Genomic DNA, 269698 nt, shown 5'->3' with positions numbered 1-269698 from the left:
AAAACTGAAATGTTGTTCAGTCCCGACAATGTCCGGTTTAAGTATGTATGAAAACTCTGTTATAAAGATGCAACCAAAGAATAAAACTGTACCACAAGTTCATACATTTACCTGGAGCCGTCCGATTAGCTCAATATGTAGAGCGTTGAAAAGTGAACCGGGCGACCCGGGTTTGATTCCCGGACAGTGCAGGTCACATTCGATGTGATAGATCATGAATTCCATTCTATTGTCATTCGCGCTGTACCCCTGCTTTGGCATGTACAGAAGTAACCAGGTCCTTAACAGTTCCTTGCGGCGGCTGAACTGTGATCTGGTAAATTCATTGCGGCTTATTGCGAACACTACCAACACCGCCACCATACATTTACATGGAACTATATGATTTAACACATGCCAGTCTCCGAGAAATACCAGTTTATTAAAGTGCTAACACATTTATTCTGTTTTATTTCATTTTAACCCTTTGAAATGTTTCATTTTGTAAACATTGATCTATATAAGCAAAGGTATTTTACATCAGTACTTGCAAACTTGTACTTCAATGGTGCTGTTAAGGCGTCCCTGTTAAAATAACCAAATAACCAAAAAAAAAATAAAAAAAAAAATACAAAAAAACGTGTGTGGGTCAGTGTAGCATAGTTTCTGAACATTTTAAATAATAAAAGAAAAAGAAGAAAAACAATTATTTCTTTTATTGAACACAAAAGTAATGAAAATTCTTTAAAATAAAAACAAATCAAAAAATAGCAGCAATTATGTGATTCATTAAAGTTAGTGATTAAAAAATCACGAAAACTCGAAAACATCATGAAATTGTCTTTAAAAAAAAAGAAAATATTTATTATCAGCAGAGATCAACGCCCTTGTCATTTAAATATTTACTTTCTTAGATCATTATTATTGTTTAAAATTTCACAAAAATCGTCGTTTTTTTATAAATGTTTTAACTGATTTATTGCATAATTCATTCTAACACTAAACCTGCTGTATTTCTTAAAATGGACTTATCCAACTTTCATTTTTTTGGAACTGTCCACTATCATCTAAAGGGAGGTAAAAATTAAAATTTGAAGTTGGTCAACACCAACAGTGTAGAGCCTGGTCAGACTGCACGGATGTTCAGGTTGGCCTGGCTCAATGTTAGTAGTAAAGGCTAATACTTTCGTTTCCAGCGGGATATTTGTTATAAAAAATCTTTGAGTTTCATTAGTTATGAACGATTTTTCATGCATTATCAAACTATGTCTAACTCTTATCCAAAAATAAAATCTATATCATCAAATAAAATATTATTATAATAATAATAAATTGAAGAAAAGTATTAAAATATCTTCACAAGCAATTTTAATATAATTTGAGTATTTATATTGAAGCTGCCCGATTTTAGAAATTACAAAAGCAAATATCTCCTTACTAAATCTGAACGCCCAGTTCGACAAGTTTATTATCTCCATCAACTGTTACTTATTGTAGGTACTCAAACCAACTAAACACTCTTTACACAGTTTTAAACTTTTCAAATTGTTCAGTGGGGGATAACACCACTTCCCGGTTTTTCCTGTTTTTACCCCCCACTAAAACACAAGGGGGGACTTGTTTGTCAACAGCTCTCCCAAAGCAGAAGTGTACTCTATATAATATAAAAATTTTCCATACAACGAAAATTTTATGAATTTTCAATTCGTTGTATTTAAACTTTTTAATTGTTTTTTACACAATTCTGCGCAAATTTCATTTTAAGATCGAGAATTTTCGAATTAATTTAAAGGGCCGACGGCCTCAAGAAAATTTTATACAAGGACCTTTCCTGGTCATTATGCTTTTCTGTTTATAACTATTAAATTCTTCTTTGAATTTATTAAGATTAACATTATATATTGTGTTACATAGTTAATTTTTCTCTTTCTACATCTATTTTATTCACATAATATCGTTTTCTATTTAGTGATATTTTTGTTACCAAATTAACGTTAACGTTTGGCGCGGCTTAAGACGCCGCTTACGGTCATAATTTTATGTAAGCGGAAACGCCAATGATCAAAACAAATTTTAAAACGTTCATAAAGTTTGTAAGCATCCGACGATACATTTAAAACGCCGCAATAGTTGGTATGTTTATTTATTTGTTTAAAAAAGATAATTTATATTAGGATTTTATTGAATGTATCTTAAATAAGATTATTTAAGTGTACTGTAATTAGATCTCTATTTAAGTAAAATATGTTTAGTTTATTTGAGAGGTAAATACAAATGTTTTGATTGATGATCGTACGTTTATTTTTATGTTTTGATATACATGTAATTATCTTTGTATTTTATGTAATGATTTATTTTTTATTCTCTTTTTGTACAGAGAATCGTTCCACGTTCCACGTTCCACGTTTGACGTTTCACGTTTCCCGTTAATAAACGCATTCTCACTTACACTGGCGTCGTGTGTTTATAATTCTCAACTAGAGTTTAACAACTGTCAAGTCGAAGGTTAAAGACCTACTGAGCATAAGGTGGAAATGGATTCTAAAAGGTTTCCTGACGCGATGAAGTCGCGAACTGCACACCTTAGTCAGCTGACGAAAACATTTAATGAACTGGAACGTTTAATGTTATCATCAGAAAATTACGACAAAGTACATGAAATGTACAATAAACTTTGTGAGAAATATGAACATTTCAAGGCAGCACATATTCTATGTATCGATATGTGTGAGGATACAGAAAAGTTGAACTTAATGGAAAGTAATTTTACCAGTCAAGTTAAGAACTTTGCTGAGTTTAGTGAACGCTACTCAGAGTGGAAAAAATCTGTGAACAATACAGAAGATTGTATTTCAGTGAACAGTCGTGTTACGAATAATTCGTCAGTGCGTTCGTCACGATCTGAAATGCTTAGTGCTAAAGCAAGGAAATTGGTTGCTGAACAGAAATTAAAGACTTTGATAGAAAAGCAGCGCATTGACAAACAGCAACGAAAGTTGCAACGTGAACGGGAGGAGCTTGAAGAACGTAAACAATTACTTGATGTGCAAAGTGAAATTGATCAAGCTCAGGTTGAAGAGGCAGTATGGCAGCAAGACGCAATGTTTCCGGCTCCGGTGGTAACAACTGACATACCACAAACCAACACCGCTACACACATAAACAGCGGAAGTCGTGCAGACGACATTCATATGACGACAGTCGTTCATTCACAAATACCGGATGTGATGTTAAATTAAGAAGTTAGCAGTACTGCGCGTAGTATCGGATACAACGAAGAAAGACTTAATGCAGACAATGATCATCTATATAACAGGAGGGAGGTTTCCGGAAACCAAGTACCAGTATGCGACGTTTCCATGGATACTTCTGATACAGCAGTAAGCTATAGAACCAACACCAAAGGTAAGGTGACTAGCGATATCAGTAGCATCGACATGGCATTCAACAGACTAGCGTCTACATTACAGGAAGGGTTTAATTTGCCTAAACCTGAATTATTAACATTTACCGGAAGTGCCATAGATTATTGTAAATTCATTAAGAATTTTGAAACAAACATTGAATCGAAGATTCTTGATAACAGACTTAGGTTAAGTTATCTTATACAATATTGTACAGGCGAGGCAAAGTCTTGTATAGAAGATTGTGTGTTGTTAGAGTCCGATGTAGGTTACGCACGTGCACGAGAAAATATTGAAAACTCGTTATGGTAAACCTCATGTTATTGCTAGATCTTATATTGAAAAATTAGTTTATGGACAACAAATTAAGTCTGGTGATAGTGATAGCCTTTCAAAACTTGCTTTAGATATGCAAAAATGTGAGATAACTCTTTCACAGTTAGGGTTTGTTTCAGATGTTGATAATACTGAAAATCTTAGGCGTATAGTTAAAAGGCTACCTTTACACTTAAGAACAAAATGGGTTGATGTAGCACACAACACTAATATTGCTGGCAGGGAACCAAATTTCTCTGACTTAGTAAAATTTGTAAATGAGAAATCTCAAGTTGCTTGTTCTATATATGCCTTAGATCTTGTTAAAGAAAATACACAACCCAAAGCTATTAAAGCATCCAATTCAATGTCTGAAAACAATAACAAGGCTAGATTAACGACATTTGCTACTCATACTGATACGCACAAAGTCCGAATTGAACGAAAATGTTATTGTTGCTTAGGAACATGTTCTGATTTGTCAAAATGTCAAAAGTTTAGCTTATTAACTTTGGCTGATAGGCGCAAACTGATTAATAAATTCAAACTTTGTTACAATTGTCTTAAAGGCAAACATATGACTGATACATGTTATAGGAAAAATATGTGTAATGTTCCCGACTGTAATGGAAAGCATAACACGTTGTTGCATAGTTGGGCGAAGTTTAGGTCTGACCACACAGTTACACATCCGTCAGTAAATTGTGCTGCTACAAGCGGCTCCTGTGTCAAGGCATGCTTAGGTATCATACCCGTAGTGGTCACTAGCGAGAACGGAAGCACGTGCAAGACATATGCTCTTCTCGACGACGGTGCAGATAAGACTTTATGCGATGAGCGTTTGTTACAAACATTAAATCAACCTGGAAAACCAGTGTCATTCAATATTGCTACTGTAAGTTCTACCGGAAGTACAATATCTGGACAGGAAGTAAATTTGCACGTGCGAGCTGTAGCCGGTGTCAATGATGTTCATCTTAAGAGTGTTTGGACAGTAAAGAGACTTCCGATTACAACTAAATCTGCAGCTAGAAGAGATCAGGTTCGTAAAGTACCTCACCTGTCTGACATTGAAATTCCTAACGTTGACGTAAGTGACGTCATGCTTCTTATTGGGACGGATACTCCGGACGCGCATGTTCCGTTAGAGGTGCGAGCGGGGGCAAGTGGTCAACCATATGCTGTTCGCACTTGTCTTGGATGGGCAGTTCGTGGACCAATTAGTGACGTTATTGACAAAGGCAGCGCAGTTAATATCCACTATGTCCAATCTGATGACGTCACACTTCAAAATCAACTTGAAAAAATGTGGTCTACAGACTTTGTTGATGCGATTCATTGTGAAGAAAAGGCTATGTCGGTTGAAGATAGAAAGGCTATGACAATTATGGAATCAACTTTGGTTCACGAGCCTGATGGACATTATAAAATGGGCCTACCATGGCGAGATGAACATACAGTGTTACAAAATAACCTACCTCTTGCACACATACGATTGCAGCACTTAAAACGAAGACTGTCACGTGACCCAGATCTTCATGAAAAGTATACCACGACAGTGACGGAATACATTGAGAAAGGTTATGCAAAATTAGTCAACAATGAGAACACCCCAGGTCGTGTTTGGTATCTCCCACATCACCCTGTAGTTAATGAAAACAAACCAGGCAAAGTAAGAGTAGTATTCGATTGCGCGGCAAAATATAAAAAGACATCTTTGAATAAGCAACTACTTCAGGGACCCGATTTAATGAATAGTTTAGTTGGTGTAGTAACGCGCTTTAGACAAGATAATATTGCACTTATGGCTGATATCGAAGCGATGTTTCACCAAGTGCGAGTAATTGAACGTGATTGCGATGCTCTCTGCGATTTCTATGGTGGCCAAATGGGGACATGACGATAATTCCAAATACATATTGTATGCAAGTTCACCTTTTCGGTGCAACATCATCTCCAAGTTGCTCAGCTTATGCGTTGAAAAGGACCGCTGAAGATCATGCGCACTTGTTCGAACCGGAAGTCGTGACAACAATTAAACGAAACTTCTACGTTGATGATTGCTTAAAGTCAGTAGACAATGAACAGAAGGCAATTAATTTAGTTCGTGATTTGCAGTCAAACATGAGTAAGGGTGGTTTTCGACTTACTAAGTGGATCACTAATAGCAGAAGCCGTTTCTTGACACTATTCCTGACTATGACAAAGCGCAATCCGTAGTTAACCTTGCGCCAGGTGTATTCCGAAAAAAAGACCAGTATGCTAAACGTTGGTGGCGCCAAGTTCAGTATATGGCCGATGTTTTGGAGGCGTTGGACACGCGAGGATTTGCCATCTCTCCAAATGCCGCCAGAAGTGGCAGAAATCAACCAGAGACGTTGTCGAAGGTGATCTCGTGCTGGTAGCAGACGAAAACATGCCAAGAGGACAGTGGCCTCTGGGCAAAGTAATGAAAGTAATTAAAAACCGAGATGCGTCATTTACGTAGCTGTGTGGTTAGGGCACGGGGTTTCAGAATTAGTAAAACCAGTAAACAAAGCTGTGTTTGCTAGAAGGTTCAGAATGATATAAAAAAGAACAGTATAAATTTAATTTGAGTACGTATCTTTACGTAGAAAAGAATATGACAATAATTAGCCAATGTTTTGTAAAAAAAAAACTAAATCTCGGTTAAGTGCAAAAAAGTTAAACGTTAATTTACGTTTATAGAGTTAGATGAAAGCTAGATTTATATACATGCAATATCTAACACATATTTGTGTTGTTAATTGGAAATTAATTGAATTTTGATTGAAAATGCTTGTAATTAAGTTTGTATCAAAAAGTGATACTTTGCCTAAAATAAATTTGTTAGTTGATTTATTGAAATTATAGTAATTCATACAATATCATTAACAAAAAGTGTATTTGTATGTTTGTTTATAAATTATTTATTGTTACGAAATAGTAATTATTTCATGGAGGGGAGTATTAAATTCTTCTTTGAATTTATTAAGATTAACATTATATATTGTGTTACATAGTTACATTTTTTCTCTTTCTTACATCTATTTTATTCACATAATATCGTTTTCTTATTTAGTGATATTTTTTGTTACCAAATTTAACGTTAACGTTTGGCGCGGCTTAAGACGCCGCGTTACGTCATAATTTTATGTAAGCGGAAACGCAATGATCAAAACAAATTTAAAACGTTCATAAAGTTTGTAAGCATCACGACGATACATTTAAAACGCCGCAATAGTTGGTATGTTTATTTATTTGTTTAAAAAAGATAATTTATATTAGGATTTTATTGAATGTATCTTAAATAAGATTATTTAAGTGTACTGTAATTAGATCTCTATTTAAGTAAAATATGTTTAGTTTATTTGAGAGGTAAATACAAATGTTTTGATTGATGATCGTACGTTTATTTTTATGTTTTGATATACATGTAATTATCTTTGTATTTTATGTAATGATTTATTTTTATTCTCTTTTGTACAGAGAATCGTTCCACGTTCCACGTTCCACGTTTGACGTTTCACGTTTCCCGTTAATAAACGCATTCTCACTTACACTGGCGTCGTGTGTTTATAATAACATTTATCAATTACAAGAAAATCTTTGTAATGAAATAGCAGTTTGATTGGAAACTCCGCGCCACTGATTGCTTTCTGTCACATTGTGTCGGAGATTGGCTTTGAAGTGCCCTTAGTATCGATTCTAACCAATCGCGTTCGTCGCGGCTTTTTCGAGTGTCTGAGTCGAACAAGTTTAGATTTAATGAAAACCTAAATTATATTGCGGTCTCTTTTCTCTGTGCTTCCTCTCATCTCCTCTGTGATAATGTCAGACGACAATGGAATAATAGCAGACGTCAACTGTACGGCTCTCGAGAAACGCGCGTGCTGATCTGTGCAGAATTCTAACAATATTCCGGCGTTATCTAATTTTTGTAACAATAAGAAAGTAACCTTTTATGTTAATATGGGTAATAAGGAAATTGTCTGGACCTTATACTTCTACATTCAATGTAAAACATTTTTCAGCCATACAATTACATGCACGTGCTTTTAACGCCACTATTAACATACATTACAGTTTTAAATGTCGCACGCGTTTTCAATTATTAAAGCTTAGAGTTTAAATGTTTCAAAAAAAAAAAATTTTTTTATCAATATAAAATTTTTTTAACCTGAATTGTAAAAAATTCAAAAAAATGTTTTTTATCGGGTCCCTCCGCCCTTTATACTGAGATATGACCTCAAAAAAGAAAAAGCAAACACATTTTAAAATGTTCATACAAAAGAATAGCTATTTAAAACGAATTACAGAAAGAATTAATGAATGAAATGATTAATTAATTTACTATATTAGTGTCTTTTAATTAGAATTCTATCTGAAAGACCCTGATTATATGCACTTGAAAACAACCAAGGTAAGTGAAGTTAAACAAAAAGTTACACTATTTATTATACATTAGTATATTATGTTATAGATAACAAGTTATAAATAATTATGAAAAAAATATAATATCAACAATAGTAAATATAATGTAGCAACAATATGAGTTGTAATAGTATTTAAATGATTAGGCGACCGTAACTTTGGACAGTCTATTGTCAAGTAGGGAAATTTACCAAAGTTTTTTTGTCTTGCCTCATGCTCGTACAAACAGTATTTAAGAATATAACACATGATCATAGAATATCATTAATTTAAACCAAATATCAAATTTTGAATTTTGTTCTTTCCTTTTTTTTACCTTTTTTTCAAAATTAATTTTAACCTTGTGCCCTTTGATCTTTTTAAGCTTCAAACAAAATTTCGCATTATTTCATGTACTTTAAAATCTTGAAAAAATGTTGAAAGCTTCGGAACTCACACGAACAACTTTTTTATCTTCAAACTAAAATGACTTCGGAACGTATAATTATACTTTTATATATTTATTTTGAGAATTTAAATGATTAAAAATAAACTTCTCCCTTTTTCGCAAGTCAAAGAAACTTTTTGCTCTGCTTCCACGCCCAAGTTTTCATTTCATTTATCTGAATTGTATGACGGTCTTCCTTTATTAGTCAGGGTGGGAGGAGACAAAAGTGCATAACAATTTAACGCTTTTTTATCTTAATAAAAATAGTGTGCATTACAAAAATATATATATTATTAATTATTCTCAGCAAATTGAAACATTATTTTTCATTCTATGCATTGAATGTATGCTATTTTTTCTGCAAATGATAATTCACTATCCCAGTTCAAAACCGGAAATGACAAAGTGAAAAAAAAGAGAAAAAAAATCTAAAAAAATTAAGGAAAATCAATATGCAATAAACGTGTCATAAATTTATACACGAAATATGGCCAGTAAATCATAGCTTGGGTGGGCATGTCTCTCAACTTAAGGGGAGTTGCATTCGAGGACTTCTGCGATCACAACCTTGTTTTCTTATCTGACTGGTCCAGGAATGTTTTTACCACAATCGAACGAAAGAAATACATGTATGTTAAAACTATTACTATACACGAAACAATTACAGGTGATAAGTAATAGTGAAAGGAGTCCATTCCTCTCTATAAACATATATGCACAGTGAACACCTGTTTTTGGTTTTGTAAGGACCGCAGAAAACGGGTTGTGGCCGTCGGTTAAATCAATTGGGCGGCTGATGCATCCTTCCAGAATTCTTTTTACCTCCCTTTTTAAAAGGCAACTTAAGCGTAAAACTCCCGCTGCGTACTTAGACAGGTTCTTTTTGATATTGTGACATTTATTGACAATTTAACATACATTCATTCTGACAACTACAATACAATAAACCATAAAAACAGCTGTTTGGCTTATATATAAATTTTAATAAATAAATAAATATGTAATCATTACGTACTCAGTCGTAAAGTGCTTAAGTTAAGAAGTGACCATTTATAAAATGCCTTTATCTTTGTTAACTTTTATTTTTACTCAAGTCAGCGGAGTGACATGATATTTAGGTAATTTGCATAAATAGAAGCCGTCATCGTTTCTAGAACTGTTCGTCAGAATAACACCCGAAAATGACCGTATAAAAGGGGGCAGGGGACATATTCGAATGATGGCCCCGGTCAAATTTTTTAATAACTCAGACATGGTGTTTTGAAGGTACTGATAACTTCTGATATTTCTCTGTCATTGTAATTCTTTCTTGTTTGTGTGTAGGAAATGAGATATATTTTTGGGTTTTTACCCGAAACTAAGCATTTTGGTAGCTTTGTATGTATTTCTGACTCTCCGAATGGAGGTGAAAAAGTTAAAAATCAAGCTTTGACAGTTGGCGCCAAACAAGTAAGAAATTTCAGATAAATTTTGTGAAAAATCTAAACGTATGACAGACACTTTATTTGTCATTTCTGAAAATGCCATAGCTTGCACTGCGTGTTACTGATATTTTTAAAGGAATCGGGCGGATTCTGGAGTATGCTGCACCTTCATGAAGATTGCCTATATTGGTATATTTTAGGTGTGATTTTGTCATATATCATTGAATTATGCTGTGCAACTGGTTATCTGCCTGTGAAACAGATTTTGAAATATTTGGAATTGTGTTTCTGGTCACACTGAAATACAATTTTTTTCATTTTTAGGTCCCCTGCCCCCAAAGGTTTTCTAATAAAGACATCTCCCTGTTTTAGTTTTATCATCACAAAGTACAAAGATGGTATATCTGGGACCGAAAGATACATTTTAGTCCCAGATTATTTGCATGGTTCGTAAATTGTCATGAAAATTTATAGCATAATAATTTGTATTCATTTACGTTATTAAAGTTGTTCAAAATTTATAGATCACAACTTCTGTTTTTATGAATGTGAGAGTGAATGTGAGAGAAAAATACTATTTCGCCATTAGCAAAAAATGCGTTGAAATATTTGTCCACGGCTACTTTCTCCATTCCACTCTGTGTTTCCCAAACGCTTGCCTCATTAGTAGACTTGATTTCTACAGGTGTGTGCAGGCGTCCACTCAACACAGATGCCATACCAGCATGTGTATTATTCCATCCATTATGTACACCAAGTTCGACTCCGTGGGGAGGCCAACTACCTGCGGCAGCCTTGAGCAGGTGTGTGCTCGGGACAGTGCGGTAGAGATGGGAAATCTTTAAATTTTTGTACGCTCGTATAAAAGATTTAACGTTAAATTTCGGTGTTTTCATGTGGCGCTTTACAAGTGAAAATAATCGGACGGAAAATGCAATCTCGTAATTTAACAGTGAGATGATTTAGAGGTGTTAAGTAACCGGTGAAAGAGAAGAATAGTGTAACCGTATGAATCATGGTATCCTATAAAAGACTGTTAACCAAACTTGTGGATTCTGTCACATCTGGGTCACTGATCTGTCAAAACATCCACGTAGGTCAATTGAAAATTTATATAAAAAACCGGTAGAAAATGAACATTATCGAAGAGAGTAAAATATGGGTGTCAACTTGGTGGGTTTCTTTATTAGTCATATGCTACGATGGGGGTAAACCTTATACGAGTAATTGTGATAATTGTCGACCAGTTTTTATTTGCAATGCAAGAAAATGAGTCAAAGATTGTCATTTTTGTTGCATGAATACATATCAGGTTTGATCATTTATTTTGCTTCACAAAGTTTGGTAGTCTGGACCATAAGATTATACGAAATTTTCATATTTTTTACAACCAAAGATTGGGAATCCTTCTAGATGAAAACGGTGCTGTGGTAAAACAAAACGGTTACACCAATGATATTACCTGAATATTCACATATAATGAACACTCTGTGATGCCAACAAAATTGCGTTCTTCGATTTCAAACAAATCACGCGGCACATTCTTCAATCATTATGCACGTGCATATAAAATCCTTGCCTGATATTTTAAATGTGAGATTATAAATCTTACCAGCGGTTAATAACAAACACGCCACAGTTAGGTTTTGTTAATAAAAACACAAATAACTAATTTGTTAAACAACTTAAAAGTAAGGAAAGAAACAAATATTGAATTTAAAGTGGATTTATTAAGATTCATGCTGTTTGTATTTTTTATTAGATTATAAATTGCGGTTTTTATCATTTAAACACTGCTTGTAAAAGAATATGTGAATGCGCTTTATACTTTTACCCCTTGCTTGTTGTTTTGCACGGTTTATACCCGCTGTTTGAATTGGTTTCAATAAGATAATCTCTTAGTTGTCGGTGAATTTTAACACACATTCAAAACCCATTATCAAATATAAATTTGTTCTGATGATAAACATGCATATTGTCACCATAGGGAGGGCATCCCTGTGATCATTTATCATGTAACATCGACAGAAGTGTGTTCACCATGAATTTCCGTTTTACCCGATCCTCGTATGTAGAACCTTAACCCCATTTTAGTTTCCAAAATAATAAATAGCTAAAAACTTCAAAAGTATACGTGGAATGTAGTCAAAACCCACATATATTCTTTTACAACATACATTTTTGATAATTACATAATATCTCTTACAACCATTAATCAGTTAATCAAGGCATACTGGCCAAATGGAGAGGTATTCTAATGGAAAAGGTGGCTGTCCCTTCACCCATAGATCATGGGTTAGAGCGTAACTATGGTAACACCTATATTTTTCTTATATGACATTAGGGGCTGGAAAGTTTCTGGAAGTGGACTCGAGTATGAACTTCAAGCTCTCCCCAACAATCAAGCTGCAGTCAATATGTCTTTACTTAACAGGTGGTTTGTTAGCCAACGTCACCGAATTCAAATTCTTTGGCCCTCAGAGCTGCCAGTTCGAATCCTGACAGAGACCATGAATTATTTCATTACGGCATGCAGTTGTTCTACTCTGATGTGTAATCTATAATCTATTATGTATAAACTGCTTTTGATATCTATAGAAATACATATAAACTGTCAAATATCTAAAACAAACACATAAAAAAATACTGATAAAAATCTGTAAACACTCTTATAAACTGCTGTCGATATTTACAGGAACTGTCAAAATATCTATAAAAATTACATATGAGATACTGTAAAAAATCTGGGAAAATTCTTATAAACTGCTATAAAAATACATATAAACTGTCAAATATCTAAAAAAATAAATACATATGAAATACTGATAAAGATCTGGAAAAATCTTATAAACAGCTGACAATATATATGAACTGTCAATTACATGTATCTATAAAAGAACATAAAATTTATATTGCTGACAAAAATATGTAGAAATATTTATAAACTACTGTCGATACCTACAGGAAAATATATAACAGCCAAATATCTAAAAATGATACATGTAAGTTGTCAAATATCTGTTAAAACACATATAAATTGCTGACAAAAATATTTAGTAATAGTTTTTAACTAATGAAGATATCTACATAAATAAATATAAAATGCCACCCTTAAAAACACATATAAAATGCTGACAAAAATCTGTAAAAAACTTATAAACTGCTCTCTATATGTACAGGAATACGTATAAACTGCCAAATATCTATAAAATTCATAATAAATGCTGACCAAATATTATAATACTTTAGTATAAATCTACAGAAAAAAACATGTAAACTGTTAAATGTCTATCAAAACATACTATGTGCTGACAAAAATAAAAAAGAAATACTTATAAACTGTAGGAATACATATAACTGTAAAAATACACATAAATCAATGAAACAAATCTGTAGAAATTATCAAAAATATCAACAAGAATTCATATGAAATAGAAAATTCTATCAAAACACATACAAATTACTGACAAGAAATAGAAAGAAATACATGTACTTATAATACTTATTATGTACTTATCTACAAGTAATTAGGAATACATGTACATGTAAACGGTCAAATATGTAAAACTATAAAATACATATGAATTGCTGACAAAAATATCAAAACATGTATATTTTTTTTCATTTTAAACATGCATACAAAATGTTAATTACTTATACACACAGTGCATATAAATACAAATTATATAGACAACACAACACATAATTGACCCGTGTCACGACAAAACCAACATAGTGGGTTTGCGACCAGCATGGATCCAGACCAGCCTGCGCATCCGCGCAGTCTGATCAGGATCCATGCTTGTCGCTATCAGTTTCTCTACTTGTAATAGGGTTTGTAAGCGAACAGCATGGATCCTGATCAGACTGCGCAGATGCGCAGGCTGGTCTGGATCTATGCTGGTCGCAAACGCACTATGTTGGTTTTGTCGTGACGCGGCTCATATTTAATTGCAACACTACAATACAAATGATAAGCATATAACAAAAGGCAAATATGATGGGCAACAAGTCCTTGTAACATTAGATAAAGCCCTTCCGAAGAAAACTAACGACGTTAGGCCACAAACTATACATGCTATAAAGTGACCAGTAAAATAAAACATCCATGTTTTGCCAGCGTTTAATTAGATATGGATTTTCTATCTATGATTTTTGTCATTTCATTTCAAGATTATTTTTTTTATTTTATGACAAATTATAAGAGGTACGTTCAGCCCGTCATACTTAGTATGAAGTAGGTGTATAATTTTTACTTTTGAGCCGTGAAACTTAACTTGTCATTCATCTTTCATCTTGTCAAGTTCCAAACTTGGTGTGCCGGTGAGTGACGGAATGGTTACAGAATTTGTCGTTTGGTATTTTATTCTACCACCACTCGGGGTTCACATTTAATCTACCAGAGACATACAAAGGTGAGACGTAAATACGATTTGTAAATAAATTATCTCTACTCTGTCAATATGAATGCGATCCACTTTCAATATTTTTCATACTTCGGGATTTCTCTTGTCAAACATATTTAATTGTCGTCTGCAACTAGTAGATTAACGCTCTTACCCGCTGAGTTCCCTATAAATGTATGTAATGCCAGAATGTAACGTTGCTTCGGAGATGAAAAAAAACTGAATTACATACATGTATAAATAATAAAACAGCCTTTAACAAACATGCACCTTATGACCTGTATATTATTATTTATAAAAAGATTTTAAAATCTACAGGTTGTTTGGCCCTATATAAACGGCTGTTTGCAGTACGATAAAAATAGATCTATGACATCAGTATAGAGCCAGACCAGCGGACAGACTCCCGTATGACCAGGCTCTGTGCAGCTGGCTGCTTTTAAATTAACAATGCTAAATATGTAAGCCCAGTTAAGCTAATATTGGGTTGTTCTTAAGTCAAAGACAAGTTTTAATTGTGTTACTTTGGTCAATACATTTCGGTATTTTGTGAAGAAAAAAAATGGAATGTTATTTTATAAGATACGTTACCATGGTAGCATTTTTCGATCAGTAATTTTAAGCAACTTTAAAGCAACATAAACATTTCACTTCTTTTAAAAGAAGAAAGAAAGAAAAATAAGAAAAAACTAAATATTTGACATTAAACTAAATACAATTGGGACAATTGGGACAATTTCTGCTCATTTTGAAAAATAATGTGATGTTTCATTCAGGACAATATATTTGAATCTTAAGTTTCTTGCTTGTATATTTGATAATGTTTTTTGGAATTTTTCTTAGTTGCAACGATAATGTTAAGGTAGTACTTTCTAGTTTTACTGATAAATGAATACCTTATGTGTCCTTCCTTGCGTTCTTTCAGAGACACGAGGACAGGTATCTGAGCAGACGACCATCCGTCCGTAAGCTGTCTTCCAGCTGGATAGATAAATCCAAAGTTACTGGCGAGAATCGAACCAACAGCGGTGAGGGGCAAGTGGTTAATAGTCTGCAACTCTAACCATTCGACAACAGAGACCCTAAATAATATATTCACCATTTATAACTTACTGGGATTTGCGTAAAATTAAACAAGAATCCTGAAGCACGCTGCTTTAATGACCGCTTATCGATATGAAGAGCAAACTTTGTCAAAACTAACATCAAAGTTTTGCAAAACGTTGAACATTTATTTCTCGGGGTGACAAGTAACAACGTTTTGTAATTGCCTTCATTATCAATGCCTCGTCTTTACTCGCACCAACAATGTTTCAAAATCAATGACAAAATAGTTTACATGTCGTCTGATGAAGTAGCAGACGAACTTTTAGGACTTTTTGTTTATCATATATTTCATAAATATGCTTTTATAATAACATTGTTTTATCTATAAAAATGTAACTAAGAATTCATTTGATTGCACGAATAAAGACAATGATGCTTTAAAAATACATGAAAACAGCCTGTCAATAACTTCTCTGATATCATTTTGTATTATTGTTTTATTGTAAAAAATGTCTTACTTTTTACCTATATTATGTAGTAATGGATATATGCCATAGGTAGTTTTATGAAAAAAAAAATATTTAATTGAATTGCATTGCATTAAAAATACATTTTATACATTATAAACAGAAAGTATGACGTTAGCGTTTTGGGGTTATTTCATTTATAGAATTGATGGTGATGCAAAAGTTAAACTTAAGTGCGTTCATTATGTAACGTTGTAGCACGCGTTATACATAAATTGTGACTTAGAATTGGTCTTGGACTTGCGTTCAGTGAACGCCGCCTTTCCTTGTTGATCTCTTTTTTCATATTTTGGAGTATGTCAATACACATTTGTCTCGTCTGATCGCAGTTTAATGCTAGTAAAAGTGTGCTTTGTAAGATTATACGAAAAGAAGAAATGTAAAAAAAAATGAATTAAAAGGGTGACTTTTTGTATCTTCGAGCTCACCAAGTGCAAGAGTCGTCTTGTTTTCGCCTCTGGTCGTTTTGATAATTTAGTATTTGCGACCAATGATTTGCCTTTTCACATATCCATATGAAAAGCTGTAATTCACTCCAATCAACAACTGTGTACATGCAAATTTGAAGTTGTATTCAATATACAGACTACATTTCCATATAACAGACTAACTAGTATCATATTCCAGTCCAAATTAAATACAAGTAGAGAAAAACTGTAATATTACTCAATATGCCAGTGACAAAATGAATATTTCTGAACTGGCCACTGATTTAAACAATACCAAGAATTGTATCCAAATGCTTCATGTATGCCACATTTTCATACGAAAAAAATCTCCAAACGTTGTCAAAAAGTTAATTTTTTACATGCTATAAGAACCATCCTAGCCTCATCTATACCTCGTGCACTAGACGAGTTTTCATTTTTATATTTACAATCACGGTTGTGGCGAAGTCAATAAAATGGATTTTTTTCAGTACAGTAGAAAGTTATATTTTTTATTGAACAAATACTGTCAATATATATCGTATTTCAAACGTCGGTCGGTATAGTTTGTTCAGCAATGGTAACTATTGTATGTAAACCATTGCTTTATCAGAGAGCATTATGTGAGAAAATATCGTACATTCATCCGAATGTGCTCCTGCTAGAAAGTTAATGAATAGCTGAAGACAAAACCTCTACGTATACAAATGAAATTAGTATTTGCGCACCTGTGAAATATGAAACTTTCGTCGTTTGTTTAAACATATCTCCGCAGGTAGTGGGTTTTTTCACTAAATTGAAGCGTTGTATATAACGCCGATACATCCGAATGTACTTTCAAAAAACACATCGTATTCATTTGTGCCGAGCCTTTCTTCTTTTGGTAATAATGCAATTAAAAGTAAATATTTGTCAAATTATATAGCGTGTATATTCCAAATAGGCGTACAGGTAAAATAGAAGGTGTAAGGTCGCAAATTTATCAATATCATTCAAAGTGAAATGTAATATCAAAGCAAAACTTTTATTATCAATTCATCAGATTTCATGCTACAGATGTAAGATAAGTTATTCGGCCTGGGAGTTCCGTATTTGAACTTTGTGATGAATGTTGACCTATACTAATGCGGGGAGCTTTTTTATTGTGCGACTGCCATAGAAGGAGTTACGAATAAGAGATGGCATAGACTCGACAGCTGGAATTATTATTTGAATACCTACACTATCACATTACACCGTGAATACAGCGTATTTTGAGACGCCCTGGAACATCTCTTACATTGGTCTTAATTACATGCTCCGAATCTATTCTTATACTGATACACAAATCTTCAGTCACATCTTTGAATATATTTTTCCCTCTGACTCATCATTAGCTTCTAATCAGACTTTATCTTTCACGTGATGTCGAACCTTTCCGGATGTTACCTCGAAATTTCCATCCTAACATGCCTCCAATTGAAATGTTCACTGTACCTTTGGAGCTTATCTTGAACATCCTCTTGCAAGCCCCTCACGGATAGTCAGTCTGTCAGAAGCATGACAGCAGAGCAGAAGTAAAAGGTAACAGTACAAAAAAGTTCAATCATACATGTATATATAACAGTAGGATATTATCCTTGTGTTTGACGTGCGTGTATAACAGCGGGACAGATATCCTCTGTCATGCTCGTCATAAACAAATCCATCAGTGTACCGTAGGAACAGAGTCGAGGAAATAGACCGGCAACCGCCGCTAACGTTCTATCTCTATCCTGTGGTTTAATGACACTTTTAGGATATAACCAGTATTGGCAACAAGATTTGGGTATGGTATGTCACACTAAAATTTTACTACCAACCAATCCCATATTTTTGTTTTCGAAAAAAAAATCCAAACAACTATATTTTATATTGATATAGCTGGTATCTAATACAATTTGGCTGAAGTTTATGTTAAATTTTTTTATCTACAAAAGACACTATTTGACACTATCATATCTTGCTGTGCAGTGGTCATTTATTTTCTAATATAGACCTTCCTTGAAAGTCTGCTTTCGGTCACATATAGGTATGTATATGAAGATTAACAAAATGCTTAGAAAATTCAGGATGCATTTTGAACCAAGACTTGCAATATATAAGTAAATCCCTGTTGACTTTATTGAATATAATCAGATGTTAGTGCATTGTCTAACACTTAAGGCGCACTATAACCCTCTTATGTACTACAACTATGTTGCACATATTATAGTATTATAACTCATACAATGAATTACATATCGACCTGTACAAAGTTGTAAAGATAAAACATGTTATATATATAACATCTATATGTGTCTTTCATATCAATATAGATGTACGTCGTCTGCACGCTTCATTGCATCATGTAAAATTTTACCAATTACTTGAAAAGGCCCATTAGAGGCTTAACAATGGAACGGACTTTTTTTATTGTATATTGATGTCCTGTAACAGTTAAGAATATGTAACTCATTGGCCATATACATAAGTCATCTTTTGTTTTGGTTGGTTTTTTTTCCTGTTTTTATTTTTGGCATTAAGCATACCTATAGTGATTTAGTATTTTGTGAAGAAGTCAAAATACCACTTTGTTTACATTTTGCTTCCTTTATCACAAATCATTTACATATTCAACGTCATTTTCTCTAGGTGAAAGGCATCTCACTCTAAATCCATTATTACAACATTATAAAAAACATAATGGTCTTTCCATAGAAGGACCAAATGTATCAATTTCTGGGGCTTTATATGTCTAGAGATGATTTTATATACATTTCTTTAAATATAGTATAGCTATACCTTAACTTCTATTGCAATGTGTTGTTGTTGTTGTTGTTATCTTCTTATTCTTCTTCTTCTTCTTCTTCTTCTTCTTTGCTTCTTCTTCTTATTCTTCTTTTTCCTCCTCCTCCTTCTTCTTCTTTCCTATTTCATCCAACAGTTTGTAGTTTTACATAGCTATCATCCTCATCGACAGAAATAATGCAATACGTTTGCACGAATCTACGATAGCTCTTTTTCTATATAAATCGAACTACCTTCAATTGATTTTTCTAAATAGATCGAAGTACCCCATTATATTGATAATTCAATCTTGATTTATCTATAGTCGTAAGTACTTTATATTGATTATTCATTATTAGATCGAAGTATCTTATATTATATTTTTCAAAATTATAAATTTCAGATCGATAGTAAATCCATGTCGGTCTTATTATTCATTTATGATTAAAATTCTATAGTAAGGAGTTATATTTTTTGATGTATTCAATTTTACCAATTCGAAAGTTTTGTCGTTTATCATAGATTGTCGTCTTTCTTATATTGACTTTAATTTATAAATCGAAGATCATAATATTTTATTTATAATTCGAAGGACCATATATTGATTTCGTTTATGAAATGACGTATCTAATTTATCAGAGTGCGAGCGACCGAAAAACTAGCCTACTGCAGTATGTTACCAGTACAATTGCGGACAAGAAAGCATGCAAACTGTTTCGTCCAAAACGGTCGACTGCATATATCTTTTGGAATTCTTATATTGAAATACCTTTGATTAAGAATGGATAGTTCCAAATTCTAAGTAGGGCAAATCCATTATTGAAATTTAGGAGGATAAAAGATTAAGATGCACAATGTTTATTTTACTTATTTGTCAAAACATATTCTCTCAAGTAAAACTAATTTCGAGTTATCTTGTTGTAAGCAAATTGTTATCACTGTAATTTACTCTTAGATAAGGACAAACTTAATGTTATATGTATCTCACGTGAACTCATGTATAATAATATAGGTAAATAGATGTTAAAAGTTATGTTATATGGTTGATAATATGGTATGCAATTTGTCCTGTCGACTCTGCTAGTCATTTATAATTTGAGCCGCGTCACGACAAAACCAACATAATGGGTTTGCGACCAGCATGGATCCAGACCAGCCAGCGCATCCGCGCAGTGTGATCAGGATCCATGCTGTTCGCTATCAGTTTCTCTACTTGTTATAGGGTTTGTAAGCGAACAGCAAGGATCCTGATCAGACTGCGCGGATCTAGCTGGTCGCAAACGCACTATGTTGGTTTTGTCGTGACGCGGCTCGTTTCATTATCAATTGATGTCGTCTGCCACAATGACAAACTCTATAATGTAGAAGGAACGCCAGGTTGCATCAGTTGAAAATCTACCATTGTATTTTAAAAATGTTCATGATTTTCCGCGTAAATTATTGAAAGTAGTCTGAATATTAAATTTGCGGGTGAGAGTTGTTTGTGATTGACAGCAAAGATTGTTTATTTGCATACTTATTTTTATCTTACAAAGTACCATCAATTTGTAGTTAATTAGATACGAAAATTTTCATCATTAGTGTTGAGTGACATCTACACAACTTTGACAGCATGTATAAAATTCATTTGTACTTTGTTTGCCATTTACTTTTAAAAGTGTAATCTTCATGGTTAATACATCCTTAATTCCATAGTACTAGTTAATTTCGTTTCTCAGTATATTTATGCAAGATGAAAACATTTGTGTTGTAAAAAACAAATATGCTGGCATGCATGTATAACTGACATCATTAGTGTACCAATTCTATTTGTACTTGGCAAAAAAAATGCTTAAAAAACGAATATGAAGAGCGCGGACTTTCACATTATATAAACAGGTCTACTTCCTGTTATCGCAAGAAAGGTACAAATTAAAATATATAGGCTCCCAAGTAAGGTTCAGTGATCGGAAGTAATATGTGCTTTTACTCGCAAGACAGGGTACAAATTGAATTATGTAGGCTCACAAGACAGGGTACAGGGATTTTGTTTATATACTGTGACATTGAAAACAATGTTTTCCGCATGATAAAAAAAGAGTATTTTATTGTAAATCATTCCACCAGTGTACTAGTATATTGCTTACTCAAAAAAAATTCTGTCCATACAAAGAAATTAAAACGTGTAATTTTTTATCTTAACAAACACGGCGTCTATAGAAGTCACACTTCTGTTATTTGAAGCTTTAATGCAGGATACAAAAAACTTCGTGAATAGTTTTGTAGTATTGTTTGTTGACATGCAAATATGACTGGTTAACTGACGACTTTTTTATGGCATGGAAATGTAGATACAGGTCATTAATTAATTGTGACCGTGTTGCGGTACTGCAAGTTCAATCCGGAGGAGAAGATGCGCTACATTCCCAGGTCTATTTTATCTTCATACATAGTCTAGTGTGACTGGAGGATGTACAGGGTCCAAGGTTATAAAAAAATTCTTGTGTTCTATGCTTAAACTCAGATCTCAGGTATTTGATTGGTCAGACACCAGCACCGAATGTATATTAACCAATCAAATACCCATGCTCTAGGGTCTGAACTTAGAGAATTTCTTTTACAACCTTGGACACATGAACATCGTGTCAGAAATTGGAAATGCTTCACAAACTATAAATTTAACAGGAACATTAACCGTCTACTTTGAGCCAACAGTAAATCGACATAGCCACTTTTGGCCATAGTATTTTTTTATTTTATTATTATTATTATTATTATTATGGGTTTTACATCGCACCAACACGGTATAGGTCATATGGTGACTTTCCAGCTTTACTTGTGGAGGAAGACCTCAGGCTCCCGTCCGTTCATTATTTTAGGCACAAACTGGCACCTTATTAAAACACTGACGTTCCGTAAGCTAGCTGAATAGCTTTCTCAGCCATATTACTTCTTAACTGATTTACTTAATAGAATGGTATTTATTTGGTGTTGAATGATGCTTTTGTATGAGAGGGTAATTCATGTTTTATATATAACGGGTTCCAGTAATAATGAGTTTAAGACTTCAAGTATATTTTAATTCGATAAGAGAGGCCAGGAACCAGGATCGAATGTAATTAAAACATGTTACAGAGTCTCCCAAAAAATATAGCGAATACGAGGTATTGTACAAAATATATCTGATCACGTGACAGAACAGGGTAAGTATTTCGGCCTTTTTGCTATAAACAACTTACTAAAAGCAACCACACCTTTCTGTGTACATGCAACTACAAAATACACTCCTAGTTCACAAAACAAACAAAGAGTAATATCTTTAAATATATTATTTATTGATTGTCATATCATATCAATAAATGTCTTAAACATATAAATTATACAATAAAACTGGAACATAAAAACAAGTAATACAAGTAATATATTCCACGGTCTGAACAACAAGGAGTAAGCTGTACAATGTAAAGAGACAAAAGGGTCCTCCTGCACGAGATTTTCGTGCATTTTTCAATAACTTACGAATAACACACGAAATCTTCGTGCATTTTTCAATAACTTATGAATTTCACACGAAATCTTCGTGCATTTTTTTCCCAATAACTTATGGATTTCAAATGAAATATTCGTGAATTTTAAATACATGTAAGTTATGGATTGCACACGAAATTTTCGTGCATTTTTCAATTACTTAAGGAATGTACACGAAATCTTCGTGCATTTTACAATATTTGTTCTCACTTAGTAACATTCAGTCTAACAAATTTGAAAATCGTGATGAAAAAAAAATTCTACTTCAATTGTTGCTGAACAAAATGGTCCTCGTAAACTGTATGTATTTTGGCATATATAACTGTTTAATTTCGAAGAACCTAGTTATTAAATGATTTTTTTTCAGCTCAAAATTCTTAGGTTTTGAGTGTTATTTGCAAAAATGAACACATCTTTCTTTAGACATACACGAACATGGAGATAAAGTCTGTTTATCGTTAGAAAATAAGTAAATAATAAATACATAAAAACCGCCTACATATAAAACTTCAATGCAGAACTTATTTGGACGAATTAGTTTCTGTGTAAAGAATAAAATATATAAAGCTGTATGAAGTAATTCATCTAAAAAAAGATATAAATGCTATTGTGAAAGATATGTTTATTTCCTGGTCACCGTACACATTCCGTAAATCATTTTCAAGCAAAAAAAAGCCGTTCTGCAATAATCTGGCTTTAACCCTTTAATTTTACTGAAATTGATAATTGCAAAAAACGAAGATCAAATTGTATTTTACACCCAAACGTTGTTTAAAATGAACAAGCGGTCATGTTTTACTAGTGACAAAGTAACAAACATATTTTTTCGAACTGCCTTGAACATTGTGATAGAAAAACCTTTGGAGGAGTATACGGGTTTAGGAAATGTTGATAATAAACTAACCTAGTACATTAAAACATCCCTCAATGCAAATAACTGCATCGATTACTTTCATAAATTGTCACTTTCGTCCTTTGTGGTGTTTATAACTTACACCCTTCCCTATGGTTGGATTTTATAGCACGTTGCGCTTGTGCAAACCCATAAAGCCCAGCTTTTACGAGCGTTTAACTTGGGAAGAGTAAACATTGATCAATGGTGACGGAAACCATGAAATCCTTTTAACACATTTTTAGTAAATGTCTCCGATGTCACGTCACCATGTTCTTCCACTTAGTAGGTATGGCGAGCCCCCATTCATAACAGCCGGGGTAGGGTAATTTATGCTGTTATATATCCCTGACGTCGGTGATGACAACGATGACGATGAAGATGAGAAACAATGCGTAGATGAATTAGTAACTGATGACATCGTGTTTCCATGTATGGATGGGGCAGTGTTTATCTTGGCACTAGACGAACCATGAACATGAACAGGGCTTGAGCCAGTATGATTATGCGATGAGGAACTTACACGCGCCTGCGCATGCGCAGGTTGTGAATTATGAGAGTCAGTATTTCCGTTTCCGGAACAGGGTTTTCCATCTTTGACTAAAACCGGAACTGCCACCTTTTTAGGCGAATTTTGCGAGTTCTGAGATTGTTGCGGTGAATTTTCGCTCGCATTTGAGCTTGCACTAGAATCTAACTTATCTTTATCTTTCTGTTGACGCTTGCACTTATAACGATGGTTCTGAAACCAGATTTTAACTTGAGTCGGCGTTAGATTGATCATGCTGGCTAGATGTTCTCTTTCTGGCGCCGAGAGATACTTCTGCTGTTTGAATCTTCTTTCAAGCTCGTACACCTGAGCCTGGGAGAAAAGAATCCTACGCTTCCGGCGCTGCGTGAGAGGGAACTGCATGGCCTTATTATGATCCAGACCTGGGATTCCCATGGTATTCATGTGGTTCATCCCAGACGACATTGGTGACATGGCGCACGAGCTCTGACCACTCATCAGACGAGAAACTGTAATGTAAAAGGAGAAATATAGGTATACGATCATTTGCAAAATGACATAATTATGTTGGAATGCAATTTATTTTGAGAATAACCAAAACATTTTTGTTTCCATATAACATGTTATGTTATGTTATTATTGTAATAAGTTTACTTATTAATTATATAGTGAGTAAATATTTAGCATTCAAAACGAGAAAATTCATATTGGAATTTCTTTTCAAATTGATGAAAACCCCTTTTTAATAACTGTATCAATTTTAAGAAAAGTTTTATTAAATTCAATGTAATACACAAGTTAAAAAAAGATATTAGTTAACAATTCAAACGATTATTTTTATATCGATTTTATTTTTTGATATTTATTTTATTTGTTTTCTCTGGAACACCTTGTTTACCATTACAGCAATAGCCTTAGACATTTGTATAATTACGTACGTTGTCAAATCGGAAATTCAAATTAAAAGCTTTTAAATTATTATTTATTAATTCTTTTAACATGATAAATATTTCTCGGGTCCTATAATTTCGTTCATATACTTGAAGTATGATTTATCATAATCTTTATATAAGGCTCGCTTTCTGCGGTTTTTAACATTTTATTTGCCTTTCTAGATATACTTGAGTAGGAACGCCATGTTTATTTTTTTATTCTCATAATTTATTTATATTCTGAATAGGTTGATTTCTGTTAAACATTCATGCCTTGGTCAAAAGTAACGTTCGTATTTTCTTAACTGTTAACAGATCTATTTCAGGAGGTCATTCTGATATGAAAATGGGTAGGAAACGCGAAGATAAAATTTGTATTATTTATTCAAATGATATTTATTAAATACAAAATACATAATCTATAATATTAAACCAGTTTGACAGAATATTAAATGATTGGCTCCAGGTACAGGTTGTCCCTCGCCCTTTGACTCTAACGTTCGTCACAATGCAAAAACAATTCAATTAAATTTTATTTCATTATTCCGTACACTGTTAATATCTAAAACAAATTAAAGTCAATTTCTATTCAAATCGTCAACTTTTCCTATATTACAACAATATTTTTCTAGTACATGGTGCTAATATTTTTCCAAGCGTTTAAACTAACACAGTATGGTCAAACGCGCCGCAAAACTATTTTGACAACATGGCTAAAGAGAAAAATCGGAAAGAAAAATGTTGTGAACAGGTGGCACAGGCCTTAAAGCGGGGATTAACCTGTTGAAAATAATCTTAACACCTTCTCTTATTTATTAGAATAATATTTTTCGGGATCGGATTTTCCTTATAAATACATTGATTTCTAAATATTCTCCAATCCGATTCGATGTTATTTAATTGACACAATGCAATATCATATTATTCCACGTTTGTACTTGCAAACTATACTGATTTATAAATATAGAACCACGATTGCTGCATTTTCTGTCCCATTCTATAAATAATATACATTAAAAATGTATTATAACATGTTTCGGAAAGAATACATAAAAAAAAAATTTCAAAACATCTATGTATTTCGTTAGTTGATTAATTAATAATGCAATTTGACCTTTTCCTTGAAATTAACCCTTAAAATATGTATGGAATACACTCCCTCATCCATTCCAAAACAGTTTTGATTAACACTGGTTAGTTAATTTTCTGATTTAATTAAATTAAGAAACCCATCTAATTATACAGTATGCCTATCAAAGAAAATGCATTAATATAGGCCTGATTCTAAAAACCTTGTACTTCCAAATTTATAATTGTTTAATCGGCATACAAATTGAACAAGAATAGCAAAGGTCAACGCGTTCAGATTTGAAATATAAATACAAAAAAGAAGGTGTATATTTAAAATTCTATCAAAAAGGTGTAATTATCTCTGCGTGGTGCTTTCATTTCCTCTAACAGTGTCCAATTTCTTACTTTATTATCAAAATGAAAGTGAAAACGTTGGCATTCATTGATAATGTCAATTCCTAACACTAGACCTCGAGAGAAAAAATGGTCTTAGAGATCGCTTTACAAAATGTTCAATTCTTATTTTAATGAACTGAATTAGAAAAAAAGACATGTTTGTGACGACGAAAATGCGTTAAATACTCTATTTTTACACGGGTTTGGATATAAAACTGTACATTAGAAGTGTAAAGAATTACATCATCAAAATAATAAAGTTAAGAAGCCACCAGTGCAGAATCTGGTTCGAAATGCACGAGAGTGCGCACTGGCCTAGCTCTGTACTGGAGGCAATAAATTGTTATCATCATCGTTGTCGTATAAATGTTAACATGTAGGATGACAAAAAAATAGAAGCTGCCTTTCATTCCATATTCCCGTTTCGGGTAATATAAATTTAGAAGTAAAACAACAAGAACAACATAGATTTCAATTCTGAAATAAACATTTCCATCAATTTCATAATAGCTGTAACAATCTATTGCATAGGTTTTATCATAGAAACCCTAAATAATTTTTGACACTATTCTAAAAAATGAAAATGGAAAAAAGTCTATGAATAAATTAATAATAGTTTCCTAAGTAATTGCCCGTAAACAAAGGCAAATTTAATGAAATATAAAAATATAATTATTATATTTTTGACTGGTACTTTTTACTCAAAGAATATTTCGTTCCGATATAGGTACAGGCGTTTGCATGTCACGTGACAAAAGTAGTAGTACACTTTACGTCATTCGTCTGATAATATCTTCTGTCTAAAAATTATTCCTTGTTTTCTACAATACTAGATTGAAATTAGAAATATTCGATACATACTTGTTTGAAATTTAGACATGGTATTATTTGAAACGCAACCGGAAATGTCATTATATTTTTGTTTTGTTTATTTCAACAACAATTTGCTATCTTATCTCACTTTTTTTGGAGTGTTCTTCTTTACTTTAATTTAATTTAATTCATACACTACATGGTTCCTCTCATTTAACAAAAAAAAAAATAATGGCAAATATCTTATTTCTGTAATTATATCTTTTAATTTGAAAGATCCTGGTTTTTAAATTCATTAAAAAAAACTTTAAATTTCACTTAGGAAAAAAGAAGGGAAAAAAGAATGTTAATCATTATGAACAAATTGATATCCTTAAATTTTTATTTTGTTGTGAGTGAATATGTAAATAAGATAATAATTGTATATGTTTTTGTTTAAATTTAAGCGACATATAGGTATTTATTTATTTTACATTTTATATTTTATTTTTCATTTATTATTTCACAAATTTTGTTTCATATTTGATACCGACAACAAATAAACATTGACTTGACTTGATAGTTGACTTGCCTTTTTTTTCAGGTTTTTTTTCCGATGTAAGGAAATCTCTAGTCGAAATAAAATCTGTGTTATTAACTTATCAGGAATGAAAGTCACTTAAAGAACCTATAAATCAGTTGGTCATGTCATAAATTGCTCGTGAAATTCGTTTAAAAATTGTATTTAAACAAAATGGTCTGTAAATTTTATTTTCGACTCTTTCTTATTATTTGAAGTACAGAGACAGTATTAGGCACTGAGCAAGTTATATCACTTTAAAAAGATATCTTAACACCTAAAAAAATGATACCGTTTTTATAATATACAATTATCATTATACGTTCTGTTTAATATTATATTGAAAGTGTTTCTTTTTATATACATTTAAAGAAAAATGATATTTTTGAAAGTGTTTCTTTTTATTCATTTAAAAGAAAATTAATATTTGTGAAAATGGTGCTACATTTAATAAAATCAAATTAATCGTTTTAGTGTTGTCTTACTATTTCATTTATACAATTATTATAACATCATGAAAGATTAGTGTTTTTGTTATTATTTTGTTTAAAATATACTTTTTAATGATAAATTTAATATACATAATATATAATAGGCATTTATTAAATTACAACTCGTGCATTTGTCTAAATTTACTTATAAAGATAAATGTTTCTGCATAAATTTTCATTATTTCCGATCTCATGAGCAGCAAAAAAACAATCTTTGCAATTTTTGAAAGGAAAAAACACACGAAAAAAATCCCCTATTTTTGTAATACGAAGCAATTTCTTTCAAAACCGATAAAGACATGTATATGTTAAATAGCAGGAACCGTTCTATTTGTTCAAACCGCGCATATCAAATTGTTTTGTTTATCCAACAAATGTCTTTATCTGGCAAACTTGCCTAAACTTTGGTATAACTGTAATCACTAAACGTTTATATTCGACTTTGGAGCCGATTTCATGTTGATCAGGAAAACAGTACTTGAAAAAGTTGGGTTTTATCTCCCGAACCCGACTTGGGCTCTCAAAATTTGATGGGTGACACCTGCATGTATACATAGCGTGACCTAAGCCGCCCTTTTTGTTTTAAAGCCTGGTTCACTCCAAATATAAAAAAAATCGTCATCTTAAATACCGTGAAATATAAAGGGTGTTTTTTAATTCCTTTTCCCTTTGATTTTTCTTTTTGAAATGATAAAAAGAAGTACATGCACGAGAGAAGGGCATGATAACTGAATATCTTATAAATATCTTTTTATTTCTTCAATTCTTGGACAAAAGTATTTATTATTGTTTTGTCCCAGTTCAAATAGATAATAATATTTCTCCCAGTGCATTCTGTTTCAGAGACAACGATTCGCACGTAAACTAAACTTAATGTTTAAATCCTATAAGTTAGTAAGTGAATAACATTTTTATTGTTGTTTTTTTAGTTCATTCATTCTAATAGCTAGTTTTATATACATACATAAATGTATAAGTTATATTTATCTATTTGTCAATTGAGAAATGCGCTTTATTATTAGTTAGTGAACTATTATAAATATATATATTATATATATATTCTGGTATCAAAATTCCCAACTCGGATGCATTTCTTTGTTTTTTTGTTTTTTACGTATTGAATAAAACGATCTATATACATTCATATATCATTTTGCACAAGTTAACAAGGGTAGTTAAAAAGTCAAATGTATGCCGACGTTTACCCATACTTCAATTTTATCATTTTCTCCTATACATTATTTATCAAAGTTTACGCATTTCGTTTACAATCAAGTTGCGTAAAATCAAAGAACTTTACAAAACACCATTAACAAAATATTCAAAATATTTGTCATTATACACATTACCACAAACTATATTCACTCAATAATCTTTGCCAAATCTTTTTTATGACCATGATAGATTGTACCGATACAAGAACATATTAGATATATTAAAAGATACTTACTTGTGAGTCGGTGGTCGGGAGATCCGGCATTATACCAGTTCGTGCCATTCCTCATCATAGGGTCGGTGTAGTAATCCCCACCGTTACAATACTGAGACGTGAAGCTCGGTGCGTGATGGCTTAGCGGTGGCACATAGTTGTGGTACGGGTTTGTCACCGGCACACTCATGGCACTCATACTGTTCATACTTCCAACTCCAGTCTGAGAACCCGAGCCGCGATAAGTGTAAGCCCCAAGGCCCGGGATTCCTGTCTCCCCGAACGTCGTTTTGCGTAGTGGTAAGTTAAAGTTAGAAAAGTTTTGTAACTCCTCAATGGGGTTCAAGATATCTGTCACAGAAAATGGTGTACTATGCTTAGGACTGACGGACATTACGTCCTTAATGATTCACACTCAAGACGCGTCTCCAATGTCACTTTATCACTATTCCGTTTTAAGTACCTCGCTACTCCAAGAACCAATCTACATCTTCAGCATGAATATAAATGTCGCAATTTTTTCAAGTCCTCCAAATTATCACCCGAAGGATGTATGCGCACGCGCAGAACGGGTATCGAAGTATCTGTTTCTGCTAAATCCCTCCTTCTCCGGATAATGGGCGGAGTCTGTTGACAAATCGCTATCTGCCAGCAGCTTTATTATCCTTCAATAGTAATAATGATGACAATTTATAAGCTTCTGTAGGCTTCCGCACCGCAGGGCAATTAATACTTTGAATTTTGACACCAGATCATCCACTGCTAATTTTTAATAATCAAGAAAATGTGATTAGAACTTGAAATTTTTTAAAGCACGTCCGAAACAGTCAATGACTGAATTAAGATATAAAATTTCAACATTTAAACGTTGCCTTTTATACCAGATTAAGGAAAAAAGCCTTGAAGTAAGGCGATTAAAAATATTGAAGGGGCGTGGCTTTGAGTCTTAAGAGCCGGGTGGTGAATATTTTTTTAACTTTTGAAATTATTTTAAACTCTTTGCTTAGCTTGCCAACTTTGTTATACCAGAACCCGCCTACCTCCACTCCCGGGAAGCAAATATACCTGCATAACTAAATTTTCAACCGTTTAAAGCAACTTAACATTGTGTCGTTTTTGTACAATAATTTAAGCATTTCTTTTAAAGATACAATACAATGTACTTGAAAATTGAAAATTTTGGTAATATTATTAATTGAAATGGGTATGTTTGGGCTTATATTCAATTGCATAAGTCATTGCGGTTGTATGCACATATGAAGTACCCCAGTACAAAAAGGAGAAGGTTCTAATTTGATGAAAACGAAGCCCTTGTATTATTAAGCAAAGTCTAGCATATATGTCCACATTGGTTTCAGGAAAACATCATACCCATATTAATATTATAATTAAGAATGTAATAAGAAAAGAACCGAACTTTATAATGTTTTGTTACTCTTTTAAAAGTAAATTTACTTTCTTCTTCTTCTTTTTTCTTCTTCTTCTTCTTCTTCTTCTTCTTCTTCTTCTTATTATTATTATTATTATTATTATTATTATTATTATTATTATTATAACTTTTGGTTTACCGTGAATATAAATATATAATTTGCTATAACTCAATCAGATTTCCCGCCAGTTTTCTTTCTTTTTATTTTGTCATTAAATGCGATGATTTGAAATAATACATATATTGTATAATAAGAATAGTTTATAAACAAATATCAACTATGTGACTAAAAGTTTTCATTTCTAAGCATTAATTAGAGTGACGTTGAAAATTATTACTTATATTATTACATCATTTTTATATCCGAACAAATTGTATAACCCTTTATATCCAAATTAGACGCACACATACAAGAGCTTTCGTGTTGTACAATTATAAATTATACCAAATTGCTACAAAAACATATGTAATAAATGTTGATGATCTTGTTTTTTCAGGCAACTTATATAAATATATATATAATATTTCTACGATTGTATATTTTGCGCATATAGAAATAAAATAAAATAATATCTATCAAAAACGGAACAAGTTTTTGTTAATACAGTATCATCCGATAATAACAGAACAAAAACATGGGCACTGAGCTTTAACAATAAAAATGATTGCGGTAACTGTTCGATAATCAAAGTTATGTTTTATCTTTTGATATCTGAAAGATTTGGCCGGACCAGCTGGACAAAGTTTTAATAATTGCTAATCACTGTAATGACAATGCAAGACCGTGTGCTAATATTTTTCCAATACTTAGTATCGGATTTAGACCTTCTTTCGCACCTATTCTAATGTGTTTTGAAAAGAATTTACGCGGAGAAGAATTGTTGAAAGTTATATATTTACAGGGGAGAATGTGCCTATGTGGTTACGATAGCGTAATAATATAGTGGTAACAGGTGTGAATTTAACACCGTTGTTAAACGGATTTAACACAGCGACACGCGCTTCCTAGAGTTACAGAACAGAACAGAACTAACTAGTCGGCTTTCAATATAGCTGGTGCTATTTTCTGGAGAAAAAAAAACAACAAAAAAACACGTACAAATGCATTTTCCATGAATATGTAATAGATATTAAGCTTATAAATCAATGTTAATTCAGAGCAAAACACCTTTTTTAAAGCATTTACAGAATAACAATACATGTATATTCATTCGTTGTAGCTGAATTTCTTAAAAGGACTTATCTAGCCTCCATAACTGAAACTCTTCAGTTTTGCGGAATACTGGTGGCAAATGCTGATCATTTTCAGTACCCGCAGGTTAAGGGTTAAAAAAGTATAGTTCAAAAAATCACATTCTAAACTGGCTATTGAAATAATAAGTGTGTGGAGTAAATAAAGTTTAAAAAATAAGACACTGATATGATAAATTATATATTGTATAAACAACACAGCTGTACCGGATAGAATATTATTTATTTTCTAAGAATGTTTTTTCTTCTCTTGAAATTTCACTGTTAATGAAGTCACCAAAGTTGATAGAAGTTAAGAGCAAGAAAAGTGATCTTTAGATATAATGAAAATGACTTTATAATTTTCCGCCATAGACTTGAATACTAGAGCTACTTAATTGATTGCTTTCTTAGAATATGTTCTTCACTAGGTTAAACAAAAGAAATTGCACACTTCTGATGATGATGGGGATAAGTATTATATTATACAGAATGTTTGTTTCGTTGCATTTGTACATTGAACTACATCATTTGTGTCAGATTAATTTAATATTAAAAGGCCACAGATTAATTTAATATTAAAAGGCCACTGCATGTTCGATTTCAATTTTCTAAAAGAAAATGACCGTTGTGAATTAAATGTAATATATGCTTAAATATGCAGGCCAAAAACATCGTTGTTCTTTATTTGTCAAGCAATTAGCCATCATATTTTCAAAAATGAAATAAAATTTGATTATTTATAAAGTAAATTGACATACTAAATCATAGTCAAAATAAACGCCTGTCAAAATACTTATAGGCACAAGTTCAAATAAAATATTTAACAATGATTTAGTTATAACACCCGCGTGAAACTGTTTACATATCCATGTTTAGAAATAGCACAATGTCTCTTGTGTTCTAATTCACTTTCACGCATTTTTAGTCTTAAGAGTTATTCAAATCCGACAAAAAGTTAGTAACCTGAACGCCTCTTAACACTTTAAAACATTACGGGAAATATTATCTAAATACGAGTAATTAACCGGTAATTCGGAAGTAGAGGTTTTCGGATAAGCCAAACATTGTTTGACAAGTAAATGTTTTCCTTCGGATCACGATACCTTCTCAATACATACTATTTACTAACTCGGCCAAGAGGGCTTCTTTCTTGTTTAATTTTGTTATTTAGACATATTAAATAGGAGGGGCATGTCGTTTACTTAAATTTTACTCAAATTTACTAAAATGTAAGCAAACATAAAAACAATGGGACACATTCAGTCGTACTTGTTTTCTACTCCCGGCTATAATATAGAATAACGGATTAATTCTCTGACAGATTTTATTTAATAAAACCTTTATATAAATTTATTTTATATAATTTAAAAGTCATTAAAAGACAGTCTCAAATATTTAAGATATTTAGCGGAAATGTTCAGTTCTAGAATAGTTGAAATTATTTCTAAAACAAATAATAATGATGATGATTTTTAGTCGCCCCGGTATAAAAAAGAATAACACATTCTTTATTTACTATTATGATTGTTTAAAGAAGATGTTGTTTTTTTCGGAGGGTTCGATGTCGGGCAAATGTTACAGACGATCAACATCATATCGTTTAATAGTTTCATGTCAAGGTTTGAATACATTTGTACATGGAATTTTTGCGCGCTATGGCAAGCTTACTACTAATGAACGCTTCCTTCCGTATATACGCAGTGATTTTATATTTTATTTCAGAGACATACGTAGATACATACAAAATAAAATGTTCCTGATCAGTGATAATGTTGAATAACATTTTTTTTTAAAGATTCAATAAAATGAAATTCTATTTTACAATATCTCACGACCATCTTTTTCTGTTTGCTATAACTAAAGCTTTAATAAAGTGTCTAAAATACGATGTTAATAACTGACTACCACATGCCTTCACCATTGTCTTATCATGATAATAAATTTTAAATTTCAGCCATTTCCCAATGGTAATAATCAGTAGAAAATTTATAGCCCAGTCAATAAATATAATATATAAATTTTATGGATGGTATTTGGATGTTACTGCTGTTTGCTTCCCTGCAATAAAAGTGGCATAATATCCGACCGTCGAGGTCACGTGGTAATATGCCCGCTGTTTTATAGCCGCCATGTTTGATATGTTATATGTCGTCTGCAGAATGAAACAGCCATAAGTGGTACTGAAAATACTTTAAATAAAATTGAATTTATAATGAGCTGTTTCAACTTTCGCATATTTTGTCATCAATTAAAACAGATATATCTGAGAACATCATTAACTCAAAGAGACGGTATAAATCAATGGTGGTACAACAACAACAACGACATGGTGTCCCTTTATGTGTCAGTATAAAGAATAATTGTAAATTAACAAACGAATATTTTTATTTTTTCATTATGAAAATATTTGCATGATGTACAATAATAAAAAAGTCCACATTGGCGTACTTTATAAATTAAAACTTAACATACATGAAACATACTCATGTCCAAGTTCTCTTGCTGGACATATAAAAATCAGGAAAGAGGTCAAATCTCAATATTTGCACTGTCAATATACCAGGTACCAATGTAAACAAAACCGTAACACAATACCCTCCAAAAACGTCCCCTGTTTAATCGGAACGACTTAATCGCAACAATTCTACATCCTAGCAAACACTATGGCAGTAATCCAATCGTTAAATTTCCTCAACAGGATGTTTGCTTTTCATAAAATTTGTGTGAAATTCGATAAAATTTAATTTTATATTTAAATCAAATTGCATTTAAGGTTTGATAAGTAAGAATGTCATCTTTGGAGAGCTGTTTTCTTTGTTGACAAATATAGTTATTGTATATGTATATCAAACAGATTTTTAAGTTGCATTTTGTTGTGAATCATAATATACAAATAGCATATACAAATGATGTGTGTCAATCGATCTACAAATTTACCCGTAACCACGTATTTTTCTTTTTTTTTCTTCTTCCTTTCAATAAATTTCTTTAAGTCCAAATACGTGCATTACCAAGATAATCTCCGTTGATTTTACATTCATAAATACATTCTTGGCGTGGTGTTTCACTTATTGATTCCATCGCACAAGGGTCTTTCAAATAGAACTTGAAAGACCCTGACCTCACTGACAGACTGCACGCATTCCAACTGGCCATTTCAAAAATGATTTGTTAATTGCAATGCAATAATGAAATACATTTTATAATTCTATTTATTCTAATCAAATATTAATTTAATCGATGATTCGGCAGAATCCAAAGTGATAAATCAAACGCAACTTTTGTTTTTTCACCACTTGAAACAACTGAAAAACTGTTTTAATTAATCAATTTATTTTTTTAAGATTTATAAGTTTTATTTTCCGGAGTCATAAATTAAATGTATTGAAACAACCATTATGCTTTTTTTCTGACAATGCTTTGGGAAAAGGTCTTTGAACTAATACTTTAAAAACGAAAAGTTAACCGAAGATGTAATTAAACTTTTTTTCTCAAAGAATTCATTTCTTTTTCTTGTAATGATTAACTAATAAATCTAAACTAAACTTTATACCTATTGAAATACTATAAATTGATATGTGTAAACATTGAGAATTCACCTTTCGTGTATCTTTCCATAGCTGTTTACACGAATAGCTCTTGTCACGTTGAAGACTCTCTTAAGTGGAGGTAAAAGTGGTCCTTGTAACCTCACCAAACGGTGACATGGCACAGATTTCTCTGTTTCGATCGTACACGAGGTGGAAACATCAAAACAAAAAGTATACCAATTTCTTGCTTTTTCACACATTTAATTGGAATCAAATACGGATATCAAATAAAGAAAGTATTGTCATTTTCAATATAGAATAAAGACATCAAAGGGAAAGATATCTAAAATAATTACATTTAGGAGATAGGACGATAATTGGTATGGAGTGGGGGAAAAGGTCTTCAAAATGTGTTTCATGTGGGTATCGATTGCATTTTACCGAATCTGTCGCATATAACTAATGATATTTGACAAGAAAGATTTTGTAGCTAATTAAAAGGTCACATGGGTACATTAACATACAGATACAAAACTTGTAAGTGTCCCCAGCACTCTGCGTAAGAAATTCTCAAGACTCCAACTCAGACCTCAGGTATTTGATTGGTCTGAAACTGCCACAGAATATACACTGACCTATAAAAGTGTTAAGATTTGAGAAATGTTTGTGTCTAGGTAAAACTTGTGTGAACATCTTGCATTTCTAGCGTTATTACATTTTCATGGCACGGGTGACGTGTTACTTCTCCAAAACGAAATTCTTAAACATTTTCAAATTTGCCGTGTTTAGGCGATTTTTGAGGTTTCCGCGTTGACAACTTTATAATGCAAATCTCTGCACATTGTAATTTGTTTTTGGCATCCTTCGAAAAGATCAGGATTCAGTGAACTATAATGACTTGATCATTGTTATTCAAAATGAAAAAAAAAAAATGCGTTATTAATTTAAACGGACAATGTTTTCCCGGCATATGTATTCATTGCATGTAATTTTAACAAACAAGTCAGTCCCAAAGACTTCATTTACGTACTTCAATGTAAATATGATGAAGGTAATAAAAGACACTATACCTTCCTCTGCCTAGTTTTAACAGAAGCCTATTTGTGTTTTGATAAATAATGAAAAAAAAAACAAGTATAAAAAACAAATACGTGTTAAAAGTGCGTTTTTTATATCCCCATAAATAAACATAATAAATACGATTGAATCAAAGACACTTCTCGATGATGTTAAATAATATAATGTCAAACCGTGTCTAAGGAATTAATATAGCTAGTTTGTTTAAGTGAAATAGTTAATTCTGCCTACAACTTTCCTTTGATGATAAACATTCACAATTGATTTCCACAGCACGACAAACATTGCTAAAGAACGAAAACTAGAATTTTCATAAAATGTTTTAAGTAGTTTTAAAGATTTATCGGATTTCCTCCGCTGAATAAAAGATGAATGCTTCTTGAAATAAATACGTGCGATTAGATGGCTCTTACTAATGTAAACAATGTATACAATATATTAGAGTATACAGGGTGAGACAAAACACCAGAACAACCCTTTATAATCAATTTATTGAAGTAGATGGGTGCTTCACAGAACAGCTCGAGAGGAGGGGTGTAATATACGCGCTGTTTGAACCGACAAGATTTTCCTAATTAAAGTCATTTAAACATAACTCTGTATGACTGAACTTTCACGGTTTACAGAAACGTTTGCAATGAAGGTTTTCAAAAATTCGAATGCCATATCGTATCTTTTTTAAAGACATAAAAGCATATACGTTTTTAATTATTTCCATGTAAGATCTTATGTCAGATTCTTCTAAGGTGTTCGGACTACCATGAAGGTTTCTATTTAATAATTGTTTGAATGAATTTTCTTATATTTTGATTCTATCCTTAGATATATAATAGTCATCCAGAAACGAATAAGATTTGTTTTTTTAGAAAGGGAAAACATTGATATCATAACGTTTAGATAATGATTTTATAGCATGTTCCATGCTTTTTACTTGAAGAAAGTAGTGCTAAAAGTGAAGTTTATTTGTCATAAAAAGTAGCAATATATAAACAAAGTAGTATTTTGGCTTTCATGCATATTACCAAATCACTACAACTTTCTACTAATCGCCAAAAAAAACATAAAAAAAACAACAGGAAAGCAACAGAAGCAAAAGATGGTCCAGGTAATAAGCCAATGAGTAACTTTTTAGAAATTATAACGGGACACAAAAAAAGCCTTTGATGATTAAAATTTAAAGCATTTTTGGTTAATAATGGGCCTTATAACTTTAGAAAATATAACAAAAATCGACCACATATCGACTCTTACCAAGCAATGTTGCTAAAATTATGTTATAATACAAAACTGAAATACATTTTTCTCTCTCGTAATTTTTATTTTACATATGCTCAATATATGTATTTTATATCATGCTAGTTGTGTGAAAATGTTGTTGAACTGGTGATGTTACTATATATAAATAGTGTTGTTAAATTTATAATTCCTTTGACCCTATCAATTTGTAATTGTACAAATACATTTGTAACATTATGGATAGCTTTGAATATGACCAAGATTTCGATTTACCAATATTAAACTGATAGAATAGATGTGTAGCTTCAATTTTCTATGTTGTATATATCTGGTGCGGCGAATATCTTTGACAGTTTTGATTCTGTGGCCACTCAATGCCAATCAAAGTATTAAACATTTCCTCGATCTTTTAATCTGTTTTGCGTTGATGGATTGTTTTGGTATATTGAGACTTAATAGCTATTCTAAAGTAAAGAAGGGCGGCCGAGTTAAGCTTCAACTTTGTAAACAAATCGGATGTTGATATATCAAAATTTATACACGCCATTGCCATGCCGGGTTATTTTCCTTTGTCCATTATTTTCTGAGTACAGCGGGTGAGTTTGTCAATCACTGCGCGGTGTCGGACTATTTCTTCTGTCGCCGTGTCATTACAGACTGTCCCGGAAGTTCTCTTATTTATCAATTATGTGTTTTTTCAAAACATAAATTTTTAGTACAAGTAAACAGTGATATTAATATTAGAACAAATTTTATGTTTATTAATGATTTACGGCTTCATGAAGTATGATATGAAAACTTAATGCATTGATATTTTTGATATCTATGTTACATTTATGTTTGTATCTCAGAATTTTGCAAATAAAAACAGGTTAAAGTCGCTTCAATTTAAAATGAAATCTATAATCTTTATATGCTTCATGTATCGTACGCCTTGCTAGTGTTCTCATAAAAAACAATGCTTCTATTATTTGAAAGCACCGGAAATTAGTAAGCATAAAATATACATATTCAGAGCTACGCATAAAGCGCAGACACGAACCACGAAAAATAACCATTAAAATTGCAGAGAAACACTGTATGGCAGCGACGGAAAGATTGATAAATGTAAGTGACTGGGCCTTGTTTAGACGAGAGATTACTATAAGTGTCCGTATATCTTAAAGTTGTCTCACATTAGCATTAATTCTAAATCCTTTAATAGTTTTGATATGATACACGCGGCGTTATTTTATCCAGTTATGACTATAGTGTCAATTATATTTAACGCTGAAATTAATTTATCATGTTAAAGATTATTTTGTGTATTTGCTTGCCATTTCCTACCGATTTCCCATGTAGTGGTCACGTTCTTTTCTCTCCCCCTTCCTTTCCGTTGTTTTGTAATGCAAAGATGGTTTTCGTGTATATCGTATAAAATTGATTTAAAAATCTAGTTACAAAATGATTAATTGTACGATAAAGATGACAAACGTGTTTGAAATAAACAAAAAAATGTCAAAGAATCGTTTATAATAATTATACTAGAAAACAGAAAACTTATTCGTTCATAAAATGTGGGGTACAAAAAATATTCGTAGAAAACTTTTTCGTTCTAAACATCCCAGAAAACAGAAAGAAAAATCATTCATAATATGCGAAAAATGAGTAAGAGAAAAAAAGAATAACTTCTCATACGTTTTAAAATGTGGTTAAACAACAAAAAAAACAACACTCGATTCCTCCGAAGTATGCGGAACAACAGAACACCATATTTTCTTTAAATTTCTATTAATTTATTTACCTTTTTTAATATAAGATAATTTACTCTTTTTTATGAATTATTAAGATTTTAACCCCATATTAGTGCCAATTCATGTTTATTTTGCAATATTGCAAAGTAAAAGAAATTAAAAATGTTTTTTTGTTATACAGAAATTCAAAGAACTGACTGGACTTGCGCTGTTTAAAAATTTACACATTTTTGAAACAAACAAAAAATGCGGATTAAGTTTTCATGTATTTTATGTATTTAACATTTTTATCAGGACATTATAAATTCAGGAGGTTGTAAACACTAGTTTATACGACAGAGCTATTATGGACCTCATAAATTACTATCTACTTGAGCAGAAGAATTGCCAAATTTCACCAAGTCCAAATAAAAAGGCAATAACTTTTCGTTGATAAAATGACTAAAATATGGGCATCGTGAAAGTTAGGGCTCTCTTATAGACAATAAATATATCAAGAACGAGGGGCGATGGGTGCCATTGAAATAGTAAAATATATAACAGTGTTTACACAGTAAGAAGTCAAGAACTTAAAATTGAACGAAATAATTTTAGTTTTTCTACTCTTTAGATAGACTTTATATGGCTTATGTTAAGAGACAATAGGGCCAATGCACGCCTATTAGTGGTCATTTAATGATTATAGCCAAGTCTTTATAAATAAATATTTTTCGGACGATCTAATATAGTCGAAATAAAGGTTAAAGGTCTATATCAAATTATGTTTTGTCATAATTTGACAAAGAAATGTTATTTTCTGATAATAAATGTTATCCTTTTTTTTTTGGTTTCTTGAAAACACAAGGTCCTTGTTTAAACTGTTATTTCGCTCTTCCATTTAGATAATTTGGACAAGTTGCTCGTTTTGTACAACGTATTTCTCTATAGACACTTGAAATCGGTCGGGTTTCGCAAGTTTTCAATGGATAATACAAATAGCCGCTAATATACCGGTCATTCGGACAATGTAGTCCATTTTCTCACTCGTTAATGAACAGAAAAAATACTAGTTTGTGAAAATATTATAATCCGTAATACAGGTGTCCGTATTTGTTAAGCTCTAACACCTGTGGCTTAACATGAAATTAAGAGGTTTTGAAAACGACAACAGTTCCAAATAGTAAATCCCTCCATTAATGAAACCTGCAATACAATATGTCGAGAAAGAATTGTTAGGTTTTATTGTGTAAAGTACTGACACTAAATCCTCAAACAAACTTACCATGCTTAATTAATCTTAAGTAGAATTTTAACACCATATTTATTGTTAATTCGCTCCTTATAAGAACTTAAAATCAAGTCAGAAATGAATGGCCATCTACGGAGTAATTAAGATTATGAAAAATCATCTAAACTTGTTTTATTTCTAGTCAATGAGCGTGTTTTAAAAACCCTCAAAATTTCAAGACGTTTTTAACTGAAGATTTAGTTAAACTTGCTTTGAATGTAGGAAAAGGAGATATACATTGTGAAGACGACTTTGAAGATATCTTGACGCACGGATCAACTGGTCTATAATAAGCAATTATACTGTATATAGATTGGGCAGTAAGGAGGCATATCACTGCACGTAAGGACTGTTGACTAGACAAGATTATTGAAATTCAAAGATCGAGTGCTAGATTTAAATTTCAAGCTTCTTTTATATCTAGAATAAATTTTTTCGTAGAGAGCGTGGAGAGCGGACTTGAATAAGAGATTGGCATTAAGGTTTAAATACTCTAAACTTCTCCATAATGCCAGTGATTGTTGTCGATTTTGACAAAAAAAATAATAATAGAAAAAAATAAATATTCAAAGTACAGGATAAAGTTGAGAATTCATTTTTTTATACTTTTTTTTATTACTTCATTTAATTTTGTTAAATTCCGACGCAGTTAAAACTAATGAAAATTTATTTATACATAATTATTTTAGTCATACACATAAACAATAAACTTTCTGCGCAGACAGTTTTAAAATGTGTAGATCTTTTTGTGAATCAGAACAACATTTTACAATTTTCTGCAAAAAAGTCACACTAGTCCGTTAAAATGTATGCATACGTATGAAACAATGATAATTTTCTAAATGTTCCGGTTTGTCGATAAAAATAATTTTGAGTTGCAATGTAAAGATAGTTTTAATATTTAAAATTGAGCAATATAACATTTAGTAATTTAAACTGAAACATGAAAAATAAAACTAGAGTGTGACACCATTTACCGCGGTTTAAACGATGACATAGTGTTTTCAAAATGGTAAACTTATGGTCTACGTCTGGCCCATTACATCTGATTTTGATTGAATATGTTGTTGTTCCTTTTTTCATACAACACAAAACATCTAAATTTTACAGCTTATAAATATTTTTTAAACCATAAGTTCATTATTTGTTTTCCTTCTTGTGTCAAACGTAAAGTACCGTGAACTAAGAGGAGCACAGTATATGTGTTTACTGAATTAAAACGATCTTTAAATGTAGCTTTCTAAGTATGTATGCTTTGAATTATGTTACAAAATTTACCATTTAGTCATGGCGCACGTGCCCAAAGACACAATATCAGCGTTGTTTTCCGGGACAATATTACCATAGTAACGCTATAATCTTGTAGTTGAAGTGGAAGGAAGCTTCTAGAAGTCGGATGTCAATAGAACAAGTTTGAAACAATAACATTTCAAGTACCAGGAATTGTCGTCTGCTCTTTAACGTATTGTCAGATACTTCTCGCAACAAATACTACAATAATTCTAAACAGATTTTTCCCATTGATATTCACATACATGTAGATCTACTGAAAAATGTAAAATAGATATCACGTGAAAATGTCATAAAAATGTTAATAAAGAAGACACCGTCTTAGAAAACTTTAAAAGCCGCAATTAAAGTAATGATGAAATATTCCTAGAAATCCAATTTGACATGATTGTATTACTAAGCAAACAACGAAAATATAGTCGGGTACATGTGGCCAAATAAATCGAACATGGCATAACGTCTTATATATATGTAATAGGGAAATAAACGTTGAATCAGCCGTTGAAATCATTAAAACTATGTTATGTGACACAGTGAAAGAACCTTTAAAGTCAGAAAGAAATGAAATTATTGAAATCTTATTCCGAGAAATAACCATTGAAATAAGACATAATCGTTGAAATCTGACATGATATGGCCGTTGAAAATGAGACGTGGTGCAATAACCGTTAAAATTGGACGTTGAACAATAATCGTTGAAATTAAAATAACGAAATAATCGTTGAAATAGGAGTTTGAAAAATAACTGTTTAAATCAGACATAGTAAAATAAACTTTAAAATCTGACACTGTGGGGCGACTATTGGTGTCAGGAAAAGGTACGCCAACCATAAAAATATCACATGATGAAATAATAACTGAAATCTTCCTCAGCAACTATATAATTGCCATATAAAGACAGGGTAAAACTTATTTTGAAAACGCCACAGAAATCGATAATTATCTATTATTAAGATAATTCTGGTTAGTCTTTAAAATCAAATAGGATTATCTTATCTGATGAAATGGCCATAAAAACTGACATGAAAAATAAAATAATAAAATATGATCTGAAGTAGCCATAAAATCAGACATGACGGAATCGGACAAAATACAGGAGCTTTTTTAAGCTGTCACAATGCAATGGCATGACCGCTCAAATAATCGAATATATGGCTGTAAAAATGGTGCGTTTAATTACCCCAGAAATCAGACATGATTTAAGAGGCTGAGTAAAAAATAAACACGATTAGATAGTCAAAAAAAAATATATATTAGACGGTTTAAAGTTAAAATAATCCTATTCTTTTTTTTTCAATTCTTGAAAATTTAATGCAGATAAATTAATCATGTAAAGGAGACTGCAAGAGTGTATCAAATCTGCCATGACGTCAAATGAAGGGTACTAAAACACACTCGAAATTACAGCTACACAAAAACGACGGCACGGAGAAATTGACACAGTACAAGTGCCGTGTCACATAGTATACCCACAGATTTATGCCTTTATATAAGACCTATTCTCCGGAGTAATCTAAGTGATATATAGCCGTGTAATAAATGTATGGGAACATGTTCCCATGTACGACTTCCCGATACTTTAAAACACTTGTGTACATAATGATAATGTAAAAAATGCCCTGGAAAAAATCTAAGAGAAAAAAAGTAAAATACCTTTACGAAAAAATAATCACGAAAGCTGTAAATAAAATCTTGGCATTTGAAAAGTCACACCTTTCGACACAAAATGTAAAAAAAAAACACAAAAAACACGAAACTTCTAAAATCAATGCGCAAGACTTCGTGTATATACCTTGTCCTTTCTACACTGGAAAATTAAGATTAGAGTTCGTATACTCTGGGACATATCTTATGTCCCAGGTATACTGTTAAAACAAATCTGGATGGGCGAGAATATATTAAACAATTATTTTGCTGATTTTCTCAAATGGACTTGCCCAGCCACAATGTTTGGTTCAAACAATATTTTGGATCATGTTTGGATCAGCCCATTATTGATATAGGGGTATTAAGTTGAAAATATAAATAAAAACATCCAACAGTATAGAGCCCGGTCCGTGCCATGCCTTTAGCAAAAATCTTCTCGCCAAATCAGTCCGACATGAATATATTCCACTACTCGACAGTCAGATTTATTTGTGTAATACACTCATCGACATCGTTAAAATAGCATTTTCATTGATTAAAATGATTTTCATCCGCGTAATTTGTGATTGTGCATTTTATTGACAATTCTATAAGCCAACGCTACTTTTAAACTTTGAATGCGTTGTAATTTGTTGGATACTTTTAATTGTAACAAAATAAAAATATTTCTTTCTTTTACATCGCTAGTTTTAAGCTGTTTTGAGAACTACTTGTTGTTAGGTTTGTCGTGAAATTCTGTGCCAGAGATTGAATGTCAGCTTTGTTTTTCCTGATTTGCGAAAAAAAAATATAACGGCCGATTATCCAATGGAAAGCGACGCTACAAACGTGCAGTACATTGTGTATATAGAAAAGTCAGGCAGAAAAATTAAGAGAGACGGAGAGTGGGAATTAACTCTCTGCAAAACGTGTATAACGATTTTAAAAACTATCCAATTAAAAATTTAAACATTAGTTTGGAAACTCTATTTTACTGAGGGTTTGAATGTATAAAATTAAACCATTATAGATGTTATAAAATTGATAAAAGATAACAATGGTCTCAAACGTTGGGGTACAGCATACACCTTGTTACTTATTGTAACCAGATCACCCAATATTATATATAAATAGTCAACTTATAATTTACACCGACTCTGTGTCAATATAGGATAGGGAAATTAAAGGTATCAGATGTGGTAATTGGGTATAAGATGAAAGTGCAAGAAATACTAAATTAAATAAAAGTCGGGGTTTGAGCTTATTTACAGAATTTATATATTCAAATAGATAATGAGTAAGCGATTGACACCCGATTTTTTGTATATAAAGACCTGAAAAGACGAAAATATCTCTGTAAAATTGTTTAAAAAGAGGGCTTATTTCTAAAAACGATCTGTTTGATTTTTCTTTTGGAAGTACACGTGTCCCATTTGTTGTACAATTTATTTCTTAAGTTAACAGCTATATATAACATATTATGTTTTTACTCGTTTCTTTTCCAGGTTGCAATAATTTGTTTAAACATGGCATTTAATGGAACAAATCCTTTATGGAACACATATAAACTGTTTAATACCTTCCAAGATACTATCTAAAAGGGGCGTTTCTTAAAACAATCAAATTAGGTTTGTTATAGGAACAAATCATAATTGACACAAATGAATAGTTGTTATTATTTGATGATGTTGTTTTTTTAGTCAAAATATTGATGCGGAAAAACAAAAACAAGATTTAATTTCATCTATTGATATACAAACAACAATCAATGATAAATTTTGTAATAAATTTCAATACTAGATAAAATATTGGACTAACGTTGTGATCCTTTTATTGCATATCTTAAAACATAATTTTTACTATATAACATCTGAAATACCTTCAACTAATTGTGGCATATTTTTCCGTGTAAGCACTTGTCTCAAATTAAAACATCATTATAAAAGAGGGGCTCCTCGAATGCATACTGCGTGAGAAAATTTGCTAGGACTGTTGAAGTTGGGTAGGAGGTCTATATACAGTAACGATGCATGCAAAAATTTGTCCATCAATGAACATGTCATGTACTAATGACCACTTCAACCAACACGGGAACCCTCTTAACTTGACCTCACTCTCGATAAAGACTAAAACTACCCAATCTATACCTTCTACTTATTTTTGACAATTATTTCATTCCAGCGTTCATGGAATTAAACCGAGAAATAACAGTAGAACAAAATTGTGTATTTTACATAAAAGTATTATACGATTTTCTTATTTTTTGACAAGCACTTTAGCTACTTCATGTTTTTATTCATTAAAAAACGGAAAATGTCGATAAAACAAAAATTGGGAGCGAATATCCTAAAGTTTTGAAATGTTGAATATGGCCGTTCTTTTAGTATTTTAAGCAAATTTATTACTAATTGTGTTTCAGCTAAGACAATTATGTCAAGAGGCAGATATTCAATCTATGACAACCATAGGTTTTCTTATCAGGCTTCTTGAACAATAAAATCATATCCATAGATTATTAGAAAACCACAGCTTATTCAATAATCATATCCATTGATTATTAGAACATTATAGCTAAACTATTCTATTATAAACGTTGAACTTTTGATATGGTATAAAACTCAATGTAAATTATGTTAATAAATTTTGGAAAGAGAAAAAAAGCCCCTTTCATTCCGAATTTAAGCAACGTACTTTGCTTTGAAATTGAAGAAAACTAGTTGCACAGCAGCTAAAGCGATTACTAACTATTGCGTAAGCCAGCAGAAGTGTGGTGTTTGGTGCGACACTTTCTGGCAAATCCCGCTTCAATCGCTAAGAACTAGCACTTATATAAACATATATAATTGTTATTCATTTATAATGAAGATAAAAAATTCCGGCAGTTATTAATTTCATTGACTTCTGTATCCGAGATAATCAAAGTTTAAACTTCCCTCGCAATAAAATACTTTCTGTCTTGCGCAATAAAACAACATCTTATTTACTCCCAATACCCACAGCAGAACAACGCTAAATATCTTAAATTGACAAGTCCATATTAAAATCGGGACAAAGCCATTCATCATTTTTAGGTAAACCGTTCAGATCACGATCAGTACCGGCGGTTCTTGGTCTGCAATATCCGGCATGGGCAGAATCGGTTGACGGCAGCGGGTTAAAACAAGCAGGTCACTAAAACCGAATCAAGGTGTTAACAAATACATAGATCAGTTGATCTTTCATTAACACCAAATCAATCACCCCTCAATATATTGCAATTTTAAATCATCAAATTTCAAAGGCACAGTCTAATATCTTTTTTTTCACGCACATCACTTCCATCTCCAGATATCAAAGCATGATAAAGATCGGAAAATTTCAAAATTAAAGGTAACCATCTTTTAAGAATATTTCATTCTTTTCTTTTTTTTTAAAGTCGCTTTTATATATTTATTTGACATTGTCCCAGCATAATGTTGGTGTTCTATGTAATAGAGTATTGTCGCAAGTGAAGTACGCGTAACAACTCTTGAAATATAACTTCTATCAAAAGCACCACTTCATTTTTTTAACTTGAATTTTCATTAAAATTCAAACTACACTTTCCTACATTAAGTTGGGAGACAAAGTAACTGTTACAAGGTACCGACTGTACATATGGAAGGGCATTTAAGTAAAAATTCCATTCATGTAAATGTATTGTAAATTAAAATCCATTCGTGTAAATGACTTATTCTTACACAATTCATGTAAATGACTTATTCTTACACAATTCATGTAAATGACTTATTCTTACACCATTCATGTAAATGACTTATTCTTGCATGTGCATTACATGGATACAATGGTAAATTAATAATTAAATACCTTTCCATATGTACATACAACATTGTCACCCGTATATTTGTCCAAGCAAACTACATGTATATATCTTTTCTAAAAAAAAAGAAAGAAAAAAAAAGACGCAATTACCCTTACCCTATGCAAGAATCAAGTGATAAGTCCTTGGCCACCAAGTTCAGAGCCCTTACAGAGTGCGTTAGTGATGTCATTGTGTTGTAGCTCTTTTTTTATTTATAGTATTGTGACATCAAAATCAAACAAAAAAGAATTAACGATGCTCTAATAAATGGATGCCGAGTTCTTTTATAGTTTCATGAACACTAAAAGTATACCTATTTTAATCCGTAACACGCTAAATATCTTGGACGTGTCCATTTTTTAATCTGGACAACTTACGGGAAAATATCAAAGTGTATATCAACTGAATAGTTTTCAGTGACGACTATTACCAGGCATTTGTGCCGGTTTGATCTTGGTCTACGCTGGTCAATCTGTCGCAATCGCAACTCTTCGGTCCTTTCTGTCAGACTTCGGATAAATTATAGATAATAGGTGAGGATGGTCCGATTGAATCTGTTGCCGCCAGCAGGCAATCGCAACTTTCGGTCCTTACCGCAAGTCTTCGGATAAGGACATCTGAAACCACGTGGTAGAACTACTTTCAATCCATATTGTTTCCGAGATCATTATAGATAATAGCCGTGGACGTTCCGATTGCGACAGCAGGCTAAAGAACTGTAAGGTCTGTTTTTGCGAAAGTATTTTTTTAGCAGTTTTAATGTTAGACAGTATAGCAGTGATGACAGAGGACACCCAAGTTGAGCACACGGAGGACAGAGCGATCAAGGCTGTTTAAATACTTGTATTTTCAATTTCAAATTCTATACAGAAATAATTAGTTATTACAAGATCCATTGAGTAAAGAAATAATTAAAATCTACCGACTATTTAACTCTGTGTTCTCCAATTTCCCTTTTCAAAAATAAATCCTTGCCGTACATTCACCATAAAAATACAGAATTTCTAACGATATAAAATGAAAACAAAAGAAATCGGGTATATTAAATCTTGACGTTTTTTTCTGCTCAAGTCTAAAATAGCGTGAGATAGCAGTACATTTACAACAGCCACTTTTTCAGGTCATTCATCCAAATATTACTGGGTAATTCATGAATATCTAAAAGAAAATTTTGAATACAAAAGCAAAATTTGCGACACTAAAACATGAAAAAGCTATTCGGGCATCTCTTTCAAGATTAACGCGAGTAGGCTTGGAAAAGAAAAACGAACAAAATGTCTCTCCATTTTAAAACACAATGTATGTCACATGTGGACTTTTCAGGTAAAGTATACACACCCTATGCACCTAACTTGATACTACATGTACTTTTAAACCTAATTTCTTAGTGATGAAAATTTCTGTAATAGAACCTATAACTCGTAAGGTTTCATCGTGTTTCAAAAGGCTAAATTTCCATCTGATGAAGACTCCGTGTGCACCTATGTGTCAAATTTTCAGGCTAGTGTGTTCAACTTCTATGTAGTGAATATTCCTTGTACCTATGTGCCAAATGTCTAGCTGATACTTCTAGTATACCTATGTGCTTAATTCCTATGTTATGAATACTCCTTGTGCACCTATGTGCCATATTTCTGCCTTATAAAACTTCTAGTTTACTTCTGTGCTTAATTCCTATCTTGTGAATTCTCCCTGCCAACCTATGTGCTGAATTTATTGCTGACAAGATTTCTAGCATACCTATGTGCTTAATTTCTACGTACTGAAGACTCCTTGGAAAATTTTGACTGACAAATACTTCTAGTAAACATATGTGCAAAATTGACTCATTGCGAGCCTATTTGCAATATTTTTTAACTATTAAACTTCTAGTACACCTATGTTTTTAATATCTATCTAGTGAAGATTCCTTGGGCACCTATGTGCCAAATTTCTGGCTAATATATGAACATCATGTATATTTTGGAAACATGACATGTTTTTTGTTATTTCATACCAGTAAAATGTTGATTTCCATTTGTGAAGGAACATATTATAGTATAACTATGAGCTGGTGAAGACTCGTGGAAATTTCTGGCTAATGACTCTTAGATAGGTATATCTATGAGCTTTGAATTTACTGATAAGGACTACCTGTTCACCTATGGGTGGGCAGACCTGGCTCAAACAGATGGCAAGGCTAAACAGGTAATTTAGGGTTAAGATAAAAAATAATCAACAAGAAGACAAGTTTATTTTTTCATCTCTCTTTTTTTTTTTGACTTTCAGATCAATTCATTTTCTAGAACTGCTCTTTGAAAGTAAGTTTCAACAGCTTCAATGAGACTACAGAACAATGTTTGTTACTTTTTATGCTGAAATTGCACAGTAGTATGCGTCTAGGCATTATTCATACTTAAATATTATTCATACTTAAATATATAATTCATTCCATTCTATTTACAATTTAAAATGAGTTTCACTTCCAACTATTTACAGTCAGATAATTTCTATATATATAGACAAGTCCTGCATTTTTTTGTATATATGAAAACATTATTTCATTATTTAGGCAAGTCTGTGAATGGAGAGGGGCCATAACTTGATCTTGTACCATCAGCCCCTTATGAGAATACCTTCATCTCAAACACCTTACAGTCTCATCTTCTATACCCAGGGGGCATGGGGTAACCTCTGTTGTTGTTATTTCCATACTGAAAATAGAAAAAGATATATTCCATGGGAACAGTATATTAACACAAAGAAAGGGGATTTTTAGTGTGTACAATATGCCAGTCCTTTAACCAGTTCCTTAACCCGCTATATTTCTAAAATGGACTTGTCCACTTTGGAACTGTCCATTTTAAATTTAGGGGATATCAAAATAATAATTAGTCAGCAGGATAAAGCCTGGTCAACCTACAGGTTACCATAATGGTTTACAATTTCACTGCCACATTTGTATATTATATAAATAACACATAGGTCAATATCAAAATACAAAATAAGTGAGCTACAGTAGCCTGATCAGAGTGAGACTGCACTGACTACATTTTCAGTCATACTATCCTCAATTACATGTATTGTCATTTGTTGATTATTTTATCTAAATAGCTCATGTGATTGTATAAACAGTCTCGAAGAAGATGAAATCCAATCCATTACATGCAGATATGTTATATCAAAGGTCTCTTTTTTTACAATTTTTTTATAAAATATAAGCCTACTGGTTCCCTATTCAACCCTTATATGTGGAAACAATCAATACATCAACTTTGTGCAATAACTGGTTAACTCCTATTGAAATCTGAATGACTTACCCCTTACTGCACTAAGGTAACAAATATTTCAATATTACATACCCTATTATCTCTGTCTCCTTGCTGGTTCCTGTTTCCACCACCACTACCACCTTGTGATGTAGAGTATGATCCCCCATACTGGGAACCACCACCACCACCACCACCACCTTGGTTGCCAGTACTATATGATCCACTGTAAGATCCACCGTATGTATTTCTATTACCATTCTGTGTCAATACATCAAAAACAAATACATGTAAAATATCTGTCCAGATGACAAAAGCATTTCCAAGATTTTCCTAACAAATAACAACAGCTTTTAGTAAGACAGCCCTCTTGACTATTCTCAATGATTGACAGCAAGGAAAGGGGCATAACTCTGTACAAAAGATAACTAAGAGTTATGTGACCTGTGCCCATCATGTTAGAATAAGATAATCACAGAGAGCAAGTGTGTGAAGTTTCAACCCATTCTCTTCATTGGTTTTTGAGATACCATCTGGCACACAAAAACTTAACCAGTGTGACAGGGACACAGGGATAAGTAATTCAGCTCTTCGAATTCTTTGGACATGAGAGCTAAAAATGTTTAAACAAAAAACTCTTTTTAAAAATTGAAGGTGGATTTGTACAGAAATTTCCTTGGGCCTTTTTTATAAAGTTATTTATCATTTATGCAAAGTAAATTATAAAGCTGGTAGGAATTGTGGCAAAATGTAAACCTATTTTGACTTTCATCTGTTCACTTACTATATACCCATATATGGTTTGAATACCAGGAGACTGTTCAGCAAGATAACTGAGGGTCAATAATTTAAACAAGGTGCCTGAAAAGGTTGGTGCATGGAAATGCAAACATGTGAAGTTTCTGTCTGCCAAGTAGATTATTTTAGATCTTTATTTTTACCAGGACATAAATCATCCCTGGGACACCTTCCAGACAGTTCCGGAAATGAACAGTCCGAAGTTAGGGACTTAATGGCATGTATGTCTCTAGTCCTTAACTTGCCGAATTCTTAATGGAACTGTCCATTATTAATTTGGGGAAAGTGTAGTTTAGAGCAGGTTGGCCATGCTCAATACTGGTGGTAAAGACTAATCAGATTTGCTTTCAGATAAGTTAAAGGCTAGAAATAACTTACCCCATATCCTGAAGCCCCGCCTCCTTGATTGTGTCTACTATAACCTCCGGACTGGGCCTGCGTATTTCTCTGGAAAGAATTCATTGCCCCAGACTGGTTGTTCTGGTAACCATAGCTGCCCTGATTCCTAAAATATATCAAATTCTTTTGAATATATTTTTATTTATATAAAGCTATTATCTAACTAAATACTGTTGGGAATTTTGTTATTTGGGTGAAATTAAGGGTTTATCTAAAGAAAGAAATTTTAATTTGACATTCTTGAATAAAAGATTACGTACCATCATGAATTTGAAAATATCAACTATACCCAGGTAATATCATAATAAACCCAAAGCAACTAATCAGTTTTCATCCTACATTTTGTAATAGCAACTCGCACCTTCTGTCAACAGTTTTTGTCCTACCTGTTTTTAGGACATTTTTGTAATATTTTAAAATTCAAAGCTTTACTACTGTGACTAACTCCATAAGATTTAAATCTACTTTTATCTTTCTTTAGATGAAACATAAAAGTTCAGTAACTCTAGGTCTTCTTCTTCAAAACGAATGCAATTTGTATTGAATTTCATATATTTTCATTTCTTATTAACTTCACCCAAAAAAGTAATGCAATTTTATCCCGAAAATGCCCAGAAGAAATGTTTAACCAAGCTTATTTCCCGGTCCGGATGTTGAATGTCATATTTCATGGTGCCTTGCTCCGAGGTCACTCCAGGTGATCGAGCGACCCTCTTTTAAAACCGACCAATCATCCAATTACCGGCCCCTATAGCACCTTATTTACAATTACTTGCATTGTTCTGTTGTACCGCTAACAAATACAACAATTATCATGTTATTTTCACGTGAAATGTTATATTCTGCTAGCCTGAATACAAAACGGTAGCGATCTTAAAACGATGAATATTTCGCGAGATCATTATCCCACCCATAATTTCCAGCTGATGTCTTAATGTGAAAATTTGAGGCTATTTATGAGAACATACAATACGACAATTCTATTCCTTTCAGCTAATATTGCAAAGTCCTTATTATTCTATTAGTTTCACAGTTTTACGTTCAAAACCTGCACTCCTGAATTTTTTTTTACGATTTCCGATACCAACATGCATGAAATACTATGAAGAGGTGACAAATTTAAGTTCATACTTCAGTATTAAATCAAAATGATGATAATTATAACTGTAAAATGATAGTTCTTATTTGTATTCATATATGATATTAAAATTTACTCAAATCATTTTTTTTTTGGTTTTCTTTTTTTTTTAACTTAAAAGAAATAGCATAAAACAAATATAATGTATCTCTTCTTTACTGTATACCTAAGTTCCAGAAAGAAACAAAACAAATAACATGATGACAACCCCCCCCCCCCAAAAAAAAAATAAAAAAATAAATAAAATAAAATGAAATAAAATTATTTAAAAAACATCTGAACTTTTCAATGAATGGAACTATGTTGTTTTTGCACAAACAAAAGGCTGTGAGTGCATTACACAGGTAGTCAAATTTGTGCCCACCTCTGAATATCAACCACACAAAACCAACCTCTCTTAAATGACCATTTCATCTATCATTTTTCATTTTAATAATTAGTAAAAACTATCTGTTTTGAAGGACCAACTGCTGAAAAAGACCAGTAGAGTCCTTATAAACAGGTTTGAATGTACATGCATCTATTATGTGCAAAATGTGGATGTTAATTAATTTTATTGAAGATCAAGAAAGAGTTATACCAGTGTGCAGTAACATTTCTTTATTGAAATCAACACAGTCAAAATGTAAAGTTTGTGAAAGCTATCAAAGCATCATATATTATAATATGCCTGTTTGTAGTAAAATCAAAGCAGAAAAAGCACCATTAATAATAATACAGGGTTCGTACAGACATCCGATGCCCAAATTCAAGCACTTTTTAAACACGTTTTTCCCATTTTTTCAAGCACAATTCTGTTGCACATATATCATTTGTAACCAATGTTAAAGTAACTTTAAAACAGTCTTAAAACAATGGAAACATTATTCTTAACTGCTAAATAACATACATTGTTCACTATTTAATATTTTAATATGATGTATAGAATAACTAAAATATTCTAGTATGACCAGCAAATTTCATTATGATCATTGTTCATCTACTTTCATTACATACATACCGTACATAGTGTAACAAGTATCAGTAATACGACTAGCAACCATAATTATTATGGTTGTGTATACCCTCATTATATACATGTGTAGCATTTTCTGTTTGAGTTTTACATCACACCGACACACTATAGGTCATATGGTGACGTTCCAGCTTTACTGGTGGAGGAAGACCTTGGGTGCCCTTCGGTGCATTATTTCAGGAACGAACGAGCACCCGAGTAGAACCAATAACTTTCTGGAAGCTAGCTGGATAGCTTCCTAACATGAAAGAATCCAAGTACCTGTCGGGGTTCGAACCCACAGAGGTGAGGGGCAAGTAGTTTGAAGTCAACAACCTTAACCACTCGGCCATGGACGCCTCTGTAGCATTTTTTGATAGCTATTTTATGGTTTTAAAGAACAACAAGGGGCGCAACTACAATATAATGTACCCCAACTAGTTTGAATTAACTGCAATTCATCTTCTTACTCTTACCTTAAGTAAATATTTCATTGACTTTGGTACTAAATATGGTCCTTTTTGTCATTTTTTTCTGACACTATGTCATTCAATCATTTTAAAGCATATTTGCTGCAAATATGAGCACTTTTCAAAAGAGTAATCAAATTCAAGGACTTTTAAGCACTTTTTGTTATCAGTTCTAGCACTTAAAAAAGGGACCCAAATTTAAGTCTGTACAAACCCTGTAATAAAAGGGGAATAACCTGTTAAAAACATTGAGTGTGTTCTACATGATCCATGATAGACTCAAGTAAGAAATAATTAAATAAGAAAAGGCTTTCCATAGTTTTACAAAAAAACAAATGCATTCAAACAAAGTAATATCTATCCCTTTTAAAATTTTGTGAGCACATGCCCTGCCTTGAAAATGGCATAATCCATTGTCATTTTAAGGGATTTCATAATATAGTTTGGTCTCACAGTATTGATATGCATGCTTCCCGGGAACCATGTTGCTGGCACAGGCATGCTGGGAACCATTTTGGTGGCACAGGCATGTCATTTATAATAACTAGCATGGATTCAAACAGGCATATTACTATTCAGTGTTAAGTAAACTTTGTAAACTTGAAATAAAGTAACAAGAAGTAACAGATTTTACATGGCTGGGTATACTTGAGGTAACGCTGGTGGTATCCAACCTCTGAAACATAACAATTCTTACATCACATGTTAATCTACTGCATTAGAAATATGATAATGAAAAATTAGGTAAATGTAATAAAATTATTTATTACATTCTTATAAATGAAATATTGAGAAATATTGATGAAATAAAATGCGTTTTTTATTTTCCGTATTTTCACTGTAAAAATTTATTTTTCACTACAGTGAAACATATTTTCTGTATTTTCACTGGTGTCTTGCCGGACTACTTTCTTCTAAATTCAGCTAATAAACAAAATTAAAAGGGAATTCTTCCTATTCATGAAAATTCAAGTTTTTTTCTATAAATACAGGATTTTTTTCATCTTGTGGTATGAAAATTATCATATTTCACTCGTGGCTACTGCCACTCGTGAAATATTTATTTTCATATTACTCGATGAAAATAAATCTTCTATTTAAAGAAGAAACTTGAATATCCTCTATATCCATTTTCATGTATCTTATCCTTTAATGGGGTAGATATTAAATAAAGACTTTATTATTGTCATTATCTACCTGCAAGTAGAAAGTTCAGAGTATTCAACCAGTAAGTTGTAAATTATCTAATACTAAATTATTTTGTACTCGTATAAAACCGTTTTGTTCTAAGAGATTTTTTTATTGGGTTTGGCAAAAAGATGTGGCAGTGTTTGGGGGTGGGGGAGGCAGGGGGATGGGATGTTGGTGGTTTGACTAGTGATTACCAACTTCTCTATATGAATCAATAATTGTGATATCTGTAGAGCATAAATAATTTCACATATACGGCTGCAAGTGTATGCAGGGAAGCCTAGTTATAGTGGAACAGACATTGCCTGTACTCAGATGATCATCTAATAAAAAAACACCACTACAATCTGTGCAGCTTACAGAAAAAACAACACATATTGCTTCCTACATATGCTAGATTTCATGAACACATGCAGTACATTTCTTTGTTCATATGTTTATTGTCCCATGTCTTTTTTAATGATTTTTTTTTTGGTTTTACATGGCACAAACCTAGTAGATGCCACATGGCACAAACCTTGTAGATTCCATATGGCAACTTTCCAGCTTTACTGGTGAAAGAAGACCACAGGTGCCCCTCAATGTGTTATTTCAGGTACAAAAGGGCACCTGGTTAGAACCACTGATGTTCCGCATCCTAGCTGGATAGCTTCCTCAAATGACAGAAAAAAAAATTATACTAGTATGCAAGAATCCAAAATCTGAACCAAAAGCAGTGAGGGGAAAGTGGTTTAAAAAATCAAAACCATTAAAAAATCCGCCACAGACACCCGTAAACTGTAAACTTGAATATTTACTTCCCCTTTTGTAACATTAATTAAGACTTACCCCCCTTGTCTGGCACCATATCCGCCACTGTAACCTCCCCTGTTATAGCCTCCAACACCACCTGAAATATAGACAAAAACATTGTAATGAAAACATCTTCCTTTAACAGTAACTTTCTTAATGTAGAAAAAAAACAACTAAAGCAAATAAGTGAATGTAATAAACATTTCTTCATGTATCAATTAATTAACTGATTAAATGTAATTAGTTAATTAATTAATTAGTTAATTAATTATCTAAATAATTAAGCATAAAGTATTTAAAGGCTATAGCTTATCTATAGTATTTTAAAATAATAATAAGCTTTTTTGCCCTCTATATGTTGGAACAATTTTGTTTCAATAAAAGGGTTTTAAGTTAAACTAAATCGGTAACATTTAGACCCATTGTTTTCATTTTGGGAACGCAGTGCAACCAATTTTCACTCCACCATGAAAATTTCAGGCTTTATGTATCAAAGAACAAATTAATTTTTAGTAATTCTAAATTTACAATACATATTTTGATCTTTATTAAACTCAAAGATCAAATTATATTTTAATTTTCCTAAACTTAAAATACATACATGTATTTTGATCTTTATTTAAGTCAACTTGTCAGATACTTAACAATTAAACCATACAATAACTACCCACGTAAATTTAGAGGAGCCCCTTTTTAATCTACAATAATTAGATATTTCAGAAGTTTAGGAGCTTGAATTGTTTAAAAAACTATTTAAAATCATTAATGAAACTATCAACAAATTGTTCAATCACACATTTTTTATCTTAATAAATTCTCTTTATTTGACAAGTTGACATAAAAGATACTATACACAGATGATAAATCTATGTTTTAACAGCAAGTGCACATGTCTTTTAAAATTGCACATTTATTCTTTGTTCTGAAACTTAAAACAAAATCAACACAAGCAGCTTGCCAATGATAACATAAAACAAATTTAAATTTCTCTAGCATACGTCCAACGTACAGCAAATTATAGAGACTTTGATATTTTGAAACTTCGAGCTCAACTGAACACCTTTATCAATTACATATCACTTGATGTGGATTAGGAGTCCATTAGCTCACAATTAGCTGCGAGCCTGGCGTTAGAATGACACACTTCAAGTACGGGATTAACACACGGTCATTGTGTAATCTATCATAGTGTAGTAGTTTTGTTTGTCGATACAAATTCCATACAACGTTGGTCAAGCAAGTCATTAAAGCGACAGCATTGATCGGGACTTGAGCTCGTAACAAAGACCGATGATATCATGCCATTATACTGTTGTACTTCAAGTACAAGCCCAACTCGTAGCAATTAGTATGTGTAATATTACAGCCGCACAAAACCTATAACAAAACCAAAAACACTTTAACCCATACTCTTCTGAATTTGTGTAAAGGACTTTTATGTCATATCTGTCCATTGTTATTCAAGGTATTTAAACATAAAAAATAACACAATAAAAGAGGCAGAAGTCTTAGTCTTGTTAAACTGCATTGATGTTTATGATTACATGAATATATAACACAAACAATCCATAACGTCATTTACTATTTTTTATAAATGGACATATTTTGATTCTTAAAATTATCCGTTTCTATTGGCCTTAAAATAGAAAAAAAATCTTCTGAAATTTGCTTATTGTTACTTATTCATATTTATATTTATCTTTAACATTTTAATAATAATTCACTTTCTTATTTTTAATGTCAAATACAATGTTGACTTCTTTTGACGCCATTTGTCATTAAGTGACGTTAAGGGTTGTTTTATACATGTGGTATATGTATTTTTGTTTCCAGCAATGAAAAGCATAATCCTCTCTGTTTATTTTTTTGTTTTTGTTTGAATGACCATACATAATTACCTTCAAATTGAACTAGTTTTATTTTTCACAGAACATTATGAAAAAGTTATTTTTCTTAAAAAATATCTGATTAACAGAAAAAAAAGTACATTTTAACAAATAATAAATAACCATTAATACTCTTTTTGGCCTTTAACAAACCTAAAATCATCTAGCTCAAATTCGCAACTCAAGAAATGTCATAATGAAGACGAAGTACAAGTCGTATTTGTCAAAAATGAGGATAGTAGAAAGTATTGAAAATTGAAACACGTGATTAAATCAGTGGCCTGCTTAAGATGGTGTAAAGGCATCATGGGAAATCGCTCATTAACCAATCATTACAGTGTAATTTGCTGCGACATCAATTCATTAAAGCAGATGTACGGCCCGCCACGTTATTATTCGCAGGCCATGATTATAAGGCCGCTACTGCCAGGCAAACAAAACACCAATTTTCCCCATCAACTCTCTCAATGACAAATACACAAAAAAGAACAAATCTGTTTGGACGGCAAATTAAACATGTCTTAATTCTCCGAAGAATAAGAAAATTAAAGAGGCTTAACTTGACATGGCCTACAGTGCTGCATTAAAGCAGGAAGGATTGGGATACTTTTTGTTTTTCTTAAAACATTTTCTTAAAATGTGTTAAGCACCAAAATGAAAAAAAAAAAAAAAAAAAATAAATAAAAGTTTAAAAATTTCCCCTCATCATTATCAAAGCAAATAAGAATTTGAAAATATAGTAAAGTACAGTAGATTTAAAGGTACTCCACTTACGTTAAAAGCCCTAAAACATAAAATCTGAAATTCTTCAATAGATTAGCTGGGGCCCTAAAACAATTATTCTGAAATATGAATAATCTGAAATTTTGCATACCACTTATAAGTTCAGACCTACGTAAAATGGTACTGAAATCTAGAAAAAAAAGTATTTCCAGTTCCATCATGCCAAAAAAAAAAAAAAATCTCAGCGGAATTCCTTTAACATATATCTTGAAAATGGACCCTGTGAAAGAAAGAACGACAAAAGCAGAAAAGTATTTTGGCACATGGTAATTGGTTATTTGACCAGAGTAATTCAGGCGACAAAAGAAACAAGGAGTTTGATATTTGAAGATTGACAAGTATTGAAAGTCTCAAGATGGCCTTAGAATATTGCATACATCGCGTACAAGTACTCACTACAAATTCAATTACTGGTTCCCACACACTGATTGGCCGGTTCCATGATTGACAATAATTGAGGGTGAATGTGTGTCGAATACAAGAAAGAAACATTTCCAACTTTTCTATACTCGCAACACAAATCACGTTAACTCGAAAAATTGAAAATTAGTCCCATGTTTTTCATTATGTCTTTATCAGAGTGAAACTGACAAATCTGCTTAAAAAGAACGCAAATGTGAAAAAAAAATTGGAAATACAGAATATATATAGAATTTTACTTGTTTTAAACAACAAAAAAGATATGGACAAAAAATATATGCTTATTCTGCTTCAACCATCTTTGCTAAATTTATAACATTTTTTTAAAAAGTGAACAATTTGCGCATAATTTACCCAAACCTCCTTTTCGTATTTGATAACATTTTTCTATGGAATTTAATCATGCAGTAATGATACTGACACAATCTCATTTCTGTTAAAGTTGCATACCTCCAGGTGAGCTAAATTTTTTCAAGAAAATCAAACTTGAGAAAAATGTATTAAGATTTTAAGGAAAGTAAAAACATACAAAATTCAAGAAATAATTTACATGTTATGTGTGATTAATGACTGAATTTGCAGCATTTGTCAACAAATTTTTTACTGCGCGACTAACCCGGTAAGGGCTATTTTTGCGTATTTTCACATCTTTTTGGCAATTTACTTGGATTGTAAATTTTAATAAATCTAATTGTTCCTTCACAATATTTTACTATTAAATACATTTTCAAATTTTTCATGAAAATGTGTTGTCCTTCCTGGAGGCATACTGCTTTAATTTGGAAGAACAATATAGCCTCAGTTATATAAACATTCTCTACATTATGTATGACAGATTTCAAAATAGATCATTTAAGTTTCCATTTTATTCTATAACTAAACATAAAGCTTCTTATGCCAAAACAACTTTTTTTCTTCGTTACATGATATAAGATTGGTATGCAGCATTTGCAATATTCAATGAAAAATTGCCTTAAAATCAAATAATAAAAAAGAGAGAATATCTTCTCATGTCAAAGTACAACATTATAATCTCTGTCAAGCATAAATGACAATGGTTTTTTAAATCTAAAGAGATGTTGTATTTCAAAGGAATGTGTCAAAGAATCTTCTTCCCTCCAATTACCAAAGATCAGGAGAAGAGTGCCTATTTCTTGCCTAACAGCATTTACAAATTTTTGTTCACAACGTATAAGCTGTGGCAGAGAGGTATTGACTTGTCCACGTACCTCAAGGGCGGAACACGGAATAAAGGAGAGAAAGGAATCTCTGACAATCATCTGAATTTATGACTTAACGTCAACCATCATTTCCAGGCACTTGACAAATAAAAGCTCCGTCAAATAGGATAATCATAGGATTTTGTCAGTCAGAAATTGCTGAGAGAAAACATCGCGTTAAACTTTCCGTCGGTCTTTATTAAGAAGAAGAGTGACATATTAGCTGAGGTTGGTTCATTAAGCAGAGCTCTCCAGTCAAAACCAACATTCATCGTGTCGTATTCAATATGGCCGAGAGGCATTCCAAGACTCTTTCATCAATTTTCCTTCCAAACGACTGCTATAAGTAGAGATTTAAGACGAGCGAAGCTTGTTAACTGAGATATTACTGAGAGTGCAAAGTGCTATCAGGTATAGTCCAAGCACCTATTACAGCTCTCTCGTAACGTAAGGTCAACACTTCATCCTCTCTCCACGCTCTCAACACGTCATACAACCACGTACAACTCTCACCTCGCTCTCACTGTAATGTTTGTAGTAACTAGACTCCACTTTTGTTTTACATCAGGTACTTTTCACTGTAACTTGATTACTGTCATGTTATCGTAAAGGTATTGAAGGACCATCGAGGCGATTTTAAGTCTGAGATGGGACTCGACAGTACTACAGTCTAACTAATCTATCATTTTCTCCTTTCTTTAAAGATGAGTAGCCAAATAATTGCATAAAGTGGCTTTAAACATGTTCTTCATGTGTGTAAGTAAACCTGACTACAATGTTCACAATCAGTTGACAAACATGGTATAAGAGTAGCTGAGGCTGCTTAAGATTGTTTTTCGAGTGGTTTAACTTAAAGCAAAGAAAAGGTTAATATGGGACTTGGCCAGGTGGATAGTTAATTAAGTAACAATAACAAGTGCCAGGTAAACACAGCCAGTATAAATCTCAGAACAATTTGTCTCAATGTCTCAATGAAAAAAAGAAAAAAAAGAAAATAATTAAAAAAAAAAAATCAAACATTGTAACATTAGTTAAGTGAAAGTAGTTAAGTCAAAAATAACAAAATTATAGTTAAAGTTCTATAAACATGGTGTACATTAAAAAATCCTTTCTAATTACAATGACATAAATATCAGAATAAGGAATGATGTAAAAAGATAAAAAAAATACAAGATTTTTTTACAATTTTTTTCTTGTAATTTTTTTTTTTTTTTTTTTTTTTTGGCTGCTTGGTCTCTTGAGGCCTAGCAGTGATAATGACAACAAAACTTAATGTCACCCTTAATTTTCTGAATATGTATGATGGACTCTCCCTGCTTTGAGTTCGGATAGTTCATACAAAGTTTAGGGAATTTCAATATGGAAATACATAAAAAAAATGAGCTATAAAATTGTATAGAGCATAGTCAGATTGTATGGAAGTACAGGCTGGCAAAAGCTGTAATCACTTTCTGTTTTACCAGCAGAGGTAGACCAATCACCAATTCCATGCAGTCAGTCACAGCTTAATATAATTTTACTAGATTGAAACTAAAATCCCAGAATCTGCAAATGGACTGTTCCAAATTCAAATTATGGGAAATCAATGCTCAATGATAAAACAATAAATAATGTATGATAAAAGATTAGAAGCATTAGATTTCTTGTTGTTTCCCCAAGATAAAAAGATAAAAATAACATATAAAAAATCCCCCCCACTACCAAAACCACCCACAAAAACCATGAGATGACTTTAAAGTCTATCTGTTTCATGTTAAAACTAAATCAAACACATTAGAATAGTTGCTACGGAAACAATGAAGCTAGAGACGTGGCAACATTATTACAGCCCCTATTTCAATACACAAGAAAAAGGTCGAGGGTTTTTGAGAATGTATCAAGCCTATGACACCTTCTGTCAAACTAGAATCTTATCAATAGCAGTCCACTAATAGTTCCAAGCAACCAAATGCACCTCCATCTTGAAGAGGGCAGCTGAGGAGCATCTTTTCTATCTTCAGACACTGGAGAGTCTCTCATCTGTACCGCCATCAGTTGAAGAGCTCCTTCAGGGGAGCTCACTGCCTTGCTAATTAATTGTGAACGTGGCTATCCATCTGCCTTTACAATAGCTTCTCTAATGATCGCAATTCAAGCTTCAAAATTGTAAATTGGTTTTAAAGACGTTAAAACACGTCTTAAACACTTCATATAAGATACAATTTATAATTGGGTAATATGAATGTAACGAGTTTTTTCGTAAAAAAAAGAAAAAAAGATTTCAATCATGCGACACTTCTAACATCTCTTTAATCTTTCCATATTTACCAGCATTAGAATCACTTGATTAACAGGGTTATACAATTTTCTAATTTATTTTATGACTTGATTTAATTCAAATCCATTTTTTGTGCAAAAATTCAAACCAAAACAGAAGTTCACGTCTAAAAAATATTTTTTTCAGAAGGATGAAAGTCACCCATTTACTGTCAAGGTTATAAGGTCAACTAATCTTTCCATGCATTTCTATAGATGTAAAATTGAACCATATCTGTAATGCAAAGAAATTTACAATGGTTTCAATGTCAAGCAAAGTTAATGTGACACAAAAAATATTTAGAAAAAAATTGCCTAGTAAAAGATTATGGCAGAATAATCAGTATTTAATACTATAATAAATGCATCTGACACATTCATCAAATGACCATTTTCAGTTTAGTACAATCAATAAAATCATTAATTTGTTGATCAATATACAATATGATTGGTGTAGCTAATCACCTTTGCTGTCAGATCACGTAGAATTTGTCAGTACAGAATGACAGATGAAAGCTGAATCTACCTGAGCCGTCACCTCAAATCTGCCGAGTCTGTCATCCATACAACATCCATCATAGTTTGCTTGGATTACATCTGTCAGCTGATTCCACCACATTGTAATATGTAGCAGAGTTAAAACTGAACAATCAATTTCACAGAAACACAATGTTTGTTAAGATGTCTGCTGTACAAAATATGATGTCTGCTGTACAAAATATGACATCTGCTGTACAAAATATGACATCTGCTGTACAAAATATGATGTCTGCTGTACAAAATATGATGTCTGCTGTACAAAATAAGATGTCTGCTGTACAAAATATGACATCTGCTGTACAAAATATGATGTCTGCTGTACAAAATATGACATCTGCTGTACAAAATATGACGTCTGCTGTACAAAATATGATGTCTGCTGTACAAAATATGACATCTGCTGTACAAAATATGATGTCTGCTGTACAAAATATGACATCTGCTGTACAAAATATGATGTCTGCTGTACGAAATAAGATGTCTGCTGTACAAAATATGACGTCTGCTGTACAAAATATGATGTCTGCTGTACAAAATATGATGTCTGCTGTACAAAATATGATGTCTGCAATACAAAATATGACCTCTGATGTACAAAATATGATGTCTGCTGTACAAAATATGATGTCTGCTGTACAAATTATGATGTCTGCTGTACAAATTATGATGTCTGCTGCAAAATATGATGTCTGCTGCACAAAATATGATGTCTGCTGTAGAAAAATTGACATCTACTATATGAAATATGACGTCTGCTGTACAAAATATGACATCTGCTGTACAAAATATGACATCTGCTTTACAAAAAAGGATGTCTGCTGCCTGTAATCATAGCAGTTAATCTTCAAAGGGGTTAAAGACATTGACATGTATAAAATTTACAGTAAGAAATCATACTTATCATTCCACTTAAGATATTTTCTTGGACATAAAATTTTAACATATTTTTTTTTCAGAAATTAAAAATTGGTGTGAGCCCTATACAGTGATTTACTTCTGCACTCCACAGTGATTTTCTGTGAAAACAAATCTTGCATCTTGGTCCTAGATTACAACCAATTAAATAACAACAACAACAAAAGCAGTACCCTTAATGGTATGTTTTTCAAGTTAAATAACTGAATCTAACTTCCATAACCATAAGTACAGCAATTGCATATTTTCGCACAACTGTAATGAAAAGCGAAGTTGACATTTTAAGAATACCATAAGATCTACAATGCAGCTTGACATAAGTAACAGCGCAGCTATGTTAACATACACAGGCTTATTGCCGTATAAAATGTCAGCCATAGAGTATACACACAGGTTCCTAATCTGTCAAACTTACTAACATGTTTGTACACAGTTTGTCCCTCGTAACAAATTACTTTTTTACTGGTTTATAAAAGTAAAGTTATTCCTGTAAGGAATCAAACTTTTCTATCTTAGACGCATTTTAGCTACTAAATAATGTAGCAATAAAAGAAATAATAGAACTTTCATTTTCCTCAGCAATGACTTGATTTCATATAAGACTTCATTACACCAAATTAAGCCCACAGAAAATAGTTATATTGTAATAAGATTTTTTTTAATGAAAATTATTGTAAATAAGTCGAAGCTGGATTTAAAATTTTTTATATTTTTAGCTCTTGACTGTGATAAAAGCTTGTAGTTTATTTAAAGGGACTCCACTGAGGTTATTTTAACATAACAGAACTAGAGATATTTTTTCAAGATTTGTGTACCAATTGCTGAAAGTCTGGACCAATAACTTCTGTGCAAATTTTCAGGTCATTCCGTCACCCTGTTTTTCCAGAATAATCACTTTTATTGTGCAAAATGACCCAAAAATAAAAATACGTTACAACACTTTTCACTCAAATCGGGCTAACTATTGCACAAAAATTGATTTTCAATTTAATTTTGAGTATATTTCTTTGTTATCGTTTGCCCAGTTTTCCATTTTAAGTGCTTCACTTAGTATTTGTAAGGTTTTCAAATTTTATGTTTTTAGGCATTTGGATCTCAGTGGTCAGTTCCTTTATGTCATATGTAGAATTATGATCGTGACCCCAGTACTGGTGTTACACGGGGAAACATAGTTGTGACCCAAGTACTCAGGTGTTACACGGGGAAACATAGTTGTGACCCCAGTACTCAGGTGTTACAAGGGGAAACATAGTTGTGACCCCAGTACTCAGGTGTTACAAGGGGAAACATAGTTGTGACCCCAGTACTCAGGTGTTACACTTGGAAACATAGTTGTGACCCCAGTACTCAGGTGTTACAAGGGGAAACATAGTTGTGACCCCAGTACAACTTTAAAGATTTGTTTTTCAATGTAAACATTAATTACTCAGCAATTATTATTTTTTATTATAATAACTAAATACATGTTTACATATAAAATAATACATAAATTATGATTAAACTATTTTTTACTATAGTTACATTTTTAAAATTTGAATTTACAATTTTTTTTTCCTAATAAGTTTTTTTTCATTTTTGTATTTGCCACTTAGATTTCAATTGTTTGAGCTTTAAAAGATTAATTTTTATCAATTTAAAGATTATTTTAATTTTATTCTTAACAATTTGAAATCCTTTAGATAACCAGTATCTCTAAATGTTAAGTACTTGTAGATAACTTTAAAAATTGGAAGATTTCATCATAAGGATTTTGACTACGAAAATCATGCTCACACTTTTAATGTAATAATTGTTTTTCATCATTTTGAGTAATACGCTGCAATAATCTATTGTAAATTGTTCTTCATGTTAAATGTTTCATGACAGAGTTGTACTATAACCGCGAAGGGCCTAAATTTGAACTCAAACAACGAGTAAAAAAGCTGAAAAGTTTCACGAAATTATAAGATATGCATTTATACATGTCATGTCAACTACGTCAAGTCAACTACAACTTCACAACCGATACTACTACAAGCTTAGACAAAGTATTTTGGAAAAGGTTTGACGCAGAAATACCGCATCTTTTTCATCAATTCATACAAGATACAGCAGTAAAGCTCCAACCTCTCGAGTTATAATCAGTCATTTTATAAGTACAGGCGATATGCAGTATGCATGTAACTACATATTTTGTGAATGCGACGGGCGACATGTTGGTTACAGAGAAAAGATAACATGTACATTATACTATAATGATACAGTGATTTTCTCATGACCCGTCTTCTGTTACACCCGACGATAACTTTTGCTGATTAACAAATTTGTAAACAATCTCGGACAAACTGGCGTATATAAAAAACGACACCACTGTCATGTTCTTACAGTCAAGGTCATCTTGCCATTTAAAAGTCTAATCTTGTTGCGGATGATAACATAAATCTTCCAGGAAGGCTATCAGTAATAAGTATCTAAAGAGTATGATGACCATGAAATTACAGTACAGTTAAACCTTATACCAAATGTCACCCAATGGAGGGACTGGACCTGGCCTTTCCAGACAAATAGTCTTTATTAATAAGTTACTTTGTTCTTTTATCAATGAAGGGTTGTTGAAGTGGCCTTAATTCCGAAGGTGACCTTTAGTCTGAGATGGTCTTTAACACAGGTTTGACTGTATCATTGTACATGTATGTATAAAATCATTATCAATTTTTGAAGTTTTTAACACAGGTTTGACTGTATGTACAAATTTATCAATAAAAAATAATTCTGTTAATATGTAGTTTGACCAAACTTTTTCTATACAGCACATTATTATTTTGATACAGAATTCCTTCAAACAACATAATGGACAGAACCAAATTAAAAGTCCATTACAACAATTCAGCAATGTGAAATTGAATCCCTAATCTGCTGAATCTGTGAAACGGATTTACCCTTCTTTATCTTTGTAACAGTCTATTTGTTTGTTTTGTTTGTTTGTTTCTTTTACGCCTTTTCCCAACAGTATTCAGCCATATAGGCGGGTAGTTTCCTAACCATCGTTCCTGGAGAGTTACACCAGTACTAGACTACCTTCCTCCGTGCTAAACTACCGAAGCATCTCCCAGGGATCGAACCACCCAAGAGAGGTAACCGGATTAGAAGTCATCGACTCTAACCCCTCGACCACGGGGGCGGTTGAAAATTAAGGGATTTCAATATCAAAATACAAAACACAGTGACCGACAGTATAGAGCCTGATCAGACTGCATGTATGTTCAGACCGGCTGGCCTCTACAGTGGTAGCAAAGACTAATCACCCGCTGGTTCCAGCAGGTAAAGGGTTTTAAATTATTAATACACTACTGGCTCTGATACATAAGGGATGTTTGAGTTATCTGTACCATGGCCTGATGTTTATGATAACTCTATCTTATCGCCAGTGATAATATCGTGTAACAGATAGCAAGAACAAACATCTCTCCCCTTGAGACATGTTAGTTTAAGGTTACGACAAAATTTAATATTTCGTAACACCGCATTGTTTAAGAGCATTCAACTTTTTATTTAAACACTTATTGTTAAGACACTTTCATTACAAGTGTTAACAACTAATAGTATTAATTTTAAATATGATTGTGAAAAAAAACTGTGTAGCTTATTTAAACCGCTCTAAAGTCCCCAAACTGGTACTAGAATCAGTACTGGTGTCATTTTAAGCAATCATGGCCTAGTAGGGCTCAAACCTATGATCCCTGGTTGAGCGGCAGACACCTTTACCACAGTAGGTCAAAGCTTCAAACCTCACCCTGTTGGGGTGGTTAGCCTTTGCTTTCAGTATCGAACCAGACAACCAAAGTAGTTTGACCAGACTCTATACTGCTGGCACCTCAAGTTTTTTATTTCTATCCTGATATCTAAATCCCTTAAACTTTGAATGGACTGTTCCTTATTCAAAGCATATTAATGATTACATCACTAATATGATAACATCACACCATCTTCTGTTAGGCGGTGCTCTCGACTATTTTCAGAGCTTGAAAGTAAGAAAAGGGGCATAATTCTTTAAAAAGGTAACTGTAGATACCTACTTGCATGCAAAGTGTTAACCTTAGTGTGACAGCGACACTGATGCCAAGGTGAGTTCAATAGCTCAAATAATCAAGCTAAAAATTGCTAAAATTAAGCAGTTGTAAAATTATTAAGTCTGGTCGTGCAGGCTGGTCTGGCAGGGGCCTGGACTTGCATTGAAAGGGTAGGTTATATGAGCCTATTATATAATTACATAGTTTTACATTTTATTATACACAAGTATATGGCTGACAGTGAAAACAGCAGAGTGGAGGAGATCTAGCAAGTTGACTAGTGGAGAAGTTGTAAGTAGAGAAGAAAAGAATTTGTAAGTTGAGCAGTTGACATTTCATAAGTTGACCAAAAGACAGAAAAACATTTCAATTGGACCATTCCAAATGCAAAGCTTTACTTTTAGGTCCATTATGCCCCATAAATACATTAATTTTTATTTTTCAAAATCTTTTTATTTTTGATATCCTGCTTCAGTTTTAAACAAGAGCCGGTTGAACCGGGTGATGCTCCCCGAATAGGTTTTGGACACAGGAAGGTATACCTCTTGTTGTGTCAGAGTTATGTCACAGACAAAGTTCAAAGTGTAAAAACAACCCAAATATTGTGCACGACACATTGTCTAAGTATGGTGATCATTTTTGTGAAATAGTTGTAAATCCGATTTCAAATAACAAAGTTATGCGCATGACATTATTTTGCTGCAAGGTCATGCTGTGACCTTGACCTTCAACGTAGTGACCTAAATGTTGCATGCGACACGTCGATTCAATATGGTGATCATCTCTGTGAAATAGTTGTTAAATCCGACTTCCAGTAACAAAGTTATGGGCCGGACACGATTTTGCTGCAAGGTCATTCCGTGACCTTGACCTTCAAGGTAGCGACCCTAATGTTGCGCGCGACACAATGTCTCATTGTGGTGATCATTTCTGTGAAATAGTTGTAAAATCCGACTTCAAGTAATGAAGTTATGTGCCGGACACAATTTTGCTTCAAGGTCATGCTGTGACCTTGACCTTCAAGGTAGCGAGCCAAATGTTGCTCATGACACGCCATTTTAATATGGTCATCATTTCTGTGAAATAGTTTAAAAATCTGACTTCAAATAAGGAAGTTATGGGCCGGACACGATTTTGCTGCAAGGTCATGCTGTGACCTTGACCTTCAAGGTAGCGACTTAAATGTTGTGCATGACACGCCATTTTAATATGGTCATCATTTCTGTGAAATAGTTTAAAAATCTGACTTCAAATAGGGAAGTTATGGGCCGGACACGATTTTGCTGCAAGGTCATGCTGTGACCTTGACCTTCAAGGTAGTGACTTAAATGTTGTGCATGACACGTCATCTTAATATGATGATCATTTCTGTGAAATACTTTTTAAATCTAACTTCAAATAGGGAAGTTATGGGCCGGACACGATTTTGCTGCAAGGTCATGCTGTGACCTTGACCTTCAAGGAAGCGACCCAAATGTTGCGCGCGACATGTCGTCTCAATATGGTGATCATTTCTGTGAAATATTTTCAAAATCCAACTTCAAATAACAATGTTATAGACCGGACACGATTTTGCTGCAAGGTCATGCTGTGACCTTGACCTTCAAGGTAGCGACCCAAATGTTGCGCGCGACACGTCGTCTCAATATGGTGATCATTTCTGTGAAATATTTTTAAAATCCGACTTCAAATAATGAAGTTATGGACCGGACACGATTTTGCTGCAAGGTCATGTTGTGACCTTGACCTTCAAGGTAGCGACCCAAATGTTGCGCGCGACACGTCGTCTCAATATGGTGATCATTTCTGTGAAATATTTTGAAAATCCAACTTCAAATAATGAAGTTATGGACCGGACACGATTTTGCTGCAAGGTCATGCTGTGACCTTGACCTTCAAGGTAGCGAACCAAATGTTGCGCGCGACACGTCAACTCAATATGGTGATCATTTCTGTGAAATAATTTTAAAATCCGACTTCAAATAACAAAGTTATGGGCCGGACACAAATTCGGGACGTACGTACGGACTGACGGACGGACGGACGGACGGACGGACAACCCGACGACTATATGCTCCCCCGAAATTTTTCGGGGAGCATAAAAAAATATTTCATTTGCCAATAACCTGAACCATCTTTTGCCAATGTTTCCTTTTGACAGATAGTACAATTACAGTGATTTAGTATTTTGTACGAAAGACAAAATATTACTTTGTTTACATTTTGTTACTTTCATGACAAAAATTTTACATTCAACGATATTTAGTTTAAACAATATTATCTTACAAAATAGCACTATTTCTTTCAGTTGATAACCATCTAACATGCTCTTAATCCCTTATTTAAATGTTATACCATTTCTAAAGATGGAAAAACTTTTTCATTTGTGTTAAGCAGGACATACAAATTGCACAAATTCAATAGGTTAAGGATAAAACGAGGTAGATATGGAAGTCTATGAAAAAAATTCTGGCTTGCAAAAAAAGCATTACTGTTTTAACAATTTACTTTTTTGTTTCAAAAGTAAACAACCATTAAAAATACACTGAAAATGTCTGTCTACAGCCTGTGAAAAGAAAAATCCAATAAAAATCCTGAAATTGCCATGTCACCGAATCATATTCAAAATTTTAATATTTATGGCAATTGAAATTTTATGGTAATAACATGTTTATGACATCGTAAAATTCTATAAAATATATCTGCCCATATTTGTTTTGGACTATAATTGATAAAATGTACATGTTTTTATTGTTCTCCAAGTAGTTTTTAGCTGATGTAATATGCAAACAATACAGTTAAACCCGTTATAATTGTTCTCAAGGATGTTTTTACCTAATGTTATATGTAACAATACAGTTAAACCCGTATAAAGTAAACTTAGTGGCATATACCACCTGAATATTATAGACAACCTGTCAATTATAACATTTCATTTATGATCCATATAAATATAATGTTTATTTAAGAGCTAAAAGACCATTTTTTGCCAATTTAATGATAAACGTTTATGAAATATTTAAAAATTATCACCATAAACAATGAAGCAGTCATTTTTAACAATCTTGGCATCACATTTCCAAAATATTTTAAGCCAATATATGCCACTAACAGTCACTTTCACAGATAGGTCTACTATATTTACTATCAATTCAAAATCTATTTTATTATTTCAGACAGATTTTCCATGTTAAGGCTGTCTAAATCTTTATTTTCACAACATCCTGTATGTTGTAAGTAAGGTTGTTACCACAATTATACACTGCCCTCCAAAAATTCCTTCACACACCTTTTTTTCACTGTTTTTCCTAAGAATTTTTATTTGGAAATCAGTACAGATGCTTCAGTGGTTAAAATTATAATAATTTACATATTATCTCCCTTTTTAAGAATAATTTAACTTCTATAGTTAGTAAAACAGTAAGATGGGTCAGAATATTAAGTATTTTCTTAGGGTGGTCAAAATCATTGCAAAGAGTATCGCTCCCATAAAACATTCATCCAGTTTGACACATTTTCATAACCTTAATGAAATATCATTTTATTATTTGGATATAAGAGAACGTTAATTCAAATTTTCAACATTGTCATCATGGTAGCTTTAACTCAAGAACAGCGGGTCACCATCAAGGTTTTACGTGATCAAGGCGTCAATATCAAAGACATTGCAGACCAAATTGGGTGCTCAAAGTAAGTTTTTTTTTCTCTCACTTCATTTAATTGTCTCTCCTCAAAGTATTTTTTTTGTGCTGTGAAATCTTAGAAATGAGATTTGTTTGAATGTTTGTCTTGGTCTTACTTAGATTTCTTTTATTTTCTTGCAGGCATTCTGTGTATGCTGCTCTGTCAAGGTACAACAACCAAGGTAGCCATGCTGATCTGCCCAGATCTGGTAGACCCAGATTGTCCAACGCTCGTGATGACCGCCGTCTTATTCGAGAGTCACTGCAGAACAGGAGGCTGACAGTTCCAGATCTTACAGCATCATGGAACCATGCTGGTGTAGTTTCCTCTACTTCAACTGTCCGTAGGCGACTGAAGGATGTTGGTTTGACTGGACATGTTGCCCAGAAAAAGCCTATGCTGACCCAGAGGCACAGAAATCTGAGATTAACATTCGCCAGAGAGCATTCGACGTGGACACGGGTTGATTTGGTCGGCAGTTTTGTGGACTGATGAGTCAAGGTTCACAATGTTTCAGAGTGATGGACCAACCTTCGTCAGGAGGCGGCAATGGTGAGCAGCTTCGAGATGATTGTGTGGTGCCAACTTTTCAAATTTGGTGGAGGGGGATCATGATGTGGGGCGCCATGTCGTAATCGCGGGACTGCATTCCTCACGAGAGTTACTGGTAACTTAAATGCCCTTGGATACATTGATATTCTTGGCAATAGTGCTGTGCCATCGGCCCACTACTTGGGCTATGGAGGTAATTTCTGGCTCCAGGACGATGGCGCACCTTGTCATAGGGCAAGGATTGTCACAGAATGGAAGAATACCAATGGCATTCGAAGTTTAGTGTGGCCTCCTCAGTCTCCAGACTTGAACCCTATTGAAAATCTGTGGTGGGACATCAAGAAAGCTCTTAAAACAAGACGAAGTGCAAATCTTAATGAACTCGATATGAATGTAAGGCAGTGTTGGGAAGAAATTGCAGTGGAACGTTGTGAGAGACTAGTGAATAGCATGCCTAGGCGTGTTCAGGCTGTCTTAGATGCTAATGGTGGCTACACTAAATATTGACAAAAGTTGATTTCCGTGATATGAAATCTAGCAAAGTGGTGTTATGTTCTGTTTTTGTTGAGTTATGTATTTTTGTTATTTCAGGTATTCATATCTTAAAATATGGGTATAATGTATAAATAAATGTTATAAAAAATAATGTAAAACTTTGTTTTAAATAAGTAAAGCCAAAAATCTTAAAAAATGTTGTCTGTGAAGGGACTTTTGGAGGGCAGTGTATAAATTATATATCTATAATTATGCTTCTAAAACAATTTTCAAACATTGAAGAATATGTAAAATATGTACTGCAAATATTTGGCCACATTATATGTAGAATATATATATCTAATCATTAAAATCATATTGAAACATCTGACTTAGATTTTATAGAAAATCAATTTCTAATTACCTCCCTTTATTAACTTGAAATGTAATCTTTACAAATAGTGCTTTTTGGAACTTACAATGTTGATTAATCTACATTTGAGCAATATATTTATGATATAATACCATAAAAAATTTGAGTTACAGGATCTTTAACATTTCACTGTGTCTACAATAGACAATAATGGATGAAAATGTTTCTGTGAATTTTGCTGTTCAGTCATATACAACTGGATACTACACCACAAATAAACTGGGGGGTCTCCATGGCCAAGTATTCACCATCTTTGTCATCAAATCACTTACCCCTCATGCGTGGGTTTGAATTCTGCCAGGGACAATGGAATTATTAAAAACTAAGAAACTATCAGCGTAAATGCTTCAACTTTGATGCCAGCTTGTACAATAAAACAAGCTATTTAAAGGGACGAGGGTTTGGGGCAAGGGGAGTGACTGTTCCTTTTTCTTTCCCTAAAACTTAAGATGTAAAATCGAATTATGACTTTTATAGTATTAACACATCTATACCTTACAAAGAAACCAACAACAACACTAAACCAACAAAAAAACCAAAAACACAAAAAAACCAAAAACAACAACAACAAAAAAAACCCATCAAAAACAACAAGTGGTTCATACAAACACAGTGAAGCTCAAACTTGCATTTTCTTGTTCATTAAAGATAGGACCATCTAGATTATCTTGTTTACAATGTTTACATTAGATATCTACTCTCCAGTCAGTTACCTTAACCTCAGATGACTTACATACAGATATCAACATATTCATCCTTTATACGAATATTCATTTTTTTCCTTCTGAACATTGCGAATGCTGGAGTAGTTAAGAGTCCATCTGAGGATAAAATACAAGAATCGTTCAGATAATTCTACAAGCAGACCATATAATATGTTAAAAGTCAGTTATCTTACCCACCAAACTCGAAATCAATATGGCTCCGAAAATTCAAAATGACCACCAAGATGGGCAATGTGAATAAATTCAACTCAAGTTTTTGTTTTGTTTTTGTTTTAAATTCTTTGAAACTTTTCAAATTCTGGTAGCAATGGGGATTTCCCTATGCCAACAATATAAAGTCAGGCCTACCTTACATTCATGAAATCTGACAAATTTGTTGCCAAATGTTAAGATTTTTTTATAGTAAAGCCAACTTTTATTATCAAAATACAAAACTTAGAATGTGAAAATTGTCAAAAATGTTAGATTTTTTATAGTGAAGCCACCTTGAATTATCCAAATATCAAACTTAGGACATGAAAAAAATTGCTGTAAAAGTAAAAATATAGCAGCCTCAGCCTGATAAATTTCGATATATTTATCAAAGACAAAATGAAGAAAATTTCTTCGGTCTTCTAGGACAACATCCATTGTTGCATGGAACCAAGATTATATTATTTTAAAATTGATAAAGCCAAATGAGAGAGAGGGGAAAGACATTTTTGTTTGTTCCTTATCTTGTCTGTTTCTTATCTGCTTTTAAATCTGATTTTAATACATGTTGGTAATCTAAGAAATCGTTCCATCTAACAGACTATCCTAGGTAAATTGCATGTTCTCCATATTGAGCTAATGCGGATAAGGATGGAAGGGAAGGAGGGAGATCAACATAAAAGAAACATTTCTTTATTTAAGTTTTCATCAAAGTCTGTGTATAAAATCTAAAAGCCTTACCTCTATTATTTTGATTGTAGCCACCTTGATTACCGTAGGATGAAGGTGGAGCTATATTGGCACCGCCCCTGAATGAAATATAGAAAATATCAATGTACCTCATTTCGATATTTCACTAGTAATATAATATTAATCACTTAACTAATTTCATTTCTTAAATATAGTCTTCAAGAATTTCATCAACAAATGAGCTTTATACAGACATTTCATTTTTTATACGTTTAAATACAACCAGACTTTCTTTCATTTTCTTTTGGTATCCTTCTTGAAGAAAAACAGTTTTCATCAAAGATTTTAAGAAAACATTGATGGCCTGTCATGACTTTGTAAAAACCACTGGAAACATTTAATTTAAAACTTAAAACTTAACCTAAATAGTACGCCCCCACACTATGGAGCTCTCCCTACTCTTTAAGTTATCAAGCAAAAAAATGATAGATATTTATATGAAACAATGAAAATCATATCTAAAATGCACTAAACAATCAATGCAAGGGAGAAAACCAACTTCATTATCTTGAACATAACAAAAAGAATTATTCCCCTTGGTTACAATTTTTTTTTAATCTATTAAGTGTCCTTAAGTGTTGTAAACACCAGTATCATAATAAACTTGTGAAAAGTAATATTTACATCTTATGTCATATATGCAAATGATTTATTTACATTGATTTAAACGTATTAACCAATGTCCAAAATCTTTCTTCATAAAACAGTCACTATGGAAACTGTGTCTGAAAATGATCAGTACCGGTTATACATGAGGAAACATGATTTTGTTTGATTGATTTATTTCAATGATGGGCAGACAACTTAAACAATGGCCTCTATAAGGATCTTATACCTGCTGCCAGTACAGACTAGAATATCTAGCTTCGAGGGTTACTGTTTACCGCAATTTCAAAGCTCTGCAGAGTTTCTGCTAAACAGTTACCTGAGAGCTAGATATTCAAGTCTGTAGTGACAGCCTGCTTTTATTCTTTTTCTTGCTGTTTGTTTGTTTGTTTCATTCTACGCCTTTTCACAACAGTATTTCAGTAATATAGGCGGGTAGTTTCCTAACCATCCTTCGTGGAGAGTTACACCAGAACTAGGCTACCTTCCTCTTTGCTAAACTACCAAAGCATCTCCCGGGGATCGAACCCACGCCAGAGAGGTAACTGGATTAGAAGTCATTGACTCTAACCCCTGGACCACGGAGGCATATAACAAATTAATACTATTTCGAAAAGAAATTACAAAAACTAATATCTTCATTAATTTAGCACTTTTTTTTTATAGTAGTGTATGATTTCACAACTTCATTCCCAATGGCACAATGATGTCAACCCAAGAACGCAATTCAATCATAAAAGACACATGGGAATGACGTCATTTAAAACATGCGACTTGTTTTACATAGGTGCTGTAAGACAGGTTTTTCTAACACCAGTGTAAACAGTTGTATATCCTGTTCTAAGCAGAAAAAATTTTTTGTTAATTTTCACCAAAAATATTGATAAGGGAAAACTTAATTCCCCGAAATTTATTTAAAATAAACAATCAACATTTAATACCCTGTGTCAACAATAAGAACAATCAAACATTAATAAATATTGTAGGCTGCATCAGAACCGACCTAAACCTCATTATGGCGTAATGAAAACCACACAATGATCCAGAGCCTGCCTGCGAATCGACCAGGTTTCTGATAGGACCCACATCTTTCTAACCAACCCATGAACAGTAGAAAAATGAACCGGAAAGCATTTGATCCTGTCATGATACCTCAGAATGCGCAGGCTGGTCTGGATCCATGCTGGTCGCAAACGCATTACGTTGGTTTTGTTGTAACGCAGCTCATTTAAATCATATAGGATTCAAAAATGATAACATAAATAAGAGATTCAGAGCAATGTTGGGTAACATGAAGGTTTTTCTGAAATATTAAGTGTTTTTTTTTTGTATTCAATTCATCCTACCTTCCTACTGTAGCCTGGTTTTTCGGTAGGTTTGTTTGTTTGTTTTGACACTATTAAGGTCATCTGGTGATATTACAGCTGTACTGATAGAGGTTGACCTCAAGTGCCCTTTCCTACAATTTTTTTCAGACACAAATAGGCACCCGAGTAGAACCACCAACCTATGATGGACAACTTTCTCGCACGAAAAAAATTGTTTAGTCACTGATAAGATTTGAACATTCTTGGGCCCCCCCCCCCCCCCCCCAAAATAAAACAACAACAAAACAATCAAACATTTAATTATCAATGATATTGTATGGTAGTTGTACATTAAGAAATTCTCCGTTAGGCCTAAACCTTTTTGAGCCGTAAGTGTTAAACTTTTGCCACCAGTATAGACCCACGCAAGCCTGCACATTATGGCAGTATGACCAGGCTTTATACTGTTGCATGACCAAACTTCACACTTTCATCTTGATATCCCTAAAGTTTATAATGAACAGTTCCAAAAAATGGAACCTGGATAAGTTCATTTAAGAAATTCAGCTGGTCAATGATTAATTACAAAATCTTTAAAAAGCAAAAAAGAATAAACAGTTATTAATCACAGAAAAACCTTCATAAAACGTGTCTTAAAGACAGCCTGGAAATAAAATCAAAGGAAAAAATTTATTCAGTCTTCTTTGACTAAAATATAGAACAAGCTAAGCTAACTGGAAGCAGTAGTGTTAGAGCGGATTAGTTGAAACAAGCATGGAACTAAGCTAGATACCTCCATAAATGCATGTGTATTTTAATAATATCATCATCACTAGTGGAGACATATGAAATTATTTATTAATGAAAAATGATGAGAAAAATCTGAAGTAAAATATAACTGGCATTAATTGTATACATTCCTGGCTACTCACTGTTTAAAGGCCCATTATGCCTCAGAAACATCATATATTTTAACTTCTTTACAAAGGGCAAATATAAAGTTTATAATGTTTAAATTATGGTTTTAGACAATGTTTAATGCTTGTATCCTTGAATGTCAGTTTTGTTTCCCATTGTACAAAATGGTCAGTAAATTGGTCAGTGTATATGACTGCATGTATTTGGAATTGAAATAATTTGGTCATTTAACACACAAATAGCATGACACAATATGTTATAGTTAGCTATCGAACACCTCAATAAAGTGCAATGAAGCATTTTAAAATTCTATGAGGATAAAACTACGGAAACCAATCAGCAGCATAACTGACTGAATGATCCTCGTATCATCAAATACATAAATATAATTAAAGGGAGGTAATAAAATGAAAACTTTCTAGCTACAATTTTTTATTATACATGTATATAATTATAACCATAATAAGAGATTGCTTTTATAATCAATGTGAGAGAATAACTTCTATAAACAACTATCAATTATCTACATATGAGCCGCGTCATGACAAAACCAACAGAATGGGATTGTGACCAGCATGGATTCAGACCAGCCTGTCGCAAACCCATTTTGTTAGTTTTGTCGTGACGCGGCTCATATGTTTTTCACAATTCACCTAATGTCTTAACAAAATGGGACGTCTTATTATAAATTTATAATATATCTGTCCATATTATCATTTTTTTTACGGTTAAACTGCAAGTGATACCACTACTGGTGCAATATGTTTTAAACTTGATTATGGGGAATGGGTTATTTTTAATTAAAACATGAGGTTTACCTGATCATTCTATTTGCTGGTCCCATGTCCCTACGTCCCCTGTAACCACTGTCTCTCTGAAAGCCGAGCTGGGGACGATACTGGTTACCTCTGTTAAACTTGTCAAAATCCTCCGGTTTTAACACTTTGTCTGGCATACTATAGAAGAAATTAAAAACAAACATGATTTGTTTGTTTGTTTCATTTTACGCCTTTTCCCAACAGTATTCAGTCATAAAGGCGGATAGTTTCCTAACCATCGTTCCTGGAGAGTTACACCAGTACTAGACTACCTTCCTCTGCGCTAAACTACAAAAGCATCTCCCAGGGATCGAACCCATGCCAGGGAGGTAACTGGATTAGAAGTCATCAAATTTAACCTCTCTACCAAGGAGGTGGTTAAAAAAAAAACAAACATGAAGTATAACCCAAGTTATCATTAAATATATTGGTTGACTTTAGAGCTTCAGTTAGTGGGAGACGTCAGGTGCCCCGCTAGGCATTATTTTAGGCTCAAGTCTTCACCTATGTAGAAACACTAACCTTCTGTGTGTTAGTTCTTATCACATAGAAAATTCAAGAACACACCCTCACCCCGGGGCCACTATTCTTCTCTATTATTTTGCATTAGCTATTAGTTATTGGAGAAATAAAGATAAAAATGCTGAAATCAAGCAAGGAAAAGTATATAGTCGGGTTAGACTATACAAGTGTACAGGCAAATTAAATGTACTAAACTGAAAAATTCAATCAATGCATGAACAGCGTTTATTTCAATTAACCTAACAAAAACTAATGCATTTACAGGGTAAATTTCATCTAACCCAACTGAACTACGTGATTTAACAGTAAATTTTGATTAAGCAAACTAAATTAAAACATTTAAAGGTAAATTTTCATTCACCCCACTGAAATCTATGTAAAAAAAAGTCTACTCACACAGCTCCAGGCAAAACTTTGGCTTGAAAATGGAATCCTGTCTTATACATAGGGTCACAGTACTGTACACTGTAAAAAAAGACTTTAATACAGTCAAATCTCAATAAAGATGTCGTCTCATAATGGTACAGTCAAACCTCAATATAAATGTTTCACAGCAACCATTGTTAAAGAGAACTATATAAAAGGTTATATATACTAAACAACCATTAACTCTGCCTTGGAATGTCACAATTTATGGCAATAATCTAACATCAACACAACTGAATAAACTTGTATGTAAATGAACAATTATAATCTAGACCCTGCTTTCCTTGTATATTGCATTTATTCAGCTTTGAATTTAGATTGGTACACATCCACATTGGTATATTAAACTAAATCAGCCAATAGTACAATGTCTGGTTTTTACTGCCCATAAAAGCAGAATAGACTGGCCCAATAGTGGTGTTTTACATCTGTTATGGCCGTCACTTGTGTTTAAAGGTTAAACCCTTAGCATCTGGAAACAAAAATAACCTTCTTGAAACAAAATAGCCTTCTGTAAACAAAAATAGCCTTCTGGAAATAAAAATAAGGCTATAAACAAGGCTATAAACTTACTAGCTTAATTTCAACTTTGATATTGAAAGCCTCACAACTTTGAAATTTGAATAAGGACAATTCCATTGAGGAAATTCAGCATGTCAAAGGTAAACCTCTTTCACTTGACATCTGCTGTTTTTATATTTACCTTACAACCCTATTGTCTTCAAGATCTGCTAGCTGAGGTAAGGGACTTTTCACAGTTCTGAAAATCAAAGATTTATAAATTTTTAAAACATTTGAGGATAGCATGATGTGTACAATATTTCACATTGACTTTTTACCAAGACCTTCATATTCTATAGTTTACTGTTTTATCTTCGTACTATTGTGGTGATATTTTGGTTACTGACAGTGTTACAGTCATAAATATGCTTATTTTTCTGATTTCCAGCGGAGAAAGACCCGAGTTGCCCTCTGTGAACAATATTTAGTCATAAGCAGGCATCTGAGTAGAACCATCAACCATATTCATCCTGGAGCTGCCCTCCCACCTCATTGTTTTGTTATAAGTAAGCCCTGGAGCTCCCATCCCACCCCAATGTTTTGTTACAACCAACTGCAGTAGAGGAAATATACACCCATGACAAAGTAAAATTAACCTGATGCCTGAAATATAAGTTTATCACACACCCGTGCCGATTTTGCGACTCCATAAAAACGGTATTGCATGGATGTGCATATATATTGACGTGATGTCATTTGCGTTATACAAACATAGTGTAAAATGTAAAACGCGCTAAATGTTAGCATTTTACTATAGGTGTGTTGTTGAAAAATGATTCTTTTCCACTTGTGATAAAAAGAATATTATATTCGTGTAAGTTCAATACTGAATTTATTGAACTCGTTGAATAAAATAATATTATGCTTGCCAGAGGCTCGCATAATATTACTTTATTCAACTTGTAGACATGTGGTCTTTATTTGGAGTTTATTCTGTTATATTTTTATCAAGGAAAGATTGTCAGAGAGTGGTTTTTATTTACAGTATGGTCTTTATTTGGAGATGGTCTTTTACACAGGTTTTAATTATATATCATGAACTTTGTTGATAATATGAAGATAAGGACTTTTTATTAGAATATTAAAAGAAAAACATAGTATTGAGCCGTGTCACGACAAAACCAACATAGTGTGTTTGCAACCAGCATGGATCCAGACCAGCCTGCGCATCCCCGCAGTCTGATCAGGATCCATGCTGTTCGCTATCAGTTTCTCTACTTGTAAAAAGGTTGGTAAGCGAACAGCATGGATCCTGATCAGACTGCGGGGATGCGCAGGCTGGTCTTGATCCATGCTGGTAGCAAACGCACTATGTTGGTTTTGTCGTGATGCGGCTCATATCATAATTATAAATGTTATACTTATTTCCCTTTATAAGTGCCTTTACTGTAGTATAAAGCTACTTAACATTTCCTTATGTCTGCATTGAAATTCATTAATGAATTTAATAACAAAGTAGACAAATTCAATATCAACATGGAATATTTTGTAGAACTAGATCAAAGATTTTTCACTTTAACGTATGTATGATGGCCCATTACAAAATATTAGGACTATATAGGTAACAGAGTTGCGTTAATAGTACAAGGTTTAAGTCCATTTGATTTACTATTATTATTATCATATTATGTCACCTTAGTGCAATAACTCAATAACTGCTATTAAAAATAGAAGAACTTATTACAGTATTGCACTAAGGTGACAATTTAATTAAATATTATCAATTAGTTTAATGCCATGTCTGTCAAAATGAAACGTTAGAATGAAAAAAAGAGTAAAAATATGACAAGTTATGGACCGGACATAAATAAATATACATTTTTTTGCTTTCACCTCAATGTAACCTTGACTGACCTTTGTTGTACAGGACTAGGTTTTGTGCACAACAATGTTATGATTTGAACAGAATTTCTGAAATACAGACAGACAGACAGACAGATATACTGACAAGGCCAACCTTCCAGACCAAAAAAGTCACTTCTAAGCATGTGGTCAGGTTGAATACAAATATATAGACCAATGAAAGAACTTACTCGCCAGTGAGGTACACAAACTCATCTTGCCATACTTTGCCTGCCATGCCCTGAGCTTGTGACGGATTAACTTCTAATTGCTGGAAGTAAAATCATACGAAATTAACAAACATTTCTTCATTTACGTATGTTACATTTTGCTTCCCTCTGTAAGTGCAAAGTTGGGAAATTATTTCAATTGCGTTCTTATTTCTATTCAAGAGGCTTTCATTTGTTTCTTTGAAATTACTTAAAGTATAGGCTTAAATAAAGTAATCATAAGGAAGAGATGATACAAATAAGTACAATGTAAGTGCTATCACTGAAACCAACTAAGAAACTTGTTAAATTTAGAATGCAAGTAAAAAAGGGAAATACACCTACTTAATCATTAATAAGATTTTCATAGCACAATTGAATTGGTTGGGTTTTTTTATATTAACTATCACAAGGCATCTCTTTGTTTTCAATGTTATATGAACATTATTTTTCTATAACAAAAATTCAACTTTTTTTCCATTATGTTCCCCAAGCTCACCTTTTTTTACTTGAAACTGTACCACTGTATTCATTACTTTATATTTATAGCTATAATGTTGTGACATTTAAAATCACAAAAACTTTCAACAATATAAAACTACGCTTTTGCCCCCCCCCCTCATAAAAAAAAAAAATTCTGCAAGTTTTGCTCTTAAAATATCATGAGATGAAAAGAACCATACTTTACAACTTATTATAGAAATGGTTATAATTTTGATATAAGCTCACTATATAACTCTTTCTTAGACATGTTTAATCTGACCCAGCAGGAACGGAATGTGATTAACACTTGTCACCAGTACAGAACCTGACAAGTCTGACCAGGCTCTTCAATGCTGACTGACCAACTTTAAATTTTTAACTTGATATCCCCAGAATTTGATAATGGACAGGTCTAAAAATGGAAGCTGGACAAGTCTATTTTAGAAATGTATCAAGTTATGGTTTAATACGAGTCTATATTAACTGACAGCTCTTGAGGATCATTTTCACCTGTATATAATTCAAAAGGAAATACGGGATGTTGTGGCCAAGTATGACGACAATACACCAAGAACTTAAAAAGATATGATCAAGGTTAAAGTTTGCAGATGGCAACGCCGACACCACTGTGACAATACCTCTTTTTTATTATTTTTTTTTAAAAAAGTCTAGCAAAAAATATTGCTTTTACACAGAGTCTTGCGTAATTTTTATTCATTTCAAAAAATCGTGTGAACAAATAATTAATGTTTAAAATGAAAAAAGGGGAAAAAATTTTTTTCATGTGATCCATTCAAGCCCCTTTTTTATTAATACTGAAAAAATGGTATTTAGTGTGGTGGGTTTAACATGTTTTAGTCTCACTCAAGAGTTACCGTAAACCTCACTTCCTGAGAAGAAACTGAAGGTTTTTTTTTGTTTTTGTTTTTTTTCAAGTAAAGAATATAACTTACAGTTTTATCGCTCTTGTCTTCCTCATACAGTGCCTCGAGGAAAGCATGTACTGAATGTGACTGACTCACAAACAATCTGTCACTCCCTCGGATATTTCTTTTTACTGTAAAACAATAAAAACAAAGAATTTAGCTAAACAGACAGACAGTTGTGACAAATGCATGATTTCAATTTTCTAATATTTTAAATAAGTGTGATAACTATAATTATTAATTTACTTCGGCCTGAAATAACAAAATAGCCAGAGTTAGGTGTCATGCCATGCTTCAGAGCATAAGATTACTAGCACCACAACAATATTCTCTGGTGTTAGCAGTACAAGAACGTAAACTGATGTGTCTGCATAGCCGAAAGCTTAGAACGTCGGACTAGTAATCAAAGGATTGCTGGCCGCATGGGTTCAAACCCCATCAGGGGCAAGCCATTGTTTCCTTGAGCAAGAAACTTAATCCTCATTGCTTAGTACTGGTTGGTTCTAGGAACGGATTCGAGAGTGTTTTAATAAGCTAACAGCTTCCAACACAATCAAATTAAAAGAAACTGGTAACCAGGTATAAATCAAACTAAATTGATGTCTTAAAAAATACTTGTTTTGTATTATTTGCAACTGATTTGATAGGCTCTATAGTTTACGCTCATTTTGTTAATTACTGCCTGTTACTAGGTGAAGAACATTTTTCAGTTTGTATGCCAAATAAAAAATAAAAAACTGAATAGAAATTATTATTTTGATATATTTTTCTACTTTTATCCTACCTCTTTTTTTTTGAGTGGGTGGGGTGCCGTTTGGACTAGATTTTAGTCACATTGACCTTGTTTTGATTATTTTACAAGTCATTTTTTTAGCAATATTTGAAATACTTATGGAAATGTGCCCATTGTAGGCCAATCTACTTCAATTTAAAACTTTTATGAATAGGGAAGATGCCCCTTTTTCTCATCTCAGAACAAAATTCTACTTTCTATTTAAAAACCAAAAAAACCAACAACCCACCCCATCCCCACAAAAAAAATAAAATTTAGCAGACGACAATTTTCCCAGCATGCAAATGGTTAAAAGAAGCAAGGAAAGTCAAAGGATTAGGTCTAAAAACATAGATTTAAAACAAATATGAGGCAATTATTCTGGAGGATAATAATAAAAGTCCTTACTTTCAGCATCTGTGAGATCTGGATAGACTTTGTCCAAGGCTTTCCATAACCTTTTCTCATCCACAAATGGTAATAGGGCAACACCTTTCAACAAAAAATAAACAGAAAAAACTTTAAGTTTCACAACTTAAAAGTGTTTAATCTCTAATCTGAAGTTTTGTTCATAAGAATTACTCTGAGATCTCGGACTGTGTAGTACCACCATCAAGTGAAATGGCGACCTTGTAATTAAGTGTGTGTCCTTTAAACCAGAAGTCAAAGGTTCAACACCAACTCTTGTCACAAAACTTTTTCTGTCTCTCATATTACACTAGTACTGATAAGATTAAGAACGCAGACTTAAAAGTTGAAACATTGAATTATGTTTCAATAAACCATATCATTTATGTTATATATTAAAATTTCCAATAATTCAGTAAAAAAATAATCATTTTTGTACCTTGCCAAGCATACTTTTTGCCATTGAGATCTATCTTGAAGTTGATTGGATAAAAATCAATAATTGGAGATTTTGGATCTGTCATCAATTCCTGCCAGGTGGGTGGAACGTGTTGTTTACTTCCTGCCGGAAACACGCCCATCAACTGTTCTAGTGGCTTAAACTGAAAGTTTGAAATAACACACCCATTCCTGAATAGTGAAAATAATTACATGTACAATATGATCTCTAACTCCATCAAAAGGTAGAAGACTCTCAATTCAAGTTCCTACCAAATACATAAGAAATCTGTCAATAGATAAAGGTTACACCTATAAAAGTGTAAAAATCTATTTTTGGCACTGGTGATTCAGCATTATCCAAATGACCCCTCACTAAACCCGAAGGAAAAGGACCCCACTAAGCATGTCCATAAAAAATATTTAAAAACTATTTGAGCCGCGCCATGACAAAACCAACATAGTGCATCCGGACCAGCATGGATCAAGACCAGCCTGGGAATCCGGGCAGTCTGATCAGATTACATACTGTTCGCTTACAAACCTTATTACAAGTAGATAAATAAATAGCGAACAGCATAAATCCTGATCAGACTGCGCGGATGAGCAGGCTGGTCTGTGTCCATGCTGGTTGCTGATTTTGTCATGACGAGTCTCATTTTTCTTAATATGGACAATGTATTTAGACTGTATTTATGCTTTTTCTATTACCTTTGAACGTTACATTTGAGTAAGAAATAAAATATTTACAGCAGTTTTTTTTTTCTCCTTATCGAGACAATGTATGATTTTCAAAATACCCTAAAAATGACATCATGCGCCACATTGTATTGGTTACACAGTATAGAAACCAGACAAGGTATGCTGCTCGAAAAAAAAAACCAACTAAAAATGACATCATTCACCACATTGTATTGGTTACATAGTACAGCAAGGGTAGGCCAAAGCCTCTGAACACACTTATTTAACAATTATTTTCAAAGAATTATATGTAATCATGAGATAAGGAAACACTTGGACCAAAACTGAAACAAATAACACGTCAAATAAGTCATTAAAACATTTAACAGTTTTTACCATATAAGGATATTCAACCAGTTTTTTTTAAATTCAGTTTCAATTATCTACCCGCAGTGATTTTTACTATTTTAAGATGTTAAAGATCAACAAAAAGTGGTGAAGCCTATCCTTTTAGTGGAAATAATCTTCAACAACCAAAACTAGAACTGCAACTATCATGGCGTGAATACCCCCGCATACCACTTTGTCAGAATCAACAGTGGCCATTTAGAGCTCAAGGACAACCTCCCTGCCAAATCTTAGGTTACTAAGCCAGTGCATAGCTAAGTTATGTATTCTACATGCTTCAAATGTGAAAATGTCAAAATCAATACATTGCGGACAGGACATTTTTAAGCAATTGAAAAGAAAAGCTTTTTTTTGACCTTGACCTTTGACCCCAAAATCAATAGGGGTCACCTTATAGTCATGATCAACAACCATACCAAATATGAAGACTGTGGGTCAAAGGAATCTTAAGTTAATGGGTAGACAAACTTTTTGAAGTCAAAGTCCCTATGACCTTGACCTTTGATCCAGTGACCTTAAAATCAAAAGGGGTCATCTACTAATCATGATCAACATCCATGCCAAATATGAAGACTGTGGGTCAAAGGAATCTAAAGTTATTGGGCAGACAAAGTTTTTGAAGTCAAAGTCCCTATGGCCTTGACCTTTGACCTGGTGACCTCAAAATCAATAGGGGTCATCTACTAATCATGACTAACCTCCATGCCAAATATGACAACTGTAGGTCAAAGGAATCTTAAGTTATTGGGCGGACAAGCTTTTTGAAGTCAAGGCCCCTGTGACCTTGACCTTTGACCTGGTGACATCAAAATCAATACGGGTCATCTACTAATCATGACTAACCTCCATGCCAAATATGAAGACTGTTGGTCAAAGGAATCCTAACTAATTGGGCGGACAAGCTTTTTGAAGTCAAGGCCCCTGTGACCTTGACCTTTGACCTAGTGACCTCAAAATCAATAGGTGTCATCTACTTATCATGACTAACCTCCATGCCAAATATGAAGACTTAGGGTCAAAGGAGTCTTAAGTTATTGGGCGGACAAGCTTTTTGAAGTCAAGGCCCCTGTGACCTTGACCTTTGACCTAGTGACCTCAAAATCAATAGGTGTCATATACTTATCATGACTAACCTCCATGCCAAATATGAAGACTAAGGGTCAAAGGAATCTTAAGTTATTGGGCGGACAAGCTTTTTGAAGTCAAGGCCCCTGTGACCTTGACCTTTGATTTAGTGACCTCAAAATCAATAGGGGTCATCTACTTATCATGACTAACCTCCATGCCAAATATGAAGACTAAGGGTCAAAGGAATCTTAAGTTATTGGGCGGACAAGCTTTTTAAAGTCAAAGCCCCTGTGACCTTGACCTTTGACCTAGTGACCTCAAAATCAATAGGGGTCATCTACTAATCATGACTAACCTCCATGCCAATATGAAGACTGTTGGTCAAAGGAATCCTAACTAATTGGGCGGACAAGCTTTTTGAAGTCAAGGCCCCTGTGACCTTGACCTTTGAACCTAGTGACCTCAAAAATCAATAGGTGTCATCTACTTATCATGACTAACCTCCATGCCAAATATGAAGACTTAGGGTCAAAGGAGTCCTTAAGTTCATTTGGGCGGGACAAGCTTTTTTGAAGTCAAGGCCCCTGTGACCTTGACCTTTGACCTAGTGACCTCAAAATCAATAGGTGTCATATACTTATCATGACTAACCTCCATGCCAAATATGAAGACTAAGGGTCAAAGGAATCTTAAGTTATTGGGCGGACAAGCTTTTTGAAGTCAAGGCCCCTGTGACCTTGACCTTTGATTTAGTGACCTCAAAATCAATAGGGGTCATCTACTTATCATGACTAACCTCCATGCCAAATATGAAGACTAAGGGTCAAAGGAATCTTAAGTTATTGGGCGGACAAGCTTTTTAAAGTCAAAGCCCCTGTGACCTTGACCTTTGACCTAGTGACCTCAAAATCAATAGGGGTCATCTACTAATCATGACTAACCTCCATGCCAAATATGAAGACTAAGGGTCAAAGGAATCTTAAGTTATTGGGCGGACAAGAAAAAACAGACGGACGGACGGCCGGACAAGCTGATTCCAGTATACCCCCTTACAACTTTGTTGTGCGGGGGTATAATAATAACAATAACTGATGTGTCTAAGTACGCATACATGTACTTTAAAGATTTATTTTTTTGTTATCTGGAACTGACAATTTGATTGCTTGGCTTAAAATAGCTGGGCTTTTTGTTTTTTTGGAAGGGTGGTGGTGGGGGTTGGGAGACACAACAACACAGTAGTGGTCATATGGCAACTTTCCAGCTTTCATGGTGGAGTAAGACCTCAGATGTTCCGCCATGCATTATTTCAGATGCACCCGAGTAGAACCACTGACATTCTGTAGTTCTGTAAGCTGGCTAGATAGCTTCCTGACATGAAATAATCCTAGCCGGATTAACTGGAAGACAAATCAGAGTTTAAGCTTCACTGAAATATATAATATGAGCCGCGTCACAACAAAATCAACATAATGCGTTTGTGACTAGCATGGATCTAGACCAGCCTGTGCATCCGCGCAGTCTGACCAGGATCCATGCTGTTCGCTATCAGTTTCTCTACTTGTAATAGAGTTGGTAAGCTAACAGCATGGATCCTGATCAGACTGCGGGGATGCGCAGGCTGGTCTGGATCCATGCTGGTCACAAACGCACTATGTTGCTTTTGTCGCGACGCGGCTCATATGTAAAATATATAATCTAATCTTTCTGATCTTTATTACCATTGAACTTGTCATCTTTTCAGGATATATTATACTCAAATGATGGTGTGGATTTTTTTTCCATAATATCAGATATCAAGATTGCCACAAACCAGGCAACACAAATTTTCCGACAGAATCTTAATACTCTCTCCAACACCCCCCACCCCCGCGACACATTTCATCTCAATCATTTCTCTATCCTTATCATGAAATATTTTCAAATAAAGAGCACCACAGGGGTGGGGCAAGATATGCTCTGATCTGTAATTTTTTTGTAGTTGAAAATAATCTTTCAATCATGAAAAAACAACAACACTGCATTCATATAATGGTCTTAAACATAATACATATCAAATAACCTTATGATACAATGTAATTGCTAAAATATTAATTCATATAACATTGCTAGAGATTTACTAGGAAATAATACATTCAAAAAGTTTACTTTCAGCTTACTTAGAATTTCAACTAGAGAAATTTAAATTGATAAGCACTTTCAAGTTTAACGCCCACCATTTAAGGCAATCTGACGTTTCCAATTCAGAAGATTTTTCCATACAACATTATTTTCCTCGCCACATGGTCCTTCAGAATGATATAAATAGAGGAAAATTTAGCATAGAAATCATTACCCAATGACTATCTTATTGATAAGCACTGTGGGAAGAGGACCTGTCAACTGACGCTACAATTTGAACATTTGGATGGTGAAGTCCACCTCATCAAAAGGTTTGTCCATTTATTGTATACACTCTTTCAAGCTTTATTCATATAGCTGCATTTTATAATTCAATTGTTTAACTTTTCTTTTTCAAAGAGGGATTTCATTAAAACATAGACTGCTATATTTCATTGATAAAAAATAGGTTCCCCATGGACTCTAGTTCTTATTTTGATGTTCGTACTTCTAATATGAGTTTTGTAAGCGTAAATGTCTGTAACCTCTTTTGGCAAAATTGAAAGAACAATTTCTGTTTGCATTAGAAACTCTACCTTTAAGTTGCCATGGTTGATGTTCAAATGACCCAACAGCTGCTCAGAAAGATTTTGCCTAATTTAATGGTATACTTCCAAATCATCCTTTCTTAATTCATTGATTACATAATTGTGAAAAGTAGGCATCTTAAAGCTAGAATGGTAAAAGTAAGTTTGCACATCCGGATTAGAAGGGAAAATCATGCATTTCCCATGTTACATATTAACAACCATTGCTTTTTGAAAATTTAAAAATTTGATGATTTGATTGCCTGAATTTGATTGCACAAACTAATCATAGTATTCATAACCATGTTAAAATTTGTTTACGAACTTAAGTGTTATTACAAAATATCTTTACACATTCATAAAATTTTCATTTAACCTGCTGATTTTGCATAATTTATTTGTCTTGCTTTGAAATTTGGAACAGTCCATTCCAAGTTTGAGGGATTTTAAATATCAAAAGTAGGTCTGACAATTTGACTTCTTAAAAAAAGCTGTATGGGAAAATTATACGACCAAATGAACACATCAGAGCCTGGTCAGAGAACATGGACAAGTAAGCTGGCCTAGCTCTAGACTAGTGGCAAAGGCTTATCACTTTCGGCTTCAGCAAGTTAAGGGTGCAAAGTAAATATTACTAAAATACATTATGCACTTGACATGTACTTAGTAAATATATATTTATACAGTATCGGTTGTGCTGACTGATACCAGCTTAACAAATTATAAATAATTTAAGTTTTCTATAATATACTGACATTGCACTTTTATAATTTTGCAAAGCTTTAATTCATGCTGAATCAAAATGTATTAATTTATACAGAATTTAGTTTGTGTTTGAAGCCGTAAGCTTATTGAAACTCTCGAATCAGTTCTGGAACCAACCAGTATTTGAGCAGTAGGTGTCAAGTTTCTTGCTTAAGAAAACAAAGGCTTGTCCCTGACAGGGTTTGAACCCAAGTGACCAGCAATCATTCAATTACTACAGGGTTTGAACCCAAGTGACCAGCAATCATTTGATTACTGGTGCGGCATATTAACCACTCTGCCGCGCCACCAAAATGTATTAAATCATTCAAATAAATGAACGCGGTGTAGTAAGTCATTAGTTTTGTTTGTTTAAACTGCTCAAAATGTGACTTATTAGTCATTACTATAGAGTCAGACCAGACTGTTTATCCATAAAGAATCAGAACACGAAAATTATCATGATGGATCATATATGTCTTGTTGATTGCATAAAGTACAAGATATAATCATCAGAATAGCATATTCATGCAATATTCCCTATCAATAACCTTTGCACTGTTGAAACTGCGAAGCCTCTAGGCTAACATACATGTGTCTGCAGTATGTCCAGGTTCTATACTTCAAAATTTCCATTGTGATAGCCCTAAAATCTGGTGATTGACTGTGTCAAATTTGAAGTTGTTGAAGTTCATTCAAGAAATTCATTAGATTATGTTAAAAAGTTCATTTGGTGCATCAGTCTGTATTTTCAACCTTAACAACATTGTTTTTCACCCTGATAGATTTATAACACATGTTACTTTTTCTTTTGTAAAAATACAGATAGTCAGGTATAATGGCCAACAGCAAGTTTTCCAGCTTTGTTTTCACCGTAATAGATCTGGCAGGAATAAATCATGAAACAAAAAGAAAGAGAATTGAATGTACAAAACAAATGGAAGAAGCGCTTAAAAATACTAGTAAAAGAAATATGGACCAATCTTTTGAAACAATCCTCACTGGAAGTAAATCAGAGGGTGTCTTACCAATGTGGTGTGGTAGTGACCTGGACAGGATGCAAGTGTTTAACAATACAATATGTGTTGATGAAGCCAATTTGGGAACAAAATGCAATTTTGACATTTTAGTAGCTGAATATGAAAATACACCACCTGGGTATATTAGAGTTAGACATAAATATAGAAGTAATGACATAACTAAGGAGTCAATGTTATTGCAAAAATCATACTGGTATGGATCAACGGGTGGAGCACCTTTCATATCTAGTAAATTAATTACAGAAAACTATTTAAATTTTGCAGAATTATATCAGCCACCAGACGCAGCTGGAATAACTATAAAAAACTCATCAGTAAGAAACAATGGCCCTTCCGTAACAAATCAGACAACAGTTCATGCATATTCTTGTGAGTATACACAAGAATTTGACAATGTCCTTGCTATATACTTTTACAACTCAAGCATTTTAAATGATTGGTCTACAAGAGCTAGATATAACGACTGGCCTTCAGAAGAACTTATACATGAGGTTTCCACTACAGAAGGATACATAATCCCTGTAGGTGAAAAAAAAAGTGCAACCGAACATCTTGAATGGAGGATATCCCATGTTACTGCAGAGAAAAAATTACTGATGGCATTTAATAGCACTCAAGACAAACTATATATAATTCTAAAATTATTCTCAAAATTAGTGTTTTCTTCGGTCAGCAAATCATTTTCGTCATATATGGTAAAAAACGTTGTTCTTTGGATGGCAGAAATTTACCCAAGCCATTATTTTACACCTGACCTTTTCATTGCTCAACTTTTACAAAGCTTTAATTTCATAAAGCAGTGCTTAATTAATAATCACTTACCAAGTTACATGTTGCCAAAAAAAAATTTAATAGCTGGAAGGTTATTTGGCCATGAAAAACGTGATCTGATAATACTTCTTTCATCCTTAATTGACGAAGGTGCATTTGTGATTTACAGAATTCCAAAATTGGCAGCATGCATAACCTATGCATCAATGCAGCCCAACCTATTTGCTCAATATGGTATCTGGCGACACTGTGTAGAAATACAATACTTGTCACTTCATAGAAATTTTTTATTGAATATAGAAAAAGACGAGGACTTTAGTATTTCAGTTTATTCAAATCCGTTTGCCGCTTCTGCTGCTCGGTTAGTGAACAATCCACAGGTATTTATTGATTATTTGATGCTTTTTAATCTTATCATTCCTGATTGTTTAGAATTACATCCTAATGTCAATATAGACCAAGCGTTTCATCTGTTTCACAAAAGATTATATTGTGCACACAAATGTTGTTTTCTGTAATAGGGAACAATCTAAATAGGGAACAATTTGGATAGGGAACAATTTAAATTGGCAACAATTTGAATAGGGAACAATTTGGATAGGCAACAATATGAATAGGGAACAATTTGGATTATTTCAGTGTCAAGTTGAAATAAGAGCAACACATACCTACATGAGAGAAAAAAAATATTGTTAGATTGTGTTGAAGAGTGAAACAATTAATTGAACTGGTATACATGTATATGGTGAAATAAATTTATCTTGTTGTAGTGAAATTATTTTTTTATGACATGATCAATTGATTTGATTTTTACAATGTAAATTAAATGTTTTTACAATATACTTAAATACAGTGTAACTTGTTTTGTCTTATGTGCCCACTGTAATTACCCCCCCCCCCCCCCCCCTGCTAGTTAGTTAGCTAATTCAAAAATCTTTTCATCAAGTGGTCTGGTGTTTACGTATTTAGAGAAAACCGTTTGTTTGTTTGTTTCATTTTACGCCTTTTCAAACAGTATTTCAGTCATATAGGCGGGTAGTTTCCTAACCATCGTTCCTGGAGAGTTACACCAGTACTAGACTACCTTCCTCCGCGCTAAACTACCAAAGCATCTCCCGGGGATCAAACCCACACCAGAGAGGTAACTGGATTAGAAGTCATCGACTCTAACCCCTCGACCATGGAGGCGGTTAGAGAAAACCGTAATTTCACAACTGTTAACAATCACAATTGTATAAATGTGTGACAAACTCTATTTTCCAAATTGTTTTTAGCGTATGTAATGAAGTGAATTATACCTGTGATGTGTATTATCCAATAAAATCTTAGAACAATGCCACACTCTGCCCCTATTAAGATTGTCTATTCCTTTCTCTGTTGATATTTAAATTGCATTGAATTGACCTTGAACTTGATCAGCCATTAAATTAATCGTTACAATAAGATGTAGTTTGTTTATTTCAAATGAAAAAATGCACAACAGAAAACATCTACACAAAAACAAATTAGATTTTACCTGTGGGGACAAGGAAAAGCATTGTAGTACAGTAGCTTGAAAATTCTGGGAAAATGTCAAATATGCACATAATGGATCAAAACTGTTTTGCCAATAATTATCAAAAAGTTATTTGTTTTATTTGAGCATCATAGAATTGAGATAATCAGAGCGTTTATAATGAATAAACATTTATATAAATGAAGTTGAAAAAACTTCCCCACCGCTGAGGAAATTTTCTCACGCTTCGTCTTAACCCTTTACCTCATATAGACATATTTTGATGGCTACCCCCCTTTTTTGATGCCTCAAATTACAGGCTAAAATTGGCCTCAGGTCTATCGTACCAACACTGAATAGCCTTGGACTCTATCTCAATCCATTTACAAGTTGCAGCACTTTGAAATCAGTTTTGATGGAAGAAAACAATGCAAAATGGTAATTTTTGGCAATGTTGAGACGTCCCCCCATTGCCATGGTAATAGAAAATCTACGATGCTGTTACAGAGGCTATGATCAAGTCAACATTTGTGCCAAGTTTCATCAGTATTGAAGCATTTTTCATAGTTTCATAACAGTTTGAACTTGTAACAGGAGGCTTTTCAATGAAAACCGCCATTTTTCGCAATATGCTCATGAAGTAAAGGGTCATGAGACCGTTCCGTTCAGCGACCATTTTTGGTGTTTCCCTTGTGCACTTAATACATGTTTGACTAAATTAATCAATGTAAAACAAATTTCCCATATTTTTTTCAAGCAATTAAAACTAATAGAGTTATGTTAAATCATCAAGCCTCTAGTGTCACCATGTACATGTTGCTAAGCATTTTCGCAAGATTTATTATAACATATATTTTCTAATAAATGCCCCCCCACTCCTCTTTTTAAAGTGAAATAGAAAACAATATCAATTTATAACAAGGGTGCCATAGTCACAAAATACGCCCGTTTACGAAAAAGCTTTAGATGGAGATGGGGGCATTATGGATAAGTGTTATCTAGCAAGCAAGTTTTTATTCTTGGCACTGTGTTGTTAAATGAACCTTAAAACAAATCAGTAGGGAAGATATGCACAGAATGTGTGACCTTGACCTTGGTCGCAGGGACCTGAATTCTATGCACGGCACTCAGCCTCACAATGATGAACATTTGTGCCAAATTATATTGAAATCCCTCTATGCATGTAGAAGTTTTGCTCCAGACAAGTGTTTTTCTATGAGCTCTAACTGTGACCTTCACCTTTGACCTAGAGACTTGATTTATGTGCAGGGCACTACGTCTCATGGTGGTGAACAATTCTATAAAAGTAACATTAAAATTCCTCCATGCATGTAAGAAAATATGCTCCGGACAACATCTGGATATTTAATCATCTCCAGTGACCTTGACCTTGCAAATATTAACCTAAATTAAATGTGTAACACCTGTAGTCATGATAGTTACCATTTGTGCTACAATCCATCAATAAATGATGACTAAATGGTCCTATAACCATCTTCAAATTTTTATCTGAACTTTGACCTCTATGTGTAACCTTGACTTTGGTCACAGGGATCTGAATTTTGCATGCGACACTCAGCCTCACAATGAAAAACATTTGTGCCAAGTTATATTGAAAACCCCCTATGAATGTAGAAAGTTTTGCTCCGGACAAGCGTTTTTCAATGAGCTCTAAGTGTGACCTTGACCTTTGACCTGGAGACCTGGATCATGCATGGAGCAATACATATCATGGTGGTGAGCATTTCCATAAAGTATTATAAAAATTCTTCCATACATGTAGGAGATATGCTCCAGACAAAATCTGGATATTTCACCATCTTTAGTGACCCTTGATCTTGCATATATTGACCTAAAGTACATGTGTCACAGCCGTAGTCATTATAATGACCATTTGTGTTACAATCCCTCAATAAATGATGATTAAATCGTCCCTATACACATCTTCATATTTTTATCTTTTTTTAAACGGGCGTATAAAAAGTACATGTAATTTAATAACTAAACAATTCTGATTTAAGATTTTATTCTAGGGAAATACATTTCATTACAATTCTTAATCTTTGAATGAGCTGAACTGATATTTACTTGAAAAATTAAAATATAATTAAATTTCTATGAGAAAGTATTTACATTTGATAAGGTAATTACTGTATGATCTTTATGAACAAATACCAAGTCTACAGAACACCATAGTTATCACAGTTAAGTATCTTGACCAATGAATGAAACATGTGTAAATAAATGTTTACATTCTTTACAACATACTCAAGTCCAAGAAAGAGGATTTATTTCATGCCCTTTGATTAAATTCTATTTTTAATTAAAAAATATAATTAAATTTCTATGAGAAAGTATTTACATTTGATAAGTAATTACTGTATGATCTTTATGAACAAATACCAAGTCTACAGAACACCATAGTTATCACAGTTAAGTATCTTGACCAATGAATGAAACATGTGTAAATAAATGTTACATTCTTTACAACATACTCAAGTCCAAGAAAGAGGATTATTTCATGCCCTTTGATTAAATTCTATTTTAGAAAATAGATCAAGGGGAGTAATTGTGTAAGTCATTTATGAACAAAGTAATAACTTTGTTGTCTCCCTTTGATTAAATTCTATTTTACAAAATCTGGATATTTCATCATCTTTAGTGACTTGACCTTGTATATATTGACCTAAATTATATGTATCACAGCCATAGTCTTGATAATGACCATTTGTGTTACAATCCCTCATAAATGATGACTAAATGGTCCATATACACATCTTCATATTTTTATCTGAACTTTGACCTCTAAGTGTGACCTTGACCTTGGCCGCAAGGACCTGAATCTTGCACACGACACTCCGCCTCACAATGGTGAACATTTGTGCCAAGTAATATTGAAATCCCTCTATACATGTGGAAGTTTTGCTCCGGACAAGCATTTTTCAATGAGCTCTAAGTGTGACTTGACCTTTGACCTAGAGACCTGGTTCATGTGCGCAACACTGCTCCTCATAGTGGTGAACATTTATATGAAGTTTCATTAAAATCCCTCCATACATGTAGGAGATATGCTCGGGACAAAATTGACGCCGCCCGCCGCCGCCCGCCGCCGCCTGCCAGGGGCGTTCCCATAATACGTCCCGTTTTTTCAAACGGGCGTATAAAAAATCCAAGAAAATTTACACAATTTAAACACAACCTGTGCTTCAAGTATATATAATCCAGTGGAAAATAGTTTATTTATTATTATTATTATTGCATAAAAATAATTTCCAAATAGAGATAACTTCAAGATCAAAATTTAAAGCATTATTATATATATTTATTATACAAATAAAACCCACAACAGATTAAAATAAAATAATTGCTTTGAACTAGAACTGCCACTACCTTGGCGTGAATACCCCCGCATACCACTTTGTCAGAATCAACAGTGGCCATTTAGAGCTCAAGGACAACCTCCCTGCCAAATCAGAGGTTACTAAGCCAGTGCATTGTTAAGTTATGTATTCTACAAGCTTCAAATGTGAAAATGTCAAAATCAATACATTGCGGACAGGACATTCTTTAGCAATTGAGAAGAAAAGCTTTTTTTGTCAAGGTCCCTGTGACCTTGACCTTTGACCCAGTGACCTCAAAGTCAATAGGGGTCACCTTATAGTCATAATCAACATCCATGCCAAATATGAAGACTGTGGGTCAAAGGAATCTAAAGTTATTGGGCAGACAAACTTTTTGAAGTCAAAGTCCCTATGACCTTGACCTTTGATCCAGTGACCTCAAAATCACAAGGGGTCATCTACTTATCATAATCAACATCCATGCCAAATATGAAGACTGTGGGTCAAAGGAATCTAAAGTTATTGGGCAGACAAACTTTTTGAAGTCAAAGTCCCTGTGACCTTGACCTTTGACCTGGTGACCTCAAAATCAATAGGGGTCATCTACATATCATGACTAACCTCCATGCCAAACATGAAGACTGTGGGTCAAAGGAATCTTAAGTTATAGGGCGGACAAGCTTTTTGAAGTCAAGGCCCCTGTGACCTTGACCTTTGACCTGGTGACCTCAAAATCAATAGGGGTCGTCTACTAATCATGACTAACCTCCATGCCAAATATGACGACTGTAGGTCAATGGAATCTTAAGTTATTGGGCGGACAAGCTTTTTGAAGTCAAAGACCCTGTGACCTTGACCTTTAACCTGGTGACCTCAAAATCAATAGGAGTCATCTACTAATCATGACTAACCTCCATGCCAAATATAAAGACTGTAGGTCAAAGGAATCTTAAGTTATTGGGCGGACAAGCTTTTTGAAGTCAAGGCCCCTGTGACCTTGACCTTTGACCTAGTGACCTCAAAATCAATAGGGGTCATCTACTAATCATGACTAACCTCCATGCCAAATATGAAGACTAAGGGTCAAAGATATCTTAAGTTATTGGGCGGATAAAGAAAAAACCGACGGACGGCCGGACGGACAAGCTGATTCCAGTATACCCCCCTTACAACTTTGTTGTGCGGGGGTATAAAAATAAATGTAAACAAGATATGTTTGTAAAACATGTATGCCCCCTATCAGCAGCCAATTTGACATGTGATCAGGTTATTATGCATGATTTCTGACCCAGTGAACAAGCAATTTAAATAAGGGTTGTCTAGTATCTACTGGTCATGACTAGTCACAAGATAATAATTATTGTAACCCCATAGGTTGTGTGCAGCAATTAAAGTTATTAAAAATCTTACCAAATAATATATACATAAATTTTATGAATCACATAGGCCTCATTAATGACAGCCAAGTTGTTATATTACATAAGACCTTCAAATGTGTATACCAAAAGCACATAAAAATATCAACCAAGGCAACTTGAGTTGTTGAGTTATTGGTCAGAAACGGTCATTAAGTACAAGGTCACTATGACATTGACCCCTTGACCCCAAAATCAATAGGGGTCATCTACTGGTCATGACCAATCATCATACCAAGTTTGAAATTCCTAGGCCTAAGGGTTCTTTAGGAATTGATCGGAAACCGTTTTTACCTACAAGGTAAATTTGACCTTGACCTTTGACCCCTTGACCCCAAAATCAATAGGGGTCATCTGCTGGTCATGATCAATCATAATACCAAGTTTGAAGTTCCTAGGACTAAGGGTTCTTTAGTTATTGATTGGAAACTGTTTAACCTACAAGGTCAATGTGACCTTCACCTTTGACCCCTTGACCCCAAAATCAATAGTGGTCATCTGCTGGTCATGACCAATCACCATATCAAGTTTGAAGATCCTAGGCCAAAGCGTTCTTTAGTTATTGATCGGAAACCGTTTTAACATACAAGGTCAATGTGACCTTTGACCCCTTGACCCCAAAATCAATAGGGGTCATCTACTGGTCATGACCAATCACCATACCAAGTTTGAAGTTCCAAGGCCTAAGGGTTCTAAAGTTATCACTCGGAAACCATTTGGTCTATGGACCGATGGACCGGACGGACTGACGGACCCACAAGTGCAAAGCAATATACCCCTTTCTTCTTCGAAGTGGGGGCATAATAATTGAAATATTTTCTGCTTATTTATTCATTAAGATACTTACAAGTCAGGCCCGAAAAACTGTCCCAAGGGACCTCAAAACTCCCGTAACGGAAAAAGAAGAAAACAAGATATGTTTGTAAAACATGTATGCCCCCATCGGCAGCAAATTTGTCATGTGATCAGGTTATTATGCATGACTTCTGACCCAGCGAACAAGCAATTTAAATAAGGGTTGTCTAGTATCTACTGGTCATGACTAGTCACAAGGTAATAATTATTGTGACCCCATAGGTTGTGTGCAGCAATTAAAGTTATTAAAAATCTTACCAAATAATATATACATAAATTTTATGAATCACATAGGCCTCATTAATGACAGCCAAGTTGTTATATTACATAAGACCTTCAAATGTGTATACCAAAAGCACATAAAAATATCAACCAAGGCAACTTGAGTTGTTGAGTTATTGGTCAGAAACGGTCATTAAGTACAAGGTCACTATGACATTGACCCCTTGACCCCAAAATCAATAGGGGTCATCTACTGGTCATGACCAATCATCATACCAAGTTTGAAATTCCTAGGCCTAAGGGTTCTTTAGGAATTGATCGGAAACTGTTTTTACCTACAAGGTAAATTTGACCTTGACCTTTGACCCCTTGACCCCAAAATCAATAGGGGTCATCTGCTGGTCATGATCAATCATAATACCAAGTTTGAAGTTCCTAGGACTAAGGGTTCTTTAGTTATTGATCTGAAACCGTTTTTACCTACAAGGTCAATGTGACCTTGACCTTTGACCCCTTGACCCCAAAATCAATAGGGGTCAGCTGCTGGTCATGACCAATCACCATATCAAGTTTGAAGATCCTAGGCCAAAGCGTTCTTTAGTTATTGATCGGAAACCGTTTTAACATACAAGGTCAATGTGACCCTGACCTTTGACCCCTTGACCCCAAAATCAATAGGGGTCATCTATTGGTCATGACCAATCACCATACCAAGTTTGAAGTTCCTAGGCCTAAGGGTTCTATAGTTATCACTCGGAAACCATTTGGTCTACGGACCGACGGACCGGACGGACTGACGGACCCACAAGTGCAAAGCAATATACCCCCTCTTCTTCGAAGTGGGGGCATAATAATTGAAATATTTTCTGCTTAATTATTCATTAAGATACTTACAAGTCAGGCCCGAAAAACTGTCCCAAGGGACCTCAAAACTCCCTTAACGGAAAAAGAAGAAAACAAGATATGTTTGTAAAACATGTATGCCCCCCATCAGCAGCCAATTTGTCATGTGATCAGGTTATTATGCATGACTTCTGACCCAGTGAACAAGCAATTAATAAGGGTTATCTAGTATCTACTGGTCATGACTAGTCACAAGGTAATAATTATTGTGACCCCATAGGTTGTGTGCAGCAATTAAAGTTATTACAAATCTTACCAAATAATATATACATAAATTTTATGAATCACATAGGCCTCATTAATGACAGCCAAGTTGTTATATTACATAATACCTTCAAATGTGTAAACCAAAAGCACATAAAAATATCAACCAAGGCAACTTGAGTTGTTGAGTTATTGGTCAGAAACGGTCATTAAGTACAAGGTCACTATGACATTGACCCCTTGACCCCAAAATCAATAGGGGTCATCTACTGGTCATGACCAATCATCATACCAAGTTTGAAGTTCCTAGGCCTAAGGGTTCTTTAGTTATTGATCGGAAACCGCTTTTACCTACAAGGTAAATGTGACCTTGACCTTTGACCCCTTGACCCCAAAATCAATAGGGGTCATCTGCTGGTCATGATCAATCATAATACCAAGTTTGAAGTTCCTAGGACTAAGGGTTCTTTAGATATTGATCGGAAACCGTTTAACCTACAAGGTGAATGTGACCTTGACCTTTGACCCCAAAATCATTAGGGGTCATCTGCTGGTCATGACCAATCATCATACCAAGTTTGAAATTCCTAGGCCTAAGCGTTCTTAAGTTATTGATCAGAAACCGTTTTTACCTACAAGGTCAATGTGACCTTGACCTTCCCCCTTGACCCCAATATCAATAGGGGTCATCTGCTGGTCATGACCAATCATCTTACCAAGTTTGCAGTCTCTAGGTCTGAGGGTTCTTTAGTTATTGATCGGAAACCGTTTTAACCTACAACATCAATGTGACCTTATCCTTTGACCCCTAAATCAATAGGGGTCATCAGCTGGTCATGACCAATAATCATACCAAGTTTGAAGTACCTAGGCCTAAGCGTTCTTTAGTTATTGATCGGAAACAGTTTTTACCTAAAAGGTCAATGTGACCTTGACCTTTGACCCCTTGACCCCAAAATCAATAGGAGTCATCTGCTGGTCATGACCAAGCAGCATACCAAGTTTGAAGTTCCTAGGCCTAAGCGTTCTTTAGTTATTGATCGGAAACCGTTTTAACATACAAGGTCAATGTGACCTTGACCTTTGACCCCAAAATCAATAGGGGTCATTTGCTGGTCATGATCAATCATCATACCAAGTTTGAAATTCCTAGGCCTAAGCGTTCTTTAGTTATTGATCAGAAACTGTTTTTACTTACAAGGTCAATGTGACCTTGACCTTTGACCCCTTGACCCCAAAATCAATAGGGGTCATATGCTGGTCATGACCAATCAACATACCATGTTTGAAGTTCCTAGGCCTAAGGGTTCTTGAGTTATTGATCGGAAACGGTTTTAACATACAAGGTCAAGGTGACCTTGACCTTTGACCCCAAAATCAATAGGGGTCATCTACTGGTCATGACCAATCACCATACCACGTTTGAAGTTCGTAGGCCTAAGGGCTCTTTAGTTATCACTCGAAAATAATTTGGTCTACGGACCGACGGACAAACGGACCGACAAGTGCAAAGCAATATACCCCCTCTTCTACGAAGTGGGGGCATAACTATTACAACTCGTCTATAATTTCTGAGATATCGTGTGGAAGAAATGAATTGTGCAACACTGTCCATCTAGCTCAAGCCATAGCAGTATAGACATGATGTTGAAACCAATATTTCCTAATAAAGTACTAGCAACCACCATACAGCATAATGCAGTATGTGGCTCTCAGTCTCATACCCACTTTATATTATAAACAGTTCATCCAAGGGGGATTTTGTCCTAGGTAGCAATTTTATTGAGGGGATTTTGTCCACTTCCAAATTTCACACATGAAAGGATATCCAGATATACAAAAATACATGAAGGGGATTTTTGTTCAAAAGTGATTTGTCTGACATTCTTTGAAGTCTACACACAGGTGGTCATTATAAGAATATATAGTGACATTAAACAAGAGGGCCATGATGGCCCTGAGGTCGCTCACCTGTATTTAGGCCCCCCCCCAACCCCCACCCAAATGTTGCAGGGCCAATTTAACCCAAAGGCTTTCATTTGCACAAACTTGGTAGACACCCATAAGAAGATGTTTCATGCTAAACAACTAAGCTCTAGCTCATTGAGCTTTTTAAAAGAAGATATTTTTTAAGTTTTTATTTATTTTTTTATTTGAACAAACTTGGTAGACACCTATTAGAACATGTTTGATGCTCAATATCTTAGCCATAGCTCTTTGAGTTCTTTAAAAGAAGATATTTTAAGTTTTTACTATATGCATATAGGGAAAATCAATGACCCCCCGGGGCGGGGCCAATTTTGACCCCAGGGCTTTTATTTGAACAAACTTGGTAGACACCCATTAGAACATGTTTCATGCTAAATATCTTAGCTCTAGCTCTTTGGGTTCTTTAAAAGATGATTTTTTAAGTTTTTACTATATGCATATAGGGAAAATCAATGACACCCCGGGGCGGGGCCAATTTTGACCCCAGGGCTTTTATTTGAACAAACTTGGTAATCACTCACTAGAAGATGTTTCATGCCAAATATCTAAGCTCTAACTCTTTGGGTTTTTTAAAAGAAGATATTTAAAGTTTTTTCTTTCGGTTGCCATGGCAACCAGAGTTCTGCATGGAATTAAATTCTTTGAACAATTTTTAAAGGTGACCACCAAAGGAACATTCCTGTGAAGTTTGGATGAAATTGGCTTAGTGGTTTATGAGGAGATGTCATTTAAAGTAAAAGTTTACGGACGGACAGACGCCGGACGAAAAGCGATCACAAAAGCTCACCCTGTCACTTTGTGACAGGTGAGCTAAAAACTGGCAGTTTTTTTAAGAAAAGACCAACTTTACTTGACCTGCAAAAGGAACGCAGCTTCAATTTCATAGTTTATTCATTCTTTTATCCAAATTAGACATATTCAGTAAAATTTCATAGATTTCAATAAATTTCTATGATAAAAATACTTTACAAAAGGATGAGCATAGTATATCTTTAATAAGAAATTAACACACACTGACAAGTGTTTTCACACCTGCATAGATTAAAAGCTGCTGACAACTGGTTATTGAACATGTCACCTGTCAGGAGTATATCTTAGTTCACATTAAAATCCACAGAAAATGACTCATAAATTGCTGTCCAGATTTCAGTGGACTTTTTATGCATGTTTAGCAAATAAATGTCAATACATGAAGGGGATTTTGTCCGAAGGGGATTATGTCCGTTCACCGTTTAGAATAAGTAGCCATAGAAAATCATCCGGTTTTTGGAATTCAAATCTTCTGGTATTTAAAAGATTTTTTTCAATGAACTTGACTTTTAAAACTGTCTGGTTTTCAGAGGATTCCGGTTTTCAGAGGGTCAGGTTTTCAGAGTTTTTACTGTATTACTATGATTAGATATAATTCTCATTTTATCCTTTAAGTTTTAGTAATCTACTTAAAATAACATATAATAAAGTTTAACAACAATGATGTATGACAGTGTTGTTGTTTTTTCTAATCAGTAAATTGGTGTTAAATTGAAAGAAAAGAAGATGTAAGGGATGGGAAATTCAACTCAACCTCTCGTACTTACTATTAGATATAGATGCAGGACAAGTACAAAATGGTAGAATGTTCGTCTGGCAGGACAAGCGGGAATTTGCCAATGTAAGAAGCCAGAATTCTCATAATCAGTTGGTTTACTTTTAATGATGGAAAACTGGCAACAAAGCTTGTGTTTCAGGTTATGAATAAATTGCGCCCTTAATGCTGGAACCTGTCCATCTTCCATCCAACAATGCTCTATAAAATGTGCCATTTATACATAACCTAAAAAACAAGCTTTGTTTTTGTGCGTTAAATTTGTGTAAACAAAACTGATTATGAAAATTTCTAGATGTCAATTGAATCGGCAAGGTTCTATTGCATCGGGGAAATTTACTTTGAAAATCAACCAAAATGCAGGACAAGTGGCTCAGAAACATTTTTTTGATCTCTGGATGTGTGTAACTTAATGTCCAAAGGCAATACAATGTGACAGCCATGTTAAGAAATTCTTTGAAATAAACTGTATTTTACCTATTCTTAACTACTTTACCATTGTCCTTTAAGTATGGCCTTGACATATAAGCCACTATATTGATACATATACATTGTCCTATTTAAGCAAACATTTGTGATAAGATATATCAAAAAGAAATTATAACGCAAGAGCAAGACACTGCCAAGACAAACAAAGTGCACTGAAGTTTTGAAAATATTCCTTAAAGCCACCAATCTGGTTCAATGATATACATGTATTACACAGTGTAATTGAGGCAAACATTTGAATTAAGTTTTGTATAAATTCTTCAATGCATTGGTAAGATACAACAAGAGGGCCATGATGGCCCTGAGGTCGCTCACCTGTATATAGGCCCCCCCAACCCCCCCAACGTTGCAGAGCCAATTTAACCCAAGGGCTTTTATTTGCACAAACTTGGTAGACACCCATAAGAAGATGCTTCATGCTAAACATTTAAGCTCTAGCTCATTGGGCTTTTTAAAAGAAGATTTTTTTTAAAGTTTTTACTATACACATATAGTTAAAAACAATGACACCCCTGGGGCCGGGCCAGTTTTGACCCCAGGGCTTTTATTTGAACAAACTTTGTAGACACTTACTAGAAGATGTTTCATGCTTAATATCTAAACTCTAGCTATTTGGGTTTTTTCAAAGAAGATTTAAAGTTTTTGCTAAACACATATAAAGAAAATCAATGACCCCCAGGGCGGGGCCAATTTTGACCCCTGGGCTTGTATTTGAACAAACTTGGTAGACACCCATTAGAACATGTTTCATGCTCAATATCTTAGCCATAGCTCTTTGAGTTCTTTAAAAGAAGATTTTTTAAGTTTTTACTATATGCATATAGGGAAAATCAATGACCCCCCGGGGAGGGGCCAATTTTCACCCCAGGGCTTTTATTTGAACAAACTTGGTAGACACCCATTAGAACATGTTTCATGCTAAATATCTTAGCTCTAGCTCTTTGGGTTCTTTAAAAGAAGATTTTTTAAGTTTTTACTATATGCATATAGGGAAAATCAATGACCCCCCGGGGCGGGGCCAATTTTGACCCCAGGGCTTTTATTTGAACAAACTTGGTAGACACACACTAGAAAATGTTTCATGCCAAATATCTAAGCTCTAGCTCTTTGAGTTCTTTAAAAGAAGATTTTTAAGTTTTTACTATATGCATATAGGGAAAATCAATGACCCCCGGGTAGGGGCCAATTTTCACCCCAGGGCTTTTATTTGAACAAACTTGGTAGACACCCATAAGAACATGTTTCATGCTAAATATCTTAGCTCTAGCTCTTTGGGTTCTTTAAAAGAAGATTTTTTAAGTTTTTACTATATGCATATAGGGAAAATCAATGACCCCCCGGGGCGGGGCCAATTTTGACCCCAGGGCTTTTATTTGACCAAACTTGGTAGACACACACTAGAAGATGTTTCATGCCAAATATCTAAGCTCTAGCTCTTTGCGTTCTTTAAAAGAAGATTTTTAAGTTTTTACTATGTGCATATAGGGAAAATCAATGACCCCCGGGGCGGGGCCAATTATCACCCCAGGGCTTTTATTTGAACAAACTTGGTAGACACCCATAAGAACATGTTTCATGCTAAATATCTTAGCTCTAGCTCTTTGGGTTCTTTAAAAGAAGATTTTTTAAGTTTTTACTATATGCATATAGGGAAAATCAATGACCCCCCGGGGCGGGGCCAATTTTGACCCCAGGGCTTTTATTTGAACAAACTTGGTAGACACTCACTAGAAGATGTTTCATGCCAAATATCTAAGCTCTAGCTCTTTGAGTTCTTTAAAAGAAGATTTTTTAAGTTTTTACTATATGCATATAGGGAAAATCAATGACCCCCCGGGGCGGGGCCAATTTTCACCCCAGGGCTTTTATTTGAACAAACTTGGTAGACACCCATTAGAACATGTTTCATGCTAAATATCTTAGCTCTAGCTCTTTGGGTTCTTTAAAAGAAGATTTTTTAAGTTTTTACTATATGCATATAGGGAAAATCAATGACACCCCGGGGCGGGGCCAATTTTGACCCCAGGGCTTTTATTTGAACAAACTTGGTAGACACTCACTAGAAGATGTTTCATGCCAAATATCTAAGCTCTAGCTCTTATGGTTTTTTAAAAGAAGATATTTAAAGTTTTTTCTTTCGGTTGCCATGGCAACCAGAGTTTTGCATGGAATTAAATTCTTTGAACAATTTTTAAAGGTGACCACCAAAGGAACATTCCTGTGAAGTTTGGATGAAATTGGCTTAGTGGTTTATGAGGAGATGTCATTTAAAGTAAAAGTTTACGGACGGACGGACGCCGGACGGACGCCGGACGAAAAGCGATCACAAAAGCTCACCCTGTCACTTTGTGACAGGTGAGCTAAAAACAAATGATTGGTGCTTCTTACTTAATATATATACATATAAAAGCTTCAGCTTAAAGAATGAAATTATGTCCAAAGTTTATTTGTCCACAGAAACGCAGACAAACATAATACCTGCCCATATAAAGTATGATCAACATTTCTCAGTGCTGGATAGTATTATTAAAGCAAAAAAGAACAGGGGACATTATTATACAAAAGGTACTTGGCATACTCACCTGCCCTTGATGGTGATCCGAGGTGGCCATCTTGATAATGCACAGTTCAAAAAAGAGCCAAAATTCTGTCAGAATTCATGTAAGAGTTTTTGGGCCTAGAACAGTGACCTATTATGCTCTCAAATAAGAATGTGAAGTGTCAACCCATTCCCTTCAGTAGTTGTGGACATACAAACTACAATATGGCAAATTATGTGACCTAGACCTGAATAACCTCGATAGTTTCTGAGAAAATTAACCTGATCTTCATGTGATTTGCCACCGCAGACAAGAGAGTCACAACTTTAGCTTCACTTTTTTGTTTGAAAGGTGGGCAAAAAATCTATTTGTGATCAAATTGTGAATATTTAGTAGTAACATTACTATGCGGTGAAACTGAGGTCTGTTGACCCTAAATCACGAATATACATAAAACATGACTGAGCCGCGTCATGACAAAACCAACATAGTGCGCTTGTGACCAGCATGGATCCAGACCAGCCTGCGCATCCGCACAGCCTGATCAGGATCATTGCTGTTCGCTTACAAAGTCTATAACAAGTAGAGAAACTGATAGCGAACAGCGTGGATCCTGATCAGACTGCGCAGGCTGGTCTGGATCCATGCTGGTCGCAAACCCATTATGTTGGTTTTGTCGTGACGCGGCTCATGTATGTTACACAATCTACGACTCGACTACTTACTGGCTCGGTATCCTTCTCAAAATCATTTGACAAGGCAGCAACATTAACAAAATCGGAAGCAAAAGGTGCGTAATGATAGGGGAAATACCACTTCCACGAGGCACAGCCTTGATAGTAGTAACGTAAAACCCAACATAACCCTCTCACATAGTGATTAGCCTGTAAACAAAACACATACAAATGGTCAGAAAATTTGAAAATTTACATTACTTTGCAGCTAAGATTCATTGTAACAACCACCTTATTTTGTAATTTAAATATTTTTTTTATAAGTACATATAACTATAAATCTGACTAAAATTAAGATCTACTTATATCTTCCATGTAGATCTGATGACCACCGTATATGTTTCGCCTTCTTAATAATTGGGATTTCCAGAGAAAGCTGTTTTTAGCCATTCAACCAAACCGGTTTTTACAAATAGGCATTAAATACCTTCTAATGGAAGTTAAACAAATTGTTCATTTTTGTTAGGAAAAAAAGGTTTGAAGTAATTTATAACAAATTAACTTGAAATAATAACGTCAATTTCTAATGGGCAAGATACTTATGGCTATATGTCAGATCATAATGCACAGCATTATTTAAAAGCTGCTTTTAATCAGATTGATGTAACTATTTACTGCAAAGATTCAAAACATAATTTTACTGCATTCAATTTTATAATAATGAATTTTTCAAAGAAATAAGAAACAAAATTTCTTTCCAATGCCGTAAAAATATCGAGTCACGTGACCAGACATCCAAAACTGAAGAGATAAGATTTACTTTTCATTATACCAACATGAAAAGTAATCTGACTTGTAATGTTGGATTAATTTTGTATAGACTGCCAATCTGACATGATGGGTTATGAAATGTTTTGTTTTTGTTTTGGTTGAGTCACATATTTTTTTTAGTATAATACATTCTTTAAAGCACACTCTTTATACATAAATACCATTGAAAAATAAAGAGGCATCATTAAAAGCATAGATTAATTCACGAATAAATACACATATACAATATACAAACCACATTATGTCTGAAAGCTATATCTTCAGATCCCACGTCAAATTTGTTCTTGTAATATCTGTCCTTCCAGCCATCTTCCCACAATCTACAATCATCAAATATATGAAATGAATTAAACCTTACCATTTTAGTACTCGAAGTGAATTAAGCCTTTTTTATCAGTATAGAGCCTGGCATGACTGCACGGAGCCCTGTCGTCTGCCCCTACATGCAGTCTGACCTTGCTATACTGCTGACTGACCAACTTAAAATTTCCATCTTAACTTCCGGAAAGTTGATCATAATGTAGGTAGTTCTGACAAGAGCCGAGCAGGGCCAAAGCTCGATTTTTTAAAAAAAAATTTTAAAATTCCTTTGCTGAAAAAAGATTGTTAGCTTGTCTGTAACAGAGAAAAAGTCAGGCTATTATGATCGCTGCAGTGGCGTTAAGACGTCGTGCAAAAACTTTCAATATTTCAAAAGGTAGCCACATGAAATTTGGAATACTTTCTTATCATTACAATGTGAAGTTGTTAAACAAGGGGCATAATTCTGACAGAAATAATTTTTGAGTTATGCTTCTTTTTTACTAAGAATTTTTTACAGACGAGCCTTAACACTGCATGCCATGCTCTCGTTGAAGCTATGGATTTGGTTTATTACCCCTTACTGGTGTAGGTCCAAATCCCAACAGTGACTTTTGTTCCTTTAATTTGTGGAAGCTATTAAAGTATCTATATATATACTAAAAAATAACTGACATTAACTGGATTTTCTCAATTTAATTTATTGCCTACCGGTTTCTATAATAATCAGGGCAAATAAACATAAAACCATAGTTACAACGTCATTTGACGTTATTTTTGTACACACGTGTACACAACGTAAAAAATGTTGACGTCATCAATTTTTGTTTAGTTTTGGTTTAAACACATCAATAAAATAAAGCTCTTTTGATACAGCATAAAAAATGAATGCTTACACATCATATGTCAATAAACCAAATGATGTCAGAAAAATTACTTATATGTCCGATGTAGTTCAACATTTTTTTATCAATTCTCTATTTTATTAGCATGTTAGAATGGAAATATGATATTTATTTTTCTTGCATTATCGTATAAATAATAATATTGCATGACTAATCATTAATCACTAAGGCTTATCAGCCTTGTTGATTATATTCCTGTGCATTTTAAATCGAACCATGCATTATTCTACAACAATGCACTCAAAATTGATATCTACTGTATAAGTGGATATTTTTGTGTCACAAAGTGGACTTTTTGCGTGTGGAAATATTTACGAAAATAAGATTTATTGAATTTAATACTGTTTTTGTGCTATCTTAAATTAAACAGGTACATGTTAAAGACATGTTGTTATTGTTATCGTTCTCTTCAGTAATTTAACACCTATATTATTTCTATAATTGTTTGAAATATACATTGATAGTTTGATAAAGGACCTGATCACACATTTCTTTGTCATATTTTGAAACATTCTTGTGTAACCTTTCTGGTTATTAACACATATATTATTTCATTAAAACATTTGTGATTTGTTAAGACCAAACTTAAACAAACAGGCAATGTGAAAAAATAATCCCAGTTCCTGAACAGTCAAACTTATTCATGTAAGATGTTGTATAAAAAGTGTTTTCAAATGATAGAAGAAAGTTTTTTTGATTGATTGATTGATTTATTTGTGTATATATATATGTCATATTACAAAACAAATTAAGACAATTTATCACAGTTATATCTATCACATTGTTTTTAACACAGTAATTAATTGAAAAATAATAACTTTACATTCATAATTAAATCAAAGATCTTGTTGACTTCAAGACAATATATACAACACAGGATAACCCATGAAAGTTCAATATAAAATAGAGAACTTATTTCCAATGGGGTCCTTTGATGGTAAAGAATATATTTTCTTGAGAACTGGCATTCAGGTCCATACTTAGAGATGATATACTGGACTGATGTTAAATTTCTAAGATCAAATAATATTAATTTCTATTGCACATTATGTTAATTACATATATCACATATTTGCAGGAATAATACTATGAATATGACTAGTTAACACACCAATGAAAGATATCTATTTATATATATCACAAAACCAATCACAAGATACATATAAAACATACTATATTGATTAAAACAATTATCTCTAAAACTAATAAAAAATAAAATCAGCTTGTTCAAATTGTTTCATATTTTTGCTTAGTTCAGCTTTTACTTTCTTTTTAAAGTTAAAAAAATTACTTTCCTTTTTAATATCAAGTGGGAGCATGTTCCAATCCCTAATACCCTGGTAAAAAAATGTACTTTTTGTAAAACTATTAACATGGGGTATATGAAAGTTCCCTACACTGTTTCTACTATTATAAAAATGAACATCAGACTTTAAAGAAAAAATATCATACATATAAGGACACTTTTTATTAAATATTTTGTGTACATGATTGAGTCTTAACTGTATGACTCTATTTTCAATATTAAGCCACCCAATACTGCTAAAATCAATAACTTTCAATGATTTTCTAGAGGAATAACCATGAACATAACGGACAACTTTGTTTTGTGCTACTTGAAGTTTATGTTTAAGTTGTTTAGTAAGGTTACTATACCAAGATGAGCTGGCATAATCGAAGTGACACTGTATTAAAGAGTTACATAATAGTTTTCTTAGCTCCATATTCAAACAGTTGCCTTGTCTGTACAAAAATTTTAATCGAGAGTTTACTTTTTGTACTATATTATCAACAATAGAAGTGGCTGAGAGATCATTATCCAAGATAGAACCAAGATACTTTACTGATGGCTGAGATTGTATGGTGTGATTATTACAGTGTATTTTAAACTGCTCTAGTTTTGACAATTTCCTCTTAGAACTAAAAACAATACATTCTGTTTTACCAAGATGTAATGATAGCTTATTATCAACAAGCCATTTACTACAATTTTCTAGTTCCTTACCCAAAACATTACAAATAACATCTGGATCTTTATGTGAATATAAAATTGCACTATCATCTGCATAAAGAATAAGCTTACATTTTTTGCTAATACTAATACTCATATCATTGACATAACATAGAAACAATAGAGGACCCAATATACTTCCCTGAGGAACACCACATGTAATATTCATAGCTTCGGACATAGTATTATTTACATTTACAATTTGACTACGACCAGTTAAATAAGATTGAAACCATTCTACTGACTCCACACCCATTTTTTGTAACTTTCTACACAAGTAACTTTCTACACAAGATGTCATGGTCCACAGTGTCAAACGCCTTTTGTAAATCTAACATAATCATACCGGTGAGCAGTCCTTTAGAAGTTTGACTTTTTACATGGTCAGTGAGATGGATTAGGCAGGAGTCAGTAGAATAATTACATCTAAAACCACTTTGTAATTCATATAATAGTCCCTGCTTAATTAAAAAAATTTCTAACTGATTATATACAGTTCTTTCTAAGATTTTTGAAACAATAGATAAAATACTGACAGGTCTATAGTTGGAAACATCAGATCTGTTATTCTTTTTGAATAATGGTTTGACTTTAGCACATTTCAGTTCATTTGGAACTGATTTAGATGTAATAGAATTATTCACTAAAAAGGTAATATGTATCTTTAAAAATGGTGCAGCATCTTTAAGAAATTTTGCTGGAATTTCATCTAATCCTGTTAGCCTTATAAAGCCGTAAAAGTTTGCCTTAAAAAAAAAAAAATATTTGCGACTAATTTCAATTCGCAAAATCGCAAATATTTCCATGTTGCAAAATTAACCACTTATACAGTATTTCTTTAATTTAGAATAAGAATCAAGAAAGGATAAGTAAGAAGAAAATTACACGTCAACACCAGGGATGTTTATGTTATTTTATTATCTACCGGTTTCGACCTACCGTGAGGTCTTCATCAGGATAAATTTTGACAGAAATTTGGGCCTGAAGTATTAACAAGAGGGCCATGATGGCCCTGAAGTCGCTCACCTGTATATAGGCCCCCCGCAGCAGGACAAGTATAAACCCCTGGCCCCGTGTTCACAAAGATTTCAGGATCAGGATCAAGATCAGGATCAAATTGAAAAACTCTAATATTCTTCATTTTTTATTCTCATATATTAAATATCTAATATTAATTTGATAAAACTGGACTTGCAATAGCAAATTAATGAAATTTTAGAATAAATTTATTGTTATTTTTACAAGATACGGGCATTTTACAGTTGATCCAAATATTGATCCTGATCCTAAAACTGATCCTTATTTTGATCCAAATATTTTTGTATTTGTGTTGTTATTTTCTAATTTTATCCCAAAACAGTTTGGTTTCTTTTCAAATCGGCAATTTTTTACATTTTGAATAAATAGAGGATATTTGTTTGTTTCAGTGTAAGATCGAAAAATATTTCACCGAGTGAACACCAGATGCAATATTTTCCACGAGTGGCGTAGCCACGAGTGAAAATATAAAAGCTGGGGTTCACGAGTGAAATATTATTTGATCTTACATGTAAAACAAACAAATTTTCTGTTTATTTCATGATTTTTTAACGATTTTTACACCATTTTACTGATTTTTGCCGCGTAACGTCATGCTCTTATCTTCATGACGTCATCAAATAATGACGTCACAACGTTGAAGCAAAATATAATTCCATGATTATTTTTAGATTTTAGATGTTTTTCAGCACAACGTTCGTAAATATTTACGAACTACAGTTATCACGTACATTTTTTATTATGATTGACTACATTTCCGCTGAAAAAACATTCATTAATGATAAATATTTTATTTTTACGCCAAATATAGTTCGGCTACTGTGAAATTATATTTGGTAATCATTACTGTGAAATTATCAGAATATAATTAACCGTTATAATTCAGTAATCTACTGCGAAACATGTAATAATTATTATTTAATTCTAGCAAATCACAATAAATTTTAGTAACATAAAACAATGAAAATAAAATCAGGATCACTTGATCCTGATCCTGATCTTTTCTTTGTGAACACGGGGCCAGGGCTTTTATTTGAATAAACTTGGTAGACACCCATTAGAAGATGTTTCATGCTAAACATCTAAGGTCTAGCTTGTTGGGTTTTTAAAAAAAAAAAATTTTAAGTTTTTTCTTTACACATATACTATTATTTAAAAACAATGACACTCCTGGGGCAGGGCCAGTTTTGACCCCAGGGCTTTTATTTGAACAATCTTTGTAGACACTTACTAGAAGATGTTTTTTAATGCTTAATATCTAAACTCTAGCTATTCGGGTTATTTCCATGAAGATTTTTAAGTTTTGCTATACACATATAAGGAAAATCAATGTCCCCCGGGGTGGGGCCAATTTTGACCCCAGGGCTCTTATTTGAACAAACTTGGTAGACATCCATTAGAACATGTTTCATGCTAAATATCTTAGCTCTAGCTCTTTGGGTTCTTTAAAAGAAGATTTTTAAGTTTTTACTATATTCATATAGGGAAAATCAATGACCCCCTGGGGCGGGGCCAATTTTGACCCAAGTGCTCTTATTTGAACAAACTTGGTAGACATCCATTAGAACATGTTTCATGCTAAATATCTTAGCTCTAGCTCTTTGGGTTCTTTAAAAGAAGATTTTTAAGTTTTAACTATATGCATATAGGAAAAATCAATGACCCCCTGGGGCGGGGCCAATTTTAACCCAAGGGCTTTTATTTGAACAAACTTGGTAGACACCAATTAGAAGATGTTTCATGCTAAATATCTTAGCTCTAGCTCTTTGGGTTCTTTAAAAGAAGATTTTTAAAGTTTTTACTATATACATATAGGGTAAATCAATGACCCCCTGGGGCGGGGCCAATTTTGATCCCAGGGCTTTTATTTGAACAAACTTGGTAGACACCCATTAGAGGATGTTTCATGCCAAATATCTAAGCTCTAGCTCTTTTGGTTTTTTAGAAGATGATATTTAAAGGTTTTTCTTTTGGTTGCCATGGCAACCAGAGTTCTGCATGGAATTAAATTCTTTGAACAATTTTTAAAGGTGACCACCAAAGGAACATTCCTGTGAAGTTTGGATGAAATTGGCTCAGTGGTTTATGAGGAGATGTCATTTAAAGTAAAAGTTTACGGACGCGGACGGACGGACGCCGGACGAAAAGCGATCACAAAAGCTCACCCTGTCACTAAGTGACAGATGAGCTAAAAATGTATAGGATGGTAAGTCACATGACTGACCAAAATAGTAACAAAAAATCTAAAAATAGAATAAGATTTGGCTCAGTGCCAGAATGTTGTTAAGTCCATGTGTAATAGAATAAGAAATAAAAACGTACTTGACATCATCTTCCGGTTCAGGATCACTGTCACTGTCCATATTCTCACGTTTACGTTTCTCGCCTCTCTCGTTATTCTATTGTGAGAAAATAAATGAGCAGCGTCACAACAAAACCAATATAGTGCGTTTGCGACCAGCATGGATCTAGACCAGCCTGCACATCCGAGCAGTCTGATCAGGATCCATGCTGTTTGCTATCAGTTTCTCTACTTGTAATAGAGTTGGTAAGCAAATATCATGGATCCTGATCAGACTGCGCGGATGCGCAGGCTGGTCTGGATCCATGCTGGTCACAAACGCACATTGTTGGTTTTGTTGTGACGCGGCTAAAATAGAGGATATTTGTTTAGTCAGCCACGAGTGAAATATGAACTTTTGGTGTTCAGTAGGTGAAATATATTTCGATCTTACGCTAAACTAAACAAATTTTCTTTTAATCATATGCAAAGAAACATTTAAAAAGACATTTTATCCTTATACTTAATGAAAATCGCGCCAAATAGTAAAACAGCGTGACATCATTAAGTTGGTTTCAAGTAATATGCACGCTGGTATATATATATATTACGGGCTTAAATTCAAAACAATGAAAATATGAAATTGTTAATTTCACTGTTTCAAACAGTGAAATATCAGTTTTATATTTCACTGTTATATTCATATAAACCAACGAAAAGCATGTAATAAATAGAGGATATTTGTTTGTTTGTGTGTAAGATGAAATTTTATTTCATCGAATGGGCTTTAAAAACAGTATTCTCACGAGTGGCGTAGCCACGAGTGAGAATACTGTTTTTAAAGTTCACGAGATGAAATAAAATTACATCTTACACAACAAACAGACAAATTTTCTTTTTATTTTATGCTTAAAAACAAGTTAAGACGAAATTTCCATAATTTTAACGTTAATATTAAAATCTGTTTCCCCCATTGAGAGCCCCATTTAGACGGAATTTCTCATTAAAAACAAGAAGTCTTGAGCTGAAAAATAAGTCCGTCAATCAAGGTTAAATGACGGTGATATTTATTCATTTTATTAAAAAAATATGAATGATCGCTTGTATTAATAATAAAAACAAACAATTCTTGTAGGAGAAAAAGTCCAACCATCCATACATATTTCTGTTACTTAGTGCGAATTTATATTAGACCTGGCTTTGTAAAATGTAAGCGGCAGCCATTTTTTAAAGTTGTGTATTTCATGGGAGGAAAATAATTGTGTAAGATTCAGAGGGATATAATTTGGATTTGTTAGTCATACACCTTTTTAAAAGAAAGAAAACTTATTTGAGGATTGTAACAGACAAAAAATAAGTGATGACAGAAGTGAAAACATTCGGAAAAGGAGCTAGGAAAATGGAAAACTTGGAAACTTGCTAAGGAACGCTGGGTTGTTTTACTTATTCTACGAGTGATGGCTGTCAATGCTTTTCAATTTTTCATAAAGCATACGGCAGTTATTGCTCGTAGGATACTTTAATATGCCCAAATGTCATCAAGAGCAGTTTTTATGCATGGGGAAGGAATGTATTTTTCAGACTGTAAAAACGAAACAAAAAAATTTAGAGACGAAATTTGGTGATTGGAATTTGAATAAATAGAAGTAAGTTTTCTCTCTTTATTACTTTTGACATTTAAGTTATTTATCTATTTCAGCTTTGCTATTTCTTTTAACAGCCTGACATTGTCAGAATTGTCAGTAAAAATAAAATTGAGGTACCACATGGGGAAAATCTTAAAAAAGTAGTTTCGTCATTGAAAAAAGTGAAATTATATTTTGATAATTTTCATTGTGAAATTATCAAATATAATTTTCACGGATAAATCAGTAATCCATTGAAAAGCATAAAATAAAAAGTTCTATTTGTTATCTCAGTGACAACAGCCTAAGCTGCTCTGACAATAACATTTCAAGAACTTACATGTATGTTCAGGCCATTGGAATATTACAAATAAGAAACCCAATAACAAATTTCAATGTTCCTAAACTACTGTTTTTCTAGCTTACGTCACAGACTGTTACCTGCTTACTTAAATTTTTATAAAACTCTAAAATACAACTCTATGGGACCAATGGAATTTTTTTTATATGTCTTTATGCAAAAAAGAATCACTGATTTGAATTTCAAACACTGATACATACTTATGGTATAGTTATGAAACATGATTTAAGAAATGAAGTTGTATACTAACATCAGAATTCATCATTGCTTTGAGCGCCTGCGCCGCATCTAAGTTTGCCAAATCTCTGTCGGACGAGGATGTGGAGAAGTTTTGCATTCTTTGTTGATATGCTTCTTGTCTCACATTTCCTGAAGGTGCACCCACACCGGGTCGTCCTCGTCCCAAAGGTTGTGGCGCCAGCATGCCCCCAGGGATATAACGAGGTTTGTCATCGAACTTCATTTAGTTAATAAAACATTTCAATTTATTATTGCATAAAGAATGTTAATAAATTGCCTATAGTACAACACAATTTAACAATTTATGATATGAAGCACAGAGAGTTTGTATACAATGTTTGCAGAAGAGACAATAATGTATGTATAAAAAAAAATGAATTTAAACACAAATTCAAAAAATAAATTTCATGATTAATTTTGATATATTATTTACTGTCCCCAAATTCCCGTAGTATAAAAGATTATTATGTAATAACAAATAAAACATGATTATTATAAAAAATTAACATCAAACTAGAAATGTGTCATCATGCCACGGATGCCCCCGCATGCAGCCAAAATTTCAAATGTTATAATATTTAGTTCCAAATTTGTTTGCACAAATTATATTTTTCATTCTAAGTTCAAAGCCCTTAAAACTTTTCAATGTTAACACAAACCATTTTTATACAATTTTCAAGGCACTGAAATTATTCAGTCTTAACCTTTTGAAAATAGCATATTGCATATTTGTAGCCAAAATAATGGCTATATACATTTCCACAAAAGTGTGAGTGCTGAAACTGAAAGTTCAAAATTTTTTCCAACATTCAGGAAAGATAAGTTTGTCCAAAATCATTGAACCACGACCAAATTCAAACTTAAACTGCTTATTCCTAAGATGTATCTATATTATTTCCAAAGTGAAAGGGACATAACCCTGCCAAAAAAAACATCGAACCATGACCAAATTCCAACTTGACCTGCGCATTCCTTTGACATATCCATATGTCAATTTTGAGTTGAATATGTAACACTGTTGGGTTGATAATGAACAGAAACTGTAAATTTCATATCATTTTCAAAGTGAAAGGGGCATTACTCTGCCAAAAATCATTGAACCATGACTGAATTCAAACTTGGTCTGCGCATTCCAAAAACATATCCATATGTCAAATTTGAGTTGAATGTGTAATACTGTTTGGGAGATAATAAACGGAAACTGAAAATTTCATATTATTTTCAAAGTAAAAGGGGCATTACTCTGCCAAAAATCATCAAACCATGACCAAATTCGAACTTGACCTGTATTTTCCCATGACATATCCATATGTCAAGTTTGAGTTGAATGTGTGGTACCATTGGGAAGATAATGAAGGGAAACTGAAAATTTCATATTATTTTCAAAGTAAAAGGGGCATAACTCTGCCAAAAATCATCGAACCATGACCAAATTCAAACTTGACCTGTATTTTATCATGACATATCCATATGTCAAGTTTGAGTTGAATGTGTTGTACTGTTGGGGAGATAATGAACGGAAACTGAAAATTTCATATTATTTTCAAAGTAAAAGGGGCATAACTCTGCCAAAAATCGTCGAACCATGACCAATTTCGAACTTCACCTGTATTTTCTCATGACATATCAATATGCCAAATTTGAGTTCAATATGTACAACGGTTATTAAGATAATGAACGGAAACTGATGATGATGGAAGGACTGAATGACGGAACAGGGTAACACTATATGCCCCTGCCATTATATGGCGGGGGCATAAAAATTAGGTGCAAAACAGAAAATACAACACTTTAATAAAATTCTGGTAATACCAAAGTTAACAAAATATACATGTACATGCATCATTTAAATGAGAAGTTGTTAATATATGGGGAAAAAACATTGCTGAATTCTTTTTACCCTTCTATTTCTACGCCGTTTTTCTTTGTTTCGTCTGCGGAAATTCATCTCATCATCACGTCTCTTCTTGAAAATCTCATCTTCAACCTCTCCCAGTTCTTTAAGAACAATTTAATAATTGAGCAAAGCCATGACAAAACCAACAAAGTGCGTTTGCGACCAGCATGATTCCGCGCAGTCTGATCAGGATCCATGCTGTTTGCTATCAGTTTCTCTATTTGTTATAGGGTTTGTAAGCGAACAGCATGAATCCTGATCAGACTGCATGGATGTGCAGGCTGGTCTGGATCCATGCTGGTCACAAACGCAATATATTGGTTTGTCAAGGCACGGCTCATATTTCTTTGAGGGTAAGATTGGGCCGACAATATAACTGTCAACCTCTGGTAACTATCAAACTCTTCCTACACTAAATATCTAAAATAGACTTGTCTATCACTCACTCTGGACAAAATAATTCATCATTTTTAGGGAAAATTTCAAAGTAAGAGGGCCATGATGGCCCTTATATTACTCACATTACTATTAAGGCTCTTAATTAATATTGTTAGTAATGAATGAAGAGCAGACTTAAACTGATATTATAACATTCATAGCTGCATCTGAAATACTTCAAACGTAAACAAGATTTTTCTATACGGACTGTCATCAAGTTTTCAACCCGAAACGATCCTTATTCAAACATGACATAGAAATCATTTAAACAACCTTCATAACAATATGGATAGCTTCCTTGCATACAAGATAAACAAACTTGTACAGAATTTTAACTGACATTGGTGTGGGGCAAGAGGTTCCAAGCAAGTAACTTTAACTACTCTGCCAAAACAAGTAAAAAATTGCATTTACTGTAAAATCAGTATTATTTGTGGGGCACGAATTTTCGTGGTTTGTGTGGGTAGGTCAATCCACGAATTTAAGATCCAACGAAATTTTATCCCAACAATACTTCTTACCCTGTCTCTGTTCTATATTTTACAAACATGTGTCGGTTCTTTTCCGGCCGATTTTCGTGAAATGGATGTATATACATACCGGTACAGATAATCAGGTTAGTGACAGATTAAATCCGTTTGCAATATTTAAGAAACTTGAAAGAAAACTCGATTATATGTCCTCAATTTACTGTCACAAATGTCGGTCGCATAAACACACTTGATCATTGTTAGAATAATTGACATAATCGAGTAAATGTGGGAACCCAGGCAATCCAATAAAGAGCGCTTATAAAAAATGTCAGTTTGCTCTTATTAATTAAAAAAAAGTCTTTGATATTAATGTCGTAAGTACACAAAACTATAAAAAATACAATCGCTAAAACAGATGAATTGTACATTCTTTTGTCTTTTTTAAATGATCCAGTTTAAATGAATTTTAATCTGTATTAGTGCGAATGCTATTACGTAAACATCAAAATCGCCACCGACTTTTTCTAGATACACACATACTTGTGTTATTATCCACACATACTCGTGTTATTTACTCAGATTAATTTATATGCATGTATATTTACACAGTCGCTGTGATGTTGCGTAAGACCAATTCAGGGTGTAAACTTTTTAAACTCGCTGGTTAAAACGTGTAAGGTGCCGTATAAATTATGCGATGTTTACAGGGACAGTGTGTCAAATGGAGGTGCATATCATGTCACATAAATGTGTTAATTGCAGCCAGTTATGGGCAGTAACTGTGCGATATTAGAGTTATGCCCAGAGGCAAGCATTAAAATTACTGACAAGCGTTGTGTGACATGTAAAGATATTACATGCTGTAAGTAAAAATGTTTGGCGATTAAGTTTAAGATTACTTTGCAAAGTTACTAAATTTTTTTACAAGAAAATAAAAATCAACAAATTTAGGAACCAAAGAAAATGCCCGTTTTGATAAAACCACGAAATTTCATGCCCACGAATATAAGTGAATTCGCAGTATCAAACAAGAAATGTCAAATGACACATATACCCTTGACTCATACTATTGGTTATAGAAACTTGCCATAAATGGATACATGGCAGTGTTCAGTTATGGAAAAAAGAAAAATAATGACCTACAAGTTATAACCAATCAATATGTAAAATATAAACACCTTGACCTTTGAACTAGTGACCCTATTATGACTAATCATGTGAAATATGAAGACTGTGATAAAAGTTTTCATGGTAATGAGCGAAAACCATTCTGACATTTAAAGCCCATATGACCTTGACCTTTGACCTAGTCACTGCAAAATCAATAAGGGGCCATCTACTAGTTATGACCAATTGATGTGTGAAATATGAAGACTTCTTGATAAATAGTTTTCCAGATAATCAATGGAAACCATGTGGTCTACCTACGGAAAGACAGACTTATCAACTTAGCAAAACAATATACCCCCTTATCCCTTTTCATTAGATTAGATTAGAAGTTTATGTTTCTTTGGGTTTTAACATAATCCTGAATCCTTGAGTGAAGTTAAAAATCCTATGTTTCTCAACACGTGACAATTCTCTCTCTTCTTGCTAAACAAGCGTTAAACAGAGACCAATTCATTCAAAATCCTGCCTATAATATCATGTCTAAGCAATACATACCTTGCATAATAAGCTGAACTCTTTCCAAGGCCACAACACCACTGTCTGTAAGGTATCCCTGTTCAATATGATTATATACATACAGACATAGTTTTTTATATATTAACACATAATCTGCCAAATTTCTGAAATGGACTAACAAAGCTCCAAAGTATATTGAGCTATCCTACAAGTGACATTATGCTCATATTTTTACAGTCAAGTATAGCTGAATTGTCTTTATATTTCAAAAGTTTGACTGTTAAAATGGTGTTTGAACAACAATTAATAGTGGATCAATGTTCAGAATTAAATTTAAATCTGCCTAAAGAATAAAAAAGACTGCCCCACTCTTTATATAATCTGAAGGTTACAGGTAAATTCGTTTGGATATTTACAGCAATTTTGCTTGGATCCTTGCATTTTTTATTGTTTATGCAAAGTAAATTATTTAGTTAAAAGGAATTATGACAGAATAAAAAATTATTTTGACTTTCATTTGTTCATGTCACTTTTATCAATGTACTTACATCTTTTTCCATAAGAAAATCCCGAATTCTCTACCCATATCATTTAACCCTTACAACGTTAAATATCTTAAATGGACTTTTTCCATCTTTCAATCTGAACCTAACCATTGAAAATGTGAAAAAAATGAGCCACGTCACGACAAAACCAAGATAGTGGGTTTGCGACCAGCATGGATCCAGACCAGCCTGCGCATCTGCGCAGTCTGATCAGGATACATGCTGTTCGCTATCAGTTTCTCTACTTGTTACAGGGTTTGTAAGCGAACAGCATGGATCCTGATCAGGCTGCGCGGATGCGCAGGCTGGTCTGGATCCATGCTGGTCGCAAACCCACTATGTTGGTTTTGTCGTGATGCGGCTCAAATGTACAGCCTAAACATTAAACAGAGCAGACCATGATCAAACAGCACTGGTCATGTTTATTTAATTGGGTTTTACGTCACACCCACACATTATAGGTCATATGGCGACGTTCCAGCTTTACTGGTGGAAGGAGACCTCAGGTGCCCTTCTGTGCATTATTTCAGGCACAAATGGGCACCTGAGTAGAACCACCGACGTTCTGTAAGCTAGCTGGATAGCTTCCTCACATGAAAGAATCCAAAGTCCCTGTCAGGTTTCGAACCCACAGCGGTGAGGGGCAAGTGGAGGGTAGTTGGAATTGCTGCCAGCAGCTAGGGCTTAAAACAATTGTGGAAAATGAATGAAGTTTTATATGACTATGAATAAATGCTGTTTTTACAAGTGTTTAGAAATCTATTTTTGGCACCCTTACCTTGACCTACTGACCCCTAACTCAATCAAAGGAAGAAAACCATGCAAGTAATATTCATACCAAATATGAAAGACATCAGTCAATAAATAAAGGCTGTATGGGCAAAAGTGTAAAAATCTATTTTTAGCACTGGTGACCTTGATCTAAGTGACCCCTAACTTAATCCAAAGAAAGAATACCACACAATTTATCATCCTACTAAATATGAAATACATCTGTCTATAAATAATGGCTGTTTAAGCAAATATGTAGGAATCTATTTTTGGCACCTTTGATCTTGACCAGTTATATATATTATTGTCAACCAAAGTCATAAGTAAAACATCTCCTAGACCCAGTGCTTGAAGTCCAGAGACCTTATGATCTCCACTGAGCTTATATAGCCTGGTATACTGTATTTTAGAGGAAAATATTAGCCAACCAAAACCCCACCCAACATCGAGATGAGGCCAACACTTAATTTAAAATTCTGTTTTGGTAACCCTTATCATACATTCTTTTATGAATATCATTAACAAAACATTTTTGTGTTAGCATTAGCAGTTATATGAAACACCTGAAATATATCAAAGTACAATTTATACCACTTTTCAGTGTGATTTTTCTAAATTTCATTAATAATATGAGGGAAAATAATAATAAAGATAATAAAATATTATGATTACATTAACATCAACAAATAGACTTATGAACAACTAAATCATACTTAAATCATAGGTAAATTTTACATTATTTTTGTCTTTATACATAAATTTTTTCAATCATAATCAAATATCATTTGAATATTTGTAATTTATCTTACCCCAGTCCTTCTGACAGCATTCTTATACAGCTTTATCAATCTGTCAATTGCACCTTCCCTGTAAAATATCATCAAGATGGGTTTTTTTTGTTTGTTTTTCATTGTTGTTGTTGTTTTTATGCTTATTCGACTCATTTATGGATAATTAAAGTGACATTATGCTCATTTTTTCATGGTCAACTTGTGCTGAATTGACTATATATTTCTAAAGATTGACTGTTATAATGGTGTTTGAACAACAGTTGATAGTGGAAATATTTAGGATAAATCTAATTCTGTCTGAAATATAAAAAGACTGCCCCACTCTTTTTTATAACAGAAAATTGAAATGCTACAGGTATATTCCGATGAATATTTACAGAAATTTCCTTGGGCCATGTGCTTTTTTAATATTGTTTGTGCAAAGTAAATTGTAAAATATGATAAACAAGATCAACAAGCAAAGGCTGCGCTCAATGTACGTAACCCCCACATGACCCAGCAACAAGAATCAGTGTAAAATTGTAAGGAATTATGGAAAATGTAATCTTATTCTCACTTTCCCTGGTTAACAAACTTCATATCCTTGGATGGGCATAATGTCACTTTAAAGAGTAATCACCTAATTCTCCGCAAGTTTCAGGTAAATTATCCCAATCCCAATGAATCAGAGGTGAGAGACAAATGAACTTTAGACAAAAATGTCCAAAATCAATTCAGACCTGATAAGTTAAAGACAGTGTACAAAACCATGCTTGCCCCTGAAACATAAAGGCATCACATACTGTAAAATCATTATTATTCGTGGGGCACAAACTTTCATGGTTTTCGTGGGTAGGTCAATCCACGAATTTAAGATCCGACGAATTTATATCCCAACAAATACTTTTACTCTGTCTTTGTTTTCTATATTACAAACATGCGTCGGCTCTTTTCCCGCCGATTTTCGTGAAATAAATGTATATACATACAGTACAGATAATCAGGTTAGTGACAGATTAAATCTGTTTACATTATTAAAGAAACTTGAAAAAAAACTCGATTACATATCCTCAATTTACTGTCACAAATGTCGGTCGCATATACACACTTGATCATTGTTAGAATACTTTACATAATCAAGTAAATATGGGAACCCAGGCAATACAAATAATAAGCTTATAAAAAATGTCAGTTTGCTCTTATTAATTAAAAAAAGTCTTTAATATTAATGTCGTAAGTACACAAACTATAAAAAAATATACAATCGCTAAAACAGATGAATGGTACTTTCTTTTGTCATTTTTAAATGATCCAGTTTAAACAAGAGCCCGGTTTGAGTCGGGTGAGGCTCACCGAATAGGTTTTGGACACAGGAAAGTTCACCTCTTGTAGTTTCAGAGTAATGTCTCTTGAAAAAGTTCAATGTGCTATAATTCCAAGATTAGGCAAGGCAGAGTAACCATTCTTTGAACTGCACTTCTAATCAATGAGATCTGTCAACCAACAAAGTTTCTTGTTAAAACCCCTTATGGTTTCCTAGTTATATCCCGGACAACTTCAAAATGTAAAGATGAACAAAGGGCAATTACTACAAAATTTGGCAAGGCAGAGTTCAAGTTCTTGTGCACTGCACATCTACCCGTTGAGATCCATCTACCTACAATATTTCATAATGATATCTCTTGTAGTTTTAGAGTTATTTTCCGGACAAGATTTTTTTAAAAGGGGAGATAATTAAAAAATTGGGCAAAACAGAGTTATGGTTTTTTTGTAGTACACTTTTACTCAATGAGATCAATCTACCAACAAAGTTTCATGTTGATATATCTTATATTTTATTAATTCATGCTTGCTACTTAAGGGCAGCATACACAACCAAAGTCTTATGAAGATAACATTATCCATCTTTGATCATCCTAATTCAGGTCTGACCGTTTCAATTGTAAATTTTAAAAGTAGACTCACGTCTATTACACTTCTTCATATTTCATCAGATATATATAGTTCAGGCTTCCATAACTTTATATGTAGATTTTATGGTTTTTTTTACACAACAGGTCAAGCGATACTTTAATAACTGTTCCCTGAAGTCGCTTTAACTAAAATATTTAATGTGCTATTAGAACTTGGGGCGTAAATTTTATCAGCAATGTTATTCAAAGGATAATAATTATGCCCTTAAAGTTTACCCCCAACATTCATGTGGAACAATTTCTTCCAACTTCATGGACCAAATGTCATGAACTAAATAAAAAGACACATCAATTTGGCACCAAACTTATTCAACAAAAGCACTGCATGCGCTGTAAAGATGATTTGTTAAAATAACCACTTTTGACAAAAATCCTAAGTTAAAAAGGGGGATTACTCCAAAAATATAGCTTTCAAAATTATGCCCCTTGTCTCACAACAGCAACTTTCTCAAGATAAGCAAGTATTTCAAGTTTCATGTTGATTATTTTAAAATTTAAATAAATGGCCCCACATTAAAGTTTTTGCCTGAAGAAATTGGCAACGACAAAGATGACCATGATGCAGCTATCATAATAGCTGTTGAATTTTTCTTCGAAAACAGACCTGCTACTAACAACTCCTATACATCTGACTGCCTCAGTTTGCCTTGTGAAAATCTGTGACAAATTTTTTTGTTGCACTCATATCATCGTAATTACATTCTACCTACAGTTAAAATATATGGTAGGCATTTGTATAAGAAACAATCAATCACTTCTGTTATGTGTTGATCATATTTTGTGACTTATCCAAACCAAATCCATTCCCTTAAAACTGATAAAATAGACAAAAAACAAATCCCTTAAATAGCCCAACACGTTAAAATGGATAATGTTGCAGGCTCGATTTAATTAAGCCTTTTCATGGACGTTAATGGTAATTTCAAGCTGCCGTCAACATCCTCTAGCACAAGCTTAAGCAGAATTCAACATTTAACTTCTGAATTTTGATAAAATTTTGAATTTTGAAACTCTTTTGAAACTCTCATATTCAGATCTATTCTATTGCCCACAAATCCATGCTTGATTAAATACAAAATGCCTGGCATTCTTCAAATATAGACATGCACGATAAGGGTGTACCGATAAAGTGCACTCTACCCAAACCATGTCAGACTGCTCAGAGATGACAGTTTGAGCCATGTCATGACAAAACCAACATAATGGGTTTGCTACCAGCATGGATCCAGACCAGCCTGCGCATCCGCGCAGTCTGATCAGGATCCATGCTGTTCGCTTACAAACCCTATTACAAGTAGAGAAACTGATAGCGAACAGCATGGATCCTGATCAGACTGCGAGGATGCGCAGGCTGGTCTGGATCCATGCTGGTAGCAAACCCATTATGTTGGTTTTGTCATGACACGGCTTGTTTATTTTTTGGTTTAAATATTAAACATTTACCTTATTTCTAGAGATGGCAAGTGTGGTAAGAAATCATTCCCAACAAAGAAACACATAAATACCCAGTCGTCTAAAGCTCTCTGAAATTGGAGGACAAAATAACATGAATTTCTTTTGCATTATTCTTGATTCAACTGAAACCAGTTTTTTAACAAAATCTTGGACGGATATCATTCATTTGAGTTTTTACTGTAACTGTTTAATTTTGCACCCTATGGACCAAGAAGTCCTGTATACTGGTCACCTGAGTAAGTGCAAGTACTAATTTGTTGCACAAGCAAGAACTTTGTAAACATAAAAAAAAAGTCTGAAAACTGATTTTTGGCCCAATGACCTTGACCTTAATTACCTCAAATTCAATGGTGTGCAGTATTTCCATTCAAGTTAATAAATGAGTTATTCAGTTGAAATTTATAGTAATACAGATATCAATTTTAGTATATTTGTCGATAATTTTATATTTCTTACAACAAGTTTGACTTTTCAACATTAACGTTTCTTTTTTTTGTTTTTTGGGGTTTTTTTGTGAAGAAAAAAACAACAAAAAAACAAAAAACATTCATAGTTATATGTCAGTTATCACTGCTTTAAAGATTTGTTAAACTTTGCCATTTTCTTATGATTATCGCACTTGGAAATGTTTTGTTTGCTGCATCAAAATGTAAAATAAAAATCACATAGTACAGGCTTAAAGAATACAAATCCTGACCCTTTACATGTATAATCATTACAAAATGAATTATCATTTGTATATTCTTTGCCCACTTTAGATGAACATAATTAATACCTCGAAGTCATAAGGAAATGGCAGGCCATTCATCAGAAGCTCTCTTTCTAAATATTCTCGAAGTATATTTAGGCGTAGAAATATGAAAGGTGTTTCGTCGGCAAACACAGTTGCTTTCTGGTCAAACTCGCCACTTTTTTCCTTCTCTATTCCCTGACATTCCTTCAGTTCATGACCTTACAGAAAACAAAATTATAACATACTTTTGCACCATATCTCATCATCAACATGTCAATATATTTTGTAAATCAACTCAAATATTATCCCACAATAAAATGTACAAAATTTACACATTTCTTTCCTGGTGCAGGATTGGCTAAAGGCAATGCCAACTGATATTTTTTTTACTTCCCTCTTTGCCTTTTTAATACCTATAATAATGAACTGTTGTAGTTAGAATTAATATGAAAAAGTTATATTCCTATATTCCTATACCCTATATTTTACAGTCGAATAAAAGCTGTTTCCTCTGGGGTAAAATAATAACATTTTCCCCTAAAAATGCTATATTTTCCCCTGAAATGTGAATATTCCTCACCAGAGCAATGACTTAACAGCAGCTGACTCATATCAGGTTAATGATAAATTTTATTGACTGAAAGACAGAAAGCTGTCCCTATAGATACATGTAGCCACTATTATGTAGCATGCATGTTAAAATAAATTGAAATTGAAAATTTTATCAAATGTGTGGGTAAATTCCATTCTCATTTGTTGGAATTTAAGGTTTTCCGATTTATCATGCTATATTTCCCCCTTTAGGAAGCCACAGGCTGTTTTGAAAACTGAAAAAAAAAATCACTGCTATATGTCACCTGTGATGAAAAATAAAAGATGGTTGTTTTGATAAGAAATTTGAAACCACTTGCCACCTTTCTGTGAATTCACTGTTTACCTTTATTTGTATGTTCATGTATATATATTTTTTAATGATATACATGTTTTTCATAAACAGGTACTAAACAATTTCATTGTGGACTTATGGACGTATCTTCATTGTCAATAGCTTTAGAAATATACAATGTATCAACTTACCAATCTGACCACACAGACTGCAAGGGCGTGGTTTATTTGGCTTGAACTCCTCCCTGATGATGGTAAAGTATGGTTCATGTGTAGCCAGACCTTCACAGACAAATAAAATACATTGTAAAACAAGAGCTGTCGGTAGGACAGCACGCTCGACTATTCTAAGTGCTTAATAGTAAAAGAGCCTTGATAATGTTAATTTTTTTAAGATCACAAAAGGTCTAATTTTTTTTTAATAAATTCATGTTATAGGCCTTAGAGAGAGTCTAATTATACAATATTGGTTTGACTATTCGGAAGGTAATGTCACAAGGTTGTTTTATTGAGTATAATAATACTAATTACCTATGAATACATAAATTTGACAGAAAAGGTACATAGGCTTCTAATTAAGATGTTTTATCAAGTAAATCACTGCTTTATTATTATGAATGCATAAAATTGTCCCAAAAAAGGGCACAAACCCTTCAGTAGTAATTGAGATAACAGCTTACCATGAATTTCTAAGTTGAAAAGGGGGAGAAAAATCAGCCTAAATGCAAGATAGAATTATGGATCTTTGTCAGTGACCTACAATTATGACCCTTAATGCAAATGTGAAGTTTTAAATAAATATCTTTAATAGTTATTGAGATATGTAAAACTTGCATGTAAAAATTAACCAAGAGACTAAGTAGAAAAGGGGATATGAATCAGCCTTAATGCAAGATAGAGTTATGGAACTTGGTCAGTGACATACAATTATGACCCTCCAATTATGACCCTAAGTGCATGTGTAAAGTTTCAAGTAAATATCTTTGAAGACCTTTAACCAAAATTTCTAAGTTTCAAAGGGGCAAATAATTCTTCAAATTTATGTTATGCAATTTTGCAAACTGATGTACATTGTTACTATAAAAAAGTATTTTAAATTTCATTTGAATATCTCAAGCAATAATTGAGATATTTGACTTTACAAAAAAACTTTAACCAAAATTTCTAAGTTTCAAAGGGGCATAATTCTGTCAATATTGTAGGCAGAGTTATCTAACTTGTCAATCTGATGTACCTTGTTACTATAAATAAGTATTGTAAGTTTCAATTGAATATCTCAAGTAATTATTGAGATATTTGACTTTACAAAAAACTTTAACCAAAATTTCTAAGTTTTTAAAAAGGGGCATAATTCTGTCAATATTGTAGAAAGAGTTATCCAACTTGTCAATATGATGTACCTTGTTACTATAAATAAGTATTGTAAGTTTCAATTGAATATCTCAAGTAATGATTGAGATATTTGACTTTACAAAAAACTTTAACCAACGCAGACGCCGACGCGGGGGCGACTACAATAGCTCTCATATTCTTCGAATAGTCGAGCTAAAAATCATATTCTAAAATATGGTCATAAAAAATAAAATAAAAAAAATTACAAAATAAAATAGGAACCAAAGAAACTCAACACACATCATGTTAAATTAATGGTTGATTTGTTTAGTATTATCAATTTTTAAAGAAAATTTATCAAAAAGCTGTGTGTTTGTCAAGATTTCTGGTACATGCATGACGCTTTCAACATTCGGGAATTATATAAAATATACAGCTAAATGTTAATGTTTAGATAATGATTCATAACTGTAAGATTTTTTGTAGAGGGGTGGGGGGGGGTGGGTATTAAATTACATAACAACTTACCTAACATGATCAAATCAGCTGAAAAAAAAATATGCAAAAGTTATTACATTATTGCACTCTTTGTAAATGTATTATATTCTTTGCTTGTGTCAGAAGCTTTTAACTAATATAATTTGTTGTTGTTATAAATATAATTACAGGATAAACAATAGTTTTAAAGATGTAAATTGGAACCGTTTTGGCAGAAAAACTATATTTCAGATGTTATGATTACATTTCTATTTGGTATTTAATTATGTTAAATTCAAATCTAGCATATCTGACATTCAATGAAGTAGGTTCTCTGACAGATATGTTTCAAGGTAAATTTAGATTCAGTAGATTTTGTTTTTTTGCTTTGATTAGGTTTTACGTCACACCTAGACAATATAGGTCATATGGCGATATTCCAACTATACTGGTGGAGGAAGACCTCAGGTTGCCTTCTGTGCATAATTTCAGGCACAAACAGGCACCTGAGTAGAACCACCGACGTTCCGTAAGCTAGCTGAATAGCTTCCTCTCATGAAAGGAACCAAAGTCCCTGTCAGGATTTGAACCCACAGCGGTGAGAGACAGGTGGCTTGAAGTCAACGACCTTAACCACTTGGTCACAGAAGCCAAAGTCTAAGTAGAATATTTATCGTAAGCAAGTCTTTCAATTAAATCAATATAAGAACATGATTTTTACAAAGATTTTCTCTGCACCCTCTGGCCTCTACCAGCTGAATTTTGAAACAAAATTTACCCTGCTTTGCATTCGAATCAATCCATTTGAATTTGAAGGGATTTCAAAGCACTCGCAGTGTTAACACTTACTTAATTTAAATTCAAAAGGTCATAACTTCTAAAACTATAGTTTTCAGAATTATGCCCTTATCTTACACCTGCACCTTGTCATAATAAGAAACTTTTCCAAGTTTCATGATGATAACTTTTAAAATATTTTATAAAAAGGGCTACATTAAAATTATTGCACGTTGATGCAATGATCACAATAGCTGGACTTTCTTCAAAACAGACCAGCTAAAAATATTGCTATCTACAATATAGAACCTGATCAGACTGCACAGATTAGCAGTCTGGACTGGCTCCATACTTATGGCATAAGGCCTAAAATAAAATATCATTTGTTTCCCGCTATCTATCCAAAAAAATCACAGCTACCCAAAAAATTGTATTGCCTACCAAAAAACAACATTATCTATTTTACTAAACATGAAAGCAGAGCCTGTCAATTACAATCACATCTTTATATCTGTCTGATGTTGTTTTAATTGCAAATATACAAACTGGGATAAAATTATATGTTGAAAAATATGGAAATATTGTTCTAATCTTTAAACAAATGCTAAACATGCACAATTTGTTTTGAACTCCAAATACTTAACTTTCCATAGGAAAAAAAAAAAATTCATTTTTGGATTAAAATTTTTTTATTTTTTTAAATTATTGACCTTCCTACCCTACACAAACTGACATGGCTTGCAGGAGTGGAAACAAAGATAATTTCAACGCTTGTCTAAGCTAACCACTATTGGTTAAAGCAGGGTATGGGTTAAGTCCCTTATTTTAGAGAAAAGTGAAAAAACAAGAATGAAATTCTTTGTTTTGTCCTCAGTCAACGCTGAATTGACATTGAATTAGCAAATATCTGTATCCTTAAAATAATGATGACAGTTTGTTTGTTTTTTTTATTTAGGACAAGTAGCAATCACTTGAAAAGACTTTCTTCAAAGCAAAATGAAGGATAATAACTAACTCACCATCGGCCCCACAGAGACAGTGTTTAGTGTTTGGATCATGGTCTGGTTGTGCTGAAAATATACAACAAATAACAAATATGAGCCGCGTCACGACAAAACCAATATAATGGGTTTGCGACCAGCATGGATCCAGACCAGCCTGCGCATCCATGCTGTTCGCTATCAGTTTCTCTACTTGTTATAGGGTTTGTAAGCGAACAGCATGGATCCTGATCAGACTTTCAACTTATGTATAGCAAAAATTTCAACTCATGTATAGGTTTTTATAGAAAATATATAGGGGAAAAAATTGGACTTTCATTTTACTTTGACACACCGAGAAAATCAACTAATCTAAGTTCGACTCATAGTAGTTTTACTGTATGTACCTCTTTGTTTTCGGATAAAGTCCATGATTTTATGCTCCCCCTCTCCTGGAACATTGGCATCTGACAGAATTACCTTAATACCTTTCCAGCCAGCGTCATTGTTTAATCTATCATGGATGTAGAATCGAAGACAGTTGGCAAGTCGGAACATGAAGGGTGTACCCTGATAAATGAATAACACATATAACTTACATTAGCAAATGAGAACATTGTGAACCTTACAAAAATAAATGACACACTCGGTACATTAACAATTATAATAAATGAAAAAAAGAAAATGATGCATAATTATACAAATGATATAACAGTAACAGCCTAGTCAGCTTGCTTGTTTCAAGTTTATACCTATATTGGTTTCATAGATATTCAAGTAAATATCATTTTAAATGAAGACAAGTAATGTAAGTTACAAAGTCAAACTTGGCCTAATGAGCTTACTTATTATCCCAAAAATGTATATCTTAAGTTTCATGTCGATACTTGAGCTGGTTAAATAAAGTTGTGAGTGTAAATTTCAGGACATTTTCTATCAACAAAAAAGGACATAACATGTACTATTTGGAGTCATAAAACTTGAACTGCTGTGCTTATTTGTGACCTTCCATACATAGCTCCAGTTCTCTTTACCCTAGCTTTTCAGATATATACTCTAATTATCTCCTTCTATCTCCTTAACCATCAATTTATGGGTTTTTTGTTGTTTTATTATTTTGATATACCATTGGTAGCGTGTGCCATTATAACTACTTTAAACATAATCTCATCAAAGTTTGTGGTTTAACAGCAAAGATAATTACAAGATAATTAATTGAGAAAAATGTTTAACACTAATCACGTTATATAACTTAAATAGATTTGCCCATCTCTCAATCCGCACAAAACCATTCATCATTTTTACGTGAAAAATTTCAAAATATATACTGACTGAATATATTGCAGTAAACAGTAGATACCATGATCAGACGGCATAGTGATTGTCTACACTGGTTGCATATAATCTGTTGTGGCCAGGGCGCTAAGAGTAAATACCCGCAATGTATTTAAAGCCATTTTTTGATACTTCAGAAGGTAGTGGAGTTTCAGTAAGAATAGATTCTAATACAGATTGCAACACCAGGTATGTAACATTGCAAATGTCATAAACTCTAGTCAAAGTTATAATTGAGCCGCATCACGACAAAACCAACATAGTGCCTTTGCGACCAGCATGGATCCAGACCAGCCTGCGCATCCGCGCAGTCTGATCAGGATCCATGCTGTTCGCTATCAGTTTCTCTACTTGTAATAGGGTTGGTAAGCGAACAGCATGGATCCTGATCAGACTGCGTGGATGCGCAGGCTGGTCTGGATCCATGCTGGTCGCAAACGCACTTTGTTGGTTTTGTCATGATGCGGCTCATATGATGTCACAAAAATATACTAACTGGTGTAATACAGTTGCTGTCAAACTTTTCAGAAGCTGGTTTTTCTGGAGGGACACTACAACCTTTAAGTAACAACTCTTCTCTGACACGGGATATCTCTTCTGCTGTCTCACTTTGAAATGAAAACAAAAAAACAATAAACAAGAGGGCCATGATGGCCCTATAGTCGCTCACCTGTATATAGGCCCACGGAGTGGGGCCAGTTTAAACCCCAGAGCTTTTATATTTGAACAACTTTGGTAGACACCCATTAGAAGATTTTCATGCTAAACATCTAAGGTCTAGCTTGTTGGGTTTTTTAAAAGAAGATTTTTATAGTTTTTTCTTTACACATATAGTTAAAAACAATGACACCCCTGGGGCAGGGGCAGTTTTGACCCCAGGGCTTTTATTTGAACAATCTTTGTAGACACTTACTAGAAAATGTTTCATGTTTAATATCTCAACTCAAGCTATTCGGGTTTTTTCAAAGAAGATTGTTAAGTTTTTGCTATACACATATAAGGAAAATCAATGTCCCACAGGGCGGGGCCAATTTTGACCCCAGGGATTTAATTTGTACAAACTTTGTAGACACTCACTAGAAGATGCTTCATGCTTAATATCTAAACTTTAGCTATTTGAGTTTTTTCAAAGAAGATTTTTTAAGTTTTTGCTATATACACACATAAGGAAAATCAATGACCCCCGGGGTGGGGCCGATTTAGACCCCAGGGCTCTTATTTGAACAAACTTGGTAGACATCCATTAGAACATGTTTCATGCTAAATATCTTAGCTCAAGCTCTTTTGGGTTCTTTAAAAGAAGATTTTTAAGTTTTTACTATATGCATATAGGGAAAATCAATGACCCCCTGGGGCAGGGCCAATTTTGACCCCAGGGCTTTTATTTGAACAAACTTGGTAGACACCCATTAGACATGTTTCATGCCAAATATCTTAGTCCTAGCTCTTTGGGTTCTTTTAAAAGAAGATTTTTTAAGTTTTTTACTATATGCATATAGGGAAAATCAATGACCCCCTGGGGTGGCCAATTTTGACCCAAGGGCTTTTATTTGAACAAACTTGGTAGACACCCATTAGAAGATGTTTTTTGGTTCATGCTATATATCTTAGCTCTCAGCTCTTTGGGGTTTTTTTTAGAAGAAGATATTTAAAGTTTTTTTCTTTTGGTTGCCATGGCAACCAGAGTTCTGCATGGAAATTAAATTCTTTGAACAATTTTCAAAGGTGACCACCAAAGGAACATTCCTGTGAAGATTGGATGAAAATCGGCTTAGTGGTTTATGAGGAGATTGTCATTTAAAGTAAAAGTTTACGGACGCCGGACGGACAGACGAATAGCGATCACAAAAGCTCACCCTGTCACTTTGTGACAGGTGAGCTAAAAAGACAAAAGAACTTTGTTACGTAGGTATAGTTACTTTTATGTCCAAAATAGCTATCCATTGAGAAATAACCCATGTCTTACAAAATCAGTAGGCAGTCCTACCCTGTTAATTTTACAGGAAGTCAAACTGTTATAACAGACAGTCTTCATCTGAAAAAATGCACCATGACAAAACCAACAGAATGGGTTTGCAACCAGCATGGATCCCGACCAGCCTGCGCTTCTGCACAGTCTGATCAGAATCCATGCTGTTCGCTATCAGTTTCTCTACTTGTTATTGGGTTTGTAAGCGAACAGCATGGATCCTGATCAGACTGCGCGGATGCGCAGGCTGGTCTAGATCCATGCTGGTCGTAAAACCATTATGTTGGTTTTGTGATGGCTCAGCTTAGTTACTTAGTTACTCACACTGCCTCCTTTGAAGCCCGGAATCTTCTACTCCTCTGCTGATTCATTTTGGCCCTTGGAGCCTGGAGGAAAAGGAATGTTATACAACTATAATATGCTCTAAGACTGTTCACATGTATTTTCAAAAGATAGCTTGTTAAGAAAGCTTGTAATCTATCTAAACCATTCACAAGTGACATCTGCTTCCTGGAATTGAATGGTATGGGGAACCACTGATGTGACAGACACTAGTACAGACTGAACCTACCATCTCTGAGTTGAGAGGGAGACACCTTAACTACTAGGTAACCATTCTCCTTGACTGTTTTAAAGCACTTTGAACAGCAAATAAACAAATCTTTAATAAATACAAAACTGAATAGAAAGTAGGTGATTTGCATGCCATCTAAATTCTAATGTTTCAGAATTAAAATGATACCATTTAACATATTTGTGGACCACAATGGAAACAAGAGTCTCTCTTTTTTGTGCTATCCTTGGTGCTGGTGTGCATGTCATGGCTTATTTATTCTCATGTACGTTTTAAAGCTGCATGCCTCCAAAAATATTTCAATAAAATCAAGCATGAGAAAAATGTACTATTTTTTAGGGAAAAGTAAAAAGATTCAAGCTTCAAGTAATAATTGACATGTTATGTGCGATTAATGGCTGATTTTTCAGTAATTAATCTATATTTCTACTGCATTACTAAGGCAGTCAGGACTCTTTTTGCATTTTTTCACGTCTTTGGTTAATAAACATGGAATGTAAGTGTCATTGATAATGTGCAAATTGCTTTCTTTTGGTTTCTTCACAGTTATATACTTCATATTTTTTCATGAAAATCAGTATGAATCTGGAGGCGTGCTGCTTTAAATGTTTGTATCCTGCATGTTGTTTTAAATGTCTATGTATTTTATATATGTATTCTATACCGAAAAAAAAAATCTAACTTTTAGTATATATTATGACATTAACTGTGACTTTATGAATATGACAAGCTAAAATAAATTTCAATAATTTCAAGTTCTTTTTCCCGAAACTCATGCTTTACATAGATGACTCCTAAACAGCTAAATTCAAGCATCATCAATTAACTATGTCAATAGGTCATGGCCATACACTTACTAAGAGTAAAATAATTATTGAACTTAAGAGAGATTGATATCAAAACATACCACGCCATCTATTGCCATATACAACACCCGTCTTGGTCGCACAATAGAAAATATTCTGTCTATGTACTCAAATATGAGAATCATCATTTCTTCTTCATTTTTTGGAGCTGGCCTGAAAAAATTACATACTTATTTATAATATATACAATTAAAAAAAAAATGTTGAAAATAACACTTTTACTGTTTAAGAATCTAATATTTTGTTCATAGGTGAAAAAAGATATGTTCGTATCAAAATGCTCCTCAGATCGTGTACATGTACGCTGTGTCAAAAACTCTAGGTATGAAGATTAATTGGCATAGTTTATAATATTGTGATACTTTTTTTTGCTATTTTTATTGCCAATAAAGGATGGAAAGTAGTTTTCTTTCCAAATAATGGACGGAAATTCCAAATCAAAATAGTTGTGGTAACGGTTGTTTTGTTGTAAAATTTAAGAACTGTTATCTTTAGATAAAACAATGTCTTCATACACGGCTATAATTGTATTGTTATTACATTGTAAGCAACCAACCCTCGTGTAAATTCATCCACACGGTTTGCATTATTATTCGAGGCTACTGATGTGCCAACAAAAACAACCTATTTGGCCAAAGGTCAAAGGGATATTTTAATACACAAGCTGGAAATACAACCGATTTTAACAGCATTTCAACTGATGATATGGATTGCCAATCTGTTAATATTAAATAAAAATTCTGTGATGATCAATAGAGCAAAACACTTGTTATATACCCAATCTCAGGTCCAATAACCTGAAATATTGGCCTGTTCATAATCCTCAACAATGAAAATAGTCTTACTTATCTTCTGGATGGGTACAGGGATGTATGATTCCATTCATATCCAGATAGAGATTATCAAATTCTGTATCATTCGGATTAGGCTGGCTTGAATCTACAGGAAACTTCACACCATTCACCTCTCTTGTCTAAAATATATACATGAAATAACTCTTTCAAGGACAAACTCAAAGGCAATTTACAACAAACAATCTTTAAGGGTCCTTTGTGCCTCCTTAGCAGTCCTTTGTGTCTTCTTAGCAGTGTTTAGTAGGAACCCTGTTGAAAAAGAATCTCTCTTAATTGAAAAAGAAATTATTTAAACAAACTCTGCCTTTGGTCAAAAACATGATAAAGTAATACAAAAAATATGTTAATAAGATAAAAAAAAAAATTTATGATATCTAGAATCACATTAGCCGTTGTCATCAAAACTAGTTAACTAATGTGCTTTATTGTTTAATTAACAACTTATTTAAAGAAAAGGTGATGATTTTAAAACAAATCTTTGAATACATTCTCTTGTGCTGTTTATCTTGATAATTATTCACATTATTTCCTGAATAGAAAAAAGATAGAAAGATAATAAGAAAAAGTGAAATAGAAGTGCTATATTCATAATATTTAAACGTTTCTCTCTTCTCTCGATTTCGGGTCTATACCTGTAGACACAGTTTTAATAAGGGCTGAATGTTGTGGACAGCTTCTTGTAAAGGTACATGTGGAAAAAAACAACACACAGTCAGAGTAAGCACGAATGTTATATAAATCCGTGGAGTAAGTCCTAAAATATTTCCAAAGTTAGTCATTAAAAAAAAATATTTCATTATTTTTTCTCTTGATTTACTAGTATAGTAACGGTACCAAAAAAGACATCATAAGTTATAGCATTTTCATATTTAGGAAAATATATTTTCGAGTTTACATCAAATAAAGACGTGAAATAGACCAAGGTTTTTCACAATTAGTATTTCTTTTTTTAATGATTGCTCATACTTATTTGTTCATCACGTTTGAATAAATGCATACGTTTACTAATAATTATTGATGTTTATATAATCATTCATTATCACTTTTATGTATAAAAGCCAGAACTGGGGCAATTAAATTACCGACAAATTATAGCCTAATAATGTTTTCAATAACTTTATTATATGGTTCATAATCTTCATTTATATATATTTTGAAAATCTTTTTTTAATGTGTATAATAAATATATCATTTATAGACAAAAGGCAACATGAAAGAAGCAAAATATCGTCTAAAACATAATAATTTAATTTAATAAAATATTCTCTGAAAAACAATTTTAGGGCAGGATTGACCGATTTTGGGGCCGCATTAACCAATTTTGGGGCTGCATTGACCAATTAAAAATAATGTGGGGGCGGATTGACCAATTTTGGGGCCGGATTGACTTGAGGCCGGGTTAACTTGTGGCCGGGTTGACTGTAATTCAAAACAACAAATAAACAAATATCACTTTTGAATTTAACATTTCCCACATTAGCTTAAAGTCTTCAGCATACCCGTTTATATACTATGACATGACGTGAATGCTGAAGACACCCCGTAGGGAAAGTCCACCAATAATCGTGCCAGGAATCTGATTCTGACACGCTCGTATTCATTCATCGAACATGCCATGAAGTAAAGTGAAGCATACCTTGATAAAACTATATATAATCTGTTGATAACTACCTAATAGTTTCCGACAGGTAAAAATTTCGGCACTTGGCCGCCATATTGCCAAAATGTTTGACCACGTTATTACGAGATTGACCTTTACGAACCCATGTGCTTCCAATATTTTTATAAATTACTTTTTTTAAAGATATTGAAAAAGGTGATTTACTGACTTTTGATTTTAATAAAATCATATTTAAGTACTAAAAAATTAATGAAAATAAATGAAACATTACCTTGAATAAAAATATCGAAATCATGTCAACAAAGATGTTCTTAATATAGTAGTACACGACTCTTTTTAATCGGTTCCCGCTAATTACTTCATACAATGGTCTCGTGTGGCACATAAATGTCATGGCCAGCTGTAGTCGGTGAAATTGATGTTTTACAGTTAAATAGGCAATTTTAATGACGGTATTAATATTTTGATACTTTAATTGGTATAGAATGATATTAAAATAATTGTTTTATCGTAAAATGCACAAGAGTTGATTGGGTCAACGTATTTGCAAGTGAAAAATAAGGTTAAATCAACTTATGTTATTCTGGTAAGGTTTCGTAACGGGTCTTATCCAAAACTTTAATGTCGCATCAGATGAAAAACAAAAATATTAAAAAGCGGCTTATAAAGTTTTGGAAGCCAGAACTATTCCCACATTAATTTTGTTTTTATATTGTTCACAACAAAAAAAATGAGGAGGAAGTGTCTCAGTCAAATTTCTAAGTAGGGGTGAACTGTCTGAGGGGTGAAGTGTCTACAAAAAAGGCCTACGGTGAAGTGTGTATGTAATTAAAAAAAAAAACAATTTTTTACTTTTTCCTCCACACAGTGTACAACAATCGACGGGTATTTCCTACTGAGCCAGCGAAAAAACGCTGGAACTCCCATGATTCTTCTGTATGTTAGCGATGTCTACAATTGTTTTCCAATAACTTACAAATCGTTAAAAATTGAATTTTTGTTAAAATTGTTTATCCCATGTGAACTGGACAGAATTCAACTTCCGTCTTTCTGGTTGCGAGCTCGCAAAGTCCTAAGAATTTTAGCTAGAAGCAAACCAGGAACCATAAATAAATGCCGGTTTTGAGCATTTGTTACAGTAATTTTCATTTGTAGATTGATTTTCAAAGGACCAATAGAAATCGCGCTTCTATATATCTTATTGATATTCGGATTAGTTTAGAGTTTATCGTCTACCGACATCAAAACATTAAAATGGATGAAATTTTAAAGAACCTATGTAGTAAAGCTAAACTGGACAGAGACAAAGGTTTTGGCCAAATAGAGAAACATCTTGCATCAGCAGACAATGATGCGATTTCTTTCCTTGAGAAAAAATTTACTGACATGCTGTTAGATAGCTCAAATGAATGGGAAACTAAACATGGAATTCTGATGGGCTCCAAAGCTCTTGCAAGAGTGAGCTCTGAAGATTTCTGTTCCCTTTTGTTGAATAGAGCTATTGCTCTTGCTGATGACAGTGAATTCAGAGTGAGAATAGCTGCAGGTTAGCCAATAAACTTTCATAATCTTAGGAAATATGTTATTGTTAACCATTTATACATGTCTAGGTGTTTGGTTTACACAGAATTTATTTTAGTTCGATTGTGTAGGAAGTTATAATAGACACATTTTCAAATCCAACCAGTACTGAACAATGACTGTAAAGTTTCTTGTTCAATGAAACAACAACCCCTGACTGGGTTTGAACCCATGCGGCTAGCGATCATTAAATTACTGGTCTAATGCGTTAACCACACGGCCATGCCGCCTCACTGGACTCACTCTAGGACTTTTTTTATATAATTTTACTGATTTAGGATTTATGCTAATATGAAAAGTAGGCAAAGCCTTTGAAAGGTAAAGTCAGATAAATTTCAATTTTTATTTGACATTTTTTGTTTTAAAGGGTGTCATTCGGTATCTCATCCATCATTTCTGTTTTCTTTCGGAACACCTTAAGTGTTAATTTGCGATTGTTCCGTTATAAAAATGATAATTTTTACAACTGTAAATTTACAGACATTAATTGTGAAAATAGTAGAAAGGGTATCATTATTCAAAACTTCAGCTTAAAATGACTAATTAAGGTGACTGCTCATGTTATAAATTGTAACCGTATATTATAATTAAGTTTCAAAACAATTTGATGACTTTTTAATCTTCACTTTTACAAAAAATTCCAAGTCACCATACATGGATGAAACTTGTCTCATCACCTTATTTATTTGTAAAACATCAATAAAACAACTTGTCTTAATTTGCAGATTTTAGTCTTAATTTGCAGATTTTAGTATTTAACTAAAAAAGCAAATTTTACATTTTATGGATTGAGAAATCATTAACTTTCTGGACTGTCCATAAATCTTACAAAATCTCATACCTAATATACCAGGGCCCAGTGGTAGTAGATTTTGTGTTGATATCATCAAACATGAATAAAATTTATTAAAGCGAAATATCGGCAATATAGTTAAATAGCTTGTACAATGGAAACCATTTCTGATACAAACAGTCATTTTGGTGTTTTACATGCTTATTTGAGACATCATTAATTTATAGTACAGGGTTTTAAAGAGCTCTAAAAATAATTCTAACATGCTTTACACTATTCAGATTCATATTTTAAAAGACTATGTATGCAATATACATGTACATTTTTTTTTTGTATTGTTTATTTTTTGATTTTCGTAGTAAATTGATTCAGGTCTTAGCATGTCACAAATAGCGTGAACTCTTGTTCAAATGTTACAGAATTTAACAGTCTTAACTTCCATCTTCATGAAATTTTTCCATGCTAATCGGGTATCTTGCTCCATATTGTTTCGAAACATCTAAACATGTTAATATATAATTGGCTTGATTTCAAGAAAAGTAATGAAGGGATTACTTTCTCTAATAAAGAATTAATTTATATCCTGAAACTTGTTAACAAATCATTTACAAATATTTATTTTTTTTGCAGTGCAAAAACTGAAAAATAGCTTAGTTTTTTTAATAAACCACTTACCTTTAGTGATTTGACCAATAATTTGATGAATAACCTGGATTATAAGTTGAATAAGGCAAAGCATCAAAGCAAGCTGTATGACAGAATTTACAAGAATGCAACACTTTTATGTAACAAAAAAGATAAATCAAATTAAAAGGGGCTCCAATGAGGTTTTTTGACATGATTGGATTGGAATTATATTTTCTAAGATTTTTTGTTTATCATTTGATGTAGGTCTGTATTATGTTTGTGTGCAAATTTTCAGATCATTTCCTCATACTGTTTTTCCAGAATAATAATTTTTATTGTGCAAATGAAATGCATTGCAATGCTTAAGCAACGTTTCACTTAAATTTGGCTTAGAATTGCACTAACTTCCCATTTTCAATTGAATTTTGAGTAGATTTCTTTGATGATCATTTGCAGAATTTTCCATTCTAAGTGATTCACTTGATCAATGTAAAAAAAACAACAAATTTGATGTGTTTTCACCTCAGTGGAGCTCCTTTAAGAAACCCTATTTCTATTTATCTATCTTTTAGAAAGGTCATAATGAAAAAACTTATAAAGTAATTACATGCATCTTACGTTATTATGCTCCCCGAAAAATTTCGGGGGAGCATATAGTCGGTGCCTTGTCCGTCTGTCCGTCCGTTGTCTTGTCCAGAGCATAACTTGAAAACCCTTGGAGATAATTTGTTTAAACTTCATACAGTGGTAGAGGGCATTGAGGGGGAGTGCAGTGTCAAAGAACCATAACTCTATTTTGCGTGTTTTTTTAATGATCTCCCCTTATAGAAAAATCTTGTCCGGGACATAACTCTAAAACTATAAGAGATATCAACATGAAACTTTGTAGGTGAATAGATCTGAATGGGTAGATGTGCAGTGCATAAGAACAATAACTCTTTTTGTCCTAATTTTGGAGTTATTGCCCTTTGTTAATTTTAACACTTTGAACTTTGTCCGGAACATAACTCTAAAACTATAAGAGATGTCAAGATGAAACATTTTAGGTAGATAGATCTGATTGAGTAGAAGTGCAGTGCAAAAGAACCATAACTCTCTTAAGCCCCATTTTTGAGTTGTCTCCCCTTTTAGAAAAATCTTGTCCAGGACATAGCTGTAAAACTATAAGAGATATCAACATGAAACTTTGTAGGTAGATATATCTCAATGGGTAGATATGCAATGCGCAAGAATCATAACTCTGCCTTGCCTAATTCTGGAGTTATTGCCCTTTGTTTATTTTTACTTTTTGAAGTTGTCTGGGACATAACTCGGAAACCGTAAGAGATATCTATAATCAACAAGAAACTTTGTAGGTTGATAGATCACATTGATTAGAAGTACAGTGCAAAGAACAGTAACTCTGCCTTCCTAATTTTGGAATTATTGCACTTTGAACTCTTTCCAGGGACATAACTCTGAAACTACAAGAGGTGTACTTTCCTGTGTCCAAAACCTATTCAGGGAGCATCACCCGGCTCAAACCTGGCTCTTGTTATCTTAGTTTTTATTTTGTAAATTTGTTTTACATTTTATTTGCATGCAAGAATTCTTTAAGGCACATTATGCCTGAGAAAGAAAGAATTTTTTACTTTTTAAGAAAGGGAAAACATATATTTTATAATGTTTTAATAATGGTTTTAGCCGGAAGAAAGAAGCAGTAAATGTGATTATATTTGTCATAAAAGTTAGTAGCAAAATGTAAACAAAATATCATTTTGACTTCCATACAAAATACTAATTCACTACATTGTATAACTGTACTTATTGCCAAAAAGCAACAGATGAAAAATTGGCCAATGAGTAACTTACTGGATACTAAAAAAGTACACCATTGAATTTTAAAAGCTTTTAAGAAATAAAAGCATTTCTGAGGCATATTATAATGGACCTTTAACAGAATTACATACATGCAGTAGCAATATTAGCGGAGTAATTCGCAAATAAGTCAGAAATTACAAATAGTCACATGAATTTTTTTTTATGATACATTTGTTATTGTTTTAATTTTTCAACGGACAGGTGAAGTTTTGGGAGCTCTTTGTAGAAGAATAGGAGCCAGTGTATACCAGCAATGCTGTACTGATGTTTTAGATGGTATTTCTACAAATTTAGAGCGTGATCCATTGACAGATAGCTGTATATCAGAACAAGAGGAGACAGAAAGACTTATGGAGAAACTGTCAAGTTCACCTAGAGGTGAAAAGGTGAAAAACTACTTAAGAAAATATATATCCCAAACAGTGATTTTATTGCTCAATAAAATTACCGTTTGGATATCGGATTCCTGGCATAAAATCACTGATTTGGATATATTATTTTGATTCTAAAATGACATCAACAAATGAATGATATAAAGCTAAACTGCCCCTGATTTGTTTCTGTACTTATTTCAGCGCGCCTTATTTTTCGTCGTTACATCACATGTATAATGATTACCTTACATGTCTAAATATAGGTAAGTGATTTTATTGCATAATAACACACACTTTCGGTTCTTCTGTTCTTCTATGTTCAATATGGAAAAATGCAGGTGGTCTAAAAAATTAAAATATAGCATAATTATTATGATTTTACAGTGTAACTGCACTGTTTTGCCAATAGTTCTACTGTCTTACTCTATAACCATAAAACCAGGGCTTCCATTCATGGAATTTGGGAGTCATTTTCTCCTTGATTTTGATGTCTGACTTCAAAAATGTCATGGTTTTCCTTCTATACCTATATAATGTGACTTCCAATGTTGGAGAGTTTGCAGTCTCTTGACTTCCAAATTTTGAACTTAATGGAAGCCCTGTAAAACTTTGATAAGTTTTTTTATGTAGTTTTGTATCTCATTGACTTAGTTCTTGTTAGAGTTTTTAACCCTGAATATGTTAAATGGACTTGTCCATCTTTCATTCTGGACAATACCATTTATTATTTTAAGGTAGATTTTATAATAAGTATTGACTGTGATGACCATGATCAGAAGGCACAGATGTGCTGGCTGACTTTGGTCTACACTGGTCTCATGGATCGATTTATTTGCCCCCATCAGGCGAAGTTCAGAGACAAACTTACATGTATTATAAATTATATTGTACATGTAGAGATATTGTTATAATTATGATATATTTGTACATGATGATGATTTACTAAATTATGTATCATATCTTTAATTTGATTATAATTATCTAGAATATTCTATAATTCCAGCTTTCTTTTTTTTCTATAGAGGCACAGTACAGAGGCCGCTCAGATTTTCCATGACACTGCTGGATGGAAGTCATTAGAAACTTGGATGAAGTAATATATCATTAAAAAAATTGTTTGTCAAATTAAAACAAAAGAATACATGAAATTCTGCAATTATAGTGATTATATTTAATATATTATTATATGTGAATATTTTAAGGAAAGTCATTGATTGAAATATATTACTGGACTGTTGGGGGCATAAAAAGCCCTTGTCTGTCCATCAGTCACATTGTCTGTCCACAGACTGACAAAACAGAGGATTATGGGGTATCCATGTACTATGGACTCATTTCTTATTCATTTATGAATACATACATACTATTAATGTTGGACAAGCCTTGCTTTGAATTTGATCTGTCTTTTGTGGTATTTATTGGTTTCGGTATAAGAAGTAAAAAAAACTAAACAGCCACTATTGTAGAATCCTGAATATCTAGGGTGGTTAGACAACATATACAATGTATGTCACATATTCCTCTATGAAAAGTTGTCATGTATTTTTTATAATACATGTTTTTTTTCATATTTCAGATGTTTACAGAGTATTATTGAAGGATTAGGACATAATTTTAATCCGTTTGTTGACCAGGAGCTGTTAGATCTAATATTTAGAGCCCTGACTCACACTAACAGATTTGTTCGAGAAACTGGGTATTATGTGTGTGCAAGCTTGGTAATGTGTGGAGTAGTACAAGATGGTAAATTATTTGTTTTATTCCCTTCATTTAACTATCAATTTGCTGAATAATTTTGCAGTCATTGAATTAAGCACTGGCCCAGTGGCCCATGGCCAGTGAAAATTTGTTCGGGCCAGTGTAAATTTTTAGAAAATTAGTGAATTATATAATAGAATAAATTCAAAACTGGAATTCGGGCCAGTAAATTCAAAATCTTAAATTCAATGACTGATTTTGTTTAATGGATTTGCCCAGCTTTGATTTTGGAACAGTTCATTCAAAGTTAAAGGGAATACAGTATCAAAAAACAAAAATTGAGCTACCAATAGACAAGAGTACTAGTATATCATTAGTTATAAAGATTGTTGACAGGTTATATGGCCCTATATAAACAGCTGTTTGTAAATATAACCCAAGCCATTAGGCGAGGGTTATATTGCAAACAGCCGTTTATATACGGCCATATTACCTGTCAACAATCTTTATAACAAATTTATTACACAGCAAGCATCATTTTTAAAGAAAAAAGTAAGATTTCTTCATTAATCGACAGCAGCCTTGTATATAAAATTATAAACGTCATGATTATCCAATGAAAAATGACGTTACAAACGTGCAGTATTATAAACATGTAAAAAATGATCAATGCAGGCTGACCTGGCTCTACACTGCTGGCAAATGCCATTTACTTCCGGTTCTAGCAGGTTAACGGTTTACCTGCTGAACCTTTAAAATGGACTTGTCAATTTTGGAACTGTACATTATCAATTTTAGGGATATCAGAATGAACGGTTTGAAGTTGAGTCACTCAATAAAACCTGGTCAGACTGCAAGGTGGCAAAGGCTTACCATTTTCTGTTCTTGCAGGGCATGGTTTAAACCTTTATATCTTAGCTTAATGTATGATGAAAGATTGAAGATATTTTCAGTTGATTTATGATAAAAGATTAAAGATATTTTAGCTTGATTTATGATGAAAGGTTGAAGATAATTTAGCTTAACTTATGATGAAAGATTGAAGATAATTTAGCTTGATTTATGATGAAAGATTGAAGATAATTTAGCTTAACTTATGATGATAGATTGAAGATAATTTAGCTTAACTTATGATGAAAGATTGAAGATAATTTAGCTTAACTTATGATGAAAGATTGAAGATGATTTAGCTTGATTTATGATGAAAGATTGAAGATAATTTAGCTTAACTTATGATGAAAGATTGAAGATAATTTAGCTTGATTTATGATGAAAGATTGAAGATAATTTAGCTTAACTTATGATGAAAGATTGAAGATAATTTAGCTTAACTTATGATGAAAGATTGAAGATAATTTTGCTTGATTTATGATGAAAGGATAAAGTAACCACATTAAAGTACATTTCCTGGAACTTACCAGTATCTGTATTTTATAATAAAACATTGATGTAACCCAAGCAGGGCTCAAACCCACAAAATTTTTAATAAGAAACAATCATTTTATCAGCTATTCCAACATTAGCTTCATTAAGCTTTTAAATGGTCTACAAGAGATGTGCTTTTTGAATCAAACTTACAATTGTGATTTTTATTTATTTTTTCAGTTGTAGATATATAACTTACGAGATATAATTGATGTGATACTGTATGGAAGTTTGTTTGATTGGGTTTTACATCACACTGACACAGTATAGGTCATATGGCGATGTTCCAGCTTTACTGGTGGAGGAAGACCTCAGGTGCCCTTCTGTGCATTATTTCAGGCACAAACTGACACCTGAGTAAAACCACTGATGTTCTGTAAGCTAGCTGGATAGCTTCCTCAAATGACAGAATACAAAGTCCCTCTTGGGATTTTAACCCACAGTGGAGAGGGGCAAGTGGTTTGAAGTCAGCGACCTAAACTTCTGTGAAAGTACCCAGAGACACAATATGTTTCATAAGAGTTTTGCATTTATGTCACATTATCACTGATTATTTTATTTATCTCTTGGTTGATAAGGCTGAATTTGATTATTCTAATAGCATAAGCAAATTATTGTAACTGCAGCTAGTATTGAAATATAAAACTCTATATCAATAAGTAAAATATCTTGGAACCAAAGTGATATAACTGTTTTTATCATATAATGTTATCTTGTTTGTTGGACAGGTTCAGACTCGGCCCTGCTGGATGATGATAATGCTATATTGAGGTATGGACATCAGTTTGCAGATTATCTTGGTAGAGGACTATCCGATAATTGGAGCCAGGTATGCTATCTATATATGCACATTGCAACATACTTTCTGAATTAATTCATCACAAATAATGACCTTTGAAAGAGAAACATTGAAAGAATAGCGTCTGCTAAGTTTATATTTTTTGACTTATTGCAATAGCAAAAAAAGGATTTTGTCTATGAGCTATGTACAAATATACCAGAATTCATTTTGAAAATACTTTTTCCCAGAATTCATTATGAAGATACGTTTTCCAGTCTCTTGATCAGAGAAAAAACTCTTCATGTTCATTATTTTAAGACTGAATTAATACAAAACAATTAAAACAAAAAACCTTAACTTTTGATGCATTTTATTCATCCATTATATCTTGTACTCTATAATCCATATCAAGTCAAAATTAAACATTTATAGGAATGGCATTATTTGACCGCACTGATAAACCAAATATTAATTCCACTGGTAATCAACAAGTGCCATATGGAATTTGATACCCTACGCTGACAATCGAATGGTGCCACCTTTAAAAATTTAAAAATATGGTATTTATTATGACTTTCAGTTTCAGTCCAAATATTCCAGTAATAGATAATAAAAATTCCATTTCCATGATATCCAAAAATCCATTTCCATGATATCCAAAATCCATTTTCCTAATATCAGATATTTTCCATTCCATGATATTCCATTTCCATAATATCAAAAATTAAAAATATGCTACTTAAATTGATAAATACTAAAGAAACTATTATATATCTCCGCAATAAGCCCACCTGTTCCGAGCAGACTTAAAGCATGCTAATTAAAAATAAAAGAAATTATAGGATATTGTCCCTCCAAAATTGGTTTTCTGAACAATAATGTCAGCCATATTCTGAAGAGAGTAAATCCATACCTTAGTTTAATATTTAAAACATATTAATTCTTTAAATTATTTCTAAAAAATAGAGTTGCACCATTCGATTGTCAGCGGCCTACAAATTTTCCGCCACAACAAAGTATATTGAAGCATCTTGTGCAGTATTAAGAACAGGTGAAAGGATGTGACGCATGTTGATGCTTAATGTGCTGACAGTAACCTGGTTAGAATACGCGGTCAGCACAAGTCTGTACATTACTGTAGTATGATTAAAGTCCATACTGTTAGATGCTCAATTTCATTACTGTGATATCTAGGTCTTTAATGTTACACCACTCTGTGTATATCCCGTAATGTAGTAATATGTGAATACAGCAGGAATAGTGTAAAAGTAAAGTTGAAATCTTACTATAAAGTATATGGGATGTTACCTTGCCATGTGGCTCGTTTCATACATGTATTTGCACAATTTAGCTGTACAATTGCACGTCTTCTGCTCTATTTTCACATTCCTGCATGACAGGATAAGTAATTATGGTGTACTCCGTGTCTATTCTAGGAGGGGGATTCACTCATATTTTTGAGAATTCCCCTCTTTTTAGCTCACCTGTCACAAAGTGACAGGGTGAGCTTTTGTGATCGCTTTTCGTCCGGCGTCCGTCCGTCCGTCCGTCCGTCCGTCGTCCGTCCGTCGTCCGTCCGTCGTCCGTCCGTCCGTAAACTTTTGCTTTAAATGACATCTCCTCATAAACCACTGAGCCAATTTCATCCAAACTTCACAGGAATGTTCCTTTGGTGGTCACCTTTAAAAATTGTTCAAAGAATTTAATTCCATGCAGAACTCTGGTTGCCATGGCAACCAAAAGAAAAAACTTTAAATATCTTCTTTTAAAAAACCATAAGAGCTAGAGCTTAGATATTTGGCATGAAACATCTTCTAGTGAGTGTCTACCAAGTTTGTTCAAATAAAAGCCCTGGGGTCAAAATTGGCCCCGCCCCAGGGGGGCATTGATTTTCCCTATATGCATAAAGTAAAAACTTAAAAAATCTTCTTTTAAAGAACCCAAAGAGCTAGAGCTTAGATATTTGGCATGAAACATCTTCTAGTGAATGTCTACCAAGTTTGTTCAAATAAAAGCCCTGGGGTCAAAATTGGCCCCGACCTAGGGGGTCATTGATTTTCCCTTTATGCTTATAGTAAAAACTTAAAAAATCTTCTTTTAAAGAACCCAAAGAGCTAGAGCTAAGATATTAAGCATGAAACATCTTCTAGTGAGTGTCTACCAAGTTTGTTCAAATTAAAGCCCTGGGGGTCAAAATTGGCCCCGCCCCAGGGGTCATTGATTTTCCCTATATGCATATAGTAAAAACTTTAAAAATCTTCTTTTAAAGAACCATAAGAGCTAGAGCTTAGATATTTGGCATGAAACATCTTCTAGTGAATGTCTACCAAGTTTGTTCAAATAAAAGCCCTGGGGTCAAAATTGACCCCGCCCCAGGGGGTCATAGATTTTCCCTATATGCATATAGTAAAAACTTAAAAAAAATTCTTTTAAAGAACCCAAAGAGCTAGAGCTGAGATATTAAGCATGAAACATCTTCTAGTGAGTGTCTACCAAGTTTGTTCAAATTAAAGCCCTGGGGTCAAAATTGGCCCCGCCCCGGGGGTCATTGATTTTCCCTATATGCATATGGTAAAAACTTAAAAAATCTTCTTTTAAAGAACCATAAGAGCTAGAGCTTAGATATTTGGCATGAAACATCTTCTAGTGAATGTCTACCAAGTTTGTTCAAATAAAAGCCCTGGGGTCAAAATTGACCCTGCCCCAGGGGGTCATAGATTTTCCCTATATGCATAGAGTAAAAACTTAAAAAATTCTCTTTTAAAGAACTCAAAGAGCTAGAGCTAAGATATTTAGCATGAAACATCTTCTAATGAGTGTCTACCAAGTTTGTTCAAATAAAAGCTCTGGGGTCAAAATTGGCCCGCCCCAGGGGGTCATTGATTTTCCCTATATGCATATAGTAAAAACTTAAAAAATCTTCTTTTAAAGAACTCAAAGAGCTAGAGCTAAGATATTTAGCATGAAACATGTTCTAATGGGTGTCTACCAAGTATGTTCAAATAAAAGCCCTGGGGTCAAAACTGGCCCCGCCCGGGTTGGGGGGGGGGTCATTGATTTTCCTTATATGTGTATAGCAAAAACTTAAAAATCTTCTTTGGAAAAACCCAAATAGCTAGAGTTTAGATATTAAGCATGAAACATCTTTAAGTAAATATCTACAAAGTTTGTTAAAATAAACGCCCGGGGGTCAAAACTGGCCCTGCCCCAGGGGTGACATTGTTTTTAACTATATGTGTATAGTAAAAACTTTAAAAATCTTCTTTTAAAAATGCCAATGAGCTAGAACTTAGATGTTTAGCATGAAACATCTTCTTATGGGTGTCTACCAAGTCTGTTCAAATAAACAAATAAAAGCCCTTGGGTAAAAATTGGCCCGGGGGTGGGGGGCCTATATACAGGTGAGCGACCTCAGGGCCATCATGGCCCTCTTGTTTTCAGAGGCAGGGGGGAAATTTTACATAGAGAAAGAAGGAAAAAATCAACAAATGTTATAAATTCTCATTTTTTGACCCCCCCCCCCCCCCCCCCCCTGTTTTTGTTTAGGGAATCCTAGAATAGACACTGGTACTAGATAGTTCCAATTTCCAAGGAGTACAAGTCCCTGTGACAAACTATCAGGAAAAGGGTAACACTTCATTTGGCAATATAATGTAGTTGTTTTTTTTTCATTACTACTGTAGGTTAGACTTGCGTCATCTGTGGCAACGAGGAAGTTCCTTCAGAGTTTACCGTCAGATCAAGCCAGGCACCAGTTCTTCCCCCTTCTGTTACCTAGGATGTGTCTTAATAGGTATTTGGTGATTTCTATTTGTATTGTGTGAAAATAAATTATGAAAATAAATTGAATGTCCATGTGCAATTTCTCTGATGATACTGCTTTATAGTACTGCACCTTTGTAACCTCGCTTTTCATTGGATAATCATGATGATATACACTGCTGCTGTTAATTTATAAAGAAATCTCGCTTTTTTCTCTAAAAAGGGAAATTTGCAGTATTATAAATTCGTTATAAAGATTTGTGACAGGTTATATAATTAGTTATACAGATTTTTGACAGGTTATATGGCTCTATATAAAAGGTTGTTTGTAAATATAACCCGAGCCATTTGGCAAGGGTTATATTGCAAACAACCGTTTATATACGGGCAATGTAATGCTTTCCCGCCAAAAATGTTAATTCTATCATCGACCAATATCATAGCAAATCAGTTATTTCCGGAACGTTATTTTTTTTTTTTTCAAAATCTTGGGCATTAGGTCATTTACGATCACTATTCTTTTATCTCCATTTATAAACAGTTAAAAATCATTGAGTACGGAAGATTGTGAAAAATAACATCCCGGAAATGACGTTTTTTAGCTCACCTGTCACAAAGTGACAGGGTGAGCTTTTGTGATCGCTTTTCGTCCGTCTGTCCATCGTCCGTCCGTAAACTTTTGCTTTAAATGACATCTCCTCATAAACCACTAAGCCAATTTCATCCAAACTTCACAGGAATGTTCCTTTGGTGGTCACCTTTAAAAATTGTTCAAAGAATTTAATTCCATGCAGAACTCTGGTTGCCATGGCAACCGAAAGAAAAAACTTTAAATATCTTCTTTTAAAAAAACCAAAGAGCTAGAGCTTAGATATTTGGTATGAAACATCTTCTAGTGAGTGTCTACCAAGTTTGTTCAAATAAAAGCCCTGGGGTCAAAATTGGCCCCGCCCCAGGGGGTCATTGATTTTCCCTATATGCATATAGTAAAAACTTAAAAAATCGTCCTTTAAAGAACCCAAAGAGCTGGAGCTAAGATATTTGGCATGAAACATCTTCTAGTGAGTGTCTACCAAGTTTGTTCAAATAAAAGCCCTGGGGTCAAAATTGGCCCCGCCCCAGGGGGTCATTGATTTTCTCTATATGCATATAGTAAAAACTTAAAAAATCTTCTTTTACAGAACCCAAAGAGCTAGAGCTTAAATATTTAGCATGAAACATCTTCTAATGGGTGTCTACCAAGTTTGTTCAAATAAAAGCCCTGGGGTCAAAATTGGCCCCGCCCCAGGGGGTCATTGATTTTCCCTATATGCATATAGTAAAAACTTAAAAAATCTTCTTTTAAAGAACCGAAAGAGCTAGAGCTAAGATATTAAGCATGAAACATGTTCTAATGGATGTCTACCAAGTTTGTTCAAATATGAGCCCTGGGGTCAAAATTGTCCCCGCCCCGGGGGTCATTAATTTTCCTTATATGTGTATATATAGCAAAAACTTAAAAAACTTTTTTGAAAAAAAAAACCAAATAGCTAGGGTTTAGATACTATGCATGAAACATCTTCTAGTGAGTGTCTACCAAGTTTGTTCAAATAAAAGCCCTGGGGTCAAAATTGGCCCCGCCCCGGGGGTCATTCATTTTCCTTATATGTGTATAACAAAAACTTAAAAAAATCTTCTTTGAAAAAACTCAAATAGCTAGAGTTTAGATATTAAGCACGAAGCATCTTCTAGTGAATGTCTACCAAGTTTGTTCAAATAAAAGCCCTGAGGTCAAAATTGGCCCCGTCCCGGGGACATTAATTTTCCTTATATGTGAATAGCAAAAACTTAAAAATCTTCTTTGAAAAAACCCGAATAGCTAGAGTTTAGATATTAAGCATGAAACATTTTCTAGTAAGTGTCTACAAAGATTGTTCAAATAAAAGCCCTGGGGTCAAAACTGGCCCTGCCCTAGGTGTGTCATTGTTTTTATCTATATGTGTAAAGAAAAAACTTGAAAAATCTTCTTTTAAAAAACCCAACGAGCTAGACCTTAGATGTTTAGCATGAAACATCTTCTAATGGGTGTCTACCAAGTTTGTTCAAATAAAAGCCCTGGGGTTTAAACTGGCCCCGCTCCAGGGGCCTATATACAGGTGAGCGACTTCAGGGCCATCATGGTCCTCTTGTTTACGATATTGGCCTAATTAGATTTTTATAAGCGGGAAAGCACTACAGTACGACTACCTTAAATGATATGATCTTAAATATGTATTTGTTACAGATATTATGTGGCTGAAGGCGTCCGTATCTACTCACAGGACACGTGGAAACAAGTGACTGGAGAACAGGGGAAACAACTCGTAGAGATGTACATTGGACAAGTGGTAAGTGACTCTCAATCTGCTTGCTGTTTAACAGGCCACTGTTACTTTATTTTTGCATTTAGTAACACAATGCATGGGTAAAATTTTCATGATTCTGAAGTTCAGAGTTTTATTACTCCTAAAAGTCCTCTTATTCAAAATAGAATTGATAAAAAATGCTAAATTTAGAGTTTTCATGATTTCTGATATTGTTGACTTTAATTAAAATGGATTATTTACACTGCCTATCTAAGAGCATATCTGACCATCTGTGCATGTGTCAATCAGTTTTACACCAATTGATACATATAATTTACTTTAACTGTATAGGTTGACTACTATATAGAAGCGACAGGGGCAGACAACCACGCTGTGAGAGAAGCTGCCTGTGCGTGTATCGCAGAACTTGGAGCTAAAGTAAATATTACTCTCCGATTAACTTTCTTTATAACACTTATCTTTTTCAATAAAGTGTTCCAGCTGAACTTATTAAGTAAGATTTGGAAATTTCTTGTTTTTAGGCTTTTGGACCTCAGTGGAGTTCATTTAAATAGACCCAAATCAACATTATTTTCTTTATTTTCAAGGAACATTTACCTCCCTTGTATTTACAGTAGTTCGTTAGTCTATGTATCAAAATAGTAAACAAAAGTTTACTGCAGACATGGTTGTTATTAGCTCGACTATTCGAAGAATATGAGAGCTATTGTAGTCGCCCCGGCGTCGGCGTCAGCGTCCGCGTCGGTGTCTGCGTTGGTTAAAGTTTTTTGTAAAGTCAAATATCTCAATTATTACTTGAGATATTCAATTGAAACTTACAATACTTATTTATAGTAACAAGGTACATCAGATTGACAAGTTGGATAACTCTGCTTACAATATTGACAGAATTATGCCCCTTTTTAACTTAGAAATTTTGGTTAAAGTTTTTTGTAAAGTCAAAGATCTCAATTATTGCTTGAGATATTCAATTGAAACTTACAATACTTATTTATAGTAACAAGGTACATCAGATTGACAAGTTGGATAACTCTGCCCACAATATTGACAGAATTATGCCCCTTTTTAACTTAGAACTTTTGGTTAAAGTTTTTTGTAAAGTCAAATATCTCAATTATTGCTTGAGATATTCAATTGAAACTTACAATACTTATTTATAGTAACAAGGTACATCAGATTGACAAGTTGGATAACTCTGCCTACAATATTGAAATAATTATGCCCCTTTGGAACTTAGAACTTTTGGTTAAAGTTTTTTTGTAAAGTCAAATATCTCAATTATTGCTTGAGATATTCAATTGAAATTTAAAATACTTTTTATAGTAACAATGTACATCAGTTTGCAAAATTGCATAACTCTGCCTGCAATATTTGCAGAATTATTTGCCCCTTTGAAACTTAGAAATTTTGGTTAAAGGTCTTCAAAGATATTTACTTGAAACTTTACACATGCACTTAGGGTCATAATTGGAGGGTCATACTATCAAGCACTTAGAATAGTCGAGCGTGCTGTCCTACCGACAGCTCTTGTTAGTATAATTATCTGTCTATGACCTTATTTAGAATTTGAAAAAAAATGAACATAGATTATGGTTATAAACTCTTACAGCTATTAGAAATATTTAAATGTGATTGAGTACTCCAGCGTAAAAGTAAACAAGTACTTGAGTACTGAAATGGGTACTTTTTGTCATCCATAGTTAGAAAAGAAATTCCCTGTTAGCTTATCTGTGCATTCTGGCAACTTAAAGCTAACAAGACTGGCTAGACACATCGAAATGTGATATATGTGTTGCATATATGCAGGATTGATGATTTAACATTTGTTGTGAAATGACTACTTAGATTAACTACAAACATATGATAACGATCATTATCATTGCTGCATTGAAATTATTTTTTTTAAATTAACTTTCATGTTATGTTGAAAAATGTATACATGTGTATTTGAGCCATGCCATGACAAAACCAACATAATGGGTTTGCGATCAGCATGGATCCAGACCAGCTTGCGCATTCGGGCAGTCTGATCAGGATCCATACATGTATTGTTCGCTATTAGTTTCTCTTCTTGTAATATGGTTTGTAAGCGAACAGCAAGGATCCTGATCAGACTGCGCAGATGCTGGTTGCAAACGCACTATGTTGGTTTTGTCATCATCATGGCGCGGCTCAATTATATATTTCTATTTATAGGTGAACAAAGATGTTGTGAACATGTATATTCCAAGGTTGTTAGAGGCTCTTCTCATCTGTTTTAGTGATGACAGCTGGCCAGTTAGAGATGGTAAAATGTCTAAAACATTCCTTAGTTATGAATAATCAAGAGTCCTTGCAAAGGATTTTCATATGGGTATTTGCATGAAACTTGACACTTGTTTTAGGGTAATAAATGTGTATGATTTCCTAGACAGGAATTTTTTTCTTACTGAATTATACCCCTTTTCAAACTCCTTAGGAAATTCATGGTTCAGGCTTTTCATTAAAGGCCTGTCTCCACAACTTCTTTTTCTTTATGATAGTAGGTTGAAGGCCAAGACCCATAACTCTAGCATTGATATTTACTAAATGATTTCCCTACTTGACTGTCTTTCTATTTATGTTCATGGCAGCCATTTATTCCATTTGTTCATTCATAATTATGCTCATATATGCAAAGAGTTTTCCATATACAACAGTTACACAGCATAAAAAAAAAGCATGTGTGTGTTGACAAGAAGATGAAATTAATGTCAAACATACATGTATATAATACAGTTCTAATACAGATGAAATTTTTTTCTGTAAAAAATAACCTTTTCCTATCAGAATACACTACATACTTAAGGGGAGCGGTGGCCTAGTGGTTAAGGTGTCTGCCTCTCAACCCAGGCATCATGGGTTCGAGCCCTAATCGGGTCTCAACCAAGTATCTTCATATGACACCAGTATTGGTTGGTTCCAGGAAGTGGACTCGAAAGGGATTTGATATAAGTTGCAAGAACTTATATCGCAATCGAGTTTAAATAAATATGTTTAAACCAAACCATAAGAATATTTTCTTCCTTTTTTCACGGCTTCTTCATCAGCATGGAGTGAAAGAGGATATGAGTCCCTGGCCATCTCTCTAGTCTTTTTGCAATGATGTAGATAAGACAAGGTTCACTGATTACAGTGTCAGCTTCAAAGTTGAGGAAATCCTGTGATGATTTTAGTAGTCTATGAACTTTTTAAGAATATTTTCTGGAGAAATATATTTCTTTTTATACTTGTTGTTTATTATTAAATTTTGTGATAATTGCTAAATATTTGTTCATATATTTTGCAGCTGCATGTGTGGCGTGTGGGAACTTTGTCCTTTGTTTTCCGGAGGAGTCAAGGTATGTTTTAGTAGAGGGAATCTTATTGTTTCTTGCATATTAAATTGAATTATCAACTGTTTACACCAGTACTAGAAAACCTAGTAAATCTCCCCACCCTTCTATGTAAGACAAGTTGTGTGCTGTAAATGACATCATTCCTTTGTGCCTTTTTTTTAATGAGTTGCATTTTTTAGAATGCTGTCATTTTGCCATTATGAATGAAGTTGTAAATTCATACACCACTATAAGAAAAAAGTGTGACGTGAAAATATAAGTTTTTGTAATTTTTTTCCGAAATATGATTAATATTTAATATGCAAGAATAACAAACATGATGATTTGCTTGAGAGCAATAAGAGTTATCCTATTTGTCCCCCCAAATTTTTGTAATAATTTTTACTTTGTATCTTTGCTGAATAAATATCTGACATTTTACACCAACAATTTCTGTCATTTTCTTTATCTTCCACTGAATCCTCTGCTTGCTGGAATGAGACGAAATGAGCCGTGTCACGACAAAACCAACATAATGGGTTTGCGACCAGCATGGATCCAGACCAGCCTGCTCATCCCCACAGTCTGATCAGGATCCATGCTGTTCGCTTACCAACTCTATTACAAGTAGAGAAACTGATAGCGAACAGCATGGATCCTGATCAGACTGCGCGGATGCACAGGCTGGTCTGGATCCATGATGGTCGCAAACCCATTATGTTGGTTTTGTCATGATGCGGCTCATGTCTACATGTATAACCTAAATATTAAAAACTAACATAGATAAACTGTATTTTTCAGGTCATCTTTACCAGCATTGTATCCACTGTTTTTCAACAATCTACAAGATAATATACCATCAGTGCGGCAGGGGGCGGCCCTTGCTCTCTCCAATGTTGTCCGAGCATATGGTATATACAGTTTTCTTTTATTCCATACCTTATAGCTTAATCATTATAACTTTAGGTCTTTAATAAAGTTTTCTAGGCTAAGAACTTATAAAAAGCCATTAGCAAAATATTGTAGCCAATTTTTCCACTGAAACTACATCAAATGGCTGACATTGAGAAAAGGCCTCTGCTGAAGTGACTGTTTGACTTTTACCCATAAGAACAATAAAATAAATGTAGAATAACAGTTTGATTGATGTTGAAATTTGTTGTTACTTTTTAAAGTTAGTCAGTTTTTTGAGAAGATGCATTGGCATTGCAGACTATTTTATTAGCTCACCTCTTCCAAGAACAGGGGGAGCTATTGTACTCACCAAGGCATTGGCATTACACTTAAGTATTTTGCGTGCAATTTGATATCTCCAAAACTAATAAAGGAAATGGGTTAAAACTTGTTCTCTTGTACACACTTGTTCTCGTTGATTATCTAACATGATGGGCACAGGTCCTATGACTCTGAGTTACCAGTTTACAGAGTAATGTCCCATTTTCTTAGTATCGAGCACTGAGAATAGTCAAGCACATTGTCTAAAGGACGGCTCTTGTTGTTTTTATAAATTACTGAAAACTTTACACTTGATATTATGAATATTTTTGGTCCTGTATAGGTGATGAATGTTTTGAGGAGATCTTGAAGAAAGTGAAGGAAGGTTTGGCAGGTGTTGAGAAACAGCCGGAGAACACAGAAAAATACAGCTCTCTTGATAAAGGTAAACATACTGTTTCTGAAAGTGATAGGCTTTTGCCAGCAGTATAGAGCCAGGCCATCTTGCACGCTTGTGCAGTCTAACCAGGCTCTATACAGTTGGTGTCTCAATGTTCATATGCCAGTTTCAAAAAAGCGTATTGTATTATGGGAGCACCTGGAATCCAGTTTTGTTCGGAGCATGTCTTTTACATGCATGGAAGGATTTTAGCATTACTTGATACAAATGTTCACCATCACGAGATATAGTGCCAGGCACTTGAACCAAGTCTCAAGGTCAATGGTAAAATGTGACACTTTGACGTCTAAGGAATAAGCTTGTCTTAAGGAAAATTTCTACATGTATTTTATAAAATAAATTTATCTAGAGGCATGTTTCTTTAAAGTCCTGACTTTACTTAATGTGTATATTTTTATGCAATTTTTTTTATCTGTACATTACTACGAAAAGCAATACATGTTTATTTGTTTGATACAGGACCAGCAACATACGGTGTGGTGAAGAAATTACGAGACAATGATATGATGTTGCATACAGATAAACAGATGTACTCATGTGGGTCTTTGGCCCCTAAGATGGGGCGTGGCAACAGTAGTGGGGGATGCATGGATCATAAATTTAGAAAGGAACCTGAGCCCTGGGAACTTGCAGATGGGTATGCATGAGTCTAATATGAATTCTCACTTAATTTACATGGCTATAGCTTAATGGGCAATTTTTTAAGTTTCTAAGCAAAAAATACAGCTACCGTAATAACAATATTAGTTATATAGAGATTTTAAATGGGAAAAAAAACCACTGTAGAGATAGACTTCATACTGTACAAGCATTTTAAATTATTTTGAATAAGAATTAAATATAATATAAAATAAAACCCATTCAAAGCATAACATGCTCGTATACAAATAATCTTAGTGTATGATACATGTATATTCTTTGAAAATATGAAAAATTTCAGATGTATCCACATAGTAGCCGAGTTATCCAGTTTACAGCAGTTTGCCAGTAAAATTGCAGAGTTATTGCCCCTGGTCAGTAAAGCTGTCACATATGATCATTATACACATCACACAAATATGAAAGAAACCGTGTGCCAAAGGGTAAGCAATCAAATTTTTTTTACTTATGATTATAAATATTTAACAAAAACATTAAGAAGTTAAAAATCTTTTCCACCTGTATAGTGATTAAAATCAGGTCTAAATAACGCTCCGCTTTTAGATCTGAGCGTGACCATATACGAAATTATTTCTGGTGACTATTCACACAGCCAATCATCGGCGAGCTTTCATAATTTTGAAAGCGATGTGGTTTCTAATTTTAACCCTGGGAAAACCAATACTGAGTAGGTAATATTCACGATTTCGAGAACAAACATGGCGTTGTCCATATAGCCGACAGGTAAACTGGCAAAACAATCTTGCCCATTAAAAATTGACTCTATTTTTTCAAGTAATTTGTTAAAAATTACTTCCAACATTTTTTTTTATAGCAAAAATCAACAATTTGTTTAACTTCCATGTATAACGGTATTTTGATACTTCTTCTAAGGCCTATGTAAAAACCAGTTTGATTGCATGGCTAAAAATAGCTTTCTTTTGTGAAAATAAAATAAAAATTCTGACACAGATTCTACACTTGGTATGTAACTGCTTCTACAGGTAGAAAACCTGTTTATCTTTAACCACCTTAATTTATAAAATGGACTTGTCACAGCTTTTATTTTTGACTCAGTCCATTATAAATTTTAGGGGTTAATAAATGAAAATTTGAAATAATTTGGATAACAGTATGGTGCTTGGTCAGGTTGCACCAATGTACAAGCTGGCCTTACTATTCTGGTGGCAAACACTAATCACTCTCAATTTGCATCAGGTTTTAGGTTAAAACAGGTTCAAGGTTAAAACCACAGGTGTTCGGCAAGTTGATTGGTTGCTACACCCAAACCCCCTCTATTACCCCCAACCTTTCCCTAACAATCTAAACTATAGTGTTTGTTCCTGTAACATGCGTTGAAATATTATATATTTATATGATTGTGATATTGTGATAACATTTCTTCAATTCAAAAAAAAAAAAAAAATATTTTTAAACAAGACACAGTAAGTTGTTTATATTATTTAGTAAAAAAATATATATATATATATTTTTTCTTTTCTTTTTTTTTGAATTGAAAGAAATTTTATCACAATCATATACAAATGTATATATATAATAACAAAAATTACATGAAAAAAAAGAGTGCAATTTAGTTCTTGGAAATGTTGGAGATATAGAGCGGCCCTGGGGCGGGGAATGGGGGTGGCTTAAATTAATTGCGGGTATTTACCAATCAAGGCGCTGAACACCAGTGGTTAAAACCAAGCAGACAGAGGCTTATCACTGTCATTAAGTCATTATTACACAAAAGAATTGATAGGTTCTTATGTACTGTTAATATGTTATGTTTTTCAGTTACCTCATATAGCAAAGGGTCTTGGTAAAAGATACTTCAAAATGTATCTGGAAATTTTCTTCGATACCATATTCTATAGTCTTGTAAGTATATTGATTTGTTAACTTCAGTACGGTGTTCATTATGCACTTATGTTTATACACAACTGCTATCAAATTATGAATTAATTTCATTCTTTTTTTATGCCCTTCAAGGGAGGTAATTATGTGGCTAGAGGGACAATAGGTAACTGTTCTTTCTCTTTGATGTCATTCATTCTGTAATGCTTTTATGTGGCTATTTTCTTTTGTGTGGCTAAAACGAACAATAGAGTAGCCACATAATTACTGTCCTGTGTGAACGTCCGCCTGTGCGTCCCCACTTCATTCGTGTCCAGACTGTAACTTTGTCATATATTGAGGGATTTTGAAATAACTTGGCACAAATGTCTACCACATCAAGACAGTGTGTCGTTTTTAAGAATCAAGTCCCTACCTCAAAGGTCAAGGTCACACTTTCATTTTAAAGTTTCACATTATTGCAGTAAGAGTAAATAGGTACACACATTTTTGTCCGGACTGTAACTTTGTCATGCATCAAATGATTTTAAAATAACTAGGCATAAATGTCTACCACAAGATGATGTGTCGCGTCCAAGAATTACGACCATACCTCAAAGGTCAAGGTCACACTAACATTTTGAAGTTTCACATTATCTCAATTAAAATTAATAAGTACACACAATCTTGTCTGGGCTGTAACTTTTGTCATGCATCGAAGGATTTTAGAATAACTTGGCATAAATGTCTACCACATAGAGACAATGTGTTGCGTCCAATAATCTTGTCCCTACGTCAAAGGTCAAGGTCACACTAACATTTTGAAGTTTCACTTTATCACAATAAGAGTTTATAGGTACACACATTTGTGTCCGGACTGTGACTTTGTCATGCATGGAAGGATTTTAGAATAACTTGGCATAAATGTCTACCACATCAAAACGATGTGTCGGGTCCAAAAATCTTGTCCCTACCTCAAAGGTCAATGTCACACTACCATTTTGAATTTCACTGTATCACAATTAGATTTTATAGGTACACACAATTGTGTCCCAACTGTAACTTTGTCATGCATCAAATGATTTTAATATAACCAGGCATAAATGTCTACCACATCAAGACGACATGTCGTGACTAAGACCCATGTCCCTACATAAATGGTCAAGGTCACACTTATAGTTTGAAGGTACTCATTCTCTCGATAGAGTTTGAAGATACACATTCATGTCTGGACAGTAACTTTGTCATGCATGGAAGGATTTTAAAATAACTTGGCACAAATGTTTACCACATCAAGACAATGTGTCGCGGCTAAGGTTCGTGTTCTTTTGTCCGTCAGTGTGTCCCCTCTTACACAACAGTCATGTCCAGACTGTAACTTTGTCATGCATTGAAGGATTTTGAAATAACTTGGCACAAATGTCATTCTGTCGCGTCCAGGAACCACGTCCCTTCTTCAAAGATCAAGGTCACTCGTATATTTTGAAGGTTCACAATATCACCATTAGAGATTAAAGGTACAATAAAACAAAGATCAATATTAAGCAATTAGTTTCTTTCATTCTCTTTTCTTTTCATAATACCTGCATGCTTAAGAAACCTTTTCGGGACAACAAGATATCATCATCAGGAAGCCCCCTACAAATTTTAATATATTTATGTTTAGAGCAAACGTAATGCTAAGATTTCATTAGAAATTGAAAGTTATGTTATTTTACATATGCAACATGTTATTTTACGTATGTAACATGTTATTTTATATATGCTCCATGTTATTTCACATATGCAACATGTTATTTTATTGATGCATCATGTTATTTTATATCATGTTATTTTAATACACATGTATCATGTTATTCCAGAGTTGTGATAACGCTTTAACCTCATCAGCTGCCGCTCATTGTATATCCGAGCTCGGCAAGTTCCTTGGCCCTTCTATCTTGAGAGGCAGAATAGAACAATACAACCCCAGGTATGTATGTATGACATCATTTCTTGTACAAACGTACTCACATAAACAATTGTAAGCTTCTTAATTACATTTAGCCGGGAATGAAAAGGAAACTCAGTGTTGAACTATGATAAGCAGAATGAACTTTAAAAGAAAATAAAAAAAAACATACATTTGTTATTATAACAACATTATGATAGAGGTAAGCTTCTTTATGAGTTGGCATAATCAAATTATTAAAATATGGGTATTCAAAATAATTTTTTCATAAAGTTCATAAGTAAGGTTGCCTGAACAAATATATAGGTTTTGTCTTATTATTTTGTCATTGTTCTAGTATAAAGCATGGAATTATGCTTAAAGTTAAGCTGTATCAGGTCCTGTTACGTGTAAATGTCCAGATATATTATGCTCAAATTTGATATTTTAAAATACTGATAATTGCTTTACAGTCTCTTTCTTAAATGTAATATAGGGCCTCACCACTGTGGATTCAAATCCTGATAGGGACTTTAGATTTTTTATGTGAGGAAGCTATCAAGCTATCTTATAGAGCGTCGTCGGTTCTACTCGGGTGCCTGTTCATGCCTGAAATAATGCATGGAAGGGCACCAGAGGTCTTCCTCCACCAAAAAATCTGGAATGTTGCCATATGACCCTATGTTGTGTCCATGTGACATAAAACCCAAAGCAGACAAAAGTATGAAGAGAGCAGATCTTGTTTTAAACTCTACAAACTATATTCAGTATGAATACATGTCATCAAAAAATGGCACATTTTTTAAGAAAGACTAAGTTAATTTGACCAGTATTAAGGAATGCAGGTTTCCAAACATAGTTTACAGCCACACTATTATGCATTCTTTTCTTTAAATAAGACATATTCAGATTTCATAAAAATCTACAATAAAAGTAGTTTATATAAAGATGAGCATAGTATATTTTTAAAGGTCTACTCTACTATATTTACATGACAAAGGATTTTGTCATACATGAAACGATGAGTATGTTTAAAGGTTAAACTTCCATTTTTACTTGGAACATATAAATTCATGTGCTGATACTTTGCTTTTCAAGTTTATATCACCAAAAATTATAACAATTTCCTTTAAATCAAGAGATTTTTTTTTTTCAAAACATTTAGCTCAGGACTGTGGTAAATATTTATATTATATTATTCAGGGCTGCCGATTTTCCGCGGATTCGCGGAAATCCGCGGATTTCGTGAGCTCCTGGGTCATTTTTGAGATCGATGTAAATTCGACAAAGACAATAAATTCATTGGTCATATTTTATACAGTACCCAAAAACCGGCACGCTTCGGCTTTTATCGTTACGCTAGCCACCTATGGTACGTCTGTAAGCGCTTTTCTCATTGGTCAAATCGAGTCTATTCCGGCATTCTATTTTAGAATAACCAATCAAATTACAGTTTACATTGTCGCTCTTGTCTGTTGTCAAAATGCGTCAGAATGTCGGATACTAAAGTGTCTCTGAATGGCTTTAAAGGCAACCAAGGAAGTCAAATTTAGAGTCCAGGAAATTGATTTTAGGGCATACCAAATCATCAGAATCCAGGAGCTTCCAGGGGGCTGTGCCCCTAAGCCCCCACCAGGGCTCTGCCCTGGACCCGCAAAGGCACTTGCGCAGCCCCCTTGACCCCCGGCGTATTTTCCTCTGATTTTGCAATTTGCTGTTGGCAGCCCTGTATAATATAATACTGATGATTTATTTCAGATATTTAGAACAGATGCCTGCAGATTTTGGTCAGCACACTATGGGCCCAGGCCCTGGTGTATTCAACAGCCCTCATGGATCAGGTCATGCAATGTTTGGTGGCATGCCAGGGTCTAGACCAGAAGCATTTGGTGGTGTGCCAGGGCCGAACCCAGTCATGTTTGGTGGCATGCCAGGGTCTAGACCAGAAGCATTTGGTGGTGTACCAGGGCCGAACCCAGTCATGTTTGGTGGTATGCCGGGGTCAAGTCCAGCAACATTTGGTGGTATGCAAGGGTCCAGTCCAGCAACATTTGGTGGTATGCCGGGGTCTAGCCCAGCCATGTTTGGTTGTCCTCCCAAGTCAGGTGCACCAGTGATTGGAGGTCCCCATGGGGCCAATCAGAGTACTTCAAGATATGATGACCGTAAATGATGACAGCTTTTTGACTCAAGATCTGAATGATTATATTACTTAGTGATGTTTTAGAATTTAGTTATATGTTTGTGCTTATTCACTTTAAAAATATTTGAAGCCAAAGGCAGCTTTTTATTTATTAATCTGCATAAATTGTTGCCAAGTTTGACTTGAAAATATTCATACTTTAGTCATTTATTTACACCTTTATTGGCATATAATTGATTTTAATCTTCCAGCAAATGCCAGCATTATAGAGCCAGATGAACTTATACATCAGTTAGTGGTTTTACTTAGATACTTGATAATGGCTTAAATATATTGATGTGATGCATTAAAATATTGAAAAAGAATCAGTTATGAAAAATTGAATGTTTACATTTTATGCCAGAAATTATTTCAATAATTTTTAAAGCCTCTTAACCCTTTACCTCATATAGACATATTTTCATGCCTTTAAACCCCCCCCCCTTTTTAGGGCCTCAAAGGGGTTAAGACTTAGGCTGCCAGAGCTGTTATTTTATAATTACAGGGTACTTGCCATGGAATAAGAATTACAGGAATGTACAATATAATATAGATGTTTTGTTTTTTTTTTGGGGGGGGGGGGGGGGTTGTGATCTCAAACCAAAATGATGATAAACATACCAAAATAAGTCAATAATCAGATATTCTATCCATAAGACAGGTATTCACATGTTATTGGCAAATACAAGGTCCTAAGGCATGGATAGGTAGGAAATTTGGAAACGGGTACCCAACGTTTAATTATCTGTGGGTGACTGTGTCACAACATGTAAGATCAAGGTGCCTGATGTACCACCTATTTCTCAGGAAAACTGGACTACTGAAATTCCGCAAATCATTGATCGCTTAATTGAAATAGCTAATGATGTCAAATGAACAATTTCAAAAAATGGATTCATACATGTCTGAACAAGTGAGAGACTGAAGTATGACAGGCCTCGACATTAGCGGTGGTCTGCTGGTCCGAGACCACCTAATTTTGGCAAGGATCACCTAATTTTAAAATGCACTGGTCCGTCGGACCACTTGAATTTTCTGGTTTGTGCGAGGCTCATTTGGGAGAATGCCGATTTGGTCAAAAACATGTTATAAACATTTTGTTTAAAACCATTTGTCCTATGAACATGTATAATTATGGTTCATTAATAGATTAATCTGATTAGTTAAAGAAGGTCTTAAATCATCAATAACTTTCATTTTAAGTCGCTAAAATTATGTCTATGCAAGTTAATAGAGTTAAGAATTTGTGATATTAAGCTAGGTACAAATTGCATTCAAATGATGCTAGTAATGATGCATCCCCGGATTACCACGGCGGAACCTTTAACATTTATGTTATGTTATATGTTAATCACATGTGGGTATCAGACAATGGTTATTATGATATTGTATGGGATACTGTATGAACTTTAAATTTCATATACATGAATAATGGCAGCAAACTAAAGGAACTGGAAAAAATACATCTAGTAATTCTTTGCTAGTTATCTTTATTTTTACTGTTTAACGATAAGAGATCCATTTCTTCCAGAGTTAAAATTACTTTTTAAATAAAAGGTTAAAAATACTCAATGTAAAAAATAAATATCAACCAACAAGCAACAGGGCGGTAAAAATTCTATATTCATGATAAATCTGTGAGAAAAATAAGCTAAACTATAGTTATATATAAAGTTGTTTTTATATTCTTATCCTTTTTTAAGATAATTAAGTTTTTATTTGCAATGTTAATCTATAAAAGATACATGTATTTATCATGATTATAAGACGTACCACGTGTCAGCAATAAATATTTGAATAACAGTAAGAAAAAAAAAACAGACACAAATGGTTTCACTATTCCCCAACTTGAGTTGAGGGAAAAATCACTTCAATATAAAAGTTAACATAAATAAGAGCCCTGTTGTGTATTTTTAAATGAGCTATGAAAAAAAACAACAAGTAACTTCACGACAGAATAGCTACTAACTTGCTCTCCTTAATTTATGATAAGATAAAAATATATATCTAAAATGTCTGTTTTCTAGGTTAATAATACATCTTTGTCATCAATTTTAAGCATACTTTTTCTAAACTTGCAGTAAAATGATATAATAATAATAATTGACCACTTGACTTCTGAAAGGACCACCTTAATTTCAAATCTAGTGGTCCGGCTTACCACCTGATAAAAAAGTTAGTGTCGAGGCCTGCCATATATTACTTTATTGGTGAAACACGGTCCAGTGTCGAGTAGACAAGTGTCTAGAAGACGTAGCAAGGAAATACCAAGCAGTATTGTTCAAAATTATGTCTCTGATATTATGAAGAGTGTGAGCATTTGACACAACTGGTCTTACTGACTGGTCTTGTGATTTCCAATCAGCATTTATGTCTACATCCTAGCATCACATATGCTTTCACATATTTCTAAAACAGGAATATGACATTCTTCAATGGTAAATTTTAAGATTATGACACATTTGCACCATTTCCCATGCTGCCAATGCGAGTGATATAAGAGCCTTGATCTAAACTTCAATTTTTATGGACTATGTGCAGAAAGCATGGTTCACCATTACCATGTCTATAAATATTTGAAATTATGTGAACTTGATCATATTTCAATAATATGAAAAAGGCAAAGCCTCAAAGGGAGCTCGATTTACTTTAACCGTGAAATAGTATAAAATAATCGTTCAGTTATATTATACATTTTCCGTTTTAAAGCTATCATTCGGTATTTTATACACTGCTTCTGTTTATACTGGTTCCCTGTCCTATTATGGTTCCCATAGAAGTGCGCAGGAGACCAGTCAACACATCCGTTTTCAAACAGAATTCCTCGGCTTTTGTCGTTATTTTGTAATTCGAAAAGTTGCGATGTGTCAATTTTGTACTTCGGACGAAAGTTTTCAAAACCATCACTATATAGCAGGTACTCGCGTTACCCTAAAGCTTGCTAGTACTGAGAATCTGATGTGTATACCTGTATTGTTGCAAGTGAAAGAACTTAAGGGAGATAACTGCACATGTTTAATTACTCTGTTAGGTACAGTATGCTCCCTTTAAACATAATCCAAATGTTAAAGCAAGTCAAGATTTGTCACATTAGGGCTTTGTTACTTGGCTAAATTTTACAATTAAATTTTTTTAACTTGTCAGTTTCAAGGACAGATACACATCAGAATTGCTGAAGTCGCTGAGTAAATAAAGTGAAAAATAAAAATTGAAAATTTATTATAATACTGATATGTATTAAAAATCAATTTTCCTTATTTTTTTTTATTTTTTTTTCATTTATTATGATATGAACTTGATATAAAGATCCTTTCATTTTGATATGAATTTTAAAAAAATCGTTTACATTTATTACAATATGTACTTGAAACAATAAAAATCATGTACTTGAAATAAAAATCATTTACATTTATTATGATATGTATTTGAAATAAAAATCATATGCTTGATATAAAAATCATTTACATTTATTATGATATGTTTTTGAAATAAAAATCATGTACTTGATTAAAAATCATTTACATTTATTATGATATGAACTTGAAAAAATAAAAATCATGTACTTGATATAAAAATCATTTACATTTATTATGATATGTACTTGAAAAAATAAAAATCATGTGCTTGAAATAAAAATCATTTACATTTATTATGAAATGTACTTGAAAAAATAAAAATCATGTGCTTGAAATAAAAATCATGTGCTTTAAATAAAAATCATTTACATTTATTATAATAAAGTACTTGAAATAAAAATCATGTGCTTGATATAAAAATCATTTACATTTATTATGATATGTATTTGAACTAAAAATCATGTACTTGCATTAAAAATCATTTACATTTATTATATGTACTTGAAAAAATAAAAAAGATGTACTTGCATTAAAAATCATTTACATTTATTATGATATGTACTTGAAAAAATAAAAATCATGTACTTGAAATAAAAATCATTTACATTTATTATAATAATGTACTTGAAATAAAAATCATGTGCTTGATATAAAAAATCATTTACATTTATTATGGTATGTCCTTGACATAAAAATATTGTACTTGATATACAAATCATTTACATTTATTATGATATGCTTGAAATAAAAAATCATGTGCTTGAAATAAAAGCCATGTACTTTAAATTAAAATCATTTACATTAATTATAATAATGTACTTGAAATAAAAAAAATCATGTACTTGTAATACAAATCATTTACATTCATTTTGAAATGTACTTGATATAGAAATCATATACTTGAAATAAAAAGTCATTTACATTTATTATTAAATGTACTTGAAATAAAAATTATGTGCTTGAAATAAAAATCATTTTCATTTATTATAAATTTAATCTTGTTTTTCAAATAAAAATGTATATTTGTAGTAAGTAATGAAAGTGTCCTACTTTGAGGCTTTTTCCAAATTACTAAAAACAACAGGCGGAGATGAATTGAAATTAAATTACTGGGGGGGGGGGGAAATATTATAACAGTGCAAGTGTAATAGTAAATCTTAGTCAAACCAGTATTAGAAACTATATGTACTTGCTTTATTAAAATTACTAATGCATGTCTTGCTTTCTTCACTTTGTGTTTGTAATGTTTGTTACTGTGTTTTTGTTAACTATATAACTTTAATGATTTGAAGTTTTATAAGCAATAAAAAGTGAACATTTATTATATATATTTTGTTTATTTATTTTAGTGTAAATGTATTTATTATGCTAGTTTGGATACTGAGTTATTGGTGACATTCTCATTCAAAAGATTAATCCCTCAACTTTATGTTTGAATATAGCATTGCAAAATGAAATTTAATTTTTAGTAGTAAATTTTAAAATTATGATCCCTTTCCCCCCAAAAAAAGAATTTATTCATGTGTTGTAAATTTAAGCACATGTATGCATAATTTGATAATTATAAACATGTTCTGAGGTCCTTACAGAAAGTTTGTATCCACTTTGATGACCGACAATAACAGGACACTGCACATTTTGATGACTGACCATGGCAGAACACTGCACACTTTGATGACCGTCAATGGCAGGACACTGCACATTTTGATGACCGACCATGGCAGGACACTGCACACTTTAATGACCCACCATGGCAGGACACTGCACACTTTGATGACCGACCATGGCAGGACACTGCACACTTTGATGACCGACCATGGCAGGACACTGCACACTTTAATGACCGATCATGGCAGGACACTGCAAACTTTGATGACCGACAATAGCAGGACCCTGCACACTTTGATGCTGACAATGGCAGGACACTGCACACTTTGATGACCGACCATGGCAGGACACTGCACACTTTAATGACCCACCATGGCAGGACACTGCACACTTTGGTGACCTACCATGGCAGGACACTGCACACTTTGATGACCCACCATGGCAGGACACTGCACACTTTAATGACCGATCATGGCAGGACACTGCACACTTTGATGACCGACACTAGCAGGACCCTGCACACTTTGATGCTGACAATGGCAGGACACTGCACACTTTGATGACCGACCATGGCAGGACACTGCACACTTTGATGACCCACCATGGCAGGACACTGCACACTTTGATGACCGACCATGCAGGACACTGCACACTTTGATGACCGACCATGGCAGGACACTGCACACTTTGATGACCGACCATGGCAGGATACTGCACACTTTAATGACCGATCATGGCAGGACACTGCACACTTTGATGACCGACAATAGCAGGACCCTGCACACTTTGATGCTGACAATGGCAGGACACTGCACACTTTGATGACCGACCATGGCAGGACACTGCACACTTTAATGACCGATCATGGCAGGACACTGCACACTTTGATGACCGACAATAGCAGGACCCTGCACACTTTGATGCTGACAATGGCAGGACACTGCACACTTTGATGACCCACCATGGCAGGACACTGCACACTTTGATGCATACAATGGCAGGACACTGCACACTTTGATGCTGACAATGGCAGGACACTGCACACTTTGATGACCGACCATGGCAGGACACTGCAGGTCTTCCTCCACCAGTAAAGGTTTGAAGTGTCGCTAATTGTCACAGCTTCCATTTCTAGAACTGTCCATTATCTATTTTGGGTATATAAAGGTTAATTTGAATTTGGATCAGACGACACGGACGCGCTGGCTGACCTAGAGACAAAGGCTTACCATTGTGAGGGTTAAAACTCGTTCATCTGGCTACAAAAAGTGACATTTGCAAATCTTATGCTACCAGTATAGATATTTTCCTTAATCATTAAATGACACAGCAAGAAATGTATGAAACTTAATGATACCAAAGCAAAGAATTTAAAGCAAAGAATTACATTTTGAAAATATCCTTAAGACATGGGCCGATTCCATGTGTCTTAGTTACAGATTGGGCCAACTGCCTTCTTTGACAAACATTTGCAAAACGGCATTAAATGTACATAACTCAGATGTCTTTTTTACTTCCTTGATCATGAGAAGGATTTGTTGGTCTGAAAGAAATACAAATTTACATGATAGTAGGATGAAGATCCTCATTACTGCAGACAGCTAAATAAAAGAATAGCTCTTCAAAACTTTATTTGAACTTGGTCGCTAGGTGGTTTGCCTTAGTGTTGTATTGCGTGCTTTTTTATTCTCATTTTATCAGACATCCCTGATTTATGTTTAAGGATATATATTCCTCTGGTCTTGGAAAAATTAGTGGGTCATTAGTCGTTTGTTTGATCAGTCTTGACATAGATATATCTACATATATACATGTAGACAACAAAGCTAGAATGTCATCCTCTTGTTTGCCTTAAATCACTTCTCAAAATTGGCCTAGCAACTCGCCAACTCATGTAATAAACACGGGCATATAATTTGATTAATCTTGCAAGATCATGGCTTTGATATACATACCTGAGATAAGCACTAATCTCCAAGTCTTTGAACACTATTGGATGAGCACAGCCGGCTTATCACCGAAGCTGTAAATCAAACCGGTTCCCTCCAAAATTAACTAAACATATTAATGACAGAGATCATGTCTTCAATAGTAAACTATTTAACAAAACATGAGCAGAATATAAAGTCTTTAAGATTTACAGTATTAATTTATTACAGATGACACAGGGAAATAATCTGTGTTTATCACCTCACTCTTTGTTACGGTAAGAAATAAATAGCGGAATAAGAAAATACCCTGAATGCAACCATTGTTCTGGGCAGTTTTAATAAATTTATATCACGTGATTATCTTGGGTTAATTTCAAATTACAGTTCTGATACGCTTAGATGTTGGTTTTTTTCCTTTGGAATTTAACTAAGCTGACATGAAAAGCAGAACTATGTGTCGTTTTATAATAACATTTTTATTTCTCTTCCATGGAAAAGATATTTGACAATAAGTATAAGAGTTTAGGTGCATGTCTGTAATCTTAGAGAAAATACACGCCTAGCTGGCATACGGAAGGTCGTAGGTTCTCCTCAGGTGCTCGTTCGTGCTTGAAATAATGCACGGAAGGGCACCTGAAGTCCTCCTCCACCAGTAAAGCTGGAACGTCGCCATATGACCTATACTGTGTCGGTGTGACAAACAATATACACACCGCACTATCTTCAGCAGAAATTGTCTGCTGGAACTGAAAGCCTTTGCCACCAATATAGAGCCACGACAGCCTGCACACATACTTTAGAAGTTGGCGATTCCCAAACAGTATGTTTAGGTTATTCGGTCAATCATATTTCTATAAGATCATCAGTTGAGACTTATTGTAACATCAACTTTATAACGTTATGGTTCAAGACTCAAAAGCTTTTTGCCAATCAGCGCCAAATGTGTTTTTGTCACCGGTGCATACCGACATAGTTTTAGAAGCTTTAACTAGTTTTAACTTCTAAAGCACGCTGAGACAAAAACGTAGTGGCCCTATTACGACGCAGCCAAGTCCATGCTTGACCAGGATGTCTACCTGTTCGCTCAGACCAGAACGCCTTCTGTATCTGATTTGCATCTGGCACGTTTTTGAGTGATTAAAGAGACTCCACTGAGGTTTTTTGACATGACGGTTTTCGTGATTTCTGCTCTTTTTGATGTAGGTCTAGACCAAATGCTTGTATGCAAAATTTCAGACCAATCACTCTCTCCGTTTTTCCAAAATAATTATTCGAATTGTGGAAAAATGGCCTAAAACTGAAAAGCGTTGCAATGCTTTTGACTCATATTGTGCTACTGTAAGAAGAGCACACAAAGATAAGATTTTTAAATTTATTTCTGATTATATCTTTTCATTATCTGTACATAGCTTTCTGTACTGAGTCGCCAAGCTGATATTTGTAAGCAATTTAGATTTTTTTTTATGCTTGTGAACCTCAGTGGAGTTCCTTTAAATGTAGAGATCTTGCACCTCGTTATGCGATTTTTTATTGCCTAATTATACTCTTTCGACGAATAGAAAAATATTGTGATATCAGATACATACTTTCATTGACAAATTTTGATTTTCCAATAAAATAATTTTGTCATTAACATTTTGTCGTTTCTAAAAACTATGGTGCATCGTTATGAATCTACCGATGATAATTTGTAACTTTTTTGAATGTACATAACACAATATGACTGCATACACAATATACTGATTTTTTACTCTCGAAATCTATTACCACTTAACTATATACGAGATATACATGTAATTGTTTGAAAAAAATACTATTCGGCTTTCATATTTAACAAAATGAAACACGTCTAAAATAGAAGTTTTAAACATTTTTAAACATAAGACCTGAAACTGAAGCCAGTAAGTGTATAGTTTAAATACATTTGTAATAAAAGGGTACGAAATTTAATTTATTCGTAATAAAGAAGAACGAGATAATCGTAATTACGAGATAATCGTAACTACGAGATAATCGTAACTACGAGACATTAATTTGTAATTACAAGATATTAACATGTAATTACGAGATACAAATTCGTTATTACGAGATATAATGTCGCTATTATAAGAAAATTTTCTCGCTGTTATCAATTAGTATCTCGTAGCTCGAAAATGTATTTTTGCTTAAATATTACTTACACTATTCTGTTTTCGTATGACGAGTTTTTTTATTACTATTTGTTTCGAAAGGTCGTGAAGTAAATATGCAAATATTCTTTGGCTTATTAATACATTATACAATTACTTTTTTGTCATTTAATGTCCGGATTTTCAAATTGTGACAGAACGTGCGAAATTGAGTGCATTGACAATCTGGTGCATTCAAATGTGCATATCCTTCTTAAACTTGTTGTAGTTCTTTGTTTGTACAGGGACTTTGTTAGTAATTCTTCAGGATGATTTCCCACTTTATTTTTAAGAAGGAGAATTATCTCTGCTAAAATACGAGTGCGAAGGCTTACTGTTATCATTTGAGGATATTGTAGAGTGATTTTCTATGTTATACCACAAATTCTTCACCCTTTTCTCTTCAAAATACCTAATTAAGCTGGTAGCTCCATTTGTGTAGACTGGTTTAAATATTTGTAAATATGGATAAGCACCGTCTTTTCACACATACTTGTGTTGGAGTACCAGTCTGAGGAGTTAAGTCACATGATCAAGAGAGCCCATAATAACAGACAAGTGGTCAGTACTTGTATTTTCAATTGAAACTCTCGTAACTTTACCCATCTAGCTATAAAATCATCGGTTGAATGAGGCACTCTTATTACAAGAACAGAATAAACAGTTTGTAACAAGTTTGTTTTCAAAATATAGATAATACAAGTGTATTCACTGATTGACGTAAGTGGTATTGAAAATAATTCAAACCACACTCATCCAAAATGTTACACGTTGATTACTTAGTGGTTTACATTGATCTCTGATTACTAACCATGCTAGAGACAGATTTAACAATTTTTATTATAATTATATGTACACGGCAGAGCTCTAGAAAAAAAGAACCCAACCAGGAGCCTGAAAGGGGGTCAACCAAAATTGCTTGATCCTGTACGTCTTACAAAAAATGTTCCAGACGTTGTAAGTTATGTCAACTGTTGCAGAGGAAGTTTAAAGTTTAAGCTTATAATGAATTTTGAGATAGCGAGATGTCACTGGCATCTTGTATTTATAAGTATAATGTATAGCCCTAATATTTGAATACAAAAAAAATGAAAGAAAAAAAAGAAAAATAGTAGATAATAATAAAAAGTTCACCCAGTTTAAGAATCAGGATTTAATTATTTACATGTATATGAAGATAGTCAAAACACAACTGAAAAATTCAATTTATATTATTTCATTATTGCATTTACATGTACATAATACATGAAATAGCCAAATGCACTAGGTGATGGTTGCCATATAGACAACACTCGGTTTCAAGGCTATGTTTGCTAATAGACATTGATATACAATATGTACGTATGTACATGAAAATGTAGACTCTGGGTAAACAGAGAAAAAAATCCCGAAGCCCACATGGTGTCTTATTATATAAGAGTTCACATCAGTGCATTTAAACATGCAAAAACAGAACAAGTTAGAGATATTTTAAAGTCTTTCACGAAATGATTCTGTATTGATTGATTCTTGCATTTCTTTTTCTATTTTTCTTAGTCCCAGTTTCGCTTTTTTCCCACTGAATAATCGTTTTTAGCAAGAACAACACAAAAAAATAATATTGCAAAAAATAATGTTGTATTGTCTGTTAAGAAATTCAGGCTGAAAGCTCATACAAGTTTTTAACTGGCAAGTCAGGTTTTTTTGTTTTTGTTTTTATTTGTAATTTTTTTGTTTGATGTTATTTTTTAGGGGGGGGGGAGGGGGTGTCCATATTTTTCATTTTGACTTTAGAAAGGCAAGTCAAATGCATCTTTTGCAAATTTATTGTGATATATAACTACACTTTTGGAAACTTACTTTTAAATACCTATCCCATTTTGATATGGTTTTATCATAGCCTTTCTGAAACCTATTTCTAAATAAGATACGCATCTCAAAACTTGTTGGTATACGAAATTTCACATTTAAAATTTTTTTTGATATATAATAACATTTGAAAACATAATTGTGATATAGGAAAAACATTTGAAAACATATCTGTTCTATGAAATACTCATTAAAAACTAAACTACATATCAATATAAATTTAATTCCGGTCTGAAATACATCTTTGACTAAAATACGGATGATATAAAAATAAAAACAAGATGGCCACCTCTAGAGAGACAACGGTCTTTACATGTAGAACGGAAGGTCATTTTTATTGAGTCATCGGTGAGACATATTGATATTTAATTAAATGTCGACTATGTCACAACTGTGATTCTAGAAAAGGTTACCATCATTCCGGTTATAACTTTAGTTCTAGAAAACACGTACGCACATTGTGTTTTCATTGTTTTTATAGTTGCGTCCACTCGTATAAAGTCAAATCAAAACATTCAACCTGCAAGGAGAGTTTTTTTTTACATTTATTTTAGCTTCATTGTCAGACAAGTTTTGTATCTTCAGTCACTTTCGAGTCCGCTTTTTAGAACAAACTAATGCCAACGTCATATGATTGTGATCCGTGTAGTGCTCGAACCCACGGTCCCTAGGCGGAGAGGCAGACACATTAGCCACTAGGTCACCTTTCTACAAATAATGAAAGATATTAGGTGACATTCAAAGAATAATTTGAAGCATGAGCGGTTTTTTCGAGTAGGACCACCGACATTCCGTTAGCAAGTTAGATCTAGAATAAAGAAGATATTCAGAGAGAAAAAAGACCACCTCCAGTCCTCCTCATAACTCCTAGGATACAACAGTACAGCGTACAGACTACGGACGGTGATCACCTTGTGACACAAGTGATCGCGAGCACTCCGTCAATGCCAACTTATCTATTAATCCTACCGTTCCGCTCCTTGATATTATTTACCGATAGTCTCTTGCATATTATATTAACAAATATTTTAATATGATTAAACTAAACCCGTCTTTTCAAACATTATTTTTGCTCAAATAAATATGACACTTAAAAAAGTAAAACAGTCCATAACATCTACATAACTTTTAAATGCGGCGTAAGGTCAGACCAAACAAAATTGTCGTCTGTTTCTTGGCCATGTTATATCATTCCGACCATTATTTCATGTGTTTGTTCTTGTGTGTGTATTTGAGTTTATTTATACTCGCCACCGGTTGCCCATATGGGCGAGTCCTCCAGAAGAGTATTAGTCATTTTTATATTTTTGGACGATAGTGCAAGATACAGATACAGAAAGATGCCCCAGTTCCAGAAGCTTCCCCTGGTTCTTTAACGTGCCAAGTGTTTAATTACTCATACACGGGACCTCGATTTAAAGTCTCATCCGAAAGACTGATGAGTAATTTTAAGTTGGCCAGCCCGGGAATCGAACCCACAATGTCGATATTACAAGTCTCGCGTTCTAACCAATTGAGCTATGCGGGCTACAAATTCGTATAAAACCAGTTAACGAACCCAAGTAAGATTAATACTCAACACCTGTATATCACTTAAATGAAATAATACTTTCCCTCTTAAAAACGTTTCGTGGTATTTTTTATTAGAAAAGCAAACATAGATTTTTAGGCTGAAGAAGAGTTGAAAGTTATTACACTTAAGTTACGTCTTGACTATGATTAAGGGTGGTTTAAAATGCAAGTTTGTTGTACAGCAGTACTTGTAGCCAAGTGACACACGGAGGTCAAAATATTTGCGCATTTATCATTTTCCGCAGACGACAAATATGAGGTCCATATATGTGAAGAGCTTAGTCTAATACGTAAAATATTTGTTTGATATACAGTTTATTCGAAACTTTTGTCAGATTAGTTATTTTGAATCTTGGTAAAGGAGATAGGAGCTACGTTGCTTTAAGCACGTAAAAATCTGGTACCAAGCTCTGTTTAATGACATTTTGTATAAGATAGTGAGACTTACCATAAACCTATACTAGAGTGTCCAAACTATCCGACTCTTGCGGATGTTTCTAACTTCAAAATTTCAGCATTTATTATGTTTGAATGTTGAAGTCTACTTAAGCCGGTGCTAGAGGGCATGGACTGTAACTTGCACTTTCCAGTACTGTCCATGAACCTGCAGCATTTTCAATTTTGTCGTTTTGGGCGTTTTTTAAGGAATCCGTATTATCTATTTATTTTCTTACAGCTATAACTATTACAAGTAAGTCAGTCGCGTTTATCAAAGGCACTTTTTAAACAATAAAATGTGTTACATTTAATGTTATATCAAATATTAGTCTAACAATTCATGTAACTGACGTTGGCCGGTGAAGATTATTCTCTGACCAAGCGAGGAATTTACGTGGACGTTGGCAAGAAATTCCGTTGCAGTATTCAAGAATTTCCGGAGCCCTGATTGACATTTTTCTTTGACCTGGCCGGACATTTACTATACCCTTATCAAGATTTTTCTTGGATCTAGTCAAGAATTTTGTCTTTTTGCTCTCGTCAATTTCCATTGGTCTAGAAAAGATTTTATTCATACCCTAGTCAAGATTTTTGTTGAGATTTTTTTTTCTTTGTTTTAATAACCATTCCTTAATAAGTATAATATTTCAATTATAAATTATAATTACAAAAAAAACACCAGCAGCAGCGGAATCATCATCATCATCATTTTATTATTATTATTTTTTATTATTATTATTATTATTATTATTATTATTATTATTAATAACTCTGAAAACAATTAATAAAATGTTTTCTCTTTTTTTTTAAATGCTGTCTTTATGGAAAATCTGAAATTGAATCATTTACATCGGGCAAATTTTTATCCAATTTTTGTAAGGACCATAAAATTGCCAATGTTAAACTAATAAAGTAAAGCGTAATAAATTCGTATTTTGAAAGATAGAAGAAGATATACAATAAAAAAACAACAACACCGTATTGAAATTTGATTAAATTTTAAAGCTATGCCTACTATGACCACCCTCAAATCTAAATTATTCTCAGTTATATTTTAGTTATCTCTTGATATCGGCAAGTAAGAAGGGTTTTTTTATTTTAGTTTTTAGTAGATACACGAGAATATAGATAAATCTACATGGATGTATATCATAAATTTGGTATCAAAGTGGTACCTAGCTAGAACCAGTCACCGAAATTTTAAAAAGTAAAAAAAAAACCTTGCATGTGTAAGAGCTATAAATTTGACCTACAGTCACTTTTTTGGGCGTGTGACGTAATGCTATTTGTTCTTAATATTTGTTTAATACAAACAAACCAATTTATAGGGATTGACTATTTATTCTTTCTGCGAGAGTATACAAGGAGCCGTGGTTGAAATACGCACGTTCGGATTAGGTAAGATTTAAACAAAGGGACTGCTCCAATCAGAAAATTGACGATAAATGTAAAAATAAAAGTGTTTGTCAAGCTCGTGTATTTGGGTCGTGATCTGAAATGCAATATCTATGTACAAACAATTGCATTAGTCCTGCATTCTGCAGTTAAAACTACATTTGTAAAATTATTTACAATGTTTTTGCAAAGCCGTCATTATCAGTAATTTATTGATGGTCGTGTTTTTCCGTGATAAATTGACGAAATTGAGCAATTATGGGAATAGATTGATTTATAATCTACAGATCAATGCACTTGATGAAAATAGAAATCTCAATAAAGTGAATTCAGTTTATCCCACTGCTAAATTCACTTCCGTTATTTGAAATTTCTTGTAAAGTTTGTCGCTTGTTAGGTGTAGAACGAACATTTTTACGCTTAAATTGTATGTTTGAGGACATTCAAACAAGTTTGGTAAAACTTTCAAAATTGTGCGACCAGGATAAATTCAATTAAGTAAACAAATTAAACGTTAATCCAGTAACATGTCAGTTTGTTACTATGAATAGGTTATCAGAATTGAAATGATTTAACCACTAGTAGACTTCTGGCGGCCGCTACTCATGAAACCAGTGCAGACCAAGTTCAGCAGACACATGATGGTCTGCACTGTTTGTCATCTAGTCAGTAAACTTTTTGAAATTTTCCCTAAAAACGTTAAATGGTTTTGTTCAGATTGAAAGATGGCATAGTCCATTTAAGATATTTAGCATGGTTATGTGTAAGGCTCTGACACCGAGCGTCGTAATGGCAATAGGCCATACAACCATAAAAACAGCAAACCGAAGAACATTTTAACATACCATCGCAAATTAAAAATACAACGTAAATGTATCTATGCAATACAAAAGGTATTAAATATTCTGATGAACCTAACTCCTTTACTTATTCAGTGCGCACTGTGCAATTAACCATTAACCATCTAAATGTGTACTATAAAAAGTTGCTCAGCTTCTTTTTGGAATAATCTGTTACAATTTTTAGGGACTTAAAAATATCAAAATTGCACAAATTGAGCTACCAACAGTATAATGCCCAGACAACCTGCATGGCATGAATGTTCAGGCTGGGCTGGCCTGGCTCTATAAAGGTTGGCATACCCTAATCGCTTTCAGATCCAAGTCTCTGTCTTTGACCAATACTAACCATGGTTACAAATATTAGGTTATAAAACATCTATTTTTGTGTTGTTGTTTTTTTTATTGAAATGGCGTCCTGCAAAGGTGTACGATATATAATAGTTCTTATTTTATTTCAGTGCATATTTCTCATAACATCTCTAAATGTAGAGACTTTAATTTAAAAAAGAATGAGACCAGGTAAAATCTAAATTTATCAAATTCACGGCGGTTGTAATATCTATTTAGCTTCTCACGAGCAACTTACGTCATTTATTTCTTCTTCTTCTGCGTTCCAGAGCAGTGGTGATTTTGTCGTCTGCGGTTGCGTTTAAATAAATCTCAAGTTCCGTTTATAAGTGGTATATATCAACATCAAACATGGTCCAGTATCTGAGCTAGTGTACTCTCTAAAATGCTATTTTAGTCTTGTCACCTTTAAATGATAACCATTTCAAACATTTCATTATTATGTGTCAACGTATGATACTGGCGTTAAGTTGTCAGTTAAAAGCGAAACTATTTGCAATGTTTAATCTGTTAAATAATTTTATTGACCATTTGATAAGGGATATAATCACGGAGGAAGTTTGAGTCGTTTTATGTATTGTCCGAATTTATGGTTAGTAAATAAACAATTTATAAAATTGAATTTATATCGACGCACTTACGCACTTAAAATTCTTGTAAGAAATTGTCGCTGATACAAAATTATGTTGAAAATTAATCATCGTAAACGCCCTTTTCGTATTTTCTTCTACTGTACCAGCATTTGCATTATTTGCATAAAAAATTCCCTTTTTCTAAAAAATTAAAAACGAGAATTTGCGACTTTGTTTTTAATTTGATTAAAAATCGATGAACTAGTTTTTAAAAAATAAAATGACAAGTATTGTGTATTTTTTAACTGCAAGCATGCACATGAGTGAACAAAAAATAACACTCTACCTGAAATTAAGAGAAAGAAAATCCACTAGGCATTTGAGGCTTATTAACTATTCAGAAATCATTAACACTTTTGCTGTGTACAAAATATGTTTTTCCCTCTATTTTTATCATTATATTTCCACCCCTTATTTACAACATATACACACAATATATACATGAAATTATTACTTCATAAAATACATAATTATTTAGTTTTCTTGACTTTAAATAAATAAAACTTTCAAATTGTGTAGGTCTATTTGTTCTGTTAATATTGCACCCTTAAACATTATATTGCCATTTGTGAATTAAGAAGATATTACTTCTTGACGGTATGTATAACACATTTTTGAAATTATGTAGGGTCTACATTTTCATCTATGTAATAATTCTCCATTTTTCTATTTTTCTCAGATCTTTTCAAAAATGTTAATAAAGAATCTATTTCCCATGTGAGGTCTACTGATACAATAAAATGTTAAGTTTTATTACTTCTTAACCTGAATATGATAAAAAAACGGTTAACTTGTACCACTATTTTTGACATCGTATTTATTAAAAGAAAATTTATCCCTCCAGTTTCATCAAACGAAAACTACTACGCCAAAATAATTTTAGTAACACATAAAAGGTATAACTATGTTTACCCCCAGCAGGTTAACACTAAATTAACATGTTTAGTTTTTTTTATTTTCGCAAGGAAAGTTCGCCAATAACTGCTTATTATTTTCCCTGCGCATTAATACATTGAAAAAATGTTTGAAGAAGTAATAAGGAACGTATTAAACACCATCAAATCAATTAAAATGTGAATAAAACCATATGAATAGTTTAAATACAAGTTGATGCGTTTGTTAATGCTCCAGCGATAATGCAAAGCAAATATGGACACAAAAGTCGGGATTTAGTGACCTCCGCCATTTTCTGTATTTCCCATGTGTGATTGAAATATATTCGTCCATACTAGCATATCTGATGCTAATAAGGGTTAAACGATAAATACTCGTGTCAAATTGGCTTTCTAATGCGAAACTGTTTATGAGTGGTGTTTCTGCTCCAACAAGCAGACTGTTTTGATTAATGGCGGAATAATTCTCCCTTGACAGACTTATTCGTCCTGTCCCATTGTCGCTCGAATAAGTTTTAAATCAGCCGACATTATCCCGCCAGCTGGGTATGTCGTCATGGTAGCCCATGACTATCTCGCGCTGATTTTCCTCGCGCTGCTGAAAAATATCCGCAGACGACAGTGTGTCAATTTCTGACGACAAATTGTTCATATTGTCAGCTTCTTACCAAAACGATTCTGATTGGTTTATTATGCTAATGTTACTTAAACAAATTAGCATATTCTTGGATTTATTGCCTAAGAAGTGTCATTTACTGACGAACGAGTTATTTTGATAAAAATGAATTCCATAAACGAAGCCGATTAGCAGAGATTGAGAAAAGGTTGCCGCTTGGAAACACTTGAACATTTCACAAATGTTTGAATTAAAATTTTCCGCGTTTTACGGCAAACAATTATGCTGAATGCTTCAAATATAATTTCATCCGCACATTATAAAAAGTGAGAAAAGAGAATAAAATTAAAACAGAAAGGATATTTGACAAGCTCTTGCTATAGTTACCTAAGCGATGAAACTTAGCCGATTTAAAATAACCTTGCTAGTCAATAAATATGAGTAACTTTTGATGCAAATGTTCAACAATTATGGTTATATAGACTCTAATCTAGCTTCTAATGATTTATATAATGCAATGTATAACATAAAGCCTTTATCCGTTTTAATATTATAATATGAAAAAATAAGCATAATTACATACTTTTACATACATGTAATCATTACAAGCGCGTTCATTTCACGAAAAAGCAGTCCTTTTGAATCTATCTTTTAAGAAACATATGGCTCTGTTTTGACCTATTTTGAAAAGTGTACTCATGTGCTCTTGTGAGTATATGAAGCGACAAATCATAATTTTCAATTTGCAAACATTACATGATTTAGATTAATAAGCTTGCAAGTGGTGAAAAGGAATTGCGAGAGGACCGTTAAAAGCCGTATTAAAGCCGTATTCGGGAGAAGAATTGCGCGTTCACAGAGGTACGGGTATTAGAGTGTCTTGGCGTTTCATCTTGTGCAATGTTTAAGGAATCACTGGCGTGTTTAATAAGCTTAGGATCAATTAAAAAAGAAAAACACACGTATAATGTAAACAATTCTTAATATGAAATATTAGCGAAGTGTAATTCATAGCTTTCAAAACAGAGCGATAATTTCGGTGGATTTCTTTTCATTTCCTTTTATGAAGCATATCATGTTATCAACTTCATATGAGCAGACGATATGGACATATTTTGATGTTCACTAATTCCGCCTTTCAGCTTGAAATGATATTCATGTATGTGTTTATTATCGTCAACATTATAACATTTGCAATATCTTATTTAATAAGAAAAATAAAGTTGTTCTTTTTCTCCAAATAAACATGAAAGTATGGATGTTTGAATTGCGCCCAAACGACCAAACTTTGTAATAATTGTCCGCAAAATTGTTTAATACGTTTTACTTTAAAATACTTGGCTTTCTAGAAAAGCTCATGACGAAACCATGCTCATTTAAATTCGATTTTAAAGCATTCAATTTCGGCTAATTTTGCCAGCCAAGAGAAATTATCACTTCAGCTATGCATAAACCTTTACTGAGATGCCAATGCAAGAGACTCTACAATTAAAACAGTGTCTATGTAACATGTATGGCACACAAACCTTGTCAGTGAAAAGCTACCTCACCACCGACAGTGGTTTCTGTCCTTATATATCGGAAACATTCTCTTATATTAATTCTCAAACTTAAGGTGTTGCATATTATTATTATTATGCTCATTATAAGTATTGGGACGTTCTACCAACGTCGTTACATTGCTTTCTCCTCCCCAGACATGGCCTGGGAAATCATTGGGTACGTCAACTACAGTCCGGCAGATGTCTACGTCCCACCACACTGGTCACCAAATGTAACATGTAAGGTACACAAATCCTGTCTCACCACCAAGACCTTAAAACGTTACATCACTTATTAATTAAGGGCATAATGTAGCATGGCGGATGTACACCACAATATATATGGCAAGACAGTGTACAAAATAAATATATAAACACTATTGAAACAACGGAGACGTTTTCCAATCACTTGCATGTTGAGATATTTGGTATAAATAAAAGATATCCGAATATTCAACTTGTAATAAACTCGTTTATTCAAAACACAAAAACAATTACATTAGCAATCTTACTTTACATGTACATGTTTATGTAAACTATTTTTATATTTGACAGTGGTTGCGACGTAAAATTGAACTCAAAGTGTTTAATAATAAAAATGGATGTTTGAATTACATCCAATAATTTGTTAGTATAATCTTTATATTGATAAAAAAAATTTATACTACATTTTAGAATTCACATAAAATATTATGTATGTGTATATTTCTTTAAAATACCCTTGCTCTTCATTGTCAAATATAACTGTGTAACTTAAGTATGTTCAAAGATTCCTTGCAAAATAGTAATATTCTAATCTAGTCAGAACGGAACACCAGACCGACATATGACTTGCATAAATTATTTACAGTAATAACTTGCAAAATTAAGAACATCCTATAACATTATGTTGGACATATAAGTCATGTTGAATATCTGATTTTTGTACATTGATATTCCACATGCATTGTATGTATGTTTAATTTCGAAGTTAATGCATTTTGATTTATTATTATTGAAACTAACAGAATACGAATAAATAAATAAATAAATAAATAAATAAATAAATGAATGAATGAATGAATGAATGAATGAATGAATGAATGAATGAATGAATGAATGAATGAATGAATGAATGAATGAATGAATGAATGAAATAACGAACGAACGAATGGAACTGGATTGCATTGAATTAAATTGAGTTGAATCGAAATACATGTAAAATGAGAATTGAATTGGATTGAAATAATAAAATCAAATCAAATTTAAAAGAAAATATAGCATTTTTGAGAGAATAATGTGCCTTTAAAAGAAAAAGGTATTTTTTAAAACTCTCGCTTTTCTGTTTTTGATTAGTTACACGAGGATGTGAGAAGTTCATCCGAACTGACTACGAGACCATTTGCTAATGTTATTGTAACATAGGCTGGATACTTTTGGATCCTTGTATTTCATATGATATCTATATATTTAGATTCGCTTTACCAACACCGATGTGTTAATTTATTTGATATATTTTGCCGCCGTTCCGTATAATCTGTTGAATAATGTTTTGACAATAAACAGCCACGGGACAGAGCTGGACCACATCAAAATGATGACCCTAATAGCATTGTCCGCGTACAGGTGTCCGCTGGAATTGAATCTTTTGTTGGTTTATTACACAATTATCGCCTTATACAGAAGTGAAATTACACCGTAAATTACTGGCCGTTTCTCGAGGCTGTAAATTCATTACTGACCATTATGTAGACGTGAGAGCACCCCGAGTACACGACTGTCAACAACTGATCAGATATAGTAATAGAAATCACACCTTTACTGAAAAATAATAAATAGATCTGAGGCTTGACCGTGTCCGGTTATGACATACTTGATTACGAATAGTGTGTATCCATCCAGGGTGGCGGCCAAACGTATTGTTACTGTCCTAAAACTGTTTTCTTCAAGTTAACTCGTGTCCTATCACCGTGATAATTTCATTACGGCAGTGAATGGGCTCTGGCCAATGGCCCGTACGTGTTGAAATTTTCTTAATTAAGATCAAAGAAAATGAAAAATCGCCATGAATTTTAAGAATTTGAGTAGGTGAGATGGGTCGTGGTCAAGTAATTATTAATTTATGTCGGTTTAACTTTGACAACAAATTTGCTACTATTTCAATCGTCGTAGTTGCCATACATCCTTTTCCAAAATGGATAGACTAATTTCGTCATGTGCGCATATTCATATCCAAACATTAAAAATTAAATATATATATGGCACGTTATATGGGTGTAAGTTCATATAACCATACCCGTTTATGATAAAACGCGAATATATGGAGTATGAACTGTTAGATATATGTTTTCAAAGAAAAGATGAGCTTCCTACTGATAACACCTCATGTCCTCTCTTGATAACCGTCTCGGCGTTCTTCTCTTGATGTTTTACCAAAGAAGAAACCATTAGACAATACAGCAATCTTTACCTTTGAAAAAGAAGAGAAACAAGAAAAAATGTTGATGAATGTTTTCAAATGATAAAAATGACCATAAAAAGCTTCAAAATGCAATCATTCTTAAAGAAAAATTTGCTTGCGTATCAAGACGTGAGACTGGCAATATAGTTCGTCCAGGCGGTGCCACAGAGCGTAACATTTCACACACTTGTTAAGATAAGCACGATGTATAGGTTATGAGTCTTAATTGTCAAGTCCAACACACAACAATATATACTGTTTACATGCAAAAATTTATGTTTTATCATTTCTTTCAAAATAATTTGACATTTCTAAACAATTGTGAGTACATTACCCATGGGTGATGAGTACATTACCCATGGGTGATGCTATTGTCACAGATTTTTTTCCCTCCTTTGTACAAACACATCTTTTGATGCTATTTGATACATTTTTATCAATCGTAACGGTTGCTATGACTATCTGTTTCCGAATGTTCACACGAACATATGTCATGCAGGAAATATGACATCAATTAGCTTTCATGGGATATAGATAGGTTGTCTAGCAGACTGAAAATAAGTCGATAACGAACGATTAATGCGTGAAACAATTGATAAGAGCCGCAAATATTATTGACTTTCAGATACGGAGGTTTGACAAACGTTAAACAAACCAATATGGCGACTCGACCGCTATTATTATACAAAACGCTCCTGTAGCAGAACTGTAATGTTGCCCATTATTGCATAGATAAAGACAAAGGATATGAAAAAAAATGTTTTTAAATCTGAAAATTATTTGCAGATTCAAAAGAATGACCAAATCCAATGATAACAGTAGAACTATTGGATGCTGGCATATTTTGATTTATCACATAAACTATGGCGCAGAAGTGTAATGAAGGGGACCGAAATAAAGCCATTTATCACATAAACAACGGTTAAGAAAAATCAGTGAAGAAATAAAGAAATAAATATTCCATGTATATTATACAAATATCTAACGCCATGTATGCATTCAAGTGCCATTTAGTTAAGCTTAAAATTGCTTTATACGCATCCATGGATAGAAGTAAATAATGTCAAACACGTTGAAAACTCTGCTTTAAGCATTATTTTAATATTTTTATACAGAAACAAGAAGGCTGTAAGGAATTATTTATTACTGGAATTCATGAAAGTCCAGACATTTTTATCCATCTCTCTTTTTATCAAAGCCCTGGTATTGTATATTTCAATGGCTAAACAGAGAAACATAGCATTCGTAATTCTCTTATATTTAACCAAATTTATATTAAAGGCTATTAAAAATATTAACTTCAGTTTCACGATTTTGATTGATGCTGGTAAATGCCAATCCTTTTTTACATTTCCATAAAACAAATGGATAAAACTGGAGGCGTGCTGTTTAAAAATGTTTCTTCCAGAGAACATAAAGATAAACATTTTTTTTTTAATTTGGGACCATACACCGCTTTTTATGGAATGGCACTAAAAGTCTTACGTGTTACATTGAAGATTCCGTCATGAACGACGTATGAACACATCTGTGGATGTTTCTAAATTTAAAATTTCACCATTTTCATGTTTAAATGTTGAATTCTGCTCAAGTCGGTGCTAAGGGGCGTGGACGGTAACTTGCATTTCCCAGTACTTTTCATGAACAGGCTCAATCAAACGGATCCAACAACATTTTCAATTCTATCGTTTTGGACGTTCTTTAGGGATTCCGTTTTTCTCCACTCTAGATAAAATGAAAACAATAGCAGATCTATGTATCAGTATTTTAATGTGTACGCAAAGTCTTTCTACGAAGTTTTCGTTGAACTATATCCGATAAAATGGTTGTAAGTTCAAGTCAATATCACGTCTGCTTTTTTTGCCGGATGCTGCTTTATTCGTTTGATGTTCCATGACGTCATCATTGTATATTTACATTTATAGCATTATTTAGATAGTCCTGTTAAGTTTTAGACAATTCCAACCTTTAGTTTACTTTATACAAGTCGATTGGCGTAATAAAGATCTTGTTGAACTTTTATGATAAATTTATTGTTATAACATCAGATTAAATTACATGGTTGTCAATTGAAGGTGGACCCTAAATATGTAATTTTTGTATTGCTTTAAGCGGCCTTACGCTGACAACTATCTAAAATGTCGTCTGATGAGAGGGTCCGTCTGTCAACAATACATGAAAAGAAATATTGGATGCAATCAAGATGAGTGAAATATTTTAACGGTATATTGCATAAGATAAGAAAAGAAGAAAAGATTAAAGATATTATGGTGAATATAAATCATTGATAAGTTGCACATAAGATTCTTTGATGAGTCAATTTTTAATGTAGTCTGACCATAAACGCCATGATATCCCGCTTCTATTATACATTTATGGCTGTTTAAAACATTCTTTTAAAACATTCTGCGTTTGAAAAAGAAAGAAAATGAAAATGGCGAAAAATTGACTACAGCCACTCCCTCACAAGCACAACAAAAATAACAACTAAAATAAATGAATTAAGATATAAAATATAGATAAAGTAAGGAGATATAAAATATAAATAAAGTAAAAACAAAAATTAGATTCATGATAATAGCTTTCATTAGATCGCATGAATAAATAAATAAATAAATAAATAAATAAATAAATAAATAAATAAATAAATAAATAAATAAATAAATAAATAAATAAATAAATAAAGGAATGAATGAAGGAAGGAAGGAATAGATAAATAATTGAATAAATATAATAAATAAATAAATAAATGAATAAATAAAAATAAATTAATTAATTAATAAATAAATAGATAAACTAGATAGATAAATAAATAAATAAATAAATAAATAGATAAATAGATAATAAATAAATAAATAAATAAATAAATAAATAAATAAATAAATAAATAAATAATGAAAAAACGAAATAAAATAAATAATGAAATAAATTAATTTATTCACTAACGTGTTAGAAGAAGGAGTGTAACTAAGTATGTGTTTGTTACAACGAATTTTCTGCAAATTTATAACATAATAATCTAGTATATGCTTTGTATTAAGATATTTTGTATTTAAGACGTCTCTATTCAAACAACATTAGTTTAATGCCAATGTTCATCATTTGTTCGTATTACTTAAGAGACTGGTGATTTTAAACTTCGTGTGCAATCATTAGATTTTTACAATAGATTAATACATTCGACTTCAGATCAAATAATGTTAATATATAATGTATCTGTCTACTTATTTTCGACTTTCATAGATTGATTTGCATTTGACTTTTAAAGCTACATTGAAGCATAGCCACCTGGTATCATTTTTCTTTCTTTACAAATATACAACAAAAGGCTGGCTTCACATAATTTGACATATTGATGACAAGAAAGAGCATATTTTTACATTTTCTGTCACCCAGTAATACAATCATCTTTATTAGTTGAATGTATGATTTGACGCCTGGCGTTTATTTGCTCATCAATTTTAAGTATGCACAGATAAATATTTCCATAATAGGTAAAGTGTTTGATAACAAACTCTTCCCATTATAAGTTGCCACTTGATTATTTGAATCGCCATTGTTGAGAATATTTCAACAACGACACTATCATTGTATTCCGGTACTTAAGATCACCGCACTGATCAATGTTTCCCTATATATTTACCTACCCTATCACCGCCCCTTTCTCTCGCCACTTATGACATCCCGAAGCACCACTCATATCCCAACAAGAGATATGTCATTATTACACTTTATGAACCAGATGTATGTCATTCCATTGTCTTATAAAGATCCCGCAATTATCTCTGATCTATTTCCATGCTGTGCTTATTTGTTTATATAACGAGTAAAGTGTGCCAACGTTTTTAAGTATTACATAACTATGTAAAGTTACAACCATCTTAAAGGGACTCCACTGAGGTTTAAAAGCCTAAAAACATAACATTTGAATTTCTAACATAAATAAGCGGGGGCACTTTAAACAGAACTATATGCAAAGATATTAAAGAAATATACTTTGAAATAAATTGAAAATCGTATTTTTATGCTTTTTTAGCCCGATTTGAATGAAATGCGTTTAAACGCTTTTCATTTTGGGTCATTTTTACAATTAGAATAATTATCATGGAAAAACGAAGTGCGCGAATGATCAGAAATTTTGCACAAAGATTAGTGGTCTAAGCCTACATCAAATGGTACATTTATCTTGAAAAAATATTTTCAGTCCCATCGTGTCAAAAAAACCTCAGTGGAGTCCCTTTAAAAGAACCATCTTACTAGTGTCATAAACTATTAAGACAAAGCATGAAGCCACTTATAGACATGGGATACAGACCACAATCTATGAAAAACAATTTAAACCTAGATATAAGAAATAGAATTTAATCTGGATGTGCTTCAAGATAAGGTCAAGAATAACAAGAATGCTTTTTATCACACCCGTATTAGTGGCTGATTTGGAACGCTTTTGTGCATCGTGTTATCGCTAGCGACAGCACGACAAAGCGCCAAACGGCGATTTGTCGGACTTTCGTCTTGTCGTCCTGTCGCTAACGATGCATGCCAAACGGCGCGTTGTCGTGTGGCGTGTTGTCGCGATGTCACATTGTCACTCGGCTCAAATCGAAAGATTGGTTATTTGTATAAATATAAGCCAAGCGAAGGGGGCGCCATCACGATAGTTATCACGCCGCACGACAACGCGCCGTTAGGCGTGCTTCGCTAGCGACGGGACGACAATACAACATTGTGACAACGCACCCTTTGGCGCGTTTCTTTAGCGACAAGACGACAAGACGAAAAGGTGATAACGATATAGGTTGTGTTGTCGCTATCGACAACTCCACCATAATCACATCTATTAGTACCATGCGCACATTACCGCAGTGTACCAAAGGTAAGCAGTAAATGTCACATCATATAAATATCATGCGCAAATGTCACAACGTACCAACGATAAGCAACCGCTGTCACAATGAACAAAATGTCCCAGCGATAGTCAATCATTGTCACATTCAGTATAAATACCATGCACAAAATGTCACAACATACTAATGACAAGCAATCATTGTCACATTCTATGAATACCATGCGCAAAATGTCACATCGTAGCAACGATAGGTAATAATTTCTCCATAGTCTATATAAATACCATGCGCAAATTGTTGGATCGTACCAAAGATAAGCAATCATTGTTTATTAATACCATGCGAAAAATGTTACAACATACGAATGAGACAAAACAATCGCCACAGCCTTTTAATTATATACGCAAAATGTCACAACGTGCTTAAGATAAGCAGTCAATGTCACAACTATTTCTCAAAATCACAATTACAAGAACTGCTTTAAATTATTGTATACATGTATCTATTAATTTTAAAGCAATGGAAGCTGCTGTTTAGATGTGCCCCCGGTTATAGGAGACTGCAGACTGTACCGTTCCTTAAGCAGACGAAGTCAAAATAAAACCAATTAAGGCTATATACAAACATTTAGTTTACCTACATACACATATTTGTAGATGTTTATCAATAATAGTTTATTTACTTTTAACATTACCACCTGTTTATCTTTTTCAATTACCCTCTAAAGAGCTTCTTGCTAATATTTTCTTTACATTAGATACAGTTTCAAGTGAAAACATCTTCAAATTATGAACATTACCACTTGATTTCAACCATCTGTACATAAACTCTTATATAGCACCCTATAGCTGTTCACAAACATTTAATTACGTCCTCAAACTTAAGGACACGCTATCAAATCAACTCAATGGAAATATTTGTATCTAAACGCGTTGTATTAAAACATAACAGGTCTTGCTAGAGATACTCGATTTCCTACTTGATTTTCTCCACCAAAGCTTAGCTGCCAGGTAGATGACTCGTTCAATTTGAAGTATCCGAGAAGCCAAAACCTCTTCAATGTTGTTGACAAAGAACTAAAGGGTCTTCAAATGTTGAAACTCATACCGAGCCGGACAATGTACAAGTATTTATAAACATTAAAGACAATATAAATATTGAAACAATGACTTTAATAATAAAAATGGGTCAAATTGGGGAAGAAATATACATAAGTTTGATGGCATGACATCTAATAAGAAAGATGTTTGTCGTAAGTATGTCCTTAAATCGGAATTCAGTGAACAATATTGAATATTTCCAATGGTTTAAACTGACATGTTTATATGAAATTTGGAAAAACAAAATGGGTGATTATATACAAATGAAATTTAAGCTATTTGGACAATTGAAAATATTTTATTAAAAAGTGATTTGTATTTAGAGTCAGAAAAATGTTATACTATATCCACAGGGAATGTTTCTAACAGGCCGAGACATGCTGAGACAAATTATCGGAGAGTAAAACATTAAAAATTCCTGCCTGGCATGGCGGACTAAGAAAGCGATTTTTGTTGTTGTTGGTGGTGTTGTTGTTGCTGCTGCTTCTCTGATACTGACACAGCACAACATTATATTTTCATTGGAAACTATTTTCAAACATGCGTTATTTGATAGTTGCCGTGTATGTGTTATTTTTTAGTATTTTCATAGTAGTACAAATGTATAGGTTAAGTCACAGGGTTGGTAACCGTGCACAAAATATATACTAATACACTTAATTTTTCTGGAGAACTAGTTGTAACAATCATAGTTGCAGGAGAGATTCGAACTCACAACACCTAGGTTTATCGCCAAACACAAGAAATCAAAGCTAGCAAATACGAATAGTTTGCCGTTTATGATTTGAGACATTATTTAACTTTGTTGTTTAACTAACTAAGGTTCTGGTACTTTTATTATCATACATGTATAAGTAGGATTGTCTTATGATGTTTGGACTAAATGTCCTTCAGATATGTCCTGTGATATAAGTGAACCTTTGTTTGTCATTTTAAAATATACATGTATACAAAATCAATAAAATCTCATTAAAAAGTGTGGACATGTTTATATGAATTGCAAAAATACAAAACAAAATTCATTAGGAATAATGGCTTTTCTTAGAATCCGCAAAATGATAACTGTAGAAATATGGATGGTGGACAAAAAGAGTACCTGAAACAATTAGATTGGTTATGGAAACATATGCGAGCATAATCTGAAAGCCTCGTTGTTTAAATAACGTCGATTACTGAGAGGACACTTGATGTTTTATCTGATCCCTGTATGTGGCAAAACTTAATGGACTTTGACCAATACGTCACGGAAACAAACACATTTATCATGCTTCCCTCCACTGTCATAATGTTTTGTCTTGTTTGGCCGATGTTATTTTTGCTTTTCATATCGTCAGAAATTCGCTATCTACTAAACCGAGGTTTGCTATGCAATCAAAGCTTCCCACTTTAGTATCTAACTTCCGGTTCTGTAATCGGTCATTATCAGTGCTCCAAAGCGGGGCGCTTACCCGCTTATATGCACAAATAGTAATATAGTTGACATTTGTGCGGGACACCATATGAATAAGGCCGGTTTTGTTTGTTTCTTTATCTATCTTCATACAATCATCTTATTAAACAGATACCAAATCAGTACATGTTAAACTCCTAGATAGTATAACTACTTCGCAAATTTATTAATATGTGTAATATTGTGGACATTTTTATAGCAGGTCCACAGACTTTGAAAATTAAGAATTTTATGATAAACGACAAATTCGAAATATTTTGCAATTCATTTAGAAACAAATGCTGTCAATAGTTCATTTTTATAGATTTTAGAAATTTAACATACGGCATAGAATTATTTTGTGACTAATTCGTTATGATACTAAGTAATATTTAGTTGTAAAATTCTGAAAATTCCAGATTTATGCATATAGACGGTCACAGGAGTATATCACCGTTATAGAGTCAAGCGAAAACTGCAAGTTTATGACTTTATTCTTTATTATGATCCTTTGATTTTTCTGACAATATCAAATCTGTTTCAGTATCAAATCAAGTTTAGGAAAATGCCATTAAACAATATGAACAGAGTTTCCGCTTTCCTATAGAAATAATTGTAGAAGGTTTCAGTATAAATGTATCCAATTGTTCAATAGATATTTCTGATATTGTTTCCATTTTAAAGTGCTTTGTTGATTCAACGTAAATATCATTTAATAATGAATAAAATGTATTTTATCAAATTTGTTACGTTGATTACCTGAGCGACACAAGACTACATGGGTAAATTGTCGGCAATTTAACAAAGTAAACATGGGACAATAGACAAGGTGCAAGGCTACCTGTTGGTATTGACTCCGACACGTTCTGCTGTCAATGGAGTCACGCGGGAGGGGTGTCCAACAAGTCCTTGGACAATGCGAGCGTTTGGTATGTACCCTACACTCCAAAGTGTTAAAACTAATACAAAATCATTTTAAAAATGACCAATTTTACGTCAATTCTTTGCGTTACTTAGTATTCCTATTGACATAACATATGCATTTAAGCGTTATCCTTTTCTTTTCTTATATTAAGAAATACATTTTTTAATAATTTATATTAGTGAACACAAGTTTGTGGTCATGTAAGAAATACATGTAGTTGAATTGAAAAATGAATATGTATTGAAAAAATTGTCAAGTATACAAAAAATAGTCCTTCAAAGATTAAGACCTTTACCATATGTTATATACATGTATTTAATGACTGATAACACCTTCTATCAATCTTATTAATACAGGATCATTTAGCTCATACGCCTCTAAAAATCATCATCATCATCATCATCATCATCATCATCATCATCAACAACAAAAACAACAACATCGTCGTCGTCGTCGTCGTCGTCGTCGTCGTCATCAGCAGCATCATCATCATCATCATCATCATCATCATCAACAACATCAACAACAACAACAACAAGATCATCATAATCATAAATAACAACATCAACAACATAATGATAATAATAATAATAATAATAATAATAATAATAATAATAATAATAATAATAATAATAATAATAATAATAACAATAATAATAATAATAATAATAATTATACAATGTAATAATAAACAGAAAAACAATAACAACAACAACAAAAAGCAGCAATATCATCAAACAGCAGCAATTACAACAACAGTAAAACTACAAAATCATTATCCACAACAACATCAACAACAACAAAAAGGCGATTTTTATGCTGATAAATAATCATTTGATTGTATTAACAGAAGTTCAAATATACAATATTTTTCTGTCCTGCTACATTTTTTATTGCCCTCTTTCCAAATATGACAATCTGTAACAATGTTTAATCAAGAACAATATAATTCCAAACTCTTAATAAAGAAATCTAACAAACAAACGATTCATTATACGCGCTATTGATTCGTTAAAACATAGTAAACAGACGAAGTAGAGTTAGCATTAAGATAATGGAAATTGTTTGAAGAAAAATCAGAGCAAAATGAATGATAGATTTATACCCAATATGGCGTTGATTGTATTAAAGTTTTACACAGAAATGAATTGTGGGTATCATTTTATATGTATGGAAGACTGGAAGCGATTCCAAAATTTTACAAATTAAAGATTTGAGCAAAGATTTGATATTTACGACATCATGATATAGCAAAAATAAGGAGTCTTATGTAACTGCCTCCTTTGAGTCCGCCAAATATGTATTATACATGTTTTTATATTTCAATCTGAAAGAATGTAAATGTCGTGCTGCATTGTTTGTTTTTGGGATAGTTGGGTATTAATTATTAGAATATTAGAAATATTCTTATGCAAGCAAAACAAGTTTAGGTCAGCATTTTTTGCCAATATAATCATTTTTTTCTAGGTATAATAGAGAATAACAAAGCCTAACACGGCGAAATTGAAAATGCTTCAGGTTCGGTTTGATTGAGCCTGTTCACGGACGGTAGTTATAATTGCAAGCTACCGCCAAAACCCCCTCCCCCTGGCACCGGCTTAAGCAGAATTTTAACATTTAACATGAACTGGTCAAATTTTGAATTTTGAAACATCCGAAGATGTGTTCATATGGCGGTAAAGTCATTAAAGATGGAGCAAAAAAGAAATTAAAAAAAAACAACATTTGTACTAAGAACCATTCCTAAATGTAATTCATGATCTTCCGATTCATCTCCAACCTTTTATTATGTTTACTTCTTAAATGTCATGCGAAAGGTCGCCGCATGAAGAACCATCCCACGATGCTTGTTTATGAGCACCAAATGTCAGATCCTTCCTCTGGTAACAAGTTTATCCCAGAAATGACAAGCCTGAAGCACAGTGAAAAAGATCAAATTGGGTCTTTCACCCTTGACATGCTAAATATCTTAAACGAACTTGTCAGTCTTTCTATCTTGACAAAACAAGTCATAATTTTTAGGCAACATTTCAAAATAAGCACAGACAGAATAACGACCAGTGTAGAGCTTTATCAAACGGCACTCAGCTGTGTGCCGGACTGTCGGCTGATTTTGGTCTGCACTGTTCTCATTTGTAGAATGAGTTAGTTGCCGCTTGTAGACTAAACAAAAACGTACAGCACACCAAAACCAAAAATATTGCAAAAAACAACAACATAATCTTTCCGACTGAAACTGGTAAAAAATCAGCATTCATTTCAGGTAATTGGTGCTATGGGTGTTTGAGCTGTGTAACATTTACATATGCATCTAACGAGCTCATACGATCAAACTATTTATTACTGTGCGTTGCCAATTTGAACAATGCCTCACCAGTTCATACCCAAAAGTTGGCAACAGTAACAAACCAGAAAACATTTTTTTATCAGTTATTGCGTTTATAACCCGACCAAACCTTGGCAAACAACCATGCGGGAAAAAGTTTATTTCTTTAACAAAAAATATTTTTTCAAATTACACCTACAGCCCCCTGCGCCCATAAAAAAAAACAACAACAACAACTAAAACAAACAAACAAAAAATAACCCCAAAAAAGAACACCAACAAAACCACTTACAGACGGTGAATATATAGTATTATAACACATTAAAGTGTTATAACTGGTAATATCTGTGTACAAGGTTGGGGATTAAGCTGTTTCTTGAGAGGCAACCACAAAGACTTGTGATGAAGAGTAGACGGATGAGTTTGAAGAGGATATCTTCACTGTCATTCAGTTATATCGTCACCACAAACTATGATAAATTGTTATGTAAATGGACTAAAGTCGGGTTTAAATTGTTTACATAAACAGAAGAACGAAAGAAAGAGAAAGAGAGAGAGAGAGAAGGACTTGTCAAACATTTCAGCAACATGTACAATAACAAAAAAAAAAGGAAAACAAATTCATGAAACATATTGTCTTCAAGACGCCACTATTCATTAAAAAGAGACACGTAAAGTAAGACGGACATATCAACTAAGGAAGACAACTATGATAATGAAGATAATGAATACCTACCTGTACATTGATGCATAATGGGAAAAAATGTAATAATGGTATACAAATTTTTGACTGTTTCGACTTTTTTTAAGCGGTTATTGTAGATGATGGTTTATAAAGCTACTCGAATATTTTTACATCAAACATACGCATATTTACCTGTATAAGTCTTTGCCCGAGCTTTAAATGAAAACCTGAAATATTACTGATGTTCAAAATACAAAATGGTCATTTGAGTGGCTCTTTTTCAAGCATAGATGCACACTGACAAGAGATGCAATACCATTTCATTTCATTTTATTGGCAAATCGGCAAATAAACATTACCTTTGGCCATTAACAGAGTATCATGACAAATATGGCCAAAAGTTAAATAGTTACAAACATTATATCATATAATATATAACAAAAAGAGTACAAGAATGAAACTAAGAAGCAGTTACATCTTCAAGAGACTGTTGCCTCAACTTAAATGCATTATGAACATATTGAGCACATTTAAGAATAAGCTTCTTGTTATTAGTGGACAATATAGTCGAAAATTTTGTATAGTAGGCCATGAAATGTTTCCTAAATATTTGGTTCTTATAACAGTATAAACTGGACAACATAAAAGGAAATGGTATTCTGATTCAATAGAGTTATATATACATAGTTTACATTTGCGATCATTTCTATCAATGTTCAAAAATCTTCCAGTTTCTATTTCTAAGTTATGCGAGCCTAGTCTGAAACAAGCAAAATCTTTTCTTAACACATTATTTGTTAAAATATCAAGATATTTTTCATAACAAAAAGAAGTTTTAAATTTTCTGTAATAATCAAGCTTGGGCATATTATGTATAGAAGTATTCCAGTTCTGTATATATTGGTAACGGAGACGCTGCTTTAACATTGGCATATAAGTAAAATTTAAGTTAAAGTTAAGCCAAATATCACTACAACCTAAGCTGTCTAATAAGCGTTTTATATTGCTTGCCCAATTTCAATAAACATTTCTATTACACTGATCTACAAACATGTTGTACATTGGTGAGTCCTGGTTTTTTAATAATTTTTTAACCAGAATTTAAGAGTTCTTTCTTTAGAAATAACAGAAAGAGGAAATCTTCCTAACTCACCAAACACAGCAACATTCGGTGTTTGCTGACGAACACCAAGTATATACTTGCAAAATTTACATGATTTTTGTCTATTTCTTTGTTAAGATCATATCATTATAATTATTTTTTATGTTGATGTTGTTTTCAAGAATAAGTTATCACTTCTCGGATGTGGAAAATTTCAAGAAAATACATGTTAACTACTATTAATAGAATACTGTAAAATGATCATGATAACAATTTGAATACATTTCTTAATCTGCATAAGTTTTCAAACTCAAAATTGTTACCATTTCATATTAAATGTTGAATTCTGTATAAGACGGTGCTAGGGAGGCGTACATGGTAGATTGCACTTCCCAATACAGTCCATGAAAAGGATATTTTTAATTTTGCCGTTTTAAACCTTCTTCATGGATCGTTTTTCTCTATATCTTTCTATCTAACAATTTTAATGGCACAGGAAGGAATAAGTTGCGAACCTACAAATTATTTAAGTCAGATTACTTTTGTTGAACAGCATTGTAATTTGCCTTATACTCTTTATTACATAAATTCAGTATTTAAAACAATATCACGATTATTCTAAATATTCTATGTTAAAACTAATTTGTGAATATTTGTGCAAGAACCTTTAAGAATAAGTTTTATTCCCAATGATAGGTGGTGATTACCACAATGCTTTGTTTCTTATCATGCATATATTTAATATTAATGCACAGCTTAGCATGCATTATATTGCATAGATGTATGTAAGCAGTTTCTTATCATTCTTATAGATTGGCAATATTCATATTTAATGTTTTACTATTTGTAGGAATTAATTTTCTGTATATGTATGAGACTCAAATAGAATAAATGAATATGGCGACTTTCCAGCTTAAGTGTTTGAGGAAGATCTCAGGATCCCGCCTGTGCATTAGTTCACACATGAGCGGGAACATTAGTTCACCGACCTTCCGATAAAGGGAAAGTAGTACCAATTGGCCACACCAGCCTCTCCAAATTAAAATAATTATTTTAGTGGTATTATATGTAGCTACATTTATTGTTTGGAATAATACTTGCACTATGAATTTTATAGTGATTGTGAAACTTAAACTTCTACAAAAGGTCTATCCATTAGTTGGGAATCTCATGGGCTATTCTGATGACCAATCGACCTTTCGATAATAGTTAAACAATGTAGTTCTTTATATCGATGGTTTTGTATCAAGGTTTATATGGCAAAAAATTAAATGTTAAAATGATAATGAATATAAAGGAAGATAAAATTACACGTCTATCAGCAGTGTTTTTTGCTTAGAAAGTTTCTAGCTAAGAACACATGTAAAACATAAAAATTTACTCAGATGGATTATGAGTTCCTTATTAGTATAACTGTTACTGAATACTTATGTACTAGTTTCGATGCAGTGATGAGGAGGTTTGCATCACCATTGTTACAATTCATCTGTTTCTGACACAATTATGCGTGCCCTATTACCCTTGTTGCTAATACAAACCCACTATGAGGCTAATTGTCAATTTAAACCCCATCAGTGCAAGCCGTATATCCTCAACACCACTGAATGCCTCTAAATTGAAATTTCCAGCTTCTATAATTTCTGTAAGTTAGGGTCTTGAGAGTAGCTTAGAAAGCCATCACTTGCTAATCTCATTGTATGATTGTATAAACTAGAGAACTCATAATCTCTCCTAGCCCCGATGTCACCTCTTTCACGCCTCTTATCCAATCTTGTTACAACAATGCCAAACCTATTCATTAAGCGATCAGCTTCCACCTTTGATGGTAATAGAAATAAAAGCTTCCAGTACTGATGCTTAATCTGGTTGAAACAAGATTTTTTCTTTTCCAATAACTTTGTGACAGTGATAGTAATAGCTGTTTTCACTTCCATGAGCTCGTGATCTAGCGTCGCGTGCTTAAATTAGTTGGGATCATTAGTAAACAGTTTTATGGTTCTTTGAAAGGAAATGAGTCCCGTTTACATGGGGGATATTTGCATAAACACCTCCGCCGATAAACGAAAAGTCAATATAAAGTTTTCAATTACAGACAATAAAAGCCGTTTCTATTACTGATAACCCGGTAGGAGATGAATCTGAATTGAAGAGAGGAATTAAGTATAAGACACTTTATAGACAAGTGTACTTAATTGTTGTGGAATTGTTTCCAGAGATGTCTGCCTTAGCAAACACTTTTACGCTCTTGAAAACAAAGAGGACTGGATTTGAACATCTTTGGATGAATGGGTCATAGAATAAGAAGTAGACATAATGAATTTATTGAGGACAGAAGAACAACAACACTTATTACATGTTCAAAGTACGAATGATTTTTGAACGGTAGTTGGTAAACTCGTATAACTATAAAGTTAATAAAAATAGTTTTTAAAAATATAACGCGTAAATCAGTTGTGTAGGGCGTGCGTGTTTATGTTTTTTTGTTTTGTCATCAGATGATTATCAAAATGTTTTAAATTAAACCAACACTTAAAGACTCACTTCAATTGGTCAGACTTGAGTCAATTGCTTGATAGCGAGCAAATGAAAGCATTCATTTGCCACATACATTTTGTATTATTATATGTAGTGATATAGCATAGATTTTTTTAAGTATGACAGTTGCGTGTAATATATTTTTAAATGAGCAGACAATCTTTATTACTAGTATGTTCAAATATAAAGGTGTAGAAGGACTTAAAAAGCGAGGCTTTATTATATTTTCACATAAAACAATCTTTCATAGAAAGGTGTAATTTTACTGAAATATATTTGTTCGGTTCTGTTTTGTTATTTGCTTGTGTAAAAAAATGTATAATGAGTAATTGTATGACATTACAAGTTCTAAAGATTTGATATTTTAAGTAAAACAGATTGGTAATAATTTTGTTCCAAATCTTTCTTCGAAATAATAATAAAGAAAATGATATGCCTAACCAAATGCAAACACAAATTCGTTATGAGTTAACGTTTTTTTTTTAAATAGCAATATTTTGTAATAACTAATTTAGTATCAGAAAGCAAAATATGAAGATTGTAAATGATTAATAATATCAACTGTTAATTAATGTGTATGATTTAAATTTTTACAATGTATGCTGTATATATGTGTGTGTAATGACGAGGAACTGTTATGTTAACGTCATATTTTATAAGACAATCTGTTTTGTTCTATTAAATATTATGACAGTAACAAACTTGTTATTTATTTGAGGAGTACTAGACCAAATTGTAATTGATTAAATTCATGACGAATTTAATGACATTTAATTTTTTTTTTCAACTAACAACCAAGATTATTCTGAAGAAGAAAAAAAATCACCGACAAATTTCTGATCTATGAGTTCACCTTAACTTTATAGACCAAATATCGACAAATTGTGTTCAGCACCTGAAGTCTTTGAAGACGTAATAATGGAAAGTTCCGTGCGATAAGACTGGAACGCTATGAGGTGGTTTTATGAGTTAATTTCAAGACTTAATTGGACTATTTGTTAGTCTGTGTTGACAATGGGTGATGCGCGATAACAGGAAAGATAATGTTTGCTGATATTGGCTCTCATCAAGTAGATAAATGTGATTTACTGGCCGACGATTGTACTGGCGTAACGAAGATAAATACTACACTTATAATTGATATTACGGCTTCGTACAATGAACGATTCTTTCGCGGTTGGATTGTTTTAGATTGTCACATCTTATTTATGCTACAAGTTGTTATTACTCTTTAACTGTTCGTATGCAAAAAGAAAAAAAAAGAAAATAAAAGATAAATTCGGATCACTCAAACGATAACTGATCTTATACTCTCAGGCGACATTTCTGTTGTAAGTTTTGAAATTTTTGATTAAAATGAATATGAGCATGAACATCTATGGTATATTGTACTTTAATAACGAAGCTTCCAATATTCAAAGATCCATAAATTAATAAAAAAAATCTACTTTTAGAAATCCTCCAACCATGATTTGGATAAAAATAAACGTTTTATCATTGATCTTATGAAAATAATTAATCTTCAATTGCATTATCAGTAAATTAACAAAATAGAAAGTTCCGCATTCTGATCAAGATGATTCATTTGTATCCTAGCTAACAATGTCGGCTGACTGCGAAATATCATTTCAGTTTACATATAAGAAAATATCTAAAGCATCTTAACAAGGGGCCGATGTATCAGTTAAGTCTAATATTTTATTAATCGGGATGCATATTTCTTTCCACTTGATTATCAATTTGAATCAAACCTCAATCACAGGCAATGACGGAGAAAAATCAATGGACAGCGATCCCAGGTGTGCTTTTCACCAAAATTACAGAAACTTTCAATACACCATTTGAAATTATTAAATGAAAGGGAAAATACAATTTATTTGGTTAACAAAGAGTTTGTTCAGTTTTTGTTGCCACCGGTACGAAGTATGGTTAATCTCGGAAAACCCCGTCGTGCTAAATTAACACGAAGTCTACCGTTCTATTTAGGTGGTCCGCTTCAAGGTATTGTGTGATATTTACTTTTTGTGTAAAAATGTGATCGAAAATGCAATATGATACTAATTATGACGTTTGTAATATTTGCCAATAAATATAACATAATCTTTTTTGGCATGATATCCTAATATAGGAGTGTATATGTGCAACTTAATTAGCTTTGGTTTTTATCATTTTTTCTATCTCTCAATTCTCCATTCGTACAAGGGAGGCATCAAGTACATTGTAGGAGTCATTCCAGAGTGAACCTATATCTGGGGTATGTCATACCCCGGACGTTGGCTACTTTGGTCCCGTCTTTTTTGAAAAGCCTAATTGTCGAATTCTTTTAAAACTATTAAAAATGTAACTGGCGTTTTTGTGCTCTTGTTAATTTTGTTTTGTTTGATACACAATAAATTTTAAAATGTTATATGAATGGTACTGCCATTAGTTTGATACTGCTGCCAAAAAGTTTAAAATTGGATGAGTATAAATCACAGAATTTTCAATTTAGGCATTTTCATTATTTGCATTTGTTTAATTCATCTGTCTGTCCTAGTGTTAGTTTTCGTACAAAATAATTTGTTGCAAAATATGTTAACCGGGGTTCATATAAAGCGGGTATAAATCAGCGAGAAGCTTCAATTTCCGAGATACCGTTCTACCCGTAAACATTGTGTAAATTTCAACATCAAAGGCCAAAGCGGCCAGGTATGATCCGACAAAGCAGATCTAAAGAATTCCAAGATCAGAGGGGAATATCATCACATATTTTACTTCTACTAGTGTTTTATTAATTTATTACTATAGCTTATCATGTCCAACTATTATTCTATAAAAGGATGGTAAAATGAGTCAACGGTTTTAAACAAAGTTTTCTACAATGTTGTACCTCGTTTGGATAATAGTTCAGGAAGTTAATATCAAATCAAATTAAACGATAAGATTATAATTTAAAAATTTCATTTTCAGGGGAAAATATAAATATGAAATTTTATCAATGTTTTTGTCGTTTATATATCAGGAATGAGGACCGTGATTTGACAATGGTAGAGCCTGAATTCAACAATAAATAACAATTACCTAGTTATGTATATAAAGTAAATGATGCGTATGTTACAGAAAATGTAGGAAGTATTAAATTTACTAAGTTTTTAAAGAAACTTTCTTTTCAGTCCTGAAACAACGATTTGTCTAAATCAGAACGCAATTTGGAATAATAAAAATGCGTCCGAGGCACGGCAGACCAAATATGTCGAAGAAATTATCTTAGAGTATGACATGTTTATTTTGTTAATGCCTTCTTCAAGGGTGTTTATATAAAACAATATAATTGCAAGTTTTCATATTTTAATAAGACAACCAGAAAATATTTAGTGCAACAGAATGGTCAAATAATACGTTAAACAAAATATTGCCTGAAATAACAATTATATGAATATAAAAGTAAAAAAAGGAAAGGAAATTGTATAAATTAATGCAATTGATTTTAACCGATGAGATTTGTGGATAGTGATGATATATTAAACCGTAAAATTTAGAAGATTATAAAGTAATTCAATGCACAACCAAGTCTATGAACGCATGAAGAACGTTCAATTTTAAAATGAAAATTTTAAAATATATCAGTGGACAAAATGATATGAACTATCGAAATTTTAAAGAAAAATAATACTTATTGCCATAAATGACTCCCCCAAAAGGAATACTCCAAACAATAACTCCTAATAATCTGTCATTTTGAAAAATAATATCTAAAATATTTTTTTTTACACACGATATGATTTCCTTTTCAAGTCTGTTAGAATTTTTAAGATATATGTATATATAAAACAACATACCACTCTGAAGAAAATCAAGATCACAAAATATATCGAATGTAAATAACACGGCACTTTGGTGAACAAAATAATCATATAAATACTTTTCTTCAAAATCGAGTTTGAAATGTCCTTTGTTGTAAAGGAGTATCGTCTGTTTTTTGAGACTAAAATGTCTAGCACTGCTGTTTAAATGTTTGCTACCACCAACGTGTTTGCGGCTGCATTAAAGGGTGGCTATAACTAGGTAATACATTCATATTGTTAGTATATGTGTTCATATTTGGCATATTCATCCCATTCATAGAATTCATTGCCGAGTTCATATTATATGCACAGCTCATGTTCATAGGTGATGACAATGACGTATTTAATGAGTTCATACCCGGGAGACTATCTCCCATGGACGGTAAAGTGTTCATGCTGTTCACATTGTTCATGGAGCCCATTCCAGTATGGCTCATGTGTGACATATTGCTGAGATTCGCCTGTAGATTATGATGATGATGATCTGCTGACTTGATAAGGCCACCGTTCATACTAGGTTGGCACGGTTTACCGTCCCTTACTAACACAGGAACTGCAACTCTCCGAGGGGAAGGTAATGGATTGAGATCAAGTCCCTTCTCTTGTCTAGCACGTTTTAATTTATATCTGTGATTTTGAAACCATATTTTAACTTGCACGGGGGTAAGCCTGATGATGCTTGCTAAATGTTCTCTCTCCGGCGCAGATAAATACCGCTGCTGTCTAAACCGCCTTTCAAGCTCGTAAGTTTGAGCCTTTGAGAATAATACGCGTCGTTTCCTCTTTTTCTGATTACTTTCTGAACTATTTTGATCTTTCTTTTCATCGTCATCTTCGTCATCCTCTTCGTCGTCATCTTTGTCGATGTCGTCTGCTTCAGCGTCCGAAGACTCGTTATGTTCTGATTTCAGTCTTACGTGCCCGCCATTTGTCTCGTGCGCTATTTCACCAGACGACTGGTTTGAACTACTGCTTGGCGAGTTCATCTGTGGTAAGTCTAAAATAGAAATATATTTCTTTGAAATGAATTTTTCTTTAAAAGAGTATATCACTTTCATTCAAACTGAATATCATATTTTATCGGCAACATAATTTTTGATAATATATTTTTATATAAATTATTCGAATTGCATCAAACAAAATTGTCTGAGTAAATTATACGGATGCTTATTTCCAGCTATCAATAATTCATTCAAAGGTATTATCAGTCTCTAAATTGTTTAACTTTTTCAAAAGGTATTAAAGAAAGCATCCTTTAATATGCTTCTAATTTTGTTATGTTTTTTCCCTTCAGAGTATTATATAAGTTAAGCCGTGCTGAAGTAAACTTATATTGACATTACCAAATCTCTAGCGAGATGAAGAAGAGATGAACATGGAGAGGTTATCACATGTTAATTAGAGAAAGTGGACAGTTGATGAAATTTAAACATTCCTTGTTATTCATCCAGATATCAGTGACACATTCAAATAGTATAAAACCACAGTAAATGTGCGTTGAATTGCTTTTGAAGAGGATAAAGTAAATAAGAAATAGAGATAAGGGATAGGTCGAACATAACGACCTAACACCTGGGTATAAATTGAATTAGAGTTGTAACTATTTTGAGGTCATATATGACCAATTAATTATTTTTCACTTTACTGTTTATGTTTGTTTGCATTACCGCTTTATCCCTTGCGTTAACCAAAAAGGCTTTAAAGTCCGTTTATTTTTTCCCCTCCTAACAGGTTGAAAAAAAAAGAGTTGAGACTAGTATAGATGAAATTGTAAAAATATGAAAATGATAACATTTTAAATTTTATATATTTCTTAAAGAATAACAAATGAAAAAGTGTCATATATTTTTATATTGAACGTTATGATGAGATAAATTTTAGTTGAATTGGTTCAAAATACTTGTGCACAAAATTTGCAAAAATATACTTTTATTTTCTAGAAAGGGTATGAAGATAATACCCAAGAGTTTTGATTTAAATATAGTATTTTTAGATTGTAAAAAAGTGATAAAAAAGAACAAAACATTATAGCTTACGTGTATATTGCATGACATCGGAAGCGTTATTCTGTAACCATCGGGTGTACGGATTTTCGGCTGCATCATAGCTGTAGTCTACAGGTGGAATATCTGGAATATTTGGAATAGTTCTAAGTGAACCCGTGGTAGTCGTCCCTGTAGCCACAGGACTGCATGCCAGTTTACCTTCCCTCGGTAGGTCCAGAATATCCTTTACATTGAAACTGCTTGATTTCATCACTAGACTGCCGTCCATCTGTCCGTACAAGAGAAGAAATAACACCAAATGAAAAAAATCTAATAAAACACTTATTCGTACTAGATAAGTAAATTATATAACACAGTTAAAAGTGTTAAGATTGTAGCACTTGCGTACTCATCACAATAAATCTGCACCCGCTGTGTTCTCGAGTTTAAAGGAGAAAATCGAAAAGTCATTAAAACATGCCAATATGGAAGAGGTTTTCGAGCGATAGCTATATTTTACAATGATTTTTGTTGACATTACAACTGTTCAATAGCAGGGGGAGTGTCTTCAGTTCACTTAAAGCTTATCACAGATGAGTGTGTAACGAATAGGATTCATAGATAGAAGAATACGGAGAACGCGGAAAGAATTTTATTGGACGCGTTGTCCAGTGGAATGAATGAAGTGACGGATGGGCGTTGAGTTTAAGTAATACTAATCAAGCAATACGGCGGTGTTTAATTTTAAACATTTGCGGTGATATCTCACAGTCAGTATTAAAAGCTTTATTCCATTTAGAGAGCTACTTTAGCTGGCTTTATTGCCTTCTTTAATTGCCCGATTGTCAGACAAAAGTTTGGAGTTTAATTAATCCAAAACGATGCCAATTAATGTGTTTAGAATGTCTACTGCCGGGCCAATCCATTACCCCTACTGGCAAAATACTTGTTATTTTATTGCTGTGAAGAGGTGATGGTGATATTAGAAAACAGTTTAACAGATTTGACGAATTTGGTCTTGACAGATAACGAGATGGGCATGAGGCAAATTACGTAATTATCAAATATGGTGTCTAATTAATTACACAAAGACTCTTGAAGGAGAGCATTAACGTAAATTGACGTCGTTTAAGGATCCCGTCATGCGAAATCTATAAACTTGACCGATGTACACCGCGATGTTTGTTAATTTTTTGATACCAAATGTTTTTATTTTTTTATTTATTTTGACTTTGTTCTTAGTTAGTACAATATTTGAAATATCTTCAGTTTTTTTTCTCCTCAAGTTCAACTGATTTTAAATTCTTTTCAGTTCCAACACAGCTAACTTTACCAAATGTGTTGGTCTTTGTGTCTATAATATAACTAAATGTATTGATTTACATCAGTAACAAACTGTTCTCTTAGTCTTTAAGGGGGTCTTCTATGAAAGAATGACTTTCTAATTTCTGGTGTAGTGCATTGACATTAATAAAGGGCACTTGGGAATGTGAGTTTTAATCTAAAATGACTTTTATATATGATCATTGTCTTGGAGACAACTTTTTTTATCAGAAAACCAGAAACCATGGTATTATTTCAAAATCGCTTAAATTCTTTTGTGTTGTGGGTACTTCTCTATAAGTATGGAACAGTTAAATGACTTCTCCCTTCCCCACTCCCCACCCCCCCCAAATTAATAATGATTTGAAGAACCATTGTTTTGTTGCCTATACATTTATAATGCTTATACAAATGGTATCACATGTGATTTAATCAATGATGAAATATGTTCAGAAACACTCTGATATTTTACATATTATAAAAGATAATTTTCGTTTTTAAGGTTGATCCAGAAATGGTTTTTGATTGTCTCTGGTTAACACAATAAAAAAACTTTTAAAAAATGTTGTAATATTGCTTTTTTAAAATTATCTTACAGACGTTGAATCAATGATAGAAATGGTGTTTCTACATGAATAAAAGTTTATGTTGCTGGTGACGTGAGTCCAAATGTGTCTCTTGCAATAACGTGCACGTGGGAAATGGTTTTAACCATCTGACTATAAATCCGGGTTTTGTGTATCCCAGCAGCAGCAGCAGCAACAACAACACATTTAACAACAATCCCATATACAGCAGCAACAACAACCAATTCAAATGACGCTTTTTTACTCATCAGGTATAACTTCACGTATAACTTTCCATAATATTAATGTTGATAAAATAATGTTGTTTCGCTATACAAATTAGAAATGGGGATACGTTAAAATTGAAATAAATGTCCGTAAAATTAGAAAATATGGATTATCAGAGTGGAAAAGTATGTTGTGTTCGATTTGTTATTGATAAATATAACTTGGTTTAAAAATCAATTTCAAATTAATATTTTTCATATTTTATATGTATTTATATTGTACAAATATTTGATGTTATGTATATTTTGTATAAACATATATTGTATTTGTTTCTAAACTGGCATGATATAGCTATATTTTAGATTTTTGGTAGCATTTTATGGTATTCCTTTAATATGATATAATATCTATATAACTTTGTTGTCCGAGGGTATTCGAAAAGCATGCCTTTTTTGGACTGTGCATTGATGAACAAATTAACAGCCATATAATAGGTATATTAATGCTCATTGTATTGTATCATTTTTTGTCACCGACATGTTCTTAAATATGACTTTGTTATACTAGTCAGTCTCACTGATTTTAGGAAAAAATCATTTTAAGCAGCATATGTCAAGATCCATACTAATGTTCATGAAAATTTTGAAAATGTATGGAAAAGTAAAATATTGTGAAGTGAATAAAACAGGAATTTACGCATTGCAAACGGCACTTACATTTCACGTAACTGACCAAAAAGAGGTCAAAATATGCAAAATCAGTCCATACTGTGTTAGTCATGCAGAAGAAATGTGATATCAGTCATTAATCGCACATAACATGTAAATTATTACTTGAATCTCAAAAACTTTTTTTCTTTTCTTAAAATCTTACTACATTTTTCGATTTTCTTGTAATATTTTGGCTCATCTTTTGAAATGCATATATTTAAAATCAATGGATAACAACCGTACATTCTAGTTAATTATTATTCAATTAATTAATTAAATCCATTTAATTAATTCCATTAATATTTGTGTAAGTGGCAAAACATGTATAACAGTACTTAACATGCACGATGTTGTTATTTTTTGGTTTTTTTTGTTTTTTTAATTTTTTTTTCTTTTCAAATATTTACTTTAATTTGATTAAATGCTTGTTGTTTGCAAATTCCCATTGTGCGATTTAACCGAAAGATTACAGTAATATAAGGACCTTGAGATGAAGAACGGGGCATAGCTTTACTACTGTCAGACATTATATAATATCTGCTGCTGTTGGTATGAACATAACATTCTGGCCATTGTTGGAATCAAAACCTATGAAAAAGTATGTTAAGGATTCATTCATAATAAGTGCTTGCCCAAGAGAGCAGAGGAAAAAGAATCAACATGTATCGAGAACAAAGATTTGTTATTTTTGAATCTGTACATGCCCCCATAGCACCGCCTAAAGTGGTCTTTTTAATTTTCAGAACTTAAGCTAGAGATATGGCAATTAATAACAACAAATATCGAGAAAAAAGTGCGCTCAAATACCATCTGATAACCTTTAAAAACCTGCCATCTAGCAATAAGCACCCGCTGATAGATAATCAAAAATATATGAAATAGAAAGGTTCCCCATTGCAAGGAAGGGCAAACACAATACATAAAAAGTTAATATAAAAGAGCATGTTTATAGGTCAACACACTTGTTCTTACTCAGATACATGTATAACTGTACAAACCAAATAAAATGGAAATAAAATTGCAGTTATGTTATGTACCAAATAATTGTATCCCCGGCCCCCAATCCAAGGGAGGGCGGGAACTGGCAGTAGAAGGAGTCGAGTTGTCACTTTCTATTTCTGTATGTCCATGCACTGACGCATCCATGTTTTACTTTGTTGGACACAGTGCTTTATATCATTATATATATGTTTGAACTAATTCTGAGACAAGGCCAAATATGGTCATAAGTGAACCAAGCCCTTTTGTGTCGACACAAAATAGCGGAGGATGATTCTAACTTCCTATGCAGGGATATGTTCATGGAAAGACGGAGCTTTGATACAAAGTCCCTGCCATATACCGTCAGGTTAACCCAATAGGTAGAGCGTAGGACTGTAAATCAGACAGTCCGGGTTCGATTCCCGAACGGTGCAGGTCACTTTTGTTGTGATTGTGTACGGTCATTCCCACTGTATCACTTCTCTGGCATGTACAGAAGTTATCAATTCCTTGCTAAGGTGAAGGCAACTAGTCCTGATAAACTGACTGACAGCCTGCCTGGGAGCGATGCGGTGGCTGAACTGTGATCTGATAAATTCAATGTGGCTTACTGCCGTGTTCCGGAGTGAAAACTACCAACACCAATACCACCACCCTGACAGGGCCTTGGATAATGGATTGCCTGGTACATATTACTAATAAGAAATAGTAATACTTTCTGACGTATCAAATGAACTAATAACATTTCATATTTTAAATTTTGATTATAAAAAATAATTTTCCAGTATATATTAAGAATATGCAGTTTGTTAATGTTATGAACACTTGTTGGTATTAAAGAAAGAAAAAGCCACCAGGACAAAGGCTTGTCTTCCTGTGCTACAGTAAAGTTAAAAACACGTTATACTTTTTGGCTGGTCAATGATATAAAAATTGATATTGAAATCGCTTAGATTAACTATAGGAACGTTTAAATGTGAATCAGGAACCATCATAAATGAATCACGTTGAAGACAGAACCTTGTTTTAATACAGTATAGACAAACATATCTCCTAAACACTGTATTACAAATATATAGCAATTTACATTGTGTAAATGACAACACACGGACAGTTCAGACATGGGCGGTCTTCTTTTCACTTTTTATAAATAAAGCAAGTAATTGATCATTTCAAACTAATAAAAGATTAGAGGAAAATTAATATCGTTCAAATAAGTACTTGGTAAATAAAGTTTGCTAAGTAAGCACATGGACGATTTAAGTCGTAGAGACTGTTATTTGCTGAAGGCCCATCTAGATGAAGAAGGTTTACATTAGATGTTTGGGAGAAAACTGGCATTGAATAAGAACCAGGTAAATCTAAGTTAAATCAAATACAGTGTGTAAATAATCTACAATTGTAAAACATTAAATCGTCTGAGATTCCTAATGTAGAAAGAATGAATGCTTTAAAATAAGACAGAAAAGAGCATTCATGAAAAACATTTTTGCTCGTGATGTTAATAATGAAACATTACACAGGAGTGACACAATCAAAAAAATTAGATAACGGTCTATTGTGAGAAAACACACATTTTTGCAACATCTCACAAAAGGAAAAGAACGGTATCTGACATGAAAAGGACAAATTTGAAATTTTTTATTAGTTAAGATTATTTGAACATATTTCATAAACACACAACTTGATAATGTCATTTTAATTAATTTGATAAAAGTATACAAAATATGATAAAATTGGAAACCTTAAATGTTGTCCAACATAAATTCTAAAAGAACATGTGTTTGTAACGGCAGTTGTAAACGCAAGTTTCTCACGCCCCCTAGCACCGGCTTGTTGTGTAATTGTGTATATATAAAATTTAAGGTACTCAACTTAAAAATATATATCATTAAAGTATGATAAACATAACATGTACCGATAGTTTTGTTTTTACTTAAAAATATTAAAATAGATCCGCGTGCTGTGTTCAGTAAGTGATAAAATAGTTGTTTGTGGACAAAAATCTAAACAAATCCTAAAATGATAAAATACACACAATGTCGCTTAAGCCATACAGGAAAAAATAGCATTCAAAATGTGTTCTTTATCTTTTGAGAGTCTAACATATAGAAAATACCGTACTGCTTGATAACACAACTTATTTTGAGTCTTCCCTCTTCAAGGCACTTATTTGGTATTAAATGTTAATTATACTTCAATGTTGTACAACCTTCTACACGATGGTAGCTCTTTTGCGGGCCATTATCGCCCTGTAAGTCTTGCTAAACCTGAAAATCCCATAACGCTCACATGCTCAAGATTCTCAAGTGGTTTAAAACAAACAAGAGAATATTGCCGGCTCATTGTTTGGACGGAACATATCCTACTATATTCAACTAAATATTCACAAGGCGGTCCGCCAATAAAACACCTAGATACATGTTATTACGTAATATATTGTAGTATTGACTTTTTGTTTTAGAAAAAGAAAAAGAAAAGATTTCATTCTGAGGAACGCTTGAAAATAAAGAAATGATAGTGTTTTGAGATCACGTTGTATGTTTCTTATTGAGACTGATGTCACTTTTTGTGAAACGTATGTCGGACAATATTGCTTCCATCTTGCGTAAAACTGTAAGCCAAATAAATTAGATATTGCATTGTTAGTAAGGTGACAAAAACCTTTGCTGTGTATAGTTATATGTCAAAAAAAATTTCATTGTGCACTAACTTTTATTTATTTATTTATTTGTTATTTTTGTAGTTGCATTTCTTTTTTAGATTACTGCGAAAGTAAGTGGTTATAACCTTTGAAAAATGAAAAATTTATATCTGATTATTCCAATCGTCAAAGAATTCAAAACATCCAAAACAAAAACATAAAGCTGAATAACTTGACAAAATCTAAAATTAAGGTCATTTACATTGTGTCACTGATGAGAATTAAAGTACATTCAACTTTTCTTTTAGAAATTATAAAAAAAAAATTGTGAGCTTTATTTGAAAATAAAGCGAGACGGTGCAAAACACACAATCGGCGCCATTAGATTCCATATAAATCCCTAAGATCCATATAAAGTACAGGCCGTATTCTCATTGGCCGGAAATTTGATACGGACTTGACGGATATTATTCCAAAAATCGGTCCCGAAAATATCTGTTCAAATTTAATGTTCCCCTTTGCCAAACAAGATTAGTGAAAATCTTTTCGTTTACGTTCTTTCAGTTGTATAAAGTCGAAAAAGATTGGTTAGAAATGATTTGAAATGGTGTTTATACTGCGAATACAAGAGTTTGTCTTTACGCATAAATATATATAAACTAAGGATTTTCCCCCCGTCTTAAGATCATGAACAAATAAATCAACAGGCACTAGAATTTACATAGAGAACATCGTTTTGTCACTAAGACTGAAAGTTTATTGTCCAGGTAATCCATCAGATAGAAAAAAAGCGTCCCACTGGTTTGCTTTATTTTTAATAATTTTGCGACCATTCACAACAATGGCCTTTTTTTGCTACAGTAATAACCGGGTTAAATCTAAAGAAATTTCTTCAGTTGACTACAAAAAAATCTTTTTTAATAACTCATTATCATTTGAATTCTAATCAATATAAAATTTACTTAACATTATTAACAATGGTTCAGCATTTTAAATAAAAAACAGGACACGAAAATTTAGTGAAACTACATTTTCATTTTTTCAACGTGTGAGATATTTTGCAACCATCTTATTCTGATAATATCATTGATTTTATAATAAAAACGATCGTGTTTGCGTGTTTACATTCAAACTTGATCTCTGTGTTTTGCCAAATAGATTTGCATTTCCATTAGGTATTGGGGCTGGCATCCAATGTTTAAAACTTTTACTATGTTTACATGGCAAATTAATTTGTTTCCTCAAGATATTTGGTGTATGCATATCTTAAACATAATTTAACAATCTTAATATTTAAAGTAAAGATATTTGTCTGGGCGGCAGTTCGATCGGTTTTGCTGAAACATGCACAAACTAGAAAAAGAATATAATCAGCAGATGTCACGTGACTTTATTTAATTCCATGACTGTCAGTGAACTACGACAGCAGCCTTTTATCTTGTGAGTTATGCTTTCAATTTTGTGGCTTTTTAAACCCTAGTAAAACAATCTAATTTTTCATCGTTTACAGAAAACAGGCCGCTTTACCAAGTAGAACTTTGGTGTCCTCCCAACATATTTAATCACGGGTAATCTCGCCTGTACAAACGAGATCTTAACTGTAGGCCTACTTCTTTACACAAGGTACAAATTAAATGGACATGTTTTGTCAACTGTTTACAAAAACATTTGAGAAAACTGCAAAACTTTCACACAATTTGAAAATGTTTGTCCCTTGCTCTTCAGTGAAATGCAGTTACCACATACTCAACAGATAAGCCTGCTTCAAAAAAAATAAGTACATATAAATAAAAGTAATGCTTTAACTTTTGTTTTACTCTTAGAATCATATTCATTGTAATTTTATATATAAAAAATATATAAAAAAACTGCAACGTTTGCGAAACCTTGATCAACAGTTAAATATTAAAAATGACCAGCTTTTAAATCATGTTTTAAAACTGAATGAATATCTTGTGTTTATTTTGAGAATGTGTACTATTTTTGTTGATGTGTTTAAGAACCTCAAGTTGAGTGCTACGGTTTTCCCTCCATACATACCAAAGTGAGCGCGCGTGTTTAGCTACGCACAAATGCAGATATTTACCTGCGGACGTGGTTGCGTTGCGATGTCAATCTTTTTGAAGAAAATGGCATAAGTTGGTCAATACTTGGCAGTGTCTCTCTGCACATTTTAATCTCTTTATCACCATTTTGCTAAAATTTTCAAGGATAAGCTGTGAATATAATCTAGTATATGGATGATGAAGATAATTGTTTCTAAAGAAGAGTCAAGCGTCTTGTGAAATCGATGAAATGGAGGATTATGGGATATTACTTCATTATGTTTGATGCGCCTTGGATAATCTTAAGAGCTTAGTTTTCATTGACACCTTTTTGGAGTGGGCATATTATTCACTACTTAGTTATCTCACTTGAAATTGTGTATCCACAATAAACCCCCCAGTCATTTTGGTATTTAGAAGATAGCGCTTGATGAACAGAGTTCAGAATGGGCAAGAGTTAGATATAGCATGATTTGTGTCACAATGTTTGATTTTTAATTTTTTATAACAAACTCTATTCATCGTACAAATATGCTGTACATATGAATAGAATATGTATATGTGTTTGAAATATGTCGTGTAGGAATATGCACGTGCTTGATTTTGGGTAGTTTTAATTTAGGCATTGTTTTGCGGATGCAGTTGCAAAAGTATGTACATGTTATTCACTATTATAAGCGCAGTTATAATATTTTTCTGCTCTTTTTTCCAAACGCTAAACAAAGATATATCAATTTTAAGACAGAGTGAAAACATATGAACAAACTTCTTGTGTGCAACAGAAACGGTTTTCAGTTTTATAATAAGGGTATCAACGCGTAAAATTTGATTAATTAATGGGTTAGCAACCTAAATCGGGTGCGATGAACGTAGTTGTAACGTGATAAATGTGTGAACGACTGGGGCTTACAGCCTGTATGAAATTTAGATTGTGGTCCTTAATTGCTTCTCATATTTGTTCAAGGATTTATCATTTCCTTCAAAAGCATGGGACCAGAAGACAAGGAGCGTTCAAAATCACTGAGGATTTTGTATAACTCCGATTGTTGAAATTTTGTTAAATGTATGCTATTCATATGTTAAGAATTTAAAAAATCTAGTTTGTGTAATAACATGAAGTAAAATAGAATAGTTTTTTTTATGTAGATTAAGGAAATGAAGAGATATACATGTATCACGTACCGCTGACCATGCCTCTGCAATTGCGTCTGTCGTTGATTTTAGCGGACTTTCTGACATCATCTTGTTAGACGCTGCCTTATTTCTTTACGTCACTTCCTGTACTTTCCACCTTTACAGGTACATCACTGAACGTTATTTCCGACTACTTTCTTCTACTTTCCACTTTTACAGGTACATCACTAAACGTTTTTTTTTTCCCGACGTTCTGATTACTGGAAACGGTATTTCTTTGTAATAAGAAAATTGAATCAGTCCAACAAATGTTGCTGTTGTTGTTTTTGTCTTTATGCTTCGTTTTTAATAAATAAATATATATATATTCTTCTTTTTGTTATATATATTTTTTCCTTTTGTTTCTTTAAATCATCCAGCAGATATAGCTAGGTCACTTACTTCTTTATTTACTCCAATTTGAAAAAGTTTGATTTGTGCGATTGTATGAGATAATTTTAATAAATTCCTTTCAGACGATATTATTTTAGTTCCGGTTTCTGTTGTTTGTATGCCTCCCCATTTCCGTTCGTTAGTAAACATCCAAATTGAACTAAACAGATAAAATGACCTTTATACATTAAGAGACAATAGCTCTGATAAAAACCGTGAACATCCGAAAATTACCCAAAATTTACTTTTATCGCCGATCTATCTCTGAAGACGTTGACTTACCCGCGTAACTTTGATCGGTTGGGGACAATATAGATAAGCTTGATTTACGGCATTTTATGATACCGTACTAATATGCAAATACTGAACAGTTTATGGCCTACTCTTAGCATTGGTAAAAATATGTTTGTTTTTGTCGTTATTAGATGATAAAACTGACGAACGAACCCTTTCTTCTCTGATATTGTACCTTACTTTAAAGATAGCCAATTTATAGCAGGGGTAATAATTGATAAAATAATTCATGCAAAAACCCGCTTTAAAACAATAAATTGAAACGAATTTTAAAAAATGAATGTGACTATGCATTTAATGAAATAATTATGTAGCATATACACAGAGAAAGAATTAATGACGAAATTCACTATTTGCTTTCAATGTAACGAGATAAAGCAGTGTTAAAAAGGTGATATTTTTACATAACAGTTTTTAAACTTTGCTTTGTAGCTGATCCACTTAAATATGTGTGTTTTCGTTACTTAGTGCAATCAAATCAGATATGTATCCTAATATGATATTCAAGAAATATCTTAAAATGTAAAGATTTGTCTAAAATTCAGCTTGTTACATGTATAATCTTATATGACATGTGTTCGTTATTACATTAACACGTGCACCAATATCGTCTGCAAAAAAGAAACGTAATAAATATCTTAAGAATTTTATCTATTTACTTTGCACATTCGGAAATCCCTGACTTAGATAAGAGAGGTATTGTATTTAATCACCACATATAAATCTCCAACAGTTTTTAATACCACAATGACATAATAAATCGGTGCTTTTCTTTCAATGCTAAAATAAGAGGTTACAATACATTGTTGAGTACAATACCGAATTATATTGGGCGGGAACACAGCTATATTGGACGATACGTTACTTCGAGCACAATATGGATTTCACACGGACCTTTTGAACTCACAAACTGAAAACGAGGCTAGAAAGAGTAAAATATATAGTTGATATGGATTTATTGGACTCGGATAATAAAAACAAAGCTGGAGTACAATATGTATTTGATACGGATCTTTTTACTTTGGGAAATAAAAAATGATGATAAATTGATTAGATTGGATCCGTTAAATGATTTATTTTTCAAAATCACGTTTTGCAAATACCGAAGGTTCATTGGTTACGTGTTATAAGGCGTTTAATGAATGAATTTTGGTATTCTCCATCAAAATCACGGACTTTTATAGAGAGTGGTCTACTTAAACACCATTATTATTCGTACACAGTTGACGTAACTGATCTTGCAAATACTGCTAAGAAAAAAAAACAAACATCAAAACACAGAATTTAATATTAAGTCATGTGTTATGTGCTTTTCGTTTAATGCTCTAAATTTTGGTATATTGTATTGTTGTAAATGCCGTAAAATCAAGGATGCTATTGTACCTTTTAAGGTCTAATATTTTTTTTCATTCATTGTTCTGATAAAGAATAAAACACAGAAAATAACCATTAGTCGTTTAATTCTTAGTATGTTTTAATTGTATGTGTTTAAGAATAGCGGATCTTGATATTCATATTTAAAAGTGTATACATGTCTGAAAAGTGTTACATTAAAGGCACATTATGCTTCAGAAACAAATCAGTTTTTCTCTTTTATGTAAGGGCATACAATAGTTTCATAAAGTTTAAATAATAGTTTTAGAGCATGCTAGATAATTATTACCTGAAGGAAGTAATGATGAACGTGAAATTATTTGTCATCAAAGTAACAAAATGTAAACAAAGAAGTATTTTGACTTCCATACAAAATACTAAATCAGTATAACTTTATTATTTGCTAAAAAAGCAACATAAGCAAAAGATGGGTCAGGTTATTGGTCAATTAGTGACTTTTCGGAAAATATAACATGACATCAAAAATTAAAGTATTTTCAGAAATGAAAATAAAAAAAAACCATTTCTTATGCATATTATATTTTAATATACAATGTATAGATAAATTAAGAGGTGCATTATAATAACAATCAGATCATGTATTTACTCCATTCCGGAAGAAACCATTTTACCACTTTCTTTACTTCATTCTAGAAGAGACAATACTATCGTTTTTTACTACATTCCTAAAGTAACACTTTAAATTATGTTCTTTACTCCATTTCGAATTTAATAGTTTTATCATGTCCTTTAGTTCATTCCGGAAATAACAATTTTATCATGATCTTTACTACATCCCGGGAGTAGCAATATTAACATGTCCTTTACTCCATTTCGTAGTAAATAATTTTATCATGTTCTTTACTCCATTCCGGAATTAACAAATTTTATCATGTCCTTTACTCCATTCCGGAATTAACAAATTTTATCATGTTCTTTACTCCATTCCGGAATTAACAAATTTTATCATGTCCTTTACTCCATTCCGGAATTAACAAATGTTATCATGTTCTTTACTCCATTCCGGAATTACCAAATTTTATCATTTCCTTTACTCCATTCAGGAAGTAACAAATGTTATCATGTCCTTTACTCCATTCCGGAATTAACAAATTTTATCAAGTCCTTTACTCCATTCCAACAATTGGTGATGTAAAGAATACACGGGTTCGTGATTCAAAACTTACCGTGGTTCTGATGGGAATAAATGTAAAAAATATAATCTGACTGTACAAAAAATAAATGCGACATAACTGAACAATAAACTAGCCGGTGTGTTTGGGAAAAGAGCTTTTGAGAACCAAAGAAAAGAAAATTTACAACAAAATACCACTTGCAAAACATATCATTTATTACAAATATTCAATTAAGTAAATTTTACGCCCAAAATATACAATTGTTAAATGTTTATAGCATCAAAAAATCAACAAGTATTAAATGGAAGATCATTTAAATCCATAAAAAATAATAACTAAAAAAGAAAAGAGATACGCGTCACACGAAATGATAGTTTACAAAGAAACTTTAATACTGTTATACATATAAATATGTTTGGACATTTTTAGACTTTTATCAGACGTTCTTGGCTTAAAAATAAATATGTTTTGAAAATTCTATCGGCAAAAAATCTAAGACGGCAGTATTGGACAGTCGAAGACGGTAGAAGAAAATTGTAATAAGTATACCTTCTGTGAAGACCACACCGCTTAACTTGCAAATAATTTTGACTGTTTGTACTTCATGTCTAAATAAATTACATATCCTTTACATATATGTGATGACATTTTTATTGATATTTTTTACTTTGAAGAAGTCCTCATAACTAGGAATATAAACATTTTTATTTTAATTTTTAAACATATTTTAAAATATTGACTATCTTAACTTATTTATCTGTGAACAAGTAAGTTTTATTATTGTTTTGTATTTTATCGACCCTGCCTATAATAGTTTTGAAACTCATATATTTTGCCAGATGGATTATATTAAATTACTAAAAGTGATACATATGAAATAGTGACAGTAAGAAATAAAAAAAAATACACGACTTGTTCGAAAATGAAGCATTTTGAGAGCCTTTATGCATTGGTTCGCGCCAATACGAATGTCCTTAGCCAAACAACTAAGCCAATATGTTTCTACCATAATAGGCATGACGAACCAACATGTTTCTACCATAATAGGCATGACGAACCAATATGTTTCTACCATAATAGGCATGACGAACCAATATGTTTCTACCATAATAGGCATGACGAACCAATATGTTTCTACCATATAGGCATAGGCATGACGAACCAATATGTTTCTACCATATAGGCATGACGAACCAATATGTTTCTACCATATAGGCATAGGCATGACGAACCAATATGTTTCTACCATATAGGCATGACGAACCAATATGTTTCTACCATATAGGCATGACGAACCAATATGTTTCTACCATATAGGCACAGGCATGACGAACCAATATGTTTCTACCATAATAGGCATGACGAGCCAATCATAATAGGCATGACGAACCAATATGTTTCTACCATAATAGGCATGACGAACCAATATGTTTCTACCATAATAGCCATGACGAACCAATATGTTTCTACCATAATAGGCATGACGAACCAACATGTTTCTACCATAATAGGCATGACGAACCAATATGTTTCTACCATAATAGGCATGACGAACCAACATGTTTCTACCATAATAGGCATGACGAACCAATATGTTTCTACCATAATAGGCATGACGAACCAATATGTTTCTACCATAATAGGCATGACGAACCAATATGTTTCTACCATAATAGACATGACGAACCAATATGTTTCTACCATAATAGGCATGACGAACCAACATGTTTCTACCACAATAGGCATGACGAACCAACATGTTTCTACCATAATAGGCATGACGAACCAATATGTTTCTACCATAATAGGCATGACGAACCAATATGTTTCTACCATAATAGGCATGACGAACCTATATGTCAACTTTCTACTATATAGACATGGTGGATTTCTTTTTCTCGAGATATTTGTATATCATTTGATGGAAAAATATACCAACTGTGTGCAATATTTCAGATCTTTCAGTGCGATTCTCGAGAATAATCATTTTTATCGGGCAAAATGACCTAAAATGAAAAACGTTATTAATACACTTCTAACGCAAAACTGGCTAAAAATCGCACTAAATATCGATAATTGATTTCAATTTTAATATTATATTACTTTATCGTCTGTTCCTTGTTTTTCCGTTTTAAGTGCCCAAACGCATCTTTATTAGAGTTTTAGGCCTTTGAACCTCGGCGGAGTTCCTTTAATAATATTACATTTCTTAACAAAGGTTTAAATAATGTTTATAATTATCTGGTTGTAAACATATCATTTAAAAGATATATGATAGTATACAACAGGGTTAAGATGACTTTATCAAATGACCAAATGATATATAAAGTATAAAATTTTACATTATGCTCAATCTAGTGTTACTTGATTGACAGATCGAACATCACTAAATGCGCGTCATCACTAATTTCACGGAAATACCATACATGTTTCTCCAAATGGCCGGTGTTTTTGTCAAATTTGGCGTATATTAGTCATACAATTTAACAATGAAGAATTCGGCCAAAATATTTTAAGTGTATCGGTAATATAGCATAATATTTTGCATATTTCTGGAAAAAAATACCGGTAGTCCGTCTCCGCCATTTTGAAATATGAAACCGACACTAATTTTTGTTTTGACCTAATTAGATATGGATTTTGATAATTAACAAAAATATATTTCATTGAAAGTTTATTTATCATTTTGTTATTTCATTATATCACTGTCTAGTTCCGCTATATTTGAAGAGAAAAATATAAATTTATACGTTAGTGTATTTGTGCATTCATTATAAATGGAGTTCTGCTTGGTGTTCTGTCTGATATGGAAGTAAAACGTGCATTAATAATTTAAAACATTACCGACATGTTATTTATTTACAATGAGCAGAACACTTCTCTTGCTCCTGTTCATGCTTTCTATTACTATTATATTACAAAACCAGGATGGGTGCTGGGGATGATAACGATATCATCGATGGCCATATTAGTAGAAACTTGTTGTCTTTGTCACTACTGTATATCATTGTTATCGATTAAATGCTTTGTATACTATGTACATGTACGAGTTGTAATCATTTCCAAGGCAAATTTTGTTATAACGCGAAATTTGGATTAGCAGATCGTGTGAAACTGATACATGTATTATATTCTCAGAGCCTTACACTCGGATAATACGAAAAGACGTTTAAAATAGGTGAAATATTTTTAGAAGCCGTTTTATATAGAATCAGAAGTATGAGCCGCAATCTGCAAGCCCATTTCTAGAGCTTATGAGCTTAACCTATGAGCCAAGAGCCATTTTATCGAAATGTTTGTCCAAATCTGAAACTTACATCAGAGTAAGTATATAGTCTCTCCTTAACAAAAATCCAAAATTTTGCTTTCACAACTTCAGAATCCACGATGGCGTCCAATATGGCCGCCGATTTTATTATTAAGATCATCATAACAAAACAAATAAAAGTTTACCTTGCTGAAACCGACACTGATAAGTATTTGCAATTAGTAAAGAGCTAGGGAAGCATGCACATCTTTGCAGTCGGACCAAACTCTGTACGTTTTGTAGTGCAATTTTTGAAAAGTTTGAATAAACTGAAGGTTAGAAATAGGCTTAAAATATAACTGACATTATTCATACAGTTACATGTATACAAATTTACATATTTGAAAAATTAATATAAAGTAGAACTACATGTAACAATTTCATTCTTTGTTTATTTCAGGTTACAAGTTTTCAGAACATTTACTGAACCTTTTTACAAGTAAATGTTTCGATTGAAGTCGAGCGCTTTAAAATATCGAATACACAAAAGACAGACAAATAGTTCAGTTTGTTAATGCCTTAGTTAGAAACCTTTTATGAGTAATTTATCATTCCTCGTCTGTAACAATGCCGGAAGTAGACACTGCGCAGAAACGGAAGTTCTTGGAAAGCTGATGACGATCTCATTAGAAACTCATCAAGCAAAATATTAGAAGACTCACGAATAATGTGCTTGAAGAATAAGCTGTCTAATACTGCACAAAGTAGATAATGACAGGCATTTAATGAGGTAGAAAATCTGCGCTATCTGTGATCGTGAGGACACATAACACATCGTATCATACCGCAACTTCCGGTATCGATAGTTGATACATTTTATAAAATTTCGCTACTAATCGGAACGCATTCATCTTCATTTAGAACGAACTTAATGACACTTTTAATCAATTTGTATTAATTACACTCGATGTTTCCACCAGAATAACAAACGTCTGTTCTAATAAAACTGATCGTGAGTTCTAGAGATCGCTTTATATTATCATCATAATTACACAAATGCCAACACCTCTGCAACCTTATGACTGATAGTAAGAGTGACCCAATTAGTTTCTTAAATTTAAAAAAATCATTTTTTTTTTCAATTAAAAAAACAACAACAAAAACTATGTTAACTATTAAAGATTTTTTAATTAAAAACCTTTTTCGCTTTATGAAAAATATATTTTGATATATTCATTACATTATTGTCAATAACAGAATAACAACCACTGAACATCTGAAAAAGGAAAACACAAGGAGAGCGGTGACCAAGTGGTTTGTGGTTCGAGCCGTAATCGGGTTACGACCATGTTTCTTTATATGACACCAGTACTGGTTGGTTCCAGGAAGCGAACTCGAACGTGATTATTATAAGTTGCATGTTTGTGTGCAGCGTTTTGGTAGCTTAACTCTCAGAATGGAGGTGAAAAGGTTAAAAATCAATCTTTGACAGATGGCGCCAAACAAGTAAGAAACTTGGGATAAATTTTGTGAAAAATCTAAACGTATGACAGACACTTTATTAGTCATTTTTGAAAATGCCATTGATTGCAGTGTGTGTAAGTGATTTTTTTTAAAGGTATCGCGCGAATTCTAGAGTATGCTGCACCTTCATGAAGTCTGCCCATATTGGTAAATTTTAGGTGTGATTTTTGTGGGAGGGGGTAAATATAAATTGCTTTCAGTCATTATTTTTAGGAGCAATGCATGTAAACTATTATTTTCTTCAATGTATGTCATATATCCTTGAATAGTGTTGTGCAATTGGTGATCTGCCTTTGTAACAAATTTTGAAATATTTGGTACTGTGTTTCTGGCCACATTGAACTACAAAAGTGTTCATTTTTGGTTTTTGGTTCCCTGCTCCCTAAATAAATGTTTAAAAATAAAAAAAACAAAACAAAAAAACCCCAAAAAACAATGAGTTGAAATTTTGAAATTCAAAGAAACGAAATTTTTCTAATTTCTCCGTGTACTATACAGATCTTCCCTAAATTAACAATGACCGTTGAGTTGGTAATTAATTGTGTGTTATATTTGATTTTGATGTCAACCAACCTATCCCCTTCGTGCCAGTTGGCACATAAGGCTGATGTTTTATGTACTTAAAGGTTAATAGTTCAACAATATAATGACTCCGGTCTTTTTCAGAGCATACTTTCTGCTTAATAATGATAGGTAACGTTTCATGGACACATAAGTGCGCATATAAATAAGCGTGACAAATATAAAAGCATCATCATCATCATCATCAGCAGCGGCGGCGGCGGCATCAGCAGCAACAACAACAACAACACCAACAGAAGCAGCAGCAGCAGCTACAACAACAAAGACACAGAAATTCGTTTGACAGCATAAGAGCATCACAATAATTCGTCACCTTAAAAGTTAACCCGTTTCGGCACTAAGGCTTGGCTGGGACAAAAAAATTAAACTATGTTCCGACTCTCTCTGGTCGGCTGATACGGCAAAGATCAGTTGGATTTGCTTTCCTATTACAGCAATCTCTTATGTAAATGAAGTCTTATAAATACATTCTGGGACGCTGTAATTTTCAATTCAGACACTGTTAGCATTTATGGGTATAAAAGTTTACTCTCGCTGTTTGATATTGACAACTGCAATACACAACTAGCTGGAGAGAACACGTTGCTATCGTATTTCTATTATCACGACATATGGCATATAATATAACAGCGATAAGCACTAGCCTCCATCTGCCGGTTACAAACAACTTCTCTCCTTAAACAAACACTCACCTCATATCTATATCTCACACAACAACTTCGGCCCGCCATATTTTTTCCAAGTAAATATTACGACAGTCAATTTTCATATGTCACCGTTCATGGATCGGTGTAAGGGTATGAAAGTTAAACAATGCACGGATCTGTATCCGGAGGTCTCAAATAATCAACCCCACACATAAAAGATAAACATTGGCTAATGTAAACAGTATTTTTTTACGTTTGAAACGTAATATTGTACATCAAGTTGTGTACAAAGTTTCAGATATCTTGAGACTGTCATAGATTTACCTTTTTTGTTTATTGACCCATATCCGGAGACCAAAAGCTGTCAGTTACAGTACATTTTCATCACGCACCAAACGTTTCTGTTTCAAATTTTGAATTTTAGAATCCCCACATTTCATGGCATGTTTTCATCTTAGTGACAGGATATTCTATAGGAGGGTACATTTGTGAAATGTAACGAAACGACGTCCAAGAACGCGCCCACTTCGAAATCGCTGACGCACGTTTTTTTTTTATGGTGAACAAGTTTCCATCATTTTATTATCTTTACAATAAATGACTGACTTTCATTGGAATCATAACAATTTGAAATACTAGTATCTTATACTTAAATAATTTAACCCATAATCTGCTTAATGCATTAAAAGAAACATTGTCTTCAATTCTAAAATATTTGAAATGCTTTGTATATATTATAAACTGTAACCTGCATAACAATAAAATATATTTAAACTTATCATAATGGACTTGCTCGATTTGAACTTGGAGCAGTCAGTTTAAAGGATTTCAATATCAAATACAAAAAAGAGCAGCCAACATCAAGAGCTCGGTGAGACCGCACGATTGCCAAGGGTTAAGGGAAAAGTTAATTTAGCCATTGCCTGTATTTATTGTTGTCGGACTGTATTTCTACGACCACAAACTGCACGGATAAGGGATACAGATTTGAGCTAATAATTATTAAAATAAAAACTGTATTGCACGTATATTTGTATTCTGTACTAAATTACACGTGTACATGTGTGTATGTGAATGTTTCCTGATTGATGTGTGTACTTTATTTTTCGTACCTTTGTTAATGACCAAAGGCAACAATATTCCCAAAGCACATTGCCGATTTGTCCAAAACATTTTTTTATAACTGTAACATGTTCATCTGTCTCTTTTTCACGAATGCCGAAAAGTGTCCTTTACTTGCATTAAAATAGAATACCAGAAAATGGCATCTTTAATAACATTTACACTTGTATTACTTTATCAATTGAAGAATTTCTAGTCAACCATCTAATTTCTTAATCCCCCGAAACCTCATTACGTATTCATAAAGAGAAAAAAATCGAAGACAAAAGAAAATTATAATTAGAACCCATAAATATTAAAGTTCATCTGACTGGCAAGTTAAGTTAGCTATTTTTAAAAAATAGTGTAATGATTTAGATTTTGGTGTTTTTGTTTAGCAATTCTATTTTGGTTATGAAAATTATTTACTGTCCACATAAATGCATTAGCATAGAGAGCACTGGTGACAATGACAAAACATGTCATGGTGTCTTGCCCCCATAACCGTCAATCAAACCGGATAAGAGATGTCACGGCAATATTTGTGACGTCTTCCTCGAGTTAACAAATAGTCATCAAATTTGCTCAGAGATCAATGTTTGATTTTCGAATTGCACATTACGGTTAAATGGAATCAAATGGAATCGAATTGAATTAAATTGCAAATATTTAAATATTGGTGCATATTAGTGTGACATTATTGCAATGATCTTTGATCTTGCCGCGACAGGGCAATGAAATGGTCAGTTTGTCTAATATTGGTCATGTCAAAGGTTTTAGGAAGGAATAAAACACGAGTGTCCACATTGGAAGGGACTCGCCTTCAAAGTTCTGGAAGTTTAAATACCCAGTTGAAATTGCAAACAAACGGCGAGTCAATTGAATGGAAGATAATTTTTTGAAAATAACGAAAAGGATAAATTGTGCACGAATAATGTTGAACATTTGTATGCATTTTATTGATTGGGGTTTAATTCGGTACGTGGTTGTAGAATGATTATAACCGGCCCTGTCACACATGTCATGGCTCGAGTTCTTTGTTTGCAGCATCCATCGACAACCATGTTTGCAAATAGACGCGTAACATATTTGCTCTGGTAATCGTTTGGCAAACATAACATCGTTAAGACCAAATTTACAGACTGGTTCTTCACTACTTTCATTGCTTGACTGGTAACCTTGTTTCATTTTTTTGTACTTAATGAACGAAAAGTTTGTTTATTTAACATAAAGAGCAAAATGAGTAAGTTACATACACAGCTAGACGCTTTTTTGTTGCTACAGCAAAAACTAACCGTAGGTCAAAAAGTTTGCGTTCCTTTGTTTAATTCATCAATAATAAAACCATCTCCGACGGATTAACATCTATATCCGGGGCATAAATGGGATTTTATGGTCTTTGTTTGTTCACTTACTAACTTTCATTGATAGATAGATAAATATATAATGCAGGCTGTATACTTTTATTTATTGTTGACAGATGATTGACCTTATAATTGCGATGGCACTAATTTTCTAACGGAAGACAAATAATTAGTTATAATTGTTAAGTACATTGATATACTTAAAAGTATTTTATACAAACAATTCGGGTAGACAAAACTGCAAACGTTTGCCTGACTGACAATTAAACACGCGTTATGGTAAATTCTATTGATCTACCCCATTGCTACGAATTAAACTACAGTAAAACATGTGAACAAAGGTCAACCAAGGAGAATCCAAACATGACCGTTACAGACAAGTGAACTTTATTTTGAGGTTACTTTGTTCTTTTTTTAATAAATAATAATAATAATAATAATAATAATAATAATAAAAGACTTTATAAAAAAAGGCAGCACAGTTTGGCGTGCCTAGTCTTCAAAAATGAAGGATTGTCTAAGAGTGGCCTTTATTTACAGGTGATTTTTATTCAGATTTGGTCATTAACACAGGTTTGACTGTATGTATTTATATAAACTACATGTATGATTAGAGAAATCAATTTAAAGTAATCCTTGTTTGGGTTAGAAGTCACGCTGACACTTTACTATTAAGGACATCTTGTCAATTTTCAGTTAAGCTGGTGAGAGTAAACCACTTCTGTATTTTTTTTTAATATTTAAAAGCTGAAAACGGACAAAAACAAGGCTCGAAAACAATGGGAGATAACTGGATGTTCTTTTAACCACGAAGGCCTGAGAATAATGAAGTGTAGCACTGTGATATCAAGAAATTTATCAAATTGAAGTCATTAAATAATATGAAGCAAATGAAAAAATATACTGCTGCGTTTCGGCAAATATTTCCTTCCTATTGTATCTAACAATAAAAAATATAATTACAAGATAATTTGGCAAATGATGTTTTCAGACATTAAAATAGAATCGAAAAGTGACTCATAATCATGTCTCCAATATTTTTTCCAGAACATTTACATGGAGTTTTGCAGGTCACAAGATATCTTTAAAACCATTGAAAGAACTTAGTAAGATCAAACATATGAATAGTCAGATATATCTGATATGAAGAAAGATGGTCAAGTGCTCTTTCGTTCTTGGTAGACTTGCAAAGAAAATTTTGTGGGGTTAAAACTGAATACATGTGGATTTTTTACATGTACATGTACTGATGCACGTTAGCTACATGTATGTTTTTATGTGAGCAAATAATATAGATATACAGGAGACCATCTGACATTTCCAGTGCGATAACTCTCTGAGGAGGTACATGCTAATTAATGAAGAACCCCTGACCAGTAAAAGTATTATTAACATTATGTAATTCTTGGAAAGATACTATTCACTTTTAAGGAAGGTTTTGCTGGTTCAGAAAAATTATCACATGCTGTTTTATTGGACAGTGAAATTACATTTTATAACTTCACGATGAAATTGCAAAATATAATTTTCACAGTAGCCGGGCTATAGCTGAATGCGGATGAAAAGAATATTACTTGAAATAAGATCAAACGCCTGTAATGAGAGCGCATGTCGTTACGTATTTTATTTCCTGTATCACATTTGGGGCATATAACTCTTGCATAACTCCATATTTACCAAATTTTTAAGTTTAACATCTATATAGATACATATTGTGTCTCAACTAAATGTAGAAATACATGTATATATTCTTGAACTGTTTTTGTAAAGTTAACTGTTTTGAGCAAAATTAAATTGTAAAAATGATGATGTGTATTCTATTTATTTCCTTGACTGCGTACTTCATAGATATTGTAGTTGTAGGTCTTTCGGTGCCTAGAACTGGCATATTTAAAGAATTCTATAAATATGGATTTCTGAGGTATAATGTGCCTTTAAAAATTAGTTCGGATAGGCTGTTCCATTTAAAGCAGGACAAGTCCGTTGCACAAATCATAATTCTGGCAGGTTAGTAGTTAACATAATATTTTTTTAATATAGAACATAATTTAATATGTGATGAATACTTTTTAGCAAAATTATACTAAAATCATTGTAATATATTAGCAAATATCATAAATTAAGGTAAATATCTAGTTCATCAGAGCTAGATTGTATATACGTTGTATGCCACTTGTTTATAGTAAAGAGTCTATGACCTTCAGGATTACACTTTAACAAAATATTGAAATCTGAAATATCGATCATAACAAAATTGACATTGGATAAATAAGTATTTTCATCTTAATTAGTTTATCTCCTCTTTTCATAAATATTTTTGGCCCCAAAACGTATAGAAATAGTGTAAAACTACTTGATTATACGTACCGGAATAAATTCTAATTACATGTATAGACTAAGCGCGTGAGTATTTGACGCCTATTACAGGCTTCGAACCTACAGTGGTGAAAGGTAGGAAATTCGGTGACTACGTGAAAAATTACTCGACAACGTCATTTCCAAATAGTTCTGTAACACAACTAATAGCTTGATAGGCCTCTTTTTGTGGTTTTATTATTGTCCGTGATAATTCATGTGCACTGGCTGAACTTTCAGTGAAGGAGGTGACAGGTTCAGTTCAATTAAAACACCATGTAGATGTAACCGAGGATATTAACGCCATATTGACCGATTAACAGGCGCGTGGCATGACTTAAGGACGCTAATTATATTCTCTTTAACTTTAAAGCCGACTGAATTTATGTAATGGACGATGTCCAGTTTTGTACTTGGAATTTGCAAGCATATAGGCGCAAGTTAAAATATAACACTGAATTTAGTATTACCGGCATTTAAATTGGTTTTATATAGAAAAAGAGAGCTTTCGGTAGTAGAAAAAAAGGCAAATGTCTGAAGACTTGTTCCCATACAGGTAATATACATGTAGATGGATTTCAGTATCAATATGGTTAAGATAAATCCGGAAATTGTGCAAGAGTCTGTACGATAATGACTGCATGTCTCCAGATAAGCCAAAATATTTCAAGAAAATCAAACTTGAGAAAAACGTACTGAGAGTTTAAGAAAAGTAAGAAGATTCAAGATAAAAGAAATAACTTCCATGTTATGTGTGGGATTTATGACCGATTTTGAAGTATTTTTCACCATATTTCTACTGCATTACTAACTCAGTAATTAAGGGTGTTTTTGCATATTTTGACCTCTTTTTTTGGTTATTTAGCTTGGATGTATGTAAAAATTATTTTGTTTGTTCCCTTCACAAAATTTTACTTTTTAATACATTTACAAAAATTTCATGACAATTAGCAAGAATCTGGAGGCATGCTGCTTGAAGTTTCACTCAATATTGCTGGCAAAGATACTATATCTGCAAAGCTTGATAGAAATCAAATGGTCATGAAAACTTCAACTTTCAAACAGCAAACAAAGCGGACCTACATCGCTCCTTTGACAAATGAAAGGGGTGAATTTTTACACTAAATGGTCGTGATTTTCACTTTTATCATTATAAAAGCCAACTATACAGTATACAAACCGTTCATCTTATTCATTGTCTTGATATTCCAGGAAAAATATAATATATTCTATATCTATTTTACCTATGTAGGTCTACGTACCCATAGTTAATACAAAGGCAGGCCATTTCTGACCCCCAGGGTCATAAAACTTTTATTTTTGAATAATGTCAAACAAAATGTTACATAGCGAATATTGAAAGTTTTTTTCTTCAGTTTTTGATTTTTTTACAAACTTTAATCTAAAAGTCTTTATCACAAAAGTTACTCCTAAGGCCGAGTATTTTTTAAACACTTGAGCATGATTTTAATAAATTCAAGAAAATGATGCATACTAAACGACTAAGATCTGAGTTTTTGTTATTTCAAAGAAGGTTCATAGAGTACAAGTATTAACAAAAGACTCCATGAGAATGGTTTTCTATTTGTAACCCCCGGGACATGATTAATATTACTTTTGTTCAGAACCGTTACACAATGCTGTAAGTATTTTAAGTACATGTATATCAGCTTTATGCATTTAAATACAGGGGGGATAAAAATTAAAGTTGTTTTTCTAATAAAGTTTATAAAAAAATGACTCCGAGGTGAACCTGGACTGGAGGTGAACGAATCCTTACCGGTGAACGAGTACTATTGTCTCCGATGGCAAAAGTTATATCACTTTTGTTTATAGCACCAGAAATTAAGTTGTGAAACATGTGAAACAAGCAACTATCATAGTATTGCAAGCAATCCATAAGTCCCCTACTGGTTAGAACCCCAGCAACATTCTAAAGGGCCATTGGACAATCACTTATGTTTCTATTTTAAGTAAATTTGTTGAAAAAATTCTTTAAAACAATAAAAGTGATCACAGGAAACAGTATTTATGAACAGACAGACAGACAGACAGACTGAAGGACACTCTAAAGTTATTTTTTTAAACATCCCTGTCATCAAAATATAACATTTTTAAAAGCAAAATAAGAAAAATTCAAAAATTAAGGAGGAGATAATTCTGGAAATATGGATGCTAGCTTTATAAACCTTGTCATATTATTATGATGTGGGAGTTTAAAGAAAATCCTATAATGATTGAAGAAGTTAGAGTAGAAATTACCAATTTCTCGAAAAAAGTTTTAGTTCAAAAGGGGCATAATTCTGGAAATAGTCTTGCTAGAGTGTTGAACTTTCTCACAAATGTTGAGTGATAAGAAGAAACATATATATGAAGTTTGAAGTAGATGCATTCAGAAAAAAAGAAGTTATTAAAAAAAAAAAACAATATTTTTTTCATGAAAAATCTAAGTTCAAGGGAGGAAATTCTGATAAATTTTGTGCTAGAGTTGTTAACCTTGTCACATATGATGTGGTTGATGACTATAAACTTATATTTAAAGTTTGAAGAAAATACCTTAAGAAATAAAAGAACTTATAGTGAAAAAACGTAAAAACTTGAATCAGAAATCTTGAAATTCAGTCTATTTGTTGCCATAGCAACCAGAATTTTCAACATAGGAAAAAAAGAAAAGGATATGCATAATTTCCAGACTGCCATCTACCCATGTCTCAAGTTTCATAAAAATATTTTCAGTACTTTTTGCGTTATCACTGGATCCAGGTTATGTGTAAAATTTGCCATTTTTTCAGTCTATTTGTTGCCATAGCAACCAGAATTTTCAACATAGGAAGAAAAAAAAAAGACGTGCATAATCTCCATACTGCCATCTATCCACATATCAAGTTTCATGAAAAAATTTCAGTACTTTTTGCGTTTTCCAGTTTTGTGGACGGATGTACCAAAATTTGATGTTTATGAGGCAAATGAGCTCATAAACACCACCTGGACCAACGTCCATAAGCAAAATAAGCTCATAAAAACTAAAAAATAGCTCTTAATTTAAATTTTATGAGTTTATGTTCTTTATTTAACTACGGAATGAAGCTCATAATAATCAAATGTTGGCTCGGACAGACTGACGGACGGAGGGTAAACCTAAAGTCCCCTCCGGTAAGCCGGTAGGGGACTAATAAGCTCCCTTCGTAGTTCAGTGATTACAGTCATGTTAAGAAAGTGAGCGATAGTTGAACATTCGACCTTCAACGGATGCGCAGAGGAATACATGTGAAATTACTATGGTCTTGCACACAAAAATATTTAAATGGGTCTTTCATAGAAGAGACACTTAGCCTAGAAGTTCGATGCAAATACATAATTTATGTAGCCTTTGTAGAGGACCACTACATAATTCTACATTTCATACATATTGAAGTGTTTGACAAGACTTTCAAAGATTCATTTAACAAAAAAAAACATATACAATTTATGCAACATTTCTGAAAAGTTTGGTCAAATCTACACTATAAATTTGTTGGGGGACAGAGGATGATTTAAAGAAATTCAGAATAGGGACTGACCTCTGGTGATCATAACAAGACCATCACAATGTACCATTAAGCACTGTGTGTTCAAATGAGCTAAATATAAAGACAAAACTTCTTTATAATTAAATTTAATCACTCTGAAAATGTAGATTGAAATATTTTATAAAAGATAATAAATAATAAAATATTGAAGTATAGAGGTATAAGCATGAATACTGTAGAAAACTTACATACGAGTACAAGACAATGCAAAGACACTAATAATTATAATTATATTGAGAAGAAAAAAGCCCTCATAAACCATCCTGTAACAAGTTTTACTTCCAATATTCTACAAAACATGCATATCTCTGTAACATTGTGTTGTAACATTAAGAACTTTAACAATTTCTCATGGATTCTATTATTTTGCTTGTTATATTTTTGTTTGTTATATTATTGTTTGTTATTTCAGAGTTATATTTTTGTTTGTTTTATATGGTATATTAGCAATGAACATTTATGGTTTAGTCAAATAAAATATTGAATTGAACAAATATTGAATTGAATTGTTATTTTATTATGTGTTATGTGATTGTCTGTTATACAATTGTATGTAATATTATTGTTTTTTTGTTGTTTTTTTTTTTGGTAATATTATTCTTTGTTATATTATTCTTTGAAATATTATTCTTTGTAATTTTATTCGTTTGTAATATTATTTTTGGTAATAATATTCTTTGTAACATTATTACTTGTTATAGTATTCTTTGTAATATCATTCTTTGTCATATTATTATTTGTTATATTATTTTTTATTATTAATGTAACTGTTTATCATTACTTTTGTTTGTAATGTACCCGTTTGTTTACATTTATAATTATCATGTTTATATTTATTTTTGTTATTTTATTGAGAAACAAATTGAAAATGAATTAACTCTTCTAAAATTAACCTGAACAAATATTGTGAAATTTAATTTTAAATTCCAAATGTCTCATTTCTTTAGCCAGTTTTTTTACCCAGATGATTTGGGAAAAAAGTCACTAGGACTTTAATCTATTTTAGGAAAATGGAACTAGAATACTGAAACAAAGATCTTTACATGTGTTTTTTATGAAATTAGGTAAAATGTGTATTTACTATATGCACTATTAAAAGCTGAATTTCTAATTACTGAACAATATTTTAATTATGTAAAATGTGTATTTACAACATGTATATGCATTTAAGAGCTGAATTTTTAAGTTTAAAGTATAACCAAAAGATATTTAATGAAATTCATGTAAAAAGTGTATTTTTCTAAATTCCACTAGAAAGTGTAAGCAAAAGCACTATGACAACCTGATTTTAAGGACTGAAAGTCCAATACCGGCACCAGATTGATAAAAGTTATTGTAAACAACAGCCACAACAACAACAAAAAATGTAACATCACATATGGATTCATCACATATGGATATCAAAAACATGTAAATAAGAAAACAAACAGGCAAGTCAAAAACATCAACACTTTACTAGCACATTACTGGTTAGCTGTTTAACAATATATAATTATATCTGAGAGAAAATATGGCATGATATAGAGCAGCATGTGGAGGTTATATTGAAATAAAATCTACAAATGCCTAATAATAATAAAAATATCAAGAATGCTTTTAGCTGACTTAAATTGTATTTGAATACGATTTGGTTCTATGGGCCAGTATAAATGGTTGAATGTTTATATAATAATATAACATGAGCCACTAGGCAATGATTATATTGCAAAACAGCCATATAACCTGTCAGGAAACTTTATAACAAATTTATAATAGTAAAGAATTTTTATATAAGAAAAATGGAAAAAATTTACTTGATAATTGGACAGTAGCCGTGTATATAGATTATATAAACTTCATGATATTCCAAAACAACAATCAAAACTCCCATATTACTCTTATACAACATGATTGACTGATACAAGAGCAGGAATTATTTTGTAAAATGAAAATGTAAAAAATAGCATTTTGAGTCTTAAAAAGTACACTGGATATGCATTTAAGTCACAAAAATAGTGTACATTTTCAACCCTAAACATTGAAGCAGTATCAAAACAATCTTTAAATTCCCATTCTATTTGCTTACATTATTCCACAATTTTTGCTTACATTATTCCACAATTTTTGCTTACATTATTCCACAATTTTTGCTTACATTATTCCACAATTTTTGCTTACATTATTCCACAATTTTTGCTTACATTATTCCACAATTTTTGCTTACATTATTCCACAATTTTTGCTTACATTATTCCGCAATTTTTGCTTACATTATTCCGCAATTTTTGCTTACATTATTCCACAATTTTTGCTTACATTATTGCACAATTCTGTCACAGTAAACTGCCACAGCCCAGTTACCATTAATCATCCAGTTCCTATCCTGTTCTTTAACTTCTTCCGCTTTTCCCTCTTCCAGACCAGTCACTAAATCTGCTTTCAGAGTCCTTAAGGCACAAAGAGGTGCCGGGTGGAAGCCGCACAGGCTATCTTCAAATGGTGTGGTAGTAGGCCAATTCCTGTCACCTACAAGCTTCCTGTAGTTCAAATCTCCTTTGAAAATAATAAGCGTGGAATTGCCAAGGTCTGTATATAATTCTGGCATGTATTTATTCATATCACAGTAGGCAAACGGTGATGTCCAGAAATCATGAACTTTAAATACCCAGGAACCATCTTCTATCCTCCCTTTCCATCTCTTCAGAAACATGTCCATGGCTAAGCTATTGTTCTGCATAAAGAATTGGAATGTATGGTCAAAGTCATCCTTTGTTACATCAGACACAAACCATGGGAACGCTTTTGCATGAAGATGCACACTACTGGCAAGCTTGGCCGAGATAAGAAACTCAGCCAGACAAAGGTCAGTGATAAGTTCAAACCCTGCATTGTCCAAAACTATATCAACCCTGGATGGTGATTTAGAGCTGAAACAAATGTCAATACAGAAAATGAACAACATTAAGGCTTCTAGGCTTGTAGTGGCATGCCTTCAGATAAGAAAAAAAATAAATCTTCAAAAAAATCAAACTCTAGAAAACTTATTCATATTTTATTATAGTTTGTGTAGTAAGCAAGTTATAAAGTAAAGATACAGTCTTCATTAATACCTTAAGAAATATACTTTAAGAAATGTGTAAATACTAAAAAAAAAAACCACAAAAAACAACAACAAATAAACATAAAACTTTTATATACTAAAACAAAGTTTAATACAATTTATTATTTTTATCACTAAAGTCCTATCCTGTTACTAACAAAGAAGAGGTATCTTTATATTTATATAAATATACTGTAATAGTCATCTTACCACATTTTTACCCATTAGAACACTTTTTAGTAGTTTATTAAAAATTTTCACAAATCTGGAGACTTGCAGCTTTAAGCAAGCATCACTATCAGATGATTATTAATAATAAACATCATTAGTAGACATTACTGGACATTACAATAATCAGTCAAAGGAAAGGAAACTATTAAAATATCAAAGGTGACAAAGCTAAAAATCAACAATGATACATTTCTTTAGTTTTTATCAATATTTGAAATACTAATGGAAAATGAGCCCATTGTAGACCTATCCACTTTAAAGGCAGATGCAAGGACATGTATATAAAATCAAATGAACCGTCACAACAAAATCAACATAATGAGCTTGCGATCAGCATAAACTGCGCATCCGCGCAGTCTGATCTGGATCCATGCTGTTCGCTTACCAACCCTATTAAAAGTAGAGAAACTGATAGCGAACAGCATGGATCATGATCAGACTGCGCCGATGCGCAGGCTGGTCTGGATCCATGCTGGTCGCAAACCCATTATGTTGATTTTGTTGTGATGCGGCTCATTTTATATTAGTTGAGTACAGTTTACTCAAGTGACAACCTGCATGATTTACAAAATAGAGATTCATTACATGCCAAATATACAAGCTCTGGGCATTGTAAATTTCCACAAGATTTGTGTTTTCCTATACAAGTCTATAGAAAAAGGTGACCCTTGTGACATTGACAATTCTGACCCAGGGGTATGTCAACCAGGACAAAGTAACATACAGCCAAACCTATAGGAACCAGAATATTCCAAGAAAGCCAGCTCACCTTAAATGCTGCCAGACTTGGTCGAGGTCATCTCTTAGTATGAACTGCCTGAGTTTGTTTACTTGATCTAACGGACAGGAAGTTTGTGCGTTGTCCTGACCACCTGAGATTGACAAGTCGCACTTGTTTCCCCACAGGGAGATCTGAAAAACAAACATGTTTACGATCATTCTAAAGTTTCTTATAAAAACAATTTTTTATTACTTTTATGATAATTATATTGATTGTATGAGAGGAAAAACAAGAACGTGTTTGTTAAACACAAATGCCCCCGGCTCAGATTCTTGTCAGTAGCAATACTTCAAAAAAATGTTTACCCATTCACTCAGTTATGGACAGAAAAATCGCCAAAAAATTGTAAACACAAGTTTTATAGCTTGACAAAGTCATGGCATTTTGTATTTGTGAAAAATATAAGTTGCTAAGTCATTGCTCTGACTTGTGAAGTTGAAAAATATTCAACTTCATGCAAGTTATCTTCCTACCAAATATGAAATACATCTGTCATTTAATAAAGGCTGTATGGGCAAAAGTGTAAAAATCTATTTTGAGCACTGGTGACCTTGACCAAACTGACCCCTAACTCTATCCAAAAGAATACCATGTAAGTTATCTTCCTACCAAATATGTAATACAACTGTCAATAAATAAAAACTGTATGGGCAAAAGTGTAAAAATCTATTTTTAGCACAAGTGACCTTGACCCACTGATCCCTACCCCAATCAAAAGGATGAATACCATGCAAGTTATCTTCCTACCAAATATAAAATATATCTGTCACTTAATAAAGGCTGTATGAGCAAATGTGTAAAAATCTATTTTTAGCACTGGTGACCTTGACCCAACTGACCACTAACTCCATCAAAGATTATGTTTCTATCAATTATAAATAACATCTGTCTATAGAATAAGGTCAATACACCTGTAAAAATCTATTTTTAACATTGGTGACCTTGACATTGGTAACATTGACCTTGACCCAAATGACCCCATACTACACCCAAAGAAGGAGATGTTTGTATTAAACTAAGACATCAACTAAAAAATAAAGGCTGTATGAGCAAAAAGGTTTATATTTATTTTTTAAACCAGTGACCTTGACCTTGACCCTAGAGACTGCTTACTCCAAAAAAAATTAGAGGACCATCAAAGGTATCCACCTACTAAATATGAAAGATATCAGTAAAGAAATTAAGTAATTAGGAGAAATTTAAGATAAATCCAACTTGCCAAAATAGGTTAACCAGACAAGGCCCTATTTTCAAAGTGAAAAAAGGGAAATAACTGGGAAATATGGATGACACAGTTTTATAACTTGGTAATATCATGTGCTTTGTATTGATAAGTAAGTGTGGAAATTATAAAGCCATTAGTATAGATAGAACTTAAGATATTTCCAACTTGCCGTTTTAGGTTAACCATTATTCATTTTCTAAGTGCTGAAAAGGGCAATAACTTGGTAAATATGAAAGCCAGAGTTATGAAACTTGCCCAGATCATGTACTTTGTATTGATTAGTAAGTGTGTAAACTTAGAAGCCATTGGTACAGGTAGAACTTAAGAAAAATCCAACTTGCCGTTCTAGGTTAACCTCGTACGGACAGACGGACGGACAGACGGACGGTTCAATTACTATATGCCCGGGGGCATAAAAACTGGCAAATATTAAACCATTGTTAATATTATATATTCTTCCTTTGATTTTTTGGATCTTCAGTTATTTTATACTAGTATAGTCATATAGCAATCTTTCAAAGCCCTACAGGCATAACATATAATACATATTGTGATACGACTGTAAAGCTAGCTCAATTTTGCTACAGTTTTTAACCAGACACAATTGGAATTATTTGGGTTTTTGTTGTTTGTTTTTTTTTAAGATTTGAAATTTTTTATACCATCTGATTGAATATGGACCCATAAATTGTGTGGAAAATTTCTGATCATTCAGTCACTCCTTTCTTTTTTAGATTTTTTTCAGAATAACCTTTCAACTGCAAAATGGCCTTGAAAGGAAAAAGCGTTTAAACAATTTTTACTAAAATTAGGCTAAAAGGCACATAAGAATTAATGTAGAATTTAATTCTAAGTACATTTCTTAAATATTTTTTTATATTTCTCATTATTTACTGCCCAAGTTGATCTATACAAGAATTTTATATTTAATGTTTTTAGGCTTTTCGATTTCAGTAGAGCTCTTTCAAACTTTGAATGGCCTGCTCCAAATTCAAAGCTCAAATTCTGCAGGTTAAGGGTTATGTCATCACAAAAATGTATGAATTTAACTCTTTATACACAGAAATACTTGGAAAAAAATCTGACAACAAAACCACTTTGATTGACACAAGAATATTTAGCTTATTCAACAATTAATTATCTATGGTTGCAATTTGATCAATAAATGAGCTGCGTCACAACAAAACCAACATAATTGGTTTGCCACCAGCATGGATCCAGACCAGCCTGCTTATCTGCGCAGTCTTATCAGGATCCATGCTGTTCGCTATCAGTTTCTCTACTTGTAATAGAGTTGGTAAGCGGACAGCATGGATCCTGATCAGACTGCGCAGATGCGCAGGCTGGTCTGGATCCATGCTGGTCGCAAACGCACTATGTTGGTTTTGTCGTGACTCCGCTCAAATTTACTTTCGAAAAAAGTACACTATGAGATTGTGTTTAAAGATAAGTCTCATATGCTAGATTTTCAATAAATATGAGAGCATTATGCTCAAAATACACATAAATTATAGTTTTATTGCTCATACTATTGCATTACATATAAAAAGATTTACAAATCCACTAATATTAAATAATACATAGATCATTTGAGTGTCGGACAAAGGGAGACAACTTAACTAACAAATGCTAGTTTTTTTCTCATAGTTGTCATTCCTTATTTGGAGCTTAAATATCTCTCACATAATAAAATATGTCTTGCTCAGACCTATAATATCTAATATTAAATAGATCTACACCCAAACAGTTTTAAATATAAAATAACTAAACTTCACTTCACTTTAATAGTACCTATTATGAACTGTTTAGGCAAGCTATAACTGCAATTAATTGCCATATCATTAAACTCAATAATGCAGAAGCATTTTATACATTAGTCTGCTACATTTGGATAATGGTACTATTTGAATCCGAATTAGTCCATTCTTAGTATAAGGGATATCAGTATAATAATTCAAGAAGCAAAAATATAAATAAGTTCCTGGTAAAACTGCATAAATTTACACTGTAACGGCATTTGGCAATTCAATTTTAACATCCCTTAAATAAACAAGAGCTGTCCATGAGACAGCATGCTCAACAATTCTTGGTGCCTGACATTACGGAAAGGGGCATAAATCTGTAAAAAGGTAACTCAAGAGTTATGAGACATGTGCCCATTATGTTAGATTATCACAGAGAACAAGTGTATGAAGATTCAACATATACCCTTAAGTAGTTTTGAAGACACTAACTTGCATGCAAGAACTTAACCTACGTGTGACAGCGATGCTGATACCGGGGTGAGTACAATAGGTGTGACGTCACACTAATGCCAATGCCAAAAGCTCTCCCTATTCTCCCAAATGAACTGTTCCAAATTAGAAGCAGGGCATGCCCATTTTACAAAGTCAGGCATCAAAATAAATTGTCAGAATCACTCGTCCTGCAGAATGAGTAGCTTCTAAATCCAATGTGCAGGCAATATTTTTCTACTTGTCTTGCATCAAGTTCTCTTAAATTCTACTTGTAATTACAATGCGGACAAGTGGAATTTTCGGTCTCTGAAATATAGTGTGGTAAGGTATATTTACCTGCATCAGCTGTTTGAATAGTTTTTGTTTGTCAGATGTTTCACCGGAGTCAAGGTCGTTCACAACAGTCATTAGATAGTTGAGCAGTATTAATGTAGGTTGAGCAGAATCGAGCAGAGACTTCCGTTTCTGATCCATAAATACGTCAAACTTGTTTAATATATTGCTGAAAATGAAGATATAAGAAAACATATTCAACAAATATACGAGAAAAAAAAAGAAATAGTATTTTATATAAACAAGATCAAATATCTGTTATTGCAATAGATGCTTCTTCCTGTCACTGTGATAAAACACATGTTAAACACAAGCTCTTACTTTGATTAAAAGCAAAATCACCTATTTTCTGTATTGGTAACTTGCCTTAATCAACAAGAAACCCAACTGGATGATGGATTCTCAATTATGCAGGCTGTCAACCAGGTCTTATCCAAAATATAGGAGGAATATAGGAATATTTTAGCAGGAAATATAGGAGTTTTTGGACCATTTTGAGGCAAAAAAATAGGAGTTTTCAACTTAAATTGTTTAACTTACCAATGCTTATATAAATGTAAATTATTCTTACTTTTACACATGCTGTTTCTACAATAAAATGCCTACCCTATAAGTGAAGGAAACCATTAGCAGGCTGTCCAGCACCTTCCGACATAAAATTAGGGCGAATTTTACGGTAATATTTCAGAAATTTTAGGGCTAAAATTAGGAATTTTAGGGTACATAAAAGAAATTTTAGGGCTAAAATTTGCAATTTTATGACTAAATAAACTAAGGTCCCAAAAGACCATGATGTGGGCTAACCTTTGCATATTTGACACAAAAGTAACTCACAAATAATGCTCTAGTTGAGTAATAGAGCAAAGGTGCTACCAGTGTGGACTCACTGGTCAACTGCCTCCCCTGCGGAAATGGTCATAGTCAAATCATGTTCAAACCATATTTTTTAAAATGGCTGTACATGTCAAAAAGAACATGTTCTTCCTATGTTTTCAGAATTTTATAACCACAAGGGTCTAAAAGGAATTCTTACACAGTGAAATTCTTGCACATTACAGCTTTTGAGTCATAATTATGGACAAATGAAATTTTTTGTAAAGGTAGGTAAAAAGTAAAAAGGCATTTGCCTTATTACAGTCATTTGAATAAATTTATCAACACAAAGAATTGCACATAAAAAAAGTTCATCACACAGACCATTCAATTGCAGTTTATCTAGATCACATAATTACAAAATGTGTGTACATTGTAATTGGAAATGAGCTTTATATTACTGAACTGCCAAATTATTTTGAGTGTGATTAATTATATGAGTCTTCCTTTCCTAAAATGCACCATATGAATGAAAGAACAAGAACTGAATGAAATTGATAACTTTGTGGCAAAATAAGCAATTTCTCCTACAAAGATACGAAAAGAATAAATAAGTATGAGGGAAAGAATTAATTTTTCAAAGTCTATGTTAACCCATTCAGTACTTTACAATGTTTTTTTTGATATCATTAAGATTTAAATAAAAGAGTTGTGAGTAAACAAATTGTTCATTAATTTTTGACAACTATTTAAACATGTTTTTAATATAGATTTTGTAACAACAGCTTCATAATGATCATTTTCAAATATGATATGATACAAATGGACCACTTCAGAAATTTGGATAAAATGAACAAAAAAAATGAAAGACGGACAAAACCCCACCAGTTAAAACCCCACCACTCAAAATTTTATAGAGTGGACAAAACCCCACCACTAAATTTTATAGAGTGGACAAAACCCCACCACTAAATTTTACAGAGTGGACAAAACCCCACCACTTACCAATTATTGGGCATGATTTGATGAATTAAAATATATATAATATACAGTACACATTTTCACATTTTATTTTTTAATTTCAATATATTAATAACATTTGTGTAATATAAGAGGTTATACAAATAATTTACAAACTGTTTAATCAACATCAAAGAGTAGTCATTTATTTGAGACTGTGCCACACTTATGGCCTTGAATTATCCATTATTTTTAGTTTCTTCAAATTCATTTCTTCATTTTATTTATATAAAAAAAATAAACTACTTACTATTAATCAAGAATGTAGCACATTTTCATCAATTAATGATTAAAAAATAGCACAATTTTATAGCACATTTCTAATTTATTCAGTTCAGTCAATTTTCCTTCATTGTACTTCATTGTACTTAGTTTAAGTGGATACTGTGGCTGATAGCCTGCAGAAACTCGCGGGTACAGTCTTCTCCTTATTAATGAGTTGTTCACACATTCTTTTGAGTTTCTGCTGATGCACAAGTGTTTGTTTTTTAACATGTTTACAAGAAAGTTTTGTCCACTCTATAAAACTGAAGTGGTGGGGTTTTGTCCACTCTGTAAAATTAAGTGGTGGGGTTTTGTCCACTCTATAAAATTTAGTGGTGGGGTTTTGTCCACTCTATAAAATTTTGAGTGGTGGGGTTTTAACTGGTGGGGTTTCGTCCTACATTCAAAATTCAAGATATCTGGAGTTGGCAAAACAGTGTCAAAATATTCCAGAATAAGTGGACTCTTATGGTTATGATTTAAGTTTCAGGACAATGATATGGTAGTGTTTTTGCTGTTAATTTTTACTGTCAACATGATTATCAACAAATGCTTTGATTATGAAATAGCAATGTTACTGACATAGTCAAAGTAACTTTTAGTTGAAACGAAACCATTTCAATGTCATCAATTTTGAGTTGGCAAAGCATGGCCAAATCATTTTTGACAATGTTCAAACCATGGTTGACTTTGAGTTATGTTTACAGGGTTACACGTTATAAGTATGTTTAGTACAAAAGTAAAAATAATTAGGAATTTCAGTGAAAAAATAAGGCATTTTTAGAAATTCCCTTCGAATTTTTCACTTTTTTAGGAATTTAAGGGATGCTGGACAGCCTGCATTAGCTTTGAACCACAGCATCAGCAGAAAGTTACAGCAATGCATGACCATCATCTGAATGGTCACCTGAAATAAAGTTGACAAACTGATGCACTGCTTTTCATGGTGACAATGCAGATGGCTATATGGAGCTCAGCAGCCTTGAGCATATAAGTAATGTGATGCTGATGCAGGCATACACATTCTCTTACCTGTCAAATACAAAAGTCCAAAAGCAGTACCAAAATTTAAACCTTTTTGAATTCCTTGGCAATATATTTTAAAAAAAATATAGGAAAAATATTCAAAATATAGGAGAATATAGGAAAAATAGGAGGTTTTTTTAAAATATAGGATTCCGACCCAAAATATAGGAGTTTTATAGGAATATAGGAATTGGTTGACAGCCTGAATTATGGCATCCGTGTTATAAGTGAATGAATGAATGAGCTATGAGAAACAGTAAGTTGCCAGGCAGAAGAATGAGCAAAGGTTCAAATGGGCAACTACCTTGTTTATTGTAAATTTTTGGCTTTCTAGATTTCTTATTTGTAGGCAAAAATATTCCAGAAAGCACAAACATTTACATGTTTATTCCCAATAAATTTAAATTGTAGAGTGTCATGCATTATACACAATATGTTTTCTAAAGAAACAAGAACCGGTTGAACCGGGTGATGCTCCCCAAGAAGGTTTTGGACACAGGAAAATTAAAAAAAATAAACAAAGGGCAAATCTCCAAAATAAGGCAAGGCGGAGTTATGTTTTTTTTGCACTGCACTTCTATTTAAAGAGATTTATCTATCTATAAAGTTTCCTGATGATATCTCTTATAGTTTCAAAGTTATGTTCCAGGTAAAATTCTGTGTAAAAATGAACAAAGGGCAATAACTCCAAAATTAGACAAGCCTTTGTTTAGGTTCTTTAAGCATTGCAGTTCTATCCAATGATATCTATCTACCTACTAAGTTTCATGTTGATATCTCTAATAGTTATGTCCCAGACAAAAGTAAAAATAAACAAAGGGTAATAACTTCAAATAAGGCAAGGCAGAGTTATAATTCCTAGCACTGCACTTTTACCCAATGAGACCTATCTATCTACAAAGTTTCATGTTGATATCACTTATAATTTTAGAGAAATGTCCTGGATAAAGTTCAAAGTGTCAAAATTAACAAAGGGCAATAACTCCAAAATTAGGCAAGACAGAGTTACGGTTCTTGTGCACTGCAAACCTACTCAATGAAATCTATCTATCTGCAAAGTTTCATGTTGATAACTCTTATAGTTTTAGAGTTATGTCCCGGACAAAGTTCAAAGGGGAATAATTCAAAAATTAGGCAAGGCAGAGTTATGGTTCTTGTGCACTGCAAACCTACTCAATGAGATCTATCTACTTACAAAGTTTCATGTTGATACCTCCTATAGCTTTAGAATTATGTCCAAGACAAAGTTCAAAGTGTAAAAATAAACAAAGGGCAATAATTCAAAAATTAGGCAAGGCAGAGTTATGGTTCTTGTGCACTGCTTACTTACTCAATGAGATCTATCAACCTACAAAGTTTCATGTTGATACAAGAAAAGCGGACAGATGGACAGACGGACATTCTAACAGGAGAGTAATAATGTAGCTACTCTATTGTTCTCTTTATTGTTCTTTTAAGCCACACAAAAGAAAATAGCCACATAAAAGCATAACGGAATGAATGACATCAAAGAGAAAGAACAGTTATCTATTGTCCCTCTAGTCACATAATTACTGTCCCGTGAGTGTGGAAAGACGGACGGACAAGGCGGCGACTATATGCTCCCCCAAAATTTTTCCGGTAGCATAAAAATAGTGGCGACTTATTAGTCAACATAGTAAGCCTGAACATATCATTAATTACATGCCCACTTACAGATGCAAAAGTCAAACATCATCAGGGGCCTTGATATAAAATTTGAGTATAAAATATAAAACCCTTACCATCCTAAATTAGAATAATGGACCTGGCCAAATTGAAAAGGACTGTCCATTGTAAATGTGAGGGTTTTTGCTATCAAAATAGTAAATATAAGTATTAAAAGACCAGTCAGACTGTGACAAGACTGGTCTGTGTACAGGTTGGTCTAGATCAATACTGGAGGCATAAGCCAATCATTAACCCTACACTAGCAATTAGAGATTTAAACATGTTGGAACCAAGAGTGATTAGCCTTTGCCACCAGAGCCAATCCAGCCTGCACATCCATGCAGTCTGACTCTATATTGTTGGTTATTTAACTCCAAATCACCAAAATGATACATGACAGTACCAAAATAGAAGCTGATTAGTCCAATTAAGAATTTCAGCAGGTTTAATTGTCTATGTTTACCATTTTTCAACAGATTCCTGTATTCGTCTATACATGTAACATTCTACATAGAGCCAAGGGGAGACAAACCAGGTTGGTTCCTCACCATCTCTCTCTGTTACCTCCCTTAGATAATCATTCCACAGCTGAAATAATAAATACAGATTAGTTGTTTAGAGCCTGGTCAGACTGTACTTGAAGTGCAGACTGACCTGGCTCTATACTGGTGGCAAGGGCTAACCCTTTAAAGCCCAACAAGTAAAGGGTTAAATTTAATAACATTGTTTATATAATACAATAACAAAACAGATTTCAGAAAACTAAACTTTTAACAACATGTTTATGCTATCAGCTAATGTTTTTTTTTTATATAATTTGTAAACTAATTTGAAATAAAGCTTCTTGTATCTTTAACCTTAATCTGTTAGTTATAAGTTTCCATTTAAATTTTCATCTGACCTTGACATCAGAGCGAGTGTCAGTAATTGGAATGAGAACTTTTCCTGTCATCATCTCATTTCTCAGTTTAGAAACACCCCCAGCTACCTTCTTTAGATCCTCAGATCCTTCCTACAAGGGAAGTATAAAGTTATGCATACAAGAATTAAACACAATTCCAAAAATAAACATTATAAGGCAGTGATTTTTCTCAATTAATTGGGAAGAGGCCATACTGCCTTAGCCTCTTGATTTTAGGGAAAATTATCACTAAAATTGCTAATTTGGGAATGAAAAAGCAGGTTTAAGTTCAGATTATTTGGAAACTTGCATGATTTTAAAGAAAATTTCAATTGGGAAGAGGCCTTTAATTGGAGTCTGTTATATAAGATGGAAAATCACTGTAAAGAAGCAGAAAAAAGTTTTAAAAATCCATTGGCCTATAAAAAGCACTTGATTAAATTTGAGCATGTAATTAAGATATGACATTTGTAAATACAATTAATTGCTATATTACAGTCTCTTTTTAAATGTAAAATAAACATCTTGGGAATTCGGGTACATACTCTGACACAGAAAAGATATCTTGTGTTTAAAATTTACGCTCTAAACACTATAGGTAAACACAGTATGAAAACATAGTGTCATCAAAAACAACTGGCAGGCTTATTAAGAAAGGACCTTTATCAGCCAAAGGGAATGCAGCTTCCTAAACATAGTTTGTGCATTCTCTCATTTGAATTTGACTTATTAAGAATTTCTTTTGATTTCATTTTTTTTCTGCAATAAAAGTATTTTACCTAAACATGAGCATGGTATATTACAATCTTTTTAAAACCTGGGGGTACTGCAAAAACATGTACATGTATATTTGGCTTCTTTAAATCTTCCCTGTTTCTGTGTTGCGACATACTTGGTAGGTTGAGGTCCTAGAGGAATGTTTTATTTTTAACAAAATGTTGGCGACTACGCCGACTAGTATAAATAAACAAACAAAATATTTGGCAGTTAATGACCTCTTTATCTCTGGAACAAATTTCTTCTCAAAAAGACATTTTACCTCTCCATATTTTTCTTTTATCCAAACTTTACTTCTGAAGGCAGTGTCTGCTACACCTGCAACTATAGATGGCATTCGCTCCTTTACTGTTGGGTAAGCGAAGGAACTGAAATATATATAATAAAATTTAACTCTTAAATGAATTAAGGGCTGTAGCATTGTAATCAAAATACTCAGAACTTGGCATTAACAAAATAAAATCAACATTTAAATGAACAATGATTGAATGCTGTGTTTGTTGCATCTGTAATTATGCTGGTTACACAAAATGCAACCTCAGCTGCTATATTTACCAGATTTTTGAGAAAATCTCACACTCTGATTGGCTGATACCAGTTGACAAGTGTGAAACATTGACTTAACTGTTAACACACATGCACTTGACTGTGATTGGCAATAAGAAGAGCAAAATGTTCTTGGATTTTACCAATTTGAATTTAATGCTAGAAAATCGCCACAAAGAACGCTCCCTGCAATAAAGCAAATGGCATCTTGAAAACAACTTCCCTGTGTTAAAAAAGTTTATCATATTTTAATCAATACTCTTTCCATTAGCATGTTAGAATGGAAAAAGTAACTATTTCTTTTGCAATGAAATATAATAATACATGGTTTATCATTCATATATATGCCTTGTAATTTATCACTCATGACTTCTGGCCTTCATGATTTTATTACTGCCAAAGCATTTGGGGTGCATCGATTTCCCTTTCTCTTAATTTGATTTTCAATTCGAGTACTCGGGCTATGTTAACATTACAGTCAAACTTGTATTAAGCGACCGCGCAAGGGAAACACCCAAAACGGTCGCTTAATGAAACGGTCTCTTAAGACAAAGTATGACATAAAAGTCAAAATTTACAAATGACATCTTTCTTATGCGGTGGGAATGTTTAACAACTTCATTTTTATATAAATGTTGAATAATTAGTACGCTCGAGAATCTAAATGGATGCCAATGTAAAAAATAAATTTCTGATATTTATTGACAAAACAGTTTTGATCCTTTACGTACATGTCTGACATTTTTCCAGAATTTTTTGACTTCTTCGTTGTTTTTCCTTGTCTTCAACATGAAAACCCTATTAGTGAAGATGTTTTTCTGTTGTGCATTTCTCATTCGAAATAAACAAACTACATCTAGTTTAATTGCTGATCAAGTTCAAGGTCAATTCAATGCAGGCTAAATGTAAACAAGTGAAGCGTATATACCACATTAGTAGGGGCAGAGCGTTGCATTGTTTAATCGATATTTTTGGATAATACACAACAAGCGTATACTTAACTTCATTTGCTTATGCTAAAACGGTTTGGGAAATAGAGTTTTTCACACATTTATTTGTTGTGTTTTGATTGTTGACACTTGTGACATTACGTCAGGCGGCGTTCTCTAAAAACATAATTACTTGACAGGTAAAATTGGCCGTTTAATGAAAAGATTGCTCTCAATTAGGTGACTAATTAGCGGTCACTGGTCACGTTGAGCAAAAGTCGCTTAATACATTAAAAATATAGAGAGAAAATGATCGGGGGAAATTAAAGTGGTCGTTTAAGACAAAAGACGCTTAATACATGTGGTCGCATCGGCAAGTTAGACTGTAATTTTTTATTGGGAATAATAAAAAAAATACCAACAACTATATTTAGCTACACCGAAAGACACTTGCTTTTGTGACCCATGAGTGTGTCAACAATTTGTGGTTTGTCTACCATTTTTAAACAAAACATTTAGTGTTTACATTACACCCATTTTAATTGATTACGGGAGAATGCATAACTAATGACAAAATGCTTGCTTAGGAAACATTTAATTTACATCAGAAAAGAGAATCAAATCAAAATACAGCAATGACAAATCAAGAATTGAACCATCAACTCTGAATTGTGGTTCGTCATAATCGCAAGTTGAAGTTATTATTTCACTCCTTAGGCAAGTATATGTGTCATCTACAGCTACTCAATCACAGTTTATAGATAGGTATTTCCAAAATATGTATGTCATCTATAGCAACACCACTGAGGTCCAAACATTTTGTAAATTTGCACATACTTTTTTGGTACAGACATCCATCAAATGGTACACAAATGTTGGAAAATTTTTTCCAGTCATGTTCTGTCTGTTGAGTGATGTGTCAAAAAACCTCAATGAAGTCCTCTTTCTGTAATAGCCTAGTCAAACGACCTTCCCCTCGATTCATTTTCTGACTCTTTTTTCACTGACAAATTAATATTAAACCTTTTATCTGTGTAACAATGATACCTAAAATTATTAACATCTCGATTTTAAGCTTTCTCGTCGCGAAAACCTATAACAATTCAAATTTGTACCATTTAATTTGGACCTTCGAGTCTAAGGACAGTAAAAATAATCATATCGATGTGAAAGACGAAAGAAAATTCATAAAATAATCCTAAATTAATACTCAACTCTTTAAACTTGGCTGAAAGTGGTGGAGGTGGGTTGTTTGCATCCATGTTTCTTCAGACGCTTGATTTCAAAGTTTTTTGACAGCTTGTCTGCTTACTGCTACCAGTTCTGTCTGCTTTATGTCTATGTCCTTTTAGACGACCATTTATTAGACTGAATAAATTTTCCTAAATTAAAAGGGATATTTATTTACATTTTATGAATCTATTTCTTATGTTGATTTTATGTAAGGAAAAGGTTTATTCAATAGAATGGTTTGACCATGCGTCTCAATGACGCGGAATTTATTTAGGAATCAATCAAAACACACAACTCCAAAGATGGAATTGCAAGCACTCCATAAGGTTCCTGGTTTCATTAATGAATGTGCAGAAGTTCTTAACGAAGAGTGGAAAAGAAGTTTAACTGCGAGGTATTAAAATTACAATAAAAACTAATTGGTATTGACTATTGGTTCGCTCTACATAACATTCGCCCCATAAAGATTCGCCCCACTTTAGTGACTAATTGTCCTACATCATCTACTCTTTTTCACAAACAAGAACAAATATTTCTGTATAAATACTTTTAGTATATGACTTTCAAAAAATAGAAAAAAAATAGAATAAGATGTAGAACTATCTGATATTTCAGCTTTTGTTACTGTCATATTATTTATAAATTATTATTATATAGTTCTATGCAGCTTGCCACTCAATTTTAGCACTCATCTTAATGTGAACTCCATAACTCCATTATTTTTCCACCAAATTTCAAATCTTGGTACTTGGAAACAGAGCTGTCATTACAATTATTTAAAGTAATAAGTAGATACATTTGTATTTAATCACAAAAGTCACCTCAATTGTAGGTCAACTGAGATGTGACTGCTGGGTTTTTGTGAAAATTACTGGAAATAAATGAATATTTTTTTGTATTGAGCATTTACATATGATAAAATTAATTTATTATTTGTAATTACTGTTCAATCAAATCGTCATATGAAATTACAACAAAGCTTTTTTCCAATATAAATATATGTCAAATAATGAAAGTAACTGGCGCAGCAGATTTCTCCCTTTTTTGTATGGAGTATTTTCATTGGTTATGTGAAAACCTTACAAACCTTGCCATAGGGCGATTATCTAAGGATTCAGCCTTAAATCGATTATATTAAACCATCTATATAATTAAATTAGTATGTTGATAATCACAGTGCATTTTTAGGGCCATTCCCCTTTTAATTTTTTTTTTAGTTTTTAGATCTGTTTTATCATGATTGGGACAGAGAGGAGGCATTAAATATTGGTATTGCATCATAATTAACATTAAATTTACTGTTTTATCCATTTTAAGATTGCCCCCTAATCCCATCAAGGACAAGTTCCTGACCTCTCCATGGGCCCTGCCTCCATTCTCAGGGCTTTTTTTCACAGGTTGGGGAAGCAGCCCTGCCCTTAATTTTGGGGGAAAATTACAAGGTTTATTTGCAAAAGGGGAAGAAAAAACTTGATGTAAATTCTATTTTTTGGGAAAACTGCATGATTTTAAAGAATTTTACTTTGGGGAAGCAGCCCTATAATGGCCCCTGCAGTTCAGAAGGAAATAAAGCCCTGATTCTAAAAGTGAAAGAGTATAACAAACCTACTCATGAATTCAAGAAGTTTATGTAGCTTTAGAAAATACAGACATTGCCATTTTTTGAAGATATTTATACTTCAGATTATACAGTTTAGAGAAATCTAAAGACAATTTTCCAATATGCCTGGTACTTTTAAAGAAAGAAGATAATGGGAAACAGTTTGTTGTTGGCCATAGTATGTTGTCTATAGTACGTGGACAGCCTGTACAGAGTTGTCTGGTTGAATCAGGTACCGGTTTATATATCTATTTCCTTGTGATAAAGTTCAGTGATTTTTTTTTTCAATTTTTAAAACAACCCATGGCTTAAAATGAATTTACCCAAACATTTTATAATATTTTCAATTTCAATTCAATTTAACATGCATTGTGTTTGAAAAAATAAACGGACGGGCATCTGAGGTTCTATTTCACCATTATGACCTTTTCAGTGTAGATATTATATAAATCCATCCCCCCCTCCCAATAAAAAATGCAAATTAAATCTTAACATACTAGATTTCTTTAATGGACTTATCCTTTTTCGAATAAGGATTTGGATCTGTTCAATATTAGCTACATTATTCAAAGAAAAAGCGAAGCTATTATGGAGACTTGCTTTTTGCCATTGGCGAATATAAGAATAAAATGTTCTGGAACAAAATATTGTGTTCTTGTTTTCCTTGCATGTGCCGATTACTTTTATGGAAATGATATGTTTCATATAAGCATTTTAAAAGTATTCTTTTTGAAAATTCAAACACTAATTTTTGCAGCAGTTATATTGTTTTATACACTTTATGTTACTGTATATTCTATGTCATGAATTTTATGTATTTTGTTGTAGTTGTTGTTAAGAAGAGTCACAGAGGCAAAGGTTATGGGCGCATTGTTATGAACAAAACTGAGGAATTTGCTGCAAGGTAAGTAATACATATATTAGATTATGTGCATAATATTCTTTATGATTTGTATACTTATGAACTAATACCAGACATTAATATAACATGGTCATACAATAATAATATTTGTCATATGTTGCGTTTGGATTGGAATATCCGTCCCGAGAGGACCCGCCCATGCCAGGTTCCCGAAGGACAGATGTTCCAATCCGAACCCCAAGCATGTCAGATATTTTATCTTGCATACTCTTCCATATTCCATTATATTTTAAACTCTTTACCTTAATGAAACAATTTTCATGGAAATTTATGTCATAACACCTGTAACTATTTACAACAGCATTATAATGAAATTACAACTTCATTCATAACAGTAAATTACGTCATCCAAATTAATTGTGCATTGGTAAAACTAACAGAAATGCCAATCTGATATGCTAGACAATGTCATGCTTTTACCCCTGTGATGGTTCTCGGAAATATCTGAGATGAAAGAGAAGATTGGCAGCCAGTCTGTATCAAATTCTGGTTTGTTTGTTTGTTTGTTTGTTAAATTTTACGCCTTTTTCCAACAGTATTTCAGTCATATAGGCGGGTAGTTTCCTAACCATCGTTCCTGGAGAGTTACACCAGTACGAGACTACCTTCCTCCGCGCTAAACTACCAAAGCATCTCCCGGGGATCGAACCAATTCTGGTACTGCTGCAGCAATCTATGACTATTTGTTTGTGAAACTATGAAAAATAAATATAATAACATCTCAAGCTAGTTGAAGGATAACTTCAGAGCATAACTGGTTTAAAGATTGTCCAGATATTTGAGTTTGTTTCTTTTAAAGTTTACTCTGTGAATTTGAATTTTTTTTCTCAGTATGAAGTAGAAGTTTATTTCACTTGGTCACTTACATGCATGATTTATTTATGCAATTTTACACAGGTCTTTTTTTGTTTTCTTTGTATAGACCTACATATAGGTACTGTATATGTTATAAGTTTAAAAGATTATACCTACATCACTAGGTCAGGGATATATTGCAAACAACTGGTTATATATGGCTATAATATCTGTCAAGAATCTTTATAACAATTTATCATACCCCAAACTTTCTTTATAAGGGAAAAAAAAATTTTTTTTATAAATTGATATTAGCCATGAATAAAGTATATGCAATTATCAAAGGAATCCAATGAAAAGTACACTGTATGTTACAAATGTTCATTATAATAAATGTTTATTATCTAGGTCACTTTATATTTATTTTTACTTTTATGTTATTGTTTACAGCCGAGGATATAAAGTGATGTATTTAACTACCCACGATAAGCAGAAGTTTTATGAACATCTTGGATACGAGTACTGTTCACCCATTGTTACATTTAATACAGATATCATTCCGGAACATTTCGTAAGTCTGTGATATTTTGATCAATATCATATTTATATACTCACTATGTTGTTATGAAAGTAGAAAAAAGATTGTGTCAAAATAATAGGGCCATGTGAGTAGTTGAGGTCCTTGACTGAATTAGTTTGGCTTCACCATTGTTTGTTCAAATCCCACAAGGAACTTTGGATTCTTTCATGTGTGGTTACGAGCCTAAGGGAGGTCTGTGGTTTTACTGAGTTGCCCATATTTGGCTGAAATTATCAATGGAGAGAACACCTGAGGCTTTCCTCAATCAGTAAAGCTTGAAAGTCACAATAATTTGATTTTAGTGTGACTTAAAACCCAATTTCAACAAAACAAAAGTATCAAAAGAAATGTAATTATATAATGTTTTCATATAGTAATTTTGAATGTTTGTACTGTCCCATTTACTGTAGTTATATTGATTTTGTGTAGAGATCATAAGCATAACAAGTTAATAATCTATCCAGTTACCCAATAGCAGGTTGTTGGTTCTACTCAGGTGCTTGCTTCAATCACATTAAAGTCAGATGATTGTTTTTGCTTCATTAATCTTTCCTACCTAGTGAAAGGTAGTGGAGCGTCAGTCAGGGTATGATTTTAATGAGTCTGGTACATGCTTGTACCTGAAATAATGCACACAGGGCATGTGAGGTCTTTGTCAATTTGCATTGATGAGTATTGAATGTATTCCATATTGTCTATTTCAGGCAAATAAATTGATAGGGAGTTTAGGAAGTACTGCCAAAAATATAGAATCTTCACAAGTGGACAAATTACATGAAGATGTGATAGAAGAGAATAAAAGTACTAAATATGTAGATAATTCTCATGGAGATTGTGATACAATTTTAAGTGACAGACTTTCATCAATGACTACATCCGATATTGTACCATCAAATACATCTAGGAATGAGACAGTGACTAATAAAGTAACAGCTCAGCCGCCTCCACCTCCCAACGCCCCACCACCACCCCCTCCCCCACCAGTGATTGCTCCTGTAGTTAATAAATTATCACCTGATAACCAAGGTAACGACAAAGTAACACGTTGGAATCCTGCACTAGTTTCTTGGATGAAGAAAACCATCTCTTGATAAGATGAAAATAATTACCAGTGTGTTGTTATTTCTTGTTTTAATTGTTGAAAGAATCTGCAGGGCCTACTTTTATATGTTATGAGTTGTGTTATTTTATTGATATTTTCTGTTATCTTACTTGGAAGTTGTTATTTTAGAAACTATAATATTAACTTGAATTTATGAATCTCTTATTAATGTATCTATTAATTTTAGTAAAGATATTTTTGTAGATGTGTAGTGATTCAAGACTATTCTTTTGTTACAATATAAAAAACCCAACAAAACAACCGACTGTCCGATATTTAATAAATTCACCATTTACTATTCTGATATTACTGTTTCTGTTGTTTTTTTCAAATTTGATTTATATAACCTTTAAAATATTGGAGAAGTACCAAGTGAGGTTTGTTTTGTTTGCATAAACATAGTAAGTGACAATATTTCTCATCTGAAATGTCAAATTCTTTCATGATATAAATTTTACACATTTCACATATTGAATGTCAGTCATTTGGCAGCTAAAATGGCTTGATAAGGAGGATATGTCATTAAAATAAAGCAGTGGTAGGTTTTGCATCTTGTTCATATACATGTATTACAATTATGTTACCATCCCTTTAACCTTCAATGGCCTGTTTTAATTTAAATAATAAAATAACATACATGTATATGTACATGAGTTTAATGGCAGGAGAGCAGGTGGGGTGGGTGGTAAGTTTTGAAGCACACCTCACCCACTATTGCGCCTCATATACTTCACTTCTTACCTATCTGCTGCATCAAAAGGTCAATTCAGGATTTTTTTGTTTTTGTTCTGACTGTGTTGACCTTGCCTATAATAAGCTTAAACCATCATTTTGACCTTGACATTTTAATGACCTTGACATTAAATGGTCAAATGTTCAGAATATAGAAAATTTATCAAGGATATTTATTTAAACACACCTGGTTTAGGCATTAAAATTTGTATTTTATGAAAACTGTTTTAATCCCAATATTTGTATGATTTGTGTTATTCAATATATATTATGACATATATTGGCCCTGGAATGTTTCAAATTTGAGTGTTCTGTCGTCTGCAAAGTGCAATATGAATATTTGCTATTTTGTAACATTTATCTTTAAAGTAAATAAATATTTTATAAAAAAATTCACAATTATTATTTTAGTTTGTATGATTTTTTTTACAGTGAAAATTTCTTCATTATATCCTCTTCAAACATAGCTTTGAAGGAGGTATACAGAAATCATAATCTTGTTCTGATTTCTGTTCTTCAATATCTATATCTTTGTTATGATCCCTTTTATCAAATCTAGAACTATTGTATTCAGCGAATCATGCCTTAACAAAGGCATGTCTTTGAGAGAAATTGCCTTGGAAAGATGGGAATGCCAGTATTTTTGGCATAAACTATCGTAGTTTATTTTGTGTTGTTTTTTTTTTTCAATTAAGTTTCAAATTGATATACATGTGTATGGATGCACTGTATTTTAAAGGCACATTTTGCTTCAGAAATCAATATATTTTTTCAATTCTTTAGAAATGTCAAACATGCAGTTTAGTTTAAAAGTATTTGAATTATGGATTTAGAGCATGTTAGATGTTTAATAACTGAAGAAAGTAGAACTAAACGTGCAGTTATTTGTCATAAAAGTAGTAAAATGTAAACAAAGTAGTATTTTGACTTCCATACAAAATACTCATTCATTTTAATCATACTGACTGACAAAAGAGCTATTGTCCATGTATATGGCAATTGAGTATTACTTTGAAAACTAATGAGATACCTTAAATAAATGTTTTTGAGAAAGGAAATTGGTAGCATTTCTGAAGCATAATGGGCCTTTAAAGTTAATTAAAAGGTATATTTTTGGACATTTTCCAAATTAAACAGGTGCATAACTTTGTCAAAATGCAGTGAAGAGTTGTGGCACTTGGCCTTCTGTGCAGTCTTGTAATGTTTCATATGTTTTCAATTTAATGTAGTTATTAGGGTAGTAAAATATTGCAAAATCTGTCTTTTATCGCACATTATTACTTGAATCTTTTAACTTTCTTAAAATCTTGGTCAATTCTTCTTGAAATATTTTGGCTCATCTGGGGGCCTGCAGCTTTAATGGAATAGTTTAGATACATATGCTCGTTATTTCCCAGGTTAAGCTGGTGGTCGTTAAACATAATTTGATGAGCTTGATGGATTACATTAAAATTCCTGATAATGTCCTCATTCAGTAAAATCGGTTCCCTTTTAACACAGGGTCTCCAAGAGCAACAACAATCAAAATATCAAATTTAATGTTTTAATCTGTAAAGAACGCTTGAGGGAACAAAACTAACCAGTGGTTCAAATCTGTATATGCTAAATATAGAAAGAAGCAATTTGCTCTCTAAAGTACATTGAGGTTAATATATCACGTACATTTACCCAATGATTCTATTTTGCGTTTTGAACGAGTTGAAGACCTTCTATACTACTCGTACAGAAACTGCAAAAATGTGATACTAGTAGATTTATGATATCAATTTATCGTCTGATGCATATTTTTTTCTGTAATAGGGGCTAATGCCAAAAAAAAAAAAGGAAATAAATCTCATACATTTTATGCAATATATTTTCAGTGTTCTTTTTCTCTACTTCATTGTGTTTAGGTGAAACGGACACCATTATAAATGTTAAAACAAATACGTATATCAGTATAAAAATGATAATGTACGAAATATGTACATGTTTATAGTAATTCGTATACATGTATAATTGTATGTAAGTCCCAATATATTGATATACATGTACATTGCATTCAATTCAATCGGGTTCACTGAAAAAAAGATCAGGGCCAGTATCAAATGATTCTTTCATGTGAGAAAAACTACCCAGCTAGCTTACGGAACGTTGGTGGTTCTACTCAGGTGCCCGTTTGTGCCTTAAATAATGCACGGAGGGACATCTGAGGTCTTCTTCTACTAGTAATTGAGTAAACATATAACATATATAGCGTGTTGGTGCGACGTAAAACCCAAATAAAGACCCTGATTTTATTAGTCCCCTACCGGTTTACCGGAGGTTTACCCTCCGTCCGTCTGTGTGTCTGTCCGCACTCACAGGACAGTAATTATGTGGCTAGAGGGACAATAGGTAACTGTTCTTTCTCTTTGATGGCATTCATTCCGTACTGCTTTTATGTGGCTATTTTCTTTTGTGTGGCAAAAAGAACAATAGAGTAGCCACATCATTACTCTCCTGTTAGAACATCCGTCTGTCAGTCCGCCCGTCCACAAAACTGGATCCAACGATAACGCAAAAAGTACTGAAAATATTTTTATGAAACTTGATATATGGATAGATGGCAGTATGGAGATTATGCGCGTCTTTTTCTTTTCTTCCTATGTTGAAAATTCTTGTTGCTATGGCAACAAATAGACTGAAAATATGACAAATTTTACACATAAACTGGATCACGCAAAAAGTACTGGAAATATTTTATGAAACTTTACATATGGGTAGATGGCAGTCTGGAGATTATGCACGTCTTTTTCTTTTCTTCCTATGTTGAAAATTCTGGTTGCTATGGCAACAAATAGACTGAACATATGGCAAATTTTATACATAAACTGGATCCAGTGTTAACGCAAAAAGTAAAAGAAATATTTTTATGAAACTTGACGTATGGGTAGAAGGCAGTCTGGAGATTATGCATGTCTTATCTTTTCTTCCTATTTGGAAAAAAATTGGCTTAAAACATGGCAAATATAACAATATTTGTGATAAGTCAAAAAGAACTGATTTTTTTAATGAAATTGCATCTTTATTTCTAGTTATCTCCTCTTTAAGAATTTTGCTTTTAAAAATGTTATATTTTGTTAACAGGGATCTTTCAAATATTAACTTTAGAGTGTCATTCAGTCCGTCTGTCTATCTGTTCATAAAAACTGTTTCCTGTGATCACTTTTAAAGAACTTTTCCAACAAGTACTTAAAATAGAGAAAAATTGAAACATTAGTGAATGGCCAATGGCCCTTCAGAATGTTGCTGGGGTTCTAACCGGTAGGGGACTTATGGATTGCATTCATTCAATCAATACTATGATAATTGCTTGTTTTCATTGTTTTATAAAACCAAAAATTGATCGTTTTTGGCTAGAAGTAAATGATACATAAACAAAATGAAAAAAATGTTAATTTGCAAAAAAAACAAAAAAACTAAATCAACTATATTTAGAAATAACTATTTAGGTATACTAAGCATCGACGAAAAACAAAATAAATACAAAAAATAATCAGATCAAAACAACGGAGATTACAATGTATTTGAGTTTTTAAAATTTGATTTTTATCTAGATCCAGATTTTTAAGTCTTAGTGAACACAGGGTCAGATATTTTCCCCTGCTGCTGTTCTTGTTGCTGTTGTTATCATTTCAGCTAGTGCAAAATTCTCCCAGTTCGTTAGGTTTACGTCTTATCTTGTCACGCCTATTCCTTTCTTTGTCATATGTTTATGTTCATACCCTTGAATTTTATAGTGATATAACTTTCAGTTACCTCTGACTTTACATAATAATTATGTCATTCAACAGCACTGAGGCAGTTTCTATTTAGATGTAATATTTTTGAAGATTTGAACTTGCGATTGAAAATAAAAACCAACAGGGTTTCTTCCTTATATTAGCATATTATTTAAATTTTAGTTAATTCATCATTGAAGTGTGCAAATTTTGTTTAAATAGCTCTTAATATAGACTTAAAATTAATGCATCTTGTGTATTTTATTGCAATATATATATAGCAATATCTATAACAGTTGCAATGTATATAGTGTTATGAAATATTTTGATTTATCTAGTACATATGATATACATGTATATAAGGTCTGTCCCGCAGCTCTATCATAATTAGCAACATGTGTGTATCTAATTAGCAATTTTATACAATATGTATAGAATCTACATATAATATTCTTTACAAAGTGATTCGTTAATTATGCTGTATAAATATGTACAAGTTTATATATATCTTTATTTTTGTTTATTTTTATTTTGTTCTACTTTTGAATTTACATATTCCATCGTCTGCTGGAAGTAGATTTAGCTAGTAGATCTATTTTTATAAAAGCCATATGAACATAATTATATAAGCAACTTTAGATTCTAATCTGGTCAGCATATCTAAGTTTTTTTGTTATCTTGGTTTCAGACGCGGACCGCGGTCAAATCTATTATCATTTTTGGCAGATCTCAAAATCCGCGCGTGCCAAGTCTGCAAGTAAACACAGACATGCGCAGTGAGAACTCTCGGATATCCGCCACAGCTGATACAATATAGTGGCACACAATAACGTTATTGATTTAACTGCTGTCATTATTATGCATTTATTGTACACAACGTAGTTATTTATCTGTCATATTAAGATATATCTTAGTAACGTTTAGGTTATCGTTAAAATGTGGGTGTTTGGATACGGATCTCTTATCTGGAAAGTGGATTTTCCCATAAAACGAAGGGTGCCAGGGTATATCACAGGTTTTCAGAGACGGTTCTGGCAGGGGAGTACAGACCACAGAGGAGTTCCGGGAGATGTGAGTTTATAATAAGTTTTTGTATTAGGCCTATATTTGTCTTAACCATTATTTTCACATAAAATACTTAAGAAGTTTAAGTTCCGTACTCGACATTAATGTAAACCGGTTTATTTAGTACATGTAAACATTATCTTAAGTATTAGTTGACCAAAAGATCATGATACAGTATTGTTAACGTTTATTACAATAACAAAAAGGTTTAGGTCTTAAATCTTCTCAAACTATTAAAAAAATGTACGGACACAAAATGTTTGGTACCAAAGTTTTCTTGTATAATTTCAGCCAGGACGTGTGGTCACATTAGTACCCGCTTCGAATAAGGTAAAAAATAATCACCAGTTTTGTTCTTAATAATGTTCCATATAACTTGGTATTTATTTAGAACTCTTAAACATACGATAACACTTGCAATGTTTTTCTTCATACAAATGTAACGTTAATTGAGTGTGTAGTGTAAATTTCATCAACAAACAATCACTTACATGAACTACTTCTATATTATGTTACAGCTAGTTCAACTGTACTACATGTATTTAAATGTTCCTATTTTATTTTAAAGCTTTTTAAGTTTAAACATTTTCATTTTTACAAAAGGCTATCAATTTTCATACCAACAGCTTTTGTGTGGGCGTAGAGTATCTAAATTGTAGAATTTTACAAATGACAGCATTGTACTTTAATGATAGTATAATTGTCCAAGCATCATAAATTCCCATGGTGTGTAAATAAGCCTTTGTCTACAGTAGCATTATGATATGACTATGAAGATAATGTGTGGTGAACATAACGTACACATACTTAAAATTCACAACATATGTTGTATAAATTAATTTACTGACAGTATAATTATACACCGCAAAATGATGAAGACAGCTGTTAGGGGATATTAATTAATAAGAATGTACAATTTTTAAAATCTGTATACCGTATAAATGTTGAATATTCGCTCCCAGTTATGGTCATATTTACGAAATCTTTTTAGCTTATCAAAATAGGTTGATAAATTAAATGAAATATTATACTTGAGAAAAACAGGAAACATTTCATTATGTTTTTATAAAGATAGATTGAAAAATGATACGATTTTTTTTAACAATTTGGAGAAAATAAGAAAAGGATAGTGTTATGTTTGAGGAAATTGCCCTATGATAAAGGCAGGGGTGTCTGGCCGCCAGTATTTGAAACACCCTGTTGTTTCCCTCTCTTCGGATAAGTCACGATGGGACTTTGCTCTGTGTGCCATTTTTCCGTCTGCGCCTGAAACAACATTATTATTTCTCTTACCTAGAATATATGGAATGCCGGTAGGGACATGCCACTTTGCCTATTGCCAACTACTGAATTGCTTATTTGCTGATTTGCCAATTTGCTTATTTGCTAATTGCTTATTTGCTTATATACATAAATTTGTATGCTATTGTCAGGCGACACGTCCGACTCGCGAAGTTCTTGTTTGATATGACATAACAAGTCTTTGTAGACTTTATTTCAAGCTCATAAACCAATATCATGTTATTATGTTTATAAAGTTTTGTTAATTATAACTTGTGACAATTATGATCAATCCATCATTACCTATAATATAGGTAGAAAGACATATGGATACTTTTTATTCAATTTCGCAAAAAATAAATTCATTTTCAAAAAGTAGGCTTGTTTTTTTTAATTATCTTGAGTTTCATTTTTAGCTCCACTATTCAGAGAATAGGGATGCTATTCTACACACCAATGCATTGGTTTTCTTGGTAACTTGTTTTTCTGTCATATCTCTGTTAGTTTTGCTGATTCATGCATCTTACTGCAACTTTGCATAAACATTGCGTTACAAGCATGCATACAAAGTACATGAAGAAGCTGTGCCGTTATATACTGAATGTCAAGGTCACCAATGTATTGTACTATTGTACTGAGTAGCCTTTGTTTTTCTGTCATATCTCTGTTACTATTGCTTATATCTAACTGTAACCTTACATAAGCATTAGGCAGCATGCATACAAAGTATACAAAGATGCTTTGTCCATTATACTCTAGGTCATGATCATGGTCATGGTCACCTGATGGCATGTAAAATGTTCAACATGAAGAAATGGAAAAGTGTGACTAAATTTCAAAAAAACATTGAACCAAAGCAAAATGTTGAAGAACACACAGGCATAAGTGATCTCAAAATCTTACAGAGCTAAAAACGAAGCCTATTGCTTAAAGGCAAAGACAAACACCCGTGTTTAGCATGCACCAAATGTATCATTCGTGATACTATTTGTTCGTACCACTAAAATGAGGCCCTCCGTGACAAATCTGCTGAGAATAACGACATCTTATATGCCATAAAATAAGCAATAGTTTTGTTTTCAAGTTCTTTTATTTTCAATCTTTACCCAATAATTTTCACTTATATATGTTGCCATCCATCAGCTGCACAAACATATTATTAGGCATTCACAAGCACAGACGCTGGGGGTCAGATCCTGCCCCCCAACGTGATATGCCTCTGTAAACACTATATCAAAACTATTTTAATATTTAAATACGAATTGGACATCCGTTACAACAATTAAAAATCATTAAGTACTTTATTAAGACTTGGTGGTATATGGTTTTTTTTCCATACCGGTATAATTATGTAAAAATTGTTTGAAAACCAGTTTTATCGATGTCCTGTTTGTGTTTAAATATTAAAATATTTTTAATAGAGTGTTTGTAAACAGGGGCGTATCACTTTGGGGTACGGGATCTGACCCCAAGCGTCTGTGTTCTCAAGGACATGTCAGCCATCAGTTGTAGACATATATCTGCGTAGGCGTCACTGCAACTAAATTCATTGACCAACGGTGTTCTTGGAAAAACACTGAATTTACATGAATACTGTTGGTAAAGGTTAACAGATCTGACTCAACTGGTTGTCTGTAGTCAGATTTTCAATATACTTCCGGCACAGTGTAAACTATTTCAAATGCAAAAAAGCAAATTAGCAATTGGCAAATAAGCAAATTAGCAATTCAGCAATTGGCAAATAAGCAAATTTGTCATTAAGCCTATCAGCCATTGGCAAATAAGCAAATCGGCAATTAGCAAATAAGCAGTTCAGCAATTGGCAAATAAGCAAATTGGCATGTCCCTACCGGCATTCCATAAGAATATGATCAATCACACTGTAGTTAGGCGTTTGCTTTTTCAGACCTTTCGCTTCGTGGTCAATTTTTACGCATCAAAATTCCAAACCGGTGTTAAAAAGCTGATTAACACCGCTGAGACCGATATTATTTCTTAATTCTAATAAATCATCAATTAATCATATTTCCAGGACAGGGTATACGGTATTGCGTATGAAATTCACGAACAAGATGCCGAAACTGTGAGACAACATTTAGACCATAGAGAAAAGGGCGGATATACAACTGTTAAAGTGACCTTTCACCCTTGTGATCAATCGGAAGATGTTGATTTAGTACTTTATATCGGCACGGAGGACAACCCGAATTATTTAGGACCGGCGCCGTTAGATGATATCGCCAATCAGATTTACAGAAGTGTTGGGCCAAGTGGCAAGAACATAGAATATCTACTGAATCTAGCTAATGCTGTGAGAACTGAACTTCCGGGAGTTGAGGACAGCCATCTGTTTGATCTAGAAAGCAAAGTTTTAGAACTGCAACAAAGTCCTTCTTGATATCTAGTTTTTCTTGATCATACTAGAGTATTTCCCCTTTACATTGTATTTACTTTTTAAATCATTATGGCATTAACTATGTATTTCTGTCAGGCATTAGCAAAGTAAAAATACATGTACATCTGTCGATTTGACAAAATATTATGTTTTGAATGTGTTTTGAATTGTTGTTGTTTTTTTCTGATCAATGCATTTTGTGTTAATATACAAGTTGAACCGATCCATATAATAAATTAGCTTTGCTTTATTGCTAGACAAATTACTTTAAACAACAACAACGTTTATCTAGCAATTAAGCATAACAACTGACATGAAGTGAAAAGTGACACGAAATATCATTAGCAATCAAAAACATTTTGCTTAGGGAAGCTCACACAATAGATAAAATGTATTTGACTTAAGTAAATTAAATAGTAATGCAAATATAATTGATATCAAATTTCTTAACTAGTCCTTAATTTATTTAAAAAAGAATATATATTTTGATAAATGTAATAGTTGTCTTTCGTTACCTGTGGACTGTCTGTCGAATTTATTGTGAGATTTAAGTATTGTTAAGTATTTTTCCCTAATTTCTTGATATATTGGACAGACAAGAAGAAAATGATATTCATCTTCAACTATATTATCTTCGT

At 33.0% G+C, this 269698-nt stretch overlaps 8 protein-coding genes across 12 annotated transcripts; 4 read left to right on the top strand and 4 right to left on the bottom strand.

The window, feature by feature from the left end:
• Nucleotides 1-22471: 22471 nt before the first annotated feature.
• Nucleotides 22472-30612, bottom strand: LOC132723835 (homeobox protein Nkx-2.1-like). The gene is made up of 2 exons (XM_060708627.1): nucleotides 29801-30612; nucleotides 22472-24597 (listed from the first exon to the last, which is right to left on the bottom strand). Exons 1-2 carry the CDS (start codon nucleotides 30171-30173, stop codon nucleotides 23843-23845), a joined length of 1128 nt encoding a protein of 375 aa, XP_060564610.1. The 5' UTR covers nucleotides 30174-30612; the 3' UTR covers nucleotides 22472-23842.
• A 19645-nt stretch (nucleotides 30613-50257) lies between these two features.
• On the bottom strand, nucleotides 50258-142348 carry LOC132723837 (5'-3' exoribonuclease 2-like). Of its 3 annotated transcripts, XM_060708632.1 has the most exons (32): nucleotides 142129-142348; nucleotides 139647-139774; nucleotides 138843-138954; nucleotides 137686-137747; nucleotides 135889-136000; nucleotides 134465-134627; nucleotides 134097-134147; nucleotides 132352-132369; nucleotides 130684-130773; nucleotides 129649-129824; nucleotides 128862-128941; nucleotides 125485-125542; nucleotides 123399-123456; nucleotides 120826-120923; nucleotides 118936-119142; nucleotides 116741-116817; nucleotides 110400-110484; nucleotides 109385-109543; nucleotides 86227-86389; nucleotides 85788-85871; nucleotides 84635-84738; nucleotides 83181-83260; nucleotides 81290-81346; nucleotides 80557-80625; nucleotides 79639-79776; nucleotides 78696-78734; nucleotides 75981-76048; nucleotides 57108-57168; nucleotides 55723-55764; nucleotides 52466-52592; nucleotides 51383-51550; nucleotides 50258-50734 (listed from the first exon to the last, which is right to left on the bottom strand). In XM_060708632.1, exons 1-32 carry the CDS (start codon nucleotides 142201-142203, stop codon nucleotides 50681-50683), a joined length of 3063 nt encoding a protein of 1020 aa, XP_060564615.1. In that variant the 5' UTR covers nucleotides 142204-142348; the 3' UTR covers nucleotides 50258-50680. The 3 variants fall into 3 exon arrangements, with proteins under 3 accessions (XP_060564615.1, XP_060564617.1, XP_060564616.1); XM_060708634.1 differs by lacking the exon at nucleotides 55723-55764; XM_060708633.1 differs by lacking the exon at nucleotides 78696-78734 and having other exon boundaries at nucleotides 142129-142347.
• On the top strand, nucleotides 90716-94479 carry LOC132723834 (uncharacterized). The gene is made up of 2 exons (XM_060708626.1): nucleotides 90716-90811; nucleotides 92636-94479. The coding sequence occupies exon 2, from the start codon at nucleotides 92649-92651 to the stop codon at nucleotides 94137-94139; it is 1491 nt and encodes a 496-aa protein (XP_060564609.1). The 5' UTR covers nucleotides 90716-90811; nucleotides 92636-92648; the 3' UTR covers nucleotides 94140-94479.
• On the top strand, nucleotides 142224-168445 carry LOC132723828 (uncharacterized). The gene is made up of 18 exons (XM_060708618.1): nucleotides 142224-142235; nucleotides 142432-142822; nucleotides 146339-146523; nucleotides 147534-147604; nucleotides 148088-148254; nucleotides 150363-150463; nucleotides 154099-154208; nucleotides 156441-156543; nucleotides 156853-156939; nucleotides 158719-158809; nucleotides 159830-159881; nucleotides 160659-160768; nucleotides 161416-161517; nucleotides 161992-162169; nucleotides 162473-162614; nucleotides 163969-164052; nucleotides 165870-165979; nucleotides 167696-168445. Exons 1-18 carry the CDS (start codon nucleotides 142224-142226, stop codon nucleotides 168108-168110), a joined length of 2511 nt encoding a protein of 836 aa, XP_060564601.1. The 3' UTR covers nucleotides 168111-168445.
• A 39561-nt stretch (nucleotides 168446-208006) lies between these two features.
• LOC132723833 (homeobox protein Nkx-2.2a-like) lies at nucleotides 208007-229482 on the bottom strand. Of its 2 annotated transcripts, none has more exons than XM_060708625.1 (3): nucleotides 229418-229482; nucleotides 210557-210794; nucleotides 208007-209517 (listed from the first exon to the last, which is right to left on the bottom strand). In XM_060708625.1, exons 1-3 carry the CDS (start codon nucleotides 229454-229456, stop codon nucleotides 208694-208696), a joined length of 1101 nt encoding a protein of 366 aa, XP_060564608.1. In that variant the 5' UTR covers nucleotides 229457-229482; the 3' UTR covers nucleotides 208007-208693. The 2 variants fall into 2 exon arrangements, with proteins under 2 accessions (XP_060564608.1, XP_060564607.1); XM_060708624.1 differs by lacking the exon at nucleotides 229418-229482 and adding an exon at nucleotides 220185-220870.
• Nucleotides 229483-239487: 10005 nt separating this feature from the next.
• LOC132723831 (damage-control phosphatase ARMT1-like) lies at nucleotides 239488-254987 on the bottom strand. 2 transcript variants are annotated; one of them, XM_060708621.1, is made up of 8 exons: nucleotides 254828-254953; nucleotides 252715-252869; nucleotides 252400-252505; nucleotides 251361-251471; nucleotides 250923-251047; nucleotides 245651-245816; nucleotides 241841-241983; nucleotides 239488-240667 (listed from the first exon to the last, which is right to left on the bottom strand). In XM_060708621.1, exons 3-8 carry the CDS (start codon nucleotides 252472-252474, stop codon nucleotides 240058-240060), a joined length of 1230 nt encoding a protein of 409 aa, XP_060564604.1. In that variant the 5' UTR covers nucleotides 252475-252505; nucleotides 252715-252869; nucleotides 254828-254953; the 3' UTR covers nucleotides 239488-240057. The 2 variants fall into 2 exon arrangements, with proteins under 2 accessions (XP_060564604.1, XP_060564603.1); XM_060708620.1 differs by lacking the exon at nucleotides 252715-252869 and having other exon boundaries at nucleotides 239491-240667; nucleotides 254828-254987.
• Nucleotides 254988-255038: 51 nt separating this feature from the next.
• On the top strand, nucleotides 255039-260981 carry LOC132723832 (N-alpha-acetyltransferase 80-like). The gene is made up of 5 exons (XM_060708623.1): nucleotides 255039-255239; nucleotides 256529-256677; nucleotides 257274-257349; nucleotides 258613-258733; nucleotides 259447-260981. Exons 1-5 carry the CDS (start codon nucleotides 255100-255102, stop codon nucleotides 259831-259833), a joined length of 873 nt encoding a protein of 290 aa, XP_060564606.1. The 5' UTR covers nucleotides 255039-255099; the 3' UTR covers nucleotides 259834-260981.
• Nucleotides 260982-265114: 4133 nt separating this feature from the next.
• On the top strand, nucleotides 265115-269220 carry LOC132723830 (putative glutathione-specific gamma-glutamylcyclotransferase 2). Its single transcript, XM_060708619.1, has 3 exons — nucleotides 265115-265390; nucleotides 265676-265714; nucleotides 268698-269220. The coding sequence occupies exons 1-3, from the start codon at nucleotides 265256-265258 to the stop codon at nucleotides 269061-269063; spliced, it is 540 nt and encodes a 179-aa protein (XP_060564602.1). The 5' UTR covers nucleotides 265115-265255; the 3' UTR covers nucleotides 269064-269220.
• Nucleotides 269221-269698: the final 478 nt, after the last annotated feature.

This window comes from Ruditapes philippinarum, unplaced genomic scaffold (assembly GCF_026571515.1).
Source record: "Ruditapes philippinarum isolate M1 unplaced genomic scaffold, ASM2657151v2 ctg489_1_1_1_1, whole genome shotgun sequence".
In the NCBI taxonomy this organism is placed as follows: domain Eukaryota; kingdom Metazoa; phylum Mollusca; class Bivalvia; order Venerida; family Veneridae; genus Ruditapes; species Ruditapes philippinarum.
The sequence above is the reverse complement of the archived record's forward strand: the minus strand, read 5'-3'. Positions and strand labels throughout refer to the sequence as shown.

Coding starts and splice junctions, on each gene's coding strand:
- LOC132723828 (XM_060708618.1), top strand. Junction 147,605..148,087: donor TCATTAGAAACTTGGATGAA/GTAATATATCAT, acceptor TTCATATTTCAG/ATGTTTACAGAGTATTATTG. Junction 162,615..163,968: donor AAGAAACCGTGTGCCAAAGG/GTAAGCAATCAA, acceptor TATGTTTTTCAG/TTACCTCATATAGCAAAGGG.
- LOC132723832 (XM_060708623.1), top strand. CDS start 255,100: ATGACGCGGAATTTATTTAGGAATCAATCAAAACACACAACTCCAAAG. Junction 256,678..257,273: donor GAGTTGTCTGGTTGAATCAG/GTACCGGTTTAT, acceptor ATTTTGTTGTAG/TTGTTGTTAAGAAGAGTCAC. Junction 257,350..258,612: donor ACTGAGGAATTTGCTGCAAG/GTAAGTAATACA, acceptor TATTGTTTACAG/CCGAGGATATAAAGTGATGT.
- LOC132723835 (XM_060708627.1), bottom strand. CDS start 30,173: ATGTCCGTCAGTCCTAAGCATAGTACACCATTTTCTGTGACAGATATC. Junction 24,598..29,800: donor TCCCGACCACCGACTCACAA/GTAAGTATCTTT, acceptor TTTACATTACAG/TTTCTCGTCTGATGAGTGGT.
- LOC132723830 (XM_060708619.1), top strand. CDS start 265,256: ATGTGGGTGTTTGGATACGGATCTCTTATCTGGAAAGTGGATTTTCCC. Junction 265,391..265,675: donor ACAGAGGAGTTCCGGGAGAT/GTGAGTTTATAA, acceptor GTATAATTTCAG/CCAGGACGTGTGGTCACATT. Junction 265,715..268,697: donor TAGTACCCGCTTCGAATAAG/GTAAAAAATAAT, acceptor TCATATTTCCAG/GACAGGGTATACGGTATTGC.
- LOC132723831 (XM_060708620.1), bottom strand. CDS start 254,874: ATGGATGCAAACAACCCACCTCCACCACTTTCAGCCAAGTTTAAAGA. Junction 252,506..254,827: donor CTTTCAGCCAAGTTTAAAGA/GTTGAGTATTAA, acceptor TATATATTTCAG/TTCCTTCGCTTACCCAACAG. Junction 245,817..250,922: donor CAGGAATCTGTTGAAAAATG/GTAAACATAGAC, acceptor CTTCATTTTCAG/CAATATATTAAACAAGTTTG.
- LOC132723833 (XM_060708624.1), bottom strand. CDS start 220,244: ATGATGTCAGAAAGTCCGCTAAAATCAACGACAGACGCAATTGCAGAG. Junction 210,795..220,184: donor TTGCAGAGGCATGGTCAGCG/GTACGTGATACA, acceptor TTGTACGGACAG/ATGGACGGCAGTCTAGTGAT. Junction 209,518..210,556: donor CGATGTCATGCAATATACAC/GTAAGCTATAAT, acceptor TTTCTATTTTAG/ACTTACCACAGATGAACTCG.
- LOC132723834 (XM_060708626.1), top strand. CDS start 92,649: ATGGCCAACAGCAAGTTTTCCAGCTTTGTTTTCACCGTAATAGATCTG.
- LOC132723837 (XM_060708632.1), bottom strand. CDS start 142,203: ATGGGAGTTCCAGCGTTTTTTCGCTGGCTCAGTAGGAAATACCCGTCG. Junction 116,818..118,935: donor AAGCAATGATGAATTCTGAT/GTTAGTATACAA, acceptor TTCTCACAATAG/AATAACGAGAGAGGCGAGAA. Junction 80,626..81,289: donor GAAGACAATAGGGTTGTAAG/GTAAATATAAAA, acceptor CTTTTTTTACAG/TGTACAGTACTGTGACCCTA.